This window comes from Pseudophryne corroboree, chromosome 5 (assembly GCF_028390025.1).
Source record: "Pseudophryne corroboree isolate aPseCor3 chromosome 5, aPseCor3.hap2, whole genome shotgun sequence".
NCBI lineage: Eukaryota > Metazoa > Chordata > Amphibia > Anura > Myobatrachidae > Pseudophryne > Pseudophryne corroboree.
Window position 1 is genome coordinate 181,477,207 of NC_086448.1, and position 275,013 is coordinate 181,752,219.

General features: G+C 47.0%; 1 protein-coding gene across 4 annotated transcripts; it reads right to left on the bottom strand.

Moving 5' to 3' along the window:
* Window positions 1-37,955: 37,955 nt before the first annotated feature.
* Window positions 37,956-243,246, bottom strand: NCAPG2 (non-SMC condensin II complex subunit G2). Of its 4 annotated transcripts, none has more exons than XM_063921910.1 (28): window positions 243,089-243,246; window positions 236,874-236,986; window positions 222,300-222,488; window positions 216,344-216,458; window positions 216,024-216,181; window positions 198,113-198,247; window positions 189,982-190,076; window positions 189,346-189,415; window positions 186,537-186,623; window positions 178,001-178,093; window positions 159,453-159,578; window positions 159,111-159,290; window positions 135,743-135,895; window positions 134,672-134,894; window positions 134,461-134,564; window positions 131,871-132,044; window positions 108,701-108,771; window positions 108,465-108,618; window positions 108,137-108,313; window positions 103,217-103,333; window positions 87,338-87,475; window positions 78,184-78,283; window positions 69,399-69,589; window positions 68,945-69,088; window positions 67,792-67,895; window positions 66,703-66,803; window positions 46,824-46,926; window positions 37,956-38,213 (listed from the first exon to the last, which is right to left on the bottom strand). In XM_063921910.1, the coding sequence occupies exons 2-28, from the start codon at window positions 236,949-236,951 to the stop codon at window positions 38,162-38,164; spliced, it is 3,432 nt and encodes a 1,143-aa protein (XP_063777980.1). In that variant the 5' UTR covers window positions 236,952-236,986; window positions 243,089-243,246; the 3' UTR covers window positions 37,956-38,161. The 4 variants fall into 4 exon arrangements, with proteins under 4 accessions (XP_063777980.1, XP_063777983.1, XP_063777982.1 ...); XM_063921913.1 differs by lacking the exon at window positions 243,089-243,246 and adding an exon at window positions 242,807-242,828; XM_063921912.1 differs by lacking the exon at window positions 243,089-243,246 and adding an exon at window positions 242,531-242,759.
* Between the last annotated feature and the right edge of the window lie 31,767 nt (window positions 243,247-275,013).

The window sequence follows — 275,013 nt, forward strand, 5'->3', positions numbered from 1 at the left end:
ACGGCTACGGCAGGTGAATCAAATTTTTTGCCATACATTCCCTCACAATCTAAGAAAGTGCCTCATTATCAAATGCAGTCCTTTCGTTCCAATAAAAACAAGAGAGCACGTGGTTCGTCCTTTCTTGCCAGAGGTAAGGACGGAGGGAAAAAAAATGCACAACACAGCTAGTTCCCAGGAACAGAAGTCCTCCCCGGCCTCTGCTAAATCCACCGCATGACGCTGGGGCTCCCCTGAGGGAGTCAGCTCCTGTGGGGGCACGTCTTCGACTGTTCAGCCACGTCTGGTTCCACTCACAGGTTAATCCATGGGCAATAGAAATTGTTTCCCAGGGTTACAAGCTGGAATTCGAAGAAGTGCCTCCTCGCCGTTTTTTTTCAAATCGGCCCTACCGAAACAACCCCTGGAAAGGAAGATAGTGTTACATGCGATTCACAGATTGTGTCTGCAACAAGTGGTGGTAGAGGTTCCCCTGCTTCAAAGAGGGCAGGGGTACTACTCAACTCTGTTTGTGGTTCCGAAACCGGACGGTTCGGTCAGAACCATTTTAAATTTAAAACCCCTGAACCTTTACTTAAAACGGTTCAAGTTCAAGATGGAATCACTCAGGGCGGTCATCGCCAGCCTAGAAGGGGGAGATTTTTTGGTATCTCTGGACATAAAGGATGCATACCTACATGTCCCCATATATCCTCCTCATCAGGCGTACCTGAGATTTGAGGTACAGGATTGTCATTACCAATTTCAGACGTTGCCGTTTGGGCTTTCCACGGCCCCGAGAATTTTCACCAAGGTAATGGCGGAAATGATGGTGTTCCGGCGCAAGCAGGGTGTCACAATTATCCCGTACTTGGACGATCTCTTCATAAAAGTGAGATCACGGGAGAAGTTGCTGAGCAGCGTATCACTTTCACTGAATGTGTTACAGCGACACGGCTGGATTCTCAATATTCCAAAGTCGCAGCTGAATCCTACAACTCGTCTGCCCTTCTTGGGCATGATTCTGGACACAGACCAGAAAAGGTTTTTTCTTCCGAAGGGAAAAGCGCAGGAACTCATGACTCTAGTCATGAACTTGTTGAAACCACAACAAGTGTCAGTACATCATTGCACTCAAGTTCTGGAAAAGATGGTGGCAACATACGAAGCCATTCCATACGGCAAATTCCATGCAAGGGCCTTCCAAAGGGACCTATTGGACAAATGGTCCGGGTCGTATCTGCGATTGCGTCAGCGGATCGCCCTGTCCCCCAGGGCCAGAGTATCTCTCCTGTGGTCGCTAAACAGTGCTCACCTTCTAGAGGGCTGCAGGTTCGGCATTCAGGACTGGATCCTGGTGACCACGGACGCGAGCCTCCGAGGTTGGGGAGCGGTCGCACAGGGAAGAAATTTCCAAGGACTTTCGTCAAGTCAAGAGACTTGTCTTCACATCAACATCCTGGAACTTAGGGCCATATACAACGCCCTACGTCAAGCGGAGATCTTACTTCGCAATCGACCAGTTCTGATCCAGTCAGGCAACATCACCGCAGTAGCTCATGTAAACCACCAGGGTGGCACAAGGAGCAGAGTGGCAATGGCGGAAGCCACCAGAGTTCTTCGCTGGGCGTGGAATCATGTAAGCGCTCTGTCAGCAGTGTTCATTCCGGGAATGGACAACTGGGAAGCAGACTTCCTCAGCAGACTCGCTCTGCATCTGGGAGAGTGGGGACTTCATCAGGAAGTCTTCACGCAGATTGCAAGTCGGTGGGGACTACCCCAAATAGACATGATGGCATCCCGTCTCAACAAAAAGCTACAAAGGTATTGCGCCAGGTCAAGAGACCCTCAGGCGGTAGCTGTAGACGCCCTAGTGACACCGTGGGTGTTCCAGTCGGTGTATGTGTTTTCTTCTCTTCCTCTCATACCCAAGGTGTTGAGGATAATAAGAAAAAGAGGAGTGAGAGCAATTCTCATTGTTCCACATTGGCCACGGAGGACCTGGTATCCGGATCTGCAAGAAATGCTCACAGAAGATCCGTGGCCTCTTCCTCTAAGGCAGGACTTGTTACAACAAGGTCCGTGTCTGTTCCAAGACTTACCACGGCTGCATTTGACGGCATGGCGGTTGAACGCCAGATCCTAGCGGAAAAAGGTATTCCGGATGAGGTCATTCCTACGCAAATAAAGGCTAGGAAGGACGTGACATCTAAACATTATCACCGAATATGGAGAAAATATGTTTCTTGGTGTGAGGCCAGGAATGCTCCTACGGAAGAATTCCACCTGGGCCGTTTTCTTAGTTTCCTACAAACTGGAGTGAAATGGGCCTAAATTTAGGCTCCATCAAAAGTTCAGATTTCGGCCTTATCCATTTTCTTGTACCTCCGGTGGCGCCTTGGGACCTTAACGTGGTGTTAAGTTTCCTTAAGTCACATTGTTTTGAACCACTTAAGACAGTGGAGTTGAAATATCTCACCTGGATGGTGGTCAAGTTGTTAGCCTTGGTTTCGGCTAGGCGAGTTTCGGAATTGGCGGCTTTATCACATAAAAGCCCCTATCTGGTTTTCCATATGGATAGAGCGGAATTGCGGACCCGTCCTCAATTCCTACCTAAGGTGGTCTCATCTTTTCATATGAACCAACCTATTGTCGTGCCTGTGGCTACACGTGACTTGGAGGATTCCGAGTCCCTTGATGTGGTCGGGGCTTTGAAAATGTATGTGGCCAGAACGGCTAGGATCAGAAAAACAGAAGCACTGTTTGTCCTGTATGCAGCCATCAAAGTTGGCGGCCCTGCTTCAAAGCAGACTATTGCTCGCTGGATCTGTAACACGATTCAGCAGGCGCATTCTACGGCAGGATTGCAGTTACCAAAATCGGTTAAGGCCCATTCCACTAGGAAGGTGGGCTCTTCTTGGGCGGATGCCCGAGGGGTCTTGGCATTACAGTTGTGCCGGGCTGCTACTTGGCCGGGGTCAAACACCTTTGCAAAGTTCTATAAGTTTGATACCCTGGCTGAGGAGGACCTCCTGTTTGCTCAATCGGTGCTGCAGAGTCATCCGCACTCTCCCGCCCGTTTGGGAGATTTGGTATAATCCCCATGGTCCTTACTGAGTCCCCAGCATCCTCTAGGACGTTAGAGAAAATAAGATTTTAAACCTACCGGTAAATCTATTTCTCGTAGGCCGTAGAGGATGCTGGGCGCCCGTCCCAAGTGCAGACTACTTCTGCAAGACTAGTTATTGCTTATATAAGGGTTATGTTATAGTTTCATCGGTCTTGGACTGATGCTATGTTGTTGTTTTCATACTGTTAACTGGGTAGTTTATCACTAGTTATACGGTGTGATCATAGGCGTGCGCACGGGGGGTGCCTGGTGCGCACAGGCTCCCCCTAATGTCAGGCACCTCCCGCATGTCACGCCTGCTACGATCTGATCATCCCTGTCTGTGTACAGTAGCACACTGATAGCGATCATCGGATAACCTCCTGAGTCCTGCATCACTCGCTGCCCAGTCAGTCACCCCCTCCCGCTGCGCAGACGCCGGTCAGACTCCGTCACAGCTGAACTTTCAGCTTCTTCTTCGTGGTTGGGTGGCTGGCTGCCTGTCTGTGTACAGTAGCACACTGATAGCGATGATCGGATAACCTCCTGAGTCCTGCATCACTCGCTGCCCAGTCAGTCACCCCCTCCCGCTGCGCAGACGCCGGTCAGACTCCGTCACAGCTGAACTTTCAGCTTCTTCTTCGTGGTTGGGTGGCTGGCTGCACAGCCCAGCCCACCCACCGTAATGGTCCGACAGCCTCGCGGTGTGACGTCAGCACGTCACACCGCCCGCCCTCCCTCCCTTCCTCTTCGCCCGCCCTGCGCTGTCTCCCCTGAATAGGTCGGAACCCCTTCCGACCTGAAAAAGTCGAAAACTGACGTCTTTTCGACAAGATGGCAGTTTTGACCTTAATTGAATATACACCTAAATCACAGTAAAGTACAGATGTGTCCTTGTATATCTTGCCTCAATATGCCACACAGCTGGGGATGCCTGGTGTGAGTAAGCTGACAGGTCCTACGTAACTTCGTTAGTGTTGGGCGTTTTTTTTGTTTGCCGGAAATGCGTCTTATTCACATTGCTGTGTGAATAAGATGCAAATACATATATGCTGCATGCCTATTGTCAAAGTCGAAAAATTTTGCAGTACACACATCAAGTACAAACTACACACAGATGGCCTCCGTGCGCGTACTTATTCTGCCGTGCGTGCACATATCCGCAATTTGCGTATGGTCGCTCCCGCGGTCCTGCGCATTAGCGCGTGGTATGGGTATCTACGGTAGAGTTTGTGAACGCATGGAAAGCTATTAAAGCACATTACATATTTAAGTCCAAATAGTGCACAATGGGGGTCATTCCGATAGGGATGAGCGGGTTCGGTTCCTCGGAATCCGAACCCGCCCGAACTTCATGTTTTTTTACACGGGTCCGAGCGACTCGGATCTTCCCGCCTTGCTCGGTTAACCCGAGCGCGCCCGAACGTCATCATCCCGCTGTCGGATTCTCGCGAGGCTCGGATTCTATCGCGAGACTCGGATTCTATATAAGGAGCCGCGCGTCGCCGCCATTTTCACACGTGCATTGAGATTCATAGGGAGAGGACGTGGCTGGCGTCCACTCCGTTTATAGAGAAGAGAGTGAGACAGTAGAGAGAGACACAGTAGTAATTTTGGGGAGCATTAGGAGGAGTATTAGTTACTTGCTGAAGTGATAGATAGTGTGACTGTATATTATCTGACTTGTGGGGGAGACACTGACAGTGGGGAGCAGTTAGAGTCTGAGAGCAGGACTCAGGAGTACATATAACGTACAGTGCACACTTTTGCTGCCAGAGTGCCACACTGCCATTGTGACCACACTGACCACCAGTATAATATATATTGTGATTGTCTGCTTAGGAGTACTACTTGCAAGTTGCTGATAGTGTGACCAGTGACCTGACCACCAGTCACCACCAGTTTAATATATATATATATATATATATATAATTGTATATAATATATATATATAATATTGTATACCACCTACCCGTGGTTTTTTTCTTTTTTCTTTATACATACTACTATAGTAGCTTACTGTAGCAGTCTGCGGTGCTGCTGAGCTGACTGTGTCCAGCAGGTCCGTCATCAGTCATTACATAATAAATATATATACCTGTCCGGCTGCAGTACTAGTGATATTATATATATATATATATATATATTGATTTCATCTCATTATCATCCAGTCTATATTAGCAGCAGACACAGTACGGTAGTCCACGGCTGTAGCTACCTCTGTGTCGGCAGTCGCTCGTCCATCCATAATTGTATACCACCTACCCGTGGTTTTTTTTTTTCTTTCTTCTTTATACATACTACTATAGTAGCTTACTGTAGCAGTCTGCGGTGCTGCTGAGCTGACAGTGTCCAGCAGGTCCGTCATCAGTCATTACATAATAAATATATCTACCTGTCCGGCTGCAGTACTAGTGTGATATAATATATATTGATTTCATCTCATTATCATCCAGTCTATATTAGCAGCAGACACAGTACGGTAGTCCACGGCTGTAGCTACCTCTGTGTCGGCAGTCGCTCGTCCATCCATAAGTATACTAGTATCCATCCATCTCCATTGTTTACCTGAGGTGCCTTTTAGTTGTGCCTATTAAAATATGGAGAACAAAAATGTTGAGGTTCCAAAATTAGGGAAAGATCAAGATCCACTTCCACCTCGTGCTGAAGCTGCTGCCACTAGTCATGGCCGAGACGATGAAATGCCAGCAACGTCGTCTGCCAAGGCCGATGCCCAATGTCATAGTACAGAGCATGTAAAATCCAAAACACCAAATATCAGTAAAAAAAGGACTCCAAAATCTAAAATAAAATTGTCGGAGGAGAAGCGTAAACTTGCCAATATGCCATTTACCACACGGAGTGGCAAGGAACGGCTGAGGCCCTGGCCTATGTTCATGGCTAGTGGTTCAGCTTCACATGAGGATGGAAGCACTCAGCCTCTCGCTAGAAAAATGAAAAGACTCAAGCTGGCAAAAGCACCGCAAAGAACTGTGCGTTCTTCGAAATCCCAAATCCACAAGGAGAGTCCAATTGTGTCGGTTGCGATGCCTGACCTTCCCAACACTGGACGTGAAGAGCATGCGCCTTCCACCATTTGCACGCCCCCTGCAAGTGCTGGAAGGAGCACCCGCAGTCCAGTTCCTGATAGTCAGATTGAAGATGTCAGTGTTGAAGTACACCAGGATGAGGAGGATATGGGTGTTGCTGGCGCTGGGGAGGAAATTGACAAGGAGGATTCTGATGGTGAGGTGGTTTGTTTAAGTCAGGCACCCGGGGAGACACCTGTTGTCCGTGGGAGGAATATGGCCGTTGACATGCCTGGTGAAAATACCAAAAAAATCAGCTCTTCGGTGTGGAAGTATTTCAACAGAAATGCGGACAACATTTGTCAAGCCGTGTGTTGCCTTTGTCAAGCTGTAATAAGTAGGGGTAAGGACGTTAACCACCTCGGAACATCCTCCCTTATACGTCACCTGCAGCACATTCATAATAAGTCAGTGACAAGTTCAAAAACTTTGGGCGACAGCGGAAGCAGTCCACTGACCAGTAAATCCCTTCCTCTTGTAACCAAGCTCACGCAAACCACCCCACCAACTCCCTCAGTGTCAATTTCCTCCTTCCCCAGGAATGCCAATAGTCCTGCAGGCCATGTCACTGGCAATTCTGACGATTCCTCTCCTGCCTGGGATTCCTCCGATGCATCCTTGAGTGTAACGCCTACTGCTGCTGGTGCTGCTGTTGTTGCTGCTGGGAGTCAATGGTCATCCCAGAGGGGAAATCGTAAGACCACTTTTACTACTTCCACCAAGCAATTGACTGTCCAACAGTCCTTTGCGAGGAAGATGAAATATCACAGCAGTCATCCTGCTGCAAAGCGGATAACTGAGGCCTTGGCATCCTGGGTGGTGAGAAACGTGGTTCCGGTATCCATCATTACTGCAGAGCCAACTAGAGACTTGTTGGAGGTACTGTGTCCCCGGTACCAAATACCATCTAGGTTCCATTTCTCTAGGCAGGCGATACCGAAAATGTACACAGACCTCACAAAAAGAGTCACCAGTGTCCTAAAAAATGCAGCTGTACCCAATGTCCACTTAACCACGGACATGTGGACAAGTGGAGCAGGGCAGGGTCAGGACTATATGACTGTGACAGCCCACTGGGTAGATGTATGGACTCCCGCCGCAAGAACAGCAGCGGCGGCACCAGTAGCAGCATCTCGCAAACGCCAACTCTTTCCTAGGCAGGCTACGCTTTGTATCACCGGTTTCCAGAATACGCACACAGCTGAAAACCTCTTACGGCAACTGAGGAAGATCATCGCGGAATGGCTTACCCCAATTGGACTCTCCTGTGGATTTGTGGCATCGGACAAATCCAGCAATATTGTGTGTGCATTAAATCTGGGCAAATTCCAGCACGTCCCATGGCCCTCATTCCGAGTTGTTCGCTCGGTATTTTTCATCGCATCGCAGTGAAAATCCGCTTAGTACGCATGCGCAATGTTCGCACTGCGACTGCGCCAAGTAACTTTACTATGAAGAAAGTATTTTTACTCACGGCTTTTTCTTCGCTCCGGCGATCGTAATGTGATTGACAGGAAATGGGTGTTACTGGGCGGATACACGGCGTTTCAGGGGCGTGTGGCTGAAAACGCTACCGTTTCCGGAAAAAACGCAGGAGTGGCCGGGGAAACGGTGGGAGTGCCTGGGCGAACGCTGGGTGTGTTTGTGACGACAACCAGGAACGACAAGCACTGAAATGATCGCACAGGCAGAGTAAGTCTGGAGCTACTCTGAAACTGCTAACTCGTTTGTAATCGCAATATTGCGCGTACGTCGGTCGCAATTTTAAGAAGCTAAGATTCACTCCCAGTAGGCGGCGGCTTAGCGTGTGTAACTCTGCTACATTCGCCTTGCGAGCGAACAACTCGGAATGAGGGCCCATGTTTTGCACATACCTTGAATTTGGTGGTGCAGAATTTTTAAAAAAACGACAGGGGCCATGGAAGGGCCATCCTGCGTGACACTGCAGTGCCACTCCTAGATGGGCCCGGTGTTTGTGTCGGCCACTAGGGTCGCTTATCTTACTCACACAGCTACCTCATTGCGCCTCTTTTTTTCTTTGCGTCATGTGCTGTTTGGGGAGTGTTTTTTGGAAGGGCCATCCTGCGTGACACTGCAGTGCCACTCCTAGATGGGCCCGGTGTTTGTGTCGGCCACTAGGGTCGCTTATCTTACTCACACAGCTACCTCATTGCGCCTCTTTTTTTCTTTGCGTCATGTGCTGTTTGGGGAGTGTTTTTTGGAAGGGCCATCCTGCGTGACACTGCAGTGCCACTCCTAGATGGGCCCGGTGTTTGTGTCGGCCACTAGGGTCGCTTATCTTACTCACACAGCTACCTCATTGCGCCTCTTTTTTTCTTTGCGTCATGTGCTGTTTGGGGAGTGTTTTTTGGAAGGGCCATCCTGCGTGACACTGCAGTGCCACTCCTAGATGGGCCCGGTGTTTGTGTCGGCCACTAGGGTCGCTTATCTTACTCACACAGCTACCTCATTGCGCCTCTTTTTTTCTTTGCGTCATGTGCTGTTTGGGGAGTGTTTTTTGGAAGGGCCATCCTGCGTGACACTGCAGTGCCACTCCTAGATGGGCCAGGTGTTTGTGTCGGCCACTAGGGTCGCTTATCTTACTCACACAGCTACCTCATTGCGCCTCTTGTTTTCTTTGCGTCATGTGCTGTTTGGGGAGTGTTTTTTGGAAGGGCCATCCTGCGTGACACTGCAGTGCCACTCCTAGATGGGCCCGGTGTTTGTGTCGGCCACTAGGGTCGCTTATCTTACTCACACAGCTACCTCATTGCGCCTCTTTTTCTCTTTGCGTCATGTGCTGTTTGGGGAGTGTTTTTTGGAAGGGCCATCCTGCGTGACACTGCAGTGCCACTCCTAGATGGGCCCGGTGTTTGTGTCGGCCACTAGGGTCGCTTATCTTACTCACACAGCTACCTCATTGCGCCTCTTGTTTTCTTTGCGTCATGTGCTGTTTGGGGAGTGTTTTTTGGAAGGGCCATCCTGCGTGACACTGCAGTGCCACTCCTAGATGGGCCCGGTGTTTGTGTCGGCCACTAGGGTCGCTTATCTTACTCACACAGCTACCTCGGTGCAAATTTTAGGACTAAAAATAATATTGTGAGGTGTGAGGTATTCAGAATAGACTGAAAATGAGTGGAAATTATGGTTTTTGAGGTTAATAATACTTTGGGATCAAAATGACCCCCAAATTCTATGATTTAAGCTGTTTTTTAGGGTTTTTTGAAAAAACACCCGAATCCAAAACACACCCGAATCCGACAAAAAAAATTCGGTGAGGTTTTGCCAAAACGCGGTCGAACTCAAAACACGGCCGCGGAACCGAACCCAAAACCAAAACACAAAACCCGAAAAATTTCAAGTGCACATCTCTACATTCCGAGTTGTTCGCTCGCAAGCGGATTTTAGCAGATTTGCTCACGCTAAGCCGCCGCCTACTGGGAGTTAATCTTAGCATCTTAAAATTGCGAACGATGTATTCGCAATATTGCGATTACACACCTCGTAGCAGTTTCTGAGTAGCTTCAGACTTACTCGGCATCTGCGATCAGTTCAGTGCTTGTCGTTCCTGGTTTGACGTCACAAACACACCCAGCGTTCGCCCAGACACTCCTCCGTTTCTCCGGCCACTCCTGCGTTTTTTCCGGAAACGGTAGCGTTTTTTCCCACACGTCCATAAAACGGCCTGTTTCTGTCCAGTAACACCCATTTCCTGTCAATCAGATTACGATCGCCAGAACGATGAAAAAGCCGTGAGTAAAATTCCTAACTGCATTGCAAATTTACTTGGCGCAGTCGCAGTGCGAACATTGCGCATGCGCATTAAGCGGAAAATCGCTGCGATGCGAAGATTTTTACCGAGCGAACAACTTGGAATGACCCCCAATGTACACATAGTCTCCCTGCACCACATCAGTAAGTTACAGCAGTTTAAATGGTAACAGAACAAAGGGATTCACCTTTACAGGATAGGAGGGGACAGAACAAGGTTATAAGGTGGTGTTTGGTATCCAGCTGTAGGGTATTTTAAGGGTAACATTCCGGTGTTGGTCTGCAGCAGATCGCATGTTCCTGCGGATAGTTATGTGCAGGAGCAGAATATAGATATAAACTGTATTTACTGTACATTATGTATGCGGCGGGAATCCAGAGGAGACCACCCACAAGAGCAGTTGGAACAGACATCGCCCACCTATTCAAACCGACCTATGACCTCTCCTGTACTGTAAATGACCATCCCTGTGTCCAATGGACAAAGAGATTACAGTATCCATTGTGTTAGGTTTTGGAAGAATTGTATAAAGAGAACCTGCTGCAGGCCTGGTCAGATACAAGACTCACAAAGTCATCTATCAGATGACTGAGGACCACACTGGGTAGCGCGGAGAATCCAATCACGTATGTACCATTGACTGTAGCCATTATTCTATTGTATTTTATATATTGTAACCTCCTTTTAGTAATAATATGCTGTGGTGTCGGAACCCAGCAGTTTAATTACAATCTGGTGTCGTTTCTTCCTTTCCCTGCTAAGGTTAAAGTGTATTATTATCGCATTGCATAGCTGTTAAGGGTTTGCGGTGTATCTCTGGGTGTGTACGCGCTGTGTGTACTTTGTACCGTCAGCGCGGCGTTTGTGCGCAAAGTCCGTACACAGAACGGGACTCTTTACGCTAACAGCGTAAAGAGTATGTAGAGTGTGTATTAAGTATAGCGGCCGCAGCGGCTCCATGGTAAAGTGTATTTAAGGTATAGCTTTTCATTCCTGTATATAAATCAGCATTCTCAGTTGGGGGCATCGTCCAGTTTTCCACATACTCACAGCCTAACAGGTCACAGCAGACTTAATCTATCAGCAAAAGGGCGGACAGAAAGTATCCTATGTAACCTTTTCTTGGTCGGTGGATACACTAAAAACCCTACTTGTGTGCTGATTAGATGACGTCTGCTCTGTATGGTTTGTAGAGATGCTGGTAGAACCCGTAAAGTAAACAGGAAAAAAGCTATTTAAAAATCTGTGAATTTTTTTTGGTGCCAAAAGCGTAAACAACAAAAGGCACCCATACCCTTTGTATACCCTCTCACATTGTTGCCATAAGACTCAAATTGTTAGATTCATTTAGATCTGTGTGAAACCGGTTACATTTTGTTGCTATATAGTTAAAACTAAAATAAATGTTTAAGGAAGTAAGTGTAAAGCACAAACGCAGTTCTGGCCCAGTCGTAATAGGGTTAAACGGAACAAGTGTGTGTTGTGTTTAGTGGGCAATAGTAGTTTGTATTGCTCACATTTATAGAAGTTGTGTGATTTGTTTTATTGCATAAGCACATTGGTACACGTTGTACGGAACGTGAGGACAGCGTACAAAAAAAACCGTGCACGTGGCATAGTGGTACGCACGGTTGAGTAATTACGCAAGCTTGCGTAGGGTTGTGTGCGCATAATAAAACTACACAATAGTTTGTTTAGTTTAAAGGTGGGACAGTAGCCACGCTACAATAGCACAAAACTGCCCGGTTTCTAAAGCAGATTAATATAAAAAAAAATATATAGTATAAAAACATTTTTTTAAATTGCCTCTGGGGTAAAGCTGCCAACCTGAATGAATCCAAATTTTCTGTACAGAAAAACAAAGTGTATTTGAGTGAGCGAACGTAGGAGTGAGTGTATATTTGAACCCCGGGAAATCGGGATCCCGTCGTGTGGTACATCAAGTAAGAGGAGGCTTGGTGGCGTGAAGTGGCTGACTCACGTTAGTATAAGGTTTAATACGCAAATCGTGAGGTGATTTGCAAAGGAGCGTGATAGTGCATAAGTATTGCGAAGTATTGAAGAAAAAAGTTTTTTGTATTACGCTCCGGGCCGAGGGTCACAGTTTGTACATTGACCCGTGGTTGTACGGCAGATAGGTAACAAGTACCTATATGCTGTGCAATTGGACCGCGCGTTTGTGGGTGCGATATATACAGCACAACATGATACCCCTTTACGAACTTTTGCGTAAAATCGCGGTATCATGAGCGCTGTGTAGAGCATACGCAAGCGTGATTTGTGTATAAGTGTATAGGGAGTTTTCGCTGGTCTCTCTCAGGAAAATCTCCAGCGGTGTATATTCACTGGAATAGGTAAGTCACTCCTAAACACTTCCAGTGAATAGAAACCAGATAGGGGCCTCACTGGGTTCGCGGTGGTCACTATTGGAGTGAGTCGTGGTACTCGGCGGAGAAGGAGTGGGTGAAAGCGCTCTAAGAACTTTCACCGTCTATTCGTATTGTGCATTGGGGATTGTGTAAAAAGGAAAAAGTCCGCGATGGGATCCAATTGCACAAGCGGTGGACGTTTTGTAGCCAGGGTTTCGGTTTGTTATGTGTGGTAAATATGGATCACACATGGAAGACTTTTTGTCTGAATAGGTACGTATGACTGACAAAGATAGGGTACCATTCCCTAGGGTGGGCAGCTTTGAACCAGAGGTATTACAGAACTTAAGGATAAGGATATGTCTGATAAAATCCAAGAAACAAAGGATTAGACATACAGATTGTTTAAATTTATGGCAACAGGAGGGGGATGTGCAAAGGGAATTAGCTCGCGCAGCAGGATCCAAACCTAGCGGGAAAACAATGGCGACCGCACCACCACCACCATATATTGTGGGGGAGAAAGTGGCTACAGACAATGGTACATTGGTACAGGATAGGAGAGTAATTGATAAATGTACCAACGCTAACCCTTGCCAGTTGTATCCCATTTTAAATTTTCATCAGGACTGCAAGCAGGAAGATGAGCCCAGCACAATATCGGCACTCTCTCTAGCAGCCACCATACAGGACACTCAGGTGGGCACGGCCCAACCAACAAGAGCAGTAGTCAGGCCCCCTAGCGGAGGGATAAGTGAGGTCGTGTCCACAGGTAAGTACGGTACCATATATTATGCAGAGACAATAGCTCCCCACATTGTAGAATCAAACCAGAATGATGTAATTGAATTAAATCCTGTCAGGGTGATTGCAGTCCCCAATGGAAAGACTGACGCTCAGGAAGTCACTCCCATCAGAAACATTGCCATGCACTGTCCCTGCTCCCGAGCAGAGTTAAGGTCAATTATGTCAGAATTTCCCGATCCCAGAAAAAAATCTAGTCGCATGCCAGAGGTTCATTAAAGAGTTAGGTAACGCCAACGAACCCACGAACAAAGATTGGCGAACAGTGCTACGGGTATGTTTACCCTCAAATATTGACCCCGCAAAATTCATAACTGATTGTAAGTTAGACGCAGAAGTACCTCTCACTGATGAATACAATCAGGAGAATGTACGGCAAATCAATCTGCAATTAGGAGTATATTTCCCTACTGTTGTCAAGTGGAATAAATCTTTTACATAAGACAAAAGGAAGGTGAAATGGCATCCGAATATTTCCATCGAGCACTGCAGGAAATGTCTAGATACACTGGGATCGAGGACATAAAAGATAATGCGCATCACAGGGAGGTAGCTGTTACTGTATTAATGGACGGGTTAAAAGAGGCATTAAGAGCAAGGGTACAGACCTCTCTACCAAACTGGAGAGGTATCTCGGTGGCTGCATTAAGAGAGTCCGCTATCGAGCACGACAGGAACATCAGTAAGCACAGGGAGTCTCAGGGGGAAAAGCTGATGACAGTGAGTATAGACGCACTTACCAAAAAGCCATATCAGCCGAAACCCCAGACCCCTGATGGTAAGTCACGTATAGTAAGATGCTATGCTTGTCACCAGGTAGGACATTACTCAAGGGAATGTAAGAATAAAGGTACACATAATGTATACCGATCCCCTAGACCAGGATATGAACCACACTACAATGCACATAATTGGGATCAGGGATCACTTAGGAAAAATTACGAGCCACATGCAGGGGAAACAAGGAGGTACCCACCAAGGAGAGACTGGCAGGCCTCCGAAAATTCTCAGCTACCCCCCTCACATATTGTAGCTGCCAATGCGCTGCGGGAGGGTCTCAACACACAATAGGGGTTGGGCCACACCTGTAGTCTGCAGCCAGTGAAGTTGATTGCTAGCCTTGGTAGTGAACCTGAGGTAGCGGTTGATGTAGCTGGTGTACCATTACCTTTTCTCGTAGATACAGGGGCGGCCAGGTCAGTGTTAAATTCACCGGTCGGTATAAAAACCACGGGTAAGACAATTTCGGCAATGGGAGTAACAGGAACTGTGCAACAATACCCTTTGAGTAGACCGGCAGAGATTACGATAGGGCCTTTGCAAACCAAACATTCTTTTCTGCTGGCTGCATCGGCTCCGACTAATCTACTTGGCAGAGATTTATTGTGTAAAATGTGGTGTGTCATATACTGTACTCCTGAGGGTGTCTTCTTGGATATACCTGGGAACCACGCTTAAGAAGTACAAGATATATTAGACACCCCTCAAAGGCTAATGTCGCATTCTACTGTTATAGACAAGTGTCCATCAAAGGTAGAGGAAATGATCTCACAAATACCGGGTTCCCTTTGGACCAAAGATGGACAAGACACTGGATTGATGGCAAATGTAGCTCCAGTAGTAGTACAAGTAAAAGATGGTAGGATAGCTCCAAAAATCCCTCAGTATCCTCTGAAGCCAGAGGTAGAATTAGGAGTGTACCCTGTCATAGAGCGGCTGCTACAGCAGGGCATCCTAGTCAGGACGTCCAGCACCGCCAATAGTCCCATCTTCCCTGTGAAAAAGAGTGGGGGGAGGGGTTATAGGCTAGTGCAGGATCTAAGGGGGATAAACAAGATAGTTGAGAGCCAATTCCCCGTAGTGCCCAATCCAGCAGTCATCCTCATGCAAATTCCCTCTACGGCAAAATTTTTCACTGTCATTGACCTCTGTTCTGCTTTCTTTTCTGTCCCTCTTCACCCTGACAGCCAATACCTTTTTGCTTTTACATACAGGGGAGTACAGTACACCTGGACTCATCTCCCCCAAGGTTTCATTGACAGCCCGAGTATTTTCTCTCAGGCCTTGCATGACTGTTTACAATCCTTTCAACCTGAGAGTGGATCAGTGCTAATACAGTATGTCGATGACTTATTGTTGTGTTCTGACTCACTCGAATCGTCCTTGAAAGACACGAAACAGCTTCTGTTTCATCTTTCCCAAACGGGACACAAGGTTTCAAAGGATAAGTTGCAGTTGTGCCAGACCAGGGTAAAATATTTGGGACATTGCTTGACCCAAGGACTTAGACACCTCACCGCTGATAGAATACAGGCGATTCGCGACATGACTCTGCCACAAACGCAACAACAGATCCGCACTTTCCTTGGAATGTGTGGGTACTGTCGAAACTGGATTCCAGGGTTCTCTATACTGGCTTTACCTTTGCAAGAAATGGTCTCTTCAAACAAACCAGAACGGGTCTTGCACACAGATGAGTCCGAACTGGCATTTGAGAGACTCAAACAGTACCTATCACAGGCACCTGCATTAGGTATGCCAGATTATGAGAAGCCCTTCGAATTGTACGGTACAGAAAGTGCAGGGTGCGCGGCAGGCATTTTAACTCAGAGACATGGTGATGCCAGCAGACCGGTAGCATACTACAGTGCACAGTTGGACACTGTAGCGCGGTCTCTCCCCACTTGCTTGCGAAGTGTTGCAGCAATAGCTTTGCTGGTAAGTAAAAGCGAGGACGTAGTGTTAGGACATGACCTGACCATTCATACACCTCATGCAGTATCAGCCTTACTGAACTCAGCCCAAACCAGACATGTCTCATCTGCTCGGTTTACAAAGTGGGAATTATCACTGATGGCCCCGGTAAACATCACCATTAAGAGATGCAGCTCACTAAATCCTGCAACTTACTTGCCAAGTGTGCCTGGACAGGCACAAAGGGTGGAGGATGAGAATAATGGTGAAGGAGGATTTAGTGCAGACACCGATATGCATGATTGTATGGAATACCTGAATCAAACTTTCACTGCGAGACCTGACATTAGTGACAACCCACTGGAAGGAGTGGACTTTACCTTCTACACTGACGGTAGTTGCCACAGACAGACAGAATCGGGAGACTGGTGTACTGGATATGCAGTTGCAGACGACAGAGGTATCATAGAAGCTGAACCCCTGGGCCCACCGCACTCCGCACAAGTTGCTGAGTTGGTCGCCCTAACCAGAGCGTGTGAATTGGCCAAGGGTAAGTCAGCTAATATATACACAGATTCTAGGTACGCTTTTGGAGTAGTGCATGATTTCAGGGCCCTATGGCGCCTCAGAAATTTCATGACGGCAGCTGGCACACCTGTAGCGCATGCGTCCCACATAAAAAGACTTCTAACGGCGATACAGGAACCAGACAGAGTGGCTGTTATCAAGTGCAAAGCACATACTTACAACCAAGACCCAATTTCACTTGGTAACAGCCGGGCAGACGAAGCTGCTAATACAGCAGCCAGCACCCACATACAAATGAACAACACATCACTGATGACATTTAACACGATCAACACACAACAATTGATTGAAATGCAAGATTTGTGTTCTTTACAGGAAAAGGCAGTCTGGAGGTCAAAGGGGTATGACCAGGAATCCTCAGGACTGTGGACAGGTGGACAAGGTAAGCCAGTGGCCCCCAGAGCATATCTTCCAAGCTTAGCTGAAGCGGCACACGGTCTGACTCATCTGGGCAAAGAGGGTATGTGCAAGCTGGTAAGAGCCTACTGGTGTGCGCCAGGATTCTCTTCTCATGCAGGTAAGAGAGCAATTACATATTTTACTTGCTTGAGGAAGAATATTGGAAAGTCAATACCAACAGAGCCATCCCATATTCCTCCGACAGATAGACCTTTTCAGGTAATACAAATCGATTTCATACAGCTACCACCCTGTAGGAATTTAAAATATGTGTTAGTTTGTATTGATGTATTTTCCAACTGGGTAGAAGCGTTCCCTGCTGCCACAAATACTGCTACGTTCACTGCAAAGAAAATTGTGCAGGAATTTGTGTGTAGATATGGTATCCCTAGAATAATTGAAAGTGACAGGGGTACCCATTTTACAGGTGAAGTCTTTCAGGTCATGTGCAAACTGATGGGAATTAATAGCAAGCTGCATACTCCGTACCGTCCACAGGCGAGTGCAAAGGTGGAGATAGTGAACAGCACTATTAAGAACAAGCTGAGCAAATGAATGGCTGAAACTGGATTGTCGTGGCCAGAAGCTTTGCCACTAGTGTTGTACAGCATCAGAACCACTCCCAGGTCTCCCCTTAACCTATCACCCTTTGAAATTCTTTTTGGTCGACAACCTCATGTAATGATAGACCCCCAGGATGATTTGAAATGTAATAATGAAGTGACTGTGAAATATTTGGTTGGGATGAGCCAGCAGCTGAGAAATCAACAATGAAATTTAAAGCTGATGATTCCTGACCTACCGAACAGTAATTGTCATGACATTGAACCTGGGGATTATGAGATGATTCGAAATTTCTTACGCTTAGGTTGCCTCATAGACAGGTGGGAAGGACCATACCAAGTCTTGTTAACCAGCACGACAGCATTGAAGGTCGCCGAAAGAGAGACTTGGGTCCACTCGTCCCACTGCAAGAAGGTCGCTGACCCGGAGAGAACTCGTGACAAAGAGCAGAGTGTAGAGAATCTCGTATCACTGGAGTGTCTGTTCCGGGAAAGTTGAGAGGCAGGACTGTTGAAAGGCATCTGAGCACAGAGAGTAACAAGACCTAGAACGGTTGTCGTACCACTTTCTTTTTTCACCTCCCCCTGCATTTTTTTCCCCTTTCTTTTCTCCTTCTTATTTTCCTCCTTTCCCCTAACGAAATGGATCGATCACAAGAGACTGCGTTTCGGGTTCTGTTAGTAATTCTGGTTTTGATAAGGACAGTTTGTTTTGGTGAGGGTCCCAGAGAGGTCGAGCAGGGATCTGGAATGGGTTCTGATGGCAAGTATGAATTTGTAGGATCTCAGGATCAGCACATCACTTTAGTAAAGGCTGGAATCAGTAAGCGCTCTGGTAGTCAGGGAGCTCGGAGGCACAGTGAGGGGTTATTGTCTGATGAATATTGTATTTGTAGGAATTGTGAGAATATAGTAGAGGATGGGTGCATCCAGAGATGTCAGTCCAACCTTAATATCGACATGGACCGTCATCCGTTGAGTGATTACCACTTACTAGTGGGTAAGGTCTTAAACCAGACAGAATGCTGGGTGTGCTCACAGGTACCTCAGGGTCAAAGCAAGTCAGGATTAGTACCGTACCCTTTAGCAATAGATAAGGTACTCGAATTGCGGGGTGGGAGGCCGGTGGACAAGAAATTCAATATTTCTAGGCCCCCTAGTTTGAAGCTCCACCAGTATCATGTAGACAGGTCCTTACTGTGCTTTAATATTTCCAATTACCGAAAACCAGGAAATTGGGAAGTGACGTGGAATAACCAGACAATGACCTTTTCATACAGCACTGATAGGATACCCATAGACTCTGAACTTGTACGCCAAATAGCCAAGAGTGGAAGGTATTTTCGGTATAGGTATACTCTTGGGAGCAAGACCGTGTGGGTTAGAAAAGTATCGCCAGGGTATTGTGCCCATATCATCCAGCCCGATACTTGTACTGAGCAGATGGGAAAACTAGGGATTGGTTTCTTTACTTGGAAAGTTTGTAATATGGTGATGTTATATTTTGTCCCCTAAAATCTGTTCTCCCAGATGATGCCTATTTTATATGTGGGAGGAAGGCATACAAGTGGCTTGCCCCGAGCTCAGAGGGATTGTGTTATATTGGGAGAGTACTGCCAGAGGTCATGACCATAACCCATGATAAGATGAAAGACGTTCACCGCAGTGCTCAGGCTCCTTATACTCATACTCACGATGAACACATCAAGAGACACCTCATAGATAGGGCAGAGCACGCAGCCTCTGATTTGATTCACGAATCCACCGGGATTCAATTCCTTCTCGCATTAGACATCACCCGTACTGCCAGAGGAATTATAAATTATAGGTATATCCATGCGCTAGCGAACTTGATAGATAATATCACTGAGATGTATGACGACACCTTCAGGTATACGGGAAGGGAGTTACAAGCTTACAAAAAGGAACTGATTCAGCACAGAATGGTCCTTAATTATGTCACAGCCGTGACTGGTGGGTACTGTGTTACTCTGGCAACTCAATATGGTGTGAAGTGCTGTACGTATATTACAAACAGCACTGACGACCCCACAGAGATCATCGTTCAAAAGATGGACGATATCTTGCAGTTGAAGTGGGAGTTCAGGAGGAAGCACAACCTTACCTTAGCGACTGTGAGTAATGAACTGACCGGCTGGGTCTCATGGTTGAACCCACGCAATTGGTTCTCAGGTTTAGGAGAGTGGGCTCAAAATGTCATCATGAGTGTAGGGAAGTTTCTCCTTTGTATTCCTGGGAGTCGTCATAATTATTGGTTCGATATTTAGGTGTGTTCGAATTCTAATGCGGCGCAAGCACGGCACAACTCTGATGAGTTTAAGGAGCGAGGGCGCTGTTATAGCAGCAGATTTAATTTATGACCCATCCATAGAGACAGTGTTATGATAAGGATTGTAAATGAATTCCATGGCCTGTTTCTTACACCCGTTTTTCTTGTTTCCCCCTCTGCCCAGATACACCCATCCGGAAAAGACGTCAGCCCTACCCAAAATGTTTATGTGAATGTATTTTATATATGCGTCTTTTCTTCATCTCTGCAACCTCCAGTTAACGGCACACATAGTCGACAGGTGATATCCACATATACTAGCACTCACATATGTTTCCCCCTCCATGTATCATCAACTAAATGTGCACCCCATTTGTTGGAACAAGAAGCCGAAAAGAGCTCGGTAGTGTTTGTTGGCTCATTTACAGACCCTTAATACGGGATGAGAAGGATTTAATGTATACTTCGCAATACCTCGAAGCTTATTACATATACGGCACGATGATACATGCTCCTCAGACATGGATTCATACATACATGCTTTTTACTATCCCACTAGGTCATATATTTCCCACCTACAACTCTTCCCCGACCATCCAAACTTCTGTAGATATTGTGTAGATATTTTTCTGTTTATTGATTAGATAGTGGCAGTTATTGGTGACTGTCAAAGTCAAAAAATATTGCAGTACACACATCAAGTACAAACTACACACAGATGGCCTCCGTGCGCATACTTATTCTGCCGTGCGTGCACATATCCGCAAGTTGCGTATGGTCGCTCCCGCGGTTCTGCGCATTAGCGCGTGCTATGGGTATTTACGGTAGAGTTTGTGAACGCATGGAAAGCTATCAAAACACATTACATATTTAAATCCAAATAGTGCACAATGTACACATAGTCTCCCTGCACCACATCAGTAAGTTACAGCAGTTTAAATAGTAACAGAACAAAGGGATTCACCTTTACAGGATAGGGGGGGGGACAGTACAAGGTTATAAGGTGGTGTTTGGTATACAGCTGTAGGGTATTTCAAGGGTAACATTCCGGTGTTGGTCTGCAGCAGATCGCATGTTCCTGCGGATAGAAATGTGCAGGAGCAGAATAGAGATATAAACTGTATTTACTGTACATTATGTATGCGGCGGGAATCCAGAGGAGACCACCCACAAGAGCAGTTGGAACAGACGTCGCCCACCTATTCAAACCGACCTATGACTTCTCCTGTACTGTAAATGACCATCCCTGTGTCCAATGGACAAAGAGATTACAATATCCATTGTGTTAGGTTTTGGAAGAATTGTATAAAGAGAGCCTGCTGCAGGCCTGGTCAGACACAAGACTCACAAAGTTATCTATCAGATGACTGAGGACCAGACTGGGTAGCGCGGCGAATCCAATCACGTATGTACCATTGACTGTAGCCATTATTCTGTTGTATTGTATTTTATATATTGTAACCCCCTTTCAGTAATAATATGCTGTGGTGTCAGAACCCAGCAGTTTAATTACAATCTGGTGTCGTGTCTTCCTTTCCCTGCTAAGGTTAAAGTGTATTATTATCGCATTGCATAGCTGTTAAGGGTTTGCGGTGTATCTCTGTGTGTGTACGCGCTGTGTACTTTGTACCGTCAGCGCGGCGTTTGTGCGCAAAGTCCGTACACAGTACGGGACTCTTTACGCTAACAGCGTAAAGAGTACGTAGAGTGTGTATTAAGTATAGTGGCCGCAGCGGCTCCATGGTAAAGTGTATTTAAAGTGTGTTTAAGGTATAGCTTTTCATTCCTGTATATAAATCAGCATTCTCCCTATATTCTGTGTGCGACTGTGCCTGTATCTGCATATGAAATGGTATGTAGCCTAGCATTTTGTATGCAGATACAGCCGAGCTCGCACACTTGAATATAGGCATGCTATATTCATTTTATTTGGCAAAAACTGCTTGTGCGTCCTATTCAAATCATTTTGTGAATAAGACACATTTTAGTGGAAGAAGTTTCTCTAAAAGATACTCTGTGCTACCAAGGTGCAGCATGGCATGACTAGTACGGTTGTTTAAAGTGCAGGGAGTCTAGATGTAGATGGACACAGCTGTAGGTCTAATAATTGACTTTATCAAATGTTTATCAAATAGGACAACAAAAATAGTTTTAAAAAGGTCACAAGTAGAAATTGTTTACTAAAGTTGTGTAAGGTTTTTTTGTTTATTAGACCAAGTAAAAAATATTTGTACAAAAAAATCCTACACTGTATAGAACAACATTTATACATCCTCTTCTGATTTACGGTTTTTGTTACATGTTGACATTGGTTTCTACATTGTGTATTCCCCAGTTTGAGTGCATTCCCACTGTGTTATATAAAGGGTCATGTACTCCCTATTATAAATTTTATTGATAGACGAAATTACTGAAGAGTTCTGTGACCATATAAAAAGGAGGCTTTAGGCCATCTGCTTTTATGCAGTTCAATGTAATTCAAATTCAGTTGTGCTATCCATGTAATTTATAGTCCAGGATGCATTGTTCTTTATAAAATGTAGGTTCTTCTAATAAAGTGATGATATCAGATACTAGGATTCTAAAGATATTATTAGAAGTTTATGCATTTTTAACATTACATTTAAGGGGCAATTCAATAGTTAATGATGGATGCAGCTTTCGTTTGCACCCCAGAGTTGCGCAGGAGAATCTGCAATGTTGCTTACAATTGAATTGCCGGTTAGTGATTAGATAATCCATGTGAGCAAATAATCCCCATTCACGTCCGATCTCCCGTCTAAAGGGACAGGAGATCGCAAGGTGATATTCAGTTGTCCCCCATTATCGCACTGATCCCGTCCCATATCAGTCTGGTTTAGTTGCGTAAAGGGCAAAACCCGACTAAACGAATGTACGCTCCACTAAAAAAAAAAAAAAAGTTCGGTTTTGGCACCCAAACAGTTCACTTCGCCCATTTCAGACAGCTGCCCCTGGGGGTAGTAAGCTGAATTGAAGGTCTCGCGCTTGCTGGCAGAAACACATGAATAGATGACAGCGGGCACAGGGACCAACGATAACATTTGAATTGCGCCTGTAGTCTGGATTTGAATCTGCTCCATTAACTTGATTTCTGCAGCAGGGTACATTGGGTTCCATAAGGAAACATCGGAATGTAGAGTGGATCTGGATCCACAGGCACCAACAGGTAAAGCTTTAGCTGTCCCAGGATGCATAAGGGCTTCCTCTATAACCCCGCCTTCAAGGCACTGTGAGCTCAGTATTGAGTTGGTGCCTGCAGCAGCAGGTCACTGAACAGGGGGGCTGCGCTGAGCAGCCCTGAAAGCTTGAAAGAATTTGACTTTGCTTGAGCTGGCAGCACTGTAAGTCAATGTGACATTCAGTGCTGCAGCTCCATCACCTCCCAAGCGGCGCCACACACTCCCATTGACCTGGTTTGCGTGTACCTGCGGCGGAGGTGTCCCATCTTAGGCACGGTATCTGCTACAGGGAGGAGGTAAGAGGGTTTCCTAGGCGGGACCTGCCATTAAACCCTGATCTGTCTGCTGTCTGGGGAGATGGACCGCGGCACTGGCATACACTGTCACTAGGCAGGGACTCCACTAGACCACCAGGGCATCGGAGCACAGGTCAGGTGTACTAGCATCAGTTTGTTAAGGATCCACAGTACCTGGGAAGGTGGCGCTTGACCTGGAGCTGCCCCACTCTCCCTCCCATCTTACAGAGAGCAGCAGCAGGTCTCCCATGTAAAGCCTGTGTACAGCGCTGTGCCTTTACATTCACTTGAGTTTCCTACATGTCTTAGAGACCGCGTTAGTTGAGAAAAGGTGTACATTGCAGAGTATATTGTACAAATATTCTGCTATATCCTCCGGTCTGAGACCGTGCTGTGATATATATTTACAAGTCCAGTGCAGCTTTATTGTGATAATTTCTGCATTGCATGTGACTGTGTGCCTGTATCTGCTGTGTGGTTTCACTTTTCAGTTTCCCAGATATTACGGTCACAATATTCTGTACCCTGGACTAGGTGTGTTTGGGTCATACACTATAGTGTGCACAGAGTTTACATTATCTATATCCTATACAGGTTGAGTATCCGATATCCAAAATGCTTGGACCAGAAGTATTTTGGAATATTTGCATACCATAATGAGAGATCATGGTGATGGGACCCAAGTCTAAGCACAGAATGCATTTATGATTCACACACACCTTACACACACAGCCTGAAGGTCATTTTAGCCAATATGTTTAATAACTTAGTGCATTAAACAAAGTTTGTGCACATACACAATTAATTTGTTACATGTACACCTTATACACACAGCCTGAAGGTCATTTAATACAATATTTTGTGTATTAAACAAAGTTTGTGTACATTGAGCAATCAGAAAACAAAGGTTTCACTATCTCAGTCTCACTCAAAAAATTCTGTATTTCGGAATATTCCGTATTTCGGAACATTTGGATATGGGATACTCAACCTGTATAAGTTTATCACTCCTGTGTTACAGTCACATTATACCCTGTTTTATTCCACAGGTTATTGTATTTGGCTACCCAATCGTACTGTGCAAGTCCAATTGTTTACATTGTGCAATGTCTAACAAAAAGGGCACCAAATCTGCAGAAGCTCCTGCAACATGCAGAGCATGGTCCGTGGATGTGTCAGAGTGGGAAATATTGCATGAGGGTCTCTACTGTGTGTCATGTACCTCCCAGTCAGGCCGCAGCCACTGCACTGTCAGGAGCCACCATGGGCAGCATTCACTTTCCTGCTGGGTACTCTAGTGGAGCGCCTTGCGCCCCTTACTGGGCCACCTGTGCCAGTACCCCCACATATTATCCCTATGGTTAATCCTCCTTAGGTGGAAAACTATTCTAACCAACTGCAACAACTAAACCAGTCTCTGGTTAGATAGAAATCTACCACGGGTCACTCCTGTGTCCCTGGTCCTTCTAAGCGGGTTGCTTCCTCCTCTCAGTCTACAAACATCTCTGTCTCATCTGGAGAGGTGGGGAAGCAAACGGTCCTGTCGGACACTGAATCCTGTGTTACTGACGAGGACTCTCCCTTATTGATAGATGCCCCTGCCCTGGTGGTTGCTCTTAAGCATATCCTTCAAATCACAGATGAGGAGGATTCCACTCCTGTGGCAAAGAAAACTGATAAGTTTAAACAGCAGAAGGTGGTTAAAACTGTATTACCCCATTCTAATCATTTAGTGGACATCAGACGGGAACCCTGGTCTAATCCAGGGAAGAAAATCCCTATTCCCAAACGGGCTTTAGCTCGCTACCCTCTCCCTACAGAGTTGTGTAACAAATGGGAGACGACGCCGCCGGTGGATTCTCATGTCACCCGCCTCATGGTGTCATCCACTGTTACCTCACTGAGGGAGCTGACAGATAAGCGTGTTAAGGGATGCCTGAAATCTGTATACTCCTTATTCATGGACCCACTATAGCTGCCTCTTGGGCTGCAAAAGGTATTGAGGCATGGGTTCAGGCGTTAGTAGAAGAGCTGCCTGAGGATATCTCTGAAAATACCAGACGATACCGGTCTCATATTACCACCGCTTATTACATTCAAGAAGCGTCCTTTGAGGCGGGAGTATTGGCAGCCAAGGCGTCGGCTACGTCTGTCCTGGATAGCATACTGTGGTTGTGGAAAGTGGACTTGGACTCTAAGGGGTAAATTTACTAAAATTTGTATTAGTACCGATTTGGAGGGAGATTCATCACGAATGACATCGAATGTGTGAATTTGCAACTTTTTGAAAATTTTACGCCTCATTTACTAAGCTGTCCTATTTTTATTTTTCGTGTTTTCCGGTGTCGATGCCATTCGTGGTTTTGTAAGGTAGAATGCGGCCGATTTAGTGGTTTTGCGGCCGTGTTATGAGTTTTTTTTTACGACTGTGTCACATTTCTGTTACGGCAGTGTTTATCCGTTCCCGGACGCGTTTTTTTTCTAAGTTTCCTTTTTTGTCACTCGTCCGTGATTGGTTTGATTCGTGATGGAGGAGTGTCTGTGCACATTACTATAAAAACGCCCCAAACCGTCCGAACCTCGTGGGTTTAGCTAGTGGAGAGGTGAGAGGAAGGTGTGTTAGGAGTTGGTGAGTTTTTTGGAGTTTGTGGAGGATTTGAGGTTATTTTCTATTGTTGAGTGCTGTACTGTGTGTGTAAGTAGTCTTGTCATACTTGTTGTGTAGTTATTTAAAAGTCTGTCTAGTTTTTTGTCATTGTTTTTTTTTAACGTCTATTGTCATTGTTTGTGAGTGAGTGTGTGTTTGGTGTGTAGTGGTAGTGGAGGAGTGTGTTTACTGTATTTTTTTCTCAGTGTTATTTGTTGCTTGTCCTGATTATGTCCCAGTCAGAGGTGAGTGTGGTGGAGGAGGTGAGTGAGAGGGAGGAGGTGAGTGAGGTGGAGGAGGTTAGTGAGGAGGGGGAGGTTGCTGCTGCGGCCTCCAGTAATAGTGATGGTGCTGTGGCTCCGCAGCCACGCACCACTACAAAGACGGGCCGCAATGTTAAATTCAGCTATGCTGAGAATATGGCTTTGGTGCGGGAGCTGATGAGGCATCACCGGCAGTTGTTTGGCCATGATGCTGCAAAGGTGTCGTCACGCAGGAAGACTGTTCTGTGGGGGAAGGTCGTTGCGGCTGTTAATAGTGAGGGTGTGGTGAGGCGGACCGAGGACACGTGTCGTAAGCGTTTCTACGACATAAAGCGCAGTGTCAAGGCGAAGATGGCCAAGGAGGCTAAATCAGCCCGCCAAACTGGGGGTGGACACCCCTTCCGAGCGTCTTATCGGGATTGGGAGGAGCCTGTGCGTACTCTCATTCCGCCAGAAGTGGTTGGTGCGACTCATGTCCGGGATTCTGATCGGCCAAGGCAGGATGGTGAGTTATTGGTCTTGTTTAAAATTTAAACATCTGTGCTTTGTCCTTAGTTGTCTGAAATGTCTTCTAGCTAATTGTGATTGTAAGTTGGTTCATTCTTCTAATGTGTTGGTGATGTAGTGCAGGCCTGGTCAACCTGTGGCTCTCCAGCTGTTGTAAAACTACAAGTTCCATCATGCCTTGCCACAGTTTTGCTATTAGGGAATGCTAAAACTGTGGCAGAGCATGCTGGGATGTGTAGTTTCACTACATCTGGAGAGCCACAGGTTGGCCAGGCCTGATGTAGTGTTATTCTTAATTATGTATGTTTTTTTCCTTTGTATAGTTTTTTTTCTGGTTGCCTTGGCATTTTTCTGGTGTTTTATGTCAAAAGTAAATGTTTGTAGGTGTATTTTAAAGAAGTGTGATGGATCTGTTTTATGCAATTTTTTTTTTTTTTTACAATTTCATATGATTTATGTTTATTGTGTGTTATTCTGGGTTGTCCTTTGTGTGCTTGATGTGATTTTTCATGCATCTTTGGTTTTGATGTTTACAATTTTTTGCAGATATTTGTAGCTAGTGTTTTCTTGTTAGCATCAAAAATTGGTACCTTAGCGTGCAATATTGTGGTTTTGTCAAGCTACGACGTTTGGGTTTTAATTAGTATAATATTGTGCATTATGCGCCTTTGTGTATGGATTATTTGGTGAAATTGTTTCTTATTTAAAGTATACACACCCAATGAAGTCAGGCAGAAAAGCATAAGCATCGTTTAGTTTACTTCTCATCAGGTTCTACATATGTTTATATCACAATAAGGAATTTGCATAAACATATCAACAAAATAGTATGTTCATAAGGACATTCTTCACATTTCTACAGTACGAAAGAGAAGCAGCACAGCCAGACCACATCCCCCACTGCCAAGAGATGCAGATGGTGGCAATGCAGGTAAGATTTTACTGTAAACACATATTCTGCAAACACATAGAAATACAAAATGTTAATGTTTATCTAATCACATAGGTTCTTCTTCTGCAAACCCCCCTCCACTAAGGCGCCCATCACAGGGCTCGGTTACTGTGGCTAGTAGGCCAACCAAGAGACGCCGGCTTGAGGCTGAAACTCCAGCACCAGCATCACCACCCCAACGGCGCATCTCCGCAGTGTCGGCCCTGCCACCACTAGCTCTTTTGGCCAGCCCACAAAGTGAGGATCCACAATCACCTCAGTTGTCTGGTGAGTAAACATAACAATTACCTGTAAATAAGTAAAAAAAAACAGTGGGGTAGATTTATTAACCTGGAGAAGGCATAAGGAAGTGAAAAAGCAGTGATATGTGCAAGGTGACAAAGGCAGCAGCACAAAATAAACACAACTGTTAATTTACATATTGGAGCTGTTTGCCTTGTGCCTTTATCACCTAGCACATATCACTGGTTTTTCACTTCCTTATGCCTTCTCCAGGTTTATACATCTGCACCACTGTTTGTGCACAGCAAAAAAAAAAAAAAGACACAAATGACCAGTCATCCTTGTAATAATCACCAACAACAAGCACATGGTGGTAAGGTTTTTTAAGATGGTTAATTGACAGATGTGATGTTGGCCATATCAACAAATATTTATAGTTATAATAATTTTTGCTAAAAACACCTACATAAATGTTCAGTCTCATCCAATTGTTTTGCATGGCCAACATCACCAGTTCGAAACAAAGGGCACCTTAATACTTTTTCACCCATTGTTAATGTGTACATTTTAGACCACTATATTTGTTAACGTTTTGGGCAGACCACTGACTGCCTTGAACAATGTATGAGTGTATTGGTCAACACATTTATTGTATTGTGTGTGTTGTTCCAAAGGAAGCTTCATACCCACTATGTAAATGTAGTAATTTGTATTTGTTAGAGTTCTTCGTGTTCGCACATTAATTATGGCTCAGAGTCCAACAATTCCCTCAAACTTATTACAACTGAGTAGTGAACGTTAGAAGCCACATACTTATACAAAAAGGTGAACAACATAGTTAAGTTTAGGCCACAATCTATTTATCAATTCCAACATGAATATTAAGAAGTAATGCATGTTGACGTAAAGCTATAGTAAGACCAATGCTAAATAATTACTAAATAGTGGCTGTCTTCAACCCCATACAGAACCAGCCATCATGACCGAGGATGCCCAGCAGGAAAGTGACCAGCAGGAAACCTACACACTACACCTGCAGCCCATCGATCCTACCCAGCCAACCACCCCAAACATCCCACAGCCCCCAATTGAGCACAACACCACCCCAGACACAAATGGGCCCTGAGTTTTGGAGCCGTTGGGCCTCACAACAGGACCAAAACTATGCGTGCCTCAACACCCACAGCCAATACCTGGCAAGTCTGCCCAATCATCTGCCTAGACTGAGTCGAAACTTAGGCAGTCTTATAGTTCAGGTGGGCAGAATTGCCAATTCTATGGAGCAGATGAGGGCAGACAACTCCCAAATGCAAGCCAATCTCCAACGCATCATGGATGAACAACAGCGGCAGCACCAATCCCTAATTCAGCTAATCCAACACAACCAAATGGTAAACGACAACCTGTCCAGAATAATAGCAAGCAACACTGCCACTAATACGCAACTGACTGCAAGCCTCAATATACTCAGTCAAAGCCTTAATGTGTTGGCATCACACCAAGTCAGCTCTAGCTCGGGGACGACACCAAGCCAGACCCCAGTTCAATCCCCAGTAGAACCCGGACCAACGAGCCAGCCCAATCCTCGGCACCCAGCACACACAAAAAAATAAAATATTCATGCCTGCTGATAATAGTTTGTACATTAAAAAATAGGGATTTTTGTTTACTTACCGTAAAATCTCTTTCTCTGATTCCATCTGGGGGACGCTGCGCCATTACTTGTGGGTTAGAGGTGTGTGGTTGTGGAGTTTGGCACAGAACTATTAAAACCTGACTCCTCCCCCCTCTAACCCCTCCCATCTCCTTCCTGCCTAGCCAGTACCTCAGTTAACGTTTAGCCAAGCCAAAGGAGATAGACCAGAAAAAATAAAAAATTAACTGGTTAAACCAGACAAACATATGGGAGGGATCGCAGCGTCCCCCAGATGGAATCAGAGAAATAGATTTTACGGTAAGTAAACAAAAATCCCTATTTCTCTTTCATCCATCTGGGGGACGCTGCGCCATTACTTGTGGGATTTCCCAAAGCAAGCTAATAAGAGGAGGGAGACGGAGACGGCATAGCCGTCCGCAAAATGTGACGCCCGATAAAGGCAGTCTACAAACCAAAAGTATGAAACCGGTAAAACTTTTTAAACGTATGCACAGATGACCAGGTCGCCACCCGACACAGCTGCTCAACAGATGTACCCCCCGCGAACAGCCCAAGAAACTCCAACAGCTTGAGGCGAAAGAGTTCGGATTGATTCAGGAACTGAAACATCAGAAGACTGTTTACTGGCCGAAGTTACCCAACGAGCCACTGTGTACTTGGAAGCCGGCCAATCTCGTTTGGACGCATCAATTAAAACCAACAAAGCATCCGTACGACGGATAGAATCCACATGAGATAAAGAAATCCGTAAGGCCCTTAGCACATCTAAAAATCAGCTGAGAATCCTCCCTGAAAGGAGAAGGAGTAAACTCTGGAAGGACAATGTCCTGATTTAGATGAAACGCTGACACAACCTTCGGAAGGAAAGAAGGGCTTGGTTGCCGAACCACCCGATCATCCTGAAACACCAACAAGGGTGGTCTGCAAGAAAGAGCTGCCAATTTAGATACTCGTCTTGCGGAGGCAATTGTCAATAGAAAGACAACTTTTGAACGGTAGATACTGCAATTCTACAGATTCCAAAGGTTCAAATGGAGATTTTTGAAGAGCCGTAAGGACTAAGTGAAAGTCCCAGGGATGAACCGGAGGAACAAAAGGTGGCTGAATCCGAAGAACTCCCTGAAGGAACGTCTGAACTTCTGGAATGATAGCCAGTCTCCTTTGAAAAAGAACCGACAAGGCAGAAACTTGACCCCTTTAGTGAAGAAAGTTTCAGACCCTTATTTAGACCCTCCTGAAGGAAGAATAACAGACGAGGAACTCTAAACAAATCCGGTGTTAAACCACGCTTTTCACACCAAGCAATGTAAATACGCCACAGTCTGTGGTAAAATCCAGAAACCACCGGCTTTCTACCCTGAATCATCGTTTACACACTAGGACGAGAAAAACCTTTTTCCCCTTAAAATGTTGGATTCAAGAACTAAGCCGTCAAAGCCAGCCAACCCAAACTGTGTGGTGACATGGTTCTTGAATCATAAGATCTGGACGCAGAGGGAGTCGGAATGGTTCCTCGACGACCTTATTGGGCAGAAGAGTGTACCACTGTCAGCGTGGCCAATCTGGGGCCATCAGAATGATTGGCAGACCTTCTCTCTGAACGCGTTGAAGCAACCGTGGAATAAGTGGAAATGGTGGAAACACATATCCCAGTTGAAAGTGCCACGGCGCCGTCAGTGCATCGATTAGAATTGCTTGAGGGTCCTGAGTACGCGACCCGTAGAGAGGAAGTTTATTGTTGAGACGAGACGCCATCCGATCTACATCGGGCATCCCCCACCGGCTACTAGAATCAGAAACACCTTCTGGTGAAGCTCCCACTCTCCCGGATGCACCGTGTGACGGCTTAAGAAATCCGCTTCCCAGTTCTCGATTCCTGGAATGTGAATCGTGGATCTGGCCGGAACCCAATGTTCCGCCCATGTGAGAATCTGAGTGACTTCTGTCATGGCGGGTCAGCTTCGAGTGCCTCTCTGCTTGTTAATGTAAGCAACCGCCGTGGCGGTGTCGGACTGAATACGCACTGGATGATTCTGTACCCTGGTTTGAATCCGAAGTAGTGCATACCGGATTGTCCTCAACTCCAAGATGTTGATCTGCAACTTTGACTCTTGACTGGTCCAGAGTCCCTGAAAGTGATGAGTCTGAAACACCACCCCCCAACCCCTGAGGCTGACGTCTGTGGCGACCATCACCCAAGACCAAATTGTGAACGGAACTACTTTGGTCAAATTGGAGCTGTAAAGCCACCAGCGACGCGACTAACGAGTCTGTACAGATAATCGGACCAGCTGTAATTTGAGATGAGGCCCTGTCCGAGTCCAACAGTTGAGAATTTGAGCCTGAAGGGGCCGAGCATGAAACCTGGCAAATGGAACTGCAGCGAAGGTTGCCACCATCTTGCCTAACACCTGCATGCATCGGAGAACCGAAACCACCGGTACATGCAGCAGTGTTCGAATTCTAGACTGTATGTCCTGAATCTTGTCCTGAGGAAGAAATACTTTCTGGTTGTTGGTGTCGAATAAGAGTCCCAGAAACATCCTTTTCTGGGAAGGAAGCAAAGACGACTTTGGACAATGTATTATTCATTCGAATGACTGTAGAGTCTCTATTGTGAGACGCAAGTTCTGGTGAAGAATAAACTCTGACGGGGCCTTGATCAACAGATCATCCAAATACAGAGTAATGTTGACTCCCTGACACTGCAAAACTGCCACCACATGGCCCATGATCTTTGTGAATACCCGAGGAGCCGTGGATAGACCAAAGGGAAGAGCCGGAAACTGAAAATGTCCAGGCCGACTGCTAATCTCAGAAGAGATTGATGACCCGTCCAAATAGGAACAAGCAGATAGGCGTCTTATGTCTAACGAAGCCCAATATTTCCTTGGTTCCATGGCGGCGATAATCAAGCGGATGGATTCCATTTTGAACTTTTGTAAAAGAGTGGCTGTTGCATGAAAAAGAGCTCGACGTCCAGAGGGATCGTTTGGAAGAGGAATGACGAACACCCGGTATGGTGACTGGTTCCTCGAGATCTAACATATATCCTTCCGGAGATCGTGAACCATCATGCCGTAGGTTTGTCGGCAGGTTTACTGGCTGGTCTACGAGTCACCTGTGTTCCTCTACCTCTGAATGCCCCACTTCGTGGGTAACTGGAGAAACGTTAATTTTGACCCAAAGAGAAACTCACCTTCAAAGGGTACCGCCGTCAGGGTCTGCGGTGAGACAGAATCGGCATTCCAAACCCGAAGCCAAAAAGACCGTCTTGCTGTCAAGGTCAAGGCAGAAATACGGGATTGTAGCGCAGCAGAATCCAACAAGGTCTCACCCACATAAGTAAGAGCCTCCGAAATCTGTTCTGCTAATTGAATCGTTTCCGATGGATCGTCCAACTGCATTCCAGATATGACATGTGCTAGCCAGTCATCCGCGGCCTTGAGGACCCAAGCGCCAGATAGAATTGGGCGTAGAGAAACAACTGATAAAGAAAACATAGATATAAGTATTGCTTCAATTCTCCTATCTGTAGGATCTTTCAACGTCACAGACTGTACAGAAGGAATAACCATAGTTTTTTCCAAAATCTTGTATCCTCCTCTGTAAAAGGATATAGAAATTTCAATTTCTTAGGGCTTGAAAACGAGAATCCGGCTTAAGCCAAGGATCTTTTAAAATATCCGCAAAGTGTGAATGAGAAGGAAAGACAGTAACCTGTTTTTTTTTTTTTTTGTCTTTTGAAAAAGGCAGTGGAAGACTCCGCCACCTCCGTATCCTAAATATTAAGAGTCTGATGAATGGCTTATATCAGCAATCTAACACCTGAGCTAGTAGAAAACTCCTCATATTCCCAGGCCGAAAACTCGCCCCACTCTGGGTCTACTTCCCCCTTCTCCAATGGGGATGTCTCCAACTCCTCCCCCGGAAAAGTTATAGCGGCAAAGGAAGAACTGCTGGCAGAGTTCACAAATTTGTCTAGAGACCGAGTTAAATCAGCAAGACACCTGCCCATATTTTGAGTCCACAGAGGTTTCACCGTATGGAGGAATAGACTGATCTGCGGAACCTCCCTGTTGGACCACCACAGATGCACCAGAGCAGGAAGCACAGAGGGCACCTGCGTCCGCGCTACCCTTAGCTAGCTTCGACCCACATTGTGAGCAGGAAAAATAAACCACCGAGGTGGTCTTTCCCTTTTGTAGATCTGATGTACTACAAACGAACAATAAACTCAGTAGAGTAGTGAACAGTACTGCGAATTATACTGTGCAATGTATATGGTAATTATACTGTGAATTATACTGTGCAATGTATATTGTAAATATACTGTGCAATGTATAGTGTAATTATACTGTGAATTACACTGTGCAATGTATCTTGAAAATATACTGTGAATTACACTTGTGCAATGTATATTGTAAATATACTGTGAATTACACTCTGCCAGTTCAAAATTTACATCTGCAAACTCCCCCAAAAGTATAGAATGACACTATGCTCAAAATATACTTGCTGTTAGGAACAAGTGTGCATGTGCTGCACAGCGTCCCCCGTACTGCCTCTGGAGAAGATGGCGGCCCGGAGCCCTTGTAGACGCTGGGAGGGAGTGCGCGCGCGGCAGTGCAGGGTGGGAATTCGTCCTGTTAGTTCAGTAGTGCAGTCGGAATGCGGCTCCCGCGCGCCGCTACACACAGCGGCTCTGTTCGGGTAGCGTCTAGCGGCCCCCCCGGGGAGTGACTCACCACTTCCCGTACTGATCAGCAAAACAGTAGCAGGGTTAAGTAAAGCCCTCGCTACACTGCGCCACTGCTCACCGCCGGAGGTCTGGGAGAGAGGAGTGGGGGGAGGAATAAACGGGGGGTGGGGGGGAGAGGAGGACAGTTTGCAATAAAAAATACAGAAATATATATATATATATATATATATATATAGATAGATATATAGGAAGGATAGACCAATACTGTCAGAGACAGATTGTGTCTATCCTGTACCTCCTCACTGCCGACTTCTCAGGAACAGGAATCAAGCCCCAGTGACCGAAGTGTGGTGGCCTCCAGCGGCAGAATAGAGTGGGAAAATCCTTGCTAACCCCACTCTAGCAGTACCTGTCACCTGTATACAAGGACTAGGCACTATAAGCAATCAAATAACAAAATAAAATAACAAAATACCTAACTAAAATCTTCAGTGAAAAAAATCTGTGTCTGTACTCCACAGGCACAAAACTAAAACTGAGGTACTGGCTAGGCAGGAAGGAGATGGGAGGGGTTAGAGGGGGGAGGAGTCAGGTTTTAATAGTTCTGTGCCAAACTCCACAACCACACACCTCTAACCCACAAGTAATGGCGCAGCGTCCCCCAGATGGATAAAAGAGAAAATAAGAATTTACTTACCGATAATTCTATTTCTCGTAGTCCGTAGTGGATGCTGGGAACTCCGTAAGGACCATGGGGATTAGCGGCTCCGCAGGAGACTGGGCACAAAAGTAAAGCTTTAGGACTACCTGGTGTGCACTGGCTCCTCCCCCTATGACCCTCCTCCAAGCCTCAGTTAGGATACTGTGCCCGGACGAGCGTACACAATAAGGAAGGATTTTGAATCCCGGGTAAGACTCATACCAGCCACACCAATCACACCGTACAACCTGTGATCTGAACCCAGTTAACAGCATGATAACAGAGGAGCCTCTGAAAAGATGGCTCACAACAATAATAATAAGAATTTACTTACCGATAATTCTATTTCTCATAGTCCGTAGTGGATGCTGGGGACTCCGTAAGGACCATGGGGAATAGCGGCTCCGCAGGAGACTGGGCACATCTAAAGAAAGCTTTAGGACTATCTGGTGTGCACTGGCTCCTCCCCCTATGACCCTCCTCCAAGCCTCAGTTAGGATACTGTGCCCGGACGAGCGTACACAATAAGGAAGGATTTTGAATCCCGGGTAAGACTCATACCAGCCACACCAATCACACCGTATAACCTGTGATCTGAACCCAGTTAACAGCATGATAACAGAGGAGCCTCTGAAAGATGGCTCACAACAATAATAACCCGTTTTTTGTAACAATAACTATGTACAAGTATTGCAGACAATCCGCACTTGGGATGGGCGCCCAGCATCCACTACGGACTATGAGAAATAGAATTATCGGTAAGTAAATTCTTATTTTCTCTAACGTCCTAAGTGGATGCTGGGGACTCCGTAAGGACCATGGGGATTATACCAAAGCTCCCAAACGGGCAGGAGAGTGCGGATGACTCTGCAGCACCAAATGAGAGAACTCCAGGTCCTCCTCAGCCAGGATATCAATTTTGTAGAATTTTACACACGTATTTGCTCCTGACCAAGTAGCTGCTCGGCAAAGTTGTAAAGCCGAGACTCCTCGGGCAGCCGCCCAAGATGAGCCCACCTTCCTTGTGGAGTGGGCATTTACAGATTTTTGGCTGTGGCAGGCCTGCCACAGAATGTGCAAGCTGAATTGTACTACAAATCCAACGAGCAATAGTCTGCTTAGAAGCAGGAGCACCCAGCTTGTTGGGTGCACACAGGATAAACAGCGAGTCAGATTTCCTGACTCCAGCCGTCCTGGAAACATATATTTTCAGGGCACTGACAACGTCTAGCAACTTGGAGGCCTCCAAGTCCCTAGTAGCCGCAGGCACCACCAATAGGTTGGTTCAGGTGAGACGCTGAAACCACCTTGGGGAGAAACGGAGGACGAGTCCTCAATTCCGCCCTGTCCGAATGGAAAATCAGATAAGGGCTTTTTCAGGATAAAGCCGCCAATTCTGACACGCGCCTGGCCCAGGCCAGAGCCAACAGCATGACCACTTTCCATGTGAGATATTTTAACTCCACAGATTTAAGTGGTTCAAACCAATGTGACTTTTGGAACCCAAAACTACATTGAGATCCCAAAGTGCCACTGGAGGCACAAAAGGAGGCTGTATATGCAGTACCCCTTTTACAAACGTCTGACCTTCAGGGACTGAAGCTAGTTCTTTTTGGAAGAAAATTGACAGGGCCGAAATTTGAACCTTAATGGACCCCAATTTCAGGCCCATAGACACTCCTGTTTGCAGGAAATGTAGGAATCGACCCAGTTGAATTTCCTCCGTCGGGCCTTACTGGCCTCGCACCACGCAACATATTTTCGCCAATTGCGGTGATAATGTTTTTGCGGTTACATCCTTCCTGGCTTTGATCAGGATAGGGATGACTTCATCCGGAATGCCTTTTTTCCTTCAGGATCCGGCGTTCAACCGCCATGCCGTCAAACGCAGCCGCGGTAAGTCTTGGAACAGACAGGGTCCTTGCTGGAGCAGGTCCCTTCTTAGAGGTAGAGGCCACGGATCCTCCGTGAGCATCTCTTGAAGTTCCGGTTACCAAGTCCTTCTTGGCCAATCCGGAACCACGAATATAGTGCTTACTCCTCTCCATCTTATCAATCTCAGTACCTTGGGTATGAGAGGCAGAGGAGGGAACACATACCCTGACTCGTACACCCACGGTGTTACCAGAGCGTCTACAGCTTATTGCCTGTGGGTCCCTGGACTTGTCGCAATACCTGTTGAGTTTTTAATCATGTGGAAGACTTCTGGGTGAAGTCCCCACTCTCCCGGGTGGAGGTCGTGCTGAGGAAGTCTGCTTCCCAGTTGTCCACTCCCGGAATGAATACTGCTGACAGTGCTATCACATGATTTTCCGCCCAGCGAAGAATCCTTGCAGCTTCTGCCATTGCCCTCCTGCTTCTTGTGCCACCCTGTCTGTTTACGTGGGTGACTGCCGTGATTTTGTCCGACTGGATCAACACCGGCTGACCTTGAAGCAGAGGTCTTGCTAAGCTTAGAGCATTGTAAATGTCCCTTAGCTTCAGGATATTTATGTGAAGTGATGTCTCCAGGCTTGACCATAAGCCCTGGATATTCCTTCCCTGTGTGACTGCTCCCCAGCCTCGCAGGCTGGCATCAGTGGTCACCAGGACCCAGTCCTGAATGCCTAATCTGCGGCCCTCTAGAAGATGAGCACTCTGCAACCACCACAGGAGGGACACCCTTGTCCTTGGTGACAGGGTTATCCGCTGATGCATCTGAAGATGCGATCCGGACCATTTGTCCAGCAGGTCCCACTGAGACTTGGCTCGGTTTTAGGAGGTTCCTGACTAGTAGGATAACTTGTCAAGTATTACATTTTTTTGAGGGAGTCTTAAATATATAACTAACGTTATGGGTTACCAAGGACAAATTGATACAAAATAGGGAACACTGAACACTTGCCATCATAAGAATCTACACGATTCAAAAGCTTTTACAGTGTGGATTTATGCCTGTCCACATTATAAGAATACAGACATCAATCCCTACCTACTGTATGAGGTCTTTTAAACTATCGTCATGGGAGAATGTGACAAATAAGTGTCTTGCCTCCTCCTGTGCCTTCCATATTACAGCTTTTCTGTCCAATGCCTTATGATATGGACTTAACTTTAATTGTGGTATTTATCTGTAAATTAAGCCACATAGCAAGAATAATAAATACAGCCACATACATCTCTATATTTAATCAATATACATTATATTTATACACAAGAAAAAGCTTACCAAGCAAATATACACAAGTTTGATGATTTTGATGAGCCTGATTCAATGTCATTACATATCATAAAAAGTAATGGAAAAAAAAATGTCATATTTAACAAATCTGTACATTCTCTCAGTAATATAAAAGTGTGCCGAATTTCTGGTGTTGAATTTATGGCAGCAGGAGCAGATCTAAAGTTCTCATTGATGATTCATATACAGCTCTGAAAAGAGAAGAGACTTAAATGAATATGCAGTATGTGCCAGTATAGTCCGTGGTACTATGTCTCATACAAATGATGTAGTACGGTACCTGGCTGAAAAAGGATGAAGCTAGGCACTTCACAAAACAAAATGGTAATGCAAAATGTATACAATATTAATATAGTGTCAACATGAACAGTGCCCTTGTATCCCCATGAATATATATGTCAGAGTACTATAGATGGATTAAAAAATAAGAATTTACTTACCGATAATTCTATTTCTCGGAGTCCGTAGTGGATGCTGGGGTTCCTGAAAGGACCATGGGGAAGAGCGGCTCCGCAGGAGACAGGGCACAAAAAGTAAAGCTTTAGGATCAGGTGGTGTGCACTGGCTCCTCCCCCTATGACCCTCCTCCAAGCCTCAGTTAGGATACTGTGCCCGGACGAGCGTACACAATAAGGAAGGATTTTGAATCCCGGGTAAGACTCATACCAGCCACACCAATCACACTGTACAACCTGTGATCTGAACCCAGTTAACAGTATGATAACAGCGGAGCCTCTGAAAAGATGGCTCACAACAATAATAACCCGATTTTTGTAACTATGTACAAGTAATGCAGATAATCCGCACTTGGGATGGGCGCCCAGCATCCACTACGGACTCCGAGAAATAGAATTATCGGTAAGTAAATTCTTATTTTCTCTATCGTCCTAGTGGATGCTGGGGTTCCTGAAAGGACCATGGGGATTATACCAAAGCTCCCAAACGGGCGGGAGAGTGCGGATGACTCTGCAGCACCGAATGAGAGAACTCCAGGTCCTCCTTAGCCAGGGTATCAAATTTGTAGGATTTTACAAACGTGTTTGCCCCTGACTAAATAGCCGCTCGGCAAAGTTGTAAAGCCGAGACCCCTCGGGCAGCCGCCCAAGATGAGCCCACCTTCCTTGTGGAATGGGCATTTACATATTTTGGCTGTGGCAGGCCTGCCACAGAATGTGCAAGCTGAATTGTATTACACATCCAACTAGCAATAGTCTGCTTAGAAGCAAGAGCACCCAGTTTGTTGGGTGCATACAGGATAACAGCAAGTCAGTTTTCCTGACTCCAGCCGTCCTGGAACCTATACTTTCAGGGCCCTGACAACATCCAGCAACTTGGAGTCCTCCAAGTCCCCAGTAGGCGCAAGGCACCACAATAAGCTGGTTCAGGTGAAACACGGACACCACCTTAGGGAGAGAACTGGGGACGAGTCCGCAGCTCTGCCCTGTCCGAATGGACAAACAGATATGGGCTTTTTTGAGAAAAAAAACCCACCAATTTGACACTCGCCTGGCCCAGGCCAGGGCCAAGAGCATGGTCACTTTTCATGTGAGATGCTTCAAATCCACAGATTTGACTGGTTTTAAACCAATGTGATTTGAGGAATCCCAGAACTACGTTGAGATCCCACAGTGCCACTGGAGGCACAAAAGGGGGTTGTATATGCAATACTCCCTTGACAAACTTCTGGACTTCAGGAACTGAAGCCAATTCTTTCTGGAAGAAAATCGACAGGGCCGAAATTTGAACCTTAATGGGCCCCAATTTGAGGCCCGTAGACACTCCTGTTTGCAGGAAATGCAGGAATCGACCGAGTTGAAATTTCTTCGTGGGGCCTTCCTGGCCTCACACCACGCAACATATTTTCGCCACATGTGGTGATAATGTTGTGCGGTCACCTCCTTCCTGGCTTTGACCAGGGTAGGAATGACCTCTTCCGGAATGCCTTTTTCCCTTAGGATCCGGCGTTCCACCGCCATGCCGTCAAACGCAGCTGCGGTAAGTCTTGGAACAGACATGGTACTTGCTGAAGCAAGTCCCTTCTTAGCGGCAGAGGCCATAAGTCCTCTGTGAGCATCTCTTGAAGTTCCGGGTACCAAGTCCTTCTTGGCCAATCCGGAGCCATGAGTATAGTTCTTACTCCTCTACGTCTTATAATTCTCAGTACCTTAGGTATGAGAAGCAGAGGAGGGAACACATACACCGACTGGTACACCCACGGTGTTACCAGAACGTCCACAGCTATTGCCTGAGGGTCTCTTGACCTGGCGCAATACCTGTCCCGTTTTTTGTTCAGACGGGACGCCATCATGTCCACCTTTGGTATTTCCCAACGGTTCACAATCATGTGGAAAAAACTTCCCGATGAAGTTTCCACTCTCCCGGGTGGAGGTCGTGCCTGCTGAGGAAGTCTGCTTCCCAGTTTCCACTCCCGGAATGAAACACTGCTGACAGTGCTATCACATGATTTTCCGCCCAGCGAAAAGTCCTTGCAGTTTTTGCCATTGCCCTCCTGCTTCTTGTGCCGCCCTGTCTGTTTACGTGGGCGACTGCCGTGATGTTTTTCCCACTGGATCAATACCGGCTGACCTTGAAGCAGAGGTCTTGCTAAGCTTAGAGCATTATAAATTTACCCTTAGCTCCAGTATATTTATGTGGAGAAAAGTCTCCAGACTTGATCACACTCCCTGGAAATTTTTTCCTTGTGTGACTGCTCCCCAGCCTCTCGGGCTGGCCTCCGTGGTCACCAGCATCCAATCCTGAATGCCGAATCTGCGGCCCTCTAGAAGATGAGCACTCTGTAACCACCACAGGAGAGACACCCTTGTCCTTGGATATAGGGTTATCCGCTGATGCATCTGAAGATGCGATCCGGACCATTTGTCCAGCAGATCCCACTGAAAAGTTCTTCCGTGAAATCTGCCGAATGGAATTGCTTCGTAGGAAGCCACCATTTTTACCAGGACCCTTGTGCAATGATGCACTGACACTTTTCCTGGTTTTAGGAGGTTCTTGACTAGCTCGGATAACTCCCTGGCTTTCTCTTCCGGGAGAAACACCTTTTTCTGGACTGTGTCCAGAATCATCCCTAGGCACAGCAGACGTGTCGTCAGGATCAGCTGCGATTTTGGAATATTTAGAATCCATCCGTGCTGTTGTAGCAGTATCCGAGATAGTGCTACTCCGACCTCCAACTGTTCCCTGGACTTTGCCCTTATCAGGAGATCGTCCAAGTAAGGGGTAATTAAGATGCCTTTTCTTCGAAGAAGAATCATCATTTCGGCCATTACCTTGGTAAAGACCCGGGGTGCCGTGGACAATCCAAACGGCAGCGTCTGAAACTGACAGTGACAGTTCTATACCACGAACCTGAGGTACCCTTAGTGAGAAGGGCAAATTTGGGACATGGAGGTAAGCATCCCTGATGTCCCGGGACACTATATAGTCCCCTTCTTCCTGGTTCGTTATCACTGCTCTGAGTGACTCCATCTTGATTTGAACCTTTGTAAGTGTTCAAATTTTTTTAGATTTAGAATAGGTCTCACCTAGCCTTCTGGCTTCAGTACCACAATATAGTGTGGAATAATACCCCTTTCCTTGTTGTAGGAGGGGTAATTTGATTATCACCTGCTGGGAATACAGCTTGTGAATTTTTTCCCATACTGCCTCCTTGTCGGAGGGATACCTTGGTAAAGCAGACTTCAGGAGCCTGCGAGGGGGAAACGTTTCGACATTCCAATCTGTACCCCTGGGATACTACTTGTAGGATCCAGGGGTCCTGTACGGTCCCAGCGTCATGCTGAGAGCTTGGCAGAAGCGGTGGAAGGCTTCTGTTCCTGGGAATGGGCTGCCTGCTGCAGTCTTCTTCCCTTTCCTCTATCCCTGGGCAAATATGACTCTTATAGGGACGAAAGGACTGAGGCTGAAAAGACGGTGTCTTTTTCTGCAGAGATGCGACTTAGGGTAAAAACGGTGGATTTTCCAGCAGTTGCCGTGGCCACCAGGTCCGATGGACCGACCCCAAATAACTCCTCTTCCTTTATACGGCAATACACCTTTGTGCCGTTTGGAATCTGCATCACCTGACCACTGTCGTGTCCATAAACATCTTCTGGCAGATATGGACATCGCACTTACTCTTGATGCTAGAGTGCAAATATCCCTCTGTGCATCTCGCATATATAGAAATGCATCCTTTAAATGCTCTATAGTCAATAAAATACTGTCCCTGTCAAGGGTATCAATATTTTTAGTCAGGGAATCCGACCAAGCCACCCCAGCTCTGCACATCCAGGCTGAGGCGATCGCTGGTCGCAGTATAACACCAGTATGTGTGTATATACTTTTATATGATATTTTCCAGCCTCCTGTCAGCTGGCTCCTTGAGGACGGCCCTATCTATAGACGGTACCGCCACTTGTTTTGATAAGCGTGTGAGCGCCTTATCCACCCTAAGGCGTGTTTCCCAACGCGCCCTAACTTCTGGCGGGAAAGGGTATACCGCCAATAATTTTCTATCGGGGGGAACCCACGCATCATCACACACTTCATTTAATTTATCTGATTCAGGAAAAACTACAGGTAGTTTTTTCACATCCCACATAATACCCTCTTTTGTGGTACTTGTAGTATCAGAAATATGTAACACCTCCTTCATTGCCCTTAACGTGTGGCCCTAATAAGGAATACGTTTGTTTATTCACCGTCGACACTGGATTCAGTGTCCGTGTCTGTGTCTGTGTCGACCGACTAAGGTAAACGGGCGTTTTAAAACCCCTGACGGTGTTTTTGAGACGTCTGGACCGGTACTAATTGTTTGTCGGCCGTCTCATGTCGTCAACCGACCTTGCAGCGTGTTGACATTATCACGTAATTCCCTAAATAAGCCATCCATTCCGGTGTCGACTCCCTAGAGAGTGACATCACCATTACAGGCAATTGCTCCGCCTCCTCACCAACATCGTCCTCATACATGTCGACACACACGTACCGACACACAGCACACACACAGGGAATGCTCTGATAGAGGACAGGACCCACTAGCCCTTTGGAGAGACAGAGGGAGAGTTTGCCAGCACACACCAAAAAACGCTATAATTATATAGGGACAACCTTATATAAGTGTTTTCCCTTATAGCATCTTTTTACATATTTCTAACGCCAAATTAGTGCCCCCCCTCTCTGTTTTAACCCTGTTTCTGTAGTGCAGTGCAGGGGAGAGCCTGGGAGCCTTCCCTCCAGCCTTTCTGTGAGGGAAAATGGCGCTGTGTGCTGAGGAGATAGGCCCCGCCCCTTTTTCGGCGGGCTCGTCTCCCGCTCTTCAACGGATTCTGGCAGGGGTTAAATATCTCCATATAGCCCCCGGAGGCTATATGTGAGGTATTTTTTGCCAAAAAATAGGTTTACATTGCCTCCCAGGGCGCCCCCCTCCCAGCGCCCTGCACCCTCAGTGACTGCCGTGTGAAGTGTGCTGAGAGCAATGGCGCACAGTTGCAGTGCTGTGCGCTACCTTAAGAAGACTGAGGAGTCTTCTGCCGCCGATTCTGGACCTTCTTCTCTTTTCAGCATCTGCAAGGGGGCCGGCGGCGAGGCTCCGGTGACCATCCAGGCTGTACCTGTGATCGTCCCTCTGGAGCTAATGTCCAGTAGCCAAAGAAGCCAATCCATCCTGCACGCAGGTGAGTTCACTTCTTCTCCCCTAAGTCCCTCGTTGCAGTGATCCTGTTGCCAGCAGGACTCACTGTAAAATAAAAAACCTAAGCTAAACTTTTCTAAGCAGCTCTTTAGGAGAGCCACCTAGATTGCACCCTTCTCGGCCGGGCACAAAAATCTAACTGAGGCTTGGAGGAGGGTCATAGGGGGAGGAGCCAGTGCACACCACCTGATCCTAAAGCTTTACTTTTTGTGCCCTGTCTCCTGCGGAGCCGCTATTCCCCATGGTCCTTTCAGGAACCCCAGCATCCACTAGGACGATAGAGAAATCTAGGGTGTTAGTAAACTCTCACAATCCCTATAACGCGTCTTTATTTTACAAGTACATTCAAAATGGGAACTGGAAACCATATTAGGCGTTATGTAGAATTTAATTCCTGTATCTATGTTTAGTAGCTGAACCTTGTAATGTTAAGCAAGCGGTTTTATAAATCCTGCTGTTTCATTGCAGATTAGGCCACTATGTTACCAGTATGAGCATATTTAAATTTTGTGAAGTGAGGATTGTAATATATATATATATATATATATATATATATATATATATATATTACATAGGTCTTTCATGTTTTACTATGCAATAAATTATTTAATATGACTGGTACAGTAATGAACATAAAATAGGATTTTAATTACCTGCCAATAAATCCTTTTCTCGCAGTCTATAAGGGATATTGGGGAGACTTAGTACAATGGGAGTATAGACGGGATCCAAAGGACCCGGTGCACTTTAAATTTCTTCACTGGGTGTGCTGGCTCCTCTCCTCTATGCCCCCTCCCACAGGCAGTTATAGGTAAAACAGTGCCCGAAGGAGAAAGGACATATATGAGAGAAGGAACATGACAACTAAGAGTGGTAAGATTTAACATCAGCACACCATGAACATAACAACTAGCTGGTGACAATAACATCAACAGCTGAACAGGTAACCACATAACCTGCAGAAAAGTCAACGCACTGAGGCGGGCACCCAATATCCGTTATTGACTACGAGAAAATTTACCGGTAGGCAATTAAAATCCTATTTTCTCTAGCATCCATAAGGGATATTGGGGAGACCTATGGGTATATTCAATTGAAGCCGAAAACTGCCGTCTGTCGAAAAGACGTCAGTTTTCGAGTTTCTAAGGTCGAATCCTGATTCGACCTATTCAATATTTTGCTAAATTTTTCGACAAGTCGATAAATTCGACTTGTCGAAAAGCACGCGGATTGGCGGAATAGCTGCTGATCCACGTGTTGATGTCGAAAACGGGGCCAAATCAGACAGGTTTTGGCCCCCTTTTCGACCATCTCAGTCCGACATCAACTCCCACGGTGCAGGTATGCTATTCCCTAAACAGCATACCGAAAATGACAAACGTTTAAAAGAAATTAAAGAAAACTCTCTGGAGCTGCAGAGATATGCATCCTCTCCTGAGGGCACTTTTTTCTAAACTGCCTGTGGGAGGGGGCATAGAGGGGAGGAGCCAGCACACACAGTGAAGAAATTTAAAGTGCAACGGCTCCTTTGGACCCCGTCTATACCCCCATCGTACTAAGTCTCCCCAATATCCCTTATGGATGCTAGAGAAATTATGCGTAAAGTTAGGTACACATCTGAAAATAGTTTACTCACAATCTACAATTTGCTAAGGGATGAAATGGTCTTGATAAAATATGATTTCCAGTGAACACAGTACTATCTGTTCCTATCTGAATGATTACAAGTCCACAAGCTTAAATGGGACTTTTTAAATGAATTACGTTGGATAGATCATGTAGACCAGGCCTGGCCAACCTGTGGCATTTGACAGATTAATGTTATTAGCATGATTTCTAGATCTTCGTATATGACTATGGGGTCTATGTACTAAGCTTTTGAGAGAGCTAAAGTACCAACCAATCAGCTTCTGCCTGCCATGTTACAGGTGGTCTGCAAAAAGGACAGGAGCTGGTTGGTTTGCACTTTATCATTCTCCAAAAGACTTAGAACATAGGGGGGGTATCCAATTAGCTGCAGTTAATTGTCCTGCCTGGGACTATCAAATTAGCCCCATTAAGCCACGGCTAACTCTTGCTTATCGGAGAAATTAAAGCACCAGAAACAGCACTGTTTATATCCGAAAAGAGGTTCAGTGAAACCTGTGTGTTTTCTGTAGAAACAGCCCTGTGTGTTTTCAGGAGAGAATGAAATTTCTTTATTTTTTATTGCAGACGACCAAACTGGATAACCTGTAATGAAAATACGGGCAAAACATCTGGAAAAATTGCAAAAAATGGCATTTTCACGCCCAATGGAACTTCAGCTCTAATTGGATACCCCTCAGATTCCTATTGTGTTCAAGCAGAACTTTCTCAGAACTGTTCCGATATGAGTGGGTTTCTGTAGTATGTACAAATAGAGAAACCCCCTTTGTCCAGACGTTCCATACTGGGAATAATCAGTGAATTTTAACAAAATAGCAATCACTAGATTAAAGCCAGGTACACACCTGTCAGACCAGAAATTCCGATAACAGAAACAATCCCAACACCACCAGACGTTGCGCGTACATACTACACACTAGGTGGTTGTTTGAAACAAAACCATCATTGACTTCAAATCATTGGAGTGAAGTTAATTTTATATACATGATGAAGCTGATCTCCGTACACAGTACATATTCTGAATGATGCCTGACGGGACAGCACACACTGCCAGTAATAGATCCGACAGGTTAGTGATCAGCCATCGGGCTGTTCTAGAGCCAATGGCTCAATCTGACAGGTCAGCCTGACAGTTGTTTAGTGTGTACCCAGCTTTAGAGTTGTTATGAAGCTGACAGTTTATGTAAAGGTAGGAAAGTAGGTTTACATTGTAGCATGGTATGACAAATTAGTAAGTGGGCAAGTAGGTAAAGAATGAATATTTAGGAGGAAAAAATAAGTTGTAAAAGGTCACTGTAAGCTACTTAGGAAATTGTCACTTCTGTGTTATAAACGTTCATTGGGGACATCACTGGCACCATGTGACAAAGTAGAAGTACAGTAAGTGTGAAGGAGAAGCGTTCCCTTTTATTGAGAGGCTGTTATGTTAATTCTATAGTCTGCCAACTAACACTCGCTTTACCTCTCTATGTTGTCATCATCTTCCATTGTGATTTCACGGTATTGTTTCAGCTTCCTATGTATCGTTGATGCGATGTCTTTAGCGGCAGGAGACATTGTTTTGCCTTTTGTCAAAGAAGAAGAAAAAAAAGCGACAGTGCTGAATAAACATGAAATCTAAACTACGTTATAAGACCCCCACCCACAAAAAAAATAAAAAAATCTGTCAACATTGTGCTCCAAGAATTTCTAAAGTGAATAAATAAAATATACTTATGATTAGTTTTGTATGTTTTATCAATTTGCAAATACATTTAAATGTTATTTTGAGTTATATTTAACATACTAGGCTACTGATGCCAAGTTGGACATCCTAGGACATAGAAAAGACATGCCCTACAGCAGTGGTTTTCAGCCACTGTGCCGCGGTACACTGGTGTGCCGCCAGTGGCTTTTAGATGTGCCGCCAGAGATGCGCTACCAGTCATCACGCTGGTGAACTTTAGCAATGCAGCGTGACACATCGCCTGCCCGCCCGCCGCAAGCCCGGCTGCTTGCCCACGGTGGGCTCCTCACTACTCATGGCTGCATTACCGCCGGCCTGCCAGCCGCCAGCAAAGTGCTGCTCCTCACTGCTGCATTAACTCCTGCTGGCTGACGCTGAGGGGGTATGTGTAATAACTGTGTGTAGGGGGCCAATGTGAATAATTACTGTAGGGTGTGTGTGCGCAATTAATGCAGGGGGACAATATGTGCAATTAATGCAGGGGCACAATATGTGCAATTAATGCAGGGGGACAATATGTTCACTTAATGTAAGGGGACAATATGTGTAAGTACTGTGTGGGTGGGGGTGGGGGTCGGCTGGGGATGTGTATAATTGCTGTGGGGGGACAATATGTGCAATTACTGTGGGCAGCCAATGTATTTAATTACTGTGGGAGCCAGTGCATTTGTTTAATTACTATGGGGACCAATGTGTTGTTAATACCAAATTGCTTTCTAACAAATATTTAAAATGCCCGATCTAATATATACTGCGGACGCCAGGCGCATCTTATTACCATATACGATAAAAGTGCGCTGTACCTCGCAAAACACTACATCCCTTAAGAGAAAACAATACACGCACACATTGTCTGAGTTCCAAAGCTCATTGATGTATATATTTGATATTAAAAGGATATGTATACAATATATCACATGTACAGTATATATATATATATATATATATATATATTTACATGATTACAATTTATACATTAAGCAGTTATTATAATCTAATTCAAAATACAGCCACAGCCAGCAAATACATCACCATATTTTCCACAATGCTTTCTACGCAACCCCTCCTCCATCTTTAGCTGTGTCTCAACTCCAGCTAATAGAAGCAAAATATTACCAACACTCCGTCTCGCTCAGGACCCAGGGGAAAACAGAAACTTCTGTGTGTCTGATCAGCAATACACTATGTAGTTTGGGGGAGTGCACACATCTAGTCTAGGGGAGGGAACTTTCTCATTCATGATGAGTCACTGGTCAGTTCATATGCAAACAATGTTCAGCCTTGATGGACAAATTACAGGAGATAGCCACTGGTCAGGCATGCTGTCTTCCAGGAAATCCATTGTTCTAATAAGAGTGACTTTAGCTTTCAAACATTTAATCATATCTACTTGTTGCAATGAGCTACAACTTAATAACAGGCATCAAATTGATATACACATTAATCTGGTTGCTCTAATACCAAACACGACATGTCCATCTTGCTCTGCTCCAATAATACACATACATGACATTACTCCATTTTATAATTAAAACATTATGATGTCTGGCGCTTGATATGTTAAAATTATGTGCCGTATCACTGTGGCATGTCTGTGTAAATGCGTATGTTACCATATATTGCTGTGCTCGCTGCGTGTATTTGCAAGCTTAGGGTTCTCTTAATGTGTGGAGTCTGTATGTTCTCTCTATGTAATATTTTTGACTTCGACAGTGTGTTTTAATTCCCCATGTGGGCCAAAGTGTGTTTTTGGTGGGGGAAGGGGTGGGGGTGTGGTGGTCGGGGTATAAGGGTTGTTCGTGGGGTACGGATGGTGTGCCTTGGCAATTTTAGAATTTTGTTCGGCGTGCCCCGAATTAAAAAAGGTTGAAAATCACTGCCCTACAGAAACCATATGCATTTATTAAGTTAACGTTGTTAAGTTTAACCAATCCTGAATTTGAGCCAAGCCTCTGGATATGACAAAAAACTTATTTTATGCACATAAAACAGCGGATTTAATATATGAGGTCAATATAAGCGACAGTCAATTCAGTTGTTTTCCAAAGCTCAAGGCAGGAGCATCATAGAGAGCCCTAATCAGGCGAGCAGAACACACATGCATACCCTTCCGTACAAGAAGGAAGAGGTTAGTGAGTGAAAGGATCCTCAAATCAGGTGCATCAGGGTGGAATTCCTGTGGACTTAGGAGAAAATTGGGATTTTTGTTTACTTACCGTAAAATCTCTTTCTCCGAGTCCATCTGGGGGACGCTGCGCCGTTACTTGTGGGTTAGAGGTGTGTGGTAGTGGAGTTTGGCACAGAATCTAAAGCTGACTCCTCCCCCCTCTAACCCCTCCCATCTCCTTCCTGCTCAGCCATATTCAGTTAACGTTTAGCCAAGCCAAAGGAGATAGACCAGAATAAAAAATTAACCAATTAAACCAGACAAACTATGGGAGGGATCGCAGCGTCCCCCAGATGGACTCAGAGAAAGAGATTTTACGGTAAGTAAACAAAAATCCCAATTTCTCTGTCCTCCATCTGGGGGACGCTGCGCCGTTACTTGTGGGATTTCCCAAAGCAAGCTAATGAGAGGAGGGAGACGGTGACGGCATAGCCGTCTTCAATATACGACGCCCAACAGAGGCAGTCTCCAAACCAAAGGTATGAAAACGATAAAACTTTGTGAAAGTATGAACTGACGACCAGGTCGCTGCTCTGCACAGTTGCTCAACAGATGCACCACCGCGAACAGCCCAAGAGGCTCCAACAGCTCTAGTCGAATGAGCCCTAATTGAGTCAGGAACCGAAACATGAGAAGACAGGTAAGCCTGTCTTATGGCCGAAGTTATCCAACGGGCCACAGTATTTTTGGAGGCCGGCCAACCTCGTTTTGGAACATCAATTAAAACCAGTAAGTTATCCGTGCAACGGAATGACTCTGTGCGAGACAAATAGATACGCAAGGCTCGAACCACATCCAGAAGAGCCAAATGAGAGTCCTCCCCAGAAGAGGATGTCGGAGTAAAGGCAGGAAGTACAATGTCCTGATTTAAATGGAATGCTGAAACAACCTTTGGAAGGAAAGAAGGTTTAGTCCGTAGAACCACCCGGTTCTCATGAAACACTAACAAGGGGGGTCTGCAAGAAAGGGCCGCCAACTCAGATACTCGTCTAGCTGAGGCAATAGCCAACAGAAAAACAACTTTCTGTGTCAGATAACGGAGCTCAACTGATTCTAAAGGTTCAAATGGAGAGGTCTGAAGAGCCGTAAGGACCAAGTTTAAATCCCAGGGAGGAACCGGAGGGACAAAAGGTGGTTGAATCCGAAGTACTCCCTGCAGGAATGTTTGAACCTCTGGAATATTTGCTAGTTTCTTCTGAAAAAGAACCGATAAAGCTGAAACCTGACCCTTTAGTGAAGAAAGCTTTAGGCCCTTGTCGAGACCCTCCTGAAGGAAAGAGAGTAGGCGAGGTAGTCTAAACAAATGCGGAGTCAGTCTCCGTTTTTCGCACCATGCAATGTAAATACGCCATATTCTATGGTAAATGCCTGAGGTCACCGGTTTCCTAGCTCGAATCATCGTCTGGACAACCGATCGAGAAAGACCTTTTGCCTTCAAAATCTTGGATTCAAGAGCCAAGCCGTCAAAGCCATCCGATGTAAATCTGGGTGGCGACAAGGCCCTTGAAGAAGCAGATCTGGTCGCAGAGGTAGACGAAAGGGATCTCCGACTACCATACTGCGCAGAAGAGTGTACCATTGTCGACGCGGCCAATCTGGAGTCACTAGAATCACTGCGAGACCCTCTCGCCGAATGCGTTGGAGTAGACGCGGAATCAGTGGGATTGGCGGAAACACATATCCCAGTTGAAATTGCCATGGGGCAGTAAGAGCATCGATCAGGATTGCCTGTGGATCCTGCGTCCTTGCTCCGTAGTGAGGAAGTTTCGCGTTGAGGCGAGACGCCATCAGGTCTATGTCTGGCATTCCCCATCGATCCACTAGAGAGAGAAACACTTCCTGATGAAGTTCCCATTCCCCCGGATGAATCGTGTGACGACTCAAAAAGTCTGCTTCCCAGTTTTCGACTCCTGGAATGTGGATCGCGGAGATCACCGGAACCCAGCGTTCCGCCCACGCGAGGATCTGAGCGACCTCTCTCATTGTGGACCAACTGCGAGTTCCTCCCTGTTTGTTGATGTAAGCCACTGCGGTGGCATTGTCGGACTGCACCCGAACTGGTTGACCCTGCACCATGGTTTGAATGCGAATGAGTGCATACCGAATCGCCCTTAGTTCCAGAATGTTGATTTGCAATTTTGACTCCTGATTGCTCCAGCGTCCCTGGAAGTGATGAGTCTGGAAAACTGCCCCCCAACCACTGAGGCTTGCGTCCGTGGTGACCATCATCCAAGACCAGATTGTGAACGGTGCACCCTTTTTCAAATTGTGACTGTGAAGCCACCAGTGAAGAGACTGACGAGTCTTTATCGACAAGCGGATCAACTGCAATTCGAGACGTGGTTCCGTCCGAGTCCAACAGTTGAGAATCTGCGTTTGAAGAGGACGGGCATGAAATCTGGCATATGGAACTGCCTCGAAGGAGGATACCATTTTGCCCAACACCTGCATACATCTGAGGACCGACACTACTGGTAAGTGTAACAGGGTTCGGATTCTCGACTGCAGATCCTGAATCTTGTCCGCAGGAAGAAACACCTTCTGGCTGTTGGTGTCGAATAAAAGTCCCAGAAAAATCATCTTCTGAGAAGGGAGTAGAGATGACTTTGGAAAGTTGATTATCCACCCGAACGATTGTAGAGTCTCCATTGTTAACTGCAGGTTCTGAGTGAGAATCTCCGCTGACGGTGCCTTGACCAACAGGTCGTCCAAATATGGAGTGATGTTGACCTTTTGGCAACGAAGAACTGCGACTACATGGCCTAAGACCTTTGTAAAAACTCGGGGAGCCGTAGAAAGACCAAAGGGAAGAGCTTGAAACTGAAAATGCTCCGGCCCGATTGCAAATCTCAGCAGAGACTGATGTCCTATCCAAATCGGGACATGTAAGTAGGCGTCTTTTATGTCTATTGAAGCCAAATATTCCCCTGGCTCCATGGCGGCGATAATTGAGCGAATGGATTCCATCTTGAATTTTTGGGTTGAGAGATACGGGTTGAGAGCCTTCAGATTCAGAATGGGCCGAAACGAACCATCCGGCTTGTCCACAAGAAAAAGACCTGAGTAAAATCCCCGCCCCCTTTGATGAGAGGGAACCGGAATGATTACTCCATTCTGTAAGAGGGTTGTGATTGCCTGAAGAAGAGCTTGCCGTCTGGAGGGATCGTCTGGGAGAGGTGTTATGAATAGTCGGGTTGGGACCGTCTCTTCGAAATCCAACATATATCCTCTGGAAATGACCCCCATTACCCACCGATCCGGTTTCGATAGGAGCCACACTTCCCTGAACTGAAGTAACCGGGCCCCAACCTTCATTGATCCCTCCAGGAGACCTGAGACGTCATGCCTCAGGTTTGTCGGCAGGCTTACTGGCCGGTCTGCGAATAGCCTGATATCCTCTTCCTCTGAAAGAGCCCCTTCTTGGGAATCTGGAGGAAGCACGAAAGGATTGGAAGTTACCTCTGCCCTGCGTACGAAAGGACCGAAACCTTGTAGGTTTTGGTTTGTGAGGTGCAGATGGAAGGAAAGGGCTCTTTCCTCCAGTAGAATCTGAAATAATCTTCTTTAACTCTGATCCAAAAAGGAACTCACCTTCAAAAGGCACAGCCGTCAATGTTTGCTTTGAGTCAGAATCAGCATTCCAAACTCTAAGCCACAAAGAGCGTCTTGCAGATACTGTCAAGGCTGAAACCCGGGTCTGTAGTGCAACCGAATCCAACAAGGCTTCACCCACATAAGTGAGTGCCTCCGAAATCTGTTCCGCTACGTGAATGGCTTCCGACGGATCATCCGACTGCATTCCCGATACCACCTGTGCAAGCCATTCATCCACGGCCTTAAGTACCCAGGCACTCGCCAGTACTGGACGGAGAGAAACACCTGATAAAGAAAACATAGATTTTAGTAATGCTTCAATCTTTCTATCGGTAGCGTCTTTTAAGGTCACAGACTGTACCGACGGAATAACCGTAGCTTTTGCTAGATGTGAAATAGGAGCATCTACCTTAGGGGCCGTCTCCCAAAATTTCGTATCTTCCTCTGTAAAAGGATATAGAAATCTTAACTTTTTAGGCGCCTGAAAACGAGAATCCGGTTTAAGCCAGGGTTCTTTTAAAATATCCGCAAAGTGAGAATAAGAAGGGAAGGCCGTAACCTGTCTCTTTTGTCGTTTGAAGAAGGGGGAAGGAGTTTCCTCTACCACCGTGTCCTGAATATTAAGAGTCTGACGAATGGCTTCTATTAACAATCTAACACCTGAACTAGTAGAAGGTTCCTCATCTTCCCAAGCCGAAACTTCATCCCATTCAGGATCTACCTCCCCCTCCTCCAATGGAGATGCCAGGGTGTCCGCCTCCTCACCTGGAAATGCTATAGCGGGTAACGGCTGCGATCGTTTAGTAGCAGTCGAACTGCTGGCAGCATTTACAAACTTATTCAAAGATTGAGTTAAATCAGTGAGGCACTTTCCCATATTTTGGGCCCATAAAGGCTCCACCTGAGTCCGAGCAGATTCAGTCTCCCTAGATTGACGTAAATCTGAAATGGCGTCCACCATGTTTTTAACCCATGGGGGCGTCGGCTGATCTGCGGAACCTCCCTGCTGATCTGTCACTGATGCACCAGAGCATGAAGCACATAAGGTACCTGCGTCAGAACTACCTTTAGCCAGCTTTGATCCACACTGAGAGCAGGAAAAATAAACTACCGAGGCCGTTTTTCCCTTTGTAGGTCTGTCCGGTTTACTAGTCACTTTTTCCATTCTGAAGGTATACACTAAAATAAAATCACCCTAAACCTTCTGACTAATGAGCTGTGTTAACAATGTACATTAAGGATAGAGTGGGACCTAATCCAGGATAACTGAGTGTAAATCAGAGACTCTCCTTATTAGGTTAATCCCTAGGTGGATTCCAATATGGCCTGTAATCCCCCCTTTGATCAGCCCCCTCTATACTTGCGATTATGTTAAACTTCTCCCCCTGGCAGGCTCCGTGTGTGAAGCGCACAGCGTCCCCCTGTCTCCGTGCAGAAGAAGATGGCGTCAGGCAGATTGGTGCGCGCGCGGGCAGAGCAGGGCGGGAAGCCGTCCCTGCACTGCTGACGTCACCCCGCGCTAAAACCGGAAGTTCGGGCCGCCGCGCGCCGCTACTCACAGCGTCCGCGGCGGCTTCTAGCTGGGAGGTCAGAAGATTCTCCCGGACCAGTCTGCCATCTGTCCCCACAACCCTCCAGGTCTCTCACTGCGGTTGTAGGGGAGAAATCTCCGGCGCCGCTCCCGCTGGCGGGGGCGGGTGTAATAAATAAGTGAAATAAATAGGGACAGCCCAATACTGTCGGTGACAGATTGTGGCTGTCCGTTACCTTGCTCTGTCGTCGTTAATGTACAAAGGCCCCAGTGACCCAGGTATGGTGGCCTTTCTAGACAGCATCCTCGAGTGGAATATTAGTCCACTCCATCAATACCTGTCACCCGTAAACAGGGACTAGGCATCCTGTAAACAACAAACTAAAAAAAAAAAAAATCTAGGAGAAATAAAAACTGTGTCTGTACTCCACAGGCACAAAATAAAAACTGAATATGGCTGAGCAGGAAGGAGATGGGAGGGGTTAGAGGGGGGAGGAGTCAGCTTTAGATTCTGTGCCAAACTCCACTACCACACACCTCTAACCCACAAGTAACGGCGCAGCGTCCCCCAGATGGAGGACAGAGAAATAGGATTTTAAATACCTACCGGTAAATCCTTTTCTCGTAGTCCATAAGGGATATTGGAGACAGATTAGCACGATGGGGTATAGACAGGTCCAAAGGAACCAGTGCACTTTCAATTTCTTCAACTGGGTGTGCTGGCTCCTCAACTCTATGCCCCCTCTCATAGGCAGTTAAAGGTAAAACAGTGCCCGAAGGAGAAAGGACATACTTGAGAGAAGGAACATAACAAGAAGTGTGGCGAGAGTTACACACCAGCACACCATAACATAACCGGGCCAGCAACAGCTGGCAACAGCAACAGCAACATATAACCAAGAACCTCAGAAAGTCACCGCACAGAGGTGGGCGCCCAATATCCCTTATGGATTACGAGATAAGGATTTACCAGTAGGTATTTAAAATCCTATTTTCTATAGCATTCATAAGAGATATTGGGGACAGATTAGTACGATGGGGACGTCCCAAAGCTTCCAGAACAGGCGGGAACGTGTGGAGACTGCTGCAGCATCGCCTGCACAAACTGGGTATCCTCTTTGGCCAGGGTATCAAATTTGTAGAATTTCACAAAAGTGTTCTTCTCCGACCAGGTAGCCGCTTGGCATAGTTGTAAAGCCGAGACTCCACGTGCAGCCGCCCAGGAAGAGCCCACTGACCTTGTGGGCCTTCAGAGACTGAGGAACAGGTAAGGCTGCCGACACATAGGTCTGTTGGATAGTAAGCCTAATTAAGTGAGCAATGGTCTGCTTTGAAGCAGGATAACCCTTTTTCTGCGCATCATAAAGCACGAATAAGGGATCCGTCTTCCTGACCCGAGCAGTGCACCTGACATAGATCTTCAAAGCACGCACATCATCCAAAGACTCCGGAGGAGCCGAAGCGCCAGAACTGGACAGAACCACAATAGGTTGATTAAGGTGGAATGCCGAGACAACCTTCGGCAGGAACTGCTGTCTAGTCCGGAGCTCCGCTCTGTCCTCGTAAAAGACAAAGTATGGACTTTTACACGATAATGCACCCAATTCTGAGACGTGTCTAGCAGAAGCCAGGGCCAACAACATCATTATCTTCCATGTGAGGTACTTGTCTTCTACGGTCATGAGAGGCTCAAACCATGAGGACTGTAGAAATTTCAACACTACATACAAAGCCCTGGGTGCCGTAGGCGACACAAAGGGAGGTTGTATGTGGAGTACCACTTGTAAGAAGGTCTGAACTTCTGGCAACACAGCCAATTTCTTCTGAAAGAAAACTGACAGAGCTGAAATCTGGACCTTAATGGAACCTAGACATAAGCCCTTATCCACACCAGCCTGCAGGAAACATCCCAAGTGAAACTCTGCAGGTGAATATGTGTGTGTTCCTCGCACCAAAAGACATATCTCCTCCAGATATGATGATAGTGTTTTGACATCACAGGTTTTCTGGCTTGCACCAAAGTGGCAAAGACTTTTTTGGAAAGCCATTTGTGAGCTGGGATGTTCTGCTCAACTTCCATGCCGTCAAACGAAGCCGCCGTAAGTCTGGGTAGACGAACGGCTCTTGCTGAAGATCCTTTCTTAGCGGCAGAGGCCAAGGGTCTTCTATGGACATGTCCAGAAGAGTTGCGTACCACGCCCTTCGTGGCCAATCCGGCGCAATCAGGATTGCTTGTACTCGGTGATGTCTGATCCGCTGGAGCACCCTTGGGATCAATGGAATTGGAGGGAATAGGTAGACCAGCCGGTAAAGCGCATTCACGCGAGCAGTAGCGGCAAAGTTTCTTGTTGAGGCGAGAAGCCATCATGTCGATCTGTGGGTATCCCTACCTGTCGACAATCTGTTGAAACACCTGAGGATGTAATACCCACTCCCCTGGGTGGAGGTCGTGGCGACTCAGGAAGTCCGCTTCCCAGTTGTCCAGTCATAGAATGAAAATTGCGGACAGCGCTCTTGCATTTCTTTTTGCCCAGAGAAGTATTTTTTACACTTCTCGCATGCAGGCCCTGCTTTTTGTCCCTCCCTGTCGATTGATGTATGCCACTGCTGTGGCCTTGTCTGATTGAACCTGGATCACCTGATCCCTGAGTAGAGGGGAGACCTGAATCAGAGAATTGTAGATAGCCCGAAGTTCCAGAATGGTGATCGGAAGTAGGGCCTCTTGGGCAGACCACCTGCCCTGGAACTGCACCCCCTAGGTGACAGTTCCCCATCCTCTCATGCTCGCATCCGTCGTAAGGATCCAATCCTGAATCCCGAAATGTCGACCAGGTTTGAAGACTAACCACCAGAGTGAAATCCTGGCCAGGGGTGACAGCTGAATCATCCGGTGCATCTGAAGATGTGAACTGGACCACTTGTTCAGGATGTTCAATTGAAAGGGTCTTGCATAGAACCTTCCGAACTGTATCGCCTCGTACGAGGCTACCATTTTTCCCAACAATTTTATGAAAAGATGAATGGAAACTCAAACAGGTCAGAGAACCATGCAAACATCTCTTGAAGTGTTCTCATCTTGTCCTCTGGGATGAACACTCTCTGAGCTACAGTATCCTGTATCATACCCAGAAACAGGAGCCTTTGAGACGGCCCCAGTTGAGACTTCTGTCTCGCCGCGGGTGGATCCTCAACCTACAAAAGTTGGATAGTGCAATCTATATGGAGCAGCAGAAGCTCCCTGGAACTTGCTCTTGAATTTGAAAACCTTCAGGTAAGGATTCAAGGACTTCAGATTCAAAATGGGTCTCCCAGACCCGTCTGGTTTTGGCACTACGAACAGACTGGAGTAGTAACCTTGTCCTTGCTCTAGCAGGGGTACTGGAACAATGACCTGGGACTGGACGAACTTGTCGATGGCCAGTAGGAGCGTAACACGCATAACTTCCAAAACTGGTAAGCCTGATTTGAAAAATCATTGGGAAGGAGCACCGTCGAACTCCAGCTTGTAACCCTGAGAGATAAGGTCCCTTACCCAGGCATCTTGACAGGAACCGTCCCAGACATGGCTGTAATGACGTAACCAAGCTCCCACCACGAGATCCTCTCGGGGTGGATGGGCACCGTCATGCCGAAGTCTTTGTGGAAGCTGAACTGGTGCTCTGTTCACGAGAGCCAGCAACGGCTGATTTCTTAGGCTTACCTCTGGAGCCTCTAGCTGCACTGGAGGAACCCGGGGCCCTACAATGCAATCTGGAGGACCATAAGGATTGAGTAGACGGTCGTGGGAAGGTACGCCTAGCAGGCGGAGTCCGAGACGGGAGAAACGTGGATTTCCCAGCAGTAGCTTGCGTGCATGCGTCCAATTCAGCTCCAAAGAGCCATTCACATGTGAAGGGAAGAGATTCCACATAATGTTTGGAGTCAGCGTCTGCCATACACTGACGTAACCATATGGCTCTGCGTGCAGACACAGCTATAGCAGTGGTTCTAGCACTTATATTGCCAATCTCTTTAAGGGAGTCACAGAGGACTCTTGCCATGTCCTGAATGTGTTTTAGGAAAGTTACAATAGTAACCAAGGTCATATCACCCAAAAGACCCTCCTGAATCTGAGTAGCCCATGTATGAATGGCATGCGTCATCCAGCAATGACCGGTCTTTGAGCTACACCTGCAGCAATGTACATAGATTTCAGAGTGGTCTCAATTTTCCTATCCCCCGGGTCCTTTACCGTAAAAGAGCCCAGAGCACCGCCCTTTTAGAAAGGCGAGAGATTGAGACTTCTACTGCTGGAGATTTTTCCCAGAAATTCCTACCTTCAGGGGCAAATGGGAAGGTATTTAAAAACCTTTTGGACACCTGATATTTTTTATCTGGATTTTTCCAGGCTAATTTAAATAAATCATCCAATTCTTTGGAATCAGGAAAAGTGACTGTCAGTTTGTCTTGAGGGAGGAAAAATGACTGCTGATGGAGTAGCGTCCTCCAGGGGGAGCTTTAATACATCCCGTATGGCCAATATGAGGGGTTCGATACCCTGTGTAGGGGTGGAATCCCAACTAAAGGGATCCCCATCATTCCCATCCACCTGTACATAATCATCAGAATCTGATAAAATTGCAGGTAAAGCACGCTTTTGTGCACCTGTAGTAGACAGTGGGGGATGGGAAACATTAGCCTTGGCAGCTAGGTTAGCTACTACTTGTTGCAGTTATTGTGTTTTGTTGGCATTGGCAGCGAGCTAAGATGACATATCAGACATCAGTTTTTATAGCCCCCAGCCAGGAAGGCTCTGGACTCTCCCCCATGTTATCAGCATTTTGAGATAACTGACTACACTGCTCACAAGACAGTGGAGCATCGAAATAGGGGAGAATCTGGCATTACATACACTGCATGACTTCTGTTTCACCATAATGAAATACAGAAACAATACACATACAACACAGACTGAATACAATACAAGTCTGCCCTATTGCATATGAGAGGAGATACAGAAGAGAAGACACCAGTGCACCCAACGCTGTACAGCCCCAATGAGACTGTAGCGTTTTATGTAGTACTATATAACAGTTATACTGCTGTACAGAAAATTCCCCAGAGGAATGTAAACTGAGCACTAATAGCGGCTCTCCCCTCTACACCCGGTACCAGTGATCCTGTGACCGTTTGGAGGAGCTGTATGAGGCTGCTGCTGCTTATGCAGAGTAAGGCGTTAAAATGCCGCTGAGCCAGCTCTGATGTAGCTCCGCCCCCCGCTATGGCGCCGGAGCCACTAATAAGTTTTATACCTGCTATGTCTCCACAGGCTGTGTAGCCTCACATAAATGCTTGGTACAACACACCTCACGCAGAGGCACTCGTGGGTTTCCCCCAGAAGGGACCTGTACGCCTCACCCACGCTTCTGCCGCACAATGAACTGGAGGGCCCCCTAGCAAACCCCCGTTTGTACTCACCACGACGTTCACCTTCAGCCTCCGTCAGGGGTGTGCGGCAAGATGCGGCTGCGACAGCTAAGGCGCAGTGCCCCACTGAACAAACAGCCCCTCAGGACAGTGGTCCTGCAGCGGAGAAGTGGCTCAGCACCTCATGAGGCGCAGGTAAGTAATAGTTTAAATGAAACTGAAGAAAAACTCTGGAGCTTGCAGAGTGTGCATCCTCTCTTGAAGGCACTTTTTTCTTGCTGGCCTCTATGCCTGTGGGAGGGGGCATTGAGGCCAGCACACCCAGTTGAAGAAATTTTAAGTGCACTGGCTCCTTTGGACCCATCTATACCCCATCGTACTAATCTGTCCCCAATATCCCTTATGGATGCTAGAGGAAAAAGTTATCAACGGTAAGTCTACCATAACAATTATTTCTCCTGCAGGGTCCACAGGTTACCCACAGGACAACATTAGGATGTTCCAAAGCAAATTTAGTGGTGGGGACGCTCCTGATTGGACAGGAGAATCTTTTGCCCGAATTCAACGGCATAATGTCTAATGAATGTGTTAATGGAAGACCATGTGGCTGCCTTACATATCTGTGCTGCCCATGATGGACCTACCTTACGAGTAGAGTGAGCAGAGACATTAGCCGGAACCGGGAGATCAGCTTGAGAATATGCTTCTGAAATCGTCATTCGACGCCACCTCGCCAGTGTCTGCTTGTCAGCAGGCCATCCTCTCTTGTGAAATGCGAAGAGAATGAAGAGAGTGTCTGTTTATCTGATGGCACTGGTACGATGCACGTAGATCCTTAAAGCACGGACTACGATGCATCTCCCGCAGAAAGGTCCTGCCCTTGGAAGGCCGGGACAACAATTTCTGCGTTAAGGTGGAATTTAGATACCACCTTAGGAAGATAACCAGATTTGGTTCTGAGAAATGCTCTATCTGGATATAAAAATAAAAAAAATCAGAAAAGGAGGGGGACATAAAAATGCCCCTAAATCTGAAACTCTTCTAGCTGAAGCAATAGCCAGTAGAAAGAGAACTTTAGCGGTCAACCATTTAAGAACCACTCATTTTTGTGGGTCAATGCGGCAACCTGAAGGGCCTTTAGGACTAAACCTATGTCCCAATGCACAGTAGGAGGAACAAAAGGAGATTGAATGTGCAGCATTCCCCGGAAAAAAAAGTGCGCACATCCTGTTGGTTAACAATTTTCTTTTGGAACCATACAGCCAATACTGACACTTGCACTCTCAAGGAAGCCACCCTTAAGACCTTTGTCCATTCCTGCATGAAGGAATGTCAAGACTCTAGAAACTCTGAAAGACCCAAGATCAAATTTCCGGTCACTGCACCACTGAATATAGGCTTGCCGTATTCTGTGATAAATGCGAGCTGAGGAAGGTTTCCTTGCTCTGAGCATTGTTTGAATTACCTGTTGTGAGAATCCTCTTGCTTTCAGGATGGAGGTCTCAAGAGCCACGCCGTCAAAGACAGTCGATCCAGGTGCTTGTGATAGCAAGGACCCTGAGACAGTAGATCTGGACGTTGGAGGGAGTAGGAATGGAACATCCATCGACAGCCTCTGCAGATCTGTGTACCAATGTCTTCTGGGCCAAGACGGAGCTATTAGTATCACAGTGCCCCTTCCTTGTTTTGACTTTTGCATCACCCTGGGTAACAGTGCGATTGGTGGAAACACGTAGGCCAGACAAAAGTCCCATCTCACTGACAGGGCATCCACAAAGATCGTTTTGGGATCTTTTGTTCTTGACTTGTATACGGGAACTTTGTTGTTCTGACGGGATGCCATGAGATCTATCTTCGGTAACCCCCACTTGTCTACCAGAATTTGAAAGACCTCGGGGGTGTCAAGCCCTTTCGTTTGCATGAATGGCGAGTCGACTGAGGAAATCCGCTTCCCAGTTTAGGACTTCCGGAATGAACACTGCGGACAAGGCTGGATAATGAAGTTCTGCCCACTTTAACGTGTGACTTACCTTCTTCATTGTGTTTTGGCTGCGAGTTCCTCCCTAGTGGTTGAGGTACGCTACTGCAGTTGCATTGTCCGAGCGGATTTGGACTGGTTTATCCTGAAGGATGTCCTTTACCTGAATAAGTGCCATATATATGGCCCAAAGTACCAATATATTTATTGGCAGGCAACTTTCTTCTTTGGTTCACTGCCCCTGGAAACAACTCCTTCGTGACACCGCTCCCCAGCCCTGAAGGCTGGAATCCGTTGTCAGAATTTCCCAATCTGATATCCAAAAGGGTCTCCTTTGTCCAGATAGGATGTCTGTGGCTACCAGGCTAATGACCTCCTCACTTCCAGAGGAAGGACCATAATCTGCATTTATATGGTCTGATGAAAACCATTCCATTTGGAAAGGATCAGACGTTGCAGAGACCTCGAGTGGAACTGAGCATACTCCACCATGTTGAATGTCACACCATCAACCCCATTACACGCATTGCTGCGTGAATGGATAACTTTTCACTGTGTAGCAGCTCCTGAATCCTTGACTGAATTTTGGATCTTTTGTTCAGAGGTAAAATTACTCTCTGAAGACTCGAATCCAAAACACAGCCAAGTGAGTTATCCGTTGTGACGGAACCAGGGAGACTTTGCCCAATTTATGAGCCAACCGTGTCTCTGCAAACAAGCTATTGTCTGTAGCAGATGACACTGAAGCAATTCCCGAGATTGTGCCAGGATTAACAAATCGTCGAGGTATGGAAAAATCCTGATCCCCTGCTGACAGAGATAAGACGCCATTACCACAATAATTTTGGTGAACACTCTGGGAGCTGTCGCCAGTCCAAATGGTAGGGCCTGAAACTGAAAACATTGCTGGAGGATAGCAAACTTGAGATAGCGTTGAAGGGACAGTACTAAAGGAACAAGGTGGTAATCGTTCTGGATATCCAGGGATATCATAAAATCCTCTGGCTCCATGGCCATATTAATGGAACGTAAAGTCTCCATATGAAACAGAGGCACCCAAATGTACTTGTTCAGCACTTTGAGATTGAATATGGGCCGGAACGAACCATTTGGCTTCTGGACTAGAAATAGGTTGGAATAAAAACCTGGTCCTCGTTGTGCAGGAGGAACTGGAATTATCACTCCTGAATAAAGCAACTTCTGAACTGCCTCTTGCAAAGCCCTGGTCTTCGTTTTCACTGAAGACCAGCTGGTACAAAAAACCTTTGAGGAGGGTATTTCTTGAAAGCAAACACAACTGAGAGACACCGCTTCTTGCACCCAGGCATCATCTGTGGTAGACTGCTGCCAGATCTGTGCAAACTGAAGAAGTCGGCCTCCCACCCTAGGGTCCCCTAGGTCGAGGCCTGCACCATCAGGCTGATGGCTTATCTTCTGATTTGGAAGCCGGCCCCCTGGTAGCCCAATGCTTTTTAGTTTTATCAGACTTGTCAGATTGAGACTGTTTGCCAAAACCCTTTCCTTTTCCTTGAATCCGAAAAGCTGGAAATCTAGGCTTGGATGTGTGTGTGGAAGGAAACTTCACTTTCTTGGAGTCTGCTTCTGATTCCAAAATACTGTTTAATTATTTACCAAAGAGAATATCTCCAATAAAAAGCAAAGACTCCAGAACCTTCTTGGATTCTGAGTCAGCTTTCCATGTATGTAGTCAAACCACTCTGCGAGCTGCTACTGCTGAGGCCTGAGAGGCAATTGTACCCATATCCAAGGGCTGCTTCTTCCATAAAAATAGCTGCCTGTTTGATATGTGCAATATGGGATTTTTGCTCTCTAGACGCCATTGAAAGGTCATCAACCAATGCATCAGCTCAGCCTGCTACTGCTTTTGCCATCCAGGCTAAAGCCATGGCTGGTCTTATGATTGCCCCAGACAAGGAGAAAATGATTTTAAGGAAACCATCTATTTTAATATCCGTGACATCATTTAATGATGTTGAAGGCAGAGGTAATGTAATTTTCGCACCAATTGGATGACGTGCATATCTACTTTGGGAGCCACCTCCCTTTTTAAACAGTCCCCAGCCGGAAGAGGATAATGGGAAATCCATTTAAGTGGAATTCCTTACTGAGTGTAACCCAAGCCTCTTGCAAAATTTCTTTCAGCTGTTCTGACCCAGGAAACTCAGTCCTAACTATTTTGGGACGTTTAAACACAGGAGCCTTAGATTGTAACTAAGACTCTGCTGCCTCCACTAAGGATAGAATAGCTTTCATAGCACTAATTAAGCTCAGGATTGTCCACTGAGCTGAGGCCTTCCTCCTCGTCTCTGTATGCAGACCCGAAGTGCGATGAGTCCTCATCTGAAACGTGTAGATTGCGAAGATGTTGTTTCATGTGTATTTACTTATCACCGGCCTTTCAGCCTGTTTCTGTAGAGAGGCTGTCGATTCCTGTACTGGATGTTATAACCCCCAGGTGGAATGTTGCATGTAAGGGTTAATAGGGTAACCTATCCCTGGTATAGGAGCTGGCATTATCCGCTCAGCTATACAGGATAATGTCTGTGCAAAAGCAGGCCATGGGGGTTCAACTTGAACCTGTGCCTGCCTCAGAATATTCAAGAGGCTTTGGTGAAAGCTAAAACAATTTGCACATAATACATTTTGAACCAGATCCTGAGAGGTCAATCCAGCTTTGCAAGACAAACATGACACGAGTGTTGGTGCTGCTGTGGAGAGTGTATCCTCCTCACCCTTACATCTCTTAGACATGATAAATAAAGCACACACCTTTATATTGTGACTGCAATCACTTTAAAATTTGATAAAAGTGACATACAATCTGATCTCTCCCTGCTTTGCACCAGCACCGAGGATCGGAATACACAGAAAACTGACAGAAAACAGAAAAGTCAGCAATCACACTAGCAATCAGTTATAGGTTATACATTAGTATAATAAGCAATATGAGCACATAATCAACTACAGATACATTTCAAGTATGTAGGAGAAACATATTACTGCATTACCTCATATAGGAGTTTAGACGTATTCAGTTGCACAACGAAAGAAAAAAGCAGCAATAGTTTACAGACTCCTATGCATCAGGAACTTATCCAACTATTCATATCAAAGGTAGATAGAGACTTAGTACTGTATTACCCGGCTCAGGAGAGTGGGATACAGGGAGACTTCACCCCGCTTCCAGGATCGATCAATACGTTAGTGAGCGCTGAGTGGATCCAGACGCTATTAGTGTACACAATTGCCCAGTGTACCTACAGTGAACACCGACGCACCAGTCATACAGCTGCCTAGCGGGAGACTCGGAGGAAACTGGTCATGAACCGGGGGGAGCGTCTTACTCCCTCCCCACTGCTGACATCAACCCCAGGGATCGTGGCCTCATACTACCCCTGGAGCCTATGATCCCTGAGGCCTAGTGCTGGTGCACCCAAGGTGGCAGCTGCGTCAGCGACTGTTCGGTAGTCTCCATCCTCAAACAGTGCGGCTGTGTCTCGCGTTTCCCCTACTAAGCGGAACCGATGCCTTACCTTCTCCTCGTGCTCCGGCCACTGCCTGGTAACGTCTGCTGGACTTGCTAGCACATCCTACACAGATGCCAGCCGAAACAGCACTGTACACGTGGGTAAGCGTTGTCGCGACCCAGTGGGGAGTTGTTGGAGCGACTCTTTCTAAAGCTACATATAAGAAGCTTTTTAGAAACATTGCTAAATATATATATATATATATATATATATATAGCAAGACTATAAAAATAAAATAAAAAAAGCTTATGGCTGCTAAAAATCAGCAGCCCATTGACCATGGTCCGGCTCCTGAGGCACCAGTCAAAAAACTGAATTGCCTGAGCCTGGAGGTGGGCATATAGGGATGGGTCCATTGCATTCTGGGAGGCTGAAAGCTTTGATCGTTTGGTGCCAATCCGCTGTCGCTACCTCATATCCCAATGTTATCCTCTGGATAACCTGTGGACCCTGGAGGAGAAAAAGTAGTAACCTACAGGAAATAGGAAGCCAGAAAAAAGCTTATTTATATAAAGATGAAGTGCAGCCAGGTACAAAAGCTATAAATCAAAGTGTCCATAAGGCGAAAGTCATTGCAGGAAAAGCTCAATTCCAGTTTCAGTACTCTACCTATATACAGCACTAAGCAGCTGAGCCTCAGAAGGCATTTACTATTAATCACAGGTGCTTAGCCAATACACTCCATAATCACTGCTTTATTCATTATCAGATCATGCCATAACCCAAGATACTTTCCCCTATAGAAGGATTATATTATTCTTCCTCCTGCAGATTAAAGAATAGTAAATATCCCTAGTGTTTCCCTGTGACTGTATACTTGGTTAGGGTTACTGAATATCCACAATATTAGATTTCATGTAGGCTTATTCAGAACTGGGAGCAAAGCAAAAGAAACAAGTAACATGGCAATTCCATGATATCCTGCAGGTGAGGCAGACTTAAAACAAGCAGAGATTTAGATTTGGGCATGTCCAAACTCTGAAAGAATAAAACAGTCCAGCATTTGTGGGCTACATGCAAAAGCAGCCAGTATTTACCCTGCAAGCAAAAAAATAATAAAAAAAATTCTTTACTCCCCTTGATTTGCAACATGGTTTGTCAGGCTTGGGTATGAAATCAGAAGACCGACAACAGGATCCCGATGGCAAGAATACAGACACATCCCTGTAAGTTTTTTCTCACTAATCCACCGCTCCTGCAGCCCAAACCTAACACCTGTACTTACCTCCAGGATGCGTTGGGATTCTAATCTTCTGTCAGGATCCCAACTGGCGGTATTATGAACGCATCACGGTTGCAGAGAAGCAAAGTTACTTGCTTTACTCCGAGTCAAATACAGTGTTATACAATGTATCCCTAGACTGGCAAACAAAAATAAAGTGATGTAATACCTTTACAGCTGGCCAGAATGACATGTAATGATGCAGTCAAGCATAATATTCCTTCAATGTCTTCTTTACTGATGCAATCAGCCATTTCCCCTAAAAATGAACTGAGAAAGGAAATCTAAATACATGCAAAAAGAATTCCCAATCTGCTGTAAAAAAGTACAAAGGTGTACAGGAAATAATCTCCACCCCTTCCTTACAGTACAGCAATACGGTGTTAACGTCTACTCAAGTACAAATGACAAACCACAGATCTGTAAATGACAGATTACCTGCCTATTGAAAATATTAATTAAAATTAACTTCCAGATTAACCCAATTATGCATGAATTATGATAATTTAATGCAAGATTTTTTTAAATTATATTAGTGTTCATGGCTTATGGAAAAAACTAAAAAGTTTATTCTTTTTTTTATACTGTAAAACACTTAAGTGGACAATATGCACCCAAACATAAAAAGGCTGCCCTATTATAATGAAAAACTATTTTACCCATGAAAGTATTTTAGTTTTTTTTTTACAAAAAAAGGTAAAAATTATGAAAATGTCTGGTGTGGTTCCAATTTGTTATGTAGCGTCTTTTTATCCTGAAAGAGTATAAATCTCTGTATTGCACAACAACCACTGAACTGGACATATGATTTTACATCAACTGAGAAAAAAGAAATGGAGTATTTGATCAAAACATCTACCATATTATACCCTAAACTGGTGGTTCCAAAACGCAGTCGTCAAGGCACCCTAGCAGTCCAGGTTTTAAAGATAGCCATGCTAAAGCCCAGATTAATTAATTAGTACCTCAGTCGGTTTGATTATACCATCTGTGCACAATATCCTTAAAACTTGGAACTAAATGTGTACAAACCAACTTCAAAAATAAGAGCACTTACTATTACTCAACCAGAGAGTAGAATCTCACAATACCACATAGAAAATCAATATCAGCGATTATTTCCTTACTTAACTGTAGCCCACTAAATATCACATTACTGCATAGAAGGTCCTCCCAGACCAACATGGATATGGCTAATTATTACGCATTAGAAACATTTAGCGACTTTCTTATACATCACACCCAGAAGCAAACTTACTTTAATACAGTGGGTGTCTTTATAAGAATAGACATTAAACAGCTCGAAACTGGAGGCAGGTCTGACACAGATGCTGGAGGCGCAATCTCGCTTAGATCTGAAATCTAAAAAATAAAACCCGCACATGTCAGTTATAGAATGCAAGTAAAGAGGTGAGCAAGAGGCTTATGGTTATATCTGTCCTCATGTTGTGTTAAGTTACCACAGATTTTATGTTCTTGTATACTGGTCCATATTGCATACAAGTCACTATACAAACAGGCAGTAGCAAATTGCTTTTGCCTTCCCTGCTTAGGAAGAGACCAATATAATATATGATGACATCTCTGCTAAAAAGTAATTGTTTTGCAATAGCAGCAAATTTGCTTCACTACAGAGTTAAACTGTGAACCCCTCTTCAGGGTGGCGCAAGGTGAATTTGTGGCGTTAAACCTTGCAGTGCCCCAGGCTAGCTCTCCAGGTTGTGGGCAATACTGGAGACGGGGTCGCTGCCCACTCAGGCTATCTAACACCATGTTATGAAAACAGGGACGCAGTGATACAGCAAGAGTTCCCAATTAAATTATTTTGGCACCAGTCTTACTTTAGGCCCCTCTCCAGACCTCTCTAATTATCTTTCTACTCTGGGGTTAGATGGGCCATCATGGCAGCTACCACGGCCCTGCGCTTCTCCACCAGAAGGGGAGCGCAGAATCTTCCCCCCTCCGCAGCTCTAAAAGGTCCTGCTCCTTTTATAGGCTAAGATTCCATTTGCTCTTATGATGATGGTCCCCGCTTGGCCATGATCCTTTGGATCCCAAGATTTGGCCATACCCCCTTGCTCTGCCAAACCCTCTCAATAGGCATGCAGAATCTACAATAGGCAGCAATATTTAACACTGAAAGGAGCGTTATAACCAATAAAATCCCCTACAGGGTGTCACATAAGATAAAAGTATTTATTTTATGCTCAATAGCTACAAAGTCCCATATAACTAGAACATCAACTTATTAGATGCTCTACATGCAATATTTTATAGCCAATCACAAATAAATATGCATCAGTCTATTGGCAAAGGAGGTCTTGAACTCGGCTCAGTGTCAACAAATGCAGAAGGGCTAGAAATGAGAGATAATTATGCAAGTCAGAATGAAAAGATGGACCAACACCTACTTTGCGTAATGCGTGGCTTATTTCTACCACCACTGCAGCCAGGATTGTGGAGAGTATTCCCCGATGGACCTCGGAAGATGCAGTGTGCCAGCACTGAACGATGTGTATGAACCGACTAACAGGCTCTTTAATGGTCAGAAGCAGCTATAAATCAAAACAGAAAACACCGACATAAACAGGATATCTTGCAAATGTATGCATAATTAGAATTGTCACATGACAAGTAAACCTCAAACGTAGTGGCGGTGGGGGGACAATTATGCTAGTAACATTCAGCAGTATTTCTGAAAAATTTCATACATGAAGATTTCCAAAGTAATCTTTATCCATTGGAGAATCCTGTTTCCCCTGCAAGACTTCCAGTGAAGTAAGCCATTGATAAGGAACAGCTACTGCACAAGACTTTACCTATAGGTGGGAGAAGATTGCGGTTGTCTTATTTATTTATTTATACCTGGAGCCCTTCCTCCCGCTGATTCCTCAGCCTGCGAGCTGCAGCCTCTAACATTTTGTGGAAGATTGTTTGAATACCTTCAAGGTATCTGTCCAAATTTGCACCGGCATTACTCAGCTTCTGCGCCAAACACACTTCTGTTATCTCATTCAGTACAGAGATCAGCAGTGGCAAGCAGCCATAGCACTGCTCTGAAATAAACAAATCATAGCAGTTATCACAGGTTTACTTTAAACAGAGAACAAAAACCTTTCAAAACTCAACTGCACCCACCCTTTAAAAAAAATGAAAAAATAGCTGTTATCTGGCCCTGACAATTTAAGATGGTGAGCGAAGTCACTGTAAATTAGAGGAGGGTATTTAGTGCTACACAGGTGACCAGAACAAAGTTCTCAATATCCCCAGCTATTACTTCTGTATAGCATAGTATGGAATAATACGTGGTATATATATTAGAAAGAAGAAAGAAAAAGAAAAAAAGTAATGTGTAGCAGTCCCAAGGAAAACTCTCTAGCATAAAGATTGTTATACCCCTTTAACACAAGGTGCATACACACTTGCTGAGAAAGTAAACGACGTAGCTCATTTTCACCCTTCCTAAAATAAGATTTTACTCACCGGTAAATCTATTTCTCGTAGTCCGTAGTGGATGCTGGGACTCCGTAAGGACCATGGGGAATAGCGGCTCCGCAGGAGACTGGGCACAACTAAAGAAAGCTTTAGGACTACCTGGTGTGCACTGGCTCCTCCCCCTATGACCCTCCTCCAGACCTCAGTTAGGATACTGTGCCCGGAAGAGCTGACACAATAAGGAAGGATTTTGAATCCCGGGTAAGACTCATACCAGCCATACCAATCACACCGTATAACACGTGATACTATACCCAGTTAACAGTATGAATAATAACTGAGCCTCTCAACAGATGGCTCAACAATAACCCATTAGTTAAACAATAACTATATACAAGTATTGCAGACAATCCGCACTTGGGATGGGCGCCCAGCATCCACTACGGACTACGAGAAATAGATTTACCGGTGAGTAAAATCTTATTTTCTCTGACGTCCTAAGTGGATGCTGGGACTCCGTAAGGACCATGGGGATTATACCAAAGCTCCCAAACGGGCGGGAGAGTGCGGATGACTCTGCAGCACCGAATGGGCAAACTCTATGTCCTCCTCAGCCAGGGTGTCAAACTTGTAGAATTTAGCAAATGTGTTTGACCCCGACCAAGTAGCTGCTCGGCAAAGTTGTAGAGCCGAGACCCCTCGGGCAGCCGCCCAAGAAGAGCCCACCTTCCTCGTGGAATGGGCTTTCACTGATTTAGGATGCGACAGTCCAGCCGCAGAATGTGCAAGCTGAATCGTACTACAGATCCAGCGAGCAATAGTCTGCTGTGAAGCAGGAGCACCCAGCTTGTTGGGTGCATACAGGATAAACAACGAGTCAGTTTTCCTGACACTAGCTGTCCTGGAAACATAAATTCTCAGGGCCCTGACTACGTCCAACAACTTGGAAGCCTCCAAGTCTTTAGTAGCCGCAGGCACCACGATAGGTTGGTTCAAATGAAAAGCTGATACCACCTTAGGGAGAAACTGGGGACGAGTCCTCAATTCTGCCCTATCCATATGGAGAATCAGATAAGGGCTTTTACATGACAAAGCCGCCAATTCTGACACACGCCTGGCCGAAGCCAAGGCCAACAGCATGACCACTTTCCACGTGAGATATTTTAATTCCACGGTTTTAAGTGGCTCAAATCAATGTGACTTTAGGAAATCCAACACCACGTTGGGATCCCAAGGTGCCACTGGAGGCACAAAAGGAGGCTGAATATGCAGCACTCCCTTAACAAAAGTCTGAACTTCAGGTAGTGAAGTCAGTTCTTTCTGGAAGAAAATCGATAGAGCCGAAATCTGGACCTTAATGGAACCCAATTTTAGGCCCATAGTCACCCCTGACTGTAGGAAGTGCAGAAAACGGCCCAGCTGAAATTCCTCCGTTGGGGCCTTCCTGGCCTCACACCACGCAACATATTTTCGCCAAATGCGGTGATAATGGTTTGGGGTCACTTCTTTCCTAGCTTTAATCAGCGTAGGAATGACTTCCTCCGGAATGCCCTTTTCCTTCAGGATCCGGTGTTCAACCGCCATGCCGTCAACGCAGCCGCTGTAAGTCTTGGAACAGACAGGGCCCCTGCTGCAGCAGGTCCTGTCTGAGCGGCAGAGGCCATGGGTCCTCTGAGATCATTTCTTGAAGTTCCGGGTACCAAGCTCTTCTTGGTCAATCCGGAACAATGAGTATAGTTTCTTACTCCTCTTTTTCTTATTATCCTCAGTACCTTGGGTATGAGAGGAAGAAGAGGGAAAACATAAACCGACAGGTACACCCACGGTGTCACAAGAGCGTCCACAGCTATCGCCTGAGGGTCCCTTGACCTGGCGCAATATCTTTTTAGCTTTTTGTTGAGGCGGGACGCCCTTATGTCCACCTGTGGCCTTTCCCAATGGTGTACAATCATTTGGAAGACTTCTGGATGAAATCCCCACTCTCCCGGGTGGAAGTCGTGCCAGCTGAGAAAGTCTGCTTCCCAGTTGTCCACTCCGGAAATGAACATTGCTGACAGTGCTAACACATGATTTTCCGCCCATCGGAAAATCCTTGTGGCTTCTGCCATCGCCATCCTGCTTCTTGTGCCACCCTGTTGGTATACATGGGCGACCGCCATGATGTTGTCTGACTGGATCAGCACCGGCTGGTGTTGAAGCAGGGGTCTAGCCTAACTTAGGCATTGTAAATGGCCCTTAGTTCCAGAATATTTATGTGTAGGGAAGTCTCCTGACTCGACCATAGTCCTTGGAAGTTTCTTCCCTGTGTGACTGCCCCCCAGCCTCGAAGGCTGGCATCCGTGGTCACCAGGACCCAGTCCTGTATGCCAAATCTGCGGCCCTTCTCCTCCGGGAGAAACACTTTTTCCTGTTCTGTGTCCAGAACCATAACCAGGAACAGTAGACGCGTCGTAGGAACCAGCTGCGACTTTGGAATATTCAGAATCCATCCGTGCTGTTGTAGCACTTCCCGAGATAGTGCTACTCCGACCAAGAACTGCTCCCTGGACCTCGCCTTTATAAGGAGATCGTCCAAGTAGGGATAATTATAACTCCCTTTTTTTTATTTTTGAAGGAATATCATCATTACGGCCATTACCTTGGTAAATACCCTCGGTGCCGGGGACAGACCAACGGCAACGTCTGGAATTGGTAATGACAGTCCTGTACCACAATCCTGAGGTACACCTGGTGAGGAGGGTAAATGGGGACATGCAGGTAAGCATCCTTGATGTCCAGTGATACCATGTAATCCCCTTCTTCCAGGCTTGCAATAACCGCCCTGAGCGATTCCATTTTGAACTTGAACCTTCGTATATAAGTGTTCAAGGATTTCAATTTTAGAATGGGTCTCACCGAACCGACTGGTTTCGGCACCACAAACATTGTGGAATAGTAACCCCGGCCTTGTTGAAGTTGATTATCCCCAGCTGGAAGTACAGCTTGTGAATTGCCGCCAGTACTACCTCCCCTTTCTCCGAGGGCAGCAGGCAAGGCTGATTTGAGGTAACGGCGAGGGGGAGTCGCCTCGAACTCCAGCTTGTATCCCTGTGATACTACTTGCAGAACCCAGGGATCCACCTGTGAGCGAGCCCACTGGTCGCTGAAGTTCCCGAAACGCGCCCCCACCGCACCTGGCTCCACCTGTGGAGCCCCAGCGTCATGCGGCGGACTCAGAGGAAGCGGGGGAAGATTTTTGATCCTGGGAACTGGCTGTCTGGTGCAGCTTTTTTCCCTCTTCCCTTGACTCTGTGCAGAAAGGAAGCGCCTTTGACCCTGTCAAAGTCAGAAAAATGTCTCAATGCACGTTGCCATATTTGCACCGCACACTGGTCCGCGCTGCGCGTGCATGCGCTCTCCCGTGGATGCGCATACCCGCAATAACGTGCACTCGCAGGCGCGGTATGCGTATTTACGGTAGAGTTTATGTAGTCGTAGCGTGCGACTCATTCGTTACAAATGTTCACAATTAATGTAGTTTATAGATCATGGTCCCTTTGATAGATTCTGAAAGTTTGGTTAAAATACAATGTCCCAGAGCTGAGGAATCCCTCTTTATATCGTACAAAGGGTCTAACAGGAATCATACAGCAGTGTTTGGTACCCATCGGAAGAGTATTTAATTAGCAATATTCCGGTGTTGGTTTGGAGCGTATTAATCGCTCGTGCGAATAGTTATGGACATAAGAAGTTTATGTCCATTTCTATTATTTACACATACTCAGGTATGCGGCGGGAAACCCAGTTTCCCACCCACCTGAGCTGTTGGAAATCGTCACAGCCCACCTGTATGAATCACCCTATGACCTTTTGTTATGATACAGGGCCGAATTCCTTCGGCCAATGGACAATGGGATTGTAGGACCAGGAGATTGCATTGTGTGTGGGGCATAAATAGGCAGGCCGACCACATCCAGCTCTCACTCTCTCATCAACGGTTATCTGCTGATAGCCGGGAGCTGGATATCGAGGCGCAGGCGATCATACCCTTTGTGCGTAAGTTTCTCTCCGTAATCATTGTCTTTCTGTGAGCCAATTTCTCTCATCTCATCTCTCTCTCTCTCTCTCTCTCTCTGTTCTGTTCTCTCATATCTCCCCTAGACTAGGCTAGTATTGTATTGTATTAGATAGTATTGTATTGTATTTCTTTTAGGTCAGAGTAGTATTGTCCTTTTGTATTTATTGTTTAGTTCTGTGGTTAGGAAGTCTCTGTTATATTGTAGTGTATCATTTGTACTGTTATCCCCTTTTACAAGTATATTAGATATAATACAGTTAATAGGCCTTGGAACCTAAACCAGTATCTGTGTATTTCCTATAGTGTTAAGTGTTCACTTGAGCGTCGGTGACGCTCAAGCAGCTTTGTAGTTAGTCAGGTTACACAAGGTTGCACTTACACCCTGTACTCACATTAAGGTATTCAGTGTATTTCATTGGTATAAGGTTTTATCATAAAGGTATAGCGTTGTGAGCGTCTGCGCCGCTGGTGATCTCCTCGTGGTCTCGAGCGTCCGCTACGCCATAGCGAATCATTACTCTAGTCATAGCCAATAACGTGTCCTGTGATCACTGGGCCGTGAGCGAACGTGACGCTTGAGCGTCTCGCCTACGGCTGAGCGATCGCTACGCCAATAGCGTACCATTACGGTACTTCTTAAGCAAACAGCGTACAGTGTTCTTAGCTTCAAAAAGGGTTGTTATACGACAAAGGAATTTAGCATTGTCAACCCGCTTGCTTTTCTGAAGCCGAAAGGGCTGTACCTGATAATACAGTGCTTTCTTAGGCTGTGAGGAAACCTGAGGTAAAAATGTTTTCTTCCCAGCTGTTGCTGTGGATACGAGGTCCCAGAGACCATCCCCAACAATTCCTCACCCTTATAAGGCAGATGTGCCTTTTAAAGTCAGCATCACCTGTCCACTGCTGGGTCCCTAATACCCTCCTGGCAGAATGGACATTGCATTAATTCTGGATGCCAGCCGGCAAATATCCCACTGTGCATCCCTCATATATAAGACTACGTCTTTAATATGCTCTATGGTTAGCCAAATAGTATCCCTGTCCTGACAGGGTAACAGACCCCGCTGCAGCAGCACTATCCATGCTGAGGTAATTGCAGGTCTCAGTATAGTACCTGAGTGTGTATATATAGACTTCAGGATAGCCTCCTATTTTTTATCAGCAGGCTCCTTCAAAGTGGCCGTATCCTAAGATGGCAGTGCCACCTTTTTTGACAAACGTGTGAGCGCCTTATCCACCCTAGGGGATATCTCCCAACGTGACCTATCCTCTGGCGGGAAAGGGTACGCCATCAGTAACTTTTAGAAATTACCAGTTTCTTATCGGGGGAACCCACGCCTCTTCACAGACTTCATTCACTCATCTGATGGGGGAACAAAACACTGGTTGCTTTTTCTCCCCAAACATAAAACCCCTGTTTTGTGGTACCCGGGTTAATGTCAGAAATGTGTAATACATTTTTCATTGCCGAGGTCATGCAACGGATGTTCCTAGTGGATTGTGTATATGTCTCAACCTCGTCGACACTGGAGTCAGACTCCGTGTCGACATCTGTGTCTGCCATCTGAGGTAGCGGGCGTTTTTTGAGCCCCTGATGGCCTTTGAGACGCCTGGGCAGGCGCGGGCTGAGAAGCCGGCTGTCCCACAGCTGTTACGTCATCCAGCCTTTTATGTAAGGAGTTGACACTGTCGGTTAATACCTTCCACCTATCCATCCACTCTGGTGTCGGCCCCACAGGGGGCGACATCACATTTATCGGCATCTGCTCCGCCTTCCACGTAACCTTCCTCATCAAACCTGTCGACACAGCCGTACCGACACACCGCACACACACAGGGAATGCTCTGACTGAGGACAGGACCCCACAAAGTCCTTTGGGGAGACAGAGAGAGAGTATGCCAGCACACACCAAAGCGCTATATAATACAGGGATTCACACTTCCTACAGTGATTTTTCCCTTATAGCTGCTATAATACACAATTTTGCGCCTAAATTTAGTGCCCCCCCTCTCTTTTTAACCCTTTGAGCCTGAAAACTACAGGGGAGAGCCTGGGGAGCTGTCTTCCAGCTGCACTGTGAAGAGAAAATGGCGCCAGTGTGCTGGGGGAGATAGCCCCGCCCCTTTTTTGGCAGACTTTCTCCCGCTTTTTATGGATCTCTGGCAGGGGTATTTTTCACATATATAGCCTCTAGGACTATATATTGTGATTAATTTGCCAGCCAAGGTGTTAATATTGCTGCTCAGGGCGCGCGCGCGCCCCCCCCCCCCCCCCCCCAGCGCCCTGCACCCATCAGTGACCGGAGTGTGAGGTGTGCATGAGGAGCAATGGCGCACAGCTGCAGTGCTGTGTGCTACCTTGTTGAAGACCGAAGTCTTCTGCCGCCGATTTTCAGGACCATCTTCATGCTTCTGACTCTGTAAGGGGGACGGCGGCGCGGCTCCGGGACCGAACGATCGAGGTCGGGTCCTGTGTTCGATCCCTCTGGAGCTAATGGTGTCCAGTAGCCTAAGAAGCCCAAACTAGCTCAGGTAGGTTCGCTTCTTCTCCCCTTAGTCCCTCGTAGCAGTGAGTCTGTTGCCAGCAGATCTCACTGAAAATAAAAAACCTAAAATATACTTTCTTTTCTAGGAGCTCAGGAGAGCCCCTAGTGTGCATCCAGCTCAGCCGGGCACAAGATTCTAACTGAGGTCTGGAGGAGGGTCATAGTGGGAGGAGCCAGTGCACACCAGGTAGTCCTAAAGCTTTCATTAGTTGTGCCCAGTCTCCTGCGGAGCCGCTATTCCCCATGGTCCTTACGGAGTCCCAGCATCCACTTAGGACGTCAGAGAAATATATATTAGAAAGAAGAAAGAAAAAAAAGTAATCTGTAGCAGTCCCAAGGAAAACTCTCTAGCATAAAGATTGTTATACCCCTTTAACGCAAGGTGCATACACACTTGCTAAGAAAGTAAACGACGTAGCTCATTTTCACCCTTCCTAAATTACGTTGTTTACTTTCTCTGCAAGTGTATATGCCGGCAACAACGAGCAACGTGCGACCGCGGGTCGTTAACGACCAACGCTGTCGGCCGTGCATGAAGCTCAATTTGGACTGTCGTCCAAAAGCTGCATGCACGGCAGCTGCGTGATGTCACTGAGCGATATGGTCATCATATCGCTCAGTGTGTACGCCTTGCCGTCGACAGCCCTGGGAACACACTAGGCGACATCGCTCATAGAGCACATCGCCTAGTCTGTACCCACCTTGAGCGAAAAAAACCTGGGATATTACTGAGGCAAACCAAGTCCTGTCTGTTTGACAGGTTATACCCAGGTCCAAGTTGCCGGTGCTTGACCCTGGTTACTAACATTGTTGTTCCTGGGTTATTTGATTCAGGTTACCTTTCAAAGTTGCCAATTGGCTGTGTATCTGAAGGCCCACTTCAAGGGACAGTCTACAGTGACATGCAGGGCAGACACGGGTTCAGTGTGAAAGGGGGCGACTTAGGAATAACCCGGTACAAACTGCAGTATGAAAGGGGTATAGGAGCGAAGACTCTTGTCCAACCAGTGTTCAATAACCTGGGAAAAAGCAGGGTCGAAGCCTCAGCTTTGCTCTGAAAAAGCCATTACTGTGACGACAACTAATGCTTTCCAGGGCTTCAAATACAAGAAAAGCTTCCACATGCTCCACTGAAGGTCAACAATCAGAACAGGGAAAGTGTGAGGGAGAGCCCAATATTCTGACTTGTTAATGTGATTTAAAGCATTTTCACAGTGTCTGTTTTACAACAGCAAAACAAAATAGTAAATCATGTTTGGAACTCTAACGCCTATACTTAAAATTGCAGTATCAACACGTCAGCACGCTAGTTCACCCTCACTGCCCCCCTTTCTCAGTGCACACATTCCGAAAGTAGTCTCCACTACATCCCCTAAAGCACAGGTTCTCAAACTCGGTCCTCAGGACCCCACACGGTGCATGTTTTGCAGGTCTCCTCACAGAATCACATGTGACATAATTAACTCCACCTGTGGACCTTTTAAAACGTGTCAGTGATTAATGAATACACCTGTGCACCTGCTGCAAAACATGCACTGTGTGGGGTCCTGAGGACCGAGTTTGAGAACCACTGCCCTAAAGACAAACCTCAATGTACAGCAGTTACACTTACCAATTTCTATTATTGTGATGAGAATTTGGAGAATCTGCGCTTGAAATTCTGAGTCACCAAGGCCAACCATTACCACATCCTTACAAACTGTCAGATAGGTCTTTTCACAGAGAACAAAGAAGAAAATGTTATTTACAGTATGCATATGAGCAAGACAAAAGGTGAAGTACAATGTGAGACTGCGCGGCAGAATGATAAAATAAGATTTTACTTACCGATAAATCTATTTCTCGTAGTCCGTAGTGGATGCTGGGACTCCGTAAGGACCATGGGGAATAGCGGCTCCGCAGGAGACAGGGCACAAGAATAAAAGCTTTAGGATCAGGTGGTGTGCACTGGCTCCTCCACCTATGACCCTCCTCCAAGCCTCAGTTAGGATACTGTGCCCGGACGAGCGTACATAATAAGGAAGGATATTGAATCCCGGGTAAGACTCATACCAGCCACACCAATCACACCGTACAACTCGTGATCTGAACCCAGTTAACAGTATGATAAAACGAAAGGGAGCCTCTGAAAAGATGGCTCACAACAATAATAACCCGAATTTTTGTAACAATAACTATATACAAGTATTGCAGACAATCCGCACTTGGGATGGGCGCCCAGCATCCACTACGGACTACGAGAAATAGATTTATCGGTAAGTAAAATCTTATTTTCTCTGACGTCCTAGTGGATGCTGGGACTCCGTAAGGACCATGGGGATTATACCAAAGCTCCCAAACGGGCGGGAGAGTGCGGATGACTCTGCAGCACCGAATGAGAGAACTCCAGGTCCTCCTCAGCCAGGGTATCAAATTTGTAGAATTTAGCAAACGTGTTTGCCCCTGACCAAGTAGCTGCTCGGCAAAGTTGTAAAGCCGAGACCCCTCGGGCAGCCGCCCAAGATGAGCCCACTTTCCTTGTGGAATGGGCTTTTACCGATTTTGGCTGTGGCAGGCCTGCCACAGAATGTGCAAGCTGAATTGTACTACAAATCCAACGAGCAATCGTCTGCTTAGAAGCAGGAGCACCCAGTTTGTTGGGTGCATACAGGATAAACAGTGAGTCAGATTTTCTGACTCCAGCCGTCCTGGAAACATATATTTTCAGGGCCCTGACAACGTCAAGCAACTTAGAGTCCTCCAAGTCCCTAGTAGCCGCAGGTACCACAATAGGTTGGTTCATGTGAAATGCAGAAACCACCTTAGGCAGAAATTGAGGACGAGTCCTCAATTCTGCCCTGTCAGAATGAAAAATTAAGTAAGGGCTTTTATATGATAAAGCCGCCAATTCTGACACACGCCTGGCTGAAGCCAGGGCTAACAGCATCGTCACCTTCCATGTGAGATATTTTAAGTCCACAGTGGTGAGTGGTTCAAACCAATGTGACTTTAGGAAACTCAACACAACATTGAGATCCCAAGGTGCCACTGGAGGCACAAAAGGAGGCTGTATATGCAGTACCCCTTTTACAAATGTCTGAACTTCAGGCACTGAAGCCAGTACTTTCTGGAAGAAAATTGACAGGGCCGAAATTTGAACCTTAATGGACCCTAATTTTAGGCCCATAGATAGTCCTGTTTGCAGGAAATGGAGGAAACGACCCAGTTGAAATTCCTCTGTAGGGGCCTTCTTGGCCTCACACCACGCAACATATTTTCGCCAAATGCGGTGATAATGTTTTGCGGTTACGTCCTTCCTGGCCTTGACCAGGGTAGGGATGACTTCATCTGGAATGCCTTTTTCCTTCAGGATCCGGCGTTCAACCGCCATGCCGTCAAACGCAGCCGCGGTAAGTCTTGGAACAGACAAGGCCCCTGCTGGAGCAGGTCCTTTCTTAGAGGTAGAGGCCACGGTTCGTCCGTGAGCATCTCTTGAAGTTCCGGGTACCAAGTCCTTCTTGGCCAATCCGGAACCACGAGTATAGTTCTTACTCCTCTCCTTCTTATGATTCTCAGTACTTTTGGTATGAGAGGCAGAGGAGGGAACACATACACTGACTGGTACACCCACGGCGTTACCAGAGCGTCCACCGCTATTGCCTGAGGGTCCCTTGACCTGGCGCAATATCTGTCTAGTTTTTTGTTTAGACGGGACGCCATCATGTCCACCTTTGGTTTTTCCCAACGGTTTACTATCAGGTGGAAGACTTCTGGGTGAAGTCCCCACTCTCCCGGGTGGAGGTCGTGTCTGCTGAGGAAGTCTGCTTCCCAGTTGTCCACTCCCGGAATGAACACTGCTGACAGTGCTATCACATGATTTTCCGCCCAGCGAAGAATCCTTGCAGCTTCTGCCATTGCCCTCCTGCTTCTCGTGCCGCCCTGTCTGTTTACGTGGGCGACTGACGTGATGTTGTCCGATTGGATCAATACCGCCTGACCCTGAAGCAGGGGTTTCGCTTGACTTAGGGCATTGTAAATGGCCCTTAGTTCCAGAATGTTTATATGAAGAGATGTTTCCATGCTTGACCACAAGCCCTGGAAATTTCTTCCCTGTGTGACTGCTCCCCAGCCTCTCAGGCTTGCATCCGTGGTCACCAGGATCCAATCCTGAATGCCAAATCTGCGGCCCTCTAGTAGATGAGCACTCTGCAGCCACCACAGAAGAGACACCCTTGTCCTTGGCGACAGGGTTATCCGCTGATGCATCTGAAGATGCGATCCGGACCATTTGTCCAGTAGATCCCACTGAAACGTAAGGGATAATTAAGATGCCTTTTCTTCGAAGAAGAATCATCATTTCGGCCATTACCTTGGTAAAGACCCGAGGTGCCGTGGACAACCCAAACGGCAGCGTCTGAAACTGATAATGACAGTTTTGTACTACAAACCTGAGGTACCCTTGGTGAGAAGGGTAGATTGGGACGTGGAGATAAGCATCTTTGATGTCCAGAGACACCATATAGTCCCCTTCTTCCAGGTTCGCTATCACCGCTCTGAGTGACTCCATCGTGAATTTGAACCTTTTTATGTAAGTGTTCAAGGATTTCAGATTTAAAATTGGTCTCACCGAGCCGTCCGGCTTCGGTACCACAAACAGCGTGGAATAATACCCCTTTCCCTGTTGTAGGAGGGGTACCTTGATTATCACCTGCTGTGAATACAGCTTGTGAATGGCCTCCAAAACTGCCTCCCTGTCGGAGGGAGACTTTGGTAGAGCAGACTTCAGGAACCGGCGAGGGGGAAACGCCTCGAATTCCAGTTTGTACCCCTGCGAGACTACCTGTAGAATCCAGGGGTCCACTTGCGAGTGAGCCCACTGCGCGTTGAAATTCTTGAGACGGGCCCCCACCATGTCTGAGTCTGCTTGTAAAGCCCCAGCGTCATGCTGAAGACTTGGCAGAAGCAGGGGAGGGCTTCTGCTCCTGGGAAGCGGCTGCATGGTGCAGTCTTTTTCCTCTTCCTCTGCCCCGGGGCAGAAAAGAGTGGCCTTTTGCTCGCTTGTACTTATGGGAACGAAAGGACTGAGTTTGAAAAGACGGTGTCTTTTTCTGCTGATGTGAAGTGACCTGGGGTAAAAAGGTGGACTTTCCAGCCGTTGCCGTGGCCACCAGGTCCGATAGACCAGCCCCAAATAACTCCTCCCCTTTATACGGCAATACTTCCATATGTCGTTTGGAATCCGCATCCCCTGACCACTGTCGCGTCCATAACGCTCTTCTGGCAGAAATGGACATAGCACTTACTCTTGATGCCAGGGTGCAAATATCCCTCTGTGCATCACGCATATATAGTAATGCATCCTTCAAATGCTCTATAGTTAACAATATATTGTCCCTATCCAGGGTATCAATATTTTCAGTCAGGGAATCCGACCACGCGACTCCAGCACTGCACATCCAGGCTGAAGCGATTGCTGGTCGCAGTATAACACCAGTATGTGTGTATATACTTTTTAGGATATTTTCCAGCCTTCTATCAGCTAGTTCTTTGAGGGTGGCCGTATCAGGAGACGGTAACGCTACTTGTTTAGATAAACGTGTGAGCGCCTTATCTACCCTAGGGGGTGTTTCCCAACGCGTCCTAACCTCTGACGGGAAAGGATATAGTGCCAATAATTTATTAGAAATTAGCAGTTTTTTGTTGGGGGAAACCCACGCTTTATCACACACCTCATTTAATTCATCTGACTCAGGAAAAACTATTGGTAGTTTTTTCACACCCCACATAATACCCTTCTTTGTGGTACTTGTAGTGTCAGAAATGTTCAATGCCTCCTTCATTGCCGTGATCATGTAACGTGTGGCCCTACTGGACATTACGTTTGTCTCCTCACCGTCGACAGTAGACTCCGTATCTGTGTCTGTGTCGACCCACTGAGGTAACGGGCGTTTTAGGGCCCCTGACGGTGTCTGAGACGCCTGGACAGGCACTAATTGATTTGCCGGCTGTCTCATGTCGTCAACAGTTTTTTGCAAAGTGCTGACATTATCACTTAATTCTTTAAATACGATCATCCAGTCAGGTGTCGACTCCCTAGGGGGTGACATCACTAACCCAGGCAATTGCTCCGCCTCCACATCATTTTCCTCCTCATACATGTCGACACACACGTACCGACACACAGCACACACACCGAGAATGCTCTGATAGAGGACAGGACCCCACTAGCCCTTTGGAGAGACAGAGGGAGAGTCTGCCAGCACACACCAAGCGCTATATATATATATATATATATATATATATACACAGGGATAACCTTATATAAGTGTTATTCCCTTATAGCTGCTGTTTATTATTATTAGCTGCCAATAGTGCCCCCCCTTCTCTTTTTTACCCTGATTCTGTAGCAGGTCTGCAGGGGAGAGTCAGGGAGCCGTCCTTCCAGCGGAGCTGTGAGGGAAAATGGCGCTTGTGTGCTGAGGAGATAGGCTCCGCCCCTTCACGACGTCCTTATCTCCCGCTCTTTTCTGTAAAAATGGCAGGGGTTAAAATACATCCATATAGCCCAGGAGCTATATGTGATGTATTCTTTTGCCAACCTAAGGTATTATCTGTTTATATTGCATCTCAGGGCGCTCCCCCCCCCAGCGCCCTGCACCCTCAGTGACCGGAGTGTGAAGTGTGCTGAGAGCAATGGCGCACAGCTGCGGTGCTGTGCGCTACCTTAGTCTGAAGACAGGACCGTCTTCTGCCGCCGATTTCACCGGACCTCTTCGCTCTTCTGGCTCTGTAAGGGGGCCGGCGGCACGGCTCCGGGACCCATCCAGGCTGAACCTGTGATCGTCCCTCTGGAGCTAATGTCCAGTAGCCTAAGAAGCCCAATCCACTCTGCACGCAGGTGAGTTCGCTTCTTCTCCCCTTAGTCCCACGATGCAGTGAGCCTGTTGCCAGCAGGACTCACTGAAAATAAAAAACCTAAAATAAACTTTTATTCTAAGCAGCTCAGGAGAGCCACCTAGCCTGCACCCTTCTCGTTCGGGCACAAAAATCTAACTGAGGCTTGGAGGAGGGTCATAGGGGGAGGAGCCAGTGCACACCACCTGATCCTAAAGCTTTTATTCTTGTGCCGTCTCCTGCGGAGCCGCTATTCCCCATGGTCCTTACGGAGTCCCAGCATCCACTAGGACGTCAGAGAAATATTAAATGATGCGTAGACCTCTTTGGACCTATTTTTTTTCTTAGCCTTTAGTTTTAAATGCAGATTTTTTTTTAAACATAATTGACAGACTTAAATTATATATTCCATGCAGGCTAAGCATAAATAGATTTACTTTTCTGAGGCAAAAAAAGAAAGAAAAGAAAAAACTCTCCGAAAACAGCATTTCATTGTGTAAGGCCATTTTTATTTAGTACCTTTAAAAACTTATTAAAAAAATAATTTGATCTAACTTCAAAAGATCTGACACATTAGTGCAGTGGTTTTCAAACTTTTTTGAATCACGGCACCCTAGAGAATCAGAACTTTTTTTACACGGCACCCTTAGGCCAAAAGTTTCTTATTGAGAAATTTAGAAGAAATATTAAATTAAGTATATTGTGTTTATATGCTATCCTTAAGTTCAACTGTGCGGTGAGGGACAACATTTGCTTCAGTTTGTCCACATATTTTATAATTCACAGTACACTGACCATAAATAATTTGAATTGGTCCTGGACCACCAACGTGAGGCACCCCTGCAAGGGTCCACGGCACACAGTTTGAGAACCACTGGATTAGTGTCTCATAGTAGAAACATTTACTATATGTGGTCATTCACATGTAGCATAAAGAAAGGTCACCTGGGTTCTTGGGGAAATATAGTTATTCACATGAAGAACTCTATACATTGTGTCAAGAGTTATAGGTTTACGAACACCGCAAGTAACGCTGCAATTTACGCAAAAACAAGGCCCCCATAACATAGGAGGCGATCTGTTGGAGAATCGGAAATTTAAACATGTTGAAAATCCCTAAATTGACTATCCTGATAATTTTCGGATGGGAATCAAGATTGTTAGACAGGTTTAATATTTCCGAATCACCGACCTGCCCTTCAGGGGAATTGGGACATTGCCACAATCAGTCTGTAATGTATGGGACCATTACATTGTTTATTAGCTTTTGTTGACAGGTGTCCAACAAGCATTTAGCTCTTGATTTAAAATGTGCACGCATAGAAGGCTTACTTTAGTCAAACACTGCACATACCTGTCAATAATGAATGAAAAATAAGATTTTTAAATGACCGCCCTCAAAGAGTAAATATGGGAGCTTGGTCCCTAGTCCCTAAATAGCAGGGAATGCTTAAAGGTGGACACCTTCCTTTGGGTTTACCCAAACTGAATTCCCCCATACGCCAATGAGTTAAACTTGCTTAAACAATTTATCTGAACATTGCCAACTGTCACTTATTACTACTTTATATCTGAGTGTCTACCTGCAACTTTGCTCATACCACCTGCACACAACTCTTGCGCTACCGATTTACTCCTTTTCACGTGAACACGGGCCCAAAGCACTCCCTCCACCTTTTAGGGGTATATTCAATAACTTTCGGAAGCTGCCGTCTTGTCGGAAAGACGGCAGCTTCCGACAGTTTTAGGTCGGAAGGGGTTCCGACCTGTTCATTAGGGCTCTGTTTATTCCCAAAAGTCGGGAAACCAGACTTGTCGGAATGCACGCTGATCGGCGACTTCAGCCGTGATCAGTATGCATTGTCGGAAGTGGGGCCAAACCAGACAGGTTTTAGCCCCATTTCCGACAAACTCAATCCGACTTGAAAACAAGTCGGATTGAGGTGAGGAAACGGGGAGCGGGGATGAGAGGTACCTTGACGGCCGTCCCCAGCCAGGCACCTCTCTCCCTGCAGCTGGAAACTCCAACTGCCACACGCAGACGCCCAGCTCCCCCCGCAGCCATCCAGTTCCCCCCGCAGCAGCCAAGCTCCCCCCGCAGCTGCAGGACAGGACACCAGGTATGGCCAAATCTGACAGTTGTATTTGGCAGTCCATTGAATAGGGGTTGTCGGGTCCATTCCGACAACTGCATGTCGGAATGGACCCGACTCTTATTGAATATACCCCTTAGACTATGTACACACTAGGACGATATGCACCTGATGCGACATCGCTAGCAACGGGACCCATCATCTTCAAATGCATACACACTTGCCGATGTTGGGAGCGGCCATGCTGCATTAGGCAGCATAGCCCTCGTTAGCAACATCACCTATGACCTGTGGGAGCGTGCACGATATAGTGTATACACACTAGACAATGTGAATGATATTTGAATACGATCAGGCCGATATCAGCTGGATCGTACATGATATCACCTAGTGTGTACGCACCCTTACCGTCCACTTGCATGGTCACAGAGTAGAAAGTATCGCGATAGTAGTCTTCTTATCTACATCAACGCTTCTCAAACTCTGTTCCAGGTTTTAAGGATACTGTATCCATGTTTGAGCACAGGTGACTTAATTAATACCTCAATCATTTGATTTAAACATCTGGGCTCAAGCACTGATACCTTTAAAGCCTGGACCTTAAGCGTGTCTTGAGAAAAGCATGAGAAGCACTGCTCTAATTAAATATATGCTCTGTGTAAAGTTATATGCTGATGCTACAAATATAGGGGAAACTTACCAAAGCTCGGAGAGAGATAAAGTACAAACTAGTCAGCTTCTGTTATTTTTCAAACACAGCCTGTAAAATGACAGTTAAGACCCGATAGGTTGGTACAGATGTGCCCACCTATATCTAGCCTCCCTGCACGTTAAACAGCCCTTCTAGTCATACCATGCCGTGACTGTGTAGCACTGAGCTTCTTTACATGCAACTTTTTCCATTAGGAGTCTTATTCACAAACAATGCAGCTTATGCCGATTAAAATGATAATCGGCATGCCTATATTCTCTGTGGGACTGTGGCTGTATCTGCATATAGAATGGTAAGTTAGTGTTTTTCTAGAAAACAGCCACTGATACTGTAACATAACATTCAGTATGCGGTTACAGCTACACAGAAAATATAGGCATGCCGCATATCATTGTGCAGCTTATGCGCATAGCGGTGCAAATAAGACACCCAACACTAACGGATTTGCAGGGGACCTGCCAGCTCACTCATGCCAGGCATCTCCCGCTACATGGCGTATTGAGGCAAGATGTATGGAGGACACAACTGTATGTTAGTTGTCTCAAAGCTTTCATAAATCTAGCCCATTATTTCTGCTGGAGAACAGCTACAATATCAAATTCAAAATGTTTTTTAATGTTTGCAAAGGATCATGGTGGGGTGGTGGGAGAGTGGAGGAGGCTGCAAGAGGATGTATAAAAAGCCTGTTTGCACGCCCATATAACAAAAATGTAGTAACTAATAGCACATAGTCTGTGCTGAGGTGTTGCTTGCTGACAGGCTGCAGGTGTGATGGATTGCAGGGCTGACAAGCAATGACAAGCATACGTTCAATTGAAGAGTCCTTTGCTGAAGTTCCACAGGTGATTGCAGAGAATTCTATTTATCAGCTAAATCTGAGGATTATGGGAAAGCCAGTTGCGATAACATCCCATCTTTACCCATGGGCAGCCATGAGGCAGCTTAAGCCACAGCTACTGCAGAGGACAGATGTAGGGTGAGGTAATGTCAACCTTTGGAGCAACTTCTCAACCAACCCAACAGCATGTGAGTGTATGTATAGATTACATATTACTGTAGACACACAAACACAAAGCACATGAGCTCACCTTAAGTATTTCTTGAGCTATATCACTCTGCTGCTCTGAGAGAACTTGATTACTTGCAAGAAATGCAAGAATTTGGCTTTCAATCCATCCCCCGGTGTCTTCCACAACCGACAAATATGTTCTTCCTTCTGAGCCAAACTGCAGAACATTAACACAAAGCTGTAGCCACGTGTACATAACCAGAGAAAACCTACCAACACCACACTTTATGGACCATGCTTAGTTATATTGCACAGAATTATCATCAGCATCTACTCCAGATTGTGCATTTTTAAATCAAGATATGGCATTGTTGTTGGGACCCTATTCTGAGCGTTAGGACGCTGCAAATCACCCCATTTTGTGTCATCTCTTCTAGGGGTAGACTATTACATCCAGGGTAATCCCACACAGTGTAGCCAAGATAGCTGCCTCACCCGATACCTTGTGAAGGTTAATACCTTGTGACGGTGGAATACACAACCCGTAGAAGGTATTACCCCAAATGCCTTACACCAATCCTGCATTATGCTTTCTGTGCGCTCAAGGCTTTCTTTATATCTGTGTGGCTTGTCTATCACTTTATTACTTAAAATCTTCTGGATTATGTGCATTGTTTTTGATGTCTGTGAAGCGCCTTGAATCCTGTTGGAGAAAAAATAGGATTTTAATTACCTACCGGTAAATCCTTTTCTCATAGTCCATAAGGGATATAAGGGAGACTTAGTTTGATGGGGTCCAAAGGAGCCGGTGCACTTTCAATTTCTTCACTGGGTGTGCTGGCTCCTCCCCTCTATGCCCCCTCCCACAGGCAGTTACAGGTAAAACAGTGCCCGAAGGAGAAAGGACATACAGTATATGAGAGAAGGAACATGACAACAAAGAGTGGTGAGATTTAACACCAGCACACCACGAACATATAACAACCAGCAACGGCTTGTAACAATAACAGCATCAGCTGAACAGGTAACCACATAACAGAGAACCTGCAAACAAGTCAACGCACTGAGGCGGGTGCCCAATATCCCAACTGGACTATGAGAAAAGATTATTTATGGAAGACTTACCATTGTTAAATCTCTTTCTGCGAAGTACATTGGGTTCCACAGGGAAACATTGGGTGTAGAGTGGATCTTCATCCAGAGAGGTATCAACAGGCTAAAGCTTTAAGCTGTCCCAGGATGCATTGTGTGGCCTCCTCTATAGCCCTGCATCCAGGCACTGTGAGCTCAACTTTGTTAACCTGTCCAAAGTAGGAGCAGGCAAAAGAGAAGGTAGATGTGTTAGTCACATAGAACCACATTCTCACGACAGGAGAAGGGACCCGCGGCTAATGCCATAAAAACCCATAGAAGCTAGGTGCGTCAGGGTGGGCGTCCTGTAGAACCCAAAGTACTTTGCAAAAAGAGATTTAACAATGGCAAGTCTACCATAAATCTCCTTTTCTGCAGCAGGGAACATTGATTTCCACAGGGAAACATCGGGGATATCCTAAAGCAGTTCCTCAAGGGAGGGGCCGCGCCTTAGCAGATATGAGGACCCGGCGTCCAAAGGAAGCATCCTGGCAGGCGGAAGTATCAAAGGCAAAGAACCTAATGAACGTGTTCACTGAGGACCACATAGCCGCCTTGCACAATTGTTCAGCGGACAAGCCACGGCGGGCCGCTCGAGAAGGTCCAACAGACTGAGTAGAATGGACAATAATTGCAGCAGGAACTGGAAGCCCAGCCTGTGCTTAAGCTTGTGCATTCCCCATTCTAATCCATCTAGTCAGGGACTGCTTATTCGCAGGCCAGCCACGTTTGTGAAAACCAAACCGTACAAAAAGGGAATCTGACCTCCAGACAGAGGCAGTCCTCTCCACATATATATGGATAGCCCGTATCACATCCATAGAACGCTCTTTGGAGGACAAACCAGAAGAGATGGAGGTCGGAACCACAAACTCATGGTTTAGGTGAAAAGATGACACCTTAGGTAAATAGCCAGGGCGAGTTCTAAGAACTGCCCGGTCACGGTGAAATATCAGGGAGGGTGGACGAGAGGACAAAGCGCCTAGGTCTGACACCCTCCTAGAAGAAGCAATAGCCAGTAGGAACAGGACCTGGACCGTGAGCCATTTAATGTCCACTAACTCAAGAGGTTCAATTGGAGACTCTTGCAGGGCACTCAGGACAACAGACAGATCCCATGGAGCCACAGGAGGGACATAGGGAGACTGAATCCGTAAAACACCCTGAGTGAAAGTATGACTGTCAGGAATAGATGCAATTTTTCTCTGAAACCACACCGACAAGGCAGATATATGAATCTTGAGGGAGGCCAGACGAAAGCCGAAGTCCCGGCCTTGTTGCAGAAAAGCCAGAATTCTGGAAGTTCCGAATTTGTATGCATCGTAATTCTTAGCAGCACACCAGGTGAAGAAAGAATTCCAGACCCTATAATATATCCGTGCAAATGCGGGTTTTCGGGCCTTTAGCATAGTTTGGATAACCGCCTCGGAGAATCCTTTGGCCCTCAGGAGTGATGCTTCAAGAGCCACGCCGTCAAAGCCAGTCTGGCCAGGACGGTCTATAGACAGACCCTGCAGGTCTGAAAACCAATGCAGTCTGGGCCACGCTGGAGCGAGTATAAGTAGTATTCCTCCTTGTTTGAACTTCCTTAGTACGCTGGGAAGGAGTGACACTGGAGGGAACACATAGGGCAGTCGAAAGTTCCATTGAATTGCCAGTGAGTCCACGAACGCTGCTCGAGGATCCCTGGTCCTTAATCCGAAGACCGTAACTTTGTGATTGTGTCGAGACGCCATCAGGTCTACATCTGGTAGGCCCCATTTGTCCACTAGGAGTTGAAAGACTTCCTGATGAAGACTCCACTCTCCAGCATGCATGTCCTGACGACTGAGGAAATCTGCTTCCCAGTTGAGGACTCCCGGAAAGAACACTGCCGATATTGCTGGCAGATGGTGTTCCGTCCAAGGAAGGATTTTTGGCACTTCCATCATTGCCATGCGGCTTCGAGTGCCTCCTTGATGGTTTAGATATACCAAGTGGTGGCGTTGTCTGACCGTACTTGAACAGGCCTGTTCTTTTATAGAGGCAGGGCGAGAGACAAAGCATTGAACACTGCCCGCAATTCCAGAATGTTTATCGGGAGGAGTAATTCCGCCTGGTCCACCGACCCTGGAAAGAGTGTTGCTCCACCCCGAGCCCCAGCCCCTCAGACAGGCATCCGTAGTCCGTAAGACCCAGTTGGGGATGCAGAACGGATGGCCCCTGTTGAACTGCTGGTCCTGTAGCCACCAGGTCGGTGATAGACGAACCTCCGGAGTCAAGGAGATCATGTGAGACCTGATCCGATGAGGTAGGCCATTCCACTTGGAAAGGATTAACCTCTGCAGAGGGCGGGAATGAAATTGAGCGTACTCTACCATGTCGCAAGCCGACACTATCAGGCCTAGTACTTGCATCGCCACGTGTATCGACACTCCTGGGCGAACGAGGAAGTATCTTATCCTGTCCTGAAGGTTCGCTACCATCTCTTGAGACAGAAACAGCCGTTGACTGTGTGCCCAGCAGTGCACCAAGGTGCACCATGCTCCGAGCAGGGACCAGCGAGGACTTCTTCCAGTTGATGAGTCATCTGTGGGCTTGTAGGAAGTTTTAATGTCAGTTGCAGATGACGGAGGACATCGTGGGAGCTTGCCAGGATCAGCAAGTCGTCCAGATACGGCAAGATCCTTACTCCCATGCGATGGAGATGAGCCGTCATCACGGCCATAACCTTGGTGAAGTTCCAAGGGGTCGTGGTTAGTCCAAACGGCAGACCGTAAAACGATGGTGAGGGTTGCCAATAGCAAACCGCAGATATTGCTGATGCGATATGGCAATAGGTATATGCAGGTAAGCATCTTGTATATCCAGTGATACCATATAATCTCCGGGTACCATGGCCAGTACAATTGAGCGTAGTGTTTCCATAAGGAAATTGGATACTCTCACAAACGTATTCAGTGATCTGAGATTGAGTATAGGCCGGAAAGACCCATTGGGTTTCAGTACTAGAAACAGGGTCGAGTAGTATCCTCTGCCTCTCTGGGATAGAGGTACCGGCACCACCACTCCTGTATTCCAGGCAGGGACACTCAACCATTTGTAGAGCTTGCTCCTGTAACTGATCCAAAGTATTAACCGTTATGCAGTACTGACGAGGAGGATGCCTCTTGAAAGAGACTGCGTACCCGTTAGAGACAACTTCTCGCACCCACGCGTCTGAAGTGGTCTTTAACCAGACCTGGGTGAATCGCAGAAGTTGGCCTCCCACCCTGGGGTACCCCAGGGGGAGGCTTGTCCAGTCATGAAGCAGGCTTGTCGTGTTTAGAAGCAGGCTGGCGGGATGCCCAGGATTGTTTAGCCTTGGGCTTTTTGGTTTTGGAAGCACAAGATTGTCTTGGGTATGCATGACCTTTTGCTTTCCCTTGAGGCCGAAAGGAGCGAAAAGAGGTAACTTTTGCCTTTCGGTACAGAAGGAGTAGTGTTAGGGAGAAAGGCAGTCTTAGCAGCCGCCAAGTCAGCCTCATTTTTATTGAGGTCTTCCCCAAACAGGATGTCTCCCTTAAAAGGGAGTACCTCCAAGGTCTTTTTGGAGTCCAGGTCCACCTTCCATGACCTCAACCATAGAATAAGGTGAGCCAGGATGGACGTAGTAGTTGCCTTGGCCGCCAACACACCTGCCTCAGAGGACGTCTCCTGAACGTAATAGGCGGCAGTGGTCTTGTTGGACAGGTACTGTCTGGCAAAGTCAGATATATCCTGAGGCAGCTCTTCCTCTAATGCCTGAACCCATGCTTCAATTACTTTTTGCAGCCCAAGAGGCTACTATAGTGGGTCTATGTACAGCACCTGTAAGGGAGTAAATAGACTTCAGGCATCCTTCCACCCGCTTTTCTGTCGGTACCTTCAGTGAGGTGACAGTGGTGACAGGCAGAGTAGACGACACCACTAAATAGGTGACATGGGAATCCACCGGTGGTGAATTTTCCCACTTGTTACACAACTCTGTAGGGAGAGGATAGCGACAGAGAGAATTTCATTCCCGGAAAAGACCAGGGTTTTTGTCATATATCCACTAGATGGTCAGCAGTAATAACGTTTTAGTTACCTTCTGATGTTCAAAACTATCAGGTTTCTTAGACACCGCAGTGGAATCCTCGTCATCAGTGATTTGTAGGATCTGCTTAATAGCAACCACTAAGTTAGGGACATCAACCTTAGTGGATTCCTCGGCAGAAGCAGCTGTGTCAGTGTCTGACGGGACAGTATACTCCCCCCATCCTCATTAGAAGAATCTTCTGAGAGATTACTGGATTGTGAGGAGGAAGTAGCCTGCTTAGATGACCCCGTGACGCGAGAGTTTTAGGTTTAACTAAGGAGTGACTCCATTGCTGCAACTGGGTAGACAAATTATCAACCCGAGGTGGATTTACCATAGGGACAATAAATAAGATTTTACTCATTGGTAAATCTATTTCTCGTAGTCCGTAGTGGATGCTGGGGACTCCGTAAGGACCATGGGGAATAGCGGCTCCGCAGGAGACTGGGCACAGCTAAGAAAGAATTAGGACTACCTGGTGTGCACTGGCTCCTCCCACTATGACCCTCCTCCAGACTTCAGTAAGGATACTGTGCCCGGAAGAGCTGACACAATAAGGAAAGGATTTTGAATCCCGGGTAAGACTCATACCAGCCACACCAATCACACCGTATAACTCGTGATATTATACCCAGTTAACAGTATGAACATAACAGAGCCTCTCAACAGATGGCTCAACAATAACCCTTTTAGTTAACAATAACTATATACAAGTATTGCAGACAGTCCGCACTTGGGACGGGCGCCCAGCATCCACTACGGACTACGAGAAATAGATTTACCGGTGAGTAAAATCTTATTTTCTCTAACGTCCTAGTGGATGCTGGGGACTCCGTAAGGACCATGGGGATTATACCAAAGCTCCCAAACGGGCGGGAGAGTGCGGATGACTCTGCAGCACCGAATGAGAGAACTCAAGGTCCTCCTCAGCCAGGGTATCAAATTTGTAGAGTTTTGCAAACGTGTTTGCCCCTGACCAAGTAGCAGCTCGGCAAAGTTGTAAAGCCGAGACCCCTCGGGCAGCCGCCCAAGAAGAGACCACTTTCCTCGTGGAATGGGCTTTTACAGATTTAGGCTGTGGCAGGCCAGCCACAGAATGCGCAAGCTGAATTGTGCTACAAATCCAGCGAGCAATAGTCTGCTTTGAAGCAGGAGCACCCATCTTGTTTGGTGCATACAGGATAAATAGCGAGTCAGTCTTCCTGACTCCAGCCGTGCTGGAAACATAAATTTTCAAGGCCCTGACTACGACCAGTAACTTGGAGTCCTCCAAGTCCCTAGTAGCCGCAGGCACCACGATAGGTTGGTTCAAGTGAAAAGCTGATACAACCTTAGGAAGAAATTGGGGACGAGTCCTCAATTCTGCCCTATCCATATGGAAAATCAAATAGGGGCTTTTACATGACAAAGCCGCCAATTCTGACACCCGCCTTGCCGAAGCCAAGGCCAAAAGCATGACCACTTTCCACGTGAGATTTTAAATCCACGGTTTTGAGTGGCTCAAACCAATGTGACTTTAGGAAACCCAACACCACGTTGAGGTCCCACGGTGCCACTGGGGGCACAAAAGGAGGCTGAATATGCAGCACTCCCTTGACAAATGTCTGAACTTCAGGCAGTGAAGCCAGTTCTTTTTGGAAGAAAATCGACAGAGCTGAAATTTGGACCTTAATGGAACCCAATTTTAGGCCCATAGTCACCCCTGACTGTAGGAAGTGCAGAAATCGACCTAACTGGAATTCCTCCGTTGGGGCCTTCCTGGCCTCACACCACGCAACATATTTTCGCCATATGCGGTGATAATGTTGTACGGTTACATCTTTCCTAGCTTCAATAAGCGTAGGAATGACTTCCTCCGGAATACCCTTTTCTTTTAGGATCCGGCGTTCAACCGCCATGCCGTCAAACGCAGCTGCGGTAAGTCTTGGAACAGACAGGGCCCCTGCAGCAGCAGGTCCTGTCTGAGCGGCAGAGGCCATGGGTTGAAGTTCCGGGTACCAAGCTCTTCTTGGCCAATCCGGAACAATGAGTATAGTTCTTACGCCTCTTCTCCTTATTATCCTCAGCACCTTGGGTATGAGAGGAAGAGGAGGGAACACATAAACCGACCGGTACACCCACGGTGTCACTAGAGCGTCCACAGCTATCGCCTGAGGGTCTCTTGACCTGGCGCAATATTTTTCCAGCTTTTTGTTTAAGCGGGACGCCATCATGTCCACCTGTGGCCTTTCCCAACGGTTTACAATCAGTTGGAAGACTTCTGGATGAAGTCCCCACTCTCCCGGGTGGAGGTCGTGCCTGCTGAGGAAGTCTGCTTCCCAGTTGTCTACTCCCGGAATGAACACTGCTGACAGTGCTAACACGTGATTTTCCGCCCAACGGAGAATCCTTGTGGCTTCTGCCATCGCCGCCCTGCTTCTTGTGCCGCCCTGTCGATTTACATGGGCGACTGCCGTGATGTTGTCTGACTGGATCAGAACCGGCCGGTTTTGAAGCAGGGGCTTTGCTTGACTTAGGGCATTGTAAATGGCCCTCAGTTCCAGAACATTTATGTGTAGGGAAGTCTCCTGACTCGACCAAAGTCCTTGGAAGTTTCTTCCCTGAGTGACTGCCCCTCAGCCCCGAAGGCTGGCATCCGTGGTCACCAGGACCCAGTCCTGTATGCCGAATCTGCGGCCCTCTCTGAAATGAGCACTCTGCAGCCACCACAGCAGAGACACCCTGGTCCTTGGAGACAGGGTTATCAACCGATGCATTTGAAGAAGCGATCCGGACCATTGGTCCAACAGGTCCCACTGAAAAGTTCTGGCATGGAACCTGCCGAATGGAATCGCTTCGTAGGAAGCTACCATCTTTCCCAGGACTTGCGTGCAATGATGCACCGACACCTGTTTTGGTTTCAGGAGGCCTCTCACTAGAGACGACAGCTCCTCGGCTTTCTCCTCTGGGAGAAACACTTTTTTCTGGACCGTGTCCAGAATTCGGCCATTACCTTGGTAAATACCCTCGGTGCCGTGGATAGGCCGAACGGCAACGTCTGGAATTGGTAATGACAATCCTGTACCACAAATCTGAGGTACTCCTGGTGAGGATGGTAAATGGGGACATGCAGGTAAGCATCCTTGATGTCCAGAGATACCATGTAATCTCCCTCTTCCAGGCTTGCAATAACCGCCCTGAGCGATTCCATCTTGAACTTGAATTTTTTCAAATATGTGTTCAAGGATTTCAAATTTAAAATGGGTCTCACCGAACCGTCCGGTTTCGGTACCACAAACATTGTGGGATAGTAACCCCGTAAGACTCATACCAGCCACACCAATCACACCGTATAACTCGTGATACAATACCCAGTTAACAGTATGACAACAACTGAGCCTCTCAACAGATGGCTCAACAATAACCCTTTAGTTAAACAATAACTATATACAAGTATTGCAGACAATCCGCACTTGGGATGGGCGCCCAGCATCCACTACGGACTACGAGAAATAGAATTACCGGTGAGTAAATTCTTATTTTCTCTGACGTCCTAAGTGGATGCTGGGACTCCGTAAGGACCATGGGGATTATACCAAAGCTCCCAAACGGGCGGGAGAGTGCGGATGACTCTGCAGCACCGAATGGGCAAACTCTAGGTCCTCCTCAGCCAGGGTGTCAAACTTGTAGAATTTAGCAAATGTGTTTGACCCCGACCAAGTAGCTGCTCGGCAAAGTTGCAAAGCCGAGACCCCTCGGGCAGCCGCCCAAGAAGAGCCCACCTTCCTTGTGGAATGGGCTTTCACTGATTTAGGATGCGGCAGTCCAGCCGCAGAATGTGCAAGCTGAATCGTACTACAGATCCAGCGAGCAATAGTCTGCTTTGAAGCAGGTGCACCCAACTTGTTGGGCGCATACAGGATAAATAGCGAGTCAGTCTTTCTGACTCCAGCTGTCCTGGAAACATAGATTTCAGGGCCCTGACTACGTCCAACAACTTGGAAGCCTCCAAGTCTTTAGTAGCCGCAGGCACCACAATAGGTTGGTTCAGATGAAAATCTGATACCACCTTAGGGAGAAACTGGGGACGAGTCCTCAATTCTGCCCTATCCATATGGAAAATCAGATAAGGGCTTTTACATGACAAAGCCGCCAATTCTGATACACGCCTGGCCGAAGCCAAGGCCAACAACATGACCACTTTCCACGTGAGATATTTCAATTCCACGGTTTTTAGTGGCTCAAACCAATGTGACTTTAGGAAACCCAACACCACGTTGAGATCCCAAGGTGCCACTGGAGGCACGAAAGGGGGCTGAATATGCAGCACTCCCTTAACAAAAGTCTGAACTTCAGGTAGTGAAGCCAGTTCTCTCTGGAAGAAAATCGATAGAGCCGAAATCTGGACCTTAATGGAACCCAATTTTAGGCCCATAGTCACCCCTGACTGTAGGAAGTGCAGAAAACGGCCCAGCTGAAATTCCTCCGTTGGGGCCTTCCTGGCCTCACACCACGCAACATATTTTCGCCAAATGCGGTGATAATGGTTTGCGGTAACTTCTTTCCTAGCTTTAATCAGCGTAGGAATGACTTCCTCCGGAATGCCCTTTTCCTTCAGGATCCGGTGTTCAACCGCCATGCCGTCAAACGCAGCCGCGGTAAGTCTTGGAACAGACAGGGCCTCTGCTGCAGCAGGTCCTGTCTGAGCGGCAGAGGCCATGGGTCCTCTGAGATCATTTCTTGAAGTTCCGGGTACCAAGCTCTTCTTGGCCAATCCGGAACAATGAGTATTGTTCTTACTCCTCTTCTCCTTATTATCCTCAGTACCTTTGGTATGAGAGGAAGAGGAGGGAACACATAAACCGACCGGTACACCCACGGTGTCACTAGAGCGTCCACAGCTATCGCGCAATATCTTTCTAGCTTTTTGTTTAGGCGGGACGCCATCATGTCCACCTGTGGCCTTTCCCAACGGTTTACAATCAGTTGGACGACTTCCGGATGAAGTCTCCACTCTCCCGGGTGGAGGTCGTGTCTGCTGAGGAAGTCTGCTTCCCAGTTGTCCACTCCCGGAATGAACACTGCTGACCGTGCTAACACGTGATTTTCCGCCCATCGGAGAATCCTTGTGGCTTCTGCCATCGCCATCCTGCTTCTTGTGCCGCCCTGTCGGTTTACATGGGCGACTGCCGTGATGTTGTCTGACTGGATCAGTACCGGCTGGTTTTGAAGCAGGGGTTTTGCTGACTTAGGGCATTGTAAATGGCCCTCAGTTCCAGAATATTTATGTGTAGGGAAGTCTCCTGACTTGACCATAGTCCTTGGAAGTTTCTTCCCTGTGTGACTGCCCCCCAGCCCCGAAGGCTGGCATCCGTGGTCACCAGGACCCAGTCCTGTATGCCGAATCTGCGGCCCTCTTGAAGATGAGCACTTTGCAGCCACCACAGCAGAGACACCCTGGTCCTTGGAGACAGGGTTATCAGCCGATGCATCTGAAGATGCGATCCGGACCACTTGTCCAACAGGTCCCACTGAAAGGTTCTTGCATGGAACCTGCCGAATGGAATTGTTTCGTAGGAAGCTACCATCTTTCCCAGGATCCGCGTGCAGTGATGCACCGACACCTGTTTTGGTTTTAGGAGGCCTCTGACTAGAGATGACAGCTCCTTGGCCTTCTCCTCCGGGAGAAACACTTTTTTTCTATTCTGTGTCCAGAACCATCCCCAGGAACAGTAGACGTGTCGTAGGGACCAGCTGTGACTTTGGAATATTTAGAATCCAGCCGTGCTGTTGTAGCACCTCCCGAGATAGTGCTACCCCGACCAACAACTGCTCCCTGGACCTCGCCTTTATCAGGAGATCGTCCAAGTACGGGATAATTAAAACTCCCTTCTTTCGAAGGAGTATCATCATTTCGGCCATTACCTTGGTAAATACCCTCGGAGCCGTGGATAGACCAAACGGCAACGTCTGGAATTGGTAATGACAATCCTGTACCACAAATCTGAGGTATTCCTGGTGAGGATGGTAAATGGGGACATGCAGGTAAGCATCCTTGATGTCCAGTGATACCATGTAATCCCCCTCGTCCAGGCTTTCAATAACCGCCCTGAGCGATTCCATCTTGAACTTGAATTTTTTTATATATGTGTTCAAGGATTTCAAATTTAAAATGGGTCTCACCGAACCGTTCGGTTTCGGTACCACAAACATTGTGGAATAGTAACCCCGTCCTTGTTGAAGTAGGGGCACCTTTACTATCACCTGCTGGGAATATAGCTTGTGAATTGCCTCTAACACTGCCTCCCTGCCTGAGGGAGTTGTTTGGAAGGCAGATTTGAGGAAACGGCGGGTGAAAGACGTCTCGAATTCCAGCTTGTACCCCTGAGATACTACTTGAAAGATCCAGGGCTCCACCCGTGAGCGAGCCCACTGATCGCTGAAATTTTTGAGACGGGCCCCCACCGTACCTGGCTCCGCCTGTGGAGCCCCAGCGTCATGCTGTGGACTTAGAGGGGGCGGGGGAGGACTTTTGCTCCTGGGAACTGGCTGTATGCTGCAGCTTTTTCCCTCTACCTCTGGGCAGAAAGGACGCGCCTTTAACCCGCTTGCCCTTATTGGGCCGAAAGGACTGTACCTGATAATACGGTGCTTTCTTTGGCTGTGAGGGAACATGGGGTAAAAATGTAGACTTCCCAGCTGTTGCTGTGGAAACGAGGTCCGAGAGACCATCCCGAACAACTCCTCACCCTTATAAGGCAAAACTTCCATGTGCCTTTTAGAATCTGCATCTCCTGTCCACTGCCGAGTCCATAACCCTCTCCTGGCAGAAATGGACATTGCACTTATTTTAGATGCCAGCCGGCAAATATCCCTCTGTGCATCCCTCATGTATAAGAGTGCGTCTTTAATATGCTCTACGGTTAGCAATATAGTGTCCCTGTCTAGGGTATCAATATTTTCCGACAGGGAATCTGACCACGCAGTTGCAGCACTGCACATCAATGCTGAAGCAATAGCTGGTCTCAGTATAACACCTGTGTGTGTATATATATATATATATATATAGACTTCAGGATAGCCTCCTGCTTTCTATCAGCAGATTCCTTCAGGGCGGCCGTATCCGGAGACGGTAGTGCCACCTTCTTTGACAAGCGTGTGAGCGCTTTATCCACCCTAGGGGATGTTTCCCAACGTGACCTATCCTCTGGCGGGAAAGGGTACGCCATTAGTAACCTCTTAGAAATTACCAGTTTCTTATCGGGGGAAGCCCACGCTTCTTCACACACTTCATTTAATTCCTCAGATGGAGGAAAAACAACTGGTAGTTTTTTCTCTCCAAACATAATACCCTTTTTTGTGGTACCCGGGGTAACATCAGAAATATGCAACACATTTTTCATTGCCTCAATCATATAACGTGTGGCCCTATTGGAAGATACATTAGTCTCATCGTCGTCGACACTGGAGTCAGTATCCGTGTCGACATCTGTGTCTGCCATCTGAGGTAGCGGGCGTTTTAGAGCCCCTGATGGCTTTTGAGACGCCTGGGCAGGCACAGGCTGAGAAGCCGGCTGTCCCATATTTGGTATGTCGTCAAACCTTTTATGCAAGGAGTCGACACTGTCGCATAATTCCTTCCACAGAACCATCCACTCAGGTGTCGACCCCGCAGGGGGTGACATCACATTTATCGGCATCTGCTCCGCCTCCACATAAGCCTCCTCATCAAACATGTCGACACAGCCGTACCGACACACCGCATACACACAGGGAATGCTCTGACAGAGGACAGGACCCCACAAAGCCATTTGGGGAGACAGAGAGAGAGTATGCCAGCACACACCAGAGCGCTATATAACACAGGGATCCCACTATAAATGAGTGTTTATTCCCTTATAGCTGCTTATATTATATATACTGCGCCTAAATTTAGTGCCCCCCCTCTCTTTTTTACCCTTATGTAGCTTGACACTGCAGGGGAGAGCCAGGGAGCGTCCTTCCAGCGGAGCTGTGAGGGAAAAATGGTGCCAGTGTGCTGAGGGAGATAGCCCCGCCCCTTTTCCGGCAGACTTCTCCCGCTTTTTCTGGAATTCTGGCAGGGGTATTTTTACACCTATATAGCCTTCCTGACTATATATGGTGTAGATTTGCCAACCAAGGTGTATTATATTGCCCTCAGAAGTCTTCTGCCGCCGATTTTCCCGAACACTTCTTGCTTCTGGCTCTGTAAGGGGGCCGGCGGCGCGGCTCCGGGACCGAACTTCGAGGTCGGGTCCTGTGTTCGATCCCTCTGGAGCTAATGGTGTCCAGTAGCCTAAGAAGCCCAAGCTACCACCAGTTAGGTAGGTTCGCTTCTTCACCAATTAGTCCCTCGCTGCAGTGAGTCTGTTGCCAGCAGATCTCACTGTAAAATAAAAAACCTAAAATATACTTTCTTTCTAGGAGCTCAGGAGAGCCCCTAGTGTGCATCCAGCTCAGCCGGGCACAAGATTCTAACTGAAGTCTGGAGGAGGGTCATAGTGGGAGGAGCCAGTGCACACCAGTTAGACCTAAAGCTTTCTGTATAGTTGTGCCCAGTCTCCTGCGGAGCTGCTATTTCCCATGGTCCTTACGGAGTCCCAGCATCCACTTAGGACATCAGAGAAATGTGGCTGTAATTGCACAGGAGGTCCCATAGGGGGCGTAAGGCATGTCACAAGCGTATTGAGCATAGTTGAGAACGCCGCCCAAGGTGGCTCCTGATTGATTACAGGAGCTGTGGACTGACTGGGAGATGTAGGACACATAGTACAGTCATACAAAACTTACCCCTCAGGCAAATTCTTGGCGCATGCGCTGCAGGAGCGTCCTCAGATTTCCTGCCCTTTGTGTTAGACATTATTAGTGAATGCAACCACAGAGCGTATTACTACGATACAGCCAGAGTACAATTCCTGCGACTAAATTACCTAGTATGAGACTACATACACAGTACACAAACACCAGCGAGTAAGTCCGGTATTATGCGACCGAGCCCGAAGTACACAACACCAGCGAATAAATCCGGTATTAGGTGACTGAGTACACTTTATTACGAGTGAGTGACTTCATTACGTGTCCCTAACATTCATAAGATTATTCAAATATGCAGTAAGCAATGTAGGAATCTGCGCTGATTTAAATCACCTAAGGGTAGATGGGAGGGGTGCCAGTACCAAAATGAAGGTGCCTCACCTTCATGTGTTCAATATATACACAAATATAGAGTAAGAAGGAGGGAGGAGGGGTTAGGAGACAGACTGCAAACCCTATTTTTAAAGATAATAGGAGGCATTACCATTCCAAGACTTCTAATATAGAACATGAAAAATAAAAATGCCTTTGGGACGGTCCAAAGCAGCTCGTATTCAGACATGGCTAAACTTTGTACCCACAGCTAGCAGCATTGGACTTGAAAACATGAAACAGATGACCAAATAATTGCCTAACACAGACGTTCAATGGAGGCTGTGGAGGCTGTGCCATGCCATGCATAGAGAATATGCAGGTAAACACTTCTAAAAACTTGTCGGTTTTAGGTCGGAAGGGGTTCAGACCTATTCATTACGGCCCAATGTATTCCGACAAGTCGGGAAACCAGACAAGTCGGGAAACCAGACTTGTCGGAATGCATGCCGATCGGTGGCTTCAGCCGCCGATCGGTGTGCATTGTCGGAAGCGGGGCCAAACCCGACAGGTTTTAGCCCCGTTTCTGACAATCTCAATCTGACTTTAAAAAAAGTCGGATTGAATAAGTGAGCTGAGAGCAGGAGATGGGGGAGCAGCGGGGAGAGCAGGGACCCAGCGGCAGTGTCCACCCGGCTCCAGCAAGCGACGTCCCGCTTGCTGGAGCCGGGTGGACACTGCCGTGATCCTCCGTTGCTGCAGCCGCTGCTCCCCTGTCTCCTCCTCCGTCCGCTCCGTCTCCTCCGCTGCTCTCCATTTGTTAGCAGTTGGGCAAAACCATGTGCACTGCAGGTGGCAGATGTAACATTTGCAGAGATAGTTAGATTTCGGTGGGTTATTTTGTTTCTGTGCAGGGCAAATACTGGCTGCTTTATTTTTACACTGCAATTTAGATTTCAGTTTGAACACACCCCACCCAAATCTAACTCTCTCTGCAAATGTTATATCTGCCCCCCCCCCCACCTTGCAATGCACATGGTTTTGCCCAACTGCTAAAAAATTTGCTGCTGCGAACAACTCTGAATGTAAATGTAAGATTAAATTAGTAAACAGTTATTTTGTTATCCTCCATACTCTAGATTTTTTTTTCAGGGCACTTGAAACTACATTTTTTGGTGGGAGTACCTACAGTACAAAAAAAAAAACCTGCAAAAATATTTTGTCTCACGTGTGCTGCTGCTTGGCTCCTACCCAATGGCAGCAAGTATTTAGTGATTTGCCTATGGCACAAAAAATAAAAATAAAAAATTATAGAACTGGTTGGAGCAACAGGAGTCATGCGATGCCTGATTCATTCTATTCTACTTTTTTTTTTAAAGGACTTTAACACACAGGTTGATTTTCTGTGCTGAATAGAATTACCCTTAAAGAAAAATCATCTTTCTTGTAATGCCTTAGATAATGTGTAAGAAGGAAATAACAGGGGTTTGACCAAGTTAAACGAGATCATTAAAGGCGTGCCTTGCGAGGCACATCTGAAAATTTAAGTTCGATAACTTCAACAAAAACTGAAGAATGGCTGTTCGTGCTAAACATTGCTCACCACTGCTTTAACGCAAATACCTTGTTTTGTAGGTGGATACCAAGCCTGCAATAAAGGCTAAAGGCCCTCAGGGAAGATTCTTGATTGATTTTGTTTGTTGCATTTTCAGGTGGCTTCATATACGAGGATAGCATCTCCTAAAAACATGTTTAAATAGACAGGGAACTATTAATTAACAGCTACAAATATTAAAGGATTATATTTCATAATAGGCCTTTGGCAAAAGAGAATTTAGTTAAATGCATGAATCAGCTAAAGTTTAACGCAATGGCATTCATTGCTTCAGTTAATAATAATCAAATATAAGCAATAAGAAAGGTTCTTATGTCAAACAGAAGTCACAGGACTCTTTCTACAATGTACAGAGCATACAAGAGGAAACAAGTCAGTCTGTTAAACATCACCTCTAAACTGATCCTTATAAATGATTGGCCTAAACAAAACTCAAGAAGCTGTGTGTCATAGGTGTGTAGGTTCTACCAGTCTCAACAGTTTTTGCACTTTATTTCTGAATTGTGTGATATCCACCAACAAGCACTCACATAAGAACATCATTCCACCAAGTCTTTGGTGATGTATAACTTTACAACGGTGAAAAAGTAAAAACAACATGCCTCAAGAACCTAACAAAACTGTTTACTTTAAAAATAAAAGTCCCTCCATAAAGTACACAGTAAATGCTGAACATTTATAACACCAAGTAGGATTAAATTGCCTCAAGCACCACTGCTTACAGAGTGAAAACGATTTCTGTAAGAGTGATCAATCACTTCTGTAAGAAATTGTGTAGTTGTGCAAGTCACGTGCAAAAAAACTGAAAATAGGCAAGAAAGTCTAGTTAAGTTCAACTCCAAAAATGAAACTTACGTAATTACAAAAGGAAGGAATGTTTAATGAGAAGGGTATTTTACTTCTAACCTGTTAAATCCTTTTCTCTGAAGCTATTGGGGACAGTGGGATCACCTTGGGTACAGAGTGGTGCCTGGGCACCAAACGTTTAATTTTTCTTTCCAAGCAGCACAAGTTCACTCTTCTATACTCCGTAACCTTAGCCCATAGTACTAGTAACATTAACAAGCACAAGGACAGGGAAAAGGAGAAGATGACAAGGTGGAAAGCGGCACATTCACATCAAGTATACAATGACTGCAGAGGGAACAGCCAGAAGCAGAAAACCACTTCCGCCAGCCAGGGAGGTTGTTGCATTCAGTGTTCCGAGGCTTCAGAGAAAAGGGTTTAACAGGTATGCACAAAAATCCCCTTTTCTCCTTTCAGCATTGGAGGACACTGGGATCACCTTGGGACAACCTAAAGCTGTCCCCTTAATGGAGGGAACACTCCTGTGCTGCGCTTAGCACCCTACGCCCAAAACTAGCCTCAGTCGAGACAAAGGTGTCAAATTGATAGAAGTTGATGAAGGCATGTGCAAAAGCTGCCTCACAGAAGCACCAAGCTGGGCTGCCCAGTAAGCCTTGATCAAAAGTGCCAATAAGAGTGTCTGTTCGTGAAACCAAACCTGCTGCCCAAAGAGGATCACAATTTCTTGGTTTATCTGAAGATGGGATAGTACCCAAAACGCATTTTAAGGACCACCATAACAGGGTGAAGACCAGAAACGTAGAGAGATAGGATAAGCTCAGATATGAGATCCAACAGGCAGAGGCTATGGCGAGGAGAAAGACAGTCTTCAAAATAAGCCAGTCTCCAATGGTTCAATTAGAGCTGCTTAGAGAGCTTGGAGAACCAATGAGAGATCCCATGGAGTCTGGAGGTGTAGCACACCCTATAAGAAGGTCTAGACATCTGCAAGGATAGCTACCTTTCTCTGGAAAAAGGACTGAAAGGGCTGAGATCTCAACCTGAATAGAGAAAAGAACCGGGGATTAAACCCCCAAGACAGAGGACTAGTCAAAATAAGTCTTCAAGACCAGATACATTCTGGAAGGCTTGTGTGCAGTTAAGCAAGGTACATATCACCTGGGACAAGAAGCCGTAGCTCTCAAGACAGACTTTACAACAGACACCCACTCAAAGTGAGGCAGGCTAGATCTGGGTAAAGACAGGGATCCAGAGACAGTAGGTTCGGCTGGAGCAGAAGATAGCAACAGTGAGTCTATGGCGAAGATCTGAAAGTCAGTGTACAAGGCCTAACACAGCCAATCCGAAGCAACGTGAATAACCATGCCACTTCCTACTACAATTTCCGGATAACCCAAGGGATTATTGATATATGAAGAAAAATATAAAGAGGAAACACTCGTAGGACTGAATGAGATCGCTCTCCCGAGTGTACATCCCACCGACTCAGAAAATCCACCTCCCCATTTTGTACGCCCGGGATGTGATCCACAGACCGCGATTTGTGGTGACGTTCTGAGTTGATTTACATAAGCAACTGCCGTTGGGTTGTCTGACAGAACATTGACCGCTTTGTGATTATGGAGGAACTTGGGAGTTATAATTGGTCCTGGAACTCGCCCCGAGTTCCAGGATGTTGATTTGGAGGACCACTTCCTGAGCCATCCGATGCTGAAAGGACAGCTAACCCATCACTGGTCTCTATCTACGAAGGCTTGCATTGTGTGAGAAGGATCCAATTGTAGCTCGAGATGGGACGACCCTTGTACAAGTGTGAGTACCGGAGTTATCACGTTAAGGAGTGACAATTGTCGAGATAGAGGGATCCTTTGAGATCGGAGGTGTAGATGGGAGAGGATCCATCGGGTGAGGTTCTCTAACTAAAAAGGCCTGGAATAGACCTGGGAATACAACAATACGTTGAAGGTAAAGACTAGAGTGTTCAAGTGCAGCATATGGAAATTAACATTCTGCGCTGACACAAGGTCCAAATGTCATCCTGTAGCTTGACTTCAGGAAGAAATACCCGCTGAATCCAGGAGCTGAGCAAGGCTCACAAGTAGGGAGGCCAATCCCGGGATCGGCGGGATCCCGGGATTTGGGCCCAAAAATGCCCGGATTTGAATCCCGGGATTGGAGCATCCAATCCCAGGATCCACGGGATTATACTGCGCATGCGCGGCGGCGGGAGGGTGGTTGTGTAAGTAATAGTACTTACTAATATTAGGCGGGCGGCAGCCATGAACAAGTTGAACGCGGCGGCATTTCAATTGTAGCGCCGGCCGCCAGCCAATCAGAGCTGGCGGACCGGCAGTCAATCAGGGAAGCTGCAGCGGCAGCCAATCAGGAGCGACTGCTGCGGCCGCTTCCCTGATTGGCTGCCGGTCCGCCAGCTCTGGTTGGCTGGCGGCCGGCGCTTCATTTGAAATGCCGCCGCGTTCAGTGTGTTAATGGTTGCCGCCCGTCCAATAGTAAGTACTATTACTTACACCCACCCTCTCTCCCTCCGTGCAGTCAGTGCTCCCTATACAGCCTTCCTCCCTCCCGCGCCGCTACCAACCCTCCCTGCCGCGACCTACACCCTCCCTTCTGAGTCCTGCACCGCTACCTACACTCTTCCTTCCTCCCGCACCGCTACATACACCCTCCCTACCTCCCGCACCACTACCTACACCCTCCCTCCAGCGCTGTTCCCTACAACTTTCTCTGATCCCTACTGCAATCCCGGGATCCCGGGAATGCCGGGATTGACCGTTTTTCAATCCCGAATCCCGGGATTGAAAAAACGGCCCGGGATTGGCCTCCCTACTCACAAGTGATGTATTTCTTGAGACAAAGTTATTGACGATTTCCGCCAATCTATCACCCACTCACATGATTGAAGGACATCCACAGTGAGCTGAAGATGCTCCTGAAAGGACCTCCAGAGATTGGATGATTTACTCATTCTGGCTCAGATAGGGAAGAATGCAGGCCAAAACTGTGGTAAAAGCTACGATGTGTGATACTTCCTGAAAGCAGGAAGCCTCTTATACTACTCCCCACTGTGCTGGCTGCGTCTCTACTCCTGTGGTGTGTGCTGGAGCTTGCAGAGTTAGCTGGACAAGTCACCAGCATGCCAGGACTAGGGTGTTACTGGGAGAGGCATTGGGGGCGACAGACTCTGACCCGTTCAGTGAATGAATTAAAAAGGAAAATGATGCTACTCTGCAGCAAACCCCAAAAAACATACTATTGGTCCTATGGGCTAAGGGGTGGGGTATAGGAGAGGGAGCCTGTGCTGCTGGAAAAGAAAATTAACCATTTGGTGCCCAGAATCCACTTTATACCCCACAGTCATCCCCGTGTCCCCCATGGCTGTGAGAGAGAGAGAGAGAGAGAGAATGTGGATTTTGCGTTATACGGTTAGTTATGTGTGCGTGGCGGGCGGGGAGGGGCGAGGGGGCAGCCACATAATTAAAAGCCAATCCTGGGTATCCTTGGATTGGACATTTTTCAATCCTGATAAACCGGATTGAAAAAATGGCCTGGGATTGGCTTCCCTAGTGTGAACACTCTAAAGTACCATATTCCAAATAAAACGTGACTGGTTATTCTCGCTTTACTGAAGCCTCCATATGTTACTTCTACAAAATTATTCAGAGGCATTAGTCTGAAACAAGTGCTTTATTAACTGTGCCCAGAAAAGGGTAATAAGTACTAACATTCTTTTCTCTATATTAGCTAACAGCAGACCAGCGAGATGTGTCTGGTCCACTTCCCTTGCTTATATATTGTGGTTCTCCTGCCCTTTCAACTCCCCAAATGACTTCACACAGCACTCACATCAGGCTGAAGCTATTGTATTATGAGAGATTAGTTACACACAAATAAGACTGACAGGAGAGCTTAGGGAGGACATATCGAGTTAAGGGTCATACTGAGATAATTGTTCTCTAGTGCATGGGAAAGCTATGGATACATTTGTAGCATCATCAAGTAAATGCCTGCAAATAAATCATGCAATTACATTTTCCATATTCTATTACACATAATAGAAAAGCTTGAAAAAAATTAAATATACAGTTTGTGACAATGCTTACTTTCACAAGTCCCAGGAGACTTAATAGATTATTCAATTTCTTAGGTGGTGCAGAGAAGAGGTGACCTCGATTCAGGGTGTGGGTCAGAATATATTCCATATAGTTCAGCGCTAACTCAGGTTTACACTCCATTGTATCCTGGATGCGCACTTTACGCATAGAGCCCCTTTTTTGATCCTACAGGAGAAAAACATACACCTACAGATTACAAAACAAACCATACCTGGGACCCTGGTCTTTACTTGGCCCAGGTTGTATAGAAGGCATAAACATATCCACTGGAAAATCCTACTTTGGGTAATTGTTAGTGGTCACAGCTGCAAGTTACCGTTTTCTCTGAGAAAGCTTCTGACAGCCAATCGGTTATCAGCTCCAGTATGTGGCCCACTTGCCCCCAACGACACAAGCAGTCAATGAGTGTAGAATATTTGTTTTCCTCAGCCCCAATGTTCAAGTGCCTCAGCTTGGACAAAACAGAACAGCTAGAAGACAATGAATAAAATGAGATGCAGGTAATAATCATCTCATGGGGTAATCAGAACTGGAAAGCTCAGAAATCGGTACCTGAATGTAGGAACGGCAGTTGGAGGCATAAACGAAGCCAAGATTATTAATGGAACAGTGCAGCGATCATCCTGCAGGTAAGACAACGAGGGTTATGTAACATGTATGGAATAGTCATAGGAGGAACGAAACATATGGTAGATATGCATGAATACTATTCTACAGTTGACAATGCAGAACCTTAAGGGTGTCTCCCTCCCCAAAAATAGGATTTTATTTACCTACCGGTAAATCCTTTTCTCGCAGTCCGTAAGGGATATTGGGGAATCTAGTACGATGGGGTATAGATAGGGTCCAAAAGAGTCGGTGCACTTTAAATTTCTTCCACTGGGTGTGCTGCCTCCTCCCCTCCATGCCCCCTCCCACAGGCAGTTCTAGGTAAAAACATGCCCGAAGGAGAAAGGACATATGAGAGAAAGAAACATGACAACAAAGAGTGGTGAGATTTCTAAACCAGCACACCACTAACATATAACAACCAGCAACGGCTGGAAACAACAGCTACAGCTGAACAGGTAACCACATAAAAGAGAACCTGCAGAAAAGTCAACGCACTGAGACAGGCGCCCAATGGGGGTCATTCCGAGTTGATCGCTCGCTGCCGTTTTTCGCAGCATAGCGATCAGGCTAAAAATAGGCTGTTCTGCGCATGCCTGTGGGCCGCAGTACGCACGCGCCAAGTAATTTCACACAAAACTATGCAATTTTACACAGGGGCGAGCAACGCTTTTCAGTCGCTCTGCTGATCGGTGAGTCATTGACAGGAAGTGGGTGTTTCTGGGCGGAAACTGACCGTTTTCCGGGAGTGTGCTAAAAAAACGCAGGCGTGTCAGGCTAAAACGCAGGAGTGGCTGGGCGAACGCAGGGCGTGTTTGTGACGTCAAATCAGGAACTAAACAGTCTGCAGTGATCGCAATCTAGGAGTAGGTCTGGAGCTACTCAGAAACTGCAGGAAAAGATTTTCGAGCAATTCTGCTAATCTTTCGTTCGCACTTCTGCTAAGCTAAGATACACTCCCAGAGGGCGGCGGCTTAGCGTTTCCACTGCTGCTAAAAGCAGCTAGCGAGCGATAAACTCGGAATGAGGGCCAATATCCCTTATGGACTACGAGAAAAGGATTTACTGGTAGGTAATCAAATCTTATTTTCTCTAGCATCCACAAGGGATATTAGGGCATCTAGTACGATGGGGACGTCCAAAAGCTTTCAGAAAGAGCGAAAACGTGCGGAGACTGCTACAGCACCGCCTGCCCAAACTGGGTATCCTCTTTGGGTAAGGTGTTCTTCCCCGACCAGGTAGCAGCTCGGCACAGTTGCAAGGCTGAGACTCCACAGGCAGCTGCCCAGGGACAGCATACTGGTCTTGTAGAGTGGGCCTTCAGAGACTTAGGCCTGTTGGACAGTATGCCTAATCCAACAAGCAATGGACTGCTTCGAAGCAGGATAACCTTTTTTTCTGCCCATCAGAGCGCAAACAAGGAATCCGTCTTTCTAATCAGAGCCGTTCGATTGACATCAATTTTCAAGGCACGCACAGCATCCAATGCCTCCGGAGGAGCAGAAGTATCAGAACTGGACGGAACTACAATAGGTTGATTCAGGTGAAACGTGGAGACAACCTTCGGCAGGTACTGCTGTCTAGTCTGGAGCTCCCCTCTGTCCTCGTAAAAGACCAAAGACTTTTACACGATAAGGCCCCCAATTCTGAGACACGACGAGCAGAAGCCAGGGCCAGTAACATCACAGTCTTCCACGTGAGGTAATGGTCTTCTACCGTCAGCAGAGGTTCAAACCAGGAGGACTGTAGAAATTTCAACACTACATTCAAATCCCAGGGTGCCGTAGGCGGCACTAAAGGAGGTTGTATGTGGAGTACCCCCTGCAAGGTCTGCACTTCTGGCAACACTGCCAATTTCTTCTGGAAGAAAATGAAGAGCGCTGAAATCTGGACCTTAATGGAACCCAGACGTAAGCCCTTATCCACACCAGTTTGCAGGAAACGTAAGAAACGTCCCAAGTGGAACTCCGCAGGCGGATACGTGCGTTCCTCGCACCAAGAGACATATCTTCTCCAGATATGATGATAGTGTTTTGACGGCCTGAACCATGGTAGCAATAACCTTTTTGGAAAGGCCTTTGTGAGCTAGGATGTTTCGCTCAACCATCAAGCCGTCAAACGAAGTCGCCGTAAGTCCGGGTAGATGAACGGTCCTTGTTGAAGGAGATATCTTCTGAGAGGTAGAAGTCGAGAGTCTTCGACGGACATGCCCAATAGATCCACGTACCACGCCCTCAGAGGCCAATACGGGTCAAGCAGAATTACCACTCCCTGATGTCTGATGCGCTTGAGCACCCTTGGGAGCACCGGAATCGGAGGAAACCGGTAGACCAGACGGTAAAGCCAAGGCAACGTCAGTGCATCCACTGCCCTCACCTGAGGGTCCCTGGTTCTTGAGCGATACCGATGAATCTTCTTGTTGAGACAAGAAGCCATCATGTCCACCTGTGGGCAGCCCACCGGTAGACGATCTGTTGGAACACCTGCTGGTGGAGACCTCACTCCCCTGGGTGGAGATTGTGACAACTCAGGAAATCCGCTTCCCAGTAGTCCACACCCGGAATGAAAGATTGCATACATTGCTCTAGCATTTCTTTCCGCCCAGAGGAGTATGTTTGACATCTCTCGCATGCAGGCTCTGCTTTTTGTTACTCCCTGTCGATTGATGTACGCCACTGCTGTGGCGTTGTCCAACTATACTTGGATTGCGCGATCCTTGAGCAGAGGAGCGGTCTGAAGCAGAGCATTGTAGATCACCTGAAGTTCCAGAAAGTTGATCGGAAGGAGGGCTTCGTGGGCTGACCATCTGCCCATGAACTGCACCCCTTGGGTGACAGCTCCCCATCCACTCAGACTCGCATCCGCTGTGAGGAGGATCCAATCCTGAATCCCAAAACTCGGCCTTCTAGGAGATTGGAGGATTGCAGCCACCACAGGAGGGAAATCCTGGCATGAGGCGACAGCCGTATCATCCGGTGCATCTGAAGATGTAATCCGGGCCATTTGTTCAGGAGATCCAGCTGAAAAGTCCTGGCATGGAGCCTCCCATATTGGATCGCGTCGTATGAGGCGACCATCTTTCCCAACAAATTTATGCAAAGATGGATGGACACTCGAGTAGGTCGGAGCACCGGGCGGACCATCTCCTGAAGTGTTCTCACCTTGTCCTCTGGTAGGAACAACTTCTGGGCCACAGTATCCAGCAACTTCCCCGGGAACAGGAGCCGCTGAGTCTGCTCCAGGTGGGACTTCTGTAAGTTGAGGATCCATACATGGCATGACAGAAGTTGGATAGTGCGGTCGAAGTGGAGCAACAAAAGCTCCCTGGATCTTGCTTTGATCAGAAGATCGTCCAGCTAAGGGATAATATTGACTCACTGGACCCGGAGCTGGAACATCATCTCCGCCATCACCTTTGTGAAGACATTCGGAGCTGTGGATAGGCCGAAGGGCAGTCCCTGGAATTGGTAGTGATTGTCCAGCAGGGCAAACCTCAGGTATGCCTGATGAGGTAGCCAAATCGGAATATGGGAGGTAGGTGTCCTTGATATCCAATGAAACCATGAGTTCCTGTACTTCAAGGCCCGCAATCAATGCTCGCAAGGATTCCATTTGGAACTTGAACACCTTCAGGTAAGAATTCAAGGACGTTAGATTCAAATTGGGCCTTAGGGTTGTAGTAATAACCCTTGCCTCGTTGTGGTATTGGTAATGGAACAATGACGTGGGACTGGACCAACTTTAGGATGGCCTGTTGCAACGTAACCTGCATATCTTCCAAAGCTGGTAAGCTTGATTTGAAAAATCATTGGGGAGTAGTGTTCACTCTAGGCTGTTTTAGCAGGGCGCCGCGCCCTGCCCGTATTTTAGCAGGCAAAACCCGCCCTGCCCCTTTTGCGGCGCCCTGCTAGAACAGCAGCCCGCTTCCTGCCCTCCCAGCGTGTATAGATGCCGTGCGCATGAGCGCGGCATCCATTCACGCATTGGGAGAGGGCTGGGGGAAGCCCAGCACAGACGGAGGTGCTGGGCACGCCCCCAACAGTGACGTCGCCGGCCACAGACGCTCTCTGTAGTAGCGTCTGTGGGCCGCCCCGCCCATAAAATGACGTAGACGTGGCCACGCCCCCTAATTTGCGTGGCCGCGCCCCCTTTTAGATTGAAATCTGTGAGACCGAAATTACTGTACAGTAAGCCCTGGGTAGGAGCGTCTCGCCGGCGGGACCACAGAGGGGAGAAACATGGATTACCCAGCTATAACTTTTCAAATCTACGTATTCAATTCAACCTCAATGAGCGATTCCCCAGAAAAGGGGAGGGATTCTACACTGCGTTTGGATTCCGCGTCCGCTATCCAAAGACGCAACCACAAGGCCCTGCGCGCCAACACTGCCATGGCAGAGGTCTTCGCATTAGTGCTCTCCATCTCTTTGAGGGAATCACTGAGTACGCGTGTAGTGTCCTGAATGTGCTTTAGGAGGGTCACCATAGTGACAAGGGGCATAGCCCCGGATAGGCCCTCCTGAATTTGAGTGGCCCATGAATGAATGGCATGGGACATCCAGCAACAAACAATGACCGGTCTTTGCGATATACCTGCTGCCATGTAAATAGATTTGAGTGTAGCTTCTATTTTCCTATCCCCAGGATCCTTTATAGTAAAGGAGCCAGAGGCCGAAAACACCGCCTTTTTGGACAGTCGAGAGACTGATACATCATCCCCCCGGGGGTTCCTCCCAAAACTTCCTACCTTCAGGAGCAAATGGGAAAGTGCGCAAAAACTTTTTAGACACTTGGAATTATTTTGTCTGGTTTTTCCAGGCCAACTTGATTCTAACTTTGCAGAATCAGGGAAAATAAGATTTTAAACCTACCAGTAAATCTTTTTCTCCTAGTCCGTAGAGGATGCTGGGCACTCTGTAAGGACCATGGGGTGTAGACGGGCTCCGCAGGAGACATGGGCACTATAAAGAACTTTTAGTATGGGTGTGCACTGCCTACTCCCTCTATGCACCTCATCCAGACCTCAGTTAGAGAAACTGTGCCCAGAGGAGATGGACAACATGAGGAAAGGATTTTGTTAATCTAAGGGCAAGATTCATACCAGCCCACACCAATCATACCATATAACCTGGAAAATACGCAACCAGTTAACAGTATGAACAAAAAACAGTATTAGTCAAAGACCGATTCCAACTGTAACATAACCCTTATGGAAGCAACAACTATATACAAGTCTTGCAGATTTAGTCCGCACTGGGACGGGCGCCCAGCATCCTCTACGGACTAGCAGAAAAAGATTTACCGGTAGGTTTAAAATCTTATTTTCTCTTACGTCCTAGAGGATGCTGGGGACTCCGTAAGAACCGTGGGGTTTATACCAAAGCTCCCAACCGGGCGGGAGAGTGCGGATGACTCTGCAGCACCGACTGAGCAAACGCAAGGTCCTCATCAGCCAGGGTATCAAACTTGTAGAATTTAGCAAAAGTGTTTGAACCCGACCCAGTAGCTGCTCGGCAAAGCTGTAATGCCGAGATACCTCGGGCAGCCGCCCAAGAAGAGCCCACCTTCCTAGTGGAATGGGCCTTTACTGAATTCGGTAAGGGAAATCCAGCCGTAGAATGAGCCTACTGAATCTTGTTACAGATCCAGCGAGCAATAGTCTGCTTAGAAGCAGGAGCGCCAACCTTGCTGGCTGCATAAAGGACAAACAGAGCCTCTGTTTTCCTAACCCTAGCAGTCCTGGCTACATAAATCTTTAAGGACCTGACATCCAGGGACTTAGAGTCCTCCCAGTCCCCTGTAGCCACAGGCACCACAATAGGTTGGTTCATATGAAATGAAGAAACCACCTTAGGCAAAAATTGAGGACGAGTCCTCAACTCCGCTCTATCCACATGGAAAATCAAATAGGGGCTCTTGTGGGACAAGGCCGCCAATTCGGACAGCCGCCTTGCAGATGCCAAGGCCAATAACATGACCACCTTCCACGTGAGAAATTTTAATTCAACCGTTTGAAGAGGCTCAAACCAGTGAGATTTCAGGAAACTTAACACCACGTTAAGGTCCCACGGTGCCACTGGAGGCACAAAGGGGGTCTGGATGTGCAGCACTCCCTTCACAAACGTCTGAACTTCTGGGAGAGAAGCCAATTACTTCTGAAAGAATATAGATAGGGTCGAAATCTGTACCTTAATGGAGCCTAACTTCAGGCCCATATCCACTCCTGTCTGTAGAAAGTGGAGAAACCGGCCCAGATGGAAAACTTCCGTAGGAGCATTCTTGGCTTCACACCAACATACATACTTCCTCCAGATACGGTGATAATGTTTCGCCGTCACCTCCTTCCTAGCCTTTATCAGAGTAGGGATGACTTCCTCCGGAATACCCTCCCCAGCTAGGATTCGGTGTTCAACCTCCATGCCGTCAAACGTAACCGCGGTAAGTCTTGGAACACGCAGGGCCCCTGCTGTAACAGGTCCTCCCTGAGAGGAAGAGACAACGGATCTTCTGTGAGCATTTCCTGAAGATTTGAGTACCAGGCCCTTCGAGGCCAACCTGAAACAATGAGTATTGTCTGCACTCTTTTTTGTCTTATGACTCTCAATATTTTTGAGATGAGAGGAAGAGGAGGAAACACATAGACCGACTGAAACACCCATGGTGTCACCAGGGCATCTACTGCTACTGCCTGAGAATCCCGTGACCTGGCACAATACCTCCGAAGCTTCTTGTTGAGGCGTGACGCCATCATGTCTATTTGAGGAATTCCCCAAAGACTTGTTATCTCTGCAAAAACTTCTTGATGAAATCCCCACTCTCCTGGATGGAGATCTTGTCTGCTGAGGAAGTCTGCTTCCCAGTTGTCCACTCCCGGAATGAAGACCGCTGACATAGCGCTTACGTGATTTTCCGTCCAGCAAAGAATCCTGGTGGCTTCCGCCATCGCCACTCTGCTCCTTGTCCCGCCTTGGCGGTTTACATGAGCCACGGCTGTGACGTTGTCTGATTGAATCAGAACCGGTAGGTCGCGAAGAAGATTCTCCGCTTGTCGTAGGCTGTTGTATATGGCCCTCAATTCCAGTATGTTGATGTGTAGACAAGCCTCCTGGCTTGACCATGGTCCCTGAAAATTTCTTCCTTGAGTGACTGCTCCCCATCCTCGGAGGCTCGCGTCCGTGGTCACCAGAACCCAGTCTTGAATGCCGAACCTGCGACCCTCTAGAAGGTGAGCACTCTGCAGCCACCACAGGAGAGACACCCTGGCCCTGGGAGACAGTGTTATTTTCTGATATATTTGTAGATGGGACCCGGACCACTTGTCCAGAAGGTCCCAATGAAAAGTCCTCGCATGAAACCTGCCGAAGGGGATGGCCTCGTAGGCTGCCACCATTTTTCCCACAACTCGAGTGCATTGCTGAACAGACACTCTTTTTGGTTTTAGCAGGTCTCTGACCATGTTCTGGCGATCATGGGCTTTTTCCAATGGGAGAAAAACCCTCTTTTGTTCCGTGTCCAGAATCATGCCTAGGAATGATAGCCGAGTCGTTGGAACCAATTGTGACTTAGGCAGATTGAGAATTCAACCGTGCTGTTGCAGCACTCTCCGGGAGAGCGACACGCTCTTCAGCAATTGATCTCTCAATCTCACCTTTATCAGGAGATTGTCCAAGTATGGGATAATTGTGACTCCCTGCTTGCGCAGGAGCACCATCATTTCCGCCATCACCTTGGTGAAAATCCTCGGGGCCGTGGAAAGCCCAAACGGCAACGTCTGAAACTGGTAATGACAGTCCTGTACAGCAAATCTCAGGTACTCCTGATGAGGGGGATATATGGGGACATGAAGGTAAGCATCCTTTATGTCTAGTGACACCATAAAATCCCCCCCTTCCAGGCTGAATATTACAGCTCGGAGCGATTCCATCTTGAATTTGAACTTTTTCAAGTACAGGTTTAGGGATTTTAGATTTAAAATGGGTCTGACCGAACCATCCAGCTTCGAGACCACAAACAGGGTTGAATAATACCCAGGGGAACCTTGACAACCACTTGTTGTTGACACAGCTTTTGAACTGCAGCTAACACTACTTCACTCTCTGGGGATGAAGCTGGCAAGGCCGACTTGAAAAATCGGCGAGGGGGCACCTCTTCGAATTCCAGCTTCTAGCCTTGGGAAACAATTTCCATCGCCCAAGGATCCACGTCTGAAAGAACCCAGATCTGGCTGAAAAGTCGAAGGCGTGCCCCCACTGGTGTGAACTCCCTTAGGGGAGCCCCAGCATCATGCAGTGGATTTTGTAGAAGCCGGGGAGGACTTCTGCTCCTGGGAACTAGCCAAGCAGGTGTTCTCTTTCCTCTACCCTTACCTCTGGCAAGGAAGGAGGAACCCTGACCTCTTCTGGACTTATGCGACCGAAAGGACTGCATCTGATACTGTGGAGTTTTCGTTTGCTGTTGGGGAACAAAAGGTAAAAAGGTAGATTTACCCGCGGTAGCTGTGGAAACCAGGTCCGCGAGCCCCTCCCCAAACAACACTTCACCCTTATAAGGTAAAACCTCCATATGCTTTTTTGAGTCCGCATCACCCGTCCATTGGTGGGTCCATAGAGCTCGTCTCGCAGAAATAGCCATGGCATTGGCTCTGGAACCCAGCAGCCCAATGTCTCTTTGAGCGTCCCTCATATACAAGACTGCGTCTTTAATGTGGGCTAAGGTTAATAAAATGGTATCCCTGTCTAGGGTATCAAGGTCAGTCGACAAGGTATCTGTCCATGCTGCCACTGCGCTACATACCCATGCCGACGCTATTGCCGGTCTGAGCAAAGCACCTGTATGCGCATGCGGTCAGCAGGATCCTTAAGGGCTGCCGTGTCTGGAGACGGTAGCGCCACCTTCTTGGACAGGCGTGTTAAAGCTTTGTCCACCCTGGGAGAGGATACCCAACGTACCCTGTCCTGTGTAGGGAAAGGATACGCCATTAGAACCCTTTGGGGAATCTGCAGTTTTTTATTTGGAGTTTACCAAGATTTTTCAAATAACTCGTTAAGCTCATGAGATGGGGGAAAAGTTACCTCAGGTTTCTTTTCCTTAAACATGTGTACCCTCATGTCAGGGACCGAGGGGTCATCAGTGATATGCAAAATATCTTTTATTGCAATAATCATACACTGAATATTTTTTTGCCGATGATGCAAGATTACTTGGGTGTAATCTTGCATCATCGTAGTCGACACTGGAGTCAGAATCCGTGTCGGTACCAGTATCTATTATTTGGGATAGGGGACGTTTTTGAGACCAAGAAGGGCCCTATGACCCGGTCCAATCCGTGGATTGACGCCCTGTTTTCTCCCTGGACTCTGCTTTGTCCAGTCTCTTATGTAATGAGGCCACACTTGCATTTAACATATGCCACATGTCCATCCAATCATGCGTCGAGAGACACACCACTCATCTGCTCCACCTCCTCCTTGGACGAGCCTTCCGCTTCAGATATGCCGACACGCACGTACCGACACCCACACACACACAGGGATATAACTATAAGGGGACAATTCCCCAACCAGGCCTTTTGGAGAGTCAGAGAGAGTATGCCAGCACACACCCAGCGCCAACTGACACTGGAATAAAACCAGATAGCGCATTTATATATATCTCAATGTGTATACACTCACTGCGCCAATAACGGTGCCCCCCCCCCTCTTTCAAGCCCTCTGTCACCGAGTTCAGCAGGGGAGAGTCCGGGGAGCCAGTTTCTCTGCAGCATTCTGTGGAGAAAATGGCGCTGTTAATGCTAAGGAATCAAGCTCCGCCCCCACCAGCGGCGGGCTTCAGTCCCGCTTCAATATTCAAAAAATGGCAGGGGATTCTGTATTTACTGCCTCAGCTGCCTAATTGCCAGTCCAGAAGTTCATTGCTGCCCAGGGCGCCCCCCCTGCGCCCTGCACCCATCAGTGCCTGTTCTGCGTGTGTAATGTGTCTTCTGCCGCCTTGAAGTCTTCTTTTCTTCTCATACTCACCCGGCTTCTATCTTCCGGCTCTGCGAGGAGGACGGCGGCGCGGCTCCGGGACGAACGGCAGGGTGAGACCTGCATTCCGACTCCCTCTGGAGTTAATGGTGTCCAGTAGCCTAAGAAGCAGAGCCTATCAGTTAAGTAGGTCTGCTTCTCTCTCCTCAGTCCCACCATACAGGGAGCCTGTTGCCAGCAGTGCTCCCTGAACATAAAAAATCTAACAAAATTCTTTAATCAGAGAAACTCAGGAGAGCTCCCCTGTAACGCACCCTATCTCCTCTGGGCACAAAATCTAACTGTCTGGAGGAGGGGAATAGAGGGAGGAGCCAGTGCACACCCATACTAAAAGTTCTTTATAGTGCCCATGTCTCCTGCGGAGCCCGTCTATACCCCATGGTCCTTACGGAGTCCCCAGCATCCTCTAGGATGTAAGAGAAAGTGACATTAGACTTGTTTTGTATATAGAAAAATGACTGCTGTGACGCAGCGTCCTCTAGAGGGAGCTTTAACACATCCCGTATAGCCAGAATTAGGGGTTCAACACCATGAGCAGAATCAGTATCCTCCCTAACGGGGTCCAGGTCCTCTGCATATCATCATTGGTGTCAGATATTAGAGCAGGCAAACCACGCTTTTCTGGTCCTGCATGAGTGGAGGGGAAATGAGCAACATCTGCTCTAGCAGCTAAATCTGCAACAGCCTGTTGTAGTAGCCGAGTTTTCTTAACATTAGCAGTGAGCTGGGATGACATATCAGACATCATAGCTTTAAAGAGACCCTAGCCAGGAAGGCTCTGGACCCTCTCCCCCCGCCCCTTCACTGATTTGTGAAGATTGGCTGCATTGTTCACATGACACAGAATCAGATGATAATGGAGAGAATCTGGTGTGGCATACACTGCACAGCTTGTGTTTACCCATGTTTTACAGTAAGCACAATGACATACACACAGACAGTAATATATTGCAAGCCTGCCCTACTGTATGTGAGAGGAGACACACAGAGAGAAGAAGGACACCAGCACACCCCTAGCTATACAGCACCAGTGAGGCTGTCAGCTAACTTTATCACAGTAAACACTAATAAATTCTGTCCTGTAGAGGACCCAGATAGTGTACAATAGCAGCTCTCGCCCTTTGTTACACCCTGTACCAGATATCCAGCGTGTCTGAGGAGTCAGGAAGCGCTGTCCATGGCTAATTAAGCAGAGGAAGGTGCCAAAATAGCTCTGATCCCGCTCTGAGTTAGCTCCGCTCCCTCCAATGGCGCCAGAGCTATAGTTATTATTTATACTGGCAATGTCTCCTTTCAGCTTAAAAACATCACAACAAGTGCAAGTCTAAGCGATTGTTAGCCAGTCTACACCAGGTGGGTACCGATCGCTGTGCCCGCGTTCAGGCGCACAGTGAACCGGGGGACCCCCGGTTTGTACTCACCACAGATGTCACCTTTAGGCAGTGTTAGGGATGTGCGGCGTGCTGCGGCTGTGACAGCCAAGGTGCAGTGCCCCGCAGAACAACAACCCCTCAGGACGGTGGTCCTGCAGCTGTGAAGCGGCTCTGCACCTCGTAAGGCCGGTGACCGCCCCCATCCCCCCCCCTAATTCCCACGGTGCAGGTATGCGGTTGCCAAAACAGCATACCGAAAACAGCAAACATTAAAAATAAGATTTTACTTACCGGTAAATCTATTTCTCGTAGTCCGTAGTGGATGCTGGGGACTCCGTAAGGACCATGGGGAATAGACGGGCACCGCAGGAGACAGGGCACTTTAAGAAAGAATTTGGATACTGGTGTGCTCTGGCTCCTCCCTCTATGTCCCTCCTCCAGACCTCAGTTAGAGAAACTGTGCCCGGAAGAGCTGACAGTACAAGGAAAGGATTTTGGAATCCAGGGCAAGACTCATACCAGTCACACCAATCACACCGTATAACTTGTGATAAACTTACCCAGTTAACAGTATGAACAACGGAGCATCAGATCAACCCTGATGCAACCAAACATAACCCTTATTTAAGCAATAACTATATACAAGTATTGCAGAAGAAGTCCGCACTTGGGACGGGCGCCCAGCATCCACTACGGACTACGAGAAATAGATTTACCGGTAAGTAAAATCTTATTTTCTCTAACGTCCTAGTGGATGCTGGGGACTCCGTAAGGACCATGGGGATTATACCAAAGCTCCCAAACGGGCGGGAGAGTGCGGATGACTCTGCAGCACCGAATGAGCAAACACAAGGTCCTCCTCAGCCAGGGTATCAAACTTGTAAAACTTTGCAAAAGTGTTCGAACCTGACCAAGTAGCCGCTCGGCAAAGCTGTAATGCCGAGACCCCTCGGGCAGCCGCCCAAGAAGAGCCCACCTTCCTTGTGGAGTGGGCTTTTACTGATTTTGGAAGCGGCAATCCAGCCGCAGAATGAGCCTGCTGAATCGTGTTACAGATCCAGCGAGCAATAGTTTGCTTTGAAGCAGGAGCACCCAACTTGTTGGGTGCATACAGGATAAACAGCGACTCAGTTTTCCTGACTCTAGCCGTTCTGGCTACATAAACCTTCAAAGCCCTGACCACATCTAGTAACTCGGAATCCTCCAAGTCACGAGTAGCCACAGGCACCACAATAGGTTGGTTCATATGAAAGGATGACACCACTTTTGGCAGAAATTGTGGACGGGTCCGCAATTCTGCCCTGTCCATATGAAAAACCAGATAGGGGCTTTTATGTGACAAAGCCGCTAATTCTGACACACGCCTAGCTGAAGCCAAGGCTAATAGCATGACCACCTTCCACGTGAGAAATTTTAACTCCACGGTTTTGAGTGGCTCAAACCAGTGTGACTTCAGGAAACTCAACACCACGTTAAGATCCCAAGGTGCCACTGGAGGCACAAAAGGAGGCTGAATATGCAGCACTCCTTTTACAAACGTCTGGACTTCAGGAAGAGAAGCCAATTCTTTTTGAAAGAAAATGGATAGGGCCGAAATCTGGACCTTAATGGAACCCAATTTTAGGCCTATAGTCACTCCCGACTGTAGGAAGTGAAGGAACCGGTCCAGCTGGAATTCCTCCGTAGGGGCATTTCTGGCCTCACACCAAGCAACATATTTTCACCATATACGGTGATAATGTTTAGCCGTCACGTCCTTCCTAGCCTTTATCAGCGTAGGAACAACCTCATCCGGAATGCCATTTTCTGCTAGGATCCGGCGTTCAACCGCCATGCCGTCAAACGCAGCCGCGGTAAGTCTTGGAACAGACAGGGCCCCTGTTGCAACAGGTCCTGTCTTAGAGGCAGAGGCCATGGGTCCTCTGTGAGCATTACTTGCAGCTCTGGATACCAAGTCCTTCTTGGCCAATCCGGGACAATGAGTATTGTTCTCACTCTTCTTTTTCTTATGATTCTCAGCACCTTTGGTATGAGAGGAAGAGGAGGAAATATATAAACAGACTGGAACACCCACGGTGTCACTAGTGCGTCTACAGCTATCGCCTGAGGGTCTCTTGACCTGGCGCAATACCTCTGTAGCTTTTTGTTGAGGCGGGATGCCATCATGTCCACCTGTGGCAGTTCCCACCGACTTGCAATCTGCGCGAAGACTTCTTGATGAAGTCCCCACTCTCCCGGGTGGAGGTCGTGCCTGCTGAGGAAGTCTGCTTCCCAGTTGTCCACTCCCGGAATGAACACTGCTGACAGTGCTCTTACGTGATTCTCCGCCCAGCGTAGAATTCTGGTGGCTTCTGCCATCGCCACCCTGCTCCTTGTGCCGCCTTGGCGGTTTACATGAGCCACTGCGGTGATGTTGTCTGACTGAATCAGCACCGATTGGTCGCGAAGCAGGGTCTCCGCTTGACTTAGGGCGTTGTATATGGCCCTTAGTTCCAGGATATTGATGTGAAGGCAAGTCTCCTGACTTGACCACAGACCTTGGAAATTTCTTCCCTGTGTGACTGCCCCCCCACCCTCGGAGGCTTGCATCCGTGGTCACCAGGACCCAGTCCTGAATGCCGAATCTGCGGCCCTCGAGAAGGTGAGCACTCTGCAGCCACCACAGAAGAGACACCCTGGCCCTGGGGGATAGGGTGATCATCTGATGCATCTGTAGATGTGATCCGGACTACTTGTCCAACAGATCCCATTGAAAGGTCCTCGCATGGAACCTGCCAAAGGGAATGGCCTCGTATGATGCCACCATCTTTCCCAGGACTCGCGTGCAGTGATGCACCGACACCTGTTTTGGTTTTAAGAGGTCTCTGACCAGTGATGAGTTCCTGAGCCTTCTCCGTCGGGAGAAAAACCTTCTTCTGGTCTGTGTCCAGAACCATGCCCAGGAAGGGCAGACGCGTCGTAGGAATTAGCTGCGATTTTGGAATATTTAGAATCCAGCCGTGCTGTTGTAACACTTCCCGAGAGCGTGCTACGCTGATCAGCAACTGCTCTCTGGACCTCGCCTTTATGAGGAGATCGTCCAAGTATGTGATAATTGTGACCCCTTGCTTTCGCAGGAGCACCATCATTTCCGCCATTACCTTGGTGAAAATTCTCGGTGCCGTGGAGAGACCAAATGACAACGTCTGGAATTGGTAATGACAATCCTGTACCACAAATCTGAGGTACGCCTGATGAGGTGGATAAATGGGGACATGAAGGTATGCATTCTTTATGTCCAGAGACACGACCGCTCTGAGCGTTTCCATCTTGAACTTGAACCTTTTCAGGTATATGTTCAGGGATTTTAAATTCAATATGGGTCTGACCGAACCGTCCGGTTTCGGAACCACAAACATGGTCGAATAATAACCCTTTCCCTGTTGAAGGAGGGAAACCTTGACCACCACCTGCTGAAGATACAATTTGTGAATTGCAGCTAACACAATTTCCCTCTCTAAGGGGGAAGCTGGCAGGGCCGATTTGAGGTATTGGTGAGGGGGCATCTCTTCGAATTCCAGCTTGTATCCCTGAGACACAATCTCTATTACCCAGGGATCCACCTGGGAGTGAACCCACTTGTGGCTGAAATTTCGGAGACGCGCCCCCACCGGGCCTAGCTCCGCCTGTGGAGCCCCAGCGTCATGCGGTGGATTTAGTAGAAGCCGGGGAGGACTTCTGTTCCTGGAAACTAGCTGTGTTGTGCAGCTTCTTTCCTCTACCCTTGCCTCTGGCAAGAAAGGACGCACCTCGGACTTTCTTGCCTTTTTGTGAACGAAAGGACTGCATTTGGTAATACGGTGCTTTCTTAGGTTGTGAGGGAACATATGGCAAAAAATTTGACTTTCCAGCAGTAGCTGTGGAGACCAGGTCCGAGATACCCTCCCCAAACAATTCCTCACCCTTGTAAGGTAAAACCTCCATGTGCCTTTTTGAGTCGGCATCGCCTGTCCATTGCCGAGTCCACAGGACCCTTCTGGCAGAAATCGACATTGCATTTATTCTAGAGCCCAGTAGGCTAATGTCTCTTTGAGCATCTCTCATATACAGGACAGCGTCTTTTATATGCCCCAGGGTCATAGTATCCTTGTCCAAGGTATCCAGATCCTCAGATAAGGAATCCGTCCATGCTGCTACAGCACTACACACCCAGGCCGACGCAATTGCCGGCATTAGTAAGGTACCTGAATGTGTGTAAATGGACTTCAGGGTACCCTCTTGCTTTCTATCCGCAGCATCTTTTAGGGTGGCCGTATCCTGTGACGGTAGGGCTACCCTCTTGGATAAGCGTGTTAGAGCTTTGTCCACCCTAGGGGAGGATTCCCAGCGTAGCCTGTCCGTTGGCGGGAAAGGATACGCCATAAGCATCCGTTTGGAAATCTGCAGTTTTTTATCTGGAGATTCCCAAGCCTTTTCACATAACTCATTTAGCTCATGTGAAGGGGAAAGGTCACCTCCTGCTTTTTTTCACCATACGTATGAACCCTCTTGTCAGGGACTGGGGTTTCCTCTGTGATGTGCAACACCTCCTTCATTGCTATAATCATATAACGTATAGCTTTAGCCAATTTAGGCTGTAACTTTGCATCATCATAGCCGACACTGGAGTCAGACTCCGTGTCGGTGTCTGTGTCAACAATTTGGGATAGTGGGCGCTTCTGAGACCCTGACGGCCTCTGCGACATAGGATCAGGCATGGGCTGAGACCCTGACTGTCCTAAGGTTTCAACTTTATCCACCCTTTTATGCAAGGAATTAACATTATCATTTAAAACCTTCCACATATCCATCCAATCAGGTGTCGGCGCCGTCAGCGGTGACCCCACATTCATTTGCTCCCGCTCTGCTTCCACATAACCTTCCTCGTCAAACATGTCGACACAAGCGTACCGACACCACACACATACAGGGGATGCTCTTTTTGAAGACAGTTCCCTCCACAAGGCCCTTTGGAGAGACAGAGAGAGAGTATGCCAGCACACACCCCAGCGCTATATGTCCCAGGAATCACACAGTAGTGTTAACCCAGTAGCTGCTGTATATAAAGCTTTTTGCGCCTAATTTATGTGCCCCCCCCCCCCCCCCCCCTCTTTTTACCCTCTTCTACCGTGTTTCTGCAGGGGAGAGCCTGGGGAGCTTCCTCTCAGCGAAGCTGTGGAGAGAAAATGGCGCTGGTGAGTGCTGAGGAAGATGCCCCGCCCCCTCAGCGGCGGGCTTCTGTCCCGCGTTTGTGTGTAAAATAATGGCGGGGGCTCATGCATATATACAGTGTCCAACTGGATATATGCTACTTTTTGCCAAGAGGTTCCTAATTGCTGCCCAGGGCGCCCCCTGCGCCCTGCAGTGACTGGAGTGTGTGGGTTTAATGTGGGAGCAATGGCGTACAGCTGCAGTGCTGAGCGCTACCTCAGTTTGAAGACTGGAGTCTTCTGCCGCCGATTTTGAAGTTTCTTGCTTCCATCACCGGCTTCTGTCTTCCGGCTCTGCGAGGGGGACGGCGGCGCGGCTCCGGGATCGGACGACAAAGGGTGAGATCCTGTGTACGATCCCTCTGGAGCTAATGGTGTCCAGTAGCCTAAGAAGCAGGACCTATCTTCAGTGAGTAGGGCTGCTTCTCTCCCCTTAGTCCCACGCTGCAGAGAGTCTGTTGCCAGCAGATCTCTCTGAAAATAAAAAAACCTAACAAAATACTTTCTTATAGCAAGCTCAGGAGAGCTCACTAAGTAGCACCCAGCTCGTCCGGGCACAGATTCAAACTGAGGTCTGGAGGAGGGACATAGAGGGAGGAGCCAGAGCACACCAGTATCCAAATTCTTTCTTAAAGTGCCCTGTCTCCTGCGGAGCCCGTCTATTCCCCATGGTCCATACGGAGTCCCCAGCATCCACTAGGACGTTAGAGAAAAGCAAATTTAAGAAAACTCTCTGGAGCTGCAGAGTGTGCATCCTCTCCTGAGGGCACTTTTTGCTAAACTGTCTGTGGGAGGGGGCATAGAGGGGAGGAGCCAGCACACCCAGTGGAAGAAATTTAAAGTGCACCAGCTCCTTTGGACCCCGTCTATACCCCATCGTACTAGATTCCCCAATATCCCTTATGGATGCTAGAGAAACAAAACTTCAAACATACTTTCCTGCTTCTAGTACAATTCCTTTGGACTAGTTTTCATTAGAGATGAGCGGGTTCGGATTTACTCGGTTCTTAACGCCAGAATTATCGCAAGATCTTTTTTTCTGGATTTTTCTTATTGGCTAACCAAAACACGTGACGTCCGTGAGCCAATAAGGAGATTCGGGTAAATCCGAGTAAAACCGAACCCGCACATCTCTAGTTTTCATAAAATGATGTCAAACAAGCATTACTGAACTTAGATGAGCAGTCACACATACATTATATGTACAGAGAAAATAAAACTTCTTTGCCATAGGACTTGCTCAATACTAAAAACAATGTAGGTAACTTCTATAAATCTCAGCATGTGTAAATGCACAATGGTTCCTTATAATGTCCTGCTGGCTTGTTAGCCTGACTCATACTTTACAAGAATATGCTCCACTCGCTACACAACATGCAAAGAAAAAAATTATACATTATATAGGAAATGTTTTTTATTTAAAATTGCAACCACATATTTACATTTTTTTACAATTTCAAATAAATAAAGGTAACAGCATATTCCATATGTAGTTCTAAACAAGAATTAAACCAAAACAAAACTTTTACATATACCACATAATCATAAATTATATTTAAACAAAATAGCAAAAACAACCTCTTTATTACTTCCCTTTCCACCGAAACCCTTCTCTTCTGAATCCTCCTCTAGATTCTAAATTTCTAGGCAATCTTTATTTTAAACCTCCTTTCCTTCACATGATATAGGGTAAACTTTTTGATTGTCAGATAGTACAATGCAGATTATTCTGGGCTAAATGTAATAATTCCTTGGCAGCTACTGTACATGAAACACATTGCACAAATATCAAATATGGAACACTGAATTACTTTGTTTTTGTGAAATATCAGTAAAAGCAATCCACCCCTTACTATCTTTAGAATCGGTCAAAGATTGATTTCAGATAACACAAATTACCTTGAAATTTCACAACACACGATTTCTTTCTGATAGCCAAACAATATTGTTAAACTAAAGAAAACAATGCAACATTACTCAGTAAATACTAATATTCTCCGAGTTCATCTGGGGGACATGGATTACATGCTGATGAGAGACTTGTAACAAAGCACTAAATAGATTAATTCACTAGTGAACAAAAGCTATTCTACTCCACATCAGTTATGAGTTACAAATCTTTGTAGGACAAGGTGTAGCCTACAGAATAGATACTTGAGAAAAAACACATACTAAGTATAATGGGTCAGCGCAATGTCCCCTAAATGTACTCGGATAAAAGAAGATTTAACGGTAGGTGCCAAAACCAGTCTTCTCCGTCTGGGTGACAATGACAATCTGTGGATGTATCAAAGCTACTTCTAGGAGAGGGTACGTTTAGACTTAGCCGAACTCAAAACCTTGCGTCTAAAGTTAGAATCCTTAGTTTTACATGAAAAATGATAAAACTTGGGAAATGTGTGAACAGAAGACTATTCAATTACCCGCAGTCAATGACTGTGGGTAATTGTTTCGCCGGGACAATCCAATTGGCCCCGAAGCGGCGTGCTCCTCACCCTGATGCCGGCATTTATCGGGGATTCTGGTTATAATCCGCGATAAATGGCTTACCGGAGGAGAGAACACATGGGATCGAGGGTCCAATTCCTTCCAATCAAAATAGCTTCTAATTGGACACCGCGATAATGACCACCGTCATTAATTGCGATAACCAGACGTTTTGAAAGGAAGAAACAGCATCGGGGCTAGTTGGATACCCCCCTAACTGGATACCCAAAATAATTGTTTGGTGGAAGCTCTTTAACTAACCCCCCCTCCCTCCCCCCAAAAGTATCAACCAATCAGGTGGAATGAGCCCGAGAAAGCTGCTGAATTTGCATTCAGAATGGTTGATCTATCCCACTTGGCTTCAGTAGATTTATCTTTTATGAAGCCAGTGTGCAAACAAACCGATTTACATAGTTTGACAGCTTCGGTAAAGTAAACTTAGCACTAATAAAATCCAAACTGTGTTCTGCAGAAGACTCGGAACGTTTCAATGGCAGGATAATGAATTCCTGATTGCAATGAAAACTAGAAACAACCTTAAGATGAAAAAAAGATTGTTTAGTGTGCAACACTGCCCAATCATCATCAAATACAAAAAATGTAGACCTGCAGATCAGGTACCCTAGCTGAAGTAATAGCTAGAAGACCAACCATTTTCTATGGGCAAAAACCAAAGGCTCTACAGCTGAGCACTGCCGGGTGCAGATATGAACACAGATCTTCTCTTAGAGGAAGTCTCCACTTCTTTCATACTTAATGGGCCCTACAGGCTTGCTGATGTGTGCGGCCGATATGAACAATCTTGTTCAGTAATGAACAATAAATTGGTCATAGCGCTCAGTGTGTATGCACAAACGACGAACGGTGCGCGTCCCCGAGATCGTTCATCGTTGGGGCCGGGTTGTTTATGCCTGCAAGCCAATCTGGACAATATCATCCATATTAGCATGCAGGGCCATGGGGCCGGGTGACATCAGGGAGTGAAGAAACTTCACTCCCCACCCCCAACCCACTGGGTGGTCCATAAGGCACCTTGGCGGCAAATCAGCTAGTGTGTAGGGGGCTTTAGTTGTTATAGTACCAGGCTCTCATTAGCTAATCTTGGAGCACAAGACTGGAATGCATTCCTCTTCACTCTAAAGAATTCAAGGGTGCACTGAAAGGGGAGGAAAGAGATAGCCTAGGTGAATTTCTCATGGGACTGACAGCGCATCTTTAGGAAGGACAGAGTGGAAACTAAGAAATTCCTCTTACCTATTGGTAATTCCTCTTCCCTATTGGTAATTGAGAGCACAGGGACGGTAATGCCCAAGATACAATACTGTAAGATTTTCAATGCTAGGGCACCCCTGTGACTCTGATGATTGATATAAGCTACTGCTATGGTGCTCTACAACGAAGCTAAAAATCGATCTACAACAGCCTGAGCCTTTCTTAGAATATTTATGGGATGCAGAGGCTTGCCCTTGGACCAGACTCTGTAGCCAAAGATGCAGGACCTCAATCCTGAATACTTTCATCTGTTTTGATAGAAGTTCAGTTGAGGATAGAGAATAATCTACCATATGAGAGATCTGCTGAAGTATCAGTCAGAACTTTGGAAAAATTTCTGTCCAGTTTGGCACAGTCACACAGCAATGTTGCCTTATAGCGATTAATTACTCACCTGTCCTGCAGGACAGGTTTTATAATTGTACTTTGCATTGTGGAGCTATGACATGGGTTCAGCCATCTTTCTCCAAGTCAGCTGACTGATCTCTCCAGCACAAGCCCAGCTTTACTGCACATGACCGCTTCTGCCAATTAGCAGCCAGGGCCTCCTATGTAAAGCCTTCCTGGCGCATTACAAATGGCCAGTGCAACTTCCTTGCTACTTGCATGTACTCTTCGTTACAACAAGATCTGTTTCCATTCCTGTATCCAGGTATTTCTACAGTGACAGTGTCTGACACGCCTGTCTGCTCTAGTTCTGCATAAACACACATCCGTCTATTCCTGTGTACAGCTACAGCTCATCAACTACACCCAAAGCTATATGCTATATTCGAGTACTCAAACACTCCTGCTTGTCTGCTATTCCTGCGTGCAGAGTAAAAGTATTCAACCACTCCTGTTTTCACAGTCTGCATCCAGTTGCTGTTCTCTGGCAGAGTGCTTTACAGTATACTGCATCCCAGTGGAAAGACTCATCAGCTGAGCCTACAGACCATGCTCTCTCTCTCCCTGGTAGACTATTGGTCAGGATTTGGCAACTGACTGCTGTATGCTATTTAACCTCAATTTTTTATCTCTGGTCTTCGGTATCACCTAAGGATCATATTAGTCAGCCTCGCTGGAAATGAGCGACTGTTGCCGTTATATATATTCCTGTACTCAAATATGCTTCCTCTCTTACAGAACTTGAGGAGACCTCCAAGTTTCCTCCACATACCTTCCAGCTCCATTAACAACTTAAGTACTTACACACATTCAAAACTAAAACAAATCCTGACAGGCACCAAATGTACCTTTAAAACAAACCCTCTAGAGATAGCATTTGCTGTCTAAGATCTTTCCCAAACTATACATATACCTACCACGGCTGCCGAGATCTTCAAATTCATACAAACTGCATCAAGACACGCGCCTCCCAGATACTCAGATTTAGGGTCATCGGCCTGAAATCTTCCCACCCTGGCCCTGACAATATTCCTATGGCCTTTAAGACCTGGACAGACAGACTTTGTTAGGGCAAAGTGTTGAACCTGCTGCTACAAAGATTTAATACATCTCGCTTCCTGCTTCGCCTTGGCAATACAGGAAGTGCTATAACGGCATGATCCATGGAGCTATAATATATCTCATCCAAAGTCACTAACCTTCCTGCCACTGGCAGCATCTATGATGCTACGTTCGTAAACCTGGAGGGAGGATTCAGAGGTGGACCCCAATGACATGACTACTGCATCTTTGTACACAGAGGTCATAGGAAAATAGGCAGAAGCTGCAGGAGGCATCTTGGGTAAAGAACAGGTTTCTCTGATTGACTGCCTGCGTCCGAAGATGCATCATCAGCTCAACATAGTGACCAGACATTTGAGAAACCCTCAGGTTAATCAGAATGTCCAGCAAAACTACGCTGCTGTTGCCAGTGAAACGGTCACTGGCCACGGCCCAGATAGAAAATAGGGCCGACACAGCAACTCTCCCCCTCCCCATCCTCAAAGACAGTCATTCGTTTAATGTCTGCAGTTGTGCAGTGTCCTACAACGCCAGACAAAATATGCACATGAGCAGCACGGTTCCTGCACAAATCTGCAAACGCTGGTTAATGGTGATTGATTAGCCATTGCACCCATCTCTAAATCAGGGCCCTGATGTGGCATTGAGGCAAGAGGAACATTTATTCACTATTAAGTTCTGAGTCCAGGGTGCCCTGACCTTGACCCCATGCTATTAGTGTCAAAAAGATAGAAGAAGAAGAAATACATTTAAGGTTACGTCATTACATTTGATTCAAAAGCACGATTGTGACATCAATACAGAATAACCAAAATGAACTGAACCTGTTGCTGGTACCACAAATATACAACACTAAGTATTCACTAAATTATATTTTCTGTTTTCTAATTCATATCTTTACTTGTGTGCTTAGCTATGGTTTTACTTGTATAATACTGTTTTTATGATGTTGATAAGTGTGGTAATATAAAGAAAAAACAAAACACCATAACATATTTAAGAACTTCAATGCAATTTCTACGAATAAGCTGGCTACCGATGCAACAATTTAGGATTTCGAATTAACAGCTTTATAAGTAAATATTTACATTGGAACAGTTCCATTACTAAAGTTATTAACATGATTAGAATTTTTACTTCCAAATAAAATAAAAATATTACTAATATTTTTACTATTCCATATTGTATCGCTGTCTGACATGAAATTCTTCTAATGTAAATACAACCGAGACAGAGTGCAGAAAAAAAATCAAAAATATATCAATTAATGTATCCTTACCTTAAACATTCTAAAATAACCAGGCAGCGCAACAGCAAATTTGCTTATAGTGAACTTTTTAGCCTCATCATTATTATTGAGAGCATTTCTGATACTGCGCCATAAAATGACTACAATTTCCAGTAAACTCGCTATAGATGCAGCGTCTTCTGTAGACAGCACATTCTCCAACACCTAAAAACAATGAAACAAAATTATTCCTATGTGTAAATACTAGTGTGAATAAATAAATAATAATAATTAAAAAAAAAAAAAAAAACACAACACTCTCCAAGTAGGTATTCTGTAGCATACATAGCCTGACAGGTTTATGCAGTAATTGCAACTACTTGGAACTGCTAAGGTGTGGTTCACTAAAGTCTAAATCAGGGGTGCTCGACATGCAGCGTTCACACCCAAACAGTATTGTGCAATTATTAACAAACACTTTAATCAGTTTAAATCGGATTATTTGATGAAAAAGTCCCATCTAATCCGATCAATTTGAGTATTAAGCAGGGTAAACACTATACAATATACTGGATGCTACTGTGATCTGCGACTGATCGACCCAATTAAGCGTTTGATGAATTGGGTGTTTACATCGCCCCACTGCATGTGATGTACGTCCAAAGGGACAATTCCACAGCGGACACAGTGTCAGTACATGCAGCATGTAATATGTGGATACACTGTTGATCGTGCAGTGGGTATGGGTGTGATGCATCATTACATCGCTGGATAGCACCGTCATTAGGTGTGTACCCAGCTTTACAGTAACATCTTGGTCTAATGTAGGCCTATAAAATGAGCATGATTTCTCTGGACAAAGGATACAAGCAAGCAGTTACCCCAGCCCCACACCAATAAAGTTACACTGTAGGATGGTACTGTAGTTGTTACTGCAACATAAATCTAGCTAGATCATACTCCAATTCTTTTAGGGATAGAACTTATTTAACTTGTACAAAACATAGCTTTTAACTTAAGATGACTGACCAAGCAAATAATTTTGAAAGAATACTTTTTAGAAACCAAGGTTCCGATAAAGTCACATGCAGTCGCACAAGGGTGTTCAGCCTTATGGGCATGTTATGAGAGCGTAGTGAATGTGTCGCTGAAGTGTTTGCGTACACAGACAGACAATCAACTAGATGGAAAGTCTGCCCCTGCCACAGGGCTGATGCAATTATCGACAGCGCAATCAGTGGTGGCAAATAAAGACGCACTAGGTGGTAGGACACAGTCTTCAAATGCTGGCACTGGGTGTCTCAATCCTTGCACATTTATATGGATGTACACCCAGAAAGTATTGTGTAGAGGTTGGGTTCGTGTCAACATACCAACGGCGGGATCCTGGCTTTTAGATGGCCGCCATGAAGGGGGGGGGGGGGGGGGGGGGGAGAGGAGAGTAGTCCCTGTTAGTCTATCTGGTTGAAGGCCCATTAGCAAGTAGTACATAGTAAGCTCCCTATCCTGAGGGCATATGCTTAGTTATTACAACAGCTCTGCTTTCAGAGATGGAATTTTCTCTTAATGGACACTATGAAATCATTGACAAGCAGCAACAGAGGACAATAAATCATTCTATAGCACCCCATAAAGATGTGCTGTCTGTATCTCTGCAGAAATAGGCCCAGTGCTCTAGAAGCTTTGTCAGAGACACACAGACAATCGCTGAAAGGAAAATCAGGCGTTAGGAGGAGGTTAACACTCACCTACACTACTGTAATTACACCAATTACAATGAATTCCCCAATGTAAAATAAATTCCTGCAAATTGTTATTAAAATTAGTTTTTCAATCTTCTGAATAGGTTTCATATTTTAGAAAGTGTACAGCACAGGTTGAGTATCCCATAACCAAATATTCCGAAATACGGAATATTCCGAAATACAGACTTTTTTTGAGTGAGAGTGAGATAGTGAAACCTTTGTTTTCTGATGGCTCAATCTACATAGACTTTGCTTAATACACAAAGTTATTAAAAATATTGTATTAAATGACCTTCAGGCTGTGTGTATAAGGTCAGTCCCGCGTTCATGTAGTGGTTTCTACATAAACCCGGGACTGAACTAATATGTAAGTTCGTCTCCATAGCCCGCTGTGTGATATTGTTAGGAATTTACCCGGAAGCGCAAAAGGTGGGTCACCACTCTTTGACTCTTTATTGGCTTGTTGGGAGAGGGTGCTTCTTCTGTGATTTAGCCACTTGCGTGCATCTGGGGAGCGCAAAAGGAGATTAATCTATATTTTTCCTGTTTGTATTGTGTGTATAAGGTGTATATGAAACATAAATGAATTGTGTGACTGTAGACACACTTTGTTTAATGCACAGTTATAAAAAATATTGGCTAAAATTACCTTCAGGCTGTGTGTATAAGGTGTATATGTAACATAAATGCATTCTGTGCTTAGATTTAGGTCCCATCACCATGATATCTCATTATGGTATGCAATTATTCCAAAATACGGAAAAATCCGATATCCAAAATACCTCTGGTCCCAAGCATTTTGGATAAGGGATACTCAACCTGTATTACATTTTGCATGTAGAAATGAAAAAAAAAAAAAAAAAAAGACACCGGAGCAATAGGAAAATCCCACTTACGCTCTTATTCTTTTCACGATCTTCCACATTCTCTTCATCTTCACTATTAATGGTTTTCTGCAAGCAGGCATTTAAACAGCGCCTTATAGTGAGCATTAGTTTAACTGGAGATGCAAAAAGGATTATGTTAGATAATGCAGATGGATGCAATTAAAAAGAAAATGAATAAAAGGAAAATAGTTGATGAAATGTAGTAATGTGCCATGTTTACCGATGTTTGTAGGTGCTGTGTGCTCAGAGGCGTATTGATAAAACCTACGCGCAGCTCCTGGATTCATTTGTACTAGAGATATGCACCGCTCACACCAGATTTCTTCTGGTTGATTAACAGGAAAGAAGGAATTAAACATGAGATTGACAAGACGGCGACAGACGGGGCGTGAATCTATTTCAAGACGAGCTAAAATGTGTTCCATTGGGCACATCTTCCAAAACTAAGAAGAAAAAAGGAAAGCCATAACACGTAATTAATCAAAATTTGCAGACTACCCACAGCAACAAAAAGTCCAAAATGAAATAAAATGACCCAATAATATTGTGACCACATGGTACAAAGTGCATGGTAACATTTGCAAGTAAGGTCTTTGGAGATAATGGTGAAGTCGCCAAGACAGGATCACCAAGTAACAAGTCCACGCGACACAAAATGCAGAGCGGATACAGAATTCCCCCCTAAAAGGTGGTAGGTATACATTAAGAAGCCTAATTTATTGAATATGTCATTTATGAGCAAATCATATAGCTGGAAAAGATTAGTCATACATCAATGTGATTGCAATTTCAATAATTCCCCAACGAGTTCTTGAAATTACACCCCTCCCTCCAGGGTGAAATGGACTATTACACATGCTGAATTTTCCCAATATGCTGATCATGACCAAAAATGATCAGGATCAGCAAGACGGGAATTTTAACTTGAATTTCCCCGACAGACGGCCAATCTCGTAGGGTATGGAAATCAGCCGCCTGATGTACACTGTGGGGCCCTTAGCCCTAGATCACATGGAAGACTGGTTACTTCAACAATTTTTGAATAGCAGAAGCAGAGAGACTACTTTCTTACTGCAATACTCAGGATATGTACTGGGAATCAGGTAAGGATCCAAGCCATACAGCTCTCTACAGACAATTCTTGACATTGAGGTAAAAGGTGAATACCGATTTGGTTCGCTTTCACTTTTTTACATGACTATTGAAGGAAATTAACCTCCTTTAACCATTCATTCAAAGCAGATATGCAATTTGGACCACTTATCCTCTTATTAATACAGTTCTAGAGTACCTTTGCAGCTCGGACAGCCTTCATCTTAAGGAGCATGTCAACAAATGCCACGCGAACCTTCTCTGAATTATCGTGGAGACTGTTCTTCAGCGTTGGCAGCATCTGTTCTAATAATGGATGACTTAACTTGTTCTCCAAAAGGATGGTCAGGCTCTGGAAAAGAAAAATATAAATATTATATTCGTACTTTACTTATAGGAAGGCCCCATCTTTGAGACACAAACTCATAAGATGCAGTATTGAGCAAGTGTAAGACATCAAAGCTTTCATAGATGTGGCCTCTGACTGATGTGCAGGACAGTAAAGGGCAACAGTAAAAATAGGATTTTAGTACCTACCGGTAAATCCTTTTCTCTTAGTCCGTAGAGGATGCTGGGGACTCCGTAAGGACCATGGGGTATAGACGGATCCGCAGGAGCCTGGGCACACTATAAAAGACTTAAACTGGGTGTGAACTGGCTCCTACCTCTATGCCCCTCCTCCAGACCTCAGTTAGAAAACTGTGCCCAGGAGAGATGGACATTTCGAGGAAAGAATTTATAAACACGGTTAGTGTCATACCAGCTCACACCACGAACACACCGCAGAACGTGGCATTCAATAGAAAACCAGCCTACGGCATGAAAAATACACAGCCACATGCTGATAGAATATGTACCACCACCTGTGTGCCAACACAACCAATAATAAGACACCGCATGCCATGGCATGTACAACGTCAGCAACAGTCTGACAGAGAAGAAACACCACTAGAGTGTAACCAAAAACAATAACTGCACAGTACGCACTGGGACGGGCGCCCAGCATCCTCTTCGGACTAACAGAAAAGGATTTACCGGTAGGTACTAAAATCCTATTTTCTCAAACATCTTAGAGGATGCTGGGGACTCCAATGCACAAAATGGAAAGCTGCTCAATCAGATTGTGATGTCACTCAGGTGCTAAAAGGGAGGGGTAATTCTGTGTAAGAAAAAACAATTTGTGTTCCCTAATGCACACTGAGTGAGAAATAATAATACTACATAATAGTCAGATAATACGGAGATCTTAGTTGCGTATATCTGCAGATATAGGGTTAAGCCCCCAGGCCGTTCGGCAAGGCGTCTCCGTCACTGGGGGTCCCTAACGCTAGGTATGGGTCCGGGGTGCAGGACCCCATCACGTCGGCACAGGTCGGCTACCCCAGGTCAGCACACAAGTGAAAGTTAATAGGGGTTAATAAGAAGCACAGAAGTGCTATGTAAGTGTAGTGCGATAAAAAGTATACAAAAATATATACAAAGTGATAGGGAAAATCATAAGTGTTAATAAAGTGTTAGGGTGTGCCGACCTGAAGCCGCCCAGCCATACCGACACAGGGGCCACCGCACCCCACCCCATAAATAATAAGAATTTACTTACCGATAATTCTATTTCTCGGAGTCCGTAGTGGATGCTGGGGTTCCTGAAAGGACCATGGGGAATAACGGCTCCGCAGGAGACAGGGCACAAAAGTAAAGCTTTTACAGGTCAGGTGGTGTGTACTGGCTCCTCCCCCCATGACCCTCCTCCAGACTCCAGTTAGGTACTGTGCCCGGACGAGCGTACACAATAAGGGAGGATTTTGAATCCCGGGTAAGACTCATACCAGCCACACCAATCACACCGTACAACTTGTGATCTAAACCCAGTTAACAGTATGATAACAGAGGAGCCTCTGAAAGATGGCTTCCTAAACAATAACCCGAATTAGTTAACAATAACTATGTACAAGTATTGCAGATAATCCGCACTTGGGATGGGCGCCCAGCATCCACTACGGACTCCGAGAAATAGAATTATCGGTAAGTAAATTCTTATTTTCTCTATCGTCCTAAGTGGATGCTGGGGTTCCTGAAAGGACCATGGGGATTATACCAAAGCTCCCAAACGGGCGGGAGAGTGCGGATGACTCTGCAGCACCGAATGAGAGAACTCCAGGTCCTCCTTTGCCAGGGTATCAAATTTGTAAAAATTTACAAACGTGTTCTCCCCTGACCACGTAGCTGCTCGGCAGAGTTGTAATGCCGAGACCCCTCGGGCAGCCGCCCAAGATGAGCCCACCTTCCTTGCGGAATGGGCCTTAACAGATTTAGGCTGTGGCAGGCCTGCCACAGAATGTACAAGTTGAATTTTGTTACAAATCCAACGAGCAATCGACTGCTTAGAAGCAGGTGCACCCAACTTGTTGGGTGCATACAGTATAAACAGCGAGTCAGATTTTCTGACTCCAGCCGTCCTTTAAATGTATATTTTTAAGGCTCTGACAACGTCCAACAACTTGGAGTCCTTCAAGTCGTCTGTAGCCGCAGGCACTACAATAGGCTGGTTCAGGTGAAACGCTGATACCACCTTAGGGAGAAAATGCGGACGCGTCCGCAGCTCTGCCCTATGTCGAATGGAAAATTAAATAAGGGCTTTTATAAAACAAAGCCGCCAGTTCAGATACTCTCCCGGCCGAAGCCAGGGCCAGTAACATAGTCACTTTCCATGTGAGATATTTCAAATCCACATTCTTTAGTGGTTCAAACCAATTGGATTTGAGGAAATCTAAAACTACATTTAGATCCCACGGTGCCACCTTAGGCACCACAGGAGGCTGTATATGCAGTACTCCTTTGATAAAAATCTGGACCTCAGGGACTGAGGCCAATTCTTTTTGGAAGAATATTGATAGGGCCGAAATTTGAACCTTAATAGATCCCAATTTGAGACCCATAGACAATCCTGATTGCAGGAAATGTAGGAAAACGACCCAGTTGAAATTCCTCCATCGGAGCACTCCGCTGCTCGCACCACGCAACACATTTTCGCCAAATACGGCGATAATGCTTCGCGGTGACTTCCTTCCTTGCCTTTATCAAGGTAGGAATGACTTCTTCTGGAATGCCTTTTCCTTTTAGGATCTGGCATTCAAACGCCATGCCGTCAAACGCAGCCGCGGTAATTCTTGAAAAAGACAAGTACCCTGCTGAAGCAGGTCCCTTCTCAGAAGTAGAGGCCACGGATCGTCCGTGACCATCTCTTGAAGTTCCGGGTACCAAGTCCTTCTTGGCCAATCCGGAGCCACTAGTCTTACTCCTCTTTGCCGTATAATCCTCAATACCTTTGGTATGAGAGGCAGAGGAGGAAACACATACACCGACTGGTACACCCAAGGTGTTACCAGCGCGTCCACAGCTATTGCCTGCGGATCTCTTGACCTGGCGCAATACCTGTCCAGTGTTTTGTTGAGGCGAGACGCCATCATGTCCACCATTGGTTTTACCCAACGGTTTAATAGCATGTGGAAAACTTCTGGATGAAGTCCCCACTCTCCCGGGTGAAGGTCGTGTCTGCTGAGGAAGTCTGCTTCCCAGTTGTCCACGCCCGGGATGAATACTGCTGACAGTGCTATCACGTGATTCTCCGCCCAGCGAAGGATCCTGGCAGCTTCTGCCATTGCCCTCCTGCTTCTTGTGCCGCCCTGTCTGTTTACATGGGCGACTGCCGTGATGTTGTCCGACTGGATCAACACCGGTCTTCCTTGAAGCAGAGGTTCCGCCTGGCTTAGAGCATTGTAGATTGCTCTTAGTTCCAGAATGCTTATGTGAAGAGACTTTTTCAGGCTCGACCACACTCCCTGGAAATTTCTTCCCTGTGTGACTGCTCCCCAGCCTCTCAGGCTGGCCTCCGTGGTCACCAGGATCCAATCCTGCATGCCGAAACTGCGGCCCTCCAATAGATGAGCCTCCTGCAACCACCACAGAAGGGATACCCTTGTCCTCGGCGACAGGGTTATCCGCAGGTGCATCTGAAGATGCGACCCTGACCATTTGTCCAACAGATCCCTTTGCATGGAATCTGCCGAAAGGGATTGCTTCGTAAGAAGCTACCATTTTTTTTTCCAGGACTCTTGTGCATTGATGTACAGACACCTTTCCTGGTTTTAGGAGGTTCCTGACCAGGTCAGATAACTCCTTGGCTTTTTCTTCGGGAAGAAAAATAAGATTTTACTTACCGATAAATCTATTTCTCGTAGTCCGTAGTGGATGCTGGGGACTCCGTCAGGACCATGGGGAATAGCGGGCTCCGCAGGAGACAGGGCACATCCAAAAAGCTCTTTAGGTCACATGGTGTGTACTGGCTCCTCCCCCTATGACCCTCCTCCAGGCTTCAGTTAGGTACTGTGCCCGGACGAGCGTACACAATAAGGAAGGATCTTGAATCCCGGGTAAGACTCATACCAGCCACACCAATCACACCGTACAACTTGTGATCTGAACCCAGTTAACAGTATGATAACAAAACGAAGTAGCCTCTAAGAAGATGGCTCACAACAATAGTAATAACCCGATTTTTTTTTTTGTAACAATAACTATGTACAAACATTGCAGACAATCCGCACTTGGGATGGGCGCCCAGCATCCACTACGGACTACGAGAAATAGATTTATCGGTAAGTAAAATCTTATTTTCTCTAACGTCCTAGTGGATGCTGGGGACTCCGTCAGGACCATGGGGATTATACCAAAGCTCCCAAACGGGCGGGAGAGTGCGGATGACTCTGCAGCACCGAATGAGAGAACTCCAGGTCCTCTTTAGCCAGAGTATCAAATTTGTAAAATTTTACAAACGTGTTCTCCCCTGACCACGTAACTGCTCGACAAAGTTATAATGCCGAGACTCCTCGGGCAGCCGCCCAGGATGAATGCCACCTTCCTTGTGGAATGGGCATCTACATATTTCGACTGTGACAGGCCTGCCACAGAATGTGCAAGCTGAATTGTACTACAAATCCAGCGTGCAATAGACTGCTTAGAAGCAGACGCACCCAGCTTGTTGGGTGCATACAATATAAACAGCAAGTCAGACTTTCTGACTCCAGCCGTCCTAACTATATATATATATATCTTTAGGGCCCTGACAACGTCTAGTAACTTGGAGTCCTCCAAGTCCCCAGTAGCCTCAGGCACCACAATAGGTTGTTTCAGGTGAAAACGCTGACACCCCTTTAGGAAGAAACTGGAGACGAGTCCCAGTTCTGCCCTGTTCAAATGGAAAATTTTAATATGGGCTTTTGTAAGACAAAGCCGCCCATTCTGACAATCGCCTGGCCGAGGCCAGGGCTAACAACATGGTCACTTTCCATGTGAGATATTGGTCAACAGCATGGTCACTTTCCATGTGAGATATTTCAAATCCACAGATTTGAGCGGTTCAAACCAATATGATTTTAAGGAATCCCAACACTATGTTGAGATCTCACGGTGCCCCTAGAGGCACAAAAAAAAACTGTATATGCAATACACCCTTTACAATCTGGACTTCAGGAACTGAAGTCAATTTTTTCTGGAAGAAAATCTACAGGGCCGAAATTTAAATCTTAATGAACCCCAATTTGAGGCTCAAAACACTCCTGTTTTCAGGAAGTGCAGAAATCGACCTAGTTGAATTTCCTTCGTGGAGCCTTCCTGGCCTTACCCACGCAACATATTTTCACCACATGTGGTGATGACGTTGTGCGGTCACCTCCTTCCTGGCTTTAACCAAGGTAGGTATGACCTCTTATGGAATGCCTTTTCCCTTCAGGATCCGGCATTCAACCGCCATGCCGTCACACGCAGCCGCGGTAAATCTTGGAATATACATGGTACTTGCTGAAGCAAGTCCCTTCTTAGCTCCCCAGGCCCTTAGTCCTCTGTGAGCATCTCTTGAAGTTCCGGGTACCAAGTCCCTCTTGGCCAATCCGGAGCCACTAGTATAGTTCATACTCCTCTATGTCTTATAATTCTCAATACCTTGGTTATGAGAAACAGAGGAGGGAACACATACACTGACTGGTACACCCACGGTGTTACCAGAACATCCACAGCTATCGCCTGAAGGTCTCAAGACCTGGCGGAATACCTGTCCCGTTTTTTGTTCGGGCGGGACGCCATCATGTCCACCTTTGGTCTTTGCCAACGGTCCACAATCATGCTGAAAAACTTCCCTATGAAGTTTCCACTCTCCCGGGTGGAGGTCATGCCTGCTGAGGAAGTCTGCTTCCCAGTCGTCCACTCCCGGAAAGAACACTGCTGACAGTGCTATCACATGATTTTCCGCCTAGCGAAAAATCCTTGCAGTTTTGACACTGCCCTCCTGCTTCTTGTGCCGCCCTTTCTGTTTACGTGGGCGACTGCCGTGATGTTATCCCACTGGATCAATACCGGCTGACCTTGAAGCAGAGGTCTTGCTAAGTTTGGAGCATTATATATTTGCTCTAAGCTTATTTATGCGGAGAGAATTCTCCAGACTTAATCACACTTCCCTGGAAATTTTTTTTCCCTGTGTGACTGTTCCCCAGCCTCTCAGGCTGGCCTCCGTGGTCACCGGCATCCAATCCTGAATGCCGAATCTGCGGCCCTCTAGAAGATGAGCACTCTGTAATCACCACAGGAGAGACACCCTTGTCCTTGGATATAGGGTTATCCGCTGATGCATCTGAGGATGCGATCCGGACCATTTGTCCAGCAGATCCCATTGAAGAGTTCTTGCGGGAAATCTGCCGAATGGAATTGCTTCGTAATAAGCCACCATTTTTACCAGGACTCTTGTGCAATGATGCACTGACACTTTTCCTGGTTTTAGGAGGATCCCGATTATCTCGGATAACTCCCTGGCTTTCTCCACTGGGAGAAACACGTTTTTCTGGACTGTGTCCAGAATCATCCCTAGGAACAGTAGACGTGTCGTCGGAAAAAGCTGCGATTTTGGAATATTTAGAATCCACTCGTGCTGTCGTAGCACTACTTAAGATAGTGCTACTCCGACCTCCAACTGTTCTCTGGACCTTGCCCTTATCAGGAAAGCGTCCATGTTTCTTTTAAGAAAATTCATCATTCCGGCCATTACCTTGGTAAAGACCCGGGGCGCCGTGGACAATCCAAACGGCAGCGTCTGAACTGATAGTGACAGTTCTGTACCAGGAACCTGAAGTACCCTTGGTGAGAAGGGCAAATTTGGACCTGTAGGTAAGCGTCCCTGATATCCAGTGACATCATATCGTCCCCTTCTTCCTGGTTCGCTATCACTGCTCCGAGTGACTCCATCTTGATTTGAACGCTTGTATGTAAGTGTTCAAATATTTCAGATCTCACCGAGCCGGTTGGCTTCAGTACCACAATATAGTGTGGAATACTACCCCCTTCTGTAAAAGGGGTACTTTGATTATCACCTGCTGGGAATACAGCCTGTGAATTGTGTGAGGGGGAGACGTCTCGAATTTCTAATGTACACCTGGGATACTACATGTAGGATCCCGGAGTTCCTTTGCGAGTGAGCCCACTGCGTGCTGAAACTCTTGAGATGACCCCCTACCGCACCTGAGTCCGCTTGTACGGCCCCAGAGTTATGCTGCGGACTTGGCAGAAGCTGTGAGGGGCTTCTGTTCCTGGGAATGGGCTGCTTGCTGCAGTCTTCCTCCCTTTCCTCTACCCCTGGGCAGATATGACTGGCCTTTGCCCGCCTGCCCGTATGGGGACGAAAGGACTGAGACTGAAAGACTGTGTCCTTTCTTGCCGATATGTGACTCGGGGTAACAAAAGGTGGATTTTTCAGCTGTTGCCATGGCCACCAGGTCCAATGGACCGCCCCTTTATACGGCAATACTTCCATATGCCGTCTGTAATCTGCCTCACCTGACCACTGTCGTGTCTTCGTCTGGCAGATATGTACATCACATTTACTCTTGATGCCAGAATACAATATATGCCTCTGCGCATCACGCATATATAGAAATGCATCCTTAAAATGCTCTATAGTAAATAAAATCTTGTCCCTGTCAAGGGTATCAAAATTTTCAGTCAGGAAATCCGACCAAGCCCCCTCAGCGCTGCACATCCATGCTGAGGCGATTGCTGGTCGTAGTATAACACCAGTATGTGTGTATATACTGTTATGATATTTTCCAGCATCCTATCAGCTGGCTCCTTGAGGCGGCCGTATCTGGAGACGGTAACGCCATGTTTTTACAAGCGTGTGAGCGCCTTATCCACCCTAAGGTGTGTTTTCCAACTCGCCCTTACTTCTGGCGGGAAAGGGTATACCGCCCATAACTTTCTATCGGAGGAACCCCACGTATCATCACACACTTCATTTAATTTATCTGATTCAGGCAAAACTACAAGTAGTTTTTTCCCACCCTACAAAATACCCTTATTTGTGGTACTTGTGGTATCAGAAATATGTAACACCTCCTTCATTGCCCTTAACATGTAACTTGTGGCCCTAAAGGAAAAATACGTTTGTTTCTTCACCGTCGACACTGGGGTCAGTGTCCGTGTCAGTGTCTGTCGACCGACTGAGGTAAATGGGCGTTTTTACAAGCCCCTGACGGTGTCTGAGACGCCTGGACCAATACTAATTTGTCCGCCGGCTGTCTCATGTCGTCAACCGGCTTGCAGCGTGTTGACATTATCACGTAATTCCATAAGTAAGCCATCCATTCATGTGTCGACTCCCTAGAGAGTGACATCACTATTACAGGCAATTTGCTCCGTCTCCTCACCAACATTTTCCTCATACATGTCGACACACACGTACCGACCTACAGCACACACACAGGGAATGCTCTGATAGAGGACAGGACCCACTAGCCCTTTGGGGAGACAGAGGGAGAGTTTGCCAGCACACACCAAAATGCTATAATTATACAGGGACAACCTTTATATAAGTGTTCCTCCCTTATAGCATTTAATATATATTTATATCGCCAAATCATTGCCCCCCCTCTCTGTTTTAACCCTGTTTCTGTAGTGCAGTGCAGGGGAGAGCATGGGAGCCTTCCCCTCAGCCTTTCTGTGAGGGAAAATGGCGCCTGTGTGCTGAGGAGAATAAGCTCCGCCCCTTTCTCGGCGGGCTTTTCCTCCCGGTTTTTTAATACTGGCCTGGGTTAAAATACATACATATAGCCTTAATGGCTATATGTGGTGTATTTCTTTTGCCAAATTAGGTATTTATATTGCTGCCCAGGGCGCCCCCAGCAGCGCCCTGCACCCTCCGTGACCGTGTCAGTGAGCCTGTGAGACAACAATGGCGCACAGCTGCAGTGCTGTGCGCTACCTCTATGAAGACTGAGAAGCCTTCTGCCGCCTGTCACCGGACCTCCGTCTCCGCCGTCTTCAGCGTCTGTAAGGGGGATCGGCGGCGCGGCTCCGGGACGAACCCCAGGCTGACCTGTGTTCCGACTCCCTCTGGAGCTCAGTGTCCAGTAGCCTAAGACTTCAATCCTCCTGCACGCAGGTGAGTTGCAAGTCTCTCCCCTAAGTCCCACGTTGCAGTGATCCTGTCGCCAGCAGGAATCACTGATTAGTTTAAACCTAAAAAAGACTTTTCTAAACAGCTCTATAAGAGAGCCATCCAGGTTGCACCCTACTCGGCCGGGCACAGAAACCTAACTGAAGCCTGGAGGAGGGTCATAGGGGGAGGAGCCAGTACACACCATGTGACCTAAAGAGCTTTTTGGATGTGCCCTGTCTCCTGCGGAGCCCGCTATTCCCCATGGTCCTGACGGAGTCCCCAGCATCCACTAGGACGTTAGAGAATACCTTTTTCTGAACTGTGTCCAGAATCATCCCCAGGAACAGCAGACGAGTTGTCGGCATTAATTGGGATTTTGGAATATTCAGAATCCATCCGTGCTGCTTTAGCACCTCTTGATGCTAAACCCATCTCTAGCTGTTCTCTGGACCTTGCCCTTATTAGGAGATCGTCCAAGTATGGGATAATTAATACGCCTTTTCTTCGAAGAAGAAATATTATCTCGGCCATTACCTTTGTAAAGACCCGAGGTGCCGTGGACAAACCAAACGGCAGCGTCTGAAACTGATAGTGACAGTTTTGTACAACGAACCTGAGGTACCCCTGGTGTGAGGGGTAATTGGAACGTGGAAATACGCATCCTTGATGTCCAAGGATACCATAAAGTCCCCTTCTTCCAGGTTCGCTATCACTGCTCTGAGTGACTCCATCTTGAACTTGGACTTCTTTATGTACAGGTTCAAGGACTTCAGATTTAGAATAGGCCTTACCGAGCCATCCGGCTTCGGTACCACAAAAAGAGTGGAATAATACCCCTTCCCTTGTTGTAGAAGAGGTACCTTGACTATCACCTGCTGAGAATACAGCTTGTGAATGGCTTCCAAAACCGTCTCCCTTTCTGAGGGGGACGTTGGTAAAGCAGACTTCAGGAAACGGCGAGGTGGCTCTGTCTCTAATTTCAACCTGTACCCCTGAGATATTATCTGCAGGATCCAGGGATTTACCTGCGAGTGAGCCCACTGCGCGCTGTAATTCTTGAGACGACCGCCTACCGCCCCCGAGTCCGCTTGCGAAGCCCCAGCGTCATGCTGAGGCTTTTGTAGAAGCCGGGGAGGGCTTCTGTTCCTGGGAAGGAGCTGCCTGTTGCTGTCTCTTCCCTCGTCCTCTGCCTCGTGGCAGATATGAATAGCCCTTTGCTCTCTTATTTTTAAAGGAACGAAAGGGCTGCGTTGAAAGGTCGGTGCCTTTTTCAGTTGGGGAGTGACTTGAGGTAGAAAGGTGGATTTCCCGGCCGTAGCCGTGGCCACCAAATCCGATAGACCGACCCCAAATAACTCCTCTACGCATCGCCTGTCCACTGTCGTGTCCATAAAGCTCTTCTGGCCGAAATGGACATAGCACTTACCCGTGATGCCAGTGTGCAGATATCTCTCTGTGCATCACGCATATAAAGAAATGCATCCTTTATTTGTTCTAACGACAGTAAAATATTGTCCCTGTCCAGGGTATCAATATTTTCGATCAGGGACTCTGACCAAACTACCCCAGCACTGCACATCCAGGCAGTCGCAATAGCTGGTCGTAGTATAACACCTGCATGTGTGTATATACCTTTTTGGATATTTTCCATCCTCCTATCTGATGGATCTTTAAGTGCGGCCGTCTCAGGAGAGGGTAACGCCACTTGTTTTGATGAGCGTGTTAGCGCTTTGTCCACCCTAGGAGGTGTTTCCCAGCGCTCCCTAACCTCTGGCGGGAAAGGGTATAAAGCCAATAACTTCTTTGAAATTAGCAGTTTTTTATCGGGGCACCCCACGCTTCATCACACACGTCATTTAATTCTTCTGATTCGGTAAAAACTACTGGTAGTTTTTTCACACCCCACATAATACCCTGTTTAGTGGTACCTGTAGTATCAGCTAAATGTAACATCTCCTTTATTGCCAAAATCATATAACGTGTGGCCCTACTGGAAAATACGGTTGATTCGTCACCTTCACCACCGGAATCAGTGCCTGTGTCTGGGTCTGTGTCGACCGACTGAGGCAAGGGGCGTTTTACAGCCCCTGACGGTGTTTGAGGCGCCTGGACAGGCACTAATTGAGTGTCCGGCCGCCTCATGTCGGCAAACGACTGCTTAAGCGAGTTGACGCTATCCCGTAATTCCACAAATAAAGGCATCCATTCTGGTGTCGACCCCCTGGAAGGTGACATCCTCATATTTGGCAATTGCTCCGCCTCCACACCAATAACGTCCTCATACATGTCGACACACACGTACCGACACACAGCAGACACACAGGGAATGCTCTATACGAAGACAGGACCCACTAGCCCTTTGGGGAGACAGAGGGAGAGTCTGCCAGCACACACCAAAAAGCGCTATATATGACAGGGATAGCCTTATGATTAAGTGCTCCCTTATAGCTGCTTTTATATTTATATATTGCCATTTATTTTGCCCCCCCCCTCTGTTATACCCTGTTTCTGTAGTGCAGTGCAGGGGAGAGACCTGGGAGCCTTCCTGACCAGCGGAGCTGTGACAGAAAATGGCGCCGTGTGCTGAGGAGATAGGCCCCGCCCCTTTTCCGGCGGGCTCGTCTCCCGCTATTTAGTACATTTAGGCAGGGGTAAATATCTCCATATAGCCTCTGGGGCTATATGTGAGGTATTTTTAGCCTTTTTAAAGGTTTTCATTTGCCTCCCAGGGCGCCCCCCCCCCAGCGCCCTGCACCCTCAGTGACTGCCGTGTGAAGTGTGCTGAGAGGAAAATGGCGCACAGCTGCAGTGCTGTGCGCTACCTTAAGAAGACTGCAGGAGTCTTCAGCCGCCGATTCTGGACCTCTTCTTGCTTCAGCATCTGTGAGGGGGCCGGCGGCGTGGCTCCGGTGACCATCCAGGCTGTACCTGTGATCGTCCCTCTGGAGCTTCATGTCCAGTAGCCAAGAAGCCAATCCATCCTGCACGCAGGTGAGTTCACTTCTTCTCCCCTCTGTCCCACGTTGCAGTGATCCTGTTGCCAGCAGGAATCACTGTAAAATAAAAAACCTAAGCTAAACTCTCTAAGCAGCTCTTTATGAGAGCCACCTAGAATTGCACCCTTCTCGGCCGGGCACAAAATCTAACTGGAGTCTGGAGGAGGGTCATGGGGGGAGGAGCCAGTACACACCACCTGACCTGTAAAAGCTTTACTTTTGTGCCCTGTCTCCTGCGGAGCCGTTATTCCCCATGGTCCTTTCAGGAACCCCAGCAACCACTTAGGACGATAGAGAAAATTACATATATGTCTGGGTCTGAATGCCCAGTGTAAGGCCACATGATAATGGCTCCTACTGGGGACTTCGTAAGGACCATGGGGATTATACCAAAGCTCCAAAACGGGTGGGAGAGTGCGGATGACTCTGCAGCACCGATTGAGCAAACATGAGGTCCTCAGCAGCCAGGGTATCAAACTTGTAGAAATTTGCAAAAGTGTTTGAACCCGACCAAGTATCTACTCTGCAAAGTGGAACCGCCGAGACTCCTCGGGCATCCGCCCAAGAAGAGGCCATCTTCCCAGTAGAACGGGCCTCCGCCGACCACGGTGACGGCAATCCAGCCGTAGAACGAACATGCCAAATAGTATCACAGATCCAGCGTGTAACAGACTGCATAACGCAGTCACCCCAACCATGCTGGGAACATACCAGACAAATAGAGCCTGTTTCTCCAAACTGAGCCAAATTGGCGACCTAAATATTCAAATCCCTGGCTACCCAGAGAGAATTTGAATCAGCTAATGCCTAAGTAACCACCGGCATCAAAATAGACCGATTTCTGCGAAACCCAGAAACCACACTTGGCAGAACTACTAACCGAGTCCTCAATTCCTCTCTATCCACATGAAAGATCAAACAAGGCTCTTGTGAGACAAAACCACCACTTCAGACACCCGCCGTGCGGATGTCAAAGCCAAGAGCATGACCACCTTCCAAGAGAGAAAATAGGATTTTGGTACCTACCAGGTAAATCCTTTTCTTTGAATCCATAGGGGGCACTGGAGTACTCTTGGGATATGGACGGCTTCCACCGGAAGAAGGCACTGAATAAATTAATTTTTGAGACTACTCCTCCCCTCCATATCCTGCAGCACTTCAGTGTTTTTTACTGAGCCGAACAGGATCGATAGAGAGATTGACAAAAGGAGAATTACATATAGTCTCACAGACAACAATAAAGTTGACACAACGTAACAGACAACTAAACAGTTGACACCATAACTGATTAACCCTTGTTAAATTTAAACCAGTCGTGAAAGTGTGTTACCATAAGAACCACTGGACTCCTAAAACAGGTAAACTGCTCTGGGTGGGCGTCCAGTGCCCCCTATGGATTCAAAGAAAAGGATTTACCTGGTAGGTACCAAAATCCTATTTTCTTTTTCATCCACTAGGGGTCACTGGAGTACTCTTGGGATGTACCAAAGTCTCCTCCGTGGCGGGAGAGCTGTTTGGCACCTGTAACACTAAACGGCCAAAGCTAGATGCTGCTGCCGCGAACGTATCAAACTTGTAAAAGCGCACAAACGTGTGCACTGACGACCAAGTAGCCGCATGGCAAAGCTGTGTCGTAGAAGCCCCACGACTCGCTGCCCATGACGTCCCCACAGAACGTGTGGAATGAGCTGTTACTGAAGTAGGTGGCTGTAACTTAGCATAAAGGTAAGCCTGACGTATAGTCAGTTTGATCCATCTGGATAAGGTCTGCTTAGAGGCTGGCCAACCCCTCTTAGCTGCGTCATAGAGAACAAACAACGTATCTGTCTTACGCACAGTAGACGTTCGGGAAACATAGATACGCAATGCGCGAACCACATCCAACGTTCCAGAGTCTCCTGTTAACACAGGAACTACTATTGGTTGATTGATGTGAAAAGACGACACTACCTTTGGTAGAAAAGCGGGATTCGTCCGAAGTTCCGCTCTGTCATCATGAAAAATTAAATACGGTGACTTGCATGACAAGGCACCCAAATCTGAAACACACTTAGCCGAAGCTAAGGCTAAAAGAAAAATCGTTTTCCAAGTGAGAAATTTAATATCCACTTGTTGTAAGGGTTCAAAGTAATCGGACTGTAAGAAATCTAAAACCAGATTCAAGTCCCATGGTGCTGTAGGTGGAATGAAAGGAGGCTGTATCCTCTTTACACCCTGTAGAAACGTATGTATTGACTGTAACGAGGCCAATTTCCTTTGAAAATAAATTGACAACGCAGATACCTGCACCTTTAATGTGGAAAGACGTAGTCCTCCATCTAACCCCATTTGTAAAAATAACAAAAGACGGGATAATTTAAAAGACGATGTCGGAAATTTCCGAGCTTCACACCAACCTATATAAGTACGCCAAATTCTATAATAATGAGCTGCCGTAACCGGCTTCCTAGCTCGTACCATGGTTGGTATAACAGACTCAGGAATGCCCTCTTTCCTTAAGATGGCCTTTTCAACAGCCACCCCGTCAAACGCAGCCGCGCTAAATCGGGGTAAAGGAACGGACCCTGTTGTAACAGGTCCGGACGTAGTGGGAGTGGCCACGGATCGTCTGCGAGTAACCCGAGGAGATCCGAGAACCAAGCCCTCCGAGGCCAATGAGGCGCTATTAGAATGACTGTGACGAACCCTCTCTTGATCCGTTTTAGCACCAACGGGAGCAGCGGAAACGGTGGAAACAGATACACAAGGCTGTATGGCCACGTGGCTGTGAGAGCATCCACCGCCACTGCCCCTGGATCTCTTGTTCTGGACACATATCTTGACACCTGATGATTGTGGCGGGATGCCATTAGATCCACCTGAGGGTAACCCCACTTCTGGATCAACATCTGAAATACTTCTGGATTCAATGCCCACTCTCCTGGATGAAAATCCCGACGACTGAGAAAATCTGCCTCCCAGTTGTCCACTCCAGGAATGAACACTGCCGATAATATCACCTGGTGATATTCGGCCCATCTGAGGATCCGAGCTACTTCCCGCATAGCCATGCGGCTTCTCGTTCCTCCTTGTTTGTTTATATATGCGACTGCCGTCGCGTTGTCTGACTGCACCTGAACAGTCTGAAAACGAAACATGTACACCGCTTGTCTTAGAGCATTGTAAATCGCCCTGAGTTCCAGAACATTTATGGATAGCGATCTTTCGTGATCCGCCCAGAGGCCCTGGAGCCGATAACTCTGAACTACAGCTCCCCAACCTCTGAGACTTGCGTCTGTTGTCAGAATTATCCAATTCGCGACGCCGAATCGTCTCCCTGCAGATAGATTGTGTATTTTTAACCACCAGAGAAGAGACACCCTGACTTGTGGTGACAACCTCACCCTGTGGTGCAGCTGCAGATGTGATCCCGACCACTGTGCTAACACCTCCAGTTGAAACGGACGTGAGTGAAATCTTCCGAACTGAAGTGCTTCGAAAGCCGCCACCATTGTGCCTAGAAGGCGAATGCACAAATGTACTGAGACTGTGCGTGGCTTGAGCACTAATTGCACCAGATGACGAATGCCCTGTACTTTCTGTTGTGGCAGGTAAACCCTTTGTTTTACTGTATCGAGAATCATCCCTAGGAATTGAAGTCGTTGACACGGAATTAGATGTGATTTCTTTAAACTGACTATCCAACCGTGCTGAACTAGTACATTGTACGTTAGTAAGGCATGTTGGAGAAGCAATTGTTGAGACGGAGCCTTTATGAGTAGATCGTCTCTCTGGTGAGGTGGCCAAATCGGAATGTGCAAATACGCATCCTTGAGATCTAGTGCAATCATGAATTCCTGTGGCTCTAACCCTGCAATTACTGACCTGAGAGATTCCATCTTGAATCTGTGGTAAGTGACGTAATGATTGAGACCTTTTAGGTTCAATATTGGCCTGACTGAGCCATCTGGTTTTGGTACCCATCTGTGGACGTCTGCAGCCACGCCCCCTGAAAGCTCTGAAGGCGTGCTCCCACAATTGGAGATCCGAGATGGGCTGGGAGCCCGTCATGCCACTGGTTTGTTAGTGGTCTTGGTGTCTTGACGACGTGCATTGGATTGTCGGGCACTACGTCCCCGACCTCTTCTGCCCGGCGTGACTGCTCCTCCCTGCCCACGAAAGGGCTGAGTTCTAAAGGATTTGAACGCCGGACCAGAATATTTCCGTTTAGGTATAGTTGTAGGCGATGGAAGAAAAACAGACTTCCCTCCAGTAGCCTCAGAAATCCATTTGTCCAATTCAGGACCAAAAAGTTTCTCGCCATCATAAGGCAATGCCTCTATACCTTTTTTAACCTCCGTCTCCGCCTGCCACGAACGCAGCCAAAGTGCTCGTCGTACTGTGACTAGCGATGAGGACAGGCGAGAAGTAAGCTGACAGACGTCAGTAGAAGCTGTACATAGATATTCAGCAGCTTCCCAGATTTGATCCGCGAGAAGTATAAGATGATCATCTTGCAGAGCCGACTTGAGCTCTTTTATCCATACCATTAAAGCTTTAGTAACCCAAATGCCAACCAACCCAGGTCTTAACAGCACTCCAGTTGCTGTGTACATGGACCTTAGCATAGCCTCTATTTTACGATCTGCAGGGTCTTTAAGCGTAGTAGCAGTTGGGACTGGTATGGTTAACTTCCTCGTAAGTTTAGATACGGATGAATCCACCAAAGGTGGGTTCTCCCATGTAGCTGTCATGGCCTCTGGAAACGGGTAACTCGATTTAAATCTACGAGGAATAGAAAACCGTTTGTCCGGATTTTTCCGTGACTCCAGTAACATTTTATTAAGAGATTCCGAGATAGGGAAACACATCGGAGATCTCTGTCGTTTAGTAAAGACTACCTCATCATTCGTCAGTGGCTCCTCAGTTTCCGTAAACTCCAGCGACTGACGAACTGCTCTGATGAGATTGTCAATACCTGGGCTGTCAAAGTCGTCACCTTCTGACTGTTGTTCTATTTCGCCCTCCTCGTACTCCTGTTCAGTGAGGTCTAGTATCCCAGAGACAGGAAAATTAGTAGGAAAAGGAAACTTATCACCAGTTTGAGACTCCCCAGGTAACTCAAATGGTCTCATCTTAAACTCAGATCTTGCCGCCTCTCTTTCTTCACGAGAGGCGGCCAGTTCTGATTGTAAACCAACTAATACATCTGCAAGTAAAGCCCATGGCGGGTCCTGAGATGCCTTTACTTCTGGAATGGAAATCGTATTTATGGCTGTATTAACAACACATGCTGTACATGTGGTGGATCCATCAGGCAACACACTCTTACAGACATGACATGACAAATGTTTCTTAGATTTTGCTGGTGTCTTACTCATTATGAAGACAGACAATACAAACTCCACACAGACAGACTGCACGACTCAGTAATAACACCAAAGTTCCTGTATATATCTAGGCAAGTGCAGTGCCTGCCAGAAATACGAAAACTGACCCCAAAATTCCTCTAGTACCACTCTTAGCCGAGATGTAAAAATAGGAAACCTGGAACAGACAGGAGAACATTTAAACATATTAAGCATTTCTTGCACTGCCAAATACTGTTAAAGTCTCCCCCCCCCCACTCCCACGACCTCCGTGTACAGCACCGGGTCTGGGCCTGTGGAAGTTTTGCAAAGGGCCGTGTGAGCGGCCTGACTGTAGACCCCGGACAACGGAACTCCTCGGCTGCTGCGGGCGGATGGCGGAAGCAGAGAGCGTGCTGCATGGAGCCGTGGAGCGGCCCATGCACACGTGCTCCCGCCCGCCACACACAGCATAACGGCGTGTCTGTGTAGCCAAGCAGCGCTGCTGCTGCGCAGGGAGCAGCGGTCTTTTAGGATGCTGGGAACCGGAGAGTGAGAGCGCGCCGCATGGACCGTGAAGCGGCCCATGTACACGCGCTCCGGGCAGCGGTGAGTACCCAACAATCCCCAACAGTGGAGCGGCAGCAAGCGCTGACCGCCCCAACCCAACATACCTGGACCGTGACAAAAGTCTATGACGGGGCCTTCATCCAAGCTCCGTCCAGCTTTCCTGCAGGCAGCCTGCAAGTGGAGTGAGGGAGCTCTTTACAGAGAGGTCCGACACTCACGGCTACTCAGCCGCTTCCACTGTCCCTGACCCACGCCTGTTAGAAGGGGGGAAAGGACGTGGAAATTGAAGAAAAAAAAAAACTTAAAAAAAAAAAATTCCAATACTTTGTGGATGAGCTCCACTATGCCTTCTAACTGTGTCGAGCACAGAAAAAACACTGAAGTGCTGCAGGATATGGAGGGGAGGAGTAGTCTCAAAAATTAATTTATTCAGTGCCTTCTTCCGGTGGAAGCCGTCCATATCCCAAGAGTACTCCAGTGACCCCTAGTGGATGAAAAAGAAATATTTGTAAAGAAATTATTAGGCCACACTGCACTGAAATGAAGCCCAACTTTAGGCTTGCATCCACACCGGTTCCTAAAGTATGGATAAGAACGACCTAGCTGAAAGCCTTCCATAGGAGCCCTCCTGGATACACACCAAAACACATAGTTACGCCAACTACGGAGGTAAAGCTCAGCCCTTACTTCTTTCTTAGCCTGAAAAATTGAGGAAATGACGTCACTGGAAACACCCTTTCGGCTTAGGATATGGAATTCAACCGCCACGACGTCAGACACAGCCGCGGTAAGTCTTGCAACACGGCCTGATCTTGCTGAAACAGATCCTCACGTAGAGGAAGAGGGCAAGAATCTTCTATGAGTAAATCATGAAAAACTGGATAGCAAACCCTCCTTGGCTAGACCGGATCCAAGAGGATCGCCTGAACCTTTGTTCATCTCACATTTATCACCGTCAGAAAAAATGAAAGTGGAGAGGCCACTTAGACCGACTAAAAACACCCACGGCGTCACAAGGGTGTCCACAGCTATAGCTTGAGCGTCCCTTGACCTGGAACAATATCCCTGAGACCTCTCTTTGAGGCGAGACGCCAACATATCCAAGTGCGACATTCCTCAAAGACCTGTCACGTCTGTGAAAACTTCTCGACGATGACTGAATTTCTCCCGGATGGAGATCGCGTCAGCAGAGGAAATCAATTTCTCCGTCGTTCACCTCTGGAACGAAGACCGCTAATATAGCGTTTACCAGACTTTCCACCCAACGGCAAAACTGTGCATCTTCTGCCATTGCCGCTTTGCTCCTTGTTCCGCCATAGCGGTTTACTTACACCACTGCTGACAAGTCGTCTAGCAGAACTAACACGGGCAGAACATGAAAATTACGTTTGTCGAAACTAACTCTTAATTCAAGAAAGCTTGAAGCAGACAAGCTTTCCAACTTGACCTTATCCCCTGGAAACACGTCCATTGCAAGTACTGCTCCCCCGTCTCGGAGATCTGTATGCACGGACACCAGGATCTACACCCAGAACCCGAACCTTCATCCCTCTAGTAGGAGAGAACCGAACCGACACCACAGGAGCGATGTCCTGGCCGTTAGGATTATATTCAGGTGCATGTGCAGGTGAGACCCGGACCACATTTCCAACTGGTCTCTGTCGACTAACCGATAGTGGGTTAACAAACAGGGAAACAGTGAATTTAAGTATTACAACAAGGAATATGCGTCCATTCTCAAACATAATGCTATATGACACCCTTATAGCATTAAAACCACTGAGCCCCCCCTCCATCTTACTATACAGCAAGTCCTGGCGGGGATCTTGAGGAAAATGGCGCTGACTCCTCTGTGAGGGCTAAGCTCCGCCCCTTCCCGGCGCGCTCCAGCCCCTTATTATAAATATACTGGCTGGACTCGTATATAGTGTAGATACACTATATACTATCAAAAACTGCCGTTCAGGGCGCCCCCCCTGCGCCAACACGCGCTGCGGGGGTCCGGGACACGGAGCCCCGGCAGCGGCAACACAACACGTTTGCCTGCAACAAAAAAGTGTAATGTGCTGCTCAGGGCGCTCCCCCCCCAGCGCCCTGCACCCGTGGAAGCCAGCGGCGGGGGAGAAAAGGCGCGCAGTGCGCTAACACGCGCTGGCGGGGGTCCGGGACACGGAGCCCCGGCAGCGCCCACACAATACACTTTTGCCCGCATAAAAAAAATTGTAATATGCTGCTCAGGGCGCTCCCCCCCCCCCAGGGCCCTGCACCCGTGGACGCCGGCGGCGGGGGGTCAATGACGCGTAGCGCGCTCTACCATGCTGGCGGGGGAATGAGACATGGTGCCTCGGCACAGAACACGCTTTCAAAACCAGTCTAAGTAAAACAACAGTAACCTGCCGCCCAGGGCGCTCCCCTCCCCCCCAGCGCCCTGCACCCTGTGAGTGCCGTTGTGTGGGAGCATGGAGCGCAGCGCGACCGCTGTACCTCGTTACTGAAGTCTTCTGGTCTTCTAATACTCACCCGGCTTCTTTCTTCTGGCCTCTGTGAGGGGGTTGACGGCGTGGCTCCGGGAACAAGCAGCTAGGCGCACCAAGTGATCGAACCCTCTGGAGCTAATGGTGTCCAGTAGCCGAGAAGCAGAGCCCTTGAACTAAGAAGTAGGTCCTGCTTCTCCCCCCTCACTCCCACGCTGCAGGGAGCCTGTAGCCAGCAGGTCTCCTTGAAAATAAAAAACCTAACAAAGTCTTTTAGAGAAACTCAGGAGAGCTCCCCTAGTGTGTGACCCATCACTCCTGGGCACAAAGTCTAACTGAGGTCTGGAGGAGGGGCATAGAGGGAGGGGCATAGAGGGAGGAGCCAGTTCACACCCAGTTTAAAGTCTTTTATAGTGTGCCCAGGCTCCTGCGGATCCGTCTATACACCATGGTCCTTACGGATTCCCCAGCATCCTCTAGGACGTTTGAGAAATTAAAGGATGAGGTGAATGGTCTATCCTGTTTATATTTTTAGTGGATTTATGCTGCTAGTTTAACGGTGTTCTTTTTACTGCATATTGGCCTTATTCAGACATGATCACAGCCATGCGCGATTATGTAATCGCATCTTGACTGACAGGCGACAGGCGTCCGGGGGCATAGGCAGGGGCCAATCGCATCGCGAGGTGGCACCACACATGCTGGGTGGCACCCAGTATGGTTTTAGTGGTTCACAGATTTTGCTAAAATAGCTAAATCTGTAACCAACTTAGATTAACTCTCAATATTTTTAACATAATTATTTTCATGTTCATAGACACTGCTACATCTTTCATGTGTCATAAAAAAACCTGCAGAATGAATGAACGATTGTTGTGGATACCAACTCAGCCATCTCCATTAATTTTTATTACTGTACGACGCATGTGGACCACATTTTGGGATGGTTATGTCTAGAATGAAGTTGGAGAAAGGACCTCTGACGAGGAGCCATGCCCAAACAGGGTACCTGAAATGTACCCTCGCAGGCTTGCTTCGCTCGCCACGCTTCGAGCACGGTGGCTCGCTTCGCTCACCAACGGGTTACTAAAGGGAGTAGTTGGTGGCTTGGCTAGTGACAGAACTATCCCGCTGGCCTACCCCCTGACGTCAGAGGTCCTTTAGCCCACTTAATTCTACCATCTACCATTTTGGGATGCCCAACCAGGAAATGCAGTGGCCATCTTGCTTTCTGAAAGACGTCACTTCCAGACAGGAAGCTGCCTCCATAGCTGGTCCTCAAGAGTTATTAATGGGGGTATATTAGGGCTCACTTGGGACCTGTCACCATGAATCTCACAAAGGACCAGGAGGTCTGAAACGTGTTAGGCTAGTGACACTGGATCCACGGGAGGACTACTAACGGGACTTATCTGCTATTATCTGGGAGTGTTCCATGATATTCATCATCATTGGGCCAGGATAATTGTGCAGTTCCATGGAGCAAGTAGATAACAAGGATTCCACTGTGTGGTGGCTATAAATGCTTTTTTATGTTTAAGGAATGCGAGTGCGAAATATTCATAAATTTATACCCGTTTCATGAGGGTGTTGCACTATTGTGGCGATTTCTCTGTTTACGTTTAAGAGATGATATATTGGCGTGATGAAATTGGTGTGAAGTATCTCCCTATTATACTGTGTAACCCAACAGAAGGAGAGGAAAAAGAGTGCCATACTGAGAACATTGATGAAACTATCAACTATATATAAATAAAAATTCATTAAGCCTAAATTATGGTGATTTGGATTTCGGACTTGAGCACACCTCTGGAGTACCTATATGCTATGTGCATTAGCGCCACTGTGCTCCAACTTTCGCTTCTATTTATGCACTTTATTTGGGAGGTTGGTGAAGGCTCCTCTTGCTATGGGCTGCAACTGTAGGCATTTGAATATGAACAGAGAAATACTATGATCTACACTTGTGCACAAACAGCAATGAAGATCTTCTCAAATATAACACCTCTCGATAAACTAAGATGCAGAGATGTACGCAATGTAGAGGTTGTACGCAGTGGACATATATTTGAGCACTGCTCATGTGACGTGGTCTGCGACGATGGACGCAGTTTTAGATGATTTTACAGTCAGGGAGCATTTGTGGGAGGTACAGGGGGGTGGCACCTAAAACGCAGGTGTGTCACCACCATTTCGAGGGCGTGTCACCGTTTACGACTGTGATGCCGTATGCTGTAAACGTATCTCCATTTTCTTTCTTCTGATGGCCATTCTGCGATCGACTGATGTGCGTCCGTCCAATGGTTGTGTCTTCGTACACAAGAGGCAGATCTGAGATTTCTTCAGTGGTGTCTAAATACAAATCCCAGCGACAGCTATGTTTTCCTAATTTTGCATAGCTGCTGGGTACCAAATTGCAGCTGTGAAGGCATTTGCATACATCTCTGAATCAGGCCCACAGTACAGAAGGGGGGTGATGGACCTCACACAGCTTCTGGCGAGTGGGCTTAATCACCAATTGTGCGAGGGCCCAGGAGGGATGAGGAACATTAATGGACATCGTTAAAGCAAGATTAGGCACATCATTCCACAACTACAGGTTCTAGTATGCCCAGAATACAAGATAAATGGCTGCCATAAAAAACAGAAGAAAAAAAAAAAAAAAGAAGGGGGAACAGACAATGATATTTCTCAACAACATAAAACAAGCAAAAAACTTTACCTTGAAAACAGAACAGCGCACATCAGCGGAACTAACATCAGCAGCAAGATCACCAAGGATTCTTTTCATAAGATCTGCCAGGACAGATGGCGGAATCACCTCCCAGTATTTAGCAGTAATTTTACAGGCCCCAAGAACTCCAGTAGCCCGCACATGAGGATGAGAATCGTCTAAAATATTCTATTTAAAAAAAAAAAAAATCTATTAATATATTATTGTTTATTTTAATAGCTAGAGATTATATATATATATATATATATATATATATATATATATATATATATATATATATATATATATATATATATATATATATATAATGTAGTGAAAATTGCAACTTACAAAAAGCACAAAAAACTGTTTCTGAATATTATTATCACTGTCCTTCTGATTCATATTGGGTTCTTGTATAGGAAATGCTTCAACAAACAGCACTGCAGCATTGGAACGAACCTCTGAATTTCCAGCCTATTTAATTTGGGGGGAAACAAAAACAAAAATCACACTTAATTAGAAAATAAAAATCAAAGTCAACAATATACCATGGCTCAGCAGGAAAAACCAAAGAAATTGAGGAGATATGTTGGGAATCTGGAGGGTTGTTTTGCCTCGTAATTTCTACAGATTTCAGTAGGAAACAGTCTATCATCATCATTACCTTTTGTCTCTCCTTTACAGGAAGTGGCCACCGTCTCCAACCCCTACTATTCCTGGCATGTTATTTAAAATGGTGGTCAGCAATGTAACCATTGTCCTTTTAGCCAGCCAAAAGACCACCCTATGATTGTTTTAAACACACACTAGGACAAGCTAGAATCTCTCTCATCATTTTAATCGTGCATCAGCCAATAATCTTGATTAGGCCTTATCTGAAAAACTTGGCACATTCTAGAGCAGGGATTCACAACCACAGTTCCTTAAGGCACATGAACAGTCCAGGTTTTTGGGATACCCAAGCATGAGCATAGATGGTTTAATCAATAGAACTGAGGTACTAATTAAGTCACCTGTGCTCATGTATATAGCTATCCAAATAAAACCAGGACTGTTCTAACTCCTTTCACACTGCCATAAATATCCCAGGTTATTGCACGTGAACGCACAGCAACCCGGGATATTGTGCAGTGTGAAAGCACCAGGTTGAAATAAGCCTTTCAACCATACTTGCCTACCTGACCCTCTCCATGAGGGAGAAAATGCTCTGTTCCTGGACTTTCCTGGTAATGTATGATTGCCATCACCTGTGGTGAAACACCTTTCTTAACAATTAACTAGCTCACCACAGGTGATGGCAATCATACATTACCAGGAAAGTCCAGGAACAGAGCATTTTCTCCCTCATGGAGAGGGTCAGGTAGGCAAGTATGCTTTCAACCCAGGTAGCGAGCAGGGTTGAACAAGGTTTCAACACAGCTCATCGTGCAATGTGAATAGGTAAGCCGGTCGATGCAACCCGGCACCCGTTCACTGCATACGAAGAGGCGACACTTGAAGATCATCTTATCTCCAAGCTCTGCCTCGGGACGTGTTGGCGGTGACGTCACCAACCCTGAAATAAGCTGAATCAGGCCACCAGTCTGAAAGGGGTCTCAGTCTGGTCACACCCGGAAAGGACCAGTGTACAAAATTCCGGGTGCGACCCAGCATAGCGGTGTGAAAGTACCTGGGGATCCCTGCTCTAGACACTCAGGTACCTTCCTATTGCTTCTTGGGCCAAGTACTTCGCATGATGGTCAGAGTGCTGAGCCAGACCAAAACCACAAAACCATTACAGTGTACCATTTACCGCCAGGTGAATAGAGGCCGTGTGCATGCGTTAAGTGCTGGGCATGCCCCCTAGAATGATCATTATTGACAAGACCGGCAGACAGGACCTTAACCCGCATTTGTGAAGAATGCATTTTAAGGAATTCAATCTATACGAAACAAGAGGTATATCAGACCATTCTCCCTTGTCAATGACTACAGACATGAGGGGTCAGACAGGGCAAACATTTTGGAAATTGAATCAATTCTGGCTTACCTGTATGGGCTCTGGGGCAGAATTGGAACTGGCGTGGCAGGAGTTTATGGAATTAAATGACAGTACAGCCTCCCCCTCTATAGTGTGGTATGGCTTTAAGTCATTCCTGAGCCGTACCCCGATTCAAACGGTGGCACATTTAAAATCTTCTTATAAACAAAAGGAATAAGATCTAGAGGCCTCCTGTAGAACACTTGAAATTGTATACCTGGCAAATGGTCTTGACTCTTCTAAAACAGCATGGCTGGAAGCCCAAAGGGCTTGGAAGGAATGTCTAGTTGAGAAAGCTAAATGTCGCTTACTATTTACTAAACACTCACAATATGCAATGGGGATAGGCCGGGAAGTTACTTGGCTAGACTGGCAAGTGCAGAAAGGTCTACCAATACGGTAATTGAAACACTAGGACAAAATGAAACTATATACAATCAGACTCCTGATATTGCTATGCAATTTCTTGAGTTTTACGAGCATCTGTAAAGTACTCAATTGACATGTTACAATAGAGAATTTCAGGAATATCCAAGTAAAATACCCATGCCAACATTGTCACAGGAAGCGAGAGACTTCCTTGAATCCCCCCTGCTGGCAGATGAATTAGAAGCAACAATCAAATCCTTTCCCAGTGGTAAGGCACCGGGCTTAGATGGCATGCCCGTTGAACTTTACAAAACACATATTGCTTTTTATGTACCCAGACTTCAGTCATTCTTCAATGATTTGTTTAAACATGGCTCCATGCCCCGATCCATGTCGGAGACATTGATTATAGTGCTATTGAAACCAGACATAGACGGTTTGACTCGTATAGACTCATATCACTTTTACCTACTAACAAAAAAATAAGATTTTACTTACCGATAAATCTATTTCTCGGAGTCCGTAGTGGATGCTGGGGTTCCTGAAAGGACCATGGGGAATAGCGGCTCCGCAGGAGACAGGGCACAAAAAGTAAAGCTTTTCCGATCAGGTGGTGTGCACTGGCTCCTCCCCCTATGACCCTCCTCCAGACTCCAGTTAGGTACTGTGCCCGGACGAGCGTACACAATAAGGGAGGATTTTGAATCCCGGGTAAGACTCATACCAGCCACACCAATCACACCGTACAACTTGTGATCTAAACCCAGTTAACAGTATGATAACAGCGGAGCCTCTGAAAGATGGCTTCCTTCAACAATAACCCGAATTAGTTAACAATAACTATGTACAATTTATGCAGATAATCCGCACTTGGGATGGGCGCCCAGCATCCACTACGGACTCCGAGAAATAGATTTATCGGTAAGTAAAATCTTATTTTCTCTATCGTCCTAGTGGATGCTGGGGTTCCTGAAAGGACCATGGGGATTATACCAAAGCTCCCAAACGGGCGGGAGAGTGCGGATGACTCTGCAGCACCGAATGAGAGAACTCCAGGTCCTCCTTAGCCAGAGTATCAAATTTGTAAAATTTTACAAACGTGTTCTCCCCTGACCACGTAGCTGCTCGGCAAAGTTGTAATGCCGAGACCCCTCGGGCAGCCGCCCAAGATGAGCCCACCTTCCTTGTGGAGTGGGCCTTTACAGATTTAGGCTGTGGCAAGCCTGCCACAGAATGTGCAAGTTGGATTGTGCTACAGATCCAACGAGCAATCGTCTGCTTAGACGCAGGAGCACCCATCTTGTTGGGTGCATACAATATAAACAACGAGTCAGATTTTCTGACTCCAGCTGTCCTTGCAATATATATTTTTAATGCTCTGACAACGTCCAGTAACTTGGAGTCCTCCAAGTCACTTGTAGCCGCAGGCACTACAATAGGCTGGTTCAGATGAAATGCTGACACCACCTTAGGGAGAAAATGCGGACGAGTCCGCAGTTCTGCCCTGTCCGAATGGAAAATCAGATATGGGCTTTTGTAAGATAAAGCTGCCAATTCTGACACTCTCCTGGCAGAAGCCAGGGCTAGAAGCATGGTCACTTTCCATGTGAGATTTTTCAAATCCACCTTTTTTAGTGGTTCAAACCAATGAGATTTTAGGAAGTCCAAAACCACATTGAGATCCCACGGTGCCACTGGAGGCACCACAGGAGGCTGTATATGCAGCACTCCCTTAACAAAGGTCTGGACTTCAGGGACTGAAGCCAATTCTTTTTGAAAGAAAATCGACAGGGCCGAAATTTGAACCTTAATAGATCCCAATTTGAGACCCATTGACAATCCTGATTGCAGGAAATGTAGGAATCGACCCAGTTGAAATTCCTCCGTCGGAGCACTCCGATCTTCGCACCACGCAACATATTTTCGCCAAATTCGGTGATAATGTTGCACGGTTACTTCCTTCCTTGCTTTAATCAAAGTAGGAATGACTTCTTCCGGCATGCCTCTTTCCTTTAGGATCCGGCGTTCAACCGCCATGCCGTCAAACGCAGCCGCGGTAAGTCTTGAAACAGACAGGGACCCTGCTGAAGCAAGTCCCTCCTTAGAGGTAGAGGCCACGGATCTTCCGTGATCATCTCTTGAAGTTCCGGGTACCAAGTCCTCCTTGGCCAATCCGGAACCACTAGTATCGTTCTTACGCCTCTTTGCCGTATAATTCTCAATACTTTTGGTATGAGAGGCAGAGGAGGAAACACATACACCGACTGGTACACCCAAGGCGTTACCAGCGCGTCCACAGCTATTGCCTGCGGATCTCTTGACCTGGCGCAATACCTGTCCAGTTTTTTGTTGAGGCGAGACGCCATCATGTCCACCATTGGTCTTTCCCAACGGGTTACCAGCAAGTGGAAGACTTCTGGATGAAGTCCCCACTCTCCCGGGTGAAGATCGTGTCTGCTGAGGAAGTCTGCTTCCCAGTTGTCCACTCCCGGGATGAACACTGCTGACAGTGCTATCACATGATTCTCTGCCCAGCGAAGAATCCTTGCAGCTTCTGCCATTGCCCTCCTGCTTCTTGTGCCGCCCTGTCTGTTCACATGGGCGACTGCCGTGATGTTGTCCGACTGGATCAATACCGGTTTTCCCTGAAGCAGAGGTTCTGCCTGGTTTAGAGCATTGTATATTGCTCTTAGTTCCAGAATGTTTATGTGAAGAGACGTTTCCAGGCTCGTCCATACTCCCTGGAAGTTTCTTCCTTGTGGACTGCTCCCCAGCCTCTCAGGCTGGCGTCCGTGGTCACCAGGATCCAATCCTGTATGCCGAATCTGCGGCCCTCCAATAGATGAGGACTCTGCAACCACCACAGAAGAGACACCCTTGTCCTTGGAGACAGGGTTATCCGTAGGTGCATCTGAAGATGCGACCCTGACCATTTGTCCAACAGATCCCTTTGGAAAATTCTTGCGTGGAATCTGCCGAATGGAATCGCTTCGTAAGAAGCCACCATTTTTCCCAGGACTCTTGTGCATTGATGTACAGACACCTTTCCTGGTTTTAGGAGGTTCCTGACAAGCTCGGATAACTCCTTGGCTTTTTCCTCCGGGAGAAAAACCTTTTTCTGAACCGTGTCCAGAATCATCCCTAGGAACAGCAGACGAGTTGTCGGCATTAACTGGGATTTTGGAATATTCAGAATCCACCCGTGCTGTTTTAGCACTTCTTGAGACAGTGCTAATCCCATCTCTAGCTGTTCTCTGGACCTCGCCCTTATTAGGAGATCGTCCAAGTATGGGATAATTAATACGCCTTTTCTTCGAAGAAGAATCAACATCTCGGCCATTACCTTTGTAAAGATCCGAGTTGCCGTGGACAATCCGAACGGCAGCGTCTGAAACTGATAGTGACAGTTTTGTACAACGAACCTGAGGTACCCCTGGTGTGAGGGGTAAATTGGAACGTGGAGATACGCATCCTTGATGTCCAAGGATACCATAAAGTCCCCCTCTTCCAGGTTCGCTATCACTGCTCTGAGTGACTCCATTTTGAACTTGAACTTCTTTATGTACAGGTTCAAGGACTTCAGATTTAGAATAGGCCTTACCGAGCCATCCGGCTTCGGTACCACAAAAAGAGTGGAATAATACCCCTTCCCTTGTTGCAGAAGAGGTACCTTGACTATCACCTGCTGAGAGTACAGCTTGTGAATGGCTTCCAACACCGTCTCCCTTTCGGAGGGGGACGTTGGTAAAGCAGACCTCAGGAAACGGCGAGGTGGATCTGTCTCTAATTCCAACCTGTATCCCTGAGATATTATCTGCAGGATCCAGGGATCTACTTGCGAGTGAGCCCACTGCGCGCTGTAATTTTTGAGACGACCGCCCACCGTCCCCGAGTCCGCTTGAGAAGCCCCAGCGTCATGCTGAGGCTTTTGTAGAAGCCGGGGAGGGCTTCTGATCCTGGGAAGGAGCTGCGTGTTGCTGTCTCTTCCCTCGACCTTTGCCTCGTGGCAAATATGAATAGCCCTTTGCTCTCTTATTTTTAAAGGAACGAAAGGGCTGCGGTTGAAAAGTCGGTGCCTTTTTCTGTTGGGGAGTGACTTGAGGTAGAAAGGTGGATTTCCCGGCTGTAGCCGTGGCCACCAAATCTGATAGACCGACTCCAAATAACTCCTCCCCCTTATACGGCAAAACTTCCATATGCCGTTTTGAATCCGCATCGCCTGTCCACTGTCGCGTCCATAAAGCTCTTCTGGCCGAAATGGACATAGCACTTACCCGTGATGCCAGTGTGCATATATCCCTCTGTGCATCACGCATATAAAGAAATGCATCCTTTATTTGTTCTAACGACAGTAAAATATTGTCCCTGTCCAGGGTATCAATATTTTCAATCAGGGATTCTGACCAAACTACCCCCGCACTGCCCATCCAGGCAGTTGCTACAGCTGGTCGTAGTATAACACCTGCATGTGTGTATATACTTTTTTGGATATTTTCCATCCTCCTATCTGATGGATCTTTAAGTGCGGCCGTCTCAGGAGAGGGTAACGCCACTTGTTTAGATAAGCGTGTTAGCGCCTTGTCCACCCTAGGAGGTGTTTCCCAGCGCTCCCTAACCTCTGGCGGGAAAGGGTATAATGCCAATAATTTCTTTGAAATTATCAGCTTTTTATCAGGGGCAACCCACGCTTCATTACACACGTCATTTAGTTCTTCTGATTCAGGAAAAACTATAGGTAGTTTTTTCATACCCCACATAATACCCTGTTTAGTGGTACCTGTAGTATCAGCTAAATGTAACGCCTCCTTCATTGCCAAAATCATATAACGTGTGGCCCTACTGGAAAATACGGTTGATTCGTCACCGTCACCACTGGAGTCATCGCCTGTGTCTGGGTCTGTGTCGACCGACTGAGGCAAAGGGCGTTTCACAGCCCCTGACGGTGTTTGAGTCGCCTGGACAGGCACTAATTGATTGTCCGGCCGTCTCATGTCGTCAAACGACTGCTTTAGCGTGTTGACACTATCCCGTAGTTCCATAAATAAAGGCATCCATTCTGGTGTCGACCCCCTAGGAGGTGACATCCCCATATTTGGCAATTGCTCCGCCTCCACACCAATATCGTCCTCATACATGTCGACACACACGTACCGACACACAGCAGACACACAGGGAATGCTCCTAATGAAGACAGGACCCACTAGCCCTTTGGGGAGACAGAGGGAGAGTTTGCCAGCACACACCAAAAGCGCTATATATATATCAGGGATAGCCTTATAATAAGTGCTCCCCTATAGCTGCTTTGTTATATAAAAATATCGCCATAAATTTGCCCCCCCTCTCTGTTTTACCCTGTTTCTGTAGTGCAGTGCAGGGGAGAGACCTGGGAGCCGTCCTGACCAGCGGAGCTGTGAGAGGAAATGGCGCCGTGTGCTGAGGAGATAGGCCCCGCCCCTTTTCCGGCGGGCTCGTCTCCCGCTATTTTGAGAAATCAGGCAGGGGTTAAATATCTCCATATAGCCTCTAGGGCTATATGTGAGGTATTTTTAGCCTTTATAGGTACTCATTTGCCTCCCAGGGCGCCCCCCTCCCAGCGCCCTGCACCCTCAGTGACTGCCGTGTGAAGTGTGCTGAGAGGAAAATGGCGCACAGCTGCAGTGCTGTGCGCTACCTTTAGAAGACTGCAGGAGTCTTCAGCCGCCGATTCTGGACCTCTTCTGTCTTCAGCATCTGCAAGGGGGCCGGCGGCGCGGCTCCGGTGACCATCCAGGCTGTACCTGTGATCGTCCCTCTGGAGCTTGATGTCCAGTAGCCAAGAAGCCAATCCATCCTGCACGCAGGTGAGTTGACTCCTTCTCCCCTCAGTCCCTCGCTGCAGTGATCCTGTTGCCAGCAGGAATCACTGTAACATAAAAAACCTAGCTAAACTTTCTCTAAGCAGCTCTTTAGGAGAGCCACCTAGATTGCACCCTTCTCGGCCGGGCACAAAAATCTAACTGGAGTCTGGAGGAGGGTCATAGGGGGAGGAGCCAGTGCACACCACCTGATCGGAAAAGCTTTACTTTTTGTGCCCTGTCTCCTGCGGAGCCGCTATTCCCCATGGTCCTTTCAGGAACCCCAGCATCCACTAGGACGATAGAGAAATATACGTGATAACCAAGCAATTTCAGGGTTCAAAATTGGTCCCAGGGTAGATAAAATTGCCCTATACGCGGATTATATACTTTGGTTTGTGTCCCAGTATCCTGTGACTATGCCTATGGTGTTAGATATTATTAATAAGTTTGGTAAATACTCTGGTTTACATATAAACTGGAGTAAATCTTGTATTCTCCCATATAGGAAGATCATGCCCTGACAACCCAATCATACCTCTCCCGTTTCGCTGGGTGGACGCCTTCAATTATCTTGCCATTCTGATAACGAATGATCCAACCCAATATATAGCTCTTAACATTAAACCCCAAATTGATTATCTGAAGACACAAACAGTGTGGGGAATTTGCCCCTCACATTCACAGGTAGAATCAACCTTATAAAAAGGACTGCTCAGCCCAAACTGCTGTATGCTCTGCAACACTCACCAATATACATTCCTCAGAAAAATTTGAAACGTATTGACAGCATGTTATCAAGTTGCAGAGTGAGGATTAAACTGGACACACTGATACGCTCTTCAAACTCTGGGGGTCTAGCGCTGCCTATATTCAGTTTACTATTTTGTAACACAACTGGCACACATATTTGAATGAGTCCAATATGCGACAGGGTTGGCTTTGCCTACCCTAATAGTAGCCGAGTCGGTTCCGGGCTTCACACCCCTGAATTATCTGCTGAGTGGCAATACTAGATTGATTAAACTACTATTATTTAAGCAGGCACTCCTAGTCTGGAAGCAGGCTGGCTCTATTCTACATGGGGATGGGTGGGACGCCGATACTCCTTTAGATGGCACTTCGGGGATTAAGTAATTAGCTAGACTGCAGTTACTTGAAATCTGGGGCAAATGGAGCATTATTACTATTAGACAATTATACTCAGCGAGCGTGTTTATGACACTACAACAGCAGCAATTGAATTATCCCATTCCACATACTTACTTCTTTAGTTACCTTCAACTTAGACACGCCTGCATAGTTCAGTTATCTAATGACCTCCCCCAGTATACAGAAGTCATTAGTTAAAAAAATAAGATTTTAAACCTACCGGTAAATCTTTTTCTCGTAGTCCGTAGAGGATGCTGGGGACTCCGTAAGGACCATGGGGATAGATGGGCTCCGCAGGAGACATGGGCACTTTAAGAAAGACTTTAGGTCTGGGTGTGCACTGGCTCCTCCCTCTATGCCCCTCCTCTAGACCTCAGTTAGAGAAACTGTGCCCAGAGGAGACGGACAGTACGAGGAAAGGATTTTTGTTAATCCAAGGGCAAGATTCATACCAGCCACACCAATCACACCGTATAACTTGTGTATCTATTAAACAGTTAACAGTATGAAAAAAACAACGTAGCATCAGTCCAACCTGATGAAACTATAACATAACCCTTATGTAAGCAAAACTATATACAAGTCTCGCAGAAGTAGTCCGCACTTGGGACGGGCGCCCAGCATCCTCTACGGACTACGAGAAGAATATTTACCGGTAGGTTTAAAATCTTATTTTCTCTAACGTCCTAGAGGATGCTGGGGACTCCGTTAGGACCATGGGGATTATACCAAAGCTCCCAAACGGGCGGGAGAGTGCAGATGACTCTGCAGCACCGAATGAGCAGACCTTAGGTCCTCCTCAGCCAGGGTATCAAACTTATAGAACTTTGCAAAGGTGTTTGAACCCGACCAAGTAGCAGCTCGCACAGTTGTAGTGCCGAGACCCCTCGGGCAGCCGCCCAAGACGAGCCCACCTTCCTAGTGGAATGGGCCTTGACCGATTTTGGTAACGGCAATCCAGCCGTAGAATGCGACTGCTGAATCGTGTTACAGATCCAGCGAGCAATAGTCTGCTACGAAGCAGGGGCGCCAACCTTGTTGTCTGCATATAGGACAAACAGTGCTTCTGTTTTCCTGACTCTAGCCGTACTGGCCACATACATTTTCAAAGCCTGACTACATCAAGGGACTCGGAATCCTCCAAATCTCGTGTAGCCACAGGCACCACAATAGGTTGGTTCATATGAAAAGATGACACCACCTTAGGCAAGAATTGAGGACGGTTCCGCAATTCCGCCCTATCCATATGGAAAACCAGATAGGGGCTTTTGAGACAAAGCCGCCAATTCTGATACTCGCCTAGCCGAAGCCAAGGCTAATAACATGACCACCTTCCAAGTGAGATATTTTAACTCCACCATTTGAAGTGGTTCAAACCAGTGCGACTTCAGGAAACTCAACACCACGTTAAGGTCCCAAGGCGCCACCGGAGGTATAAAAGGAGGCTGAATATGCAGCACTCCCTTTACAAAAGTCTGTACTTCTGGTAGAGAAGCCAATTCTTTTTGAAAGAAAATGGATAAGGCCGAAATCTGAACCTTAATGGAGCCTAATTTTAGGCCCAAATTCACTCCAGTCTGTAGGAAGTGAAGGAAACGGCCCAGATGAAATTCTTCCGTAGGAGCATTCCTGGCCTCACACCAAGAAACATATTTTCGCCATATCCGGTGATAATGTTTCGCTGTAACGTCTTTCCTAGCCTTTATCAGAGTAGGAATGACCTCATCCGGAATTCGCTTTTCTGCTAGGATCCGGCGTTCAACCGCCATGCAGTCAAACGCAGCCGCGGTAAGTCTTGGAACAGACATGGCCCCTGTTGTAACAGGTCCTGTCTTAGAGGAAGAGGCCACGGATCTTCTGTGAGCATTTCCAGCAGATCCGGATACCAGGCCCTTCGTGGCCAATCTGGAACAATGAGAATTGTCTGTACTCCCCTTTTTCTTATTATCCTCAACACCTTGGGTATGAGAGGAAGAGGAGGAAACACATACACCGACTGGAACACCCACGGTGTCACTAGGGCGTCTACTGAGGGTCTTTTGATTTGGCGCAATACCTCTGTAGCTTTTTGTTGAGGCGGGACGCCATCATGTCTATCTGGGGCAGTCCCCACTGACCCACGATCTGTGCGAAGACTTCCCGATGTAGTCCCCACACCCCTGGATGCAGGTCGTGTCTGCTGAGGAAGTCTGCTTCCCAGTTGTCCACTCCCGGAATGAACACTGCTGACAGTGCGCTTACATGACTTTCCGCCCCGCGAAGAATCCTGGTGGCTTCCGCCATTGCCACTCTGCTCCTTGTGCCGCCTTGGCGGTTTACATGAGCCACTGCGGTGATGTTGTCTGACTGGATCAGAACTGGTTGGTCGCGAAGTAAGTTCTCCGCTTGACGTAGGGCGTTGTATATGGCCCTCAGTTCCAGGATGTTGATGTGAAGACAAGTCTCTTGACTTGTCCAAAGTCCTTGGAAGTTTCTTCCCTGTGTGACTGCTCCCTACCCTCTGAGGCTCGCGTCCGTGGTCACCAGGATCCAATCCTGAATGCCGAACCTGCAGCCTTCCAAAAGGTGAGCACTCTGCAGCCACCACAGGAGAGATACCCTGGCCCTGGGGACAGGGTGATCAGCTGATGAATTTGTAGATGTGACCCGGACCACTAGTCCAATAGGTCCCATTGGAAAGTCCTTGCATGGAGCCTGCCGAATGGAATGGCTTCGTATGTTGCCACCATTTTTCCCAGGACTTGAGTGCAATGATGCACAGACACTTGTTTTGGCTTCAATAGGTTCTTGACTAGAGTCATGAGTTCCTGAGCTTTTTCTATCGGAAGAAAAACCCTTTTCTGATCTGTGTCCAGAATCATGCCCAAGAAGGAACCAGCTGTGACTTCGGGATATTAAGAATCCAGCCGTGTTGCTGTAACACCTTCAATGAAAGTGACACGCTGTTCAGTAACTTCTCTCGTGATCTCGCTTTTATGAGGAGATCGTCCAAGTATGGGTTAATTGTGACACCCTGCTTGCGCAGGAGCACCATCATTTCCGCCATTACCTTGGTGAAAATCCTCGGGGCCGTGGAAAGCCCAAACGGCAACGTCTGAAATTGGTAATGACAAATCCTGTACCGCAAATCTCAGGTACGCCTGGTGAGGTGGATAAATGGGGACATGAGGGCATGCATCCTTTATGTCCAGAGATACCATAAAATCCCCCCCTTCCAGGCTGGCGATGACCGCTCTGAGCGATTCCATCTTGAACTTGAACCGTTTTAAGTATAGGTTCAGGGATTTTAAATTCAATATGGGTCTGACCGAACCGTCCGGTTTCGGAACTACAAACAGGGTTGAGTAGTATCCCTTCCCTCTCTGAAGCAGGGGAACTTTGACCACCACTTGTTGAGGACACAATTTGTGAATAGCATTTAACACTATCTCTCTTTCTAGGGGAGAAGTCGGTAGAGCCAATTTGAAAAACCGGCGAGGAGGCACCTCTTCGAATTCCAGCTTGTATCCCTGAGAAACAATTTCTATTGCCCACGGATCCACCTGGGAGTGAACCCAGATGTGGCTGAAAAGTCGAAGACGTGCCCCCACTGGGGCGGACTCCCTCAGCGGAGCCCCAGCGTCATGCGGTGGATTTTGCAGAGGCCGTGGAGGACTTCTGTTCCTGGGAACTAGCTGTGCTGTGCAGCTTTTTACCTCTGCCCTTAGCTCTGGCAAGAAAGGACGATCCACGCACTCTTTTGCTTTTATTTGAACGAAAGGACTGCATTTGATAATGTGGCGCTTTCTTAGGTTGTGAGGGAACATAAGGCAAAAAATTCGATTTACCTGCCGTAGCTGTGGAGACCAGGTCCGAGAGCCCTTCCCCAAACAATTTCTCACCCTTGTAAGGTAAGACCTCCATATGTCTTTTTTAATCGGCATCACCTATCCACTGCCGGGTCCAGAGGAGTCGTCTAGCAGAAATTGACATAGCGTTTATTCTGGAACCCAGTAAACTAAGGTCTCTTTGAGCATCTCTCATATATAAGACAGCATCCTTTATATGGCCTAGGGTCAATAAAATGGTATCCTTATCTAGGGTCTCAATTTCCGCAGATAAGGAATCTGTCCATGCTGCTACAGCGCTACAAACCCAGGCCGACGCAATTGCCGGTCTGAGTAATGTAGTAATGTACCAGACTGTGTATAAATGGATTTCAAGGTAACCTCCTGCTTGCGGTCAGCAGGATCCTTGAGGGTAGCCGTATCTTGGGATGGTAGCGCTATCTTTTTTGACAAGCGTGTCAACGCTTTGTCCACCTCAGGGGAGGATTCCCACCGTATCCTGTCCGTTGGCGGGAAAGGATACGTTTAACTCATGTGAGGAGGGAAAAGTTACCTCAGGCTTCTTTCCCTTATACATGTGTACCCTCGTGTCAGGGACAGGGGGTTCCTCTGTGATATGCAAAACATCTTTTATTGCAATAATCATATATCGAATACATTTAGCCACTTTTGGCTGTAACTTTGCATCATCGTAGTCGACACTGGAGTCCGAATCCGTGTCGGTATCTGTGTCTCCTATCTGGGATAGTGGGCGCTTCTGAGACCCTGAAGGTCCCGGCGATATAGGGACAGACATGGGTTCACTCCCTGACTGTTCCGTAGCTTCAGCTTTGTCTAATCTTTTGTGCAATAAGTTCACACTAGCACTTAAAACATTCCACATATCCATCCAGTCAGGTGTCGGCACCGCCGACGGAGACATCACATTCATACGCTCCCCCCTCCTCCCTAGGTGAGCCTTCTACCTCAGACATGTCGACACACGCGTACCGACACACCACACACACAGGGAACCTCTTATCTGAAGATAGTTTCCCCACCAGGCCCTTTGGAGAGACAGAGAGAGAGTATGCCAGCACACACCCCAGCGCTATATGACCCTGGAAAAAAAACACTAAATGTTTATCCAGTAGCGCTGTTTATACTTTATATCCGCCAAATTTGTTGCCAGCAGGCTCCCTGAAAATAAAAAACCTAACAAATATACTTTCTGACAGGAAGCTCAGGAGAGCTCCTTGTAGTGCACCCATCTCCTCTGGGCACAGTATCAAACTGAGGTCTAGAGGAGGGGCATAGAGGGAGGAGCCAGTGCACACCCAGACCTAAAGTCTTTCTTAAAGTGCCCATGTCTCCTGCGGAGCCCGTCTATCCCCATGGTCCTTACGGAGTCCCCAGCACCCTCTAGGACATTAGAGAAATTACCGTTATGGCTTAGCAATACACACTTAATCTCTACGATTATACACTATCAACCTCACATCATGGGGATGATATGTTACATCTCAGAGCGAAATGGGAGGCAGATGTGGGGTCACTATCTCAGGAAGCTTCGAAAGCAGCACTGGGCAGTCCCCCCGTGTCTCCACTACATCAACTAGGTTTCAGCAAATTCAGTTTTTCATACTACAGAGTATATTTAATGCCTGTACATCTATTTAAAATGGGGGCAGGGAAGACTCTAAGGGCGGTATTCATTTATTTTCACCCCTTTCCTCGCTCATTCTGTCTCTGTCCTCAGGGACGTTGTATCATTACTTCAGCTGGCTACCCCTGGAGCAGCGAGGCACCCAACCCTTTACACAGCTAAACCTGATTACTATGGGCGCAATATAAACGATAACGGAGATCATTTTAGAAAGGAAATTGGGCGTGATATCTCTTTTGAATCTCACCCAATATGTCCTAAGTGTAATTCATTGCAAGCCACATTCTGGCACTTATTATGGTCTTGTACCGTGGTTACATTATTCTGGAAAGATGCCACTCGAATTATAGCTCCAACAGGGATTCCTTTAGATGCGTGCACCACCAGTGTGTGTGCTGTCAGCTTTTGAAAATTATGCTCTTGATAAATTTACTCGACAGTATATCGTAAACTTCTGTACCTTGGTGAAGGTATGCATAGCCAGATCTTGGATGTCCTCTACTGGACCATCTATAGGAGCATGGATAGCGCTAACCACTGAGGTAGCGAAGCATGAAAAATGTGTATATGTGTCCAGACAGGCGGACAGTACGTATTATAAAATCTGGGATAGGTGGCTAGAGCCTCTTCTTATGCAATATCATGAGTCTTAGACCTGAAGGCATGAAACGAATTACAGAGTGACATTCCTGCATGTACCTGTATATCCTCCTCTATAGAGTTAGGCTTGTAACATGTCTATATTAGGAATTACAGGAATGTCACTTTAATGGTTTTATGAGTCTATACAGTACAGTCTTATTAGATATCATACAATCCGGTCATGCACAAAAAAAAGGCGTTCACGTGATAGCTTCTGTATTAAAATAAACGTGAGACCACAACTGTATTAATAGTGATAACTAATCTTTATGGCTAATGTGACATCTTTGTTATTACCATGCACAGTGACAATATGTAACTGGTAGTTAAGTTTGTATTATGTTGTACAATGTAAAAAACTTTCAATAAAAAAAAAAAAAAAAAAAAACATTTTTAGGATGTTATTTCAAGGATGCAGTTAGAACCGGAGTTTGAATTGGATTTGGACTACTCTAGAATCTAAAATGAAATAATTTTTTACAAACGCTGCAGCTCAGGATCATTATGTGGTCTTTCCTCACCCCTGCCATGAGAACACCAGGAACAGACCTGCCACCCCTCTGGCTGACAACATCAGGAATGCCCCTAGGCCAACTCCTAATGGTGAGCAGGGAACTGGGTGGGGGGACAGCACCAGGACTAGGCTCACCAGGGACACTTCCATTGGACATTAGTGTGCTCCCCACATTCTCATACCCACCTGAACTGCTCCCGTGAGACCAGAACATTTATAATTTTATCAAAATCATGTTATCACAATTTTCCCCCTTTCTGTTGGTTTCCTGCAAATGTATTATTACTATGGATTTTTCTTTTTTTACAGCATTCTTCCACCCCATTGTGTGGCTATTCCTGTAATGTGTACCTTCACTGATTGCAAATCCTACCAGCAGCAATCTACGGAGTGCACCCCAGATAGGTGCCTCGGGTGGTACCTCCGCGGGCAGGATGTACTTCACATGGATTTTTCAGTACAGTGTATATCATACTACTACTACTAACCAAGAAACCGTTATTCCCACACATGGCTTGGGTCCTTGTAAAGCTCACCTCGCAGTGTGTAACCTTTGTAGTGCGCCCAACATGGCTGCCTCACCTGGTACGCTTGTGGATGGTATGAAAAATACACAGACCTGGTGGTTTTGATGGGACCCTACTCTGAGCGTTAGGATGCTACAGTCACCCCATATTGTGTCATCTCTTCTAGGGGTAACCTATTCCACCCAGGGTAATCCTTTGCAGTGTGCCCAAGATGGCTGCCACACCTAATAACTTGTGAGGGTGGAATACAAAATCCATGCAAGTAATTACCCAAAATGCCTACACCAATCCTGCATTATGATTTCTGTGCGCTCTAGGCTTTCTTTTCTCATATGTGGCTTCTCTTATTGCTGTATTACGGAAATAGTCTGTATTATGTGCGTTGTTTTTGATGTCGGCAAAGCACTTTGAGTCCTGTCTGAGAATCAGCGCTAAATAAATGATTATTAATTTGTATGCACCCGAATGGTTTGCCCTGTGCAGCGGTTATGAAGTGGTCTGTATTTGTTTCCGATCCCCATTACTGCCCTATGTGCATTTATTGACCAGTATTTTCCGCATCTCAAGGTATCTCTTTACTTATCTCTATAAAAACTAGAATCTTGTTAAAATGTATAATTCACCCAAAGAGCAAATACCTACCATTTTACAAATACATTATAAATAACATGCTTATGTAACAAAAGTTTACAATACATTTTATAAACGTATGAGTAAAAACATGCTAACAGAAAACCCAGTCACTGTTGCCATCTACATTATAGACATCGTATATCAAATGCTATCAGATTCATCCATTAAGCGCTTCAGTGCCAACGAGTAGGGCTTATCCTCACAACAAATATCTCACTAATCCTTAGCACTACAGGAGATCAGAGGGTTAAAATGGACTTACAAGTTACCAATGAGAATGGCTGAGGGAGTAGGTAGGGCAATGACAACATCACTCTGACAATGTGCAATCTCATCAAGCCCTGCCTCCTCCCAACCGCTACAGTGGTCAGGGAATGGGAAAGGGCATTATAAAAAAAAAAAAGTTGCAGCTCCCCATCATGGGACCTAGAAACTGGAGGAGGGCCACCCTTGTTTGAAAGATAGCATCCCCGTCCAAACCACTTGGTCAGTACTGTGAGCACCAGACAATAACTCCCTACACCACAAAAATTGTTAGCAAGTCCAGGGATACAGATTATGTACTCTATCCTGGGTTCAATAAAGTCATAGAACCAAAATTTAATAGATGGTCCCCTGTTTCAAATGATATGCCACCTTTGGTGGTCCTAGTCTGGTAATCAGCCATGTTGGAGAATTTGTTCACAAGTAATTGCATGGTAAAACCAAATGTAAACTTACTACGACTCTCATAATAATTTGGAGCACCTTTCTGCTGCAGGCTCCAAAAATCTTGAAATATGGAATATTATGAAATACGGAATTTCTTTGACCATGAGTGAGATAGTGACAACTGTTTTCTGATGGCTTACTGTACAGTTTCATACAAAAAAAATTAAAATATTTACTAAAATTAACTTCCAGCTATAAGTCTACGGCAGCGGTTGCCAAACGCAGTACTCAAGACACCCTAAGGGTACGGCCACACATTGCGGCCAAGAGTGTCCTGTTCAGCGGGACCCGCTTGGCCAGGAGAGTGCATTTGGCCAGGAAAGTGCACATGGGCGCCTGCACAGGCACATGGACGGCAGTCCCGCCGCTGTCGGGTCGGATGACAGGATGGCGGGATTTCAATGTTAACAAATACATTTCAATGTATGTGTTCATATATCTGTGTGTCACTGGCCGGATCCTGTTCTGCGGGATCCCGCAGAACAGGATCCGTGTGTACACAAAACCCATCTCCCGGTCAAGCGGGTCCCGTTCAGTGGAACCCGCGTGTCCACTATGTGTGGCCGTAGCCGGACAGTCCAGGTTTTAAATATAACCATGCTTGGCCACAGGTGACTTATTTAGTACCTCAGTCAGTCAATTTGATTTAACCATCTGTGCTGAGCCATGGATAGCTTTAAAACCTGGACCATTGGGGTGCCTTGAAGACCACGTTTGAGAACCTCTGGTATAAAAGGAGCATATGAAACAAATGCATTCTACGTTAACACTTGGGTCCCATCCCCAAGATCTCATTATGGCATGCAAATAATCCAAAATACTTCTGCTCCCAAGCATTTTGGAAATGGAAGACTCAACCTGCATCTATATACAAAAATAACTTACAACCTTGAACAAATAAGCAGTATGCTACCTTGAATTCAGCATAAAGAAATTAATTCTGCTTATAAAAGAGGATATTTTATTCCTGTAATACACGCCGCAATGTGAGCTACTGTATACACATAGACACAAAACATCACCTTTAATCCTCTCCAGATAATAGGCTGGTACAGTCTGTACAGCATCGCCTCCACCCCCTGCCGCAGCTTCTGCTGGTGAAAGTAGCTTAGCACCTAGGGAAATGAATAGGGTTAAATCAGAAAAAGTCTCACAATGTAATAATATCAGTAAAAATATGCTGCAAAACTGAGGCCACACCGCATGTCGAGTTGGAACCAAACGTTTGTTACCACTGTAACATGAGAATGCTTTATGATCATTATTAATTAGAATAAGTTAAAATAAAATAATAAACTCTCAGATAATTGGCCTGAATGGCACTTGGAGGTATAGGAGATGTCTAATTGTCAATGACACTTAAGAGGCACACAAGTGTCAAGTGGCATGGGAGAAAGCATGTCGTGGTGATCTAGCTGGTATTTAATAGTCATGTAGGGTGTCTGCATTTTGAAGGCACTTAAAGTGATTTTGCACAAATCCACACATTACAATAGGACCCAGAAATAGTGAACATATTTATTTTAAAAAGATAGGTTCCTGTGAACCACACAATTATGAACTGTGATCACAGACGTGTATAACTGTATGTAGTTTATGCATATCTGACTTGTGTCTCCTGGAGATGCGGATTTGGGGAAAGAAAGTGAAGGCCAAGTACAGCAAGGTATGTTCATGTTATTGCAATATAGGATAACCATATAGAAGTGTATTTATGGTACTTAAATTTGGTCAGTTGGCTGTCACATGCATCTTTAAAAACAAAAAATACCTTGTATACCAATTTCCAACATTTTGCACTGTCACCACAAAAATGGACATGCCATTATTGGACAATTAATAAATGATTAAAAACTAACACCCCTTTCACACTGCACAAATAACCTGGTACCGAACTGGTATATTGCCAGGTCGATGCGAGTCGCTGTGCAGTGTGAAAGAGTCAGTCCCGAATTCCCAGGTCGTCGGACCGGTAATTCAACCAGGAAATAAAGGATGGTTATTCCCAGGCTATTACCGGGTCAGGTGCAGTGTGAACGGGTTTCCCAGGTCGATGCGACCTGGTACCAGTTCACGGCACAGGGAAAGGCGGTACAGATATGATCTCATCTCCTAGCGCTGCCTCCGTCCCAGTTGACGCCACGGTCCCCGTCATCGATGGCAACCTGACCCGGCAATATGCTGGGTCGGGAATCCAGTTCTCAGGGTCCAATGCCGGGTCGCACCTGGGAAGGACCAGTTTCCAATTCCCGAGTGCGACCAGGCATTAGCGATCTGAAAGTGATGTAAGGTGTGAAATTCAACTGGGAGAGAGGTAAAAATAGGATTTTAAATTACCTACTGATAAACCCTTTTGTCGTAGTCCGTAGAGTATGCTGGGGTCCCACATTAGTACCATGGGGTATAGACGGGTCCACTAGGAGCCATTGGCGCTTTAAGAGTTTAATAGTGTAGGCTGGCTCCTCCCTCTATGCCCCTCCTACCAGACTCAGTCTAGAAACTGTGCCCAAGGAGACGTACATACTTCAAGAGAAGGAAATAGATAGTGGCGAGATTCATACCAGCTCACACACACACACACACACAGCAAACCAGGCTAACTAGCCTGAAAACTCAGCAACAGCTGAAACATTACTGAACCCAGTAAAGAAACGCAGTACTTAACTAAGAACAAAGCAGTACTGAACCAAAGCACCACTGCAGGATAACAAAGCGCTGGGCGGGCATCCAGCATACTCTACGGAATACGAGAAAAGGATTTACCGGTAGGTAATTAAAATCCTATTTTCTCTTACGTCCTAGAGGATGCTGGGGTCCACATTATTACCATGGGGGATGTACCAAAGCTCCCAGAATGTGAGGGAGAGCGCGGAGGCTCCTGCAGAAATGATTGACCAAGCTTTAGGTCCTCAGAGGCCAAAGTATTGAACTTGTAAAACTTAGCAAATGTGTTCGACCCCGACCAAGTAGCCGCTCGGCAAAGCTGTAAAGCCGAGACATCCCGGGCAGCCGCCCAGGAAGAACCCACTTTACGAGTAGAGTTGGCCTTAACAGATGTTAGACACAGCAATCCTGCCGTAGAATACGCATGCTGGATAGTGAACTTGATCCAGCGAGAAATCGTCTGCTTAGAAGCAGGACACCCAATTTTCTTGGGATCATAAAAGACAAACGGAGCCCGATTTTCTGTGACGAGCCATTCTCTTCACATAGATCTTCAAAGCCCTCACAACATCCAAGGACTTTGATGCAATTGAGGAGTCAGTAGCCACTGGCACCACAATAGGTTGGTTGATATCAAAAGCAGACACAACCTTTGGAAGAAACCGCTGACGCGTCCTGAGCTTAGCTCTATCTTCATGGAAGATTAAGTAGGGACTTTTACAGGACAAAGCCCCCAATTCCGACACACGTCGAGCAGAAGCTAAGGCCAACAAAGTGACAGCCTTCCACGTGAGAAACTTAACCTCAGCCAACTGTAAGGGCTCAAACCAATCCGATTGCAGGAACTGCAACACCACGTTAAGATCCCAGGGTGCCGTCGGCGCCACAAACGGAGGCTGTATGTGCAGAATCCCTTTCAAAAAGGTCTGAACCTCAGGGAGGGCGACCAATTGTTTCTGGAAGAAAATGGATAAAGACGAAATCTGGACCTTTATGGATCCCAAACGCAAGCCCATATCCACACCTGCTTGCAGGAAGAGGAGAAACCGACCAAGTTGAAACTCCACCGCAGGAAACTTCTTGGATTCACACCAAGACACATACTTTTTTCAAATGCGATGGTAATGTTTAGACGTTGCTCCTTTCCTAGCCTGTATCAGGGTAGGAATAACCTTGTTCAGAATGCCCTTCCGAGCAAATATCTGGCGTTCAACCTCCATGCCGTCAAACGTAGCCGTGGTAAGTCTTGATAAGCGAACGGGCCCTGTTGTAGAAAATCCCCCTGAAGAGGAAGAGTCCTTGGATCTTCCAGCAGTAGATCCAGCAGATCCACATACCAAGCCCTCCTTGGCCAGTCCGGAGCAATGAGGTTCGCCTGAACTTTTGTTCAATTTAAAAGCTTTAGAATTCTTGGAATAAGTGGAAGTGGATGGAACACATACACTGACTTGAACACCAACGGTGTTACCAGGGCATCCACCGCCAATGCTTGTGGGTCTCTCGACCTGGAACAGTACCTCCAAAGTTTCTTGTTGAGATGCGAGGCCATCATGTCTATTTGAGGTATGCCACAACGACTGGTCACCTCCGTGAACACCTCCGGATGGAGGCCCCATTCTCCTGGATGGAGATAGTGTCTGCTGAGGAAATCCGCATCCCAGTTGTCCACTCCCGAAATGAAGATTGCTGACTGCGCCACTGCGTGCCTTTCTGCCCAGAGGAGTATTTCTGTTACCTCTGACATTGCAGCTCTGCTCTTCGTTCCGCCCTGTCTGTTTATGTAGGCCACCGTCGCTACATTGTTCGACTGCACTTGAATGGCCTGATCTTGCAGAAGTTGTGCTGCTTGTAGAAGACAGTTGTACGCGGTTCTTAGCTCCAGGATGTTTATTGGAAGAAGGGATTCCTAACATGACCACCTTCCTTGGAAGGTTTCCCCTTGGGTGACTGTGCCCCAACCTCTGAGACTTGCATCCGTGGTTAGAAGAATCCAGTTCTGAACCCCGAACCTGCGGCCCTCCAGAAAGTGAGGCAGTTGCAGCCACCAAAGGAGTGAGTGAAATCCTTGCTTTCGGCGACAGACGTATCCTCTGGTGCATGTGTAGGTGAGATTCCGACCACTTGTCTAGGAGATCCAGTTGGAATGACAGAGCATGAAATCTTCCGTACTGTAGAGCCTCGTAAGAGGCAACCACCTTCCCCAGAAGACGAATGCACTGATGAATCGATACCCGGGCTGGCTTCAGGACATCCCGGACAATTGTTTGAATCACCAACGCTTTCTCCTCCGGTAGAAACACCCTCTGCACCTGTGTCGAGGATCATTCCCAGGAACGACAATCTTCTTGTCAGCTGCAAATGTGACTTCGGAAGGTTCAGGATCCAACAGTGCTCCCTGAGTAGATGAGTCATGAGAGCAATGGACTGTAACAACTTCTCCCTGGACGATGCCTTTATCAGCAGGTCGTCTAGATATGGAATTATGTTGACCCCCTGTCTGCGGAGGAGAAACATCACCTCTGCCATCACCTTGGTGAACACCCTCAGTGCCATGGAGGCGCTGAATGGCAGCGCCTGGAACGGATAGTTAAAGTCCAACATTGCAAATCTGAGACAAGCCTGGTGTGGCGGACAAATCGGAATGTGGAGGTATGCAAACTCACTGCTGCTACAATTGCTCAATTAGTCCACATAGGGGAGCCGCCGGTGTACCAGAAAAAAAATCACAGGAGATTTTTACTAAAAAAAAAATAATGATTTCAGGAAAAATTACACTTGCTCTGAGAGGTCCGGGAAAAGAGAAGCGTACCATTTTCTGTCCTCTAATTGGATACCAAAACCCTGAAGCTGCGGGAAAAGTGTCCCGCCTTCAACTGAATTCCTAAGTGCCTAATTAGTCATTAAGGGTGTGGGGGGTCCTGAGATAAATGGTTCGTCCAGGGAAATTTGATTTATTATACATCTTTCAATAAAACCAAGTTTTAAACCGCTTATTATTACTATTACATCCGAATATATGTAAATAGACTGAACATCCCTGTCCATCATGCAGATTATTATTATTTTATCTTTCTAAAATTGGGCTTGGGGGCAGAAACTGCCCAGGACTGACTACTTTAGGATTTTCCACCTCGGGGAGGAGGAACCCTAAGGGCTGGAACCTGGGCTGTCCTTGGGTTTGTACAAATTTTTGGAAACCAAGGAGAAATTGAAATATTTGGAAAAACAGTTCAAAGACTTTTGTTAAACCACCTCCTTGTAGTTTTCCTCAGGGGCCTGAGGTATATATACACATACCCATTTACGGTGAGTAATACGCAGGCCCAGCAACAGAGTAAGGGAGGGGTCAAAAGGGAAACTATACTGGGCCCGACGTCCAGAGGGGCCCAGAGGATCTGGCAGGGCGCTATCTTCCCATGGGTTTAGTGGCCAGATTTCTAAAGGCCATGGTACACCCCCCCCCCCCCCCCCCCCCCACCCCTTGCTGGACCAACAGCACTACCCAAACTCCCCCCCTTCCTGTCACATTGGCACGGCTGCAAGTGCCTGCCAATCTCTCCCGTGAAGTCCTGGTTCTGAATCCCAGCATCCATTCCCTCACTGTCAACGGTGAGTACTCACAATGGGGGTAATTCCAAGTTGATCGCAGCAGGAAATTTTTTAGCAGTTGGGCAAAACCATGTGCACTGCAGGGGAGGCAGATATAACATGTGCAGAAAGAGTTAGATTTGGGTGTGGTGAGTTCAATCTGCAATCTAAATTGCAGTGTAAAAATAAAGCAGCCAGTATTTACCCTGCACAGAAACAAAATAACCCACCCAAATCTAACTCTCTCTGCACATGTTATATCTGCCTCTCCTGCAGTGCACATGGTTTTGCCCAACTGCTAAAAAAATTCCTGCTGCGATCAACTTGGAATTACCCCCAATGTCTCCCCAAAGCGTCAACCTCTGTAGCTCTCCGCTTCATCACCGCTGCCTCAGGGTTTACAGCAGTGTCGGCTCCTGCTCAAGCAATGCTCGGCAACCTGTGCTAGCGCCAGGCAGCTCTCCTCTCCGGCATGCTATCTCTGGAAACCCCTGCAGTGTGACCTACAGTCTCCTTCTGGTCCACTTCCCGCTGAACACACTGCTGCCAGGCTTCCCTGACAGCAAACCTGTGAAGTACTGACCAGTACTGCCACCATGGAAGAGTCCTCTTCTATAAGCCCCATTAAAGTCTCTGCAGTCACAACTGGCAGGGCTTCACTAATTTCCTATTTGTGTGCTACAGTGTATTAAGTGTATGGGAGGCATTTGATATGCCGCCTGTCGGGATCCCGGCACTCACCATACCGATGCCGGAATCCTGACAGCCGGCATACAGACAACTATTCTTCCTCTTAGGGTGTCCACGACACCCCTGTAGGGAGAATAAATTGTGTAGAGCGCTACAGCGCCCGCAAGGGGCTCTTCTGCGCTCACCCTGCTGCCTGCCGGCGGTCAGGATCCCAGCGCCGGGATGCTGGCATAAAATACTACACCCTACGTTTATATGTGTGTTGAGAAGGGTTGATGGGAGGGGGATCCCCAGAGATATCAGTGTACCGGGCACAACAATCTCTGTTGCCGGCCCTGTGTATAGGACAGTTAATTTTGTCGATAGCTGTCTATTTCAGAACTAAAATAGACAAATATGAAACTGGAGATTCACCGACTAAATCTTGACTAAACAAAGAAAAAAATATAAACTAAAATTTAAAATTCTTGTCAAAATTAACACTAAGGCAGGTATCCAATTAGCCCCAATGCCGTTCCGGCCTGAGGCACCTGAAGCGTAATCTGCAATAAGCGACGGCATCGGGGGAGAAGAGCGCCACATTGGGGCTAATAGGATAACCCCCGGTGATACAATTGCCCTGGCTGAAAATAAATATGCTGTGAAGGAAATTATTGTGTATTTACATATCATATATGGGAACACTAAGGTAATTTAGACTCCGTATGCAACACATTCACAGCGTACTAAGCATTGTTTAGCTAACACATAGTTAGGGGGGAAATCAATTACCCTTGGTCAGTGACTGTAATTGTCACGCCATGGGCTATTCAATTATCCCCGATAAGCGAGCCACGGCAGGAGAAACAAATCCCAGAGCACAAAAGGTTTCACTGAATCTTTGTTTGTTTTTGGCAGAAAAGTTTTTTGGTTTTTTTTGCGCAGCCAATATGGATTGCTCGAAAAAAATAAATGAATAAAAAAAAATACAAGAGAAACATCGTGAAAAACAACAGTTTTGCACTCCCGATATTTCTTCTCCTTTAATTGAATCATCCCCTTAATGGTATGTAAACTTTTCAAGGGAATCTAGAGAAATATTTTGCAGCAAAATCCTTTACAGCAGGGGTGGGGAACCTTTTTTCTACCAAGGGCCATTTGGATATTTATAAAATCCTTCGGGGGCCATACAAAAATTCTCAACTTAAAAAATTACCCTGCCCCCCAGTAGGTCTGCCCCTTTGAGGTACTGTGTCCGCGTGCCAAAAAATGGGTGTGGACAATTCAAATGGGACGCGATACACATATGCCCCCAATAGTTCAGTACCAGATCCACAAATGCCCCCACAGTGCCATGTATACAAATGCCCCCATAGTGCCATGTATACAAATGCCCCCATAGTGCCATGTATACAAATGCCCCCCACAGTACCATGTATACAAATGCCCCCCACAGTGCCATGTATACAAATGCCCCCCACAGTGCCATGTATACAAATGCCCCCCACAGTGCCATGTATACAAAAGACCCCGCAGTGCCAGATCCACAAATGCCCCCACAGTGCCCCCCACCCCACTGTGCTGCTTACCGCTGCTGCTGCTCTATCCGGCGGCGTGTCTTGGGTGTCAGGGGGTCAGGACAGTGAAGATAGCGCGGCTATGTCGAGCGGCGGCAGCGTGTAGGCCTTCAAACTAGCCACTGGTTCGTGAGCCAATCAGAGCTCGCGGACCAGCGGCGGCTCCTGATTGGCTGCCGGTCCGCGAGCTTTGATTGGCTCACGAACCAGCGGCTGGTTTGAAGGCCCACATGCCACTGCCCGACATAGCCGCGCTCTCCTCCGTATCCTGACAGCTGAGACACGCTGCCGCCGGACTGAGCGGGGCGTGTCTCACTGACACAAGCGGGTGGGACGGACCAAACGGCTTTGTGGGCCTTATACGGCCCGTGGGCCGGAGGTTCCCCACCCCTGCTTTACAGTATCAAAAACTGTAAATGTTGACTAAAATGAAAGTAGATCAACTGACTAACGGGAACATTTACTAAGCAGTGATAAGAGCGGAGAAGTGAGCCAGTGGAGAAATTTCCCCAACCACCAATCAGCAGCTCTGTATCATTTTACAGTATGCAAATTATAGATGTTACTTCAGTGCTGATTGGTTGCCATGGGCAACTTCTCCACTGGCTCACTTCTCCGCTTTTTTCACTGCTTAGTAAATGTCCCCCTAAATCTTGATCAAAACAAAGCAAAAAATAATGACTAAAACGTGACTTTAAAATAACAATTTAAGTAAACGACCAAGACTAAACTGAATATTCTTGTCAAAATGAATACGGGTATAGGATTGTGGTTAAACAACTGCACAGTTGCATTACTATACACCAACACATTTATATTGCCACAGCCTAAAAAACAGGTTCACAGAAGTCTAATGAGTGTAGCAGTGAATCTGTCATCTTTAATACTGCAGAGTGTCTGCGTTACTTCAGGAAAATCATGCCATATTAATCCCTGTTCCATCTGTAGCATGAATATACTTAGTAGTGTTCTAATGTGGAACTGCCCAACAAAAACTATATAATTATATCTACAAACATAACAACAAATTAATCATCACTGGTAAAAACTTGGTGCCTACCTTTTTCACTTTGAAGTGCACCGGAGACTTCTTGGGCAAATAAACACCATGGTGCATTAAGTCCTGGATACAGGTGTGTTCAATGGTCTTGTGGAAAAACACATAGGAAAAGGGGGGAAAAAAACAATACTTAACATTTAAAGTTTAGAGAAAAAAAAAAGTTTTTAGGACATATACCTTATGTCACTCTACCTTAAATTCTTATTCATGTGCCCTAAAACTAAAAAACAAAAAAAACACAACAACTTACATACATACAATAGAACACATTTTTATTTTAAGCTTAGTTGTAGCATCAAAACATCACTCTCAAGTATCAATGGCTCCAGGAACATTGTCAAATTACTTTTACAAACATCCCAGTAAATCCTGGGTGCTTTGCTTCTGTACTGCATATGGTCCCATTAGGTTGTCATCTTTTTAACTATTTATTCCTCTCTAAAACGTAAATGCTTAAACAAAAACAAAACAAAAACAACAACATAAAAAGAATCATTCCAACCTTATGTCATGCTGCAATAAAAACAGATATCTTAAAGAATTTACTTTTGTCTGTTACATTTCTGACTAAAATAGGTCAATCACTAAAAACAGAACAAAAAAAAATCTTTACAATTAACCATCTACACATCTTTACTTTAGGCGATATTTCCTAAATCAGCTCTAAATTGTTACAAAAATCAGAGCGAAGTGTCATTATTTTGTTCCAGCTTTAAAACCAGGTGACAACAAAGTGAGTTTTTTTCCCTCCAATGCTGTACATGTGTGGAAAGAATTAGAGTATAGTTTGAAGGAATTAAGGGGCAGATGTATTAAGACTGGAGAAGGCATAAGGAAGTGATAAACCAGTAATAAGTGCAAGGTGATAAACACACCAGCCAATCACATCCTAACTGTTCATTTACATATTGGAGCTGATTGGCTGATGCTTTATCACCTTGCGTTTATCACTGCTTTATCACTTCCTTATGCCTTCTCTAGGATAATACATCTGCCCTTAAGTCCCAGATTTATCAAGCCTTGGAGAGTGATAAATTGCATGGTGATAAAGTACCAGCTAACCAGCTCCTGTCAGTTTTTCAAACACAACATGTAACAAGGCAGTTAGGAGCTGATTGGCTGATACTTTATAACAGTGCAATTTATTACTCTCCAAGGCTTGCTAAACCTGGGTCTAAATCCTTAGAAACCAAGCATTATGACATTTTTGTACTGCTATAATTAAGCATTGGGACCTGCACATTTTTGAGCTTACTTGATGTACCCAAGTTACTGGGGTAGTTATGTAACTGCAGAAGAAAAGTTAGAAGCTCTTACGTTTGCCAAAGAAAAATATCCACATTCAAATACCCTTCTACCAACACTAGTCAGTTCCAAGAAAAAGCAACAATGTTTAATGACCTCTTGTTTGACCACGATGTTGTGTCAACAGTGGCACCAATAGATAGGTGGAAAATGCACAATGGTTTAGAACCTGTAACTGCTAATGAAAATATCATGGTAGCACTAGAACAATTGGTAACAGCTGCAGCATCAGCAGCTTCAGTAAGAAGAATATTTTCAATATCTATCTATCTATATATATCTCAATAAAACACAGTGCTATCCTAGGTCAGAGGTATATATCAGAATACTCGTACAATAAATCCTGTAATAGGTACACTTTTTCTTAACTAATGCTGTCTGTATAAAGACATGTAGAATACTCAAGTGTTTGTAAAGTCACAGCGCTGTATACAGGCGGCTTTACAAGGGAGATCTTGCCCTGCAGTCCCAGAGACTAGCCGTAACTATGCTTATAAGATGGCGCCCAGCGTCTCAGTTAGGGAGTGAGGGAGAGTGAGAGGCAGCTCCAGGGCGGGTCAATTTGCAGTAGATGTCGCCCTGGGCCGAGGAGAGGCTACAGGTCAAGCGCCAGCTCCCCTATGCTGGACTTCCACCCCCAGGTACTAGCGAGTATAATTAAATGGGGAATTAGAACACCCGATCTGTGCTCCATTGCCCTGGTGGTCTAGTGGGGTCCCTGCTCGGTGACAGTGTCCACGCCAGCGCCGCGACTTGTCTTCCTAGGTCGCAATTTGGGAGGTGATGGAGCTGCAGAGCTGAAGTGTCACCATGACATACAGCACTGACAGCCCAGTTTTTAAGAAATTGTCTGTCAGAAAAAGCTTTTTCGGGGCTGCCCAGTGCAGCCCCCCTGTTAAGTTACCTGCTGCAGCAGATACCAACTGAAAATTAGCCTACAGTGCCTGGAGGAGGGGTTATAGAGGAGGCCCCAATGCATCCTGGGACAGCCTAAAGCTTTAACCTGTTTTTGCCTCTGGATCAAGATCCACTCTACCCCCAATGTTTTCCTGTGGAAACCAATGTAACCTGCTGCAGAAATTAAGTATACAGTGAAAATTAAACTTACTACCAAAAAGGGATAAGCGGAATTGGAAAGAGGTTCTAAATTAAATAAAATGCTACACTGACCAATGACTATTAGCATTGGAAAGAGGCAATTTAAGTTTAACCTTCTGGGCTTAGGAAGAAACTCTGAGGTTACCGTTTTGTTAAACTGGATTCTCTTATCCAGTTGAAATGTTTAGAGTTCAGAAGTTCCAAACACAGCACTTTAATGCTTCTATAATTAGTGTTCTAGATGTAGAACAGCAACAGTGAATTTTAGACTTGTATTTCACTTAAAAAAAAAAATAAGAAAAATTATATCTATATCTATCTATATCTATCTATATCTATATATATCTATATTTTATATAAATAAATAAGTGTACACATTTATAGCAGAAACAGAAAAACAAAGTACCGTTAAAATTTCTCCAGAAGCTTTTTTCCATGCTCTGAAATAAATGTCGGCGACGTGATTTATCAGTGACCTAGCATATAAAAATACACATACAGTATTACAAAAAGTAAACTTTTCCACAGAATGTTAATTTTAACAGATAAATAAGCTGTTGTTTTTTCCCTTTCTGAAAACCGCATTCTCCATTAGCCTTATAACTAGGACACTCACTGCTTCCGGACTCTCAATTTCCATAATCCTCACAGCTGGAGCAAGCTCAAATTCATGGAGGTGTGCAGGGTTGGTTATTGGAATCTTACAGAATGGGCCACACTCATTCTGTATAGCCATGGTCATTCGGTACATGGGACTTTAAAAGGTACTACAATTTTAAAGAGTGATCCTACAGCAATATTTGTTTTGCATGGCCTGGTGTTCTAAACCAAGAAAGCACAAGACTTTAAGTACTCGTTATCCTTATGATTTTCTGGAAAGGCAATAGCAATAATCTAAGTCAATGTGATTTTATACTCCCTAAATTTAGATTAGCCCTTAACAAAAATGTAAACACTTAGATAAAAAAAATATATATATGGTGAAACAATAGTCTTCTAAATCACAGAACAAGTGTGAAATTGTGATTGCAATAAACCTTACTTTTGTAAATGCTGCAGCTGATTTTTAATTGTTTCATGGATCACTTTAATAAAGTCGACATCCCAGCTGAAGAGAAAACTAAGAAATCGTCGGCCCTGGATAGTGTGGGAGAGCAAATATCACAATTAGCCTTCTACCTAAAATACACGTGAAAATTACCTTTCCTATAGGCCTCACTTAAGGGAAGAGTGGATCTGCACAAACAGATTAATAGGAAGTCTAATAATAGGGGGCCATCAACCACTGTTAGTCAGCCTACACAAACGTCTGTTAGGGGAGGCCCATCAGAGCTGTCAGTAAATCTACAGGGTCTCCACTAATTAAAATCATATAAATCAACTCAATAAAAAAAAAAAAAACACACATCAAAATACCTGTTGCACAAACCAATAAAAACCCTATAGCACCAAAATAATTTTTTTCAGCTATATTAAGGGGTAGATTCTGAGTCGCACAGATCAAACATGCAAATAAAGAGTTATTGTATACAGCGAGAGTACAGATGCAGGTTATGCATTCTTGCATACAGTATGTCTATCATATGCTGCGTCGGATGAAACATAGGCGCATCTGTCTTTCCGTGAAACAGGGCATTTCGGTTGGTGTGAACTGGGTGGTGACAATGAAACCCCACATATTCATCCTGATGTGTGGGAGTTGAATGGCAGTGTACCGAAAGCTCAGTATGATTCAGAGCTGTGCAGGGAGAAGGGAAGCCTGTTGCTGCCATCTTCTGCACCCAGCATTGGGCTGGTGCAAGTGCAGATATTAATGATGCTTGCAGCGCCTGCTGAAAAATCAATTGGGACTCACAGGTGTCCTCTTGCACATGTACAAACCCCTATATTAGTTTAATGGATCCTAACATTAGCAGAAGGTACCAAATCAGGGTAACGTTGCTGCCTGCAACAATGGCGTGCAACTCCCATTAGCATAAGGTATTAGATGAGCCCCTGAATGAGTCAAAGTAACTTTGGTAAATATGATGCCAAAGTGCCAACAGATACATAGTAGAAAATTAAAAGTAGGTCCCACACAACATATTATAAAGTGTTACTTAAATGTTGTTTGTCCTGTTTTCATGATAATGTACCTGGCCGCAACAGTAATTAGAATAATCAGCGGAATGTAAGTGCAAGTATATCCTATAAAAGGCTAATGTGCTCCTCACTTCTGCTATGTGCACCGGCAGCTACTAGCGGGCGCGACGGACCAAATGACTCCTTTGTGTGCTGCAAGTCAGTCATGTTGATGGGCTGTTAACTATCCCCGATAAAAGGACTACACATCAAATAATAAGAATTTACTTACCGATAATTCTATTTCTCGGAGTCCGTAGTGGATGCTGGGGTTCCTGAAAGGACCATGGGGAATAGCGGCTCCGCAGGAGACAGGGCACAAAAAGTAAAGCTTTACGATCAGGTGGTGTGTACTGGCTCCTCCCCCTATGACCCTCCTCCAAGCCTCAGTTAGGTACTGTGCCCGGACGAGCGTACACAATAAGGAAGGATTTATGAATCCCGGGTAAGACTCATACCAGCCACACCAATCACACCGTACAACCTGTGATCTAAACCCAGTTAACAGTATGATAACAGCGGAGCCTCTGAAAAGATGGCTCACAACAATAATAACCCGATTTTTGTAACTATGTACAAGTAATGCAGATAATCCGCACTTGGGATGGGCGCCCAGCATCCACTACGGACTCCGAGAAATAGAATTATCGGTAAGTAAATTCTTATTTTCTCTATCGTCCTAGTGGATGCTGGGGTTCCTGAAAGGACCATGGGGATTATACCAAAGCTCCCAAACGGGCGGGAGAGTGCGGATGATTCTGCAGCACCGAATGAGAGAACTCCAGGTCCTCCTTAGCCAAGGTATCAAATTTGTAGAATTTTACAAACGTGTTCTCCCCCGACCACGTAGCCGCTCGGCAGAGTTGTAATGCCGAGACCCCTCGGGCAGCCGCCCAAGAAGAACCCACCTGCCTTGTGGAGTGGGCTTTTACCGATTTTGGCTGTGGCAGGCCTGCCACAGAATGTGCAAGCTGAATCGTACTACAAATCCAGCGAGCAATAGTCTGCTTAGACGCAGGAGCGCCCAACTTGTTGGGAGCATATAGTATAAACAGCGAGTCAGATTTCCTGACTCCAGCTGTCCTTGAAATGTATATTTTTAAAGCTCTGACAACGTCCAACAACTTGGAGTCCTCCAAGTCGCTTGTAGCCGCAGGCACTACAATAGGTTGGTTCAGATGAAATGCTGACACCACCTTAGGGAGAAAATGCGGACGAGTCCGCAGTTCTGCCCTGTCCGAATGGAAAATCAGATATGGGCTTTTGTAAGATAAAGCTGCCAGTTCTGACACTCTCCTGGCCGAAGCCAGGGCTAGTAGCATGGTCACTTTCCATGTGAGATATTTCAAATCCACAGTTTTTAGTGGTTCAAACCAATGAGATTTGAGAAAGTCCAAAACAACATTGAGATCCCACGGTGCCACTGGAGGCACCACAGGGGGCTGTATATGCAGCACTCCCTTAACAAAAGTCTGGACTTCAGGAACTGAAGCCAATTCTTTTTGGAAGAAAATCGACAGGGCCGAAATTTGAACCTTAATAGATCCCAATTTGAGACCCATAGACAATCCTGATTGCAGGAAATGTAGGAATCGACCCAGTTGAAATTCCTCCGTCGGAGCACTCCGATCCTCGCACCACGCAACATATTTTCGCCAAATGCGGTGATAATGTTGCGCGGTTACTTCCTTCCTTGCTTTAATCAAAGTAGGAATGACTTCTTCCGGCATGCCTTTTTCCTTTAGGATCCGGCGTTCAACCGCCATGCCGTCAAACGCAGCCGCGGTAAGTCTTGAAACAGACAGGGACCCTGCTGAAGCAAGTCCCTTCTCAGAGGTAGAGGCCACGGATCTTCCGTGATCATCTCTTGAAGTTCCGGGTACCAAGTCCTTCTTGGCCAATCCGGAACCACTAGTATCGTTCTTACGCCTCTTTGCCGTATAATTCTCAATACTTTTGGTATGAGAGGCAGAGGAGGAAACACATACACCGACTGGTACACCCAAGGCGTTACCAGCGCGTCCACAGCTATTGCCTGCGGATCTCTTGACCTGGCGCAATACCTGTCCAGTTTTTTGTTGAGGCGAGACGCCATCATGTCCACCATTGGTCTTTCCCAACGGGTTACCAGCATGTGGAAAACTTCTGGATGAAGTCCCCACTCTCCCGGGTGAAGGTCGTGTCTGCTGAGGAAGTCTGCTTCCCAGTTGTCCACTCCCGGGATGAACACTGCTGACAGTGCTATCACATGATTCTCTGCCCAGCGAAGAATCCTTGCAGCTTCTGCCATTGCACTCCTGCTTCTTGTGCCGCCCTGTCTGTTCACATGGGCGACTGCCGTGATGTTGTCCGACTGGATCAACACCGGTTTTCCTTGAAGCAGAGGTTCTGCCTGGCTTAGAGCATTGTAGATTGCTCTTAGTTCCAGAATGTTTATGTGAAGAGACGTTTCCAGGCTCGACCACACGCCCTGGAAGTTTCTTCCTTGTGTGACTGCTCCCCAGCCTCTCAGGCTGGCGTCCGTGGTCACCAGGATCCAATCCTGTATGCCGAATCTGCGGCCCTCCAATAGATGAGCACTCTGCAACCATCACAGAAGAGATACCCTTGTCCTTGGAGACAGGGTTATCCGCTGGTGCATCTGAAGATGCGACCCTGACCATTTGTCCAACAGATCCCTCTGGAAAATTCTTGCGTGGAATCTGCCGAATGGAATTGCTTCGTAAGAAGCCACCATTTTTCCCAGGACTCTTGTGCATTGATGTACAGACACCTTTCCTGGTTTTAGGAGGTTCCTGACAAGCTCGGATAACTCCTTGGCTTTTTCCTCCGGGAGAAAAACCTTTTTCTGAACCGTGTCCAGAATCATCCCTAGGAACAGCAGACGTGTTGTCGGAATTAACTGGGATTTTGGAATATTCAGAATCCACCCGTGCTGTTTTAGCACTTCTTGAGACAGTGCTAATCCCATCTCTAGCTGTTCTCTGGACCTTGCCCTTATTAGGAGATCGTCCAAGTATGGGATAATTAATACGCCTTTTCTTCGAAGAAGAATCATCATCTCGACCATTACCTTGGTAAAGACCCGAGGTGCCGTGGACAATCCGAACGGCAGCGTCTGAAACTGATAGTGACAGTTCTATACGACGAACCTGAGGTACCCCTGGTGTGAGGGGTAAATTGGAACGTGGAGATACGCATCCTTGATGTCCAAGGATACCATAAAGTCCCCTTCTTCCAGGTTCGCTATCACTGCTCTGAGTGACTCCATCTTGAACTTGAACTTTTTTATGTACAGGTTCAAGGATTTCAGATTTAGAATAGGTCTTACCGAGCCATCCGGCTTCGGTACCACAAATAGAGTGGAATAATACCCCTTTCCTTGTTGTAAAAGGGGTACCTTGACTATCACCTGCTGAGAGTACAGCTTGTGAATGGCTTCCAAGACCGTCACCCTGTCGGAGGGGGACGTTGGTAAAGCAGACTTCAGGAAACGGCGAGGTGGATCCGTCTCTAGTTCCAACCTGTACCCCTGAGATATTATCTGCAGGATCCAGGGATCTACCTGCGAGTGAGCCCACTGCGCGCTGAAATTCTTGAGACAACCCCCCACCGCCCCCGAGTCCGCTTGAGAAGCCCCAGCGTCATGCTGAGGCTTTTGTAGAAGCGGGGGAGGGCTTCTGTTCCTGGGAAGGAGCTGCCTGTTGCTGTCTCTTCCCCCTTCCTCTGCCTCGTGGCAGATATGAATATCCCTTTGCTCTCTTGTTTTTAAAGGAACGAAAGGGCTGCGGTTGAAAAGTCGGTGTCTTTTTCTGTTGGGGAGTGACTTGAGGTAAAAAGGTGGATTTCCCGGCTGTAGCCGTGGCCACCAAATCCGATAGACCGACACCAAATAACTCCTCCCCTTTATACGGCAAAACTTCCATATGCCGTTTTGAGTCCGCATCGCCTGACCACTGTCGCGTCCATAAACTTCTTCTGGCCGAAATGGACATAGCACTTACCCGTGATGCCAGTGTGCAGATATCCCTCTGTGCATCACGCATATAAAGAAATGCATCCTTTATTTGCTCTAAAGACAGTAAAACATTGTCCCTATCCAGGGTATCAATATTTTCAATCAGGGACTCTGACCAAGCTACCCCAGCACTGCACATCCAGGCTGTCGCTATAGCTGGTCGTAGTATAACACCTGTATGTGTGTATATACTTTTTTGGATATTTTCCATCCTCCTATCTGCTGGATCTTTAAGTGCGGCCGTCTCAGGAGAGGGTAACGCCACTTGTTTTGATAAGCGTGTGAGCGCCTTGTCCACCCTAGGAGGTGTTTCCCAGCGCGCCCTAACCTCTGGCGGGAAAGGGTATAAAGCCAATAACTTCTTTGAAATTAGCATTTTTTTATCGGGGGTAACCCACGCTTCATCACACACCTCATTTAATTCATCTGATTCAGGAAAAACTATAGGTAGTTTTTTCACACCCCACATGATACCCTGTTTTGTGGTACCTGTAGTATCAGCAATATGTAACGCCTCCTTCATTGCCAAAATCATATAACGTGTGGCCCTACTGGAAAATACGGTTGATTCGTCACCGTCGCCACTGGAATCAGTGCCTGTGTCTGGGTCTGTGTCGACCGACTGAGGCAAAGGGCGTTTTACAGCCCCTGACGGTGTTTGAGGCGCCTGGACAGGCACTAATTGATTGTCCGGCCGTCTCATGTCGTCAAACGACTGCTTTAGCGTGTTGACACTATCCCGTAATTCCATAAATAAAGGCATCCATTCTGGTGTCGACCCCCTAGGAGGTGACATCCCCATATTTGGCAATTGCTCCGCCTCCACACCAATATCGTCCTCATACATGTCGACACACACGTACCGACACACAGCAGACACACAGGGAATGCTCTTAACGAAGACAGGACCCCACTAGCCCTTTGGGGAGACAGAGGGAGAGTTTGCCAGCACACACCAAAAGCGCTATATATGACAGGGATAGCCTTATAATAAGTGCTCCCTGTATAGCTGCTTTAATAATATAGTTTTGCCACAATTTTGCCCCCCCTCTCTTGTTTTACCCTGTTTCTGTAGTGCAGTGCAGGGGAGAGCCTGGGAGCCTTCCTGACCAGCGGAGCTGTGTGAGGAAAATGGCGCTGTGTGCTGAGGAGATAGGCCCCGCCCCTTTTTCGGCGGGCTCGTCTCCCGCTCTTTAGTGGATTCTGGCAGGGGTTAAATATCTCCATATAGCCCCCGGAGGCTATATGTGAGGTATTTTTAGCCAAAAAAGATTTTCATTTGCCTCCCAGGGCGCCCCCCTCCCAGCGCCCTGCACCCTCAGTGACTGCCGTGTGAAGTGTGCTGAGAGGAAAATGGCGCACAGCTGCAGTGCTGTGCGCTACCTTAAGAAGACTGAGGAGTCTTCTGCCGCCGATTCTGGACCTCTTCTCGTTTCAGCATCTGCAAGGGGGCCGGCGGCGAGGCTCCGGTGACCATCCAGGCTGTACCTGTGATCGTCCCTCTGGAGCTAATGTCCAGTAGCCAAGAAGCCAATCCATCCTGCACGCAGGTGAGTTCACTTCTTCTCCCCTAAGTCCCTCGTTGCAGTGATCCTGTTGCCAGCAGGACTCACTGTAAAATAAAAAACCTAAGCTAAACTTTTCTAAGCAGCTCTTTAGGAGAGCCACCTAGATTGCACCCTTCTCGGCCGGGCACAAAAATCTAACTGAGGCTTGGAGGAGGGTCATAGGGGGAGGAGCCAGTACACACCACCTGATCGTAAAGCTTTACTTTTTGTGCCCTGTCTCCTGCGGAGCCGCTATTCCCCATGGTCCTTTCAGGAACCCCAGCATCCACTAGGACGATAGAGAAAATAACCACTTTATAAATAATCCCGACAACTGGAATGTAAAACTACTTTGACTCACACTAGCGTAATTTCTCTAAAACAAGACCTGAAAACTGTATATAAATTATACTTTATGTTACAATCAGTGTCACAGTCTTTCGGTCACTTACACGCTGGCCAAATACCCCAGCGTCACACAAACACACACTGACCAAGTCCCTCATTGTTACTCATGAGCACACTCTGCCAGAGTCTCAGTGACACGCACACACTCTGGCAGAGTACTTCCACATCACTGAGCCACTCAAATCCACAGAAGTCACTCAGGCAGTGGTCACTATCATCCCCCGGGATATAAAGTTACCTATGGTCGGCCAGCCCATTATGCGCGGATTTAAGATTGGGCAGGCAAGGCTGTGAGTCAGGATTGGAGGTGAAGAAGGGGCTGGTGAAGACCTGCTGGGCACTTGCAGAAGTGACAGACACAGAGCTAAAATCGTAACAGCTTTACGCAGCGACCCCCTGGCTGGTGTCTGTGGGGCTGTCTGTGCGCGCATACATCACCCTCGGCAGCTGTCACCAGGAAAAGATGGGGTGGGACAGATCACAGCCTCCCCTCTGCTGTTGCTTAGCCCTGCATGGAGCAACGCTGTCCCAGGTGAAAGTGATACTGCAGGGAGATGTTACAGCCTCCTAACCTGCTGCTGCTAATATTAATAATATTGATCTGACTGTTTCACACTTGCTGCATACGGGGCTGGGGAGAGAAAGAGTGGGGGTAGGAAGTGGGGCAGATAGGGACAGCGGAGAGAGATGCAGATTTTTATCAATATAGTATATTACATATCCTCACCTCTATGTGGGGGATTCAAGTGTAGGGAGCTGCCTCACCTGTCAGACTTTTTACTCCAGAGTTTTGACTAACAATTATTAGAAATTATATATATTGCTATGTACAGACACAACCCTTACAGTTTAGCTACAATATATACACATATATATCTCTCCCAAGAGAACACACGAAAACAAGCATGTTCCTGTGGGAGACCAGGAAAGGTGCTTTGCTGTGACGATAAATGACAGTCTACTTGAAAATACCATTAGGCAAGAGTTTCTATTTGAAAGTTGTCATAATAAATTGTTATTCGTTACAATAATTACAAACTCAATTATCACCGCAAAGGAAACTTACAATACTAAATTACCTCTTCTCTCTTGATGTGGTTATCACTCATAAAGCATCGGAGTAACAGATTCTTTACTTCATTACTCTCAGCAGAGTTGTAATCAATCGTGAGGAGAATTGGATGTAGTTTCCACAAACGCGTAATGTCCGCAACCTGTTACAGGAGAACAGCTTCTATAATTATGAAAGTGCTCTCACATCTTCATTTTATCCTGATATCTAAGCCTGCCTGTTATTGGGTCATGGATCATACAACTTGCTGTCAGAAGTTCAATGGGATTTGGTTGAATAATGATGTAATTTGTGAATTATGCTTCTAAAACCAAAAACAAGCATCACAGTTGAAAAATAAAATTTTAAACCTACCGGTAAATCTTTTTCTCCTAGTCCGTAGAGGATGCTGGGGACTCCGTAAGGACCATGGGGTATAGACAGGCTCCGCAGGAGACATGGGCACTATAAAGAACTTTTAGTATGGGTGTGCACTGGCTCCTCCCTCTATGCCCCTTCTCAAGACCTCAGTTAGAGAACTGTGCCCAGAGGAGATGGACAATGGGGGTAATTCCAAGTTGATCGCAGCAGGAAATTTTTTAGCAGTTGGGCAAAACCATGTGCACTGCAGGGGGGGCAGAAACAACATTTGCAGAGAGTTAGATTTGGGTGGGTTATTTTGTTTCTATGCACGGTAAATACTGGCTGCTTTATTATTACACCGCAATTTAGATTGCAGATTGAACACACCCCACCCAAATCTATCTCTCTCTGCACATGTTATATCTGCCCCCCTGCAGTGCACATGGTTTTGCCCAATTGCTAACAAACTTGAAGCTGCGATCAACTCAGAATTACCCCCAATATGAGGAAAGGATTTTGTTAAACTAAGGGCAAGATTCATACCAGCCCACACTAATCATACCATATAACCTGGAATATACGCAACCAGTTAACAGTATGAACAAAAAACAGTATCAGTCAAAGATCGATTCCAACTGTAACAGAACCCTTATGTAAGCAACAACTATATACAAGTCTTGCAGATTTAGTCCGCACTGGGACGGACTAGGAGAAAAAGATTTACCGGTAGGTTTAAAATCTTATTTTCTCTAACGTCCTAGAGGATGCTGGGGACTCCGTAAGGACCATGGGGTTTATACCAAAGCTCCCAACCCGGCGGGAGAGTGCGGATGACTCTGCAGCACCGACTGAGCAAACGCAAGGTCCTCATCAGCCAGGGTATCAAACTTGTAGAATTTTGCAAAAGTGTTTGAACCCGACCAAGTAGCTGCTCGGCAAAGCTGTAATGCCGAGACGCCTCGGGCAGCCGCCCAATAAGAGCCCACCTTCCTAATGGAATGGGCCTTTACCGAATTTGGTAACGGCAATCCAGCCGTAGAATGAACCTGCTGAATCGAGTTACAGATCCAGCGAGCAATAGTCTGCTTAGAAGCAGGAGCGCCAACCTTGTTGGCTGCATACAGGACAAACAGAACCTCTGTTTTCCTAACCCTAGCCGTCCTGGCTAAAAGTCCCCCGTAGCCACAGGCACCACAATAGGTTGGTTCATGCGAAAAGACGAAACCACCTTAGGTAGAAATTGAGGACGAGTCCTCCATTCCGCTCTATCCACCTGGAAAATCAGATAGGGGCTCTTGTGAGACAAAGCCGCCAATTCGGACACCCGCCTTGCAGATGCCAAGGCCAATAACATGACCACTTTCCAAGTGAGAAATTTCAATTCAACGGTTTGAAAAGGCTCAAACCAGTGCGATTTAAGGAACTGTAACACTACGTTAAGGTCTCATGGTGCCACCGGGGGCACAAAAGGAGGCTGGATGTGTAGCACTCCCCTTACAAAAGTTTGGACTTCTGGGAGAGAAGCCAATTCATTCTGGAAGAATATAGACAGGGCCGAAATCTGTACCTTAATAGAGCCTAACTTTAGGCCCATATCCACTCCTGTCCGTAGAAAGTGGAGAAAACGGCCCAAGTGGAAACCTTCCGTAAGAGCATTCCTGGCTTCACACAAAGATACAAACTTTCTCCAGATACGGTGATAATGTTTCGCCGTCACTTCCTTCCTAGCCTTTATCAGAGTAGGGATGACTTCTTCCGGAATACCCTCCTCCGCTAGGATTCGGTGTTCAACCGCCATGCCGTCAAACGTAACCGCGGTAAGTCTTGGAACACGCAGCGCCCCTGCTGCAACAGGTCCTCTCTGAGAGGAAGAGCCACGGATCTTCTGTGGGCATCCCCTGAAGATCTGAATACCAGGCGCTTCGAGGCCAATCTGGAACAATGAGTATTGTCTGCACTCTTGTTCGTCTTATGATTCTCAATATTTTTGAGATGAGAGGCAGAGGAGGGAACACATAGACCGACTGAAACATCCATGGTGTCACCAGGGCGTCCTCCGCTACTGCCTGAGGGTCCCTTGACCTGGCGCAATACCTCCAAAGCTTCTTGTTGAGGCATGATGCCATCATGACTATTTGAGGAAGCTCCCAACGACTTGTTATCTCTGTAAAGACTTCTTGATGAAGTCCCCACTCTCCTGGATGGAGATCGTGTCTGCTGAGGAAGACTGCTTCCCAGTTGTCCACTCCCGGAATGAAAATCGCTGACAGAGCGCTTACGTGATTTTCTGCCCACCGCAGAATCCTGGTGGCTTCCGCCATTGCCACTCTGCTCTTTGTACCGCCTTGGCGGTTCACATGAGCCACAGCTGTGACGTTGTCTGATTGAATCAGAACCGGTAGGTCGCGAAGAAGATTCTCCGCTTGTCGTAGGCCATTGTAAACGGGCCTCAATTCCAGTATGTAGATGTGTAGGCAAGCCTCCTGGCTTGACCACCGTACCTGAAAATTCCTTCCTTGTGTGACTGCTCCCCATCCTCGGAGGCTCACGTCCGTGGTCACCAGGACCCAGTCCTGAATGCCGAACCTGCGACCTTCTAGAAGATGAGCACTCTGCAGCCACCACAGGAGAGACACCCTGGCCCTGGGGGACAGGGTTATCTTCTGATGTACTGGAAGTTGAGACCCGGACCACTTGTCCCGAAGGTCCCACTGAAAAGCCCTCGCCTGAAACCTGCCGAAGGGGATGGCCTCATAGGTCGCCACCATTTTCTCCAGTACTCGAGTGCATTGATGGACTGACACTCTTTTTTGTTTTAACAGGTCTCTGACCCTTTTCTGGAGTTGAAACAAGAGAAAAATCCGCACAGATCATATAGGTCATATATTCATGTCAGTCAGTTACTTCCCATTGTTTATATTTGAAGACAATTCTCAGAGAAAATTCTTGGTATTAACCATTAATTTGGGGGTGCTCCCTGGAATAAATTCATCATAATAAAACACAAAAAGAAAAAGTATTCCACATTGGGGCACTCATCTGTAACTTACTGTAATGACAAATCTGAATCTAGGTATAGGACAACTTCCTATAAAACATAACTTTTATTGTAATCGGTTTAAAATACTAATAGTGGATAGCTGGCGAAGTATTCAAAAAGAATATGTGAAATAGTGAATAGTGCAGAAGAAAAAAGAAAAAATATAATCAGAACACACACTAGTCTCTAATATAATCAGTCAGCTAGATAATTCTTTCTTGTAATAATCATACAACTATATCATTGTGCTTATTGTCAATATTGACCTATAGGATTGTATACATAAATTGTGCGCTCCCCTCCTTGGGATATTATGGCTTGCTGTTGGGATAATTAAATTGAGGATTCCACTATTAATCACAGAATAAAGTGATCAAAATCAGTAATTCATGTATAAATACCTTAAGTGGATACCATTCTAAAACACTTGTGATTACTGCTAATAATGAGGGATTGTTAGAGTGACCCTATCTCAATAAATAGCGGTTTTATTTATGTGGTCCCAACTGTTCAAAAAATTCTAAGTATATTCCCAACAGGACATATTCTCACCATGTAAGGTTTGTGTGGACAACTAGGACACTGCAGCAATGTGATCTAAACACTTAACTTGTGCAGAACAAAATCACTTAGATGGATATTCTCATATGACATGCATTCACACACGTCAGTTAGGGGGTTAATCTTATTGGAGAATAGCCTTCCACAGTACTGGGAGTTAGTAAATTGTCCTCAATCTCCCTGCTCCTGTATGTAATAGATAAGAGGCAGCACAAACAAGCCAATAATATTGCTAAGTCAGAAGGTATAAATGGTATACACTCCCAGTGTTTGATCTATATCACTTAAAACAGTGTGTCATCTACGGCTGATTGAATCAAACTGGAATGGTCTTACTGCAATAGAAAGTATCACTAAGGTGTTATGCAGACAGTAGACCCATGTATTCAGTGATCCGCAACAAATGTTTCAAAATTCAGCCGTCCCAGTGCTATCATAGCCTGGCTGATTTACAATGTATCCAAAGCTTGTGCTGCTGGTTACATTCTCCTGCAACTGCCGTATAACATAACACACAGTCTGCACTATACATAGAAATGAGGATATCTGTTTCTGTGAATTAACCCTTTTCTACTGACTGAATGAAAACGAAGATTAGCTGTCAATTAGCTGCGTGTCCTATTGTTCATTGCCGTAATAAGCAATTGTGCATAATATTATGCTTAATCTCTCAGCTATAGCCAGATAAGCCTTACTAAATCCTTGGTGAGAGGGAGACAACACTTATTTAATATCTGGTAACGTCCTAAGGTACATTTGTCCGGTGCCCCGGATATCAGATTTACATCAATAATTGCACATTTCAATTTAGTGTATGGAGACAGTGTGATCTTTTAAAAAACACGGCACCCAGAAGGTGGATGGCGTGCTAACCAATGCGCATTTCGCATATAAGCTTTAACGAGGCTGGGGACTCCGTAAGGACCATGGGGAACAGCGGCTCCGCAGGAGACCGGGCACATCCAAAGAAAGCTTTAGGACTAACTGGTGTGCACTGGCTCCTCCCCCCATGACCCCCCTCCAAGCCTCAGCCAGGATACTGTGCCCGGACGAGCGTACACAATAAGGAAGGATTTTGAATCCCGGGTAAGACTCATACCAGCCACACCAATCACACCGTATAACCTGTGATCTGAACCCAGTTAACAGTATGATAACAGAGGAGCCTCTGAAAGATGGCTCACAACAATAATAACCCGATTTTTGTAACAATAACTATGTACAAGTATTGCAGACAATCCGCACTTGGGATGGGCGCCCAGCATCCACTACGGACTATGAGAAATAGAATTATCGGTAAGTAAATTCTTATTTTCTCTAACGTCCTAAGTGGATGCTGGGGACTCCGTAAGGACCATGGGGATTATACCAAAGCTCCCAAACGGGCGGGAGAGTGCGGATGACTCTGCAGCACCAAATGAGAGAACTCCAGGTCCTCCTCAGCCAGGATATTAATTTTGTAGAATTTTACAAACGTATTTGCTCCTGACCAAGTAGCTGCTCGGCAAAGTTGTAAAGCCGAGACCCCTCGGGCAGCCGCCCAAGATGAGCCCACCTTCCTTGTGGAGTGGGCATTTACAGATTTTTGGTTGTGGCAGGCCTGCCACAGAATGTGCAAGCTGAATTGTACTACAAATCCAACGAGCAATAGTCTGCTTAGAAGCAGGAGCACCCAGCTTGTTGGGTGCACACAGGATAAACAGCGAGTCAGATTTCCTGACTCCAGCCGTCCTGGAAACATATATTTTCAGGGCACTGACAACGTCTAGCAACTTGGAGGCCTCCAAGTCCCTAGTAGCCGCAGGCACCACCAATAGGTTGGTTCAGGTGAGACGCTGAAACCACCTTGGGGAGAAACTGAGGACGAGTCCTCAATTCCGCCCTGTCCGAATGGAAAATCAGATAAGGGCTTTTTCAGGATAAAGCCGCCAATTCTGACACGCGCCTGGCCCAGGCCAGGGCCAACAGCATGACCACTTTCCATGTGAGATATTTTAACTCCACAGATTTAAGTGGTTCAAACCAATGTGACTTTTGGAACCCAAAACTACATTGAGATCCCAAAGTGCCACTGGAGGCACAAAAGGAGGCTGTATATGCAGTACCCCTTTTACAAACGTCTGAACTTCAGGGACTGAAGCTAGTTCTTTTTGGAAGAAAATTGACAGGGCCGCAAATTTGAACCTTAATGGACCCCAATTTCAGGCCCATAGACACTCCTGTGTGCAGGAAATGTAGGAATCGACCCAGTTGAATTTCCTCCGTCGGGCCTTACTGGCCTCGCACCACGCAACATATTTTCGCCAATTGCGGTGATAATGTTTTTGCGGTTACATCCTTCCTGGCTTTGATCAGGATAGGGATGACTTCATCCGGAAAGCCTTTTTTCCTTCAGGATCCGGCGTTCAACCGCCATGCCGTCAAACGCAGCCGCGGTAAGTCTTGGAACAGACAGGGTCCTTGCTGGAGCAGGTCCCTTCTTAGAGGTAGAGGCCACGGATCCTCCGTGAGCATCTCTTGAAGTTCCGGTTACCAAGTCCTTCTTGGCCAATCCGGAGCCACGAATATAGTGCTTTCTCCTCTCCATTTTATCAATCTCAGTACCTTGGGTATGAGAGGCAGAGGAGGGAACACATACACTGACTGGTACACCCACGGTGTTACCAGAGCGTCTACAACTATTGCCTGAGGGTCTCTTGACCTGGCGCAATACCTGTCGAGTTTTTTAATCATGTGGACGACTTCTGGGTGAAGTCCCCACTCTCCCGGGTGGAGTTCATGCTGAGGAAGTCTGCTTCCCAGTTGTCCACTCCCGGAATGAATACTGTTGACAGTGCTATCACATGATTTTCCGCCCAGCGAAGAATCCCTGCAGCTTCTGCCATTGCCCTCCTGCTTCTTGTGCCACCCTGTCTGTTTACGTGGGTGACTGCCATGATGTTGTCCGACTGGATCAACACCGGCTGACCTTGAAGCAGAGGTCTTGCTAAGCTTAGAGCATTGTAAATGGCCCTTAGCTTCAGGATATTTATGTGAAGTGATGTATCCAGGCTTGACCCTAAGCCCTGGATATTCCTTCCCTGTGTGACTGCTCCCCAGCCTCGCAGGCTGGCATCCGTGGTCACCAGGACCCAGTCCTGAATGCCGAATCTGCGGCCCTCTAGAAGATGAGCACTCTGCAACCACCACATGATGGATACCCTTGTCCTTGGTGACAGGGTTATCCGCTGATGCATCTGAAAATGCGACCCGGACCATTTGTCCAGTAGGTTCCACTGGAAAGTTCTTGCGTGGAATCTAACGAATGGGATTGCTTCGTAGGAAGCCACCATTTTTACCCAGAACCCTTGTGCATTGATGCACTGAGACTTGGTTCGGTTTTAGGAGGTTCCCGACTAGCTCGGATAACTCCCTGGTTTTCTCTTCCGGGAGAAACACCTTTTTTCTGGACTGTGTCCAGGAACATCCCTAGGAAACAGAAGACAAGTCGTCGGAACCAGCTGCGATTTTGGAATATTGAGAATCCAATCGTGCTGCCGCAACACTACCTGAGATAGTGCTACACCGACTTCCAACTGTTCCCTGGATCTTACCCTTATCAGGGAATCGTCCAAGTAAGGGATAACTAAAATTCCCTTCCTTCGAAGGGATATCATTTCGGCCATTACCTTGGTAAAGACCCGGGGTGCCGTGGACCATCCCTACGGCAGCGTCTGAACTGATAGTGACAGTTCTGTACCATAACCTGAGGTACCCTTGGTGAGAAGGGTAAACTTTGACATGAAGGTAAGCATCCTTGATGTCCCAAGACATCATGTAGTCCCCTTCTTCCAGGTACGCAATCACTGCTCTGAGTGACTCAATCTTGAATTTGAACCTCTGTATGTAAGTGTTCAAAGATTTTAGATTTTAGATTTAGAATCGGTTTCACCGGGCCGTCTGGCTTCGGTACCACAATAGTGTGGAATAATACCCCGTTCCCTGTTGCAGGAGGGGTACCTTGATTATCACCTGCTGGGTGAATGGCTTCCAAAACTGCCTCCCTGTCAGAGGGAGACGTCGGTAAAGCCGACTTTTGGAAACGGCGAGGGGGAGACGTCTCGAATTTCAATATGTACCCTTGAGATATTACCTGAAGGATCCAGGGGTCTACTTGCGAGTGAGCCCACTGCGCACTGAAATTCAATGAGAACGGGCCCCCACCGTGCCTGAGTTTGCAAGGCCCTAGCGTCATACTGAGTGCTTTTGCAGAGGCGGGAAAGGATTTCTGTTCCTGGGAACTGGGTAATCTCTTCAACCTTTTTCCTCTCCCTCTGTCACGAGCTGAAAAGAGGAACCTTTTGTCCGCTTGCCAACAAAGGACTGCGCCTGATAATACGGCGTCTTATTTTGAGAGGCGACCTGGGGTACAAACGTGGATTTCCCAGTTGTTGCCGTGGCCACCAGGTCTAAAAGACCGACCCCAAATGTCCCCTTTTAAAGGCAATACTTGCAAATGCCGTTTGGAATCCGCATCACCTGACCATTTTACTGGTAGAATTGGACAACGCACTTATACTTGATGCCAGTCGGCAAATATTCCGCTGTGCATCATGCATATATAGAAATGCATCTTTTAAATGCTCTATAGGCAATAATATACTATCCTTATCTAGGATATCAATATTTCCAGTCAGGGAATCCGACCATGCCAACCCAGCACTGCACCTCCAGGCTGAGGCGATTGCTGGTCGCAGTATAACACCAGTATGTGTGTGAATACATTTTTGAATACCCTCCTGCTTTCTATTAGCAGGATCCTTAAGGGCGGCCATCTCATGAGAAGGTAGAGCCCTTGTTCTTACAAGCATGTGAGCACCTTATCCCCCCTAGGGGGTGTTTCCCAACGCACCCTAACCTCTGGTGGGAAAGGGTATACAGCCAATACTTTTTAAGAAATTATCAATTGTTATCGGGGGGAAACCCACGTATCATCACACACCTCATTTTATTTTTCAGATTCAGGAAAACTACAGGTAGTTTTTCCCTCACCGAACATAATACCCCTTTTTGGTGGTACTCGTATTATCAGAAATGTATAAAACATTTTCCATTGTCTCAATCATGTAACGTGTGGCCCTACTGGAAATCACGGTTGTCTCTTCACCGTCGACACAGGAGTCAGTATCCGTGTCGGCGTCTGTATCTGCCATCTGAGGTAACGGGCGCTTTAGAGCCCCTGACGGCCTATGAGACGTCTGGACAGGCACAAGCTGAGTAGCCGGCTGTCTCATGTCAACCACTGTTTTTTTTATACAGAGCTGACACTGTCACGTAATTTTCAACAGTACATCCACTCAGGTGTCGACCCCCTAGGTGGTGACATCACTGTTACAGACACTCTGCTCCGTCTCCACATCATTTTTCTCCTCATACATGTCGACACAAACGTACCGACACACAGCACACACACAGGGAATGCTCTGATAGAGGACAGGACCCCACTAGCCCTTTGGGGAGACAGAGGGAGAGTATGCCAGCACACACCAGAGCGCTATATATATATATACAGGGATAACCTTATATAAGTGTTTTTCCCCTTATAGCTGCTGTATGTTTTAATACTGCGCCTAATTAGTGCCCCCCTCTCTTTTTTTAACCCTTTCTGTAGTGCAGGGAAGAGCCAGGGAGCTTCCCTCCAACTGAGCTGTGAGGGAAAATGGCGCCAGTGTGCTGAGGAGATAAGGCCGCCGAAAAGGGGGCGGAGCCTATCACCCGTTTTTCTGTATATTCTGGCAGGGGTTAAATGCATCCATATAGCCCAGGAGCTATATGTGATGCATTTTTTGCCATGTAAGGTATTTTTATCGTGTTTTATTGCGTCTCAGGGCGCCCCCCCCAGCGCCCTGCACCCTCAGTGACCAAAGTATGAAGTGTGCTGAGAGCAATGGCGCACAGCTGCAGTGCTGTGCGCTACCTTATTGAAGACAGGAACGTCTTCTCCCGCCGATTTTTCCGGACCTCTTCGCTCTTCTGGCTCTGTAAGGGGGCCGGCGGCGCGGCTCCGGGACCCATCCAGGCTGAACCTGTGATCGTCCCTCTGGAGCTAATGTCCAGTAGCCAAGAAGCCCAATCCACTCTGCACGCAGGTGAGTTCGCTTCTTCTCCCCTTAGTCCCTCGATGCAGTGAGCCTGTTGCCAGCAGGTCTCACTGAAAATAACAAACCTAAACTAAAACTTTCACTAAGAAGCTCAGGAGAGCCCCTAGTGTGCACCCTTCTCGTCGGGCACAGAAATCTAACTAAGGCTTGGAGGGGGGTCATGGGGGGAGGAGCCAGTGCACACCAGTTAGTCCTAAAGCTTTCTTTGGATGTGCCCGGTCTCCTGCGGAGCCGCTGTTCCCCATGGTCCTTACGGAGTCCCCAGCATCCACTTAGGACGTTAGAGAAATTTCCATATGCCTCTTTCAGTCGGCATCACCCGTCCATTGGCGGGTCCACAGCATATATAAAACTGCGTCTTTGATGTGACCTAAGGTCAATAAAATGGTATCCCTATCTAGGGTATCAATATCAGCTGACAAGGTATCTGTCCAAGCTGCTACCGCGCTACAACCCAAGCCGATGCTATTGCCGGTCTGAGCAAAGCCCCCGTATGTGTATAAATTGATTTTAAGGTAGTTTCATGCCTGCAATCCGCAGGACCTTTTAGTGTCGCCGTGTCCGGGGACGGTAGGGCCACCTTTTTGGACAAGCGTGTTAAGGCCTTGTCGACCGTGGGTGATGATTCCCACTGGAACCTGTCCTTTGAGGGGAAAGGATTCGCCATAATAATTCTTTTGGGAATCTGCAGTTTTTTGTCTGGAGTTTCCCAAGCTTCTTCAAATAATGCGTTCAGCTCATAAGATGTGGGAAACTTTACCTCAGGTTTCTTTACCTTAAACCTGTGTACCCTCGTGTCAGGGACAGAGGAGTCATCTGCGATATGCAAAACATCTTTTATTGCAATAATCAAATAATGAATACTTTTTGCCACCCTTGGGTGTAACCTTGCATCATCATAGTCGACACTGGATTCAGAATCCGTGTCAGTATCAGTGTCTACTATTTGGGACAGGGGACGTTTTTGAGACCCTGAAGGGCCCTGTGACACAGTCAAATCCTTGGACTCTGCTTTGTCCAATCTCTTATATAATAAATTTACATTTGCATTTAAAACATTCCACATGTCCAACCAATCAGGTGTCGGCGTTGCCGACAGACACCACAATCATCTGCTCCACCTCCTCCTTAGATGAGCCTTCTGCTTCAGACATGCCGACACACACGTACCGACACAACCCCACACACACAGGGATATTTATATGGAGACAGATCCCCAATGAGGCCCTTTGGAGAGACAGAGAGAGTGTATGCCAGCACACACCCAGCGCCACTGACACCGGAAATAGAATTCCCAGATAAAACGGCGCTTTATATAATTATATATATATAATCACATTATATACACTCACTGCTGCTAATAAGTGCACCCCCCCCCCCCCCCTGTTTTGCCCTGTCTTCAGCAGGGTAGAGTTCGGGGAGCCAGCTCCATGCTGTGGAGAAAATAAGAATTTACTTACCGATAATTCTATTTCTCGGAGTCCGTAGTGGATGCTGGGGTTCCTGAAAGGACCATGGGGGATAGCGGCTCCGCAGGAGACAGGGCACAAAAAGTAAAGCTTTACGATCAGGTGGTGTGTACTGGCTCCTCCCCCTATGACCCTCCTCCAGACTCCAGTTAGGTACTGTGCCCGGACGAGCGTACACAATAAGGGAGGAATTTTGAATCCCGGGTAAGACTCATACCAGCCACACCAATCACACCGTACAACTTGTGATCTGAACCCAGTTAACAGTATGATAACAGCAGAGCCTCTGAAAAGATGGCTCACAACAATAATAACCCGATTTTTGTAACTATGTACAAGTATTGCAGATAATCCGCACTTGGGATGGGCGCCCAGCATCCACTACGGACTCCGAGAAATAGAATTATCGGTAAGTAAATTCTTATTTTCTCTATCGTCCTAGTGGATGCTGGGGTTCCTGAAAGGACCATGGGGATTATACCAAAGCTCCCAAACGGGCGGGAGAGTGCGGATGACTCTGCAGCACCGAATGAGAGAACTCCAGGTCCTCCTTAGCCAGGGTATCAAATTTGTAGGATTTTACAAACGTGTTTGCCCCTGACTAAATAGCCGCTCGGCAAAGTTGTAAAGCCGAGACCCCTCGGGCAGCCGCCCAAGATGAGCCCACCTTCCTTGTGGAATGGGCATTTACATATTTTGGCTGTGGCAGGCCTGCCACAGAATGTGCAAGCTGAATTGTATTACACATCCAACTAGCAATAGTCTGCTTAAAAGCAAGATCACCCAGTTTGTTGGGTGCATACAGGATAACAGCAAGTCAGTTTTCCTGACTCCAGCCGTCCTGGAACCTATATTTTCAGGGCCCTGACAACATCTAGCAACTTGGAGTCCTCCAAGTCCCTAGTAGGTGCAAGGCACCACAATAAGCTGGTTCAGGTGAAACACTGACACCACCTTAGGGAGAGAACTGGGGACGAGTCCGCAGCTCTGCCCTGTCCGAATGGACAAACAAATATGGGCTTTTTTGAGAAAAAAAACCACCAATTTGACACTCGCCTGGTCCAGGCCAGGGCCAAGAGCATGGTCACTTTCCATGTGAGATGCTTCAAATCCACAGATTTGACTGGTTTTAAACCAATGTGATTTGAGGAATCCCAGAACTACGTTGAGATCCCACAGTGCCACTGGAGGCACAAAAGAGGGTTGTATATGCAATACTCCCTTGACAAAGTTCTGGACTTCAGGAACTGAAGCCAATTCTTTCTGGAAGAAAATTGACAGGGCCGAAATTTGAACCTTAATGGACCCCAATTTGAGGCCCATAGACACTCCTGTTTGCAGGAAATGCAGGAATCGACCGAGTTGAAATTTCTTTGTGGGGCCTTCCTGGCCTCACACCACGCAACATATTTTCGCCACATGTGGTGATAATGTTGTGCGGTCACCTCCTTTCTGGTTTTGACCAGGGTAGGAATGACCTCTTCCGGAATGCCTTTTTCCCTTAGGATCCGGCGTTCCACCGCCATGCCGACAAACGCAGCTGCGGTAAGTCTTGGAACAGACATGGTACTTGCTGAAGCAAGTCCCTTCTTAGCGGCAGAGGCCATAAGACCTCTGTAAGCATCTCTTGAAGTTCCGGGTACCAAGTCCTTCTTGGCCAATCCGGAGCCATGAGTATAGTTCTTACTCCTCTACGTCTTATAATTCTCAGCACCTTAGGTATGAGAAGCAGAGGAGGGAACACATACACCGACTGGTACACCCACGGTGTTACCAGAACGTCCACAGCTATTGCCTGAGGGTCTCTTGACCTGGCGCAATACCTGTCCCGTTTTTTGTTCAGACGGGACGCCATCATGTCCACCTTTGGTATTTCCCAACGGTTTACAATCATGTGGAAAAAACTTCCCGATGAAGTTTCCACTCTCCCGGGTGGAGGTCGTGCCTGCTGAGGAAGACTGCTTCCCAGTTTCCATTCCCGGGATGAAACACTGCTGACAGTGCTATCACATGATTTTCCGCCTAGCGAAAAGTCCTTGCAGTTTTTGCCATTGCCCTCCTGCTTCTTGTGTCGCCCTGTCTGTTTACGTGGGCGACTGCCGTGATGTTTTTCCCACTGGATCAATACCGGCTGACCTTGAAGCAGAGGTCTTGCTAAGCTTAGAGCATTATAAATTTACCCTTAGCTCCAGTATATTTATGTGGAGAAAAGTCTCCAGACTTGATCACACTCCCTGGAAATTTTTTCCTTGTGTGACTGCTCCCCAGCCTCTCGGGCTGGCCTCCGTGGTCACCAGCATCCAATCCTGAATGCCGAATCTGCGGCCCTCTAGAAGATGAGCACTCTATAACCACCACAGGAGAGACACCCTTGTCCTTGGATATAGGGTTATCCGCTGATGCATCTGAAGATGCGATCCGGACCATTTGTCCAGCAGATCCCACTGAAAAGTTCTTGCGTGAAATCTGCCGAATGGAATTGCTTCGTAGGAAGCCACCATTTTTACCAGGACCCTTGTGCAATGATGCACTGTTTTTAGGAGGTTCCTGACTAGCTCGGATAACTCCCTGGCTTTCTCTTCCGGGAGAAACACCTTTTTCTGGACTGTGTCCAGAATCATCCCTATGCACAGCAGACGTGTCGTCGGGATCAGCTGCGATTTTGGAATATTTAGAATCCAGCCGTGCTGTTGTAGCAGTATCCGAGATAGTGCTACTCCGACCTCCAACTGTTCCCTGGACTATGCCCTTATCAGGAGATCGTCCAAGTAAGGGATAATTAAGACGCCTTTTCTTCGACGAAGAATCATCATTTCGGCCATTACCTTGGTAAAGACCCGGGGTGCCGCGGACAATCCAAACGGCAGCGTCTGAAACTGATAGTGACAGTTCTGCACCACGAACCTGAGGTACCCTTAGTGAGAAGGGCAAATTTGGGACATAGAGGTAAGCATCCCTGATGTCCCGGGACACTATATAGTCCCCTTCTGGTTCGTTATCACTGCTCTGAGTGACTCCATCTTGATTTGAACCTTTGTAAGTGTTCAAAAATTTTTAGATTTAGAATAAGTCTCACCTAGCCTTCTGGCTTCAGTACCACAATATAGTGTGGAATAATACCCCTTTTCTTGTAGTAGGAGGGGTAATTTAATTATCACCTGCTGGGAATACAGCTTGTGAATTTTTTCCCATACTGCCTCCTTGTCGGAGGGAGACCTTGGTAAAGCAGACTTCAGGAGCCTGCGAAGGGGAAACGTCTCGACATTCCAATCTGTACCCCTGGGATACTACTTGTAGGATCCAGGGGTCCTGTACGGTCTCAGCGCCATGCTGAGAACTTGTCAGAAGCGGTGGAACGCTTCTGTTCCTGGGAATGGGCTGCCTGCTGCAGTCTTCTTCCCTTTCCTCTATCCCTGGGCAGATATGATCTTATAGGGACGAAAGGACTGAGGCTGAAAAGACGGTGTCTTTTTCTGCAGAGATGTGACTTAGGGTAAAAACGGTGGATTTTCCAGCAGTTGCCGTGGCCACCAGGTCCGATGGACCGACCCCAAATAACTCCTCTTCCTTTATACGGCAATACACCTTTGTGCCGTTTGGAATCTGCATCACCTGACCACTGTCGTGTCCATAAACATCTTCTGTATGGACATCGCATTTACTCTTGATGCCAGAGTGCAAATATCCCTCTGTGCATCTCGCATATATAGAAATGCATCCTTTAAATGCTCTATAGTCAATAAAATACTGTCCCTGTCAAGGGTATCAATATTTTTAGTCAGGGAATCCGACCAAGCCACCCCAGCTCTGCACATCCAGGCTGAGGCGATCGCTGGTCGCAGTATAACACCAGTATGTGTGTATATACTTTTTATGATATTTTCCAGCCTCCTGTCAGCTGGTCCTTGAGGACGGCCCTATCTATAGACGGTACCGCCACTTGTTTTGATAAGCGTGTGAGCGCCTTATCCACCCTAAGGGGTGTTTCCCAACGCGCCCTAACTTCTGGCGGGAAAGGGTATACCGCCCATAATTTTCTATCAGGGGGAACCCACGCATCATCACACACTTTATTTAATTTATCTGATTCAGGAAAAACTACGGTAGTTTTTTCACATCCCACATAATACCCTCTTTTGTGGTACTTGTAGTATCAGAAATATGTAACACCTCCTTCATTGCCCTTAACGTGTGGCCCTAATAAGGAATACGTTTGTTTATTCACCGTCGACACTGGATTCAGTGTCCCTGTCTGTGTCTGTGTCGACCGACTAAAGTAAACGGGCGTTTTAAAAACCCCTGACGGTGTTTTTGAGACGTCTGGACCGGTACTAATTGTTTGTCGGCCGTCTCATGTCGTCAACCGACCTTGCAGCGTGTTGACATTATCACGTAATTCCCTAAATAAGCCATCCATTCCGGTGTCGACTCCCTAGAGAGTGACATCACCATTACAGGCAATTGCTCCGCCTCCTCACCAACATCGTCCTCATACATGTCGACACACACGTACCGACACACAGCACACACACAGGTAATGCTCTGATAGAGGACAGGACCCACTAGCCCTTTGGAGAGACAGAGGGAGAGTTTGCCAGCACACACCAAAAACGCTATAATTATATAGGGACAACCTTATATAAGTGTTTTCCCTTATAGCATCTTTTCTATATATTTCTAACGCCAAATTTAATGCCCCCCCTCTCTGTTTTAACCCTGTTTCTGTAGTGCAGTGCAGGGGAGAGCCTGGGAGCCTTCCCTCCAGCCTTTCTGTGAGGGAAAATGGCGTTGTGTGCTGAGGAGATAGGCCCCGCCCCTTTTTCGGCGGCCTCGTCTCCCGCTCTTAACGGATTCTGGCAGGGGTTAAATATCTCCATATAGCCTCCGGAGGCTATATGCGAGGTATTTTTAGCCAAAATAGGTTTTCATTTGCCTCCCAGGGCGCCCCCCTCCCAGCGCCCTGCACCCTCAGTGACTGCCGTGTGAAGTGTGCTGAGAGGAAAATGGCGCACAGCTGCAGTGCTGTGCGCTACCTTTAGAAGACTGAGGAGTCTTCTGCCGCCGATTCTGGACCTCTTCTTATTTCAGCATCTGCAAGGGGGCCGGCGGCAAGGCTCCGGTGACCATCCAGGCTGTACCTGTGATCGTCCCTCTGGAGCTGATGTCCAGTAGCCAAGAAGCCAATCCATCCTGCACGCAGGTGAGTTCACTTCTTCTCCCCTAAGTCCCTCGTTGCAGTGATCCTGTTGCCAGCAGGACTCACTGTAAAATAAAAAACCTAAGCTAAACTTTTCTAAGCAGCTCTTTAGGAGAGCCACCTAGATTGCACCCTTCTCGGCCGGGCACAAAAATCTAACTGGAGTCTGGAGGAGGGTCATAGGGGGAGGAGCCAGTACACACCACCTGATCGTAAAGCTTTACTTTTTGTGCCCTGTCTCCTGCGGAGCCGCTATCCCCCATGGTCCTTTCAGGAACCCCAGCATCCACTAGGACGATAGAGAAAATGGCGCTTTCCGTGCTGAGGGACCAAGCTCCGTCCCCTCACCGGCGGGCTTCGGTCCCGCTCATTTTTACAATACTGGCGGGGGTTATGATATATATTGCCTCTGTAGCCTATATATGTATGTTTGCCAGCCCTAGAGGTTTATTGCTGCCCAGGGCGCCCCCCCCCGCGCCCTGCACCCATCAGTGCCTTGTGTGTTGTGTGTGGGAGCAATGGCGCGCAGCGTTACCGCTGTGCGCTTACCTCAGCGAAGATCTGAAGTCTTCTGCCGCCTTGAAGTCTTCTTTTCTTCTTATACTCACCCGGCTTCTATCTTCCGGCTCTGCGAGGAGGACGGCGGTGCGGCTCTGAGACGAACGGCAGGGTGAGACCTGCGTTCCGACTCCCTCTGGAGCTAATGGTGTCCAGTAGCCTAAGAAGCAGAGCCTATCACTTAAGTAGGTCTGCTTCTCTCTCCTCAGTCGCACGATGCAGGGAGCCTGTTGCCAGCAGTGCTCCCTGAAAATAAAAAACCTAACAAAATTATTTTTCAGAGAAACTCAGGAGAGCTCCCTGTAATGCACCCTATCTCCTCTGGGCACAAGATCTAACTGAGGTCTGGAGGAGGGGCATAGAGGGAGGAGCCAGTGCACACCCATACTAAAAGTTCTTTATAGTGCCCATGTCTCCTGCGGAGCCCGTCTATACCCCATGGTCCTTACGGAGTCCCCAGCATCCTCTAGGACGTAAGAGAAACAAAACATGTATAGTAATGGATAATTCTAATTAACAAACATGTTCCAGATTCGCTTCAATTTCAGGCAGCACATGTACTAACATTGCAGAACAAATACAGTAAAATGTATCAGTTGATCCCTACGTACCACAGGCTTTGCTTCAAGCGATTTTACCAGCAGCAACACAAATGCAGTTTTCCCAAATATTTCCTTTCTTTCTAAGCCCTTCTCCCACCAGGCTTCACACAGGCGCATGATGGCAAGATGCAAACGGGACTCAGACGTGGGCAAAGCTTCCAAAATCTCTGAAAATCACTTACGCCGTTAGTTTTATGAACGCGGTGATCGAGAGGAAAGTATTTGAGCGTTATAGTAAGTGACATATTAATTAAACGTAAATCAGGTAGAAATGACATCCCTAATGCAGCACCAAACAGTGAACGATTTATAGAAAAGCAATACGCTACCGTTGAGAATAGCAGCACATTCCAGTAGCGCTCCATAACTTATGTCGCCATCTACGACAGACACGGAAACTGTTGCTACAATGGTCACTCCGTGTAGAACATCCATTGTATGCTTCTAAGAAAGACAAAAAAAAATAAGAATTTACTTACCGATAATTCTATTTCTCATAGTCCGTAGTGGATGCTGGGGACTCCGAAAGGACCATGGGGAATAGCGGCTCCGCAGGAGACTGGGCACAAAAGTAAAAGCTTTAAGACTAGCTGGTGTGCACTGGCTCCTCCCCCTATGACCCTCCTCCAAGCCTCAGTTAGGATACTGTGCCCGGACGAGCGTACACAATAAGGAAGGATTTTGAATCCCGGGTAAGACTCATACCAGCCACACCAATCACACCGTACAACTTGTGATTTGAACCCAGTTAACAGCATGATAACAGAGGAGCCTCTGAAAAGATGGCTCACAACAACAATAACCCGATTTTTGTAACAATAACTATGTACAAGTATTGCAGACAATCCGCACTTGGGATGGGCGCCCAGCATCCACTACGGACTATGAGAAATAGAATTATCGGTAAGTAAATTCTTATTTTCTCTGACGTCCTAGTGGATGCTGGGGACTCCGAAAGGACCATGGGGATTATACCAAAGCTCCCAAACGGGCGGGAGAGTGCGGATGACTCTGCAGCACCGAATGAGAGAACTCCAGGTCCTCCTCAGCCAGGGTATCAAATTTGTAGAATTTAGCAAACGTGTTTGCCCCTGACCAAGTAGCTGCTCGGCAAAGTTGTAAAGCCGAGACCCCTCGGGCAGCCGCCCAAGATGAGCCCACTTTCCGTGTGGAGTGGGCTTTTACAGATTTTGGCTGTGGCAGGCCTGCCACAGAATGTGCAAGCTGAATTGTACTACAAATCCAACGAGCAATCGTCTGCTTAGAAGCAGGAGCACCCAGCTTGTTGGGTGCATACAGGATAAACAGCGAGTCAGATTTTCTGACTCCAGCCGTCCTGGAAACATATATTTTCAGGGCCCTGACTACGTCCAGCAACTTGGAATCCTCCAAGTCCCTAGTAGCCGCAGGCACCACAATAGGCTGGTTTAAGTGAAATGCTGAAACCACCTTAGGGAGAAATTGAGGACGAGTCCTCAATTCTGCCCTATCCGTATGAAAAATTAGGTAAGGGCTTTTATAGGATAAAGCCGCCAATTCTGATACACGCCTGGCTGAAGCCAGGGCTAACAGCATTACCACTTTCCATGTGAGATATTTTAAGTCCACAGTGGTGAGTGGTTCAAACCAATGTGATTTTAGGAACCCCAAAACTACATTGAGATCCCAAGGTGCCACTGGAGGCACAAAAGGAGGCTGTATATGCAGTACTCCCTTGACAAACGTCTGAACTTCAGGAACTGAAGCTAGTTCTTTTTGGAAGAATATTGACAGGGCCGAAATTTGAACCTTAATGGACCCTAATTTTAGGCCCATAGACAGTCCTGTTTGCAGGAAATGCAGGAAACGACCCAGTTGAAATTCCTCTGTAGGGACCTTCCTGGCCTCACACCACGCAACATATTTACGCCAAATACGGTGATAATGTTGCACAGTTACATCCTTCCTGGCTTTGATCAGGGTAGGGATGACTTCATCCGGAATGCCTTTTTCCTTCAGGATCCGGCGTTCAACCGCCATGCCGTCAAACGCAGCCGCGGTAAGTCTTGGAACAGACATGGTCCCTGCTGGAGCAGGTCCTTTCTTAGAGGTAGAGGCCACGGGTCTTCCGTGAGCATCTCTTGAAGTTCCGGGTACCAAGTCCTTCTTGGCCAATCAGGAGCCACGAGTATAGTCTTTACTCCTCTCCTTCTTATGATTCTCAGTACCTTGGGTATGAGAGGCAGAGGAGGGAACACATACACTGACTGGTACACCCACGGTGTTACCAGAGCGTCCACAGCTATTGCCTGAGGGTCCCTTGACCTGGCGCAATATCTGTCCAGTTTTTTGTTGAGGCGGGACGCCATCATGTCCCCCTTTGGTTTTTCCCAACGGTTCACAATCATGTGGAAGACTTCTGGGTGAAGTCCCCACTCCCCCGGGTGGAGATCGTGTCTGCTGAGGAAGTCTGCTTCCCAGTTGTCCACTCCCGGAATGAACACTGCTGACAGTGCTATCACATGATTTTCCGCCCAGCGAAGAATCCTTGCAACTTCCGTCATTACCCTCCTGCTTCTTGTGCCGCCCTGTCTGTTTTTATGTGGGCGACTGCCGTGATGTTGTCCGACTGGATCAACACCGGCTGACCCTGAAGCAGAGGCCTTGCCTGACTTAGGGCATTGTAAATGGCCCTTAGTTCCAGGATATTTATGTGAAGTGACGTTTCCATGCTTGACCACAAGCCCTGGAAATTTTTTCCCTGTGTGACTGCTCCCCAGCCTCTCAGGCTGGCATCCGTGGTCACCAGGACCCAATCCTGAATGCCGAATCTGCGGCCCTCTAGGAGATGAGCACTCTGTAACCACCACAGGAGAGACACCCTTGTCCTTGGAGACAGGGTTATCCGTTGATGCATTTGAAGATGCGATCCGGACCATTTGTCCAGCAGATCCCACTGAAAAGTTCTTGCGTGGAATCTGCCGAATGGAATCGCTTTGTAAGAAGCCACCATCTTTCCCAGGACCCTTGTGCATTGATGCACTGACACTTGGCCTGGTCTCAGGAGGTTCCTGACTAGGTCGGATAACTCCCTGGCTTTCTCCTCCGGGAGAAACACCTTTTTCTGTACTGCGTCCAGAATCATCCCTAGGAACAGCAGACGTGTCGTCGGAATCAGCTGCGATTTTGGAATATTTAGAATCCATCCGTGCTGTCGTAGTACTACTTGAGATAGTGCTACTCCGACCTCTAACTGTTCTCTGGACCTTGCCCTTATCAGGAGATCGTCCAAGTAAGGGATAATTAAGACGCCTTTTCTTCGAAGAAGAATCATCATTTCGGCCATTACCTTGGTAAAGACCCGAGGTGCCGTGGACAATCCAAACGGCAGCGTCTGAAACTGATAGTGACAGTTCTGTACCACAAACCTGAGGTACCCTTGGTGAGAAGGGCAAATTGGGACATGGAGGTAAGCATCCTTGATGTCTAGAGACACCATATAGTCCCCTTCTTCCAGGTTCGCTATCACTGCTCTGAGTGACTCCATCTTGAACTTGAACCTTTTTATGTAAGTGTTCAAGGATTTCAGATTTAAAATAGGTCTCACCGAGCCGTCCGGCTTCGGTACCACAAACAGCGTGGAATAATACCCCTTTCCCTGTTGTAGGAGGGGTACCTTGATTATCACCTGCTGGGAATACAGCTTGTGAATGGCTTCCAAAACCGCCTCCCTGTCGGGGGGAGACGTTGGTAAAGCAGACTTCAGGAACCGGCGAGGGGGAGACGTCTCGAATTCCAATTTGTACCCCTGAGATACTACCTGCAGGATCCAGGGGTCCACTTGCGAGTGAGCCCACTGCGCGCTGAAATTCTTGAGACGGGCCCCCACCGTGCCTGAGTCCGCTTGTAAGGCCCCAGCGTCATGCTGAGGACTTGGCAGAAGCGGGGGAGGGCTTCTGTTCGTGGGAAGAGGCTGTCTGCTGCAGTCTTTTTCCCCTTCCTCTGCCCCGGGGCAGATATGAGTGGCCTTTTGCCCGCTTGCCCTTATGGGGACGAAAGGACTGAGCCTGAAAACACGGTATCTTTTTCTGCTGAGAGGTGACCAGGGGTAAAAAGGTGGATTTCCCAGCCGTTGCCGTGGCCACCAGGTCCGATAGACCGACCCCAAATAACTCCTCCCCTTTATATGGCAATACTTCCATATGCCGTTTGGAATCCGCATCACCTGACCACTGTCGCGTCCATAACCCTCTTCTGGCAGAAATGGACATCGCACTTACTCTTGATGCCATAGTGCAAATATCCCTCTGTGCATCTCGCATATATAGAAATGCATCCTTTAAATGCTCTATAGTCAATAATATATTGTCCCTGTCCAGGGTATCAATATTTTCAGTCAGGGAATCCGACCAAGCCACCCCAGCACTGCACATCCAGGCTGAGGCGATTGCTGGTCGCAGTATAATACCAGTATGTGTGTATATACCTTTTAGGATATTTTCCAGCTTCCTATCAGCTGGTTCCTTGAGGGCGGCCGTATCAGGAGACGGTAACGCCACTTGTTTTGATAAGCGTGTGAGCGCCTTATCTACCCTAGGGGGTGTTTCCCAACGCGCCCTAACCTCTGGCGGGAAAGGGTATAATGCCAATAATTTTTTAGAAATTAGCAGTTTTTTATCGGGGGAAACCCACGCTTCATCACACACCTCATTTAATTCATCTGATTCAGGAAAAACTACGGGTAGTTTTTTCACACCCCACATAATACCCTTTTTTGTGGTACTTGTAGTATCAGAAATGTTCAAAACCTCCTTCATTGCCGTGATCATGTAACGTGTGGCCCTACTGGAAAATACGTTTGTTTCCTCACCCTCTACACTGGAGTCAGTGTCCGTGTCTGTGTCGACCAGAGGTAACGGGCACTTTAGAGCCCCTGACGGTGTTTGAGACGCCTGTACAGGTATTAACTGATTTGCCGGCTGTCTCATGTCGTCAACAGTCTTTTGTAAAGTGCTGACACTATCACGTAATTCTTTCCATAAGACCATCCAGTCAGGTGTCGACTCCCTAGGGGGTGACATCACTAACACAGGCAATTGCTCCGCCTCCACACCACTTTCCTCCTCATACATGTCGACACAACGTACCGACACACAGCACACACACAGGGAATGCTCTGATAGAGGACAGGACCCCACTAGCCCTTTGGGGAGACAGAGGGAGAGTTTGCCAGCACACACCAGAGCGCTATATATATATATATATATATATATATATATATATATATATATATATATATATATATATATAGGGATAACCTTATATAAGTGTTTTTCCCTGATATAGCTGCTGTATATATTTATCTGCCAAATTAGTGCCCCCCCTCTCTTGTTTTACCCTGTTTCTGTAGTGCAGGACTGCAGGGGAGAGTCAGGGAGCCTTCCTCCAACGGAGCTGTGAGGAAAAAATGGCGCCAGTGTGCTGAGGAGATAGGCTCCGTCCCCTTCTCGGCGGCCTTTCTCCCGCTTTTATAAGGAAAAATTGGCAGGGGTTTAATGCATCCATATAGCCCAGGAGCTATATGTGATGTATTTTTTGCCAAATAAGGTGTTTCTATTGCGTCTCAGGGCGCCCCCCCCAGCGCCCTGCACCCTCAGTGACCGGAGTGTGAAGTGTGCTGAGAGCAATGGCGCACAGCTGCGGTGCTGTGCGCTACCTTATTGAAGACAGGACGTCTTCTGCCGCCGATTTTCCGGTCAGTCTTCTGGCTCTGTAAGGGGGCCGGCAGCGCGGCTCCGGGACCCATCCATGGCTGGGCCTGTGATCGTCCCTCTGGAGCTAATGTCCAGTAGCCTAAGAAGCCCAATCCACTCTGCACGCAGGTGAGTTCGCTTCTTCTCCCCTTAGTCCCTCGGTGCAGTGAGCCTGTTGCCAGCAGGTCTCACTGAAAATAAAAAAACCTACTTTAAACTTTTACTCTAAGCAGCTCAGGAGAGCCCCTTAGTATGCACCCTTCTCGTTCGGGCACAAAAATCTAACTGAGGCTTGGAGGAGGGTCATAGGGGGAGGAGCCAGTGCACACCAGCTAGTCTTAAAGCTTTTACTTTTGTGCCCAGTCTCCTGCGGAGCCGCTATTCCCCATGGTCCTTTCGGAGTCCCCAGCATCCACTAGGACGTCAGAGAAATAATAATAATATATTATTATTGCTGCAATCATGTTGCATATCACATTAAAGAGCAAGTGTATTTGTGGCTGAATCACTTTCTTTATTGCTGTTAGCATGTGTGCTTTATCATCTTAAATACCATGTCAGAAGATCCCTCCACTTCCATATCATCATCACTGTCATCAACTATTTTATTCCACTCTTCCACTGGATTAGCCACCAAAGTGTCTGTGAGTAAGGTTTTCATCTTCTGCCATAATTCCTCTTCCTGTTTCCTTGGTAACTCTTGCAATAGTTCAACCAGATCAAAAGGATCTGATGGGTCTTTCTGTAAAATAGGTTTCAAATGTCACATTCAGAGAAAGGCAGGGATCAGAGCACAGTTATGAAAAACAAAACCATTGCAAGCCATGTTATATCTATAAACACACATGTACACATACAGCATACAGGTAGTGCTGTAGACAAACGAGAGCAGAGTTCCTATGCAAACAAGACTTCATTCTGACCTATTTTCCACCATCCAGCTGTTCATTTTTGAAAGTTAAAGAAGAGAGCCAGAAAATCACAGGTCAATATTCTCCATGCAGAGACACAGAGGCCGTGCCAACAGCTATCTTTTCAGTACAGATGACAGAGTAGGGATTGGCGGGTTGCATTATATTGGACATGTTTGGTCTTTGCTGCAACAGTACCTACACCGAGATCAATGATCACCCAATGTGAGGTTCTAGGTCTTCTCCAGCTGAGAAAAATTAAGTGGCGGAGAAATGGCTGTATGATTTTTTTTTTGAAAGGCAAAATCCGCCCTTCCCTTTCTGCGGCGCCCTGCTAAAGCAGCCTGCCTGCTTCCTGCTCTCCCAGCGTGTATACATGCCGTGCGCATGCGCACAGCATCCATTCACGTTATGGGAGAGCGATTGGGGGAAGCCCAGCACCTCCCACGCCCCCTTTAGTGACGTCTGTTGGGGCCGCATTGCCCGCTCTAAAGATGTCTGAGAGCCACACACCCAATTTGCATAGCCAGGCCCAGTTTTCAGCCGCGCGCACAAGTGCCCCCACAGACCGGCGCCCTGCCCTCAAAAATTCTTAGGGGGAACACTAATATAATATATCTATCTAACTATCTAGGCACAACTTGTTAACATATGCTAGAATTTATTGATAATGAAATTAATTCCATTTAACCAGTAGTCCTTGCAGTTTCCATAGACTTTGGATGAAAACATGCTATACATCAAATTATATATGATCTAGCCTACACGAAAGTAGGATTTTAGTTACCTACCGGTAAATCCTTCTCTCGTAGTCCATAAGGGATATTGGGGAGATTTCGTACGATGGGGTATAGACGGTGTCCAAAGGAGCTGGTGCAAATAAAATTTCTTTACTGGGTGTGCTGGTTCCTCCCCTCTATGCCCCTTCCCCACAGGCAGTTATAATAGGATTTTAATTACCTACCATTAAATCCCTTTTCTCGTAGTCAATAAGGGATATTGGGTGCCCGCCTCAGTTCGTTGGCTTTTCTGCAGGTTCTTTTTTATATGGCTACTTGTTCAGCTGTTGTTACCAGCCGTTGCTGGTTGTTGTATGTTAGTGGTGTGCTGGTATGTAAATCTTACCACTCATTGTTGCTATATTCCTTCTCTCATATATGTCCTTTCTCCTTCGGGTACTGTTTTACCTTTCTCTAGCATCCATAAGGGATATTGGGGAGACTTAGAATGATGGGGATGTCCCAAAGCTTCCAGAATGTGCGGAGACTGCTGCAGCACCGCCTGCCCAAACTGGGTATCCTCTTAGGCCAGAGTATCAAATTTGTAGAAATTAACAAGTGTTCTTCCCCGACCAGGTAGCAGCTCGGCATAGTTGCAAGGACGAGACTCCACGGGCAGCCGCCCAGGAAGAGTCCACTGATCTTGTAGAGTGGGCCTTCAGAGACCTAGGAACAGGTAAGGTTGCCGATATATAGGCCTGTTGGATAGTAAGCCTAAGCCAACGAGCAATGGACTGCTTTGAAGCAGGGAAACCCTTTTCTGTGCATCATAGAGCACGAACAAGGCATCAGTCTTTCTGATCCGAGCCGTTCGCTTGACATAGATCTTCAGGGTTCGCACAGCATCCAATGCAGAGGGGCAGAAGTGCCAGATCTTGACGGAACCACAATAGGTTGATTCAAGTGGAACGCAGAGACAACCTTCAGCAGAAACTGCTGCCTAGTCCTGAGCTCCGCTCTGTCCTCGTAAAAAGCCCCCAAATCCGACACACGTCGAGCAGAAGCCAAGGCCAACAAAGTTACCACCTTCCATGTGAGAAACTTGATTTCAGCCTCCTGTAGAGGCTCAAACCAATCAGATTGCAGGAACTTCAACACCACATCAAGATCCCATGGTGCCGTTGGGACCAAAGGGGGCTGGATGTGCAGAACCCCTTTCAAAAAGGTCTGAGCCTCAGGGAGGACAGCCAATTTTTTCTGGAAGAAAATGGATAAGGGCGAAATCTGCACCTTGATAGAGCTCAATCTTAGGCCTAAATCCACACCTGCTTGCAGGAAAAGGAGAAACCGTCCAAGTTGAAACTCCACCGCAGGAAACTTCTTGAATTCACACCCAGACACATACTTTTTCCAAATGCGATGGTAATGTTTAGACGTTACCCCCTTCCTAGCCTGTATCAGGGTAGGAATAAACTCGCTCGGAATACCCTTCCGAGCTAAGATCTGGCGCTCAACCGCCATGCCGTCAAACGTAGCCGTGGTAAGTCTTGATAAGCGAACGGCCCCTGTAGTAGAAGATCCTCCCGAAGAGGCAGAGGCCTTGGATCTTCCAGCAGTAGATCCAGCAGATCCGCGTACCAAGCCATCCCTGGCCAGTCCGGAGCAATGAGGATTGCCAGAACCCTCGTTCTTTTTACAAGTTGTAGAACTCTTGGGATAAGAGGAAGTGGAGGGAACACATACACTAACGTGAACACCCACAGTGTTACTAGTGCGTCCACCGCCACTGCCTGTGGGTCTCTCGACCTGGAACAGTACCTCCTCAGCTCCTTGTTGAGGCGGGAGACCATTATGTCTATGTGAGGAACCCCCCACCAACCGGTTACCTCCTCGAACACCTCCGGGTGGAGGCCCCACTCTCCTGGATGGAGATTGTGTCTGCTGAGGAAGTCCGCTTCCCAGTTATCTACTCCCGGAATGAAGATTGCTGACATCACTACAGCATGCCTTTCTGCACAGAGGAGGATCCTTGTCACCTCTGACATTGCAGCCCTGCTCTTCATTCCGCCTTGTCGGTTTATGTAGGCCACTGTGGTCACATTGTCCGACTGCACCTGAACAGCCCGATCCTGTAGAAGGTGTGCCGCTTGAAGAAGGTGGTTGTATACGCCAGGATGTTTAATCGAAGAAGGGATTCCTGACTCGATAACCTTCCTTGGAAGGTTTCCCCGAGCTACTGCTCCCCAACTTCTGAGACTTGCATCCGTGGTTAGAAGGATCCAGTCCTGAACCCCGAACCTTCAGCCCTCCAGAAGGTAGTGTTCCTTCTAGGCTGTTTAAGCAGGGTGCTGCACCCTGCCCATTTTTGAAATGTGAAAAAGTACCCTGCCCTTTTTCAGTGCACCCTGCATGACCATAAATTGCCCCATTGTATATAGAATGCAACAGTCAGAGTGCATGTTACAATGTTGTCGTCTACTCCTTGCCCAAATCTGAAGTTGGAACACAGTTTCTATCCTTTAGCCAACTGGATGGCAGAGGAGGCACTGTAAATAACACAGCACTCTGATAAAGAGGGAAAGAACAGGGTAAGCAGTGATGAGCATGTACTGCTTACAGTATGTCCCTAGTAGAACAGACTTATTTTTTTCCTATATATTTTAACTTTTCCATTTTATAACATATAGAAGACTGGACATATACAGTATGTTTCTTAGTACAGATGTTAGGTGTCTTATATGTATGCATGGGTATATGATTTACTAAGGGCAAAATGTATGTACAAAAGCTATAAACATATGCGCTATACTTTGTGCGCAAAGCATCACATCAAAAATGTGCCCTTCAAAATAAAAACGTGCCCTCTTCAATGCTCAACACCCTGCCCTAAAAAAATCCTAGAGTGAACACTAAGAAGGTGAGGTAGTTGCAGCCACCAGAGGAGCAAAATCCTTGCTCTCTGCGACAGACGTATCTCCTCTGGTGCATATGTAGGTGAGATCCCAACCACTGGTCCAAGAGATCCAGTTGAAAGGACAGAGCATGAAACCTTCTGTACTGCAGATCCTCGTAGGAGGCTACCATCTTCCCCAGAAGGCGGATGCACTGATGAACCGATACCCGGGCCGGCTTCAAGACATCCCGGACCATTGTTTGAATCACCAACGCTTTCTCCACCGGTAGAAACACCCTCTGCACCTCAGTGTCGAGGATCATACCCAGGAAAGACAGCCTCCTTGTCGGCTCCAGATGAGACTTTGGAAGGTTCAGGATCCAACCGTACTCCTTGAGCAGATGCGTCGTGAGAGCAGTGGATCTTAACAACTTCTCCCTGGACGATGCCTTGATCAGCAAGTCATCCAGATACGGAATTTTGTTCGCCCCCTGCTTGCGGAGGAGAACCATCATCTTTGCCATCACCTTGGTGAAGATCCTCGGTGCGGTGGAGAGATTGATGGCAGTGCCTGAAACAGATAGTGATCGTCTAACAGTGCAACCTGAGATAAGCCTGCTGCGGCGACCAATTGGGAATGTGGAGGTACGCATCCTTGATGTCCAGGGACACCAGGAACTCCCCCTCCATTAGTCCTGAGATAACCGCTCACAGAGACTCCATTTTGAATTTGAAGTCCCTGAGATAAGGGTTCAACGATTTAAAGTTCAGAATTGGCCTGACCAAACCATCCGGCTTCGGTACCACAAAAGGTTTGAATATTAACCTTTGTTCAACTGATGAGGTGGTACTGGAACAATGACCTCCGACAATACCAATTTTTGGATAGCATCCAGTAAAATAGCTCTGTGTGCCGGCAAGCCTGATTTGAAGAGGTGGGAGAGTTTGAAACTCCAGCCTGTACCCCCGGGACATAATATCCTGTATCCAGGCCGGACGACACCCAGACGTGGCTGAAATGCCGGAGTTTCGCTCCCACCTGTCCTACTTCCAGGCTGTGCGGTCCACAGTCATGCTGAGAACTTTGATGCACGAGAAGCAGGCTTCTGGTCCTGGGAACCTGCGGGAGCAGGCTTTTTGGATTTGGCACGAGCACCTCTAAAGATGTGAGAGGGCTTGTTCTTTCTAGTCCTAGTGGGCCGAAAGGACTGTGACGTGTTGGGAGAAAAAGGCTTCTTCGTAACCAGTGCAGCTGAGGGGAGAAAAGGAGACTTCCCCGCTGTGGCAATCCACGCATCCAGCGCCTCCCCAAACAGAGCCTGACCTGTATAGGGTAGGCTCTCCACACCTTTCCTGGATTCCGCGTCCGCAGACCATTGGCGCAGCCAGAGACGGACATGGAGGAGATCCCCGCAGCCATGGAACCCGGATCCTTCATGGATTCCACCAGAAATGTTACGTAAAATCAAATCAACGTCACCTTTATCCATCGTAGTCAAGTCCTCCTGCAGAGCGATTGCCACTTTGTTATTGCTTTTGAAATCCATGCACAGGCAATAGTAGGCCGCAGTATCGCCCCTGAAGCAGTGTATATGGATTTGAGCGTAGCATCCACCTTGCAATCTGCCGGGTCTTTCAACGCGGTAGATCACCGGGACAAGCAAAACAACTTGTTTTGACAGCCTGGAAACAGAGGCGTCAACTATAGGCGGGGACTCCCATTTTTTATCGTCCTCCGGGAAGGGAAAAGCAACCAGGACCCTTTTAGGGATCTGGATTTTTTTCTCCGGGTTTTCCCAGGCCTTTTCAAAAATGGCATTTAATTCCTTAGAAGCAGGGAAGGTGAGGGGCTTTCTTACAGTCTGTGAAAAAAAGCCTCCTCAACCTGCTCAGGTGTGTCAGAAATATTTAACACATCCCGCATGGCCTCAATCATCAACTGCACCCCCTTAGCAAGTGATGCCGTCCCCCTTGACACCTCCCCATCACCGTCTGCTGTGTCCGAATCGGTATCCGTGTAAATTTGCGTAATTTGGGCAAGAGCACGTTTGTGAGAATGTACCTCAGGGGGCCCCGGGGGAGCAGTATCGAACCATACTGCCATAGAGGACTGCAAGACCTGAGTTGCATGCTCGGTCCTTGCAACCCTTTCAGAAATCTGAGTAATAGCCCCCCTAAGAGAGGCTAACCACTCCGGTTCCCTAGCCGGGATCTGCGCTACAACAGTGCAATCCTGATTACATGGGATGGTATCGTCCTGAGAAGATATATCCTCTGCAGCATATGAGACAGAGTCTCTAGACATTGTTGCTTGTACACCCCACATACACACAGGGTACAGGGCAGACAGAGTTTCTCCCCCAAGAATGGCAGAGAGACACAGAGATTGGAGCCAACCCACACACAGCGCTATACAGGTACAGGGAGACCCTTAACCAGCGCTGACTGTGTCCCTTCATAGGTGACACAGTCTATACACAGCCTCCCCTCCCTTGTACAACCCCCTGGTACCGTACAGATAGCTGGAGTTGCTCTGGAGGGACTGCTCTTCACAGGCAGCGTGTCTTCAGGCAGGAAAATGGCGCTGAACGCGGTTGGTTACGCTCCGAGAAGCTCCGTCCCCTTAATGGCGCTGTCTTCCCGCTTTTCCAAGATTATACTGGCCTGAGGACTTACTGCTGGCTGAGATCCGAGGACCGCGACAGGCTTTCTGGTCAGTGTAGGGTTAAGGCGCCAGCTCAGGGTGCCCCTCACAGCGCCGCACCATGTACCGCTGAGCCCCCAGAGCGCAGTCAGTACTGCGCTCCCTACCCTGTAGCCGCCTTCTTCACATCGGCACCCCGCTTGCCAGGGAGCCGATGACTCACTCGCCACACTTCAGCTCTGCAAGGGAGTGGCGGCATGCTGCCGGGGTGATCGTTCCCCTGTGGCGGGGGAGCTATCTATCCCCTCTGGAGCTCAGTGTCAAGTCAGCGGAGACAGCGGCTCAGACCCCGCAGGGCGGACACTGTTCCACCCCTCAGTCCCTCGATGCAGGGAGGCTGTTGCCAGCAGCCTCCCTGTAAAATAACAAAACTCTTACTAAAGAAGCTCTGTAGAGCTCCCCTAGCTGTGACCGGCTCCTCCGGGCACAGTTCTAGACTGAGTCTGGTAGGAGGGGCATAGAGGGAGGAGTCAGCCTACACTGTTAAACTCTTAAAGTGCCAATGGCTCCTGGTGTGCCCGTCTATACCCCATGGTATTAATATGGACCCCAGCACCCTCTAGGACGTAAGATAAATCAATAGTGTGCGCTGGCTCCTCCATCTATGCCCCTCCTACCAGACTCAGTCTAGAAACTGTGCCAGAGGAGACGGACATACCTTGAGAGAAGGATTTAAAAGAACAGTGGTGAGACTCGAACATGCACACACAAACTAGAGGAAAGCCATGCTAACCAAACTGGAACATGAACAGCAACAGCTGAACCAACAACAATACTGAACCAAGTAACAGTGCAGGCAAACACGAAGCACGGTAAGTAATTAAAATACTATTTTCTCTTACGTCCTAGAGGATACTGGGGTCTACATTAGCACCATGGGGGGGGGGATGTATCAAAGCTCACAAACCGGGTGGGAGAGTGCCGAGGTTCATGCAGAACAGATTTACCAAACTGAAGGTCCTTAGAGGCCAAAGTATCTAACTTGTAGAACTTAGCAAACGTGTTCGAACCTGACCAAGTAGCTGCTCGGCAGAGCTGTAAAGCAGAGACACCCCGGGCAGCCGCCCAGGAAGAACCCACCGACCTAGTAGAGTGGGCCTTATAGAACTTGGAACCGGCAAACCTGCCGTAGAATAAGCATGCTGCATAGTAAGCCTGATCCAGCGAGCAATAGACTGCTTAGAAGCAGGACACCCAATTTTATTGGGATCATAGAGAACAAACAGCAAGTCCGATTTTCTGCGACGAGCTGTCCGCTTCACATAGATCTTCAAAGCCCTCACAACATCCAAAGACTTTGAAGTAGCAGAGGTATCGGTAACCACCGGAACCACAATAGGTTGGTTGATATGAAACACAGACACCACCTTTGGAAGAAAGTTCTGAGTTCAGCTCTATCTTCAAGAAAAATCAAATAGGGGCTTTTGTGAGACAACACCGCCAGCTCTGACACACACCTTGCTGAAGCCACAATGCCAACAGTGTGACGGCCTTCCACGTAAGAAACTTGACGTCAAAGTCCTGTAAAGGCTCAAACCATTCCGATTGCAGGAACTGGAACACCACGTTGAGATCCCAAGGTGCCGTAAGAGGCACAAAGGGCGGTTGTACGTGCAGAACAACCCTTCAAAAATGTCTGTACCTCAGGGAGAGAAGCCAACTGTTTCTGGAAGAAAATGGATAAGGCCGAAATCTGGACTTTTAAAGGAGCCCAAACGTAGGCCTACATCCACTCCTGACTGCAGAAAAAAAAAGTAGAAAACGTCCTAGTTGAAATTCCACTGCAGGAAATTTCCTGTTCTCACACCAAGAAACGTATTTTTCGAAATACGATGGTAATGTTTAGACGTTACCCCCTTTCTGGCTTGGATCAAGATTGGAATAACCCTGTCCGGGATTCCTTTCCGGGTAAGAATTTGACGCTCAACCTCCATACCGTCAAATGTAGCAGCGATAAGTCGTGATAGACGAACGGTCCCTGTTGTAGAAGATCCTCGCAAAGAGGTAGAGGCCACGGGTCCTCTAGGAACATCTCCAGTAGATCTGCGTACCAGGCCCTTCTTGGCCAGTCCGGAGCAATGAGAATAGTTTGAACCTTTTCCCATTTTAGTCTTTTGAGAATTCTCGGGATCAATGGAAGTGGTGGAAACACATACACCACCTGGTAGTCCCATAAAGTCACCAGAGCGTCCACCACCACTACCTGTGGGTCTCTCGACCTGGAACAATACTGCTTGAGCTTCTTGTTGAGACGAGGCGCCATCATGTCGATTTGTGGAATTCCCCACAGACGTGTCAAGCACCTGAACACCTCCGGGTGAAAGCCCCACTCCACTGGGAGGAGGTCATGTCTGTTGAGGAAGTCTGCTTCCCAGTTGTCCACTTCCGGGATGAAGACTGCCGACAATGCCACAGAATGCCGTTCTGCCCAGAGGAGAAGCCTAGTTACCTCTGACATTGCTGCTCTGCTCTTCGTTCCGCACCGTTGGTTTATGTACGTTACCGCCGTCACATTGTCCGACTGAACCTGAATGGCGTGATCCTGAAGAAGTGATACATGTAGAAGGGCGTTGTATATGGCCCTTAGTTCCAGAATGTTGATTGGAAGAATGGTTTCCCGACTTGACTATTTTCCTTGGAACTGTTCCCCTTGGGTGACTGCTCCCCCAACCTCCGAGGCTTGCATCTGTGGTTAGCAGAATACAATTTTGAATCCCGAACCTTCGGCCCTCGGTCAGGTGAGAAGTCTGAAGCCACCACAGAAGAGAAATCCTGGCTTTTGGCGACAGATGGAACCTCTGGTGCATGTTAATGTGCAATCCAGACCATTTGTCCAACAGATCCAGCTGGAAGGGCCTTGCGTGAAACCTTCCACACTGCAGTGCCTTGTAAGAGGCTACCATCTTCCACAGGAGGCGAATGCATAGATGCACCGATATCCGGGTCGGTCTTAGAACGTCCCGCACCACTGACTGAATTACCAGTGCCTTTTCCAATGGAAGGAATACCTTGGGTGCCTCCGTATCCAGTATCATCCCCAGGAACGGAAGCCTCCGTGTTGGTTCCAGCAGGTTCAGAACCCACCCGTGATCCTGGAGTAGTCGTGTTGAGAGGGCAATGTTGTTTAGCAACCTCTCCCTGGATGGTGCTTTTATCAGTAGATCGTCCAGGTACTGTATTATGTTCACTCCTTGATCGCGGAGGAGAAACATCATCATCATTTCTGCCATTACCTTGGTGAACACCCTCGGTGCCGTGGAGAGGCCAAATGGCAGGGCCTGGAACTGGTAGTGACAGTCCTGTAATGCAAACCTTAGATATGTCTGATGAGGCGGCCAAATCGGAATATGAAATGTACGCATCCTTAATATCCAGAGACACCAGGAATTACCCCTCCTCCAGACCTGAGATCACCTCTCTCAGACTCCATGTTGAATTTGAACACCCGTAAGTACGGGTTCAGTGACTTGAGGTTTAAAATGGGGCCTTACCGATCAGTCCGGTTTCGGTAGCACAAACAGGTTAGAATAAAGGGCGTCATTCCGAGTTGATCGCTCGCTAGCAGTTTTTAGCAGCCGTGCAAACGCATTGTCGCCGCCCACCGGGGAGTGTATTTTCGCTTTGCATAAGTGCGAACACCTGTGCAGCAGAGCGCCTGCAAAAACATTTTGTGCAAAACAAGACTAGCCCTGGACTTACTCTTCGTGTGCGTTGATTCCAACTTTGGAGGGTTGGCTTTTGACATCACACACCCGCCCAGCCACGCCTGCGTTTTCCCTGGCACGCCTGCGTTTTCCCAAACACTCCCAGAAAATGGTCAGTTGACACCCAGAAACGCCCCCTTCCTGTCAATCTTCCTGCGTTGTGCCGTGCGACTGAAAGCTTCGCTAGAACCTGTGCAAAACCACAAAGGACTTTGTACCCGTACGTCGCGCGTGCACATTGCGGTGCATGCGCAGAAATGCTGAGTTTTAGCCTGATCGCTGTGCTGCGAACAACGGCAGCTAACGATCAACTCGGAATTACCCCCTATAACCCTTGTTTTGCAGTTGAAGTGGAACTGGTACAATGACCCGTGTCTGTACCAGTTTTTTAATTGCTGAAAAAAAGGAGAAAATTGCTGCGCATGTGTCTACCAATTAAGCAGATCTAGTATCCTAAACCTAGAATTAACAATGTCAAATGTACGTTCGCCTCTATAAGGAGTTGTGTGATACTCCTATAGCTAGGTGAATCAAAAACAAGAATTAATAGAGGCGCTCATTTCATTTTGACATTATGAAGTCCTGAATTCTTTCACAACCAAGGAGTCAGATGAAAATATAAAAGTAAATATTTATTATCAAAATTAATCAATATAAAACACACTTTGTTTATAACAAGCTCATATATAAAATGCAATGCCTAATCCCTGTCCTCACTGATTTGCCACGTGTATGGAAATTTAAAGCTCACATAAATTGCATATATTGTTTCAACAGACAATGAGAGCAATAAAGCAAACTGAATAGCTGATGGCAGTCCAAATGTAGTAAACTGTTACAATGCTTATAGAACACTGTTGCCAAGACTGCTGTATAAAGATGTATAGCTGTTGAATGAAACACGGTTGCTAAATGTGAAAGAGAATGCTGAAGGCAATTGTAAGCTCTAAAATATTAGACTGTAGTGTGAGTCGCCTCAGAGTTCAAGAAGCCGGTATATAGATAGCAACTGAATGTTAAATTACCTCTCCAATAGGGCTAGTGGACCCGAGCGTCCTCGAGTGAATCCAAAATGCCCAATAAGTTGTGTAGTTGGAGAGTTCATGGCTGTTTGTCCGTGCAGATCAGGATCCCACTGCTGTTAGTTCAATTTCCCTGGGCGTGCACCGCCCGCTGCAATTTATAGGGGAAGGGCAGATGTGCGGCTGATTAAATGAAAGCCGCCACGAGGATCCAGCTGTATGTGGGTCTCCTCCGATGCTCCCTGGACGTGCGCCGTCCGTTGATGATCAAAGGGAGAGAGGCTGATGTATCGGCCACGGCAGCCGCACGGAACTCACACGTCGGCTTCGTCCTGTGTTAGGACGAGTACCGCTCGCTCCTATAGCTGGTGGAATAGGGCTGTGAGATGTGTCCCAGAGCGTGCGGTCAATCAGTGAGAGAGGGGGAGGAGTCCTGACGCGTTTCGTCACGCAACCCGTGACTTTTTCAAAGAACTTAATTGCTGCCTGTAAAGTCGTGCTTGCTTCTGGAGAAGCCTGATTTGAAGAATCTGAGAGGTGAGAGTTCCTGAAACTCCAGTCTGTAGCCCTGGGCGATAAGATTTTTGACCCATGGATCCATGCATGAGGTTGCCCATATGTGACTGAAATATCTTAATCGGGCTCCGACCTGCCTGTCTTCCAGGCAGTGTGGTCCACAGTCATGCTGATGGCTTTGAGGAAGCAGAACCGTAGGTCTGTTCCTGTGAAACTACAGTTGCAGGTTTTCTGGGTTTACCTCTATTGCCTTTGAAGGCTGTAGAAGAACCTTCGGATTTACTTTTAAATTTCACTGTCCGAAAGGACTGCAAAGTTGGAGCAGAGCAGGTTTTCCTAGCTGGGGGTGCTGCGGAAGGAAGGTATGTAGACTTACCCGCCATAGCCTTGGATAGCCACGTATCCAGTTCATCTCCAAAAGGGGCTTCACCTGTGAATGGCAGGCTTTCCACGCCTTTCCTGGAATCCGCATCCGCAGTCCATTGGCGTAGCCACAAGCTCTTGCGTGCTGACACTGCCATGGCAGTGGTGCGTGCGTTGAGCAAACCAATTTCCTTTATGGCCTCCACCATAAAATTAGCAGAGTCCTGTATATGCTATAGGAGTACAATTATCTCCTCCCTGGATAAGGAATCTAACCCCTCAATTAGATTACCTGACCATCTTGCAAATGGCCCTAGTGATCCATGCACAAGCAATAGTGGGTCTCTGGGCCACCCCAGCAGCTGTGTACAGGGATTTGAGAGTGGTCTCAATTTTGCGGTCAGCCGTGTCCTTTAAGGAGGCTGCCCCAGGGACAAGTAAGACTATCTTACGTGACAACCTAGATACTGATGCGTCAACAATCGGTGGATTTTCCCACTTTTTCCTGTCATCCTGAGGAAACGGGAAGGATGTGAGTAACCTTTTAGGGATCTAAAACTTCTTGTCCGGATTAACCCAAGATTCTTCAAACAGAGAACTTAACTCTTTTGAAGCAGTGAAAGTAGCACAGGATTTCTTTTTCACATTAAAATAAGATTCCTCATCCACCTCTGCCACTTTGTCAGGAATGTGCACGACTTCTCTAATAGCTTCTATCAGGGCCTGTATTCCTTGTGACAGGGCTGCATCCCCCCACACGAGTCCACTTCACCCTCCTCCGCATCAGATACGTCTTCATCAGTGTCAGCCTGCCGGATTTGGGCCAGAGTACGTTTTTGTGGACAAATGGCAGGGGTCTGAGACGCTGGTATAGGAACTGAAACTCTAGTCATCTGGTCCTCCACAGACTGACTTAAGTATTGCGTCTCTTTCTCCTTATGGGATAATTTATTAGAAATATGAGATCATCCCTTTAAGGGAATCCAACCATGCGGGTTCAGACACACTATCCTGAGAATGTGTACTATCCTGGCTACACTTTATTAAATCCCCCGGGGAAGACAAACACTCTGCTCTGCAGGAAACACACTCCCTTGACATGGTGATGTGAAGGAACACACACACACAGTAAAGGTGAAAGCACAGTTATCCCACACAGAGCCCGCAGAGAGAGAAAGAAGATGGAGCCAGCCACACCGCGCCCATTATGTTAAAGCCAAGCTCAGCTGGCTCGCAAACTAAGCTCCTTAATAGGGCTTAGTATTCTAACACCGCTCCCCCCACTTTACTATGACCCTCTGGTACCGCTGAGGAAACGTGGAGTCTATGCGGAGGAGCAGCACTTCCCTGCAAGTCCTGTCAGTGTGAGCTGCAGAGGGAAAATGGCGCTGGTGAGCTGCTAGATCCGCTCATAGTGAAGCCCTGCCGCCATAATGGCGTGCGGTCTTCCCGGTTTTATTATACTGGCTGAGGTGTCCGAAAAGCTTAACAGTGGGTTAGAAACCCTGTAAGCTGTTTGCCAGTGTAGGGTAATGTTAAAAAGCTCAGCTCACCCCTCACAGCTGAAACACACACACATACAGCATGTTGTACTGAGCCTGGAAATACAGCCTGCATGTCCGTGAGGCGCTCCATACCCTGATGCCACCATTGCAGCCGGCAACCCGCTAACAGGGACGCCGGTCACCTACTCACCACTCTTCTTACTTCTGGCTCTGTTAGGGGTGGCGGCGTGCTGCGTGACTGTACGCTCGACGTAGTGGAGCTTGCGAATAGGACCCTTAGGGGCTCAGTGTCCTGCCAGCAGAGAAAGGGACCATTAACCCTAGCGGGGCGCCCGGGTTTGTACACACCACTGTCGTCACCTTTAGGTATCTGTTAGGGGTGTGCGGAGTACTGCGATTGCGACAGATAAGGCGCAGTGCCCCGCTGAACAAACAACCTCTCAGGACGGTGGTCCTGCAGCGAGGAAGCGACTGACACCTCGCAATGACTTTTTATTGCTATTTACATTACGTTATTTTACAAGTGAGTGGAACTGGAAGACCAAGTCTGGCTTTTCAGTTCTACTGTGCAAGCACAGAAGACTTCAATGCTGGTGTTGCCTTAGCATAGCCAGCATCACGCTGCTGTCCCATCAGTGTTCCTTTATAAACTGCAGTTATAGATAAGATAAGCTTTGCGAGACCATCTCTTCTATGTCAGCAAATGAATAGAGAAGCCTCTTAGTCCTAACTAGAAAAGAAACCTGTAATGTAACTCACATTGTGCTTCCAATATACCAACAGTACTCACATGAAGCTGAATGAAATTCAGAAAATGTTCTACTGAACCCTTCTCCGTTGCCTTTAAGAATGCCTCACGCTTCGACATTGCGAGCTGCTAATCCAAGAGAGCATATATAAACCCTGTAGTAAAGACAAAAAACGCACTTACATCACTGTTGCAATATTCATATTTAACAAACAGGAGATCTAGAGATGCATGTTACATAACAGAACCTTGTTGACATTTCTAACGGATGAAACACAAAGATAACACCAGCTAAGATATTATTTATCTGCCCAATAGCCATCACGGACAGTTAAAAGACCTTCAGCCACCTAATTTCAAGACATACACAGTGTGCGTATATAAATCGCTGTGCCTTGCCCAATTTAGAATTACTAATGTGCCACCTTACCCTTAATTGCTGAACCACCCTCTGCTCCCGGCAACATGCTGACCTGTGGCTGAACTCCGGACAAAGAGGCGGTAACTTCCAGTGTCCAGAGACCGCAGTGATAAGATTAGGAATTTTTTGTGCCTCCTTCACTACTATCTGAAGACAGGGGGCTGGCTTTGTCTCTTCCCGCCAAGGCAAACCCAGCCTCCTGTGTCTCCACATAGAGGAGACGCCATTTAGTTTTCTCGGCCATTAAAAGACCAGCCCTTGATGCAGTGGTCTAACTGAGGTCGGGACCAGTTTACTCTGGGGACAAACTTATTGGTAATTACTGCAGGTATCTAACTCACTGAAGGGGCATATGAGGCTGTCTGAGGAGTGCTGATGATGCACGTGGGATGGCGAAATGGCAACGTGCTTAAATATTACATTTAATATGTAACACTTTAGTGCTCCCAATTCATAATATGCCACATGGCTATAGCATTACACACAAAAGTGTACCCACCAAAATATGTGCCCTCCTGATGGATCAGCACCAGCCACATAAATATCCTATCATGAACACATATTTAGAAAACTTTTTTTTTTTTTACTATGACTTTCAATATTCGTAATATGACCTATTTCCTACGTCACAGGAAACAATCTCACATTAAACACAGAAGCCCATAGCTGGCAGCGTAAGTCTGCTAGATACAGAGCGGAGAATGCCGCTGCTTAAGGGAGGGGGGGGGGGGGGTTTGGATAGGTTGCCGGACCTCTCCGGCAAGGTAAGTAACTTTGAATGGCAACAACGTATCCATTAGTATCATTGCAATACTGCATACAAAGACGCGTTCTTAAATGGGACCCTTAGTAGTTCATTTATAATGGTCCAAGTATGCAACTCTGCACTGGAATTCTACTTCTGTAATAAAAGTTGAATATTGGATAATGGATGGTACATGGCATATAATTTATCTGAAAAAGAACTCTAGCTTAATATTGAAGGCATGCCAGGTTTCAGTTTTCTTTCCTCAGTTATGTTTCTGTATCACCAACACTACAGATAAGGTCATCAGTATTTTATTATGATGTAGTTTCTTTTTCATTTGTTCTTGAGATCTAGTGAAATAACCAGTTTGCTTGTGGTTGCTAGGCATCCCAGGTCATGTACTGCAGACTTTTTAGGCGACACAGGGATTCACTCGTACGCTATATGGACAAAAGTATTCGGACGCCTGACCATTACACCAACACAGACTGTAATGACAGTGTATATACAATAAAATACATACATATACCTTAATATAAAGCTAGTCCCCCTTTTGCAGCTATAAGAGCTTCAACTCTTCTTGGAAGGCTTTCCGCAACACTTTGGAGTGTTTCTGTGGGAATTTGTCCCCATTCATTCTGTAGAGCATTTATGAGGTCAGGCACTGATGTTGGACAAGTAGGCCTGGCTCCCAATCTCCGTTCTAGTTCTTGCAAAGGTGCTCAAGGAGGTTGAGGTTAGGGCTCAGTGCGGGCCAGTCAAGTACTTCCACACCAAACCATTCTTTATAGTCCTTGCACTGGGGCAGTCATGTTGGAATAGAAAAGGGCCTTCCTCAAACTGTTGCCACAAAGTTGGAAGCATAGCATTGACCAAAATGTCTTGATATGCTGAAGCATTAAGGATTGCCCTTCACTGGATATAAGGGGCATAGCCCAAACCCTTATAAACAGCCCCATACCTTCATTGCTTCTCCACCAAACTTCACAGTTGGAATAACACAGTCAGGCAGGTAACGTTCTCCAGCATCCGCCAAACCCAGACTGACCCATTTGTCTGCCAAACAGAGAAGCGTGATTCATCACTCCACAGACCACGTTTCCACTGCTCCACAGTCGAGTGTCGGTGTGCTTTATACCACTCCATCTGATGCTTGGCATTGGACTTGGTGATGTGAGGCTTGCATGCAGCTGCTCGGCTGTGAAAACCCATTCCATTAAGTTCCCACCACAGTTTTTGTGCTTACATTAATGCCAAGTTCTGAACTCTTCAGCTATGGAATCAGCAGAGCGTTAGCCACTTTTACACACCATGCCCCTTAGCAGTCATTGACCCCGCTCTGATTTTATGTGGTCTACCGCTTTGTGGCTGTTGTTACTAAACGTTTCCACTTTCTAATAATATCACTTACAGTTGACTGTGGAATACCCAGCAGGGTTGGAATTTCACAAACAGTCTTATTACAAAGGTGGCATCCTATCACAGTACCACGCTTGAAGTCACTGAGTTCACAAATGGAGACTGCATTGCTAGATGCTTGAGTTTACACACCTGTGGCAACGGGTCTGATTGAAACACCTGAATTCAATAATTAACAGAAGTGGGCAAATACTTTTGTCCATACAGTGTATGATATTCAGGGGTAAATGTATTAATAAATGGGTAAAGTATGTGAATTTTCTGGGCCATTATTGGGGTGATGCAGGTCTAGACAGCAGCTGGATGTATTAAGAGGTCATGTGCTGGAGAGAGGGAGAGAGTGAGAGTGTAAGCTCACTTGTGGCAATTTCTATTCTCCCTCTGTTGGTTACTGTGACCTGTGCTTGCAAAGATTGTGTGCATGTGGCAGTTGATATCTCCCCATGGCACAATGCACCTAATGGCATCATTAGCAGCTGAAATTCATTGACATCTTGTCTAGGTGTACAGTGGGGTGTAGTACAGTATGCCGGCGCTCGGGCTCCCGGCGACCAGCATACCGGCGCCGGTAGCCCGACCGCCGGCATACAGACAGCGTGGCGAGCGCAAAGGAGCCCCTTACGGGCTCGCTACGCGCACCACACTATTTTATTCTCCCTCCAGGGGGGTCGTGGACCCCCACGAGGGAGAATAGCTGTCGGTATGCCGGGTGTCGGGATTCCGGCGCCGGTATACTGTGCGCCGGGATCCCGACATTCGGCATACTGAAGACCACCCGTACAGTGATAAGGTGATGTCATGGAAACAGGTGTTGGTTTGGTGCACTATTGAAGGTCTGATTCAGGAGGTCAGATGCATTTAGGTAAGTTATATGGCTGAAAAACTGCATGTGCCCTTTAGACGCAGAAATCTGATCACTCTACGGATCTCAATATTTGACCATGTTTCCCCCAGCTCCGCCATCTTACAACTGATACAAGGACAGTATGACTGATACGAGTCTAATAGCTGGTGAGGGCAATCATAAATTAAGAGGGAAGTCCAGCAACAGAGCATTTTGTCCCTCCTGGAATGGGTCATGTTGGCAGGTATATATATCTAGAAGTATTAAACACTGAATGCTGCTGGGAAGGCCAACTGTTACTAACAGTATTAACACTGAAACTGTTGCAACTACACTTCTATTTATACAATGTATCAGTGATGAGACAAACAGTTGCTAAGTATTTGTACCATTTTGATGGATTGCTTTCGAGCTGCTGTAAGGAAAGCAGTTATCCATATTACATCTGGAACATTTTATTTCCTAACCAGCGATTTTAAATTACGCATGAAAGCTTACCAACACAATTTTAGCAGAATTGCTCGGCAGATATATGGACAGTATACAAGCATAAACCCCGCACCTGATAATAGGAATAAAGGCACGGTGGCAAAATAAGAGGCTATTACCTACCTCACAGCTCTATCTATCTATATATTCCAGAACCTCCAATCAATGCAAAAAAAGGTTTTAATACAAAGAAATTCCATTTAAAAACAGATGCAAAAAAACAGAAACATGATGAAGCATAATGGGAGCAAAACAAAAAAAGTGCAAATGCTGCATAGGGTGGCCACTGATATAGTTAGATGTCTCCAGTGTGTCATATTCAGGTCGACCGCCGTTTCGGTGCCATCACAGCACCTTCATCATTGTTCATCAATTAATATATAAACTGCTCCCTCTAGGATGCGGACAGGGCACAGAGGTGCCAGGGCAGTATGGTCACGTGTTCAAAAACAGGGCATAGCCCCATCAGCATCACTATTGGGAGCAGCCTCAACAATTTTACCAATGGGGGCGTGCACCAGATGTCAGCGCCACTAATGGAGGTGTGCCCAGGGCCAGCACTTACAGAGATCCTGGGCTTCACCCAATCTCTCCCTTTAATGTGAATGGATGCCGTGCACATAGCATCTGTTCTCTTGGTGGCAGCAAGAGAGACGGGGAGTCTGTTTTAGCAGGGTGCCACTAAAAGGGCAGGGTGCAGCACCGTGCTATAACAGCATAGCGTGAACACTAATATGAAAACATCCCATATGCACATATTATCCCAGTAATGTTTAATAATAAAATTTCATATGCACCATGAAAATAAGTTGTAGCAATTGTTTCTCTTCTAGTTCTATTATTAATCAGTGCTGGGATAAGGTGTGCATAAGGAATGTTTTCATATTCTACTTTTAAAATATAGGAATAATTCTTAAATAGTCTATATATTGTTGATTATAATGTGTCAACAAGAGACAGCAGCGCAACTTTATTTATTACTGATATATGGACAGCTTATAATATTGGTTTTACTTAGCAATTATTATTATTTTTAATAATCAGACTTACTTAAGCAAAATATTGTAGTATTGTCTACACCGGCTGTGTGTTTTTATATGTATGTGATAAAATAAATACGTTTTTCTTTGATAAACATCACTTCATTTTTACTTTGTTTTAGGATTTCTATTTAAGGGGAAATTCACTAAATCCCCTGCTTATAGCAGCAGTTATTATTCAGTATCCCCGCAGTATTTTTCTTTATCTCGTTTAAAAGCAATCCATGTGGCTGTAATTATCTTATACAAAGGTAGATTATTATAATCTTTCGGACACCGCTTAGATATGGCATCTCTACATATGTTTCACATCACCACACATTCAGACTGACCAATACATAATAATCGTAAGAGGTGCATTACGGCTACACACAGCGAATAGAACTTGACTGCAACCAACTCTCAGTGATGTGTGGCTGTGATGCTCAATGGCGCACATCGCACTGGAATCCAGTACCCTAACATCGCCATTTGTCATGCATACCCCTATGGGACAGAGAACTTCATTCAATGCACACATCAGACAATTACCATAGTCTTGTCATCGCAAGTTTTCCAGTGCACTTCTATGGGTTACAAGGCAAAGCATTGCCTGCAGGTCAGTGCCATCACAATAAACTGTGACCCCGCTATTGGTGCTAGATAAAACAGATGAGATTGGTGGCCACAAAGGCCAGCATTGTAATGGAGTTTTGTGCACATCATCTTCAACTGAACACTCCCATCACTAGGACCAACCTGTGGCTCTCCAGCTGTTGTAGACCACAAGGTCCAGTATCTGCCAATTGTAGCTTATTGGGCTGGAGAGCTTCTGATTGGTAAGACACTGTGAGAAGTGACAGTCACATAAAGAGAGCTTCAGGTTATACCAGGGGTGGGCAACTTGTAGCACTGCAGCTGCAATGCCACAATTTTGTTGTTAGGGCATGCTAAAACTGTGACACAGAGCATGCTGGGTTATATAGTGCCACAAGTTCACAAAGTGTGGGTTATGCTATGGAACCATACGCATACCTCCCAATATGACCCTCTCCAGGAGGGACACAATGCTCTGCTTCTGCACTTTTCCCTTAATATATGATTGCCAGCAGCTGTTGTTACAGCACAGGTGATGGTAATCATACATTAAGAGGTAAGTCCAGGAGCAAAGCATTCTGTGCCTCCTGGAGGGGGTCATGTTGGAAGGTATGCTTACGTTATACCTAAGAACAGGTTGGCGCACACCGATAACCATCCCCGCCGCACACCACCAGTATACGCCTCCGCCAGTCCCCCTGCACCCTCTCACTCACTCACCGTTTTATTGTACGCCGCGATCCGTCCCAACATCCACTTCCCGCCCGCTCATCAATTCAAATTCCCCACTGCCCGCCCTGCGCTGCTGAGGAAGTACGTCATCATCGCACCGGAAGCACCGCCGGATAGATCCCTGGCGTTAGCTGCCTGGTTCCCATGGCAACTGTCCGCTCTCTGTGCATGCGTGTTTGATATGGTTTACTTGCAGATTTGATACTCGTGATAATGACACCGTGACCTGACACCGTGACCACACTCACTTACTGGTCTGGCCGGGAGCTCAGGTGGGCAGCAGCGTGCTACTGGCGGCGGCCTGTGTAGTCCTGTCGTGAGACCGTGAAAAGCTCTGCCAGTGAAAATAAGGGGTGTGGTGTGGAGGTCGACCACACTTAGGTCGACAGTGTCTAGGTCGACCATTATTGGTCGACAATAACTAGGTCCACAGGGATTCTAGGTCGACAGGCTTCTAGGTCGACTGGTCAAGAGGCCGACATGAGGTTTTTGTGGTGTCGTTTTCTCCGTACAGTGACCGGGAACCCAAATTAATGCACCGTGTTCGCTCGTCATGCTTTGGGCAAGGTGCCTGGCGTCCCCAATCATAATCCATGTGGATCGTTAAGTATGAAAAAGTAAAAAAAGAAAGAAAATGAAAAAAACTCATGCCAACCTTTTGACCTGTCGACCTAGTTACTGTCGATCAAAAGTGGTCATCCTAGATATTGTTGACCTAAGTGTGGTCGACCTAAAGACCGGATACCGAAAAGGAGGGTGGACTGTTAAATAAACTCCAGTCAGAGGAGTTACTCTAAATAAGGAAACAATCTCTGCCCTCGCAACAAGGAGTGCTCTGACCTACTGGTGAGCAATAAAAGATGGGTGTAGTATGGCTGACCGTCAGCTTACCGACGCCGGGATCCCGGCGGGGAGGGGCGAGTGCAGCAAGCCCCTTGCGGGCTCAGGGATAACATCGGGGTGTAGAGTAGGATCTTGGACCGAGGCACCAACCGGTTAAAAGCTTTGACTGTTCCCAAGATGCTCAGCGCCGCCTCCTCTATAACCCCACCTCCGTGCACAGGAGCTCAGTTTGTAAGTTGGTCCCTACAGTGCAGGCAGCTAACAGGCAGCCCTGAGAAGAGCTTTTTAAAGTGAAGAAAGAAGACTTCAAGGGCTGCAGCATAGGCACTCTTAGTGCTAGATGTCATTCTGACATCTCCTGCTGCAGCTCCATCACCTCCCCCAGCGGCGCTGTTTACTGGTTGCCGGGTACCTACAGCGGAGGGCTCCGGTTCGGCAGGTCAGGCACACACACTCACCGCAGCTCTCCGGGATCACGTGGCCGCATCTAGGATTAGGAGACAGGCCGCGCTCGCTGGCGTGGACACTGTGTTTGTACAGGAACCCCACTAAACCACCAGGGCAGGGGCACAGGTCGGTTTACTAAAAAACGTTTTACTAAAGGCCCACAGTACCCGGTGGTGAAGTCCAGCAAGGGGATAAGGCTCTGATCTGTAGCCCCTCCCCCAGCCCGCCATTTAGAGTAAATGCTTCCGCCCTGGAGCTGCATCTCTCTCCCTCCCTCACTCCCTGTCAGCGTTTGGGCGCCATCTTCACATGCTGAGCTAATCCTGGGAATGTTTGGGCAAAGCCTCCTCTGTAAAGCCGCCTGCATTATCAGCGCTGTGCATTTTACAGGACACTAAAGTATTCTACATGTCTGTTGACAGTGTTAGATAAGAAACAGTGCATGAATTCAGGGTTATGTAGTACAAGTACCCTGTGATATACATCCAGTCTTTACTGTGCATTGATATTTCTCTGACGTCCTAGTGGATGCTGGGTACTCCGTAAGGACCATGGGGTATAGACGGGCTCCGCAGGAGACTGGGCACTCTTAAAAGAAAGATTAGGTACTATATCTGGTGTGCACTGGCTCCTCCCTCTATGCCCCTCCTCCAGACCTCAGTTAGTATCTGTGCCCGGCCAGAGCTGGATGCACCCTAGGGGCTCTCCTGAGCTTCCTAGAAAAGAAAGTATTTGTTAGGTTTTTTATTTTCAGTGAGATCTGCTGGCAACAGACTCACTGCTACGTGGGACTGAGGGGAGAGAAGCGAACCTACCTGCTTGCAGCTAGCTTGGGCTTCTAAGGCTACTGGACACCATTAGCTCCAGAGGGATCGAACACAGGCCCAGTCCTCGGTCGTCCGGTCCCGTAGCCGCGCCGCCGTCCCCCTTGCAGAGCCAGAAGAACGAAGAGAAGTTGAAAATCGGCGGCTGAAGACTCCGGTCTTCATTAAGGTAGCGCACAGCACTGCAGCTGTGCGCCATTGCTCCCTTAGCACACCACACACTCCGGTCACTGATGGGTGCAGGGCGCTGGGGGGGGGGGGGGGGGGGGGGGCGCCCTGGGCAGCAATTAGATTACCTTACTTGGCGAAAAGCACATAATACAGTCTGATAAACTGTATATGTGCATTAACCCCCGCCATTAAAGTACATAAAAGGACAGAAGCCCGCCGCTGAGGGGGCCGGGCCTTCTTCCTCAGCACACCGGCACCATTTTCTTTTCACAGCTCAGCTGGAAGGAAGCTCCCCAGGCTCTCCCCTGCAGTATCCTGGTACACAAAGGGTAAAAAAAGAGAGGGGGGGCACATAAATTTAGGCGCAAAACTGTGTATATAAGCTGCTATAGGGGAAAAATCACTCAGTATAGTGTACATCCCTGTATTATATAGCGCTGTGGTGTGTGCTGGCATACTCTCTCTCTGTCTCTCCAAAGGGCCTGGTGGGGGAACTGTCTTCAAATAGAGCATCCCCTGTGTGTGTGGTGTGTCGGTACGCGTGTGTCGACATGTCTGAGGTAAAAGGCTCCTCTAAGGAGGTGATAGAGCGAATAAGTGTGTGGGAGGGTGTCTCCGTCAACAACGCCGACACCTGTTTGGATATGTGTAAGTGCTGAGGTAAAATTATTGCACAAAAGGTTAGGGAACAGAAAGGAAATCTACCCTGGTCTGTCCCTATGTCACAGAGTCCTTCAGAGTCTCTCTATGTTCACTATCCAAAATAACAAAGTATCGACACGGAGTTTAACTCCACTGTCGACTACGATAATGCAAAGTTACAGCCAAGAGGGCTAAAAGATATTCAATATATGATTATTGGAATAAAAGATGATTTGCATATCACTGATGGCTCATCTGTCCCTGACACGAGAGTACACATGTTAAGGGGAAGAATGCTGTGGTAAATTTCCCTCCTCTCATGAGGAAAAAGAGCGGGAATCTCCAGACAAGAGACGGCAGCTTCCCACAAGAGAATTCTCAGGCTGTATCCTTTCCCCACTAGGGCCAGGATGTGTTGAGAATCTTCCCCTTGGGTGTCCTGTTTGCACTAGCTATTCTCAGGGATCCTGCAGATAGCGTGCACATTCTAGTATACTACCCAGACCGGCGATTGTGTCGGCATGGGTTTATAGCACTGTGGCAGCGTGGACAGGTACCTTATCAGCAGAGATTGAGACCCTAGTATGCATATAAATATTTTAAGATGCTGTCTTAAGTGATAGATATATAATTATAAAGCATGCCCAAAGGGACATGAGTATACTGGGTCCTAGAGACAAAAGCTATGTCGATTTCTGCTTGACGTGTCCTGTAGAATATACATTGGGCAGATGATGCCGATTTAAGAGGCATATGGAAGGCTGAGGATTGTGTGGAGAAAGGTTCTCGGGCCTGGTCTCCACAGTTATAGCTGGTAATTCTGATATTTTGCCTTATATTCCTGCACAGCCTAGGAAAGCACGACATTATTAAATGCAGCTTTTCGAATAAAGAAACAAGAAAGTCTGAGGTGCGTCCTTTCTTGGCAGAGGAAAGAAGCTGTACAACACAGCTAGTCCCCAGGAACAGAAGTCATCCCCGGCCTCTACAAAAATCCACCGCATTTTGCTGGGGCTCCACAGGCGGAGCTAGGCCCGGTGGGGACACGCCTTCGTAAGTTCAGCCACAAGTGGGTTCACTCCCTGTTAGATCCCTGGGCAATGGAAATTGTATCGCAGGGATACAGGCTGGACTGTGAGAAGATGCCCCCTCACCGAGGACCCGGCGGGCTTCCCCCCAAGGAGGGAGCCAGTGTTAACTGCAATTCGTAAATTGTATCTTCAACAGGTGGTGGTCAAGGGTCCCCTCCTTCAACAAGAGGGTGTTATTATTCGACCATATTATAATCCCGAAACCATACGGTTCGGTTAGACCCATATTGAATTAAAATCCCTGAACATATACCTGAAAAGGTTCAGGTTCAAGATGGAATCGCTAAGAGCGGTCATTGCATGCCTGAAATGAATCGGGACATAAGGGATGCATACCTTCGTGTCCCCATTTATCCACCTCATCAGGCGTACCTCAGAATTGCGGTACGGGATTGTCATTACCAATTTCACCAAGGTAATGGCGGATATGATGGTGCTCCTGCGGAAGCAAGGTGTCACTATTATCACATACTTGGATGATCTCCTCATAAAAGCGAGATCAAGAGAGCAGTTGCTGGACAGCGTATCACCTTCTCTGGAAGTGAAACGGCAACACGACTGGATTCTATATATTCCAAAGTCGCAGTTGGTTCCTACAGCTCATCTGCCTCGCCTAGGCATGATCCTAGACACAGACCAGAAGAGGGTTTATCTCCGTCAGGAATCCATTGAAAACCAAAACAGGTGTCAGTGCATCACTGCACTCGAGTCCTGGGAAGGATGATGGCATCATACGAGGCCATCCCCTTCGGCTGGTTCCATGCAAGGACAATGGAACTTACTGGACAAGTGGTCCGGATCACATCTTCAGATGCATCGGTTAATCACCCTATCCCCCAGGGCCAGGGTGTCTCTCCTGTGGTGGCTGCGGAGTGCTCACCTTCTCGAGGGCCGCAGATTCGGCATTCAGGACTGAGTCCTGGTGACCACGGATGCAAGCCTCCGAGGGTGGGGGTCAGTTACACAGGGAAGAAAATTCCAAGGTTTGTGGTCAAGCCAACAGACTTGCCTTCACATCAATATCCTGGAACTAAGGGCCATATACAACGCCCTAAGTCAAGCGGAGTTCCTGCTTCGCGACCAACCGGTTCTGATCCAGTCAGACCGCAGGGGCTCATGTAAACCGCCAGGGCGGGACAAGGAGCAGGGTGGCGAGGGTAGAAGCCACCAGAATTCTTCGCTGGGCGGAGAATCAAGTAAGCGCACTGTCAGCAGTGTTCATTCCGGGAGTGGACACGACCTCCACCCGGGAAAGTGGTGACTTCATCAGGAAGTCTTCACGCAGTTTTGCAAATTGATGGAAACTGCCTCAGGTGGACTACATGGCGTCCCACCTCAATAAAAAGATAAAAAAGGTTTTACGCTGGGTCAAGGGACTCTCAGGCGATAGCTGTGGTCGCACTAGTAACACCGTGGGTGTTCCAGTCGGTCTATATATTCCCTCCTCTTCCTCTCAGACCCAAGGGCTGAGAATTGTAATAAACGGAGGAGTGTGAACAATATTCTTTGCTCCGGATTGGCCAAGAAGGACTCGGTACCCGGAACTGCAAGAAATGCTCTCAGAGGACCCATGGCCTCTGCCTCTCAGTCAGGACATGTTGCAACAGGGACCCTGTCTGATCCAAGACTTACCGCGGCTGCGTTGGACGGCATGGCGGTTGAACGCTGGATCCTAGCGGAAAAGGGCATTCCGGATGCAGTTATTCCTACGCTGATAAAGGCTAGGAAAGATGTGACAGCAAGACTTTTTCACTGTATATGGCGAAAATAGGTTGCTTGGTGTGTGGCCGGGAAGGCCCTACAGAGGAATTCCAGGGGGGTCGATTCCTGCACTTCCTACAGTCAGGAGTGACTATGGGCCTAAAATTAGGATCCATAAAGGCCAGGATTTCGGCCCTATCCCTTTTTCTCTCAAAAAGAACTGGCTTCACTGCCTGAAGTTCGGACGTTGTTACAGGGGTGCTGCATATTCAGCCCCTTTTGTGCCTCCAGTGGCACCTTGGGATCTTAACGTGTGTTGGATTCCTAAAATCCCACTGGTTTGAGCCACTTAAGACCGTGGAGCTAAAATATCTCACGTGGAAAGTGGTCATGCTTTTGGCCTTAGCTTGGACTAGGCGTGTGTCAGAATCGGCGGCTTTGTCATGTATGTGTATCTTGTCATGTATCTGTATCTTTGCCATATGGAAAGGGCAGAATGGAGGACTCGTCCCCAATTTCTCCCTAAGGTGGTATCATCGTTTCATTTGAACCAACCTATTGTGGTGCCTGCGGCTACTAGGGACTTGGAGGATTCCAAGTTGCTGGACGTAGTCCGGGCCCTGAAACTTTATGTTTCCAGGACGGCTAGAGTCAGAAAAACTGACTCGCTATTTATCCTGCATGCACCCAACAAGCTGGGTGCTCCTGCTTCAAAGCAGACTATTGCTCGCTGGATCTGTAGCACCATTCATCTTGCACATTCTGCGGCTGGACTACCGCATCCTAAATCAGTAAAAGCCCATTCCACGAGGAAGGTGGGCTCTTCTTGGGCGGCTGCCCGAGGGGTCTCGGCTTTACAACTTTGCCGAGCTGCTACTTGGTCGGGTTCAAACACTTTTGCAAAATTCTACAAGTTTGATGGCTGAGGAGGACCTTGAGTTTGCTCATTCGGTGCTGCAGAGTCATCCGCACTCTCCCGCCCGTTTGGGAGCTTTGGTATAATCCCCATGGTCCTTACGGAGTACCCAGCATCCACTAGGACGTCAGAGAAAATAAGAATTTACTCACCGGTAATTCTATTTCTCGTAGTCCGTAGTGGATGCTGGGAGCCCGTCCCAAGTCCGGACTCTCTGCAATACATGTATATAGTTATTGCTTAACTAAAGGGTTATTGTATGAGCCATCTGTTGAGAGAGGCTCAGTTATTGTTCATACTGTTAACTGGGTATAGTTATCACAAGTTGTACAGTGTGATTGGTGTGGCTGGTATGAGTCTTACCCTGGATTCCAAATCCTTTCCTAGTAATGTCAGCTCTTCCGGGCACAGTTTCCCTAACTGAGGTCTGGAGGAGGGGCATAGAGGGAGGAGCCAGTGCACACCAGATATAGTACCTAATCTTTCTTTTAAGAGTGCCCAGTCTCCTGCGGAGCCCTTCTATACCCCATGGTCCTTACGGAGTACCCAGCATCCACTACGGACTACGAGAAATAGAATTACCGGTGAGTAAATTCTTATTATCTATTACTCTGTATAGCTTTACTTAGTATTACCAGAGGCGTCACCGGGTTTGGTGACACCCGGAGCGCACTCTGTATTATCTGCCCCCCCTTCCCCCGGTCCCGTGGGTGCCGAAAAGGGGGCATGGCCTAAACAAAAAGGGGGTGGCTTCACAGATCTTTCTTCGCTCTGGGGCAGTGCCGGCTCTTATCTGTGACAGGAGCCGAGTGCTGCAGGTGTTTAACTCACTGCAGCACTCGGCTCCTGTCACTACAGAAGAGCTGGCACTTTGGTGTCACCCCTTCTGAGGGGGACACCCGGGTGCGGTCCACACCCCCCGCCCCGCCTTCTGACGCCACTGGTATTACTTAGTATTGCTAGTCCAGGGCAGTTTTGTTTGTCATAATTTCTGCATTGTACATGTGACTGTGTGTGTGTGCATATAGCTGCTGTGTGATTTCTATTTCGTGTATCTCACTCAAATTGCTATCCCTATATTCTGTACCCTGAGGGGGGCTAAGTGCATTAGAGTTATTATTTGATATAGGTATTTCACAGGATATACTTATTTTGTATTTTTCTCTGTGATTTTCAGGCACTGTATACCTCTTGAATCCTCTGTGCTTTCACACTGCACAGGGGGTTCTTGGTCAGGTATTATACTGCTAATATTGTACTGTGTTGCACATGGTACATGCTTTCATACTGTGTCAGCTTCAAGGGGTGATGGTTCTGTGGCTGATCCCGCAATACGCAGTGGTGATGCCGCAGACACATTAGAGGAAAACATAGCAGCGGAGGATTCAGGTTCTGGGGATTCCCTACCCCTCAGTAGGTCTGTAGCAACGGGGGTGCATAATGACCCATCTTGGGCTACCTTCCCTACTTTACTAAATACGCTGGTAACTAGACTTATGCCCCCAATGGGACCTCACATGCCTGTACAGCCACATATTGTCCCTGCGGTTAATCCGCCATGGGCAGATCCCTGTCCTTACAGCAATTGAATCATTCACTGAACAAACAGAAACCTAACCCTCACCCACCTAAGACCAAGGGGTCCTCTAAGCGGGCCATTACTTCCTCACAATCCACCCATGTTTCTGACACTTCGTCTGATGAAGATGGCGTGTATACTGACCCCTCAGACACTGATCCAGATGCTTCTGATTGGGACTCTGTTTCACAGGGGGATGTCCCTAACCTGTTAGAGGCTTTCAGGCTGATTCTTCAAATTGATGCTGACCCAGAACCTGTTGTTACCTCTAAGAAACCGGATAGATTTAAACGTCAGAAGGTTGCTAGTTTTATCTCATTCTGACCACTTAGTTGACATACGTCAGGAATCCTGGGAAAATCCAGGAAAGAAATTCACACCTCGCAAGAAGATGCTGGCTCGCTATCCCCTCGCTACGGAGTTAAGTAAAAATTGGGAAACGCCACAGCCGGTGGATTCGCAAGTGGCTCGGCTGGTGGTGTCCGCTGCTCTGCCTGTAACTACCGTCACATCTTTGAAAGAACCGACGAATAAGCGTGTGGAGGGTTGCTTAAAAGCTATTTATACTCTTGTGGGAGCTGTGCATCAGCCCACTATTGCGGCTACTTGGGTGCAGAAGCTATAGAAGCGTGGGCTCAAGAGGTGGAAGCAGAGCTGGCGTCCAATTTTTCTGATAAGCTGTGACAATATACGCAAGACATTGTCTAGCATTATCATTACATTAAGGAGGCGGCTTCTGATGCTGGAATTCTGGCGGCCAAGGCTTCTACTACGTCCATTCTGGCTCGCCGGATTCTCTGGTTACCGTCCTGGTCTGTGGATCTGGACTCTTAAGAAAACCCTGGAGGTGCTCCCTTTTAAGGGAAACATTCTTTTTGGGGAGGATTTCAACAAGATTGTGGCTGACTTAGCTTCAGCTAAGACGGCGTGTTTGCCTAGTACCGCTCCTTCGGTCCTGAAGGTTAAGAGTACTTCCTTTGGTTCCTTTCGACCTCCAGGGAAAGCAAAGGGTCAGGCGTACCCGAAACAGGCTCGCACTTCCAAAACCACTAAGCCCAAACCTAAAAGTGCCTGGGTTGCCCGTCAGCCTGCTTCCAAATCAGACAATGCTACTGCATGATGGGGCGGGCCTCCCCCTGGGGGATCCCAGGGTTGGAGGCCGACTTCTAAGGTTTACCCAGGTATGGTTGAAGACCACTTCCGACGCCTGGGTACGGGAAGTCGTCACTCACGGATACGCCATATCCTTCAAAAATCGTTCCCCTCATCGATTTTGCCTGACAGACATCCCTTCGGATCAGGTGAAGACAAGAACTCTTCATTTGGTGGTACAGTCCCTCCTGGACACAGGAGTGGTTGTGCCAGTGCCTCTGGCTCAGAGAGGCAAGGGGTACTATTCACCGCTGTTCCTAGTCCTGAAACTGAATGGTTCCTCCCGGCCCATTCTCAAACTCAAGTCCTTGAACAAATTTGTGAGGGTCTCCAAGTTTTGTATGGAAACGCTTTGCTCTATTGTTCTGGCTTTGGAGCCTGGGGACTATATGGTCTCCCTGGACATGCAGGATGCTTACCTCCATATTCCTATTGCCATGTCGCATCAGCAATACCTGCGGTTTGCTATTGGCAACCTCCATTATCAATTTTGGTCTTTACCTTTTGGATTGACCACGGCTCCGCGAGTATTCACAAAGGTCATGGCGGTAATGAAGGCTCTGCTCGGCTGTCAGGGTGTCAGGATCCTACCGTATCTGGACGACTTGCTGATCCTGGTGAATTCCCCAGAAATTCTCCTCTGTCATCTGGATCTGGCGGTCCAGTTTCTGCTAGCCCATGGGTGGCTCATCAACTGGAAGAAATCTTCCCTGGTCCCTGCTCAGAGCATGGTGCACCTGGGGACATTGTTGGACACTCACAACCAACGGTTGTTCTTGTCTCAGGAGAAGGTCCTGAACCTTCAGTCCAAAATTCAGTGCTTCATCTCTCGTCCGCGAGTGTCGATACACTCGGCGATGCAAGTACTAGGCCTTATGGTGTCGGCTTTCGACATGGTGGAGTACGCTCAATTTAATTTTCGCCCTCTGCAGAAGTTGATTCTTGCCAAGTGGTATGGCCTTCCTCACCGGATCAGGTCTCACGTGATCTCCTTGTCTCCGGAGGTTCGTCTGTCACTGAACTGGTGTCACACGCCATAGGCGGCGTTCACCGCGCTTACCCCTACGTGCCTGCTGGTCTGTGTTGCGGCCTCCGCCTTCGGTGGTCCACGGGCTCCGGCGTCTGGCTGGCGCGGCTCCCGGCGGTTCCCCAGGGCAGGGGCGCCGCCATGACACCCGGCATCACGTGGGCGGGGAGCAGGTGACGTCATCAGACTGTTCCGCCAATCCAGCGGAGGCGCGAGATTCAAAGTCAGACGCCGGGCAGAGCCTCGGCGCCTGAGTATCGTCTTTTCCCCTGACGTGGATGCCAGTGCTCTTGTTCCCGACGTATCTCTCTGCAGTCGTACCCCAGTGTCTCCGGCACTTCCATGTGCCAGTTGCTGCACAGTTCAGCGTATACTGCGGCTGGTGTGTTTCTCTGCAATCCAGTCACCAGTGCTTCTTGGAGTCAGCGTGTGCTGCGGGCTAATCACCGCTCTCAAGTTCTACAAATCATCAGTGTCTTTAATCACCGCTCTCAAGTTCTACAAATCATCAGTGTCTTTAATCACCGCTCTCAAGTCATACAAATCATCAGTGTCTTTAACCACCGTTCACAAGCTCTATAAATCATTAGTGTCTTTAACCACCGTTCACAAGCTCTACAAATCATCAGTGTCTTTAACCACCGTTCTCAAGTTCTACAAATCATCAGTGTCTTAAACCACCGTTCTCAAGTTCTTCAAATCACCGGTATCTTTAAAAACATAACTTACAAGTTTTTCAGTCATTATTATCTTGTACCAACACTCACAAGTACTTCTTTTCCTGGAATCCTTAGCATTGCTTACAAGTTCTCCTATAGGCCTGGACATTTCCCCATACGTTCCTTCTCTGCCATGTGACATTGTGTTGCTCTCTTCCTGCAATAAAGTTCTTTAATATTTTCACCAAGCTTTACTGTCAGAGTCCTGTATGAGGAAGACCTATATTAAGCCATCCCTGCTCCGACCCAACTGTGGCTCCTCTCCCCTACCATCGGGAGAACCCCCGAGTTCAAAACACCTCCAACCTAGGTCAGTGACAGTATACTCAGGCCACATGGACCCGGGGGATCGGAGCCCAGAGGCAAGTACCATCCAGGACTTGATTTCTCGAGTACAAAGTCAGGAAGCAGCACAGGGCCAGGTGATGCATTATCTCCAGGAATTGTCTGGCCGGCTGGATCAAATTCAGACTTCTCTGGCTTCAGTAGTACCGGCCCCAGCTCCAGTGCCTGCTCCAGTGGTTGTTTCTAGTAATGTTCCATCCTCCTCTGGAACCAGGTCACGCCTTCAGCTCCCTACTCCTTCTCGCTATAATGGGAATCCTAAGAATTGCCGTGGTTTTCTCAATCACTGCGAGGTACACTTTGAACTTCTTTCACATAACTTCCCTACTGATCGGTCCAAGGTGGCATACATTATTTCTTTGCTCGAGGGTTCAGCGTTGGATTGGGTGTCTCCGTTATGGGAGCGATCTGATCCATTGGTTTCTAGTTACACCAATTTCATTGCGTCATTCCGGAGGATCTTTGATGAGCCAGGCAGGACGACCGCTGCCTCTGCAGACTTGCTTCGTGTCCGACAAGGCTCTCGTTCAGTGGGACAGTATGTGATTCATTTTCAGACCATAGCCTCAGAACTGCGTTGGAATAATGATGCCCTTCGGGCTGCCTTTTGGAACGGGCTCTCCGATCGTCTAAAGGACGAGTTGGTCACTAGAGATTTGCTGGATTCTTTAGATCAGTTGATCTCGCTCTGTGTAAAGGTGGATCTTCGCATGCAGGAACGAGGTGGTGAACGTAGTCGGTCAGATCGATCAAGGGTCCGATCTTTTCCGTCTAAGCAAACTGTTATTCCAAGTCCTGATGAACACATGCAGATTAATCGATCTCGGCTGTCCCCAGAAGAACGTCAGCGTCGTCGTGAGGGTAGACTCTGCCTCTATTGTGGAGCCGCGGATCATTTTCTCAAGTTTTGCAAGTCTCGTCCGGGAAACGGGCAGTCCTAGCTTGTTCCGGAGGAGTCGAGCTAGGGGTTTCTTCTAAACCTTCTCCGTCAGTGGACTGTTTACTCTCCGTGCCTCTGTTCTCCGAGTCAATAGCCAAACCCATTAAGGCTCTGCTGGACTCAGGGGCTGCAGGAAATTTTATTTCCCTTTCCTGTGCTCAGAATCTGGGTTTTCAGCTACGGTCGGTAGAACGACCTATTACGTTGACTGCTATCAATGGTACCCAAATTTCTAACGGTCTGATTTCAAGTTGTACAGTACCAATCAAACTGCAAGTGGGAGCTCTGCATCAAGAACATCTGGAGTTCCTAGTGATTCGGGAGATGCCCCACGATCTGGTTCTTGGCCTTCCTTGGCTTAAACTTCACAACCCTCACGTCGACTGGAGTTCGACACAAATAACATCTTGGAGTCCTTTTTGTCATTCAAATTGTCTCAACCCTGTCTATCCGCTCCGTGTATCTTCCAAGTCAGATGAAGGGCTCATGCCGGAGGCCTATCGGGAGTTTTCTGACGTGTTCTCGGAGCAAGCGGACGATCTGCTACCACCGCATAGACCCTGGGACTGTCCCATTGAGCTCATTCCGGGGAAAATGCCACCTCGGGGTCGCACTTTTCCCTTATCATTACCCGAGACCCAAGCTATGTCGGACTATATCAAGTCTAATCTGCAGAAAGGATTCATCCGCCCCTCTACCTCCCCGGCGGGGGCGGGTTTCTTTTTTGTGAAGAAGAAGGACGGAGGGCTAAGACCATGTATTGACTATCGTGGTCTAAATGATGTCACCATTAAGAATAAGTATCCTTGGCCGCTCATTACGGAGCTCTTTGATAGAGTTCGCGGAGCCCGAGTTTTCACCAAACTTGATTTAAGGGGAGCTTATAATTTGATACGTATCCGACAGGGAGACGAATGGAAGACGGCCTTCAATACCAGGGACGGGCATTACGAGTACCTGGTAATGCCGTTTGGCCTCAGCAACGCTCCTGCCGTCTTCCAGGGATTCATTAACGAAGTCTTTCGGGATATGCTATACCTAAGTGTCGTGGTATATTTGGATGACATTCTGATATTTTCTAAAAATCTCACAGAGCACAGAATACAGGTCAAAGAGGTACTTCTTCGATTACGAGAGAATCATCTTTATGGCAAGATTTCCAAATGTACCTTTGAGGTTTCTTCTATTCCATTTCTTGGTTACATCATTTCGGGAACGGAGCTTCGTATGGATCCAGAGAAACTCACTGCCATCCGGGACTGGACTCAGCCTCTTTCTTTGAAAGCGGTACAAATTTGTACTTTGCAAATTACTACCGGAAATTCATAAAGGGATTCTCTACCATCGTAGCACCTATTACTGCCCTAGCCAATAAGGATTCTGACCCAAGTCATTGGTCCTCCGAAGCTATAGCAGCGTTCGCTCAGTTAAAGGCAGCCTTTATGTCCGCTCCAGTACTTCAGCAACCAGATTTTTCAAAACCATTCTTTTTGGAGGTTGATGCTTCCACGGTAGGCATAGGTGCCGTGCTTTCCCAGTACGCTCCAGATGGGAAGTTACATCCATGTGGTTTTCATTCTCGCAAATTCTCTCCTGCGGAACAGAATTACACCATTGGAGACAAAGAACTTTTGCCAATAAAATCTGCCTTGGAGGAATGGAGATATCTTTTGGAAGGTGCTAAACACCTAATTACAATTTTCACTGATCATAAGAATTTGCTGTACCTCAAGACGGCCCAGTGCTTGAATCCCCGTCAAGCTAGATGGGCGCTCTTCTTTACTCGGTTTTCGTTTGTCATTAAGTACCGGGCTGGGACTTTTAACACCAAGGCTGATGCTTTATCCCGTTCCTTAACAGCTTCAGATGAGGAGAATTCCGTTGAGAAGTGTTTGATTCTCAGTCCAGTTTCTATGTCGGCGGCTCCCACCGCTCTGGGTCCTCCTCCTGGGAGGATGTCTGTGCCAGCTAAATTTTGACCAAGGTTTTTGCAGTGGGCTCATATCTCCAAGTTTTCCGGTCATCCTGGAGTTCAAAAGATGTGGGAGTTTCTACGAAGGTCTTACTGGTGGGACACTATGAAGAAGGATATTCAAGATTATGTCAACTCATGTCCTCAGTGTGCTCAGCACAAAATTCCTTGTTTGCCTCCTGCGGGGTTGTTGCATCCACTGTCCATTCCTCAGAGGCCTTGGACCCATATCTCTATGGACTTTGTCACTGAATTGCCCCTCTCCAAGGGTCACAATACTATCTGGGTAATTATCGACTGTTTCTCTAAGATGGCACATTTTGTACCTTTGACCGGGTTACCATCAGCGCCCAAGTTGGCTTTGTTATTTATCCGAGAACATTTCCGCCTGCACGGTTTACCTCAGGAAATCATCTCTGACCGGGGGGTACAATTCACTGCAAGATTCTGGAGAGCTCTCTGTGCGGCCTTACAAATAAAACTCAAGTTTTCATCCGCTTACCATCCACAGACCAACGGGCAAACTGAACGCGTCAATCAAGATTTAGAGACTTTTCTCCGTGTTTATCTCTCTCCCTTGCAAGATGATTGGGTGGAACTGTTGCCATGGGCCGAGTTTGCCCATAATCATCTGTACCACTCTTCGACTGGTGGGTCCCCATTTTTCATTAATTATGGGTTCCATCCTCAAGTTCCTGAATTACCCATTTGTCCTCCGGAGGATGTTCCTGCTGCAGCCTCTACTCTTCGGCACTTCAGTCAAATTTGGAGTCGAGTTCATGCTAATCTCAAGAGAGTCTCCGGCCGCTATAAGTTCTTTGCGGATAGGAAGCGACGAGCAGCTCCCCAATACAAGGTTGGTGACAGGGTATGGCTCTCCACCCGCAACCTCCGGTTAAGGGTGCCCACTATGAAGTTCGCCCCAAAGTTTATTGGTCCTTACCCCGTGTTACAAGTCCTGAATCCGGTTGTCTGCAAATTGGGATTGCCTTCCCACCTCCGGATACCAAACTCCTTTCATGTTTCTCTCCTTCGCCCCCTTATTTTAAACCGGTTCCATTTAAAGTCCCCGAGGCCAACCTCTGCAGAGTCTGAAGCTGGAACGGACTTTGAAATCAAAGCTATTCTTGACTCTCGTTATCTTCACAAGAATCTACAGTATTTAGTGGAGTGGAAAGGTTTTGGCCCCGAGGAGAGGAGCTGGGTCAAGGCTACTGAAGTTATGACTCCCCGACTGGTGCGGATTTTCCATTCCAGACATCCAACAAAACCTGGAAAGTGTCTGGGGGCCACTCCTGGAGGAGGGGGTACTGTCACACGCCATAGGCGGCGTTCACCGCGCTTACCCCTGCGTGCCTGCTGGTCTGTGTTGCGGCCTCCGCCTTCGGTGGTCCACGGGCTCCGGCGTCTGGCTGGCGCGGCTCCTGGCGGTTCCCCGGGGCAGGGGCGCCGCCATGACACCCGGCATCACGTGGGCGGGGAGCAGGTGACGTCATCGGACTGTTCCGCCAATCCAGTGGAGGCGCGAGATTCAAAGTCAGACGCCGGGCAGAGCCTCGGCGCCTGAGTATCGTCTTTTCCCCTGACGTGGATGCCAGTGCTCTTGTTCACGACGTATCTCTCTGCAGTCGTACCCCAGTGTGTCCGGCACTTCAAGGTGCCAGTTGCTGCACAGTTCAGCGTATACTGCGGCTGGTGTGTTTCTCTGCAATCCAGTCACCAGTGCTTCTTGGAGTCAGCGTGTGCTGCGGGCTAATCACCGCTCTCAAGTTCTACAAATCATCAGTGTCTTTAATCACCGCTCTCAAGTTCTACATATCATCAGTGTTTTTAATCACCACTCTCAATTTCTTCAAATCACCGGTATCTTTAAAAACATCACTTACAAGTTCTTCAGTCATTATTATCTTGTACCAACACTCACAAGTACTTCTTTTCCTGGAATCCTTAGCATTGCTTACAAGTTCTCCTATAGGCCTGGACATTTCCCCATACGTTCCTTCTCTGCCATGTGACATTGTGTTGCTCTCTTCCTGCAGTAAAGTTCTTTAATATTTTCACCAAGCTTTACTGTCAGAGTCCTGTATGAGGAAGACCTATATTAAGCCATCCCTGCTCCGACCCAACTGTGGCTCCTCTCCCCTACCATCGGGAGAACCCCCGAGTTCACAACACCTCCAACCTAGGTCAGTGACAACTGGTGGCTCAAGGACCAAAGATTGAGCAGGGGTCGTCCCTTATGGATCTCCAACTGGGTCCTCCTGACGACGGATGCCAGTTTGAGGGGTTGGGGCGCGATGTTGGAGAAACACTCCCTTCAGGGTTGGTGGACCAGGGAGGAGTCTCTCCTCCCGATGAACATTCTGGAATTGCGGGCGGTATTCAATGCTCTGAACTTGGCCCAGCATCTGGTGTGGTGTACGCTCCACGTTGTGTGGGACGCACGCCAGAATATTGCGTCTACTTCCTGCTCCGTCATCCATCTATTTAAGAGCATGATTCATTAGACACCGGCGCGTCACTTCCTCATGCCGTGCCCGGCCCCCACCCGCGGTATGCGTTACTGCGTTACCATAACAACAGCTCCTTCATTCATTTATTTAGGAGCATGACTCATTAGACATTGGCGCGTCACTTCATCATGCCGTGCTTGGCCCCCAACCGCGGTATGCGTTACCACGTTACTATAACAATAGCTACGTCAGCCGCTTGGCATCAGGTAGAGAAAACTTCACTTCCTACTTCCGGCGGATCTGGCGTGCGTTCCACGACGGTGGAACGCACGCCGAATTAAACTTGTTTACTACTGTTTTATCATGTTTTTTAGAATATTAATTATTCCATCAGGGGCAACATTAATGAGTGCACCCTATATAGGGATGGCACCTGTTTTTAGATGAGCCCTTGGCTCGCCCCTGGAAGAAAGGGGTGTCACCATGCTGCAGGGTATTTATTCCTGCACAGTACACCACCCAGCTGCACCTTGACAAAGACTTCTCAGTCGAAACGCGTTGGTGGTTAAGGAGGTTCACCCCGGTACCCAGGAGATCAGTTCCTAGGAGTGTGGGAGTCCGGATTTACCGCACCCCAGGTCTGTGTTTTTCTATAACTACCTCTCAGTATTGGGATGTTTCCCTCCATTGTTTATGCATGGTGACCCATGTGTGGAAAGTTTTTATAAATTTTACGATATTTTTTGTTAGTAAATGGACACATTATCATAAAACCATTTCTTTTGTGGGTTTTATGGATCTCATGGTTCCAATGAGAACTGCATAAAGAAGAAGCAGGAAGTCATCTTCTAAAGAAACCTTGATGTGCCTCCATAACATCCATAGTACGTGAGTTTGGGGTACGCCTCACCTTCTTGTTACTTAAAGATACCTTTATAGGAGCATCTTATTTTGTTTTTATGTAAGTGCGGTACGTTTCCCACTTGATATAGGATTTGCATCATCTTATACATTTCTCTAAAACTGTTTTACGAACGTATTACACCATTGGGGTTTCCACCCCTGTCTGTTACTCTTTGTCTTATGAGGGGCGACTAAAAAGTAAAGAAGAACATTAGAACCCATTTCAGTTAAGGAGGAATAAAGATACCTTTATGGACACTTTGCGCACATTGTACATGTGAGTACGGTGCGTACCTGTTAACAGTTTTCCTGGCATTTCCTCACGATACACATTTGTCAAACACCTTCATCTGTGATACTCTACACCATCCACCTTGAACTATCCAGATTGTTTGTGTCTTTCTTCTTTGGGTTCTGAAGTTTGGGACTTTGTTCCTGTTGAAAGATCACTACCATTTTCGTTTAAGGACTTGAGGATAGCGCAGCAGAAGGCGGACTCTTGTATTTATTTTATCATTGTTGTGGTGGAGATAGAGTGACTTCTCCTTGTACGCCTGCACTGCAGCCATCTGTGGGCGCAGTTGATCCTCACCTTTTCTGTTTTTGCATCTGATACAGAACAGGCCTGTTCAAGTACAGTCGGACAACGCCACCACGGTGGCGTACATAAATCATCAAGGCGGCACTCAAGCCGCATGGCAATGACGGAAGTGTCAAGGATTCTTCAGTGGGTGGAACGCCATCTGCCAGCAATATTGGCAGTGTTCATTCCGAGGGTCCTCAACTGGGAAGCGGACTTCCTCAGTCATCAGGACGTACATGCCGGAGAGTGGAGCCTCCATCCAGAAGTATTTCAACTCCTAGTGGACAAGTGGGGCCTACCAGACATAGATCTGATGGCGTCTCGACACAATCACAAGGTTACGGTCTTCGGAGCAAGGACAGGGGATCCTCAAGCAGCGTTCGTGGACGCACTGGCAATTCCATGGAACTTTCGGCTGCCATATGTGTTCCCTCCGGTGTCACTTCTGCCCAGGGTGATAAGGAAGTTCAAGCAAGAAGGAGGAATCCTACTACTGATCGCTCCAGCATGGCCCAGATGGCATTGGTTCCCAGACCTACAGGGTCTCTCGATAGAGCGTGCTCTTCCACTTCTGCAACGCCCAGACCTCATCATTCAGGGCCCTTGTGTGTACCAGGATTTGGGCCGGCTGGCTTTGACGGTGTGGCTCTTGAAGCTTCAGTTCTGAGGGCCAAAGGATTTTCTTAAGCTGTCATTCAAACCATGTTGAAACCCCGTAAGCCGGCTTCTGTTCAGATTTATCATAAGGTCTGGAATTCTTACTTTGCTTGGTGCGCATCTAACAATCATGATGCTTACAAGTTTAGTTAAGGCCAAACTTTTGGCGTTCCTGCAACGGGGCCTGGATTTAGGCCTTCATCTGGCCTCCATCAAGGTTCATATTTCTGCCTTGTCAGTATGGTTTCAGAGAAAAATTGCTACTCTGCCTGATGTTCATATATTCACTCAGGGTGTTTTACGGATTCAACCTCCCTATGTCCCGCCTGTGGCTCTTTGGGATTTGTCGGTTTTTCTGGATGCCTTACAAGAGTCTTCTTTTGAGCCTCTTGAGTCTGTGGACCTTAAGTGGCTTACTCTTTAGGTCTTGTTTGTGCTGGCTATCGCCTCCGCTAGACATGTTTCAGACTTGGGTGCCTTGTCCTGTCGGTCACACTTTCCGATTTGCCATTATGACCGTGCGGTTCTTCGAACTCGCCCTGGTTATCTTCCTAAGATGGTGTCATCTTTCCACCTTAACCAGGAGATTGTGGTTCCGGCCTTTACCTCTCCAGGTTTATCTTCCAAAGAGCGGTCTTTGGATGTGATACAGACTCTCCGTATTTATGGGAAGAGAATAGCTTCTCTTAGGCGATCTGATTCTCTCTTTGTACTTTTTGGTTTTCACAAACGTGGCTGGCCTACGAATAGGTAGACCCTGGCCAGATGGTTTAGAATTGTGATTGCACAAGCTTATGTACAGGCTGGTCTTTCAGCTCCTGCTACCATCAAAGCCCATTCTACTCGGTTGGTTGGACCTTCTTGGGCGGTCCGCCGTGGTGCGACCCTTGAACAGTTGTGCAAGGCGGCTACATGGTCCTCAGTGAACACGTTCATAAGGTTCTATGCCTTTGATACTTCCGCCTCCCAGGATGCTTCCTTTGGATGCCGGGTTCTTGTGCCCGCTACAGTGTGTCCCCTCCCATGAGGAACTGCTTTAGGACATCCCCAATGTTATTCCTGTGGAACCCAGTGTACCCCGCTGCAGAAAAGGAGACTTATGGTAAGAACTTACCGTGGTTAAATCTCTTTCTGTGAGGTACACTGGGTTCCACAGGGCGTCCACCCTGACGCACTTAGCTTCTTTGGGTTTGTATGGCATTAGCTGCTGATACCTTCTCCTGGCGTGAGATTGAGGTGTACGTGGCTACTAACGGTTGTCATCTCTTTTGCCTGCTACTGCATTGGACTGGTTAACGAAACTGAGCTCCTGTGCACGGAGGCGGGTTAAAGAGGAGGCGGCGCTGAGCATCTTGGGAACAGTCAAAGCTTTTAGCCTGTTGGTGCCTCGGATCAAGATCCTACTCTACACCCCAAGTTATCCCTGTGGAACCCAGTGTACCTCGCAGAAAGAGATTTAACAACGGTAAGTTCTTACCATAAATCTCCTTTTTAGGAAACATCGCTGGGACTTGCCCGGGGACCCCGTCGGCAGCTCCCCTACCCCTCCACTGAGGACTAATTAAGCAACTGGAGGTTTCAATTAGGTTAATTAGTCGATAATTACCTTCCAAAGCACTGTCTCCTCCACTGTAGCAGTGGTGAGTATGTAGTTTGTGTGGAGTGTGTGTTTTTGCAAGTGTGTGTACATTTATGTGTGAGTGAGCCCGGTGTATATGACCCCACTGGAACCGGCCTCTGGGAAAACTACAACTCCTAGCAGCCCTTGTGCCTCCCTGCAGCCCCTGGGACTACCAGAACCTCCCTCCCAGTCGGAATATGGAGGGGAGACAATCGGGAGCCATGGAGACCTCCGGACACGTGTGCATAGGAGTTTCTATAGTGGGTGCAGTGTCCGGGGGGGCCCACACCACGCACACTGCACACATAGAATATACTTACCCCTCCGGAGGTGGCGGCTCAGCAGTACAAGCAAAAATCACTTGGAAAATGGCCGCTGCGGTCATTTACGAATGATTTGCGCATGCACACTGGAGGTGTCCCCAGGAACAAGGTGCAGGCACCATGTTCCCGGAGACCTGCACATGTGCAGTGGCTCTGGCTTTAAGCCAGAGTCTACTAGCTTCTGGAGAGGAGGGGGCCCGCGACGGAGGCTGCACGCAGGTCCTCTCCTCTCTTAAAACACCCCTGCAGGTAAGTGTAATTTTAAAAATATTTATTTTTTTATATGCTGAAGGGTTTCAGCCTTGAAAACCCCGCCACCACTTTTTTTATTGGATACTGCAGGTATCCAGAGCCTGCATACCCGCTGTAATGCAGAATTGGGCATGAGGTTTTTAAGGTAAAAAAATGGTTGCAGGGTTTTCAGAGCTGAAAACCCAGTGGCGCAATCTGCAATGCCAGCAGGAGGCACCTTTTGTCCTCAGACGCCTCTTGCAGGCATTAACATATTTTTGCACAGCAGCTGCATGCAAAGACACAGTTGCTGTGCAAAAGCGTCCTGCAGACTATGGATGAAGAGTAGGCACCAAGCTCCACTCTAAGCCCTCCAACTTATGTCAGCAAGTCTCCAACAAGTCCGTTATATATCTAAAAAAAAACAAAAGGATAACTCAACATACAGCAACACAATAGAGGGAGGAAACACAGTATCCTTCAGATGCCATATGCAATTGATTTTTAGGCAAGTACAAAACATCTTCTATTTCTCCTGTCTGGGAACACTGCTGACCGTGGGACTTCTCAATGCAAGCCTCAATAGAGTTCAGCGACCAAGAAGTGCATACATCCTGAAAACTGGCAACCAGGGTTACAATGTGTGTGTAACGAGATAGGGATGTGGCAAAACTGTACTGTACATATGCCTTTGTTGTGGTGGGAGCATGAGTGTCTCTATCATGGGTGCAACGTGTGCAGTGCACACAGGCCCCTGGGTCCAGGGGGGCCCACACCGCACATACTGCACCCATGTACAATGCCAGAACCTACTGCTCCATAAGAGGATGGGGCCCACACGGAGTTTGCACATGGGCCCCCTACTTTCTTAAAATGCCCTGCGTGGGGCATTAAGTCCTACTATTCTGAGAGAGGGAATTTGTGTGTTAGTGCCCAGATGGGCTAGGATTTATTTTATGTTTTGTATATCTGTACTGCACAATAAATCTTGCACGAAAACCTTAGACTGGTGTGCTCTTTTCCTGGCTGCTGTGTGTTTGGAGGTGCCCATCTTCCAGGAGAGGGCACCCCTACCTTGATCTCTTTATAATGAGTGGAAGCGAATGCGAGCAACACACTAAAAATTGCAGCCATAGGAAAAATTTATTTTGTTAAAATTTAAAGTGACAGACACCAACTTGTGGTTTTCAACTTATATACTGTGAAATCCATGGTGGTGGCATCGGCATATGGTTAGGGAAGACTGATTCTGCTTCAACCCCACACCCAAAGATATCATGGAGGACATTGTTAAGGCCTTGCTGCAAGCTACGTCAGCTCAGCTGAAAGCCAACAAGTTTCAGCAGAAAACCAACAGGGCTCAACAGGAAGCCACCAGAGTGCAACTATTGGCCTTTGAGGTAGCCCAGCAGCAATAGCACGTGGCCATAGAGGAAAACCGCCAGGCCTTAAGAAAGGTGGTACAGCAGCAAGCAGTCCGGACTGGAGATGCTTCCACCAATGTTCCACACTAACTCTCGCTCCATACGGGTCAGTCATTTTCTGCAAAAGGAACCTGAAAGTAGGCTAGCAGTGCTAGGAAGGTTCCTACCCCATAAACGACTTGATAATAGTATGATCCAGTGTTTTTGATTTTGGTGGTTTTGACCATATTGCTGCTAATTGTATGCCTGCCTACCTCTGAACCTATGTAATGTGATACTGCTTATGTCAATCATAGAGTGTCTTTCTTTGCTCAGCTAGCCTGCACTGCAGACCGACAGGCTGAATCAAATAAGCAAATGTGTATAGTCACTATAGAAGGCAAATGGGTAGAGGCTGTTAGATTTTGGTAGCCTGGTTACTCTTATGATAGACAAAATGGAGAACTCCTTTAACCTTGAGGGGAAAGCTATTGGTGTGACTTGTATTCTGTTAGTGTGGAAATGAACATAGAAACTGTGTGATTCCACTGTAGTCCCGGTGAATTTGGTTTACGGTTTGGAAGAGATGTTGCCCACTTCTGGAAGCTGTGGGAAAGCTGGTTTGTTACAGAAGTAAACCCAGAACCATTTGAGAATCTTACTGATACAGTGGCAGTGTCTTTTGAGTCTTAAATGTGCCCATTTTCAAGCATGATTGGGGGGAAGAGAATGATGAAAGCAGTAGTGGGGCACAGAATGATGTACCTCCTATTTAAATAAAAAAAAATGTGGTTGAACCAGGAACTAGTTGATTGCTCACCTGCTCTTCTAGAGTAAAAAAACAGATCTTTTCCTTACAGCAGTTAGATGACCCTACTCTGGTAAATGCTAGAGAGAATGTGTAAATGATTGACGGAAACCCATTAGACCCAGATAGTAGGTTGTCATATACTCACTTGGTAGTATGCCAAGATTTTTGCATCAGGTAACCAAGAAAGGGGAAGATATTGTGGAACAAATGGTAGTCCCCAAGGCATATAGAAGAACAGTAGTAGACGTGCCTCTTGGTCACACAACTGCAGGTCATCTAGGGGTAAACGAAAAAATCACTAAAAGAATTTTACAGTAGTTTTTCTGGCCTGGGGTCCAAAGAGATATCTGAATATTGTGCATTATGTCCTCAATGTCAGTACCATGCTCCAAAGCAACATTTTTAAAAGTCCACTTGTCCCGTTACACAGAGCTGTCCCTAACCAATATGCCCTAGGCAAGATTTTGGCTGGTGCCCCCTAGCACCGCCGCTAGCTCCGCTCTAACCCTGCACCCCTTTCCCAGTACCATCGCCCCTCACCCGTAGCAGTCCTCATTTTGGTGCTCCTACCCCCTATATTTTAAATAAGAACAGTGCGCACATTTGGCGCACAGCCCAAAAATGGTTGTGTTTTTGCTGGGAAGGGGCATGGCCACACAATAGTACCCCCAATTCAAATTACACCACACAGTAGTGCAATTTTATTCACATTTTATCCTGCGATAGTGTCCCTTATTCACGTTACATCACACAGTAGTACCACTTTACCTTATATACGTTACTCCTCACAGTAATGCCCCTTATTTACATTACACTGAATTGTTCCTTATTAACATTACACCACACCATATTACTCTTTATTCACATTAGACCACACAGTAGTGCCCTTTCTATAAGTTACGCCACACAGTAGAGCACCTTATACGCATAATGCTACACATAAGTAATGCATTTATACACATAATACCACACAGTAATGCCCCTTACACATATGACACACATTATTAATGTCCTTATAAACATAATGTGCCTTACACATTATTCCAACCTTTATTAATGCCCTTGTACACATAATGTCCCTTACACATATGACACACATTATTAATGCATTTATACACGACACACATAATGCCCCTTACACATATGCCGAACACTACTGCACAACCAACCCACCAGCACACAGTACTCACATGGCTGCTAACACTATGACCTCTGCCTGGAGGAGATGCCTGGCAGGAGTCAGCTGACAGCTCTGCTAACGTCGAGTGCCCTTTTTGATGAAAATGCATCTTATTTGCATTACTATGTGGCTAGGATGCACAAGCAGCTTCTGCTGATTATAATGATATGCAGGCATGCCAATATTCTGTGTGCGACTGTGGCTGTATCTGCATACAAAATGCTACATTACAGTGATTTCCAGGAATACACTGGCATTTGCCTAGTTTGCCTATGGATAGGGCCGACTCTGATAGTACAGTATTGACTGCACACTACGGAAAGAATCCTGAGGATTCTGATCAGAACTGTGTAGTGTACTTTTCTTTATATTGTAGTTGTATTATAACAAATCAATATTACATTATTACAATTATTATTATGCTTATTACATTCAAGATGCATCCTCTAAGGCGGGCATGTTGGCAGCCAAGGCGTCTGCTACGTCTGTTCTGGCACACCGCATTCTATGATTGAGGTCGTGGAAAGTGGACATGGATTCCAAGAAAACTGGAAATCCTCCCCTTTACTGGGGACATTATGTTTGGGAAAGACCTCAAAAAAATAGTGTCTGAACTGGCAGTTGCTAAGACAGCTTTTCTTCCCACTACCAGCCCTTCCCAGAACGCAAAAAGTACCACTCACCAGTTCTGCACAACGGGCCTCCCATCGGACCCGTTGAAAGCGCAATCTCTACAAACGGTTGTAAACTCCCTCCTGAGTACTGGAGTGGTTGTGCCGGTTCCTCAGTCCCAGAGTGGCAGAGGTTACTACTCGACTGTGTTTCTGTTACCAAAACCCAATGGGTCATACTGGCCTATACTCAACCTCAGGTCTTTGAACAAGTTTGTGAGAGTACCCAAAGACTATATGGTATCCCTGGATATACAGGATGCATATCTGCATATTCCTATTACTATCTCGCATCAGCAGTTCCTGCGGTTTGCTATTGGCGACATTCATTACCAATTCGAGGCTCTGTCATTTGGACTGGCAAAAGCTCCTCGGATCTTCTCCAAGGTCAAGGCTGTTATGACGGCTCACCTCCGTCACCAGGGAATCAGAATCCTCCCATACTTAGACGATCTCCTGATTCTGACAAGGTCACACAAAGTTTTCCTCAGTCACCTCCAACTGCCGGTCACTTTCCTGCAAGCCCATGGGTGGCTGATAAATTGGAAAAAGTCCTCGCTGGTCCCAGCTCAGAGCATGGTGCACCTAGGGGCACTCCTGGACACACACAGTCAAAGAATGTTCCTGTCTCCAGACAAGGTCCTGAAACTTGAGTACATGATAGGGCACTTCATTCATCACCCCAGAGTGTCGATACACTCAGCGATGCAAGTCCTTGGCCTGATGGTGTTGTTTTTCGACATGATAGAGTACGCTCAATTTCATTCCTACCCTCTGCAATGGTTGATCCTTTTCAAGTGGGACAGCTTCCCTCATTGGTTGAGACCTCAAATGATCTTTTTAACTCCAGAGGTTCGTCTGTTGCTGACCTGGTGGCTCCAGGACCAGCAAGTGAGCAGGGGCCGTCCCTTCTGGATCCCCGACTGGGTCCTGCTGACTACGGATGCCAGTCTTCGGGGTTGGGGAGCGATGTTGAAGCAACATTCGTTCCAGGGTTGTTGGGACAAGGAAGATTCTCTTCCAATCAATATTCTAGAGCTGAGAGCAGTGTTCAATGCACTATCTCTCGCCCTGCTTCTGGTATGGAACAGGCCTGTTCAGGTACAATCGGATAACACCACCACAGGAGCCTACATAAACCATCAAGGCGGCACTCAAAGCCACATGGCAATGTTGGAAGTGTCCAAAACCCTATGTTGGGCCAAACACCATCTACCAGCCATATTGGCAGTGTTCATTCCAGGCGTCCTAAACTGGGAAGTGGACTTCCTCAGTCACCAGGACGTTCACTCTGGAGAGTTGGGTCTTCATTCAGAAGTCTTCCAACGCCTGGTGGACAGATGAGGTGTGCCAGACATGGACCTCATGGCTCGACATAATCACAAGGTTCCAGTCTTCGGATCAGGAACCAGGGATCCTCAAGCAGCATTCGTGGCACTTTGGCAGTTCCGTGGATCTTTCAGCTGCCTTACATATTCCCTTCGGTGTCAATCCTGCCCAAGGTACTTCGGAAGTTCAAACAAGAAGGAGGAATACTGATTCTGATCGCTTTAGCGTGGCTAAGACGTCACTGGTTCTCAGACCTACAGAGTCTCGACAGACCTTCCCCTTCTTCTTCCTCAGCATCAGGACCTCCTGCAGCAGGGCCCTTGTCTCTACCTGGACCTGACCAGACTGGCTTTGATGGCATAGCTCTTGAAGCATCACTCCTATTGAACAAAGTCTTCTCCAAGGCTATTATTCAGACTATGCTGACTATGCTGAAGGCCCGCAATCCGGCCTCTGCCCGGATTTATTACAGGGTCTGGCATTCTACTTCACCTGATGTGCTGATAAGAATTATGATGCCTATAGATTCAGAACTTCCAGAATTCTGGTTTCAGCGTAAAATTGCCTCTATACGTGATGTATACACGTTCATTCAGGGTGTTCTAAGTATTCAGCCTCCCTATGTTCCCCCAGTGGCTCCATGGGACCTTACTATTGTATTGAAAGCCCTTCAAGAGTCTCCCTTCGAATCTCTTGAGTCGGTGGACCTCAAATGGCTCACAGCCAAGGTCCTGTTCTTGCTGGCTATTGCCTTGGCAAGAAGGGTCTCGGACTTAGGCGCTTTGTCCTGTCGTCCGCCTTTTCTGATTTTCCACCGTGACAGGGCAGTTGTCCAAATTGACAACTCTCTTTCTGCAAAGTACATAGGTACCACAGGGCGCCCACCCTGATGCACCTAGCTTCTTTGAGTTTGTATGGCATTAGCCACTGGTACCTTCTCCTGTTATGAGAATGTGTTCTTATGTGACTAACATATTTCTTCTCTCTTGCCTGCTTTGTGCATTGGTCTGGTTAACAAAACTGAGCTCACAGTGCCTGGAGGCGGGGTTATAGAGGAGGCCCCGATGCATCCTGGGACAGCTAAAGTTTTACCTGTTGGTGCCTCTGGATCCATATCTACTATACACCCCGATGTTTCCCCATGGAACCTATGTACTTTGCAGAACAAGAGTTAACAATGTTAAGTCTACCATAACTCTGCTTATCTGGGATTACACCATTGGCAATGGTTTGATAAAGCTCCAACTTCATAAAATTGAGACAATACAAAATTGGCCACGACCCCTGAATAAGAAGCAGATGCAAGCTTTCTTAGGAATCACAGGGTATTATAGAAGGTTTATACCTAATTTTGGCACCATTGCTGTCCTACTGAGAGACATTGCAAAGGGCAAATGGAAAGTTATGGCTAAATGGATTCCTGAAGCAGAAAAGTCTTTTCAGGATTTGACTGTAGCATTGTATACCCAACCAGTTTTGATGACTCCTGACTTTCAAAGGAAATTTGTGGTGCAAACTGATGCATTGGATGTAGGGATAGGTGCGGTATTGTCACAGAGCATCCGCATCCTCTTATTTCCCTAGGCAGAAAGTTAAATGTGAATGAGAGAAACTACAGTATTCCACTGTCGAGAAAGAAGCATTGGCAATCAAATGGGCATTAGAAACTCTCAGGTACTATCTTGTATATAGCCTCTTGTCTTCAGCTTAATGGCCCAAGAATAATGGGTTACAATGTTGAAAGACCCCCAATGTCCTTCTATAATCGTGCCACGCATCGTTTACATGGCTGAGCATTGTAAATCAGGGAAAGTATGGCAGTTAATATTCTAGACATTTTTTTTTACTGTAAGAAGCACAGATGACAGCACAGATGGAGCAGAAATAATTGGCATGAAATTTAGAAATTCAGAGGCAGAGAACCGAGCACAAGAGAACGGATATCTCACAGGAAGAAGATCACAGTCATGGTGTAGAGATATATATATATATATATATTGTGACAAGAACACTGGGATAGTGTTTGAGGGCAGGTATATTTGTCCCAGGTTCTTGTCTTACATGTTTTAGAAAATGTTAACTTCTAGGAAAAATGCTTTTTGTTTTGTCTGAACCTTTTCAGTTTGCTGTAAAAGCTGGGAAAAGGCTCTGAGAGAGAGATAAGGCGAGTTCTAGACATTGGGCCCAGTTCGGGTCTTTGGCCTCACAGAGGGCTAATCAGGGTTTCAGCTGTGTAAGAGTGATATAGTGCTTCTAACCTGATTAGTATGGGCAGACTGCCTGGGAAGGCTGCAGGATCTGTGTGTGAGAGACACGCTTTCTGATGCAAGTAAGCTATACAGTATGTACTGAAGAACTCTGTGTTTTGTTTAGTGACAGTTAGGAACATCTTATGTTTAGTTAGTGCCGGACAGGCAAGGTATTTTTATTTTGGGGTTTGTTTTATTTTCTGTTTCAATAAAACTGGCCGGGGTCAGTTGTACCAGAAACTGGACTTGTGTTGTTCCTCAGCTGCTGCGGGCTGCCATATTCCCCAGGAAAAGGCACCTTGCACCCCTACAGTGTTACAACTTGGTGGAGAATGCGAGCAGGCCGTTCTGCGCATAAGTGAAAGCAGCAGCTTTGTGAGGCCTGCAGAAAACGGTGGTTTATGCAGATACAGCCCAGTGTGAAGTTACTGAGACTCACCCCTGAGGGTTTGATATATGTCCTGGGTGAAAGCAGCTGCAAAGCCGCCTGAAAAATCTGTTGACATGGAGGATCTGCTTAAAGCCTTGCTGCAAGCTACAGCGGCTCAGCAGGAGGCCAACCGACAGCAGCAGGTGGCAATGGAGGAAAATTGGAGACTACAGCAGGTGGCAATGGAGGAAAATAAGAGACAACAGCAGGCAGTTGTTGATGAACTTTACAGGCAACAGCGTCAGGATAGAGAGGCCTTAACAGAAGTGGTGCAGAGACTTGCAGCTCGGGTTGGAGATGTGGCCGTCAGTGCTCCAACCAGCTCTAGTTCTATACGAGCCAGTCACTTCCTGCAGAAAATGACAGAGGCTGATGATGTGGAGGCCTATCTGACCACGTTTGAAAGGACTGCCGAGCGTGAGAACTGGCCGAAAGCACAGTGGGCCAGTCTGCTGGCACCTTTCCTGTCAGGTGAGCCCCAAAAAGCTTACTTTGATTTAAGCCCTGCTGAGGCTCGGGACTATGATAAACTAAAGACTGAGATCCTGACCCGCCTGGGAGTCACGCTGTCAGTACGAGCACAACGGGTGCACCGTTGGCTGTACGCCATGGAGAAGCCTCCGCGCTCCCAGATGCACGACCTTATTCAGCTAACAAAAAAATGGCTGCAGCCAGAGACATTAACTGGTCCCCAGATGGTGGAAAGAGTCGTCATGGACCGCTACTTGAGATCTTTGCCCATGGTCCTGCGCAAGTGGGTGAGCCATGGAAACCCGGGTACTGCTGACCAATTAGTGGACATGGTAGAGAGGTATTTGGCAGCAGAGGAACTACTGATGACCACCCAGCAACCCATAGGTCCTCGACAGCGCCCTTCAGTAAAGACTGGTAAGACTGTTCCGTGGGAAAACGTTGCTGGGCGGTTAAGAGAACGCAAGGCTGGAGAGACTGTAAACACTGGCCCTGGAAACAGGCCAATGGGGCTAGAACGGTCTATGCTGCCCAAATGGGTTGATAATCGTGTGGTTAAATGTTTTAGGTGTGGTATGCCAGGTCATGTTATTGCCAATTGCCCAGTCACGCAAGAACCCATGCAATGTGATGCTGCCTTTGAATGTCGCAGAATGTCTTTCTTTGCTAGGTTAGCCTGTACTGTGGTACCTTCACCTGAGCTGGAAAAACAAATGTGTGATGTGTTCTTAGAAGGTAACCGGGTAGAGGCCTTGCTAGATTCAGGAAGTTTAGTTACCCTCGTGAAAGCTGGGTTAGTGAACCCCTTAAAGGTCCAGCAAATACCTATTGGGGTAACTTGCATACACGGGGATACCCAATATTATGCCACTGCTGAGGTGAATATAGAAACTTGTTGTGGGTCAGCAAGGGTTAAAGTGGGACTGGTCCCTACCTTGGTGCATGAGGCCATAATAGGGAGGGATTTTCCTCATTTTTGGAAACTGTGGGAATCACGGTTATCAACAGATGTGAGAAGTAAAAACCCAGTTGATAATACCGGTGATTTTATGGATGTACGTGGGTCTTCGGAACTTTCTGTCCCTTTGCCTTTTGCTAGTTTGGCTGGGGAAGTGACAGATGGGGAGTCCAGTGAGGACCCTCTTGCCGGGAACAGAGACATAGTAGTTAGAACTGAAAGCGTGCCTGACCTGGAGGTAAAGAAGGATCTGTTTGCGTCTGAACAGTTAAAGGATCCTACCTTAATAAAGGCTAGAGAGAATGTTAAGATTGTTAATGGGGAACCTGTGGTACCAGGTGACAGGGTTACGTATCCCCACATGGCCATCTGTAATGAGCTCTTGTACCACATTGTCAAAAGGGGTGAGGATGTGGTGGAACAGCTGGTAGTTCCCCAGCCTTATCGGAGAACGGTACTAGATTTAGCTCATAGTCACGTTACCGCAGGACATTTAGGGGCAGAAAAAACCACTGAAAGAGTTTTACAAAGGTTCTTTTGGCCAGGGGTTTATAAAGAAGTGTCTGAATATTGTTCTTCCTGTCCTGAATGCCAGTATCATGCCCCTAGACCCCATTTCAGGAGCCCACTAGTTCCCATGCCTATTATAGAGGTCCCGTTTGACAGAATAGCCATGGATCTCGTGGGGCCCTTGTTAAAGTCTGCTCGGGGCCATCAGTATATCCTGGTAATTATGGACTATGCCACTCGATATCCTGAGGCTGTCCCTTTACGCACTATCACAACCAAGGCGATAGCTAGGGAGCTGGTGCAGGTATTTAGTAGAGTGGGAATACCAAAAGAAATTTTGACTGACCAAGGTACTCCATTTATGTCAAGGATCATGAAAGAATTGTGCAAGTTATTTAAGGTCACTCACCTCAGGACGTCCATCTACCATCCCCAAACTGACGGGTTGGTGGAAAGGTTTAATAAAACATTAAAAAGTATGTTAAAAAAGGTTGTTGAGAGAGATGGGAAAAACTGGGATTGTTTGTTGCCCTACTTGTTAATGGCCATCAGAGAAGTCCCTCAGTCCTCTACGGGGTTTTCTCCATTTGATTTGTTGTATGGTAGACACCCCAGAGGGCTGTTGGATATTGCCAAAGAGACGTGGGAAGGACAGCCCACTCCTTATAGAAGCGTTATTGAGCATGTAACACAAATGCAGGATAGGATTGCAGCCGTGGTACCTGTTGTCAGAGAGCACATGGAACAGGCCCAAAGTGCTC

Excerpts from the sequence above, each read along its gene's own strand:
- NCAPG2 (XM_063921910.1), bottom strand. The coding sequence starts at position 236,951 with ATGTCGAAGCGTGAGGCATTCTTAAAGGCAACGGAGAAGGGTTCAGTA. Across the intron at positions 198,248-216,023 it reads CGCTTGAAGCAAAGCCTGTG|GTTGCGGACATTACGCGTTT; the intron begins GTACGTAGGGAT and ends CTCCTGTAACAG. Across the intron at positions 134,565-134,671 it reads CACAGCACCTACAAACATCG|TTAAACTAATGCTCACTATA; the intron begins GTAAACATGGCA and ends TTGCATCTCCAG.